This window comes from Uranotaenia lowii, chromosome 3 (assembly GCF_029784155.1).
Source record: "Uranotaenia lowii strain MFRU-FL chromosome 3, ASM2978415v1, whole genome shotgun sequence".
NCBI lineage: Eukaryota > Metazoa > Arthropoda > Insecta > Diptera > Culicidae > Uranotaenia > Uranotaenia lowii.
This window is the reverse complement of record NC_073693.1, coordinates 25,154,593-25,442,950: the sequence shown is the minus strand read 5'-3', so window position 1 is coordinate 25,442,950 and position 288,358 is coordinate 25,154,593. Positions and strand designations below refer to the sequence as shown.

The following is a 288,358-nucleotide window of genomic DNA, read 5'->3' as shown; positions in this document are numbered from 1 at the left end:
AGTCTAGATTTGAGAGTCGACAGTCGAGAGTCGAGAGTCGAGAGTCGAGAGTCGAGAGTCAGAAGTTGAGAGTCGAGAGTTGAGAGTCGAGATTCAAGAGTCGAGAGTAGTGAGTCGAGGATCTAAATTCTAGCTATAGAAGTCGAAATTGGAGAGTCGAGAGTCGAGGGTCAAGATTCGTGAATCAAGAGTTGATAGTCGAATGTCAAGAGTCGAGAGTCGAGAGTTGAGAGTCGAAAGTCGATCGTCGAGAATCGAGTGTTCAGAGTCAAGAGTCTAGAAGGTCGAAATTTGTGATTCGAGATTTGATAGTCGAGGGTCGGGAGTCGAGATGCGAGAACCGAGAGTCGAAAATCGAAAGCCAAGAGTTGAGAGTCGAGACTTAAGAGTCAAGTTGGTTGTTAAAAAAACGTGATTCAAGAATCGAGAGGAAATTTCAGGAGTCTATTATCGACTTCCGAGAGAATTGGGTCTTGAGTTGATATTTGAAATATCAAGAGTTGAGATAAAAAAGATTAAATCGATTATATTTTTGAAAAAAAAAAAAAATCCCATTTGCATGAAGAATCGCCTTAAACTTCTTTTGGCACTACTTTGCCACTCTCCGTTTTATTAAATTACTGATTTTGAAGTTGGACCACTTTCATTTTTAAGATAATGTTACATTTTCCGACCAAAAATTTCAAAAGAAGTTGAAACTTAAAACTATCCTTATAAACATTTCTCGATGAAAGAAGGAAAAATAGCGACTGACACGTCTGAGCTTTAATCCAGAAAACGCTTTGAGTTTACTAAATACTGAAAAAAAAATCACCAGCATTCTTGTTTCCGAAAGATGGATTTAAGAATCCTGCCAAAAACCTTAAAACAATGCTTGAAAGCTTCGAGACTATAAAGAATCACATCTGAGGAAACGTTTTTGTTCCTTTCAAATAAACTGACTGAGGGAATTTTGTTGAAAAGCATTATTAAACAGCAACAGATGTGTGAAAAAGTGTTAGATCTCTGATCGTGGTTTCGGTAGTTACTTTATCAAAGTTATTAAATGTTTTGGATTTCGAAGAATCTTTATTTCGTGGCAGAAAAAATGAAAAAAAAATGTTAAAACTGTATGAAATTATTCAAACAACCGTGTTTGTCTAATGAGGTTCCATAATTTTTCCTCAAAGGGGAATTGAATCACGATAATAACATAATTCCGTTAATGAAATGTCTGCATTAGCTGGCACAAAAGCAGCATCAAAACATCATTCAAATCACAAATTAACAACAGAAACCGATTAAACAAATGAACGAATCAGCACTTGGTGGCACCCCCCGAAAATCGACCACCAAAATGAAAAACAGCAACAACATATGGTCCACACACCATCATCAGCGCCCGGTCACTATCGTGATTCCCCCGGGAGATCCGCTGGTTGCCGAGGATTTCCGAGGCCCGGACCAAAAACCATAAACATAATCGTAACAGTTGCAATAGAACTTGACACATTCACCTATTAATTAACGGGACCCTGCCGACGGACCACAAAACACGCACACGCGCCGGCCATTCGACCGCAGAGATATGACATAGCGGGCTACAAATCCGCTGAGGTAAGGGGGGATGGTTGCCAACCGATTTTCCATCCCCACCCCCGCCATCAAACTAGCTCAATAACAAACTCAGCAGCAAGGAACGGCGGTAAACCTGCCAAACCAAACGACCAACCATTAAAAATGATTCATTTCCAGGTTTTGGGACGGCCGGCCAAACGAGAGAGACAGAATACGGGGACCCATTCATCCCCCCTTTCCCAAGCGCTAGGAAACGGTCAAGGAAAAAAGTCAATAATGATGGCTTAGAAACACCAACCATCGTTCGTTCCGTGGAACCTTTTGAGGGTGTTTTTCGGAAAATCGAGGTAATAGTCCCTGCTGTGTGTGTTTTCGTGGCGCGGCTAGCAGGAAGTGACCGCTGAGTTGTGTTTGTCCGGAAGATACTCACGAAAACGAGGACGACGACTAGAACGCGTTGCTCCAGGGAGAATTCGATACCTGCAATAAAAATCTGCCCCCCTCAAAGCTAAAGCAGTTCCGGGCAAGTGGTTCCATAAATTTTCTTTGGCTCCAATAATGCCCGCTCCAACCCAAAGTGGGAAAACACCGCCCGATATGTATCGGTATAAATTATCAACGAATTAATATCGTAAATAATGATGTCGGCAAAAAGGTAATTGAAATCAAGCTGCGTGATTATTTATCGTGTGCCGTATCGATGGCCGGCTGTCCAGGCCATCGACCAGGCCGGTTGAGTTATGACGTCTCCACGAGCGAAAGAAATCTGGGGAAACGTTTAACTAATAATTTCGGTCTTACATCGGGATTGACGCCCTTCAGATGAGAAACATGGAATAAGGCTACTTTTGCGTTGTTTAAGGAAAATTAATGCTCAACCTTCCAATTGCCCAGGGAACAACTGGTGTAAAAATCAGTTCTGAGAATGAAAGAAATGATTATTTCTGCCTTAGCTGCACACAATTTCTGATTTTTTTTTAGTTTCACACTGTTTGATTGCATGCTAAAATTTAAAAAAAAAATTGTGTTAAATCTTGAGCTCCTGCTCGGTTCAAGTTCACAGTCTATTGAAAATCCAATGTACAAACTTTGTTGCTCGCCACTTTTTATCGTTCTGAATCAAATCGGAATATACTTCCTCACAAACCATTTCAAGGCCTAATTTCGATGTTAAGCTTTCTTTGTTTCTTAAGCCCTCATTAGAATGCATGAACAAGACATCAGTTTATCCCTGGAATCACCGTTTGTCAAGTTGTGTACACTTTTAGCCTGGACCATATCTCTGACCAGAGAGCCCCAAATGTCTTTCTCTGCTGAACCCAGATCAACCCCAAACGGACACAATCAGCTGCCGATCTTCTCACAAAACCAAACACACCGGGACCTATCGGACTAATCCTGAATCTAGTTTGTGTACATATTGCTTTCTCTGGATTCCTTCTAAACAAAGCAGAATCATCCCCCCATTCCAGGGTCCTTCCCCTCATGGTGAAAGACCAATTTTTAATCACATCTTGCAGCCTCCGATATTCGTTTGTTCAAATTCCTTCGTTTCAAACAAGAGTCAGCAGGATTCGGGCTTACCCGGGCATTACTGATTGCTGTTTTGGGGGGTAGGTCGCCGTACTTCTTTGTGTGGGAGATTTTGTGTACAAGACAATTTTCTCACCCCTTTTCCGGACCCACTCCCACCCCCATTCAAGTTAAGTCAACTTGAGTTAGGAAGAATGGAAACCTTCGGACCCAAACAAAACGACCTCAAAGTCGTCTCCAATATGCTTTCAAACACACACAGGCACACTCACTGCAAACTTCCAAGTAGTGCGCCAGTCAGCCAGAGCCCACAATCCACAACAACATGGCCCCAGGGGTCCAATAAACAAAACCTGAAATCGGCTTCAAATGCACTTAGCTTTCTTACGCCCTTCCCCTTTTCTGAATGTCTGATACGGGGAGATTCATCCCCCCTTTCCGGGAGACTCCAAACCTGCTCTTCGGTAAACATTTGGGACGCAACTTGGACGCTGCCGGTTCAAAGTCGGTTGCTAGTTGCCTGTTTGGTGCTGTTGTGAAGATGAAAAACCCGAAACTCAGTGAGCCAGGAAAATGTTCTTTTAAATGGTTTTTCTTCGTCCCCCGGTTTTCCTCCAACTGAATCGAAAGTCTCATTCAGCTTTAGGAGCAAAAGAAGGACCAACCAGGCAAACCAATTGAATTGTCCCCTATGGAGCAACTGCAACTATAGCTCCCCAATGTCCTCGTATTCGAATCGAAAAGATGCTAAACAGGAGGACGACGGACTGGTTGAAAATGGGAAACCGGAGTCTTCCTCATTAGGCGACTGCCGACTTACTTCGAAACCAACCTTGCGGAAGAAGCAAAACGACAAGTTCAGGAAATTGATTTTTTTTGGCTGTTGCCCAGTTCAGCTCAATCGAAAAAATTAAAAGTTTTAATACAAGTTTTTTATAAATATGCCAATTTGAATGGTTTAAAAAGAATGTAAAAGTGGCACTCCACTCAACACACAAACTGGGGCTCGTCCTGCCGGATGACGCTGCCTGAACATGTTTGTTCAACTAATTAAACGAACAAAGTGGGTGGAATTTTTGTGGCCACTCGGTTTGCAACACGATGCAGCTACTGTCAGTGTTCGGATACTTGTGGTGATGGGTTTGTTAACAGCTGAATACTGGCTCCCTCAAAAATGTAGCCCCATGTGAACATGCTCGTTGAAGGGATTTTTTTAAATTAAAATCGAAAACCTTGTTCGTGATTTTTTCTACACTGCTCTAATTCTTTGACCAACTTTTGGGCCAGTTGCATGAAATAATTTAAACTATGGTTGCCCCATTGTCTAGTGTTATCCGGGTTCGATTTCATAGAAAAATGTCCTAATTTTACTCGGATTTAATCCCTTTATTTGGCAAATTAAAAAAGCAAATGGCGTTGAAATAATTTTTTTTTATAAATGCCTCGAAAAAAAAATTTTTGAGCAATTAACAAATATAATCATGAAAGGTTTTTTGGAAGCCTTTCGATCTGTCGATGAGTTTTGATAAAAAAAAGTTTTTTAAATATTTTATTTTTTCTTAATTTTTGATGAATAATTCTGGGTTATGACAAAATTTGTCCGGATCTAGCCCTGATTTTGGCGGTCAATTTACAAATATTCCTGGATCTGTTTGGCCCGGAAACGTGTTGAAAAAATTCTGGCATCCTTAAATTAAACTCAATCTATGAAAAATTTCGAGAACTGAAAAATGGATCTCATATCTCAAGCATCTCTGTTTATCGTTATTTAACCGGGCTTGCCCGTATTATAAACGAAAACATTGGGAATCTCTGGGGCTGGTCCGGTTGCTTGGATTTTGAGGAAAATGCCTGAATTTTGTCCTTTTTTTTTCACAATCTCAGAAGAATCCAAACCAATAACTCAAATTTTGTTCACGAAATTTAGGATTTTGCATCAAAACAAATTGATTAATATGTTGTTTCAGTAAAATAGATTCGCAAACATTTTTCGGAAATGTTAGATAAAATATGAACACCAAAGGTGTAACATGGTAAAAATCGATATTCTTGTATTCAGTTTTCACCTTTTGTTTTTTCTTTTTATGAAAAATACTTCGGTTTTTAACGGTTGTAAATCGAAAATAGCCCGTTTTTAATTTTGTAATCCTTTGTCATGATTTTGTCAGCTTTTTTAATAAACACTGGAAATTTTCTCCGGAAAGCGTATAAAAACTATGTTTATTATTTTTTTTGATTCCAGATTTTTTCACCACCTCAAGCTTTGTATGATAATTTCAAATTAATGCATTTAATTTACTTCCCGTAACTTGTTTTGGTTGTTTTTATCGCAACAAATAGCAGTAATAATTTAAGAAGCGAATCACTCAGTCCTGAATAAGTGTAATGAGTTTCAGTCTAAATTGTTGATATTGTAAAATGGTAATAAGAGTTTTAATATTTGTTTTATTAATTCCTGAAAGAATTGAAGTAATTTGAATTTTAATTGAATATTGTCAGAAAATTTCATGTAAATTGTAAAATATTTGGTTCAAATTTTTCAAAAACTGTCGGAAATATTCCTGATAATTTTTAAAAGTTTTTTTTTAACAAAATTTGAATTGTTAAGTTTTTCTGAGTATGTTAAGCTTTTGTTTGAAGCTCTGAAATATTTTTTACATTGGCTTAAATATTGAATTGAAAATTTCTTCAAACCATTTGAAAGGTTTCACAAAATTTGACGTGTGATTGCTGAGACAATATGCAACTTTTTAGATAATGTTATCAAGGTTTACTAAAGTTGAGCTGAAAAAATACTCTCAAATTTCTAAAAATTGTTTTTTTATTTGTTTTTAATTTGTCTAAAAATAATCAGAAAATTATCAGAATATTGTCAAAAACAATTCTGAAAGAAAATGGTAGGCAACTGTTCAGTTAAAAAAAGTCAGAAATGTCTTAAATTGTTGTAAAGTTTTGAAAATTTCTTCCATTTGTCTGAAAAACTTGAGTATACAATAAAAAATTCTTACCAAATTGTTTGAAATTTGTCTTCATTTGTATGAACTTTCTAAAAATTGTTTTCAAACTGTCTTTATTTGTTTGGAAAATCTTTCAATTAGATGTCCTAATTTTTAAACAATTATCTCAAATGCTTCTTAAACTTTAACTTCAATTATCTGAAAATCGTTGGAAATTTTCTGACAATGAAAAAAATTTCTCAAATTTTCCTCAGAATTTAAGAATAATACCAGATTGCCTATTGTGAAAAAAAACATTTTTTTGAAAATTAAAAAATAATATTTTTTTTGAACCTCTGAAAAAAGTTTTAAAAAGGGCTTAACAATTGGATTGAAATTTTTCTGAAACAACCAGAACGATGTCACAAAATTTTTGAAGTATTTGCAACTGTTCTGAATAAGTTACCAAGATTTACTGATTTCAAATTGAAAATAATCTTAAAATTTTTCCAAAAACTCTTTGTGTTTTTTTTTGTCTGAAAATATTCTGTTGAAACACTACAGTATCAGAATGTTATCAGAATATTGTCAAGAGCAGTTCTGATAGAGAAATTAAAAAAAAGTGAGGCAACTGACCAAATTAAAAAAAAAAGTCAGAAATGTTAAAAATTGTTTTGAAATTTAAAAAAATCCATTCCTTCAAAAAACATTTGAAAAAAAAAACCTTCAAATTGTTTGAAAATTGTTTTCAATTGCATGAACTTTCTGGAAATTGTTTCCAAACTGTCTCAAAATATTTAGAAAGAAATGCAACTTAAACCTTGACGTGAATTATATTAAAATCTTTGAAAAATGTTTGAAAACAACAAACTTTTCTCAAATTGGCCTCAGAATTTAAAAAAATTCCAGAAAGCCAATACTGAAAAAAGTTTTAAATTATTTAAAAAATTTGAAAAATGAAATAACTTTTTTAACCTCCGAAAAAAGTTTAAACATTGGTCAAACAATTCAAATGATTTTGTTTTAAACTAGCTGAAAGAAGTTAAAAAAATATCAAGAAGTTTTTGAAGTTGTTTGAAAATTGTCATCACTAACATAATTTTTATAGAAACTGTCTTTTAACTGTCTTAAACTTTTGGAAAATCTTTCTTTACTGGAAGTTTACTGAAATAAAGCTGAAAATCGTTTGAAAATTTTCGACAAACCTGTCTGTCAGAAAAAAATCTCAAATTTGTACTATATTGTCAGAAAATTATCAGAATATTGTCAAAAACAATTTTGTATGTTATATAATTGAAGTCAAATTAAAAAAAAAATGATCAGAAATGTCTAAAATTGATCTGAAATTTGAAAAAAAATCAAAATTTGATTTAAATTCATTGAAAAATGTCTTACAACTCCAAATGGTTTTTTTTTAATTTTGCTAAAATTTTGGGTGTAGTGTAGAATACCTCGCTTACTTTTTTGGACCCTCATGGGGGGTTTAACCCCCAACCCCCCCCCCCCCCCCCCCCCCGTTCCTTTGGCCATGTATAGGGTTATCAGAAAATTGTCATAAAAAATTCTAGAAGTGAAATCAAATAAGTAAGGCAACTAATAATGTTCCATAAAAAACTTAAGAAAACAATTCAAACCGATCTGATATTCTTTTTAAAAATAATCTCATAATGCTTCTTAAGCCATGATAATGTTTCCATAAATGTTCTAAAATTTTTGGAAAATTATTTAAAAATTGTCTATTGACACTAAGTTATTTAAATGATTACTTTAAAAATTTAAATAAAATCATTATTCAAAAAACTGTGCGATTTTGTTCTTTTACCGCGAGTATTGACTATAAAGGACCAAAAATATTGTCAATGTTAATACAAAGTATGGAAATTGTGGCTTCAACCATTCTTGGCCCTGATCGAAAACGAGTTTTCTTCCTCATTGTGGATAAAATTCTAGAAGCAAAAAAAACCCACTTCCAAAAGAGTTGGAAGCTCCCGGAACGACAACGAGCAAGATTCCCATCAAAACCACTAGCAGCAGCAACCTCTCCACCTTCCAATTTTCCCTTCCAGGACGTCCCACCTTTTCGTTCAAGGAAGTTGGGAGCCAAAGAAGTTGAATAATGCTGCCTCAACAACTTGTTTCGCAAATCATGTGTTCCACGTTCGTGTGCCTTCTCCTAAGGATGTAAACTCTTTGGCTAATACTCCTGGTTTGAGCTTTTTATCTTCCCGGTACCATCGGACGGACATCGTTTGCTCTCTGGTCTTTGAAATGCAACATCCGCTAAGCAGCCTTTAAGGTTTTTTTTTTCTCGAAAGGTGGGTGGAGGAAGAGCAATTTTCTCGATTTTCCCTCCCACTGATTTTTTGCCTCTTTTGAGTTCTGCTTTCTGTTGCGATAACAAGTTCATTCCCCCTTACTCCCTGGGTGGAATTTTCTGAAATAGGGAAAGCCCCATGCATATCGCAAATTTCCATGTTGACCTACAACGGCCAGAACCGGCTGCCCTGATGAGGTTTCAATTTTTCAACTTCTCGCTTCGCTTTCCGCCGTCGTATTTTTCCCGGCAATATCCCAGCCGGGGCAGTAAACAATGCGAAAGCGAAACCTGCGAAATTGGCATTCCGGTCGGCAGCGGCGGGAAAATTTACGTTCGCTTTTGCTGAACTAAAAACGGGACTGAAGGAAGGAAATTGCCGGGGAAAAAAAACAACGACGTTAGTAACCGAACAACTCTCTCTGGAGGGCTTCAGCCGGCGCACTCTTGTAGCCCGCCGGATTATTTGGCCTTCTAAGTGGTTTTACAGCTGGATCGATGCCGTCCCGGGATGTTGGTGGTAATCGTTGTCTTGAGCCGGGCGATTCAATTGTACGGATTCAAGCTCTAGCTTAAGGTTGAAGTTTGCGGCAGAGCTTTAAAGTTCTGAGCAGATAAAAATCAATTGATGTTTTTGATGTTACTCTGAGATTGGATAAGAGTTTCTTTTTTTTTTTCGAGGACAGTTCATTTAATTCTAAAGTTGGAGTTATATCAAAGTCCTGATTGAAAATCTAAAACCTAATCCGGGAAGGATGAAAATTTATTGCACATGTTCTGTTTTTTATGCACCAGAAGAAACAAATAAAACATCGTTTCAATTTTTCTTGGATTGTCAGTTTAGGTCAATACTTACACTAGCTCACAATTAAAATCAGATTGAGTAACGTTAAATTTTGCTTCATATGGCGACCGTCATAAATAATTCAAGATTAAAAATACGTTACTGTAAAATTGAACTAAATTTTAATGTAGAATTAGTCAATAGAACTTACATGAACCTATTTTAACAAATTGTATGTCATCAAATGTTGATTTTTGGATGATGCTGAATTTAATATCGGTAAGAAAAACATTCTAGATAACTTTTGTTAAAAGTCAAATCATATCATTCCTTCTTTAAGCATCGCTTTTACTCAAAAATTTGAGCCGAAACGGCATGAACGATGCACTGTTTCAACTTTTTCACGAAAAAAAATCTCAGCGAATCGATGCACCCAGTAAGTTGCAACTCCTGGACGTCATATTTTATCATCATCAATTTTACTTCTCCAAACGTCGAACCAAACATCAAACACTGACTGGTGCTCCCCACTTTTTACGCTGTCTTCAGCACATTTGTTACTTCTCTCGAGCGTTCTCTCGGCATCTCTCGAGCGTTCAGAATTTTGGAGCAATGACGTTGGTGAATCAGTGTTCCGAAAAAAAAATCCCGATTCTGTCGAATAAGATAAATGTTTTTTAAAGTGCTGTTAGCTGCCGCTACAGTTGGGAGAAAGGCCAAAAATTCTGCATTTCCTTCAAAAATTTCCAGTTTTAGCGAAGCAGCATATGGGAACCGATTGTAAAGGCAATGAACCAGCAGATTGTGCCCCCAGACAGGACCATATTCGAAATCGATGACTTCGTTCTAGAATTTCAACCGCCAGAATGAATGAAAGGATTCGAAATTAAGCGGAACATAGGCAGAGACAGAGAGCTGCTCGCTGTCCGGAAAGCCAACACTTCAATCAATTTTGATTTGATTTTGAAAAATGATCCAACATTGCCGGGTGCCAAGTGACGAATAATGTTTCATCCCCCCTTTCTTCTTGTGCTCTTCCAGAAAGAAGGGGTTGATTTACGGGTGGCTAGAACCCGGAGCAGTGGGAAAGGGGGGATGAAGGGCGTTTCAGTGATTGACGGGTTGTGATTTGGCACTTTGAGTGAAAAATTGAGGCAGTTTCTCTTGAATTTGGCACTGCCTCAAGGAAGATATGTGTAGATGTAGCTGCTGTTCGTAGGCAAATTTCTAGAGCATCACAGGTGAGAATTTTGAAAACAATTTCCAATAATAAATGAATGGCATCAATTTTGGGGGCATCTGTTTGATGTAATGGAAACTGTGATAGAGTGAAATTCCTCACAACATTTTTCAATATTTTTCTGCATTTTAAAAACTGTTAAAAAATAAACAAAAACGTCAAAACATTCGATTGAAAATGTTTTTTTTAATGAATGCTTTCCTAACAGAAAAAAACCCTCACACCCCATCAACTCAAAACGGAAACTGTTTCGGAAAATGGGATTCCACCAGCAGCAGCAGCAGCGGAAAAACAAAACACGCCATATGTGTTGTAAACATTTTCGCGGGTCACCCCAAAGTACTGGCGGCGGCGACGACGCAGTAAAAAAGTGGTGACTGGCAGAAAAAAGTTGGACCCTTCACGGTTTTTTTGGTTCACTTCTACCCCTCTGGAAGGCTCGGGGTTGGTTTGTCGTCAATCGTGGCCCCAGTAACAAACCCTCGGGCGTGAGGCCACGTAACGTTACTGGGGACATTTTGATGTTTGTACAAAAATTCATTTTGCAACTGTCCGAGCAGCAAAGTGGTTCACATCACGTTAAGTGCCAGACAACAGGGCAAAAAAGTGGATTGGGTACTACATGGATGTGTAACTGCCACAGCAAGAGAGAGATGATAAACATTTTCATTCATGTTTTAATTACTCGAAATGTTTGCGTCGTGAAAACGAAACCGAGACAGGGTTTTTACTCAAGTTAAATCAAAAAGAGACTTGCTTTAAAATACAGCTATTTTTTCATAAAATAAGGATATTAAATAATCAACCAGTTTTGCTAAAACAGCTTTAGAAAATCCTTAAATTTGAAACAGTCTGAAACAAAAAAAAACTGTAACTTTCACTAACAAACTGTGAAAGTTGAAAAATCAGTGGAAAAATCATGACCGAAATTAGGGAAAAAACATCCAAGATAAAATTTTCACTTTCATAAATTGCTGAAAATTATCCTGAAAACGCAAAAAATGGCAGTAAATTGAATCTCGAGTGAACAAGACTTAACTTATACTGAAGCTGAAAACAACTTTTTACTCAGCTGATTTAAAAAAATTTCGAATAAAAAATTTAAGTTTTCTTAATTTTGAATCAACAAATTATGGTTAAAAAAATATCCTGCATGATCCCGTTCCATGAAATTTTATGAAACAAGTATATTTTTTATAAACTCAAAAGTATTTAAAGTTTTATTTAAAAATAAAGATACCCAACTATGTATTTCAAATAATGTAACGTTTGTCCAGATTATTCTCTGAAGTGAAGAAATCGAGTATATTGAAAATTTAATTGGGCGAAATTACAATCCCTGGAATAAAATATGATTTGGTTACGTAAGGTATAAAATCGGTCGAATTAACAATTTATTTTAGAAATTGTGATAATTATGACAATTTTTAAAATTGTGTCGATAAATTCAATTTCGACGTGTTGGAATTTTGCTTTAAGATAAGATTTAAACTTTTTAATTTAGTTATCATTAACAAAAATGGATAATTGAAAAATTTTAAAATAAAAAAAAATAAAAAAAAAAGTAAAACTGAAGAAAATTAAAAAAAAAACATCATTGAAAATAAAAAAAAAATCCAGGATAAATCAAAATGATAAAATTGACAAAACTGAGATCAAAGACAAAACACGAAATCGACAAAAATGACGGCATCAACAGTATTGACCAAAATTTATAAAATTGATAACATCGATAAAATTGATAGAATTGATAAAATTAATAAAATTGATAAAATTGATAAAATTGATCAAATTGATAAAATTGATAAAATTGATAAAATTGATAAAATTGAAAAAATTGATAAAATTGATAAAATTTACAACATTGACAAAATTGATAAAATTGACAAAGTTGATAAAATTGATAGAATTGATTAAATTGATTAATTTGATAAAATTTATAAAATAGATCAAATTGATAAAATTGATAAAGTTGATTAAATTGATAAAATTTATGAAATTTTTAAGATTGATAAAATTGTTACAATTGATAAAATTGATAAAATTGACAAAATTGATAAAATTGATAAAATTGATAAAATTGATAAAATTGATAAAATTGATAAAATTGATAAAATTGATAAAATTGATAAAATTGATAAAATTGATAAAATTGATAAAATTGATAAAATTGATAAAATTGATAAAATTGATAAAATTGATAAAATTGATGAAATTGATAAAATTGATAAAATTGATAAAATAAATAAAATTGATAAAATTGATAAATTGATAAAATTGATAAAATTGATAAAATTGATAAAATTGATAAAATTGATAAAATTGATAAAATTGATAAAATTGATAAAATTGATAAAATTGATAAAATTGATAAAATTGATAAAATTGATAAAATTGATAAAATTGATAAAATTGATAAAATTGATAAAATTGATAAAATTGATAAAATTGATAAAATTGATAAAATTGATAAAATTGATAAAATTTATAAAATTGATAAAATTGATAAAATTGATAAAATTGATAAAATTGATAATATTGATAAAATTGATAAAATTGATAAAATTGATAAAATTGATAAAATTGATGGAATTGATTAAATTGATAAAATTGATAAAATTGATAAAATTGATTAAATTGATACAATTGAAAAAATTGAAAAAAATTATAAAATTGATAAAATTGATAAAATTGACAAAATTGATAAAATTGATAAAATTGATAAAATTGATGAAATTGATGAAATTGTAGAATTGATAAAATTGATAAAATTGATAAAATTGATAAAATTGATAAAATTGATAAAATTGATAAAATTGATAAAATTGATAAAATTGATAAAATTGATAAAATTGATAAAATTGATAAAATTGATAAAATTGATAAAATTGATAAAAATGAAAAAATTGATAAAATTGATAAAATTGATAAAATTGATAAAATTGATAAAATTGATAAAATTGATAAAATTGATAAAATTGATAAAATTGATAAAATTGATAAAATTGATAAAATTGATAAAATTGATAAAATTGATTAAATTGATGAAATGGTAGAATTTACAAAAATAAAAGCAAAATAAATTGACAAAAAGAAAAAAAAATGGTGAAAATGTCATTTTTATATAAAATGTTAGTTTTTTCATTTTTGTCATTTTTGTCGTTTTTGTCATTTTTGTAATTTTTGTAATTTTTGTCATTTTTGTCATTTTTGTCATTATTGTCATTTTTGTCATTTTTGTCATTTTTGTCATTTTTGTCATTTTTGTCATTTTTGTCATTTTTGTCATTTTTGTCATTTTTGTCATTTTTGTCATTTTTGTCATTTTTGTCATTTTTGTCATTTTTGTCATTTTTGTCATTTTTGTCATTTTTGTCATTTTTGTCATTTGTGTCATTTTTGTCATTTTTGTCATTTTTGTCATTTTTGTAATTTTTGTAATTTTTGTCATTTTTGTCATTTTTGTCATTTTTGTCATTTTTGTCATTTTTGTCATTTTTGTCATTTTTGTCATTTTTGTCATTTTTGTCATTTTTGTCAGTTTTGTCATTTTTGTCATTTTTGTCATTTTTGTCATTTTTGTCATTTTTGTCATTTTTGTCATTTTTGTCTTTTTGCCTTTTTTGTCATTTTTGTCATTTTTGTCATTTTTGTCATTTTTGTCATTTTTGTCATTTTTGTCATTTTTGTCATTTTTGTCATTTTTGTCATTTTTGTCATTTTTGTCATTTTTGTCATTTTTGTCATTTTTGTCATTTTTGTCATTTTTGTCATTTTTGTCATTTTTGTCATTTTTGTCATTTTTGTCATTTTTGTCATTTTTTGTCATTTTTGTCATTTTTGTCATTTTTGTCATTTTTGTCATTTTTGTCATTTTTGTCATTTTTGTCATTTTTGTCATTTTTGTCATTTTTGTAATTTTTGTCATTTTTGTCATTTTTGTCATTTTTGTCATTTTTGTCATTTTGGTCATTTTTGTCATTTTTGTCATTTTTGTCATTTTTGTCATTTTTGTCATTTTTGTCATTTTTGTCATTTTTGTCATTTTTGTCATTTTTGTCATTTTTGTCATTTTTGTCATTTTTGTCATTTTTGTCATTTTTGTCATTTTTGTCATTTTTGTCATTTTTGTCATTTTTGTCATTTTTGTCATTTTTGTCATTTTTGTCATTTTTGTCATTTTTGTCATTTTTGTCATTTTTGTCATTTTTGTCATTTTTGTCATTTTTGTCATTTTTGTCATTTTTGTCATTTTTGTCATTTTTGTCATTTTTGTCATTTTTGTCATTTTTGTCATTTTTGTCATTTTTGTCATTTTTGTCATTTTTGTCATTTTTGTCATTTTTGTCATTTTTGTCATTTTTGTCATTTTTGTCATTTTTGTCATTTTTGTCATTTTTGTCATTTTTGTCATTTTTGTCATTTTTGTCATTTTTGTCATTTTTGTCATTTTTGTCATTTTTGTCATTTTTGTCATTTTTGTCATTTTTGTCATTTTTGTCATTTTTGTCATTTTTGTCATTTTTGTCATTTTTGTCATTTTTGTCATTTTTGTCATTTTTGTCATTTTTGTCATTTTTGTCATTTTTGTCATTTTTGTCATTTTTGTCATTTTTGTCATTTTTGTCATTTTTGTCATTTTTGTCATTTTTGTCATTTTTGTCATTTTTGTCATTTTTGTCATTTTTGTCATTTTTGTCATTTTTGTCATTTTTGTCATTTTTGTCATTTTTGTCATTTTTGTCATTTTTGTCATTTTTGTCATTTTTGTCATTTTTGTCATTTTTGTCATTTTTGTCATTTTTGTCATTTTTGTCATTTTTGTCATTTTTGTCATTTTTGTCATTTTTGTCATTTTTGTCATTTTTGTCATTTTTGTCATTTTTGTCATTTTTGTCATTTTTGTCATTTTTGTCATTTTTGTCATTTTTGTCATTTTTGTCATTTTTGTCATTTTTGTCATTTTTGTCATTTTTGTCATTTTTGTCATTTTTGTCATTTTTGTCATTTTTGTCATTTTTGTCATTTTTGTCATTTTTGTCATTTCTGTCATTTTTGTCATTTTTGTCATTTTTGTCATTTTTGTCATTTTTGTCATTTTTGTCATTTTTGTCATTTTTGTCATTTTTGTCATTTTTGTCATTTTTGTCATTTTTGTCATTTTTGTCATTTTTGTCATTTTTGTCATTTTTGTCATTTTTGTCATTTTTGTCATTTTTGTCATTTTTGTCATTTTTGTCATTTTTGTCATTTTTGTCATTTTTGTCATTTTTGTCATTTTTGTCATTTTTGTCATTTTTGTCATTTTTGTCATTTTTGTCATTTTTGTCATTTTTGTCATTTTTGTCGTTTTTGTCATTTTTGTCATTTTTGTCATTTTTGTCATTTTTGTCATTTTTGTCATTTTTGTCATTTTTGTCATTTTTGTCATTTTTGTCATTTTTGTCATTTTTGTCATTTTTGTCATTTTTGTCATTTTTGTCATTTTTGTCATTTTTGTCATTTTTGTCATTTTTGTCATTTTTGTCATTTTTGTCATTTTTGTCATTTTTGTCATTTTTGTCATTTTTGTCATTTTTGTCATTTTTGTCATTTTTGTCATTTTTGTCATTTTTGTCATTTTTGTCATTTTTGTCATTTTTGTCATTTTTGTCATTTTTGTCATTTTTGTCATTTTTGTCATTTTTGTCATTTTTGTCATTTTTGTAATTTTTGTCATTTTTGTCATTTTTGTCATTTTTGTCGTTTTTGTCGTTTTTGTCATTTTTGTCATTTTTGTCATTTTTGTCATTTTTGTCATTTTTGTCATTTTTGTCATTTTAAAAAGTCGAATAACTCCTCAATTTTTAAGCCGATTTCGACAAATAATGGAAACGTCATGCTATGATATTTTAGATATGAGTCCATACAGATTGTTTATCTTATGATGGTAGTCATTGAATCGACTTTGTATACTTTTGCTGGTTGGAAATAATTGGCATGGAATATCTCGAAGGATCTTGTTTATTTTTGAAGATCGGCTTAAATTTCTTGAAGTAATTCGACGGTGAAATTGGATTAAAAGTTCATGTTCAAGTTCAAATATTTTAATAATTTGGAGTCTTTTTTAAACTTCTTTTTCTTTTCTCTTCCAGGTAAGCAATGTTGCAATCCAAAAGAAACGGTAAATATTTTCCATATTTAATTCCAAAAAAAAAATAAGAAAAGTTTTCGTGACATCAAAAAAGAACCTGAAGTTCATTGAGTTTATCTAAAATATTGTGCAACAGTATCCAGTAAGAAATAAACACTAGGAATAATGGAAGTTGTTCCATCGAAAAGAGACACACATAAAAACAGAATCTCCAAACCAACAATACAAATTTAATCGCAACCGGTGTTACGTTGTCCTGTTTATGTAGTTTGCGAATGTTTTGTTTCTTTCCATTTTCTAACAAAGCAAAAGGTAAACTAGACCACAACTCCGAAAAGGCTGTGGCTTGGAGGGGATTTGTTTTTCCGCTTTTTCCAGTTTGTTCTCAGTTTGGTTCATGCTTTTTCCACTCATTCATACACACACAGAACCCGCGCAGGAATCCGCAGCACATTCAAAATGAATAATGAAGCGACTCCGGGACGACTAACTACACGGGACTCTTTTCAGCAGACTCTGTCGCAATCATAAATAATAACCGCGTGATGCAATTGTGTTTATCTTTTTCCCGAGCAAAAGCAATGGTCGCTTGTTCTGTTCGGTTGTTGTTTTGTGAGCCATTCATACCTGAAGATAAGCTCCGGAATGGCGGTATTTTACTTTTGTTTTTTTTTTAACTTTTCCAAGTAGTTTACCTTGAAATTGACGGAATGCAATCAAATAAGCTCCGAAACGAAAAATTTCCCCGCTTCGAAGTAGATGTATGTTTCTTCTTGGGAAAACATTCAAACCTGTGCAATCAGACTAATGCACCACCACACCGGATTCGGTCAGAACTCACCGGGGAACCTTCAATCACTGAATCCCTGAACAAGAGACAGAGAGAGAGAGATATTCTATTCTGAGGTTTCCTACAACTCCTGGCAACCGGACGTCCGGAATTTCAGTTAATCAGCTCTCGGGTTTTCCACTTTCTGATGTCGGGGGGTTTTTTTTTGTCCTATTCTGGGAGCCAAGCTGCACTCCCACCTGGCCGAATGCGTGGTTTGCAGAATCCAAGACGATTTATACCTCTCGCTGAGCGCTTCCTGACCACAACAAAACAAAGCTGCTGCCCACAGCTCGGAAAACCACAATCTGGATCCGTAGACCGCCAATCCGTAAGCCATCCACGGGGACACCACTTTTGCTTTCCCATTCACCACAACCATTCCATTCACTGCTTCCTCCCACCCATAGTTCAAGGCTCTGAGGACACAGGATTTATTACATTTCATTGCAGGCATTACATATCTAGTATGTTGTGGTGGCCGACGTGAGTTCATTTCATCTATAATGCTTCAGGTTCACGGAAACAAAAGTCCCGGACTTGGGACAGAAAGAAGCACAAAAAAATAACACATTTGGTATATGAACTTCCTCCTTCCACCAGCAACAGCCACAGAGAGCTCCGGAACAAACAATCCCGAAGCTGAATTTATTCACGTAAACGTGAAATGCTTGCACCCTCAACAATCCCCAAATTCATTCCCCCATTCCTCGTCGAGTCCGGTCCAACAGTCCAGTTCAGTTATGACGTTGAGACCTCTTATTTTTGCGCTCAGCTGAAGTGTTCCGGACTGTGCCGAAACAATTCCGGGCACAGAAACCGCACACGATTTGGTGGAAATCCTTGCTTTCGTTCTCTTTTATGAGGTGCATGGTTGACTATTTTGAGGCTTTTTTTCTCCACTCCCTACTGATTCTGAGCCTGTTGCCGAAATGACGATTATAATTTTCGGATCCATCGTTCCCTACCACTTTGTCAATCACCTTGGTGTTTGTGTTCGTCAGATGTTGAAAAAGAGGATTTCTGTCGCGGAAAGTTAATTTTTATCAATGAATATTGTATCGAATACAATCTAGAATATTTAAAGAATTTTACGCTAAAATTCTTATCTCACATCATAAAGTCCTCAAGCATGATTTCATTGGAAAACCCGAAAAAAAGTAAAAAGTCGAAAAATAGGATATTTTCATCGACGATGTTCCATTTTCAGACCTGACATCAATTTTTTCAATACTATCCAATCAATAAAGGTGCAAATTTTCATAAAGGCATAATAATGGACCTATACTGAGCATTTCCCTCATTTTTTTGTCAGCTTTAGGTAAATAAGCTACAAGTAAACTCAAGAAACCTTCTAACTCTTATGCTGCTGAGAAATGTGCTTACAAGGGAAAAGTTTGAGATACTAAAAAAAAAAAGGTTTAAAAAACCCTTATACTAGTTCATGGTATTTTCAATTTCTAATTAAATATTAATGTAGTAATTTTGGCAAATTTTGGTCTAGGGTTTCTATCAAACAACTAAGCTTTTAAAATGTCCGATGTTTTGGCAATTTTTTGAGGTCTTTCTCAAGGGAATTATCTGTCCTTGTTATTGTTTGAGAAAGACCACCAAAAATGGTCAAAACGTCGGGCATTTCAAAACCTTAGTTTTTTGTTAGAATCCCTAGATCGGAAATAGCCAAAATAACTAAAAAAAAACATCAATCACGGTCAAAAACATGAAAATATAATATTTCATTAGGTTTTTGAAGTTTTTGTTTTCGAGAAATCTGATTTTTACTGCCATTTTAGATCTAGTTCCAATAAAGGGTAAAACATCCAGTACCAAATCAAGAACAGTATGTTCAGGAAATTTTGATCATTTGACATGATCATAGACTTTGAAAGTCCATCAACAACGGAAAAACCAAGAATAACATTTCTCATTGATACTTGTAGAAAAGACCAATAACAATGATCGGGTTCTTTTTAAAAACCACAAAACACCCATCTACGTATGAGAAAATCATAGGTTGATATAAACCACCGCATAAAGGGTCCAAAGTATTGCAATTAGAACACATTTGAAAAAATTGTAAAATGTTCTTGAGTTAACGTTGCTAGATTCTGCGTGTTTTTGGGGCTTGAAAATTGATCAGCATGAATAAAAAAATCAAAATCAGCTCACGGGAACTCAACGGATTTTGACGGATTGCTTCGTCAAAAAATTGATGATTATCAAAATGTTTTTGATATTAATTTATAAGAGTGGGTTACTCAAAATACGTTCCGTTCTCTAGCCGAATTTTGAAGCCGAAATGATATTTACATTTAATGTTTTGGCTTTAAAAGTTGGACATTTTTTAAATGGGGCGACGAACGATTTTAGTTGATTCATTTTTTTCTAAAAAGGTTATTTTATCAATCTGAACTATCAACGTTTTGCGATTCAAAACAGTATTCTGTAAATGCTCTTTAAAGTTCTTTTTGAGATAGCAAAAAATATGGTAAATTTTCATTGAGATTCCCGCACTGTTCATGAATTTTAATTTTGATGATTTTTCTGTAAGATAAATCTGATTTGAAACATAATAAATCTATGGTTTTAGCTTTAAATCATGATTTTGCGTAAATGATTGCAGATACAATAGTGCTCACATAGTACCAGAATTTCGAAAGTATTGACATATTGAATTTGAGAATGAGGTCGTTTTAAAAATATATCAGTATATTGATCATACCAAGCACTAGAAATCTAGGAAAGGTTATAGAAACTAGAAAATTGGAATACATACATACATACATCTTTCGATTCAGTTGAATGTAATGAGCTTCAAAAATTTTTATTGATTGGAAAAGGATATGGCTAATTTCATCAAAAATTGATTAAACTTAGTTGAATCTTGTAAACTGTGTAGACATTCTTGAAGACAATTTTCAGACAGTTGTTTTGTAAAATTTTCAAAATTTTTTTGAGTAGTTTTATGTCGATTTCCAGACAATTTTCGAAAAAAATTCTAAAAGTTTTCAAGACATTGTAATAAAAATTTCATTCACGTTGATTAAACTATATGAAAGCTTTTAAAGAGATTTGAGAAAATTTCACACAAATTTTAGGGTCATTTCCTGAAAATAAATTGAAAATTTCTAGATAATTTCTAAAAATTTGGATTCAAAATATTTTTTACTGTTTACAGACAATTTATTTTCGAAATACCTATGAAAATATTGCAGAAATAAACTTCATTTTACACAAATTTGACTATTTAACATAAAAACAGTTTTTGAATACAGCTTCTCATAAAATATCCAGTCAATTTTATAAACAGTTTGCAGACAGCTAGGTAACGGAAACGGGAACTGAAAAAAGCAGAATATTTTCGAAAGATTTCAGATTGTTGAAAAACCATTTGAGACTAAATGTTGAATATATCCAGACAAATTTAAGACATTGTTCAAATTATTTCAAAATATTTTCAAACGATTTGAAAAATTTGGTTTGAAAATAGGGAACCATTTTTCAAACAATCTTGATACATATTACAAGTAAAAATTTAACTTTTTCCTTAAGTATCAAGATGAATGGCGTATGAAAATTCAAAGCTACATTTTAAGTTCCATAAAAAGGAAAAGTTTAATCACAGAGATGATAACTCTAACTGATTTTTTCAAAACTTTCTAAAATAGCTAAACAAAATCCAAAATCACAATAAGTACAACACAAATGCAACAAAAATGTTTGAGTGTCATAATTAAAAAAACAATATATACACGCAGTAAGGCTAAATAATATCTAAATTTAATGATTCTTTCCAAATGATTGTAACATTTATTTATAGCAAAATGTGGAACAGGTTTTCTGAATATGCTGAGTTTTTTTAAATTCCTGTACCAACTAAATTATCGGAATCTTTTCTAAATTCAAAGTCATCCTAAAGTTGAATCTGAAAAATTAATTTTCAAAAAAAATATTAAGAAAATTTCATCCATGTTAACAAAACTGAAAGAAAGTTTTCAGTAAAAGCTATTTTGGCAATTTCCTGAAAAAATAATTAAAAATTTTAAATGATTTCACAAAAAAATTCAGAAACAATTTTTTACTGTTGACAGACAATTTATTTTTAGAAACTTAATAAAATATTGAAAAAAAAATTAATTTCACATAAATTTATACAATTTTATATTAACAAAGTTTTTCATCTTTAACTAAGATGAAAACTTGGACTGATTTTTCCAAAACTTGCTAGAATCGCTTAACAAAACATTTATATCAACTTATAAACACGCAGAAAGGCTCAATACTTTAATAATTTGAAGAATCTACTATGATGATTGTAAAATTTATTTAGAGCTAAATGAGGGTACTCTGAATTTTCTGATTTTTTTTAACATCTTAATATCAAAATTGTATGAACTGTCAGACCTTCTTGAAAAGAATTTTCAGACCATTTTTTGTAAAAATTTCATAATGCTTTTGAGTAATTTTTTTGTCAATTTTCAAATGTTGATAAGAAATTTTTTAATAATTTTCAAAAAATTGTCGGAAAATTTCATTCACTCATTTATTTCATTTTTCACAGTTGACTGACAACTTATTTTTAGAAACTTGAACAAATATTGAAAAATAAACTTAATATTACACAAATCATACAATTTAATATTAAGAAAGTTTTTGAATAAAAATTCTAAAAGAATATCCAGACATTTTTAAACATAGGAAATTTCCTTCAATCCGCGAATTGTTCTTATTCTTATTAGTTTCAATCTCTCAGGAATCTATTTATTATTATTTTTCATCTTTATGTTCAAAATAATTTAAAATTAAACTAAATCCTAGTTTTAGTCCACTAATTTTCCCATTCATTCTGAAGCTTTCTAAATAATCTTCTGGATGTTTTTTAAAGCCTAATGTATGTTGAATTCTTAGTCAAGTTGTTTTAAGAATTCGATATCCTTAATTTTAGTTTTCTTGGGGATGTTTTTCCAGCAAAAACAAAAGCTGAGCTAATTGAGACCATTTTTTTTTCCAAAACTTGGTAAAATCTATGCATATGATTTTGATTTTTTTTAACAAATTCCAGAAAAATCGAGGCCAAATTCAGTGATGGTTAAAAAAAACAAGACTTCAAGAAATCAAGAGTGCAGTGAGTGATAATACTACAAATTTCATTATTTTTCTCGAAACTCGTCAGCAACAATAAAACCATTTCTAAACTTCCAAATAAAAACCAATTTAGGTAAAGCTAGTTCGAAAAATTCCGCTCAACTTCAGTTTTTAGTTATTTTTTCCTGTGTATAAATCCAGAAAAATACGGACTTGTCATTACTATATTATGGCAACTAGCCAACCCGCAGTTTGCTCAACTTGTTAACTTTTCTTTGAAAACCCGTGCTTGCCGAAATTATTCTGGGAAGTTTTAAATGTCCACCCAAAAAAAATAATGCATCACGTTCTCTTAATTATTGAATAAAGAAAATATTTTAGAAGTTTTCAGCGAATGAAACATTATGTTTTGATTATGATAAATTTTATCAATAGTTGGAACAATGTTAAGGTCTTAACAATAGCAAATAATTTTTTATTAACTTTTTCGAGGCTTGTTCAAATATCAACCTTATAATCAGTTTTCAAATGAAAACTTACAGCACACAATTATGAGGTATTTTGCTTTATATTTAAACTTTACCGTTATTTTTGAGGAATTAAAAAATCACTTTTACCTAAATTGATTTAAAAACTATACAAAAATTATTCCTGAATTTCATCCCGACCATAACAGAGCAAATGCCTTACATTTCTGAAACTTAAGAAACAAATATGATGTACTTGAAGAAAAAAATTGTAAATTAATGAGAATTAAAAAAATTTAAATAGGACAATCCTGAATGCTCACTTTAAAATCATACGTATTGGAATAAATAATGCTAAATTATTGTTAGCTTTTTGATTATTATTGAAAATCTATACATTTTTCACATAAATTGGTCTAATCGGCCATACTGAAATTTTTTGTTAAATTTTCATTCCAATTTCTACCTTAGATTAGGAATTCAAATTGAAACTTCTAATTTCAACTAGCTTCGACCAACGCTGATCTTTACGGCATATCTTATTGATACAGAATTTTAAATCGAATAACAAATTTTTTTAACGTTTTGGCCAACTATTTCTGCTATCCTCGAAAAACTTCATTAGGATACGGGAACTTAAATTAATACAATTTTAAAAAAAAAATCTTCCATCACAATATCACTGCACATTTACACTTGATTTGAGTCGAATTTAAAACGCTTCTAACATTTTTTGGTAATTTTCAAATTGTTTTCTATATAAATTCAATGTATTGACATTTTCAAGTTTTGTGTTGTTCTTTAAGTTTGATGGTTTTCTAAATTTTAGGAACTCGAGATCTTTATTCAAACTTCTTAACTCATCTGATTCTTTCAATGATTACTGATTATGTATTTTGAATATCTAATCTTTACTCTCATTTTATATTTTCAAATTTTTTTTTGTCAGATTTTCAATAACAATTTGACAAATTATTCTTTGTCCAATATTTGAAGCGAAATTTCAAATCTGCTTCACAATTTTTTTGGTTTCAGCACATTACATTAAAACGTTTTTTTTTTGTTTTTGAATATGAAATTGAAATTTAATTAATATTATGATAGAAAAGTTTAGTAATTTCTGTATTATATTCAAATTAACTTCTATATTTTTTTTTATTTTTGATTCTTAGCATGGAATCTAAGCTGAACTTCTAAAATGTTATGAACCAATTATTTATCTTGCATAAGATGAAACTCATACCAAGCTATCAACGATAAATTAAATATTTTAAAATATTTCTTTGATATTTTCTAAACTTTAAAATTTCAGTAGCTGATCAAGTTTTCAAACCAAATACGAATAGCATTTTGAAATGATCAGCTCACATCATAAGGTTGGCAGATATCCCGCTTTTAGCCAGGTTTGTCGAGATAATCAATAAAAATTTGGGAATAGTCCGGTCCTGCCTTGGTGTCCGGATTTTTTTTTAAGTAAGATTTTTCGCAACTTCATTCACTTTGTTTGCCAAAATATAAAAAAAAATACAAATTGTGCTTTTAGCTTTTTTTTATTTTTGCACCCAAATAATTTTATTTTGATTTATAAAAATAATCATAAATAGGTTTTTGGAAGCCTAAATACAATCTCAAATCTGCTGTTTTTTGTTTAATAGGGTTAGTTGCCCTACTTTGGACCCTTTAAGCGATGGTTTTTAAATAATCATGTATTTTTCGCAAACAAACGGCAGAATAATATCTTTTAAGAGATTTATTGATAGTTGATGATCTTATCTACAAGTTTTAATGAGAATTTTCAACATAGGTTTAGCCATTATTGAAAGATTTACAAAGATATTGATGATCAAAATTTCCATCTATGAACCTACTGTTCCTATTTTGGTACTGTACTGGTACCTTTAATTGGACCTATACCTAAAATTCTTATATAAAGCATTTTTTTTTTTCGAAAATAAATAAACAAATTCATTAGAAGTGTAATCTTTAATCAAATATTATCATAAAAAGTATTACAGCTTTTTAACGATTGAAAAAACTTACATTTCTGTTATGAATATTTTGAACACATTTACTCCCCGTCAGCTCTATCAGTAGGACAATAGCTGAAACTTTTTTATGTTAACTTACTTGTAGTTTATTTGCGTAAAGCTAACAAAAAATGTTAGAAATGTTCAATATTGGTTTGGAATTATGCCCCAATTAAAAATTCGCACCTTTGTTGGTTTGTATGGTATTCATACAAAGTTTTTGTGATGTTAGGTTTAAAAATGGAACATCAAAGTCAAAGACTCCTATATTTGGACCGTTTACAAATTTTCCGGGTTTTCCATTGATTTTCATTTATTTTAGGAAAAATAGGTAGTCTGGTTCATATTCTCCACAGTGAAAGTAATAACCCTTTGAACTTTGGCTTGGACACTTAAAAAACATGATTTTTCCTTATTCTTTCTCATTTCTCAAAACGCGCCCCACTAATTGAGCTCTCTAATTTTCATCGAATAGGAGGCACATTTTTAAAAACGTTGAAAATTTTATCAGAAACACTTTTTATGGCAAAAAGCAGTATGGAAAGATTCAGGAAGAAAAATAGTTCATTGTGCACATAGCAGCAAGTTTATTCTATGCAAGAAAAATGAATTATTCACAATTTTCGGTATTTTAGGACTAAATTAGGCTCTAGGTCCAAAGTAGGAGCACTCACCCTAAATAGTTTTTTTTCGTGTTTTTTTCCTTGTATTTTGTTGAGCAATTCTTAAGTTTTGGAAAAAAAAAAATTCCCGGATATGGCCTGAATTTTCGATCAACAGTTTTGAAATCGAATGTCCGGATTAAGTCAGGTTTTTGGATGAAAGTGCCAAGACTTGTTCGGCTTGAATATTCCCTGGAAAAAATCTGGCAATATTATCATTCAAGAGTTTTAATTGTCGATTATTTTTTCCTAATTTTTGCATGGAATAAACCTAAACATAATATAAATAATCTGAATTGATAAACAAATCAAAACAATTAAAATTTCTTAAAAATATTATTAAATGTTTTATTCAATGTAACAACAATGGAACCTCATTTTGATTTAAAAATTATGTTTCAAACCATTTCTGCTCCTAAGTGGCCAGCTTGTAGTCCAGTTTCGTTAGAGAATCTTTATTGCTAAGTTTATAACTGTATAAAATAGATAAATGATGATTTTAAAAATATCATAATTTTAACCGTTTTATAAAGCCTAAAATTGGTCATATAAAATTGTCTCAAATGTTTGATTACGTTGACGCTGCAATTTCATTTGAATTTAACTCCCCGTCATTGCTCATTCACCACATTAATCCAGTTCGATATTCAAATATTGTTCATTCTAGCTGCCAAACGACAAGATTGATGCATTTCACATCTCACATGAAGCACCATTTTGTCGGGAAGATGGGCGGTTTCTATTGGCAAAAAAAAAATGTATTCCACACACACGCACGACTTCCCAAACAAACAAACCAAATGCATTCGAAGAAAGGAAAAAAAAAACTCCTCCTCAATATGCGAACGATGTCTTGGAATCTGCAAACGGTTTTCGATCAATCGTTTTGCACTTCTGCTACTTCCCGACTCGGTTGTGGTTTCGAAATCTAAGAAGAGCAGTTGCAGAGCAGAAGGTAAGCAACAGCAACATTATCAGTCCCGTTTTCTGGAACCAAACCGAGAGAGGAAGAGTGATTTGAATGCACAAAATCCTCGGTGCCATCGACTACGACTGCATTTTGTGCAATTTTCCAATCCCAGGACTGCTGACAAGTGAACTGGAAACGAGAAACGCAAATATATATCCGTTTGCAGGAATTTGTTAGAGTAAATTTAGGGAAGCTCGGAGAATGGATGTCGGTTGTCGATGCCGAAATGTGGGTGTGTTTGTGTCTGTGAATGGATTTTATTTTTCCTTAAAATAAGTTTGAAAAAATTCGAATTACAATTATTTGAAGCAATATCCTCGATGGTAATCGCGACGCTTAAACCTCATCACAAGCACACAACCCAACACGGTTTGAGTTCATTAAATTTGATCGAAATCTTTACGATACCGGCCAAAGTGCCGAACTTTTCCCATCTTAAGGCCCCATTTAGCTTTGAAGGAAAAGAGTCGAGAGAAAAACTACAACCCAAACGCCTCGTTCCAGGTAATGTCTGGTGTTTTTCGGGGAGTGAGGCCAAAAATAAGTTTCCGTTTCGCAATCACCTCTTTTCCATCAGCAACAACCGGAGGAAAAAAAAAACGGGAAAAAGTCGACCGGAACGACCAATCAATGCAAACTTTTGCTGTACAGTTTTTGCACTTATTTTGACTGACTTGAGACTCGACTTCAATCTGAATGAACACGAAAAACAAATTCCGTGGGTTTGGCATTTTCATGGGAACCGTAAAATGCCTTCCTTCCCTGGATGGAGGTCTTAATTGAGTGATGTAAAGGAATGTGATTCGCACACCCGTCGTCATCGTCATCCCCCCTTACCCTTTGATGTTTTCGTTACGATTATAGGAAAAACGAACACAACAGGCTTTAAGTAAGTGTGTTGTTTGAATAAAACTTACCCGTTCTTGAAGTTTGGATCGGGGGAAATTCGAAATGATCGACAGTTGACAGCTTCGAGAGCGGGGCTGCGAAAAGTTGCTGCGTTGTTTTCGGGAAATTTAAGCCTTTGCTCGAGCACGTCTGGGCGAATATTTTGTTTCCGCCCAGAAACGGAAAATCGAGGCACACTGTCACGATCCAAAAAATTGGATGAAGAAGTTTTAGAATATTTTCTTTTTTTAAATTTTGCTTGCTGCATTGATGTTTTGTTTATGCAAAAGCTTAAAAAGTGTTTGGAAACAAATGTAGAAAACATGAATTTTGAACAACAATTTTTTTTCCTGGAAATTGACTCATAAGACAATGAGGTTGCTTCATCGCCCTTGTTTATAATTTAGTTCGTAGCATAACTGATCGCTATGTCGCAACAAAATTCATTAAAACGCCATTAGCAGGAAAGCTACAGTTTTCTTATCAATTCTCATCGATTCACAAATAACTTATGAAGAGCAAAAGCTGTTACAACGTCCATTTGTCCCGGCTCGGCTTCCATTTTCCCGAGATGACACGTTAAAAGCATTAGCTATTCGACGAAACTCCGTTGCACCAAAGGAATAATTTATTCCACTCCACTCCAACAGCTGCCGCTTTCAATCGAAACAAATCGAAACTTGACTGCTAATTGATACGGACCATTTTCTGGAGTTTTTTTCTCTTCTCTGGACTTCTTGTTCCTGTTCCAGAGTAAACTTTTGACTCGCAAGTCCCACGGCTTATTTCCGAGTCCTCTCAGCTGATTCCCGGAAACGGCACTGGCACTCTTAAAAATCCATTATCACTTGCCATTATCACTTCTTGTTAGGAATACCAGAAAAATGGGAAAAAAAATCATTCGCCTGCATTTAGGCAACTGAATAATTTTTAAGAATGAGAATTCAACTAAAATAGTGATTTGGCGATTGTTTTTGTTTACTCTGAAACCTCTGGAAAAGAAGAAGTTTAAATAGAGCTTGTGATATAGCTCAGTTGGCAAGTATGCTGTCTCCTGAGCCGATGTCCGCGAGTTCGAGCCAAAGAGTAAACATCGAACACAGTTGTACCGGATAAATTTTTCAATAACGTTCCGCCAACTGCAACGTTGATAAAGTCGCGAATGCCATAAAGATGGTAAAACGATTATAATCGAAACAAAAAAAAAGAAGGTTAAATTCCAAAGAACATGTTAAGGAAACGGGAATCAATAATCCCAAAAAATGTCATTTCCACAAATTAGGAAAAACGATTCCTATCGATTAGTGATTTTGGGGCTATCAGTCTCCCAAAATGTACCTTTACGATACCTCCCTCCCGATGAAAGTTTAACGGTCCAAATCGGGTCGTCGTCCCCAGTAAATCTTCCAAGAAGTCACCGTTGCTTTTCTCTTGCTCAACGTCAAGCGTCTTTGACAGTAACGAACATCAGCAATAATTAAAACACAAATTATTCAACGGGAAATTTCCTCACTTTGCCCTCCTCCTTGTTGAAAACGACATCCTTCAGCTACAGCTGATGGAGTGAAATGGTATCTCATGTCTGGAGAAAAAGTTGCACGGTGCCAATTTCATTTAACGCCGATGTTTCAGAAACGGTTGACGACGTTTTGGGTCGATTTTTTAAGGGTTGGATCTACGACATTTTTACTTAATCGAAATTTGTCACTGATTTTCAGAAAAAACATTTATTTTTTCAACAATCTTTTTTTTTTATTCAGAAATCCGTTTATACCGACTGGCAGCCTGGTTAAAATGGCTTAAACACAACACAAAATAATCTAAAGGGTGAAGATGATGAACGTCCACAATGATGACGAAAACGACGGCGATGATGAAGATCACGATTAAATGATGGCTCTTGAGAACACGTTTTGAGACACCCACTCACACACGTTCAAAATTTCCAGCAGACGGACGTCATCACTGATCAGAATTTTGAGAAGACTTCGTCTCATTTCTCTGTTCAAAATATAGAAGCGCGTGCAATCCCCACCAATAAATCAACCCCCTACACCCTTTCTTACAAAGTGAAGGTGTCTCGATGAATTTTCACCGGTTTTTGCGAAAAACAGTTTCTCAGGAAAAGCGCGGTTGGAAACTGTCTCTTTTGCTTTGGTTTGGTATGAGAGTTGAGAAAAAGGCTGGAAGTTGTCGTTCCGGGGGATAACTTACGGATAAAATTGAGGTTCGAAGTTGACGAAATTGACTGTTGCAGCCCCGGAACCGGCAAACCGGGAAACTGTTTTAGTTGTTCCGAGAATTTACACGGCACCAAGCTCCTATTGAGAGTGTAAAGGAAATATTTTGCACTTAAAGATTTTTCAAAGCTTGACAATAAAAAAAAAAAGAATTAAAAAAAAATTTGACCATTATTAACTTTCAAAATTCTGAAATGATTTCAGAATTTTTTGGGATTTAAAGAACAACAAAACTTTAATGATCAAAATTTTTAATGATTTTTTTTTATTGATAATTTCAAAAGTCTTGAAATAAAAAAAATTAAATTTTTAAAATTTTGAAAAAATTATAATAACCATTGATTTCAGAGTTATGAGGAAACATTTATAACTTTCAGAGATTTTGGTATTAAAATAACAAATCAAACCTTTTTGAGATTTTGTTTTTTTTATTTAACAATGAAAACAAAGTGAATTTCAAAAAAGTTATGGAAATGAAAGTTTAAAATATTTGAAGCACATCAATTTAGCAAGAAATTGTTTAAACTTCATTCATTCAGTATTGCAAGAACTTCTCTACTTATTTTCTATAAATTTTTCTTCTTTACTCTTCTCTACTCTGCTTTTCCCTTCTCTCCTCTTCTCTTCTCTTATGCACTCTATTCAACTCTACTCTACTCTTCTCTTCTCTTCTCTTCTCTTCTCTTCTCATCTCATCTCATCTCTTCTCTTCTCTATTCAACTGTACTCTACACTACTCTACTCTACTCTTCGCTACTTAACTCAACTCTACTCTACTCTATTCAACTCTTCTCTTCTTTTCTCTACTCTCCTCAACTCAACACTACTCTATTCGACTCTACTCAACTCTACTCCACTCAACTCAATATCTACTCTTCTCTACTTAACTGTACTTTACTCTCTCAATTCTACTCTACTCTACTCTTTTCTACTCTACCCTACACTACTCTTCTCTACTCTTTTCTACTCTACTCTACTCTACTCTACTCAAATCTACACTACTCTACTCTACACTACTCTACTCTTCTTTTCTCTTCTTTTCTCATCTCTACTCTTCTCTACTCTACACTACTCTACTCTACTCTTCGCTACTTTACTCAACTCTACTCTTTCAACTCAACTCTTCTTTTCTCTACTCTCCTCAATTCTACACTAATGTATTATACTCTTCTCAACTCTACTCTACTCTACTCAATATCTACTCTTCTCTACTTTAATCTCTCAACTCTACTCTACTCTTCTTTGTTCTACTCTACCCTACACTACTCTACTCTACTCTTCTCTACTCTACTCTACTATACTCTACTCTACTCTTCTCTACTCTTCTCTACTCTACTCTACTCTATTCTACTCTTCTTTTCTCTTCTCTTCTCTTCTCTGCTCTACTCTACTCTACACTACTCTACTCTTCGCTTCTTCACTCAGCTCTTCTCTCTAAACTCTACTCAAATCTGCTTTACTCTACTCAACTCTACTCTTCTTATCTCTACTCTCTTCAGCTTTACACTACTCTACTCTACTCTACTCTATTCTACTTTACTCTACTCTACTCTACTTTACTTAACTCTACTCTACTCTCTCAACTTCACTCTACTCTACTCTACTCTTTTCTACTCTACTCTACTCTATTCTACTCTACTATTCTCTACTCTACTCTACTTTACTCTATTCTACTCTACTCTTCGACACTTTACTCAACCCTACTCTCTAAACTCTACTCAACACTACTCTACTCTACTCAACTCTACTCAACTCTCCTCAACTCTATACTTCTCTATTCCACTCTACTAAACTCTTCTCTACTTTTATCTTCTCTACTCTTCTCTACTTTACTCTACTCTTCTCTCTCAATTCTACTCTACTCTACTCTTCTCTTTTCTACTCTAGCCTACACTTCTCTACTCTACTCTTCTCTACTCTACTCTACTCTACTCCACTCCACTCTTCGCTTCTCTTCTTTACACTACACTACTCTGCTCTCTCAACTCCACTTTTCTCTTCTCTACTCTCTTCAACACTACATTTCTCTATTCAATTCTACTCAACTCTACTCTACTCTATTCTACTCTACTCTCCTTTTCTCTACTCTACTCTCTCAACTCTACTCTACTCTACTCTTTTCTACTCTACTGTACTCTACTCTACTCTTCTTTTCATTTCTCTACTCTACTCAACTCTACTCTAGTACACTAAACTCTATTCTTCTCTCTCTGCTCTGCTCTCACAAATCTACTCTAATCTACTTTCCTCTTTTTAACTTGACTCTACTCTACTCTACTTCACTCTACTCTTCTTAACTCTACTCTACTCTACTCTACTCTACACTACTCCACTCTGCTCTTTTCTTCGCTCCTCATCTCTATTCTACTCTTCTCTACTCTACTCTACTCTTCTCTAAAATAATCGTATTTTTTTTACTTTACTCTTATCTTCTCTACTCAACTCTTCTCTCCTTTTTTCTTAACTCCACTCTTCTCCACTCTACTCTTTTCTTCTCTACTCTACTCTACTCTAATTTTCTCTACTTTACCCTACTTCACTCTCTCAACTCTACGCTACTGTGCTCTACTCAACTCTAATCTACTCAAATCTACTCTACTCTACTCTACTGTACTCTATTCTTCTTCACTCTTCTTTTCTCTACTCTCCTTAACTCTACACTTCTCTACTCTTCTCTACTCTACGCTACTCTACTCTACTCTTCTCTACTCTTATCTTCTCAACACTCCTCTTTCCAACTCTTCTCTTCTTCTTTACTCTTCTCTTCTCTTCCCTACTCTTATCCACTCTCATCTTTTCTACTCTCTTCTACACTCCTCTACACAACTGTACTCTACTCTTCTCTACTCTACTCTTCTCTACTCTACTCTTCTCTACTCTACTCTTCTCTACTCTACTCTACTCTACTCTAATTTCCTCAACTATCCTCTTCTTTTCTCTCCACTTTTCTACTCTACTCGACTCTACACTACTCTGCTCTACTCTACTCTTCTCTCTGCGTCTCTTCTATACTCTACTCTACTCTGCTCTACTCTACTCTACTCTACTCTACTCTTCTCTACTCTTCTCTACTTTTCTCTTCTCTTCTTTTATCTTCTATATTTTATTATGCTCAAGGTAGAAATTTTATTCTTTTCATTTAATAAAAACGGTACGGCTTATGCGGGAGATTTCATACTTTTGAAACTTATTTAAATTTTTTAAAAGTATCCTTTGCAAATGAAATACCCTGAATTCAGCATACCATTCTCTAAATGACCGCTCTCATATTATTATTTAAAAAAACGCTTTACAGCTCAGTTGCAAATATCATCGAGCGATTTTTGTGAATATTTCTATATTTTTGAGCTCATCTTATCCAAAACGTATGATCCTGGGTCTTGAGAATTAAATTTCTATTCTGAGTTGTTGTTTTCGAAGGTAGCTTTTGTCAAATTTAGAAAATCTTTTGACAATAGCTTCTTGATTTTTTTTAAAAAACATTTATTTAAAAAATAAATGATTTTTTATTTTTAGTTTGAATCCGCATTACATTTAAATAATTTCAACACACAACATGAACACGATTTAATGTGTTTAAAAGATTTGAAAGTGAAATATACATTTGGATTTGAATTATATTTTTTTTGTAATTCCTTCTTTCATCTGATTAAAACTTTGATAAAGAATTTAGTATTTGAATTTCATTTGCAATTATTTAGTAGTATTTTTGATACTTTGAATTGAGAGTCTGAATAAAATCTGATTTTGAATATCACTGTTGAACTGGAATTTAAATTTAACTCTGTTGTATTTTTTTTAAATTTTTATTTCAGATTCCTTGTCTGAAGTCCTAAAGTTATTTCCCATCAGTAATGAGGCAAATATTTATTCTGCTTTCGATGAAGCTCATACCAAATGATGGATAGTGAAAACAAAAAGTTTTAATATCTATCTGTAAATTTTTTTCTTATCTAGTGGTGATAGCATAAGGTTGCAAAAAACTTTTTTAACCCATACCCGGGCCGGAAAAATTCGGACTATTTTATCCAAAAACTAGGCAAAATCCAGGAATTAAATTTTGAAATTTTGGACCAAACTCCGGCCAAATTTGGACCAAACCCAGAAATAACTCAGCCCAAATGAAGAAAAAAAGACATGAATTTTTTTTATTCTCACTCATCAATTTAAAAAAGAGAATCGCGATTTAGGTTTTTGAAAAATTTTCGTGATTACTGTTATAATAGGTACTTGCTCAAGAAATTTTGAATTGAACGCATGCAATTTTTTTCACCTTTTTTGAGTGTTTGTTTTGACAAATAAAGTGAATGAATTCGGGGAGAATCCAGGCAACCACGCTGGACCAGACTTTTGCCAAATTTTGTTTTGCATATCCGGATAAATCCGTGAAATCTGGCAACCTTATGATAGAGTTTTTAAATAAATTGTGAAAGAAATTTTCATTTAACAGCTCTAATCAGTGTTTTCCTTTTTCGATTAGTTGGTTAATTTTTTCGCCATGATTGCATGTGATAGATTAGTACTAATTGTTTGATGATTTCAGACTAATGATTTTTTGAAAGCAATATAATAAACTCTTTACAGTTTCTTTGAAAATTTTAAATATTATGTTCTCTAGGACAGCATATGAAAAAAAATATTCAAAGCCTGTAAAAAATTGCTCCGGGCGCCCCAATGACTTAACCCAGCCCTGAAAATTGTTTAATGTTGTAAAAACTTCTCAAAGGTTTCCGAAATCTCTCATAGGAAGAAAAGGTTATGAAAATTGAATTAAAAACCTTTTCTAGAGAATGTCTCAAAACCGTCTGGAGTTGACAGTGAAACTATCACTGAATGAAGAAATTCTCGGGTGATTGATAAATTGTTAAAAGATTCGTCAAAAATTGTCTTTTTTCTGTAAATTTTCACAGTTCTTTGCAAGGCATTCAAAAATCACCTGGATGCTGTACCTGACAACTGTTTAAAGAAGACACAGATTCTCACCATGTATTAAAGTTTCAACCAATAATTTTTCTTTCATCTTTTTTAGTGGAGTGAGTCGATAAATCGATTTAAGAAACGTTACTTTCTCACGCGATTGTCCTAACGATTCACTACCCGCATAAATGAAAGAACTCACTGCAAGCTGCATTAGCTCTCCCACATTCAGTTTCGAAACTCTCAACAATTTTTACCATTAAAAAAAAAGTAAACCCCTTAAATCGACTCAGTTCAAAACTACCAAGACCATTTTTCTCGATTTTTTCCCGCTAGCATGCAAGCTTGAAACAAAACGCAAAAAAAGAGTTCGCCCGGGAATCCTGTAAATTTAAACTAATTACCCCGGACGTCAATATTGATTGGTTTTCGGCCGGCCCCGGAAATTTTCTGCCGCCCCGGAATTTAATGGGCCCCATGGGTAAAATTGAGCTCGAAAGCAACCGGCAGCCTCCCATGATAGCTTTCGTTTCAAGCTGAAAATCGCAACATGGAAGGTGTCATCGTTTCCGGTGGTGGTGGTGGTAGATTTGTTAGGGGTAAGGGGGGATGAATGAAAGATTCGACCGATAATCGCTTTTTTGTTTTTCCTGTTCTGATCTCTGGCGTTGCTGCTGGTACTTTCCGTACTTTGACTAAGAAGAACGGAAGATGGTGGGTGAAAGATGGATTGATTCGGGGCGAGGTAGGGATAACATGAAAGATTTCCTGCCATTACTTTTTAAGGGGGAAGCTGGGCTAGGGAATAAATTTCTTTCAATTGCGATACTTCATAATTCTATAACATTCACTCATGCGATGCATGAAATGGTTTTGCCTGGCTTAGAAATGGGAGCCCATGGTTGAAAACAGACCGAGGGAGGTTGGAAAACTGTCCGGGAGTCATCTCGTCCTTTAGGAGATTAATAGTGGTACATCGCTTTCGGAGAGACCCATTCGGTGATCCGTATCAATTTGGTGCATGTTTTCTTAGCAAACATCGAAGTTTTCTCAAGCTTGCTTCAACCCATCTGGCCTGGGTCCCTTGGCAAACATTACGGGTACAGGGCATGCGTGTGGGAATTCCGGAAAACGAGTGCGGTTTCTCCGTAAAAGGATTAAGTTTAAAGATATATGTGCGAAAATTTTTCAAACCATCGGACCTCGACTTGGTAACTACTACTAAAGTGTGGGTTGGGAAAGTTTGCCGAATTGAGTCCGAAATCCATCACCCCTCCTGCTCGAGAAAAAAACGGCTGCTCATGACTGGGACCTGGAACTGGGGAGAGTATCGGTTAGTAGTTGAAATTTCCTAAACAAACCTCAAACAGAAGGTAGCTGAGACTGGAAAGATGCAGCATGGAAGATGATGTTCAAGAATTAAGAAGCAGTAGTAAAAAAAAAGATCACAAGCAGACGTTCAAGTTTCCGTTCCCGTTCCGAAAAGTTGTAAGTTTTTGACATTTCATCTTCTGTGTTCACTGGAAAATTCATAACAAAACTTTTGGGGAGCCGTACGTGAGGTTTCGGAGATGATACGTTTATGGCCGAAATTTGGGTAAGGGGGGATGGCGGAAGTTTTTCCTTGAAATCGTTGTGTAGCATCTTGAGCTGAGCTGAGAGTGATAAGAAACTATGTTGATGTATGGTTCTGATGCTTCGAATGCAGTAACTTTTTTCCTAGTAGTTTTATTTATGTCTGAAATACTGTCTAGTTTGGAATATTGGCTTGCTGAAAAGTTACGAAAAATCAATAACGAATCATTCGTTTTCCCCCAAGATTCTATCGAACAAATCACAGGTTTGATTTCAATCATTAAAGAAATAGCGCTTTCTGTTTCCTGGAATCGAATTCTCGAAAGGTTAAGTGGAATCGATCCATATCTCAAATTTATTCCACCCAAAAACTCAACACCAGCCGACGTTTTTTTTCGTTTCCTTCCTCATTGAAGATGCCAATCATCTAATGAATATATTTAATTACCATTCGAGAGCCATCGTCATCATCCGGGGTAAAAGGAATAATTTTTCCGAAACCCAAATATCAAAGTTGTTGCTCATAAAACGAACGCCAAAGAAGGTTGGTACAAAACGATAGACTAACTGACGGGGTCGAGTCCAATGCAAATCAGAAATGGATTAATAGAATTTACTTCCATCTGCAACTTCCTGGAAGAAATTAAGCAACACAAAACGACCAATAAACTTGACGAAGAAAAAAAAGTGAAAATAAAACAACCAGATGATCGATGCTTTCAGGAAACTAACTGCGCGCCATCGACTTTTTGTTTTTCTTTCCCTAAGAAAGGAAAAAGTTTTATTCATCAATTTTTTTGTGTTAAGGTACCCTCCCCAGAGGGGTTTCCTTTTCTTATGCAAATCGATTTGTATTTTACTTTCCTTTCTTGATTCCTTTCCTTTCCGAAAACTGCACAGGGGACTGATTAGAAATGTGAGAATGCTATCGATAGCGACCTTTCGATGATTAATGGAATTTGAGGGGGTATGAATTCGTTTCCATTGAATCCAAATTAGGTAAATTTGTTTTCGGCCCCAAATGATTGGTGTTTGATTTATTCATCTTTCGTTGTTTTTTGTTTCCTTTCAACTACAGGAAGTTTTTGTCTAGATCCAGGGGTGATAATTAGAAAGCTTTAATTAACAGCAATTGAGGTTATGGAAATGCACATAACTGTTAATCATTGGATAAAAATCTTTCCCAGATTTCGGGTCACTTTGGAATGAAAATCTCTTCCTTCAAATTGGTTTCATCCATATGCAAACCCCCAACCTTTGATCTTTCTCAATTTGCTTCAGAACAAAGTACATTTTTCCAGTTTGGCAAACTTAAACACTCGAGCAGCAAAATTGTTTAACTGAGGTGTACTTTTGGTTCGGAAAATTTGTTTCCCCTTAGCAATGTACATCTGGGAATTGGTGCTCATTAGGCAGTCAAAACCACAGATTTCAGCACACTCAAATTCACCCATTTTAAGATCCAGTTTCTTCACTTTGTAGCAAAAGGAACTGTTCCCTAGGGAAAAAGCTTTTCGGAACAGAAACTGCTGACAAGTCAAACAGTCGTAGACACGGAGAGAAAGTTCAGCTTCCAGACAAGCTTTCCAATCAAAAAGGTAAGAAGAATCCAGGGTGGGTTGCAACAAAATCCTATCGGTTGTCTCTGACGCAGCCAGGCAAAGTGCAACTTTATCTGGACGTCCTCCCTTTCCAGCCCAAAATCTTGTTACCAACTGAATCAAATCTTGGAAAAAAAAACGAACAAAAACCGGAACGTTTGCAATTTTTGGCAGGGAGCAAATTTTTCGTGCGAAGCCAGCTGCTGGCGAAAAGAATAAATTGGATCGTTAAAGTTAAATGATCCTGAAATTTGCTTTCAACTTTTTTGGGGGCGGAAGGAGAGGGGGCTGACGACGAAATGACATGCCCCGGAGAAGGGTCAAAAATGGGGAAGAGGGTCGTTGAAAACTGGATCCAGCAGGCGAGCTCCGGAGGCTAATCGGAGGCTGACTATTCAGTTGAACTTTTGAACAGCCTTTTCCAGCAACGGCAGTTTCGAAAGTGTTCGATTTGTAGTCGGTGATTTTCGTTTTTATAATCCTGAACTTTAAACCTTTGTGTTCACAAGATTAAAACAATGAAATAAAAGCCTTATATTTTATATTCTTAACGTTGGCAAAGTCTCATTAAAATATCCATAAATCTTCCGTTAGAAGAAAAACAAGTTTTATTAACGTGACACTAAAAGCTTAAAAATATTTTTACGTTCGCCATGTGTTTTGACAATTTTGACAATGTTGAAAACGTTGACAACTTAGACAATGTTATCAGTTTTCAATTTTTTTTTAATTTTTTGCACTTTTAACAATTAGTTAAATGTCGATATTGTTTCGGTTTTTTTTTTAAGAAAAGGACAAAATTAAGACAATTCCATTATTTCATGAAAAAATCATTAAAATCATTTGAAAATTTGATGGATTTTAAAGCAATAAAAAAAATTTAAAAAAAATTAACAATATATTACCGTTTAAAACAATTTTCCTCCTCCATGGAGATATTTTCCTCTTTAAATTTCGATTCATAAAATGAAACTACCATAGTAAAAGGAAAAAACAAAATCCAGAAAGGTGTTTAAAAAACATGTAAGCAAACTTGTCAAAAAATTTACTTTTAATTTTATCTCATATCTTGACAATTTGAAAATAATTTGACACTCCTGACCAAAACCGTCACAGTGGATAAATTTAGAAAAGTTTACTTAATTTAACATATTTTGATTGGAAGAATCACAAAATTTGTCAAATTGCAATTTTTGCAGTATAAATTCAAATAGGCACCGTAATACGGGGTAGGATTGATCACTTTTTTCAATATTTTTTCATTATATTTTCTAGGAAGGGGAATGTGGCTTTTTTTAAATTTTTAAAACCAGTACTAGACTCCTATTTTCGTAAAACATGGTTGCAGAAATTTGTTAGATTGTTTTATATTTAATTTAAAAAATTATCATCTTTGTTTAGAATTTGATGCCTTGGGGAAAAATTGATCAATCATAATTTTGACAGTTTCAACAAGTTTTCTTGATCTTAAAGATACAAAACACCTTCATAACATCTACAAATGCTAGTTTATCAATTGCTAAGGCATTTCAGAACAAAGTAAAATGTTATAAAATTAATCACGAAACTCTTCAAAATTGAACACAATATTTTTGGTGGCTCAAAGTTACTAGATTTATAACTTTTAATCCTGTTAATTCTGAGATATACATTGCTGAATTTCTGTGTTTTTTGCTTGAGATTTTCTCGCAGTCCAAAAAAACAATATTTCGGTCCTTAATGTGATAAGGTCAAATAATAATTAAAATCGAAAGATTGACAATGGTGCTGTTTAAACTAAGGGATTGAATTTTTTACATCACTTGGAAAAAGTTGAACACAAAATAAATGTAATTTTTCTTTCATTAAATTCTCTAGGCCCTCGCCCAATTTTGCTTTTATTTTTTCCTTCAAACTTTTACCATTTGATGGAGTTTCTAGCGTTTTGTCCTAGACTGTCTTTCTCTTGGAAAATGTCCCTATTTTTTGAATATAAAAAAATGTACCTCAAAAAACAAACAAAAATTACACCAAAATTATGCATTTACTTAGGAAAAAAATTAATCTCTCACATAAATCAACCTGCTTTTCTAAGCGCTTTGATTTCATCAGAAAGGGTGTTTGTTTACGAGCCTGCGGATAAAATAATATTTAAAAATTTTGATATTGCATTTCTACTGTCATTTGAAATTTTTAAAAAGAAACCAAATTCGATACTCTACTTAAAAGTTTTAAACGTAGGAAAAAGTTTTGAGATATTTTAACTATAGACTTAGCTATTGATGATAATGTGGAAAAATTTAAGTATAGTAACGGCAGACTTATAAAAGTAACATTGCGAGGTTCCTAAACCTACAAGTTTTGTATAAATCGTTTGAGAAACCAGAGGGATTGAGCGATTTCAAGCTAACGAGGAATGTTAAGTTCACACTCTAAATCCCAAAAGAGATTTTTTTCAGTGTTTTAGGGAGCGTCCAAAAAAAGTAATGATGCAAATTTAAAGATATCAAGAATTCATCTAGGGTCCCAGAAGTTTTTTTTTTAATTCAGATGTTTACCCAAACTTCTAATAGAGTTTTTTTTGACACCCCCAAGAAGATGAGGGTTTGATATCAAGAATTTTATTTTAAAAAATTACCCAAATATTAAATTTTGATCTGTAATTAATTTTTTTTTTTTGTATTCTGAAAACACAATGACTATTTTTTTCAATATTTCTTGAAGGATGTTTAAAAACAAAAATGTTATTTTGTATTTAGAAGAAGATTGCCAGAATTTATTTAGCACGTATCCGGGCCGGACAAATCCAAGCAATTGCATAAAAAAAACCTGGCAAAATCGAAATATTTGATTTCAAAACTGACGACCAAAATTTTGAGCACTATCCGGAGAAATTTTGTCAAACGTCAGAAAGTAATCAACCAAGATTAAAAAAAACTGAAATTTTTTTTCATCAAAACTCATTGACAATCTTCAAATCGTATTCCAAAAAAATCTTAATAATAATTTTTGTAAAACTTGTTAAAAAATATTTCATTTTACAGACATAAATAAAATTTTTATTGTTTGATTTGCCAAATAATGTGATTAAATCCGAGCAAAATCCTAGCTTTTTTATATTAAAATCTAGACAACCGGACCGGGCCGGATTGTTTCCAAATTTTGTAGAAAATGTCCTTGCGAATCTGGATAAAAACGGGCAATCTGGAAACCTTATTTTAGAACTATAAATCTATATTTTGGATGGTCAAAATTATGAGCTTAAAAACATTCGCTTAAGATTGCCAGATGTTCAACCAAACGTATCCTGTCTATTTTATTCAAAATCTGCAAAATTCGGGTATAATATTTCCAAGTTTTCATATACAAATCCAATCCAAAAATACAGAACTATCCTGCGAAAATTTAATAAAAAATTTGCTTTCATGCATGCATCCATTTTTTATCGAAAAACATAACCAAATTTTCAAGTTCCAAAAAAAATCGTTTATGTTTATTTAAATAAACCTAGCTGAAAAATTTAAAATTATAATGACTCAAATTGCATTTTTCGTTTGATTTTCCAAAAAGTTATAAATGAATCCTGACAAAATCAGGATATTTATCAACGAATTTTAGGCTACTGAGCCAGGCCGAACCATTCCTGATTTTTTATGCCTAATATACAGGCAAGTTCGGGTAAAACCAGCTTAATATTTCTTATTTGATTAAATTGTGTTTATCGTTTTATTTTCCAAAAAATTATAATTGAATTCGGACAAAATCATGATATTTTTCAACAAATTTCGGGCAACTGAGCCGAGCCGAACCTTCCCCAATTTGTTTATTACTTGATATCCAGGCAAGTCCGGGTTAAACCGGGTAACATGACCAGCTTAATATTTTTTATTTGATTATACTTTACTGTATATTTTTTGTGACAACCTTCAATTTCGAAACAAAGAATTCAAAAATAGATTCAATTTTCAAAATGAAAGTAAAAGTATACCATTTTTCGGCTTAAATTGGATCAAATGAAAGTAAAACATTTTAGTTTAAAATTTGGTTCTTTAAAAAACTGCAATTATTAAAATGTTAAACAATATCACGGTGTGCCAAAATACGTTATTAAAAATAAAAAATGACCACCAAAAGGGCACTCGACATTCGAAAGATACAGTATTCAGGCATCTATCCTGAAAATTTGGAAATGTTCCATCGGGCTTTATTGAAATTAGAGCGATTTTAAATTTTAAGTCAATTTGCATTAGTTTTCCAATGGGGTTTTTCGACCTTATGTTCTATGACCATGGATTTTTCTGACTACACATATTTTATGACAATCATCCAGCTCAATGACTTTATAGAAAATTTTATGCCCGACAACTTTGTGGAAGACCGGAAAAAGATTTGAGTTGAGACCCAAAAACGATTCAAACTACGCCTGGAAAGATATTCGCTTTTTAGTGAAGCGGAATTGAAAAAAACTTAAGAAACATGGAAAAATTTCAATCAGTCTAATAAAGTTTTGGAAAACTGCCAATAACTTTTCAGGATCAACTCAAATATTTTTCCAGTCTTCCACAAAATTGTCGGGCATGAAATTTTCTATAAAGTCATTGAACTTGGTGATTGTCATAAAATATGTGTAGTCAGAAATACCCATGGTAATAGATCATAAGGTTGAAAAACCCCATTGGAAATCTAATGCAAATTGACTTAAAATTTAAAATCGCTCTAATTTCAAAAAAGCCCGATGAAACATTTCCAAATTTTCAGGATAGATTCCTGAATACTATATCTTTCGAATGTCGAGTGCCCTTTTGGTGGTCATTTTTTATTTTTAAAAACGTATTTTGGCACACCGTGAATACGCCAAAACATATAGAATTCCCTGCATTTTTTAAGAGAAGGAACATGTTTCTTTATCATCAATTACTTTTCATTAAAATAAATTCCTGTTGATGGATTTTAAAAAAAAATCTTAAGACAAAACTAACAGAATAAACTAAAATTCTGCTAAATTCTTCTCGTTTTCAGGGGAATTGTACTAACGAACTGACATTATTTAAATTTTAACAATCGAACCAACAATCAAAACCATAAGCCTGCGATCTCTTGCAATTTCAATTTCTTACCGCAATAGTCATCTTGATAATTTTAATTCGATTGTGGAACTCCTTTACGAGTTGAATCTCAATCTGAATTTTGTACCTGAAACTTGAAATTTCAATATGTTTCGGAGTTTCAAAAAGTTTTCTGAAATATACATTAAAACAGTTTCTGAATTTAGAAATTAGAGCCAAGAATTGAAATCAGTTTCAGAGCCCTCAATCATGAAACCATAGTTATAATTCTGACGTATAGGGTTTCAATGATTGTTTTTTATTTTTATAATTTTTTTTTCTCAGACTTGCATATTAAAATAAAAATAAAATATTCGAATTTTGAATCAATACAGCTAATTTGAAGCTTTGTTATGTTTGAATTTAAAATAAAAATAAATTTCATGAACTTCGAATTTGAATTTTGATTTGAAATTTTTTTATTTGGCTCCAAATCTCAATATGTAACAAAAACTCGGAATGATTTCCAAGTTATTTTTATTCATATTGGGAATAAATGTTATCTAAATTTAAAACAAAAAAAAACGTTTGCGTTTCAAAAATCATTAATTAAATTTTGAAAGAAATGTAAAACCAAATTTAAACGACGGTTTCAAATACAGCTTTTCATTTCAATTTTAAATAATGACTCAAACCGAAAATTAACAATTTTAATCTTAATACATAATTCTAAATATAATAACACAAAAGAAAATGAGAATCTCAGAAACGAGTTAATTCTTATTTTTTAGTATTCAGAAATCAATTCCTAACAATAAGTGAAACTTTTTTGAAGAACTGTTGCTGAATTCTGAACCTGAGAATACTTTTTGAGGTTTTGACATCAATTCTGAGTCAAGATTGTTACTATCGAATAATCTTATCCCATAATCAAAATTTGATTAAAAATTGAAAACTTTAGGTGGACCCTCGCATGCTTTTGATTTTAACTGAATACTTTCTGCTTATTTCCTTTTATAATTAAACTGAATTCGATAACAAGCTATAAGCTTGTTTTTTTTTTTTCATTTGTATGTCTTACCAACAATTTTTACTTGAATTCATGATTTAATTTTTGTCCAAATTTGAGATACTACCAGTTAAATATTTTAGAATCAACCTATAGTTAAAAAAAAGAAATTAAATTATTAATATAAAATATATATATTTTTTTTTTATTGGTTTGATGTTAATTAACGATTTTCAAGGACTTTTCAAAATATTGATTGTACATCTGATTTTTTGACTTATTCCAAAACCAAACCTAAGGTAATATTTTTTTTAAAATTAAATATTTATTTTCAATATGTTAAACTCGGAAGTAGTTTTTTTAATGTATTCTTATTTTGTGCACTGATTTTTATGTTTTTTTAATTTTAATTCTGGTTTGAGCTAAATATAAATGTAGAACATATTTTGTATTCATTTCTTTGTAACTCAGAAGTATTGAGATATATGCGGCAAGAATTAATTCCAAAGCAATTATCTATTTTAGAAAAAGGAATATTATTTAAAACAAAGTTTTAATGGATTTCCGAATGAAAAATCATAGATAATAAATGAAAATTTCAGGAGTTCAACAAACGATAATTACGGTGTTTAATCTTCATTATAAAAAAATTTTTGTATTTTTTTCTGTAAGGGTCCTGTTAAAAAGGAAAAGAAAAATGCTTGAATGGTTTGAATATATGTACATATGTGATTTGGATATACAAAAAACAGTCTCTGAAAAATGGAAAGTACTTTTTCATTGCTTATGTGAATTTTAACAAAAATAAATCAGAAATTGTTCGGTTTTTTTGAAACTCTATCTGAAAACTACAGGGAATCTTGAGTTAAGAGAAATCTTAAATAACTCGTAAATGAAGAACGTAACCCAGTAAATTCGACTTAAAAATTTGAAAAAAAGGACTGTTCTCCCTTCGAAATATATTGTATCTGTTTATAAATGTTTAAGGTTTACAATCAAGCGATATTTTCCAATTCAACAAAGAAATTTCTGTGTTGTGATGAACACTGCCCATAAAATTAATCAAATGTGAAACATGCATGAAGAAAAACGGTCATGGCGCGCTTCGCCCTGTCTAGACATGTTTATACAAAATCGTTCCAAATTACTGAAAAAATAATTGACTTAGGAATTTTGCGATGTGTGATGAATGTCAATATCAATATTCTTCATTGGAACAGATGACAGGTGATTTTTTTAAGCTTAGATAGATGTCGTAGTTCCCAAAATGAAAAGATGCAAGAAAAACGTTTACTTTTCGGTTTTCGTCAAATTTACATAATATGGATAACTAAGATGGTCAACAAATGTTTAAGAACGCTTAAAAGTGTAAATAGAAAAAACTGAAATTTTCAGTAATTTTGAGAAAACGTTATTTAGTGAAATACTGATGGTGGCGCATTTGGAACTCAGTTACCTTTGAAAATTCAATTAAAAATGAGTGGATTCTGAATCAAGTAATTGGAAAATCATTTTTTTTTTCAAACTAGAAATAGTTTGGCAGAGTTCGTCTAGTTAAAAAAAACACATCTTCCGAATAATTTAATTCACGACACGCAGTTTTGTTTTGTTGGCAATTTGAACCAAAACCAGCGAACCCATCAAAAGTTAGCCGAAAAGGAATTGGCATATGCACATTTGTACAGACTTTGTCTTGACATTTGAACGTTCTGGCAAACTTCTGTTACGAGGACACGCTCAAAAACTACCATAATCGTAAAACAACTTCCAGCATATGAGTTTCTCAAAAAAAAAAAAAAAAAATTGGACGAGAGAGTGAGGAGCTGGCTGCTGCAATCATTTGTACGTACTTGTCTCGTTTGCAATCGTCGTCGTCGTGGTCGTTCGTAAGAGGAATTCCACTGCGAGAGATGTTGATGTCGGTGGTTTTTTTTGGAACATTTTATTTTATACCCTTGAAAAGTGCAAGGCTACAACCCGAAGTGCAAGCTTCAATACACTTCTTGGAGCTATTAGGACGAAATTAAGTTACCCATTTGGTGGTTTTTTTCTGCACATTGCTCCACTTCATATTGAACCAACCGAAAGCAAGTGGTGTGGATTCTGGGTTTGGTAATAACACGACCCACACTAAAAGCTTCCCGTCTCGACTGCTGTCGAAGTCTTCTGGTGCAGTGAAGAAACTCCCCCATAACAGCGTATAATATAAATAAACACAAACTAGTTAATGCTCTATTCATGAGTTCATTTCGTTGAGGTTCCGGGCGGAGGGCGACGCCGTTTTTGAATACTGTGCTGTTTAAAAATTTCCGCAGCTAACCTTCCGGGTTGGGATCGAGAAGGAATCTTTGCCAAAACGAGAAAAAAAAAAACGCACCAAACAAGCTACCATCCGTTTAAACTCAACGAGAGTGCCTCGAATTCTGAAGAGGGAAACCCGTGGAACCGGCTGAGAAAAATTGAGTGCAATTTCTGTCGTCCGTTCCAAGCTTTTCGGTGGTTGTTGGTTGGCTTTTTGGACGAACGATTTCCGGAAAAGTGCATGCGAAAGACAAAAAGCAACTTTTTCATCCCCCCACGACGACGGGAGGTATTCGCTAAAAAAAAGGGAATGGGTACCGTAGTTCTATAACTTTAGGAGCAGCATCAGCCAGTTATTTCTTCGATTTTTTTTGACCCACTCGACGAAGCAAATTCCCGAACCCGAAACGAAACGGTTGCTGCAGCAGCAATGTCAAACGGGTAAGGGGGGATGATGATGCAAGCAAGCTTGCAAGCAAGCAATGCAAGTGGAGCTGATGTTGCATTTTCATGAAGCTGGCACGTCGCAGCTAGTCGACTCATAAAATGGCATCATTATGTTCTTCTCTTTGGGGTTGCGGGATGTGAACCTACTACACACAAACACGAAAATAGTATCAACTGGAAGAAGTTTGGAAGAGAACTCGGCGGAAAAAAACCTTGACGAGCACACAGAACGATGGCAGCACATTACTGACGGTAACTGGGTTTGTTAGTGCAGGACATCCCAGAGTCAGGAACGAGAGTTGGGAAGCTAAGAAAAAAAACTATACAAAAATAACGGGAAATGGAGTCTACTAGCAAGTAGGATACGACGTTTATGGGAATCTTCTGTGACGGAGCGAGCGTACACATTTTGTGGTACTACGGTTTCAAATGGTAATTTCATGTGGATCGTTCCGGGTTTTTTTTTCTCCCGTTTTTGTGAGTTCTCCTTCGTCTTCGCCACTTGGGACAAGATTGATGGATCTGAGATTGATGGTATTAAATCTTGGCCAGATTTTTTTCATTCCGCTCTGTTTTTATGCAGCTCCCGGGGCCAAATGTGATTTGCTTGGTAATCATTGAACAACCTAGATTAAACGAATAGTGGAACTGATTTTTGTCTCAGGCTTCGAAAATTGTGGACCATCAACTGAATTCTGTGCTACTTTTACAGGTTTTCTACAGATAAAAATCCAATCAACCAAGCAAAAACTTAACAAGAAGATCAAAAGTTCAAAACAATAAAAATTCTAATTTCGGCGATTATTTACCATAACTTAAAAACGTTTTCAAGCCTCTTTGTGAATTATACGGTACGATTAAAAAAATGAAAGAATAAATGTTCAAATTGCCAAAATTTGTATCGAGGATTGTCAAAATTGTACAAACTATTAATCATTGACCAAGCTAGATTAAACAAACAGTGGAACTGATTTCTGCCATTGGCTTTAGAACTTGTGTTTCATTTAGGCCGAAACAAATTTCAAATTTTTCTTTTGTAACTCGAAGTTGGAACATCGCAAGGGGAAGGCATTAAAAAATAATTAAATTTTTAAAATTCTTCAAGAAGGCTTCTAAAAGTCTTCTTAAAGTCTTAAGAATTTTATTAAGTGTTTCAGATGTTTTCTCGGAAATGTTGTATAAGTCTTTTAGATTTTTTCTGGAAATATTTTGAAAGCCTTCTAAAAATTATTCAGAAATGTTCTAAAAATCTTCATGTGGATTTTCGGACGGGAGTTTAAGTCTTCTTCACGTTTTGTCAAATAATCTCCTTATATTTTTGCAACATGCAACTCTGACTGCTCAATGAAGTCTTCGCCGCATCTCGCAAAATTCTTACCATTCAATATTACCCCAAAGAGAAGCGACGGATCGACACAATTCCGTTCAGACCCATGTCTTTTCGAGCAACGACGCCAACAAACGAACAAATTCTAGGACGATGATTGGGATGCGACCAAACGGCAACTGCACAGACACAGAAAAAGCACATTTTTTCCGAATGAAGAAATTTCCATAAAAGCTTTTGTTAAATTATTTTACTATTACCCGTTATCTTGATGAAAATGTTTTCTTGTTATTTTTGTGCTGTTGCCGGCTGCCTGGCTGCCTCTTTTGAACAGTTGTCGTTGTTTCCTTTTTCTCGGAATGGACGAGCAAACGTGTCGTCTTCGGCTTTGTCCCCGGAAGATGCAATGGAGTGCGCCTGGATATAGGCAGCAAAAAAAGTGGCACTCACATCATCATCATCATCAACAGACGACGACAGGAAGAAAAAAGAACAACAAACAATAACAACAACAGTTGGAGCAGTTACCTATCCTTTAGAAGCAGTAGGTAGGATTTTCTGCCACTGCGAAGTTGTTGAAGCGAAAAAAAACTTTTCGTACGTTCAATCTTTGTAGTATTTGTTGTTGTTCAGTTGTCGTGTATGAAAATTGCTTTTATCCAAAACGAGATGGCTCCCTGGCTCTATGCCGCTACCTTCCAAACGATGAATGGTTGAGTGAATGGTAGGTTCCTTACAGTGGAATCTGAACGCGCGTGAGATTGCACAACATATAACAACAGTTTTCCAGCGCGTACCATGTCCGTGTGTGATTGTGTGAATTTTTATTTGTTGAAAGGGTTTCCATATTCTTTTATCCTGGCTTTTTTTATTAGGGGAACGGGGCTTTTTACCGGAATTTTATATTTTTTTCCAACCGACCGACGACGATTAGACTTCTCGGAAACAAACGGAATGCGCTGGTGCATGTAGCAGAATTGATTTTTTTTGCGTGTATGTACGTCTATGTTAGGGTGGCAAATGGATGTATTGAGCAATTTTATGATCAAATATCTCAAACCAACCATTTTTTGTAGATTGATCCAAAAAACTGACCTGAGCCAAATTTCAGCTCAATCGCATTTTAACTAGGGGTGCCTCAATGTGCTAAAAGTTTGTGTTTTTTCCTCAAAAACCACCAAAAGGGAGACCGATGAAAATCGGAGAATTAAATTTTTTTGATGATAAATGAATAAGAAATGCATGAATCGTCGAGATCTTGAGTTATCTCGAAAAAAAATGGGCTAAAAATCGATTTTCTGGGACGTTTTTTTGGAATATGGCAGTTTTCGGAAAACCGAAACAGTCTCAAAAAGTTGATTTTTCATCAAAACTTTTTTTTTTCGTGATAACACCAGATCTCAACATTACATGGATTTGCAAGTAATGTGAACTCAAAATTAAAATTATGATCTTCCGGTTTGTCTGGTTCCCCCTTACTTTTTTTTAAAATCCTTTAGTTGATAAAGAGGTTAAAGAAAATCATTAAACTTTAAAATGTCGGAAAATTGTACAGGATTTGAACTCGCAATCTTAAATTATAGTTTCGATTTTTCGATTTCTCTTTGTCCCCCGTAAGCTGATTCTTGAAGTCCAAAAAACCAATAACTCTAGCATTTTAAGGTACCTCTAATTATATTCCGATTGAGCTGAAATTTTGCAGAAGCTATTTTGGTCAGTTGGACAGTTTTTTGGTTTGCAAAACTTGACTAGACCTGATTTGCTGCAATCCTTGTCTAGGTATATGATTTATTTTCTTTTCAAAATACGAGAAAATATTTAAACAAGATCTTGGATTCCAGACTAAGATTATCAATACAGGTGCTAGACCATAACTTCTCATTCAATCGCGAATATCTGGTTTGAGTATTCCGAACTCTCAAAAGAAAAACAATTATAAAACGCAATCTGTTTTAAATAAGGTTGAAAGCGCATTTGTTTTCGAAAGGTTGAACTCATCAGTGAATTTAAATCGTGTTTTGGGCTTCCCAACCACAAGTGACCTAAGCAACCGAAAGTTCCATAAACTAGGTACAAAAAGGCTTGCTCAGCCCCAGCATTGATATAAAGTACGTTCTTTACAGTTCAATATTGAAGTTCTTATTGAAACTCTCAAGTTCCGAAACTAGTCTGAATGACCTTTTATTCAGCTACCAGCGGCCTTTTTATTCAGTTTCCAAAAAATTTTAAAATGAGCAAAAATTCTTTCAATTGCACCCATGGCATCAGTTCATATTATCTTCTCTTGATTATTTACCATGTTCAGTAGTACATTGTGCCACCATGATGCCACGTGCCTGGTTCAAAACTCGACAAATTGCGGTTTGTCGAGATTTGCTCAATTAGCTGTTTGATGTATTCCTACATTTCCTACAAAAAACGCATCAGAATCACTTGCCCGGTTTGGAGATCAAACCCCGACTAACTGAAACTAAAACTCGAAGTGATGATATGACTTTAAAGCATACCTGCTGGCGCACCCGCCCATCCAGACAGCCAGGAAGAAAGTACTTCGATGCACTTTTTGTGAATTAGTAAATCCCGTTTTGAGTACTTTTGTGCCTTTTATGTGACTTAAGTCTCTTTTAACACATAAATCACCATTGTAACTTTTATGATTACTTATAGTTCACTTATGGGAATTGGGCAAAATAAGTCACATACAACGTACATATTAATCTAAGCTTGCTAGATTGCTAGATTGAATTTAGAGAAAGTCCGGTCCGGCCCGGTTGCAAGGATATCGTGAAAAAAGTACGGATATTGCCCGATTTTTTCATAATTTTTACAAAGAAACCAAAAAAAAAATCAAAGTTTTTGAGTAAGTTTCAGCAACACCGACTACGGTATGGAAATTTTCAACGTTCGTTTCAAATAATTTCGCTGATTTACTTTTATAAACCTTTCAATATTTAAGTGTTTCAAAAAGTTATTGTAAGTCTGCAATTACATTATTAAAATAATAATTCATTTTTTTGCATTTTTTCTTAGCTTTTATTTAAAATAACACCTAAATTTTGCCCGGTTTTTGCCCGGTTTTTGAATTTGAAAAATTAAAATCCATGCCCGGATTTTGCCAGGTTTTTTTGAAAAAAATACCCGGAATTGCTAGGCCCGGATGGGTGTGGATAAAATTCTGGCAACCTTATATTAACTCCTTTTGCAGCTTTCAAGTTCATTTATGAGTACATAAACTTCTCTCATGGGAATTGGGCAGTTGATTCTCTTTGTAAGCTTATATGTAACATTCAAATCCTTCATTCAAGTAAATGTTTGACTTATGGTGGCTCGGGTATGATAATTTGGATAACATTTGTCCTCAAAAATTTCTTTACGACGTAAAAATAAAAATTATATCAACTAAATTTTATATGATTTTAAAAATGGAGTCAATAAATTTGAGCAAAGTCCGGGCTTTCCCCAGAATACGAGCAACCGGACCAGACCGGAATGTTCTCAAATTTTGTGTCAAATATAAATCCGGGAAATCTGAAAACCAGAGTATAAACGCAAACTTAAAAATCAAGAATTGTGACTTCACGATTGAGTTTCACACTAAAACTACTAGCCAAAATTAAATCCTTCTTGATCCATACATCAGACTTAGAGCTAAAGCAAAATCTACACTTTCAAACTTGATGCTTTACTGCTACATGGATTAAGTTCTCGATCCAACACATTATATTCCAGCTCTGGTTAATTTCGGAAATTACCTGGTGAACTTCAGAGTCATGAGATCGAATGGATTTAAGTTATTTATATTTTAACTCACTTAGTTTCGTTTCAAAGAGAAATATTGATCAAACAAATTTTAGAACTTTTGTTCAGGATTTTCTACAAATTATTGAAAATAAAAGTCTTTATATAGAAGCAGAAAAAACTAGAGGTCCTAGAGTTTTTCCATAAGCTATGTGTTTATAAAATTTTAATTCAATAATTGAAAGTGCTTTTAACATGAGTATGTGTAAAAAAACAAATCGAAACTTCAATAAAGTTTTCATTATAATATTGAACTTACTATTAAGATTTCGAAGAAAATTCTTAAAACTGTTCGTATTTTTAGGCTTGGTTTTATCATAAAGACCTGATTTTTTTATTTGTAAATTTTCTAAAAAATCACTTTCATTATTATTGTAATGCTTTCGAGGTCAAATTAGTAAAAAAAAATGAAAAAAAAACTTATTTATCTTCTTCTTACCTATGATTTAAATATTAAATGTTTTGAACAAATGATTTGCGTATTAAAAGAAGCTTGGTAATGCCAATATTGGAAAAACATGAAAAATGCTATATGTCTGGCTTTAGTCTTTCACCGATAATACTCCGAAATCATCATTTTCATTTTTTTTTTTTTTTTTGGTGTTCCGTCTCACAACGTAACGTGATGTACAATATTCCTCCAGCTCACTCGAAATCATCAAACAATCAAACAAAAGGTCTAAAAAATTTTCAATCCTTTATTCCTTATGAAATTTAAATTGTCTAAACAAAAAGACAAACCAGCCTGTGCTTGAAAACATCTCAAATAAAGATTTTTTTGTCTTTTGACTTTTTGTCAAAAAAAATTTAAAAGGTTTTTAAAAGAAATCTCAACTAATTCATGGTTTAGTTACTTAATTAGTTTATCATTTTCAAAAACTAAATTTTCTTTGCAAAATTTCTAACTAAAGTTTTAATAAAGTTATATGAGATTGCTGCCGAAATCACAACGTTCCAATTGAATAAATTTTCAAGCAAGTTACAGAATCTGTGTGAAGGCCTCGATTTGAGCAATTAACTTAAGTTTAAATGTAAGACAAAGTTCATAGACATAGCATTCCTTTCATAACTTGTTAAAATTTCTTATTTACGGCAAACAAAATTATGAAATATTTAACAATAGATTGCCATAAATTGAAAAATATTCTTATTCCGAGATATCTATCAAACTTGCATTGAAGTTTTTTGGTTAAAGGATTGGCTTTTATAGGATAGTTTAAGAAGCTATAATTGATCTTTTTTTGGCATAATCTGATCAGTATTACAAAAATGTTCTAATATCGCCTTATAAGTCGCAATGTGGATTTAAAAATTTTAGAGCCAACACTCAATACTTACACAAGTACAGCACCATCAATAAAATTGAACGGTATCTTTTAAATATTTCTTCTCAAACAGTCAAAATATGAATTCTTAAGAAAAAAAGAATTCTGAACATACATTATATGAAGATAAAAACCTGATAGCATAAACAAAGGCGAATTATATAGCCATTTTTCAAAAAAAAAAGTTAATTAATTGAAAATGAAATCCATACTCAGTTGGTCTTAAAAAAAACGAATATTTTCTACTTTATGTTAGTTTTAAATCAGCATAATAAATGCATAGAAGCAATAAAAAAAGTAGTGTGAACCGAACAGTACTTGAAGTACGGGTTTTTTCACCCACCTCATCAGCATCAAGAGTGGTCGAAATGGTAAACGCGCAAGGAAAAATAAAAGCTGCTGCGGGATCCTCGGTTTGAGACTCATCAAATGTCATTCATAATTCATCTACAATCACTTCTCATTTCATAGAACCCTTCATTAGGCAGGCATAATCCTCCATTCAGCAGGTTGCTTGATGTTGTAGATGATGATTTTGTTTTTTGAATTTCCGTTTCACATCAATCACGATTAATCAATTAAAAAATTAAAAGGTGTTCTAAATATGCATTGTTAATGCTTTTATACGGCTGGCGAAAAATGACATTTTGATGATGCTCTAATTCAGCATTTTTAATGCTTATTAAAGGCTATGTTGTAATAGCATTTATTCAGCCCGCTATTTCGCCTTTTTAGTGTTAAATTTGCACTATATGGGGATGAATAACGCGAGAACGTTAAAATCCTAGACAAAACAAAAAACAAACAGTATATACGCATATAGTGCAAAACAAGCATTAATTTAGAGTTATATATGGGAATATAGTGTTGCTTAAGGGCTATGTTTTAGTGCTTATGGTTACTTGGGTCATTTTGTTTCCATAGATTTAAGACACTTTTAGGCAAATAATACACTCTTATTGTTCCTTTATCCTAACATCCTGCTTTTTGCCAAAAAAATGTTATTCTTATAAAATTTTCAACGTTCTAAAAAAAGTATTTTCTTTTCGGTGGTAAAAAACAGCTCAATTAGTGGGAAACATTTTGAGAAATCAGAGAGATTAACAATAATTCACATTCTTTATCATGCAAAGCCTAAGTTTAAAGAGAACTCCCATCGCTATGATTAATATTTACTATACTACCTATTTTTCCTGAAATAATAGATAATATTTGAAAACTCGGAAAATAGGTAAAGAGTCCAATTACAGGACACTTCATGATCATGAGGATCATTATGTTCCATTTTCATAATTGACATCAATTTTCGAATAATAGAGAATTAATTAAGTTGCAAATTTTCAAAGGGGCATAATTAAGAATTTATATATTGTAATGATCGTCATGTTGGCCATAATAATGTAAGAGAAATAACCGTGTAAGAGTGAGTGTGTGTTTGAATGAGTTATTTATAGAAACTGTATGAGTGGATTGAGTGTCTGAGTACTTTGTAGAGAATGCTAGAGAAAAAACGGTCAGATCCTAATTAACAGTAGAACGAATAGCACGCAAATATAAATTGTTCCGAAAACTAAGTCCAGTGTTCCGTTTTTATAAAGCTATTCCGAAATTAACTCTGTCTACAATATTGAGCATTTCCAACATTTTTGTCAGCTTAAGGTGAATAAGCTACGAGTATTCTACAAAACATTTTAAATATTATGCTGCTGAGAAATATGGTGATGAGGAAAAAGTTTAAGATATTTATAACAGAAGTTAAGGTGTTTATTTGAACCATTAAAAATCAAAAATATTTGTTCATGTTATTTTTTAATTTAAAATTAAATAATAACTCAGTTTTTTGATATATTTTTTTTTTAAATCTAACTTATTAGTGGGATTTGAAATCTAGAACCAATGAAGGGCACACATTTTGTTTCAAAATAGTTAAAGAGGGCTTAGAATAGGAAACTTTGATCATCCATATCTTTGTAAATCTATCTCAAAACGGCAAAACCAAAGATAACCATTTCCATTGAAACTTGCAAATAAGACAACCATTTAAGAATGGGTTTTCAAAAAACACCCGTTTATGTTAAGAAAAACATGTGTTTATATAAACCATCGTTTAAGGGGTTTAAAATAGGATTACTAACCCTTGATTTGGAAGATTGGGAAAAAAGAGAATTTAAATGTCCCTATTTACGAATATAAGTTGTTTAAAATAGTATGAAGAAAAATTTGATAACATGTTGAACCATGAAATTGGGCACATTTTAATATTTAAAACCTTTTTTTGTTTAGATTTTCTTAGATTTGCATATTTTGCTGAGTTATAAATATGTGCTTGAAATAAGATTTTCTGATAACAAATTTTGTTTCCTTTTACAAGAAGGTCCCTAAAATATCTATTATATAAAATTCTCTTGTAACGGTGTTTGTAGTACTACTCCTCCGAAATGACCCAACCGATTCAAATGAAATTATTTTTAGAATATTCTGTGGGCATGCGAATCGGTTTATATCGAATAAAAACAACAAAAACTCGCATTAATTGTCCGTAATCGTTAAATTTGTAATAAATTGAATCAAATTAAAGTCATGGCCTTCAATTTTTTCGAGATTTTCTTTACTTTGGGCGCCGGGCGGGCGGTTTGTTTTTCGTCTCCAAGGTCGAGGCGTCGCAAGCAAACGTCGTAGGAGGTTAGTAACTATGGCATAGCATACTGTTTAGTGTGAATTTTTGGGCGCGCATATCTCAACCAAGCATAATTTCGATGCATGTGGTGACCACATGAAGCCTAGATGTGTTTTTTCTTCTTGATTCCTAGATCATTTGTACAGCACATATGTAGTAATGAATGACGCCCATATGTGACCCAGATTAATATTTTGCCGATCAAATCAAAACCATTCAAACGATTTGAAAAAATTAAAACTTCAATTCGTGTTATTTCAAGAAGGAATTGTTGTCTAAATAATATGAATTTAGTACTGATACGTATGAAATAATGGTATGACACATGCACTGAACAAGAGCCTGTCCTATAAAATGGATTATATAAGATTGATGTTCATTTGAAGGCCGAATGCAAAGAAGTGCAAACGTTCAACATTTACAAAAAATGTATACATGATTTCTAAATTTTTAAATGGTTGGGCCCAAATAAACAATCTGACTAAATAAACTTAACTTTTTTTAAATAGTTCACCAAAAAACTGTTTACAGGTTCCCTGTTTGTTTACACAGAATTCAAGTACGTACTAAACATAAATGTGTGTTTTTGTTTAACATATTTTGGTTACGTAGGTAAGACTTTAGATCCGATTTTTTGTTGACATTTTTTGTGTGATTGATATTCCAGAAGCATAATCTTTTTGATAGCAGAAGCTGAATTTGTTTTTTTTTTTTTTGATAAGTTTTTGTTATGACCTTAAAGTGTTGAAATTAAAATTAACTCCTGTCATTTCACACGGTGAAACAAGTGGCAATGCTCCTTTAAGTCATGAAACATGTTCCGGCGCAGTCACAACGAACAGCGGTCCAAAAGAATAAATTACAAACAAAATACGAAGAAATGCGAAAATTATGAAATAATTAAAAAATGTTAAGTGAATTAGTTTTAAGGGAAAAAATATTCTGTAAATATTTCACACAAAACAATGAATTACCCCACCACTATTTTACACAACACATAAAATGAACTACCAACACTGTACACTCACAACATAGAACTAAGAGTGAGACAAACATGACATGAAAGTGATAAGTGAACTGAAAGTTTAGTTGTATAAGTGACATGTATATTTATTTATGCTTCAATAAAATCACTTTTCAAAACCTATTCGCGCGAACGGACGTTCTTTTTGCTCCCGAAATATCAATTCGTTTATCGGCCTTTGTTCTGCTCCGCCATCGCTGGTCAAGTTGATGACCATTGTTGCTTCCTGCTTACCCGTTTTCGTCAGCCGTTTGGGACCCAATTCGTGGGACATCAATAACGGAACCTGCGTCCGTACAAAACATATTACAATTTTTCTCTAAAATAGTCAGATAGGGTATCCCGAGTGTTAAATCTGAACGGATATTTAAAATTTTAAATGTCGAGGTAAATTTACATGAAAATTTCCAGAAAAAGAATGAACTCATGAAATCATCGTAGCCTAGAAAGATTAGTTCTTTTTTATGTATTTAATTTTTATAAACCTGCGTTCCAATTAAATCTTATTGAATCTTGAAAATATCACATAATCTTAAACAGAATCGCAAATCACCTTCAACACACAACCGAAAATTTTAAATCAGACAACAATGGTTTAAATTGGCAGGTTTGTATTTAAGGATAAAAAAGAAGATAAAAATGCTTTAATTCGGTTGTATAACAAAAAATTTAATCATATCTTTTCTCCTTTCAAAACCAAATAAAATTTCTTTGAATCTTAGCCCAATAAATCAAGACTTCTTGATTAAATTAGCATTTTTTGCTAAAAAAAAAGGCGAACCGTTTTTTTGGACATGATTTTGATGAAAATATGGATATAAATAACCACTGCTTCCAAATGTGAGGAAAGTGAAGCTGCTTGAAAATGGTTTGAAAAAAATCATCTCTAATGTTTTTATTTCTTCAGTTCTAAAAAAATACCATCAAAAGCTACTCGGGAGCTAAAAGTGCTGCGCTAGGCAGAATATTGAGCAAACACTCCAAAAATTGTCCCGATATTCAAAATTCTTCTTCCATAAAGTTTCATATGCAATAAATTCCAATAAATGAGAAATTTTTGATTTCGATTTAAACCTTAAAGTGAACTCGAGCAAAGCGGAGCAACTAAATTGTATACAATAAATGAAACATAGATATAATCAACATATGTTATTTATGGAACAAGTTATAAAGAGTGGATTTTTTTTAGTATGAGGTTTGCCAAGTTTGATGGTAACGTTGAGTGCTGAAAAAATCGAATTTGCAACGGGAAGCTGATACCTGATATCATTCGGCAATATTCAAAGCATCCAAATCAAAGAAATGTAAATGAAAAGGATTCATGTAAGATGTATGTAAAATTTATTGGAGATATTTTTTGAATAATCAGTTAAAAGACCCGTAGAATTGAGTTTCAAATTCCTAGATTTGATTCCGATATAATTGAGCAGGCCAATTCGAGCAAACGGAAAAGATGGATATGTTAAAAAAAACTAGGACATGTTCAAGAAGGCGAGACGATTAACAACTCAAGATTTGATGCTTTTTTTTAAGTCAAATAGCGAAAAAAAAAATTGAAATAGACGCCAAGTTTAAAATGGTAAGACGAAGTTTACCGGGTCTGCTAGTTTTTTTATAAATTCTCTTACTATCCTACGTAGTCATTCTCGATAGAGTCGAACCTCTATAAGGCAAATTGTCTTTTTTCTCCAAGAACACATGGCATGCACTTTCGTTCATGTTTCCAATCTAGAAGTCTAGCAGAACCTATGGATTGGATTCAAATCGAACGGTTTGCCTCCGAACGATATTGGTCGCTCGTTATGTGGGTTTGTGTGTCGTCATCCTCATCTGGCATTCAAACTCAAACACACTTAGATACACACATTCATGCATAGACAAACTCAACTGAAAATCCACCACTGGCAATGGTCCGAAGGCTTCAGCCCAGCTTCCTTCGCCCACTCTCTCTCTCTTTCTCTCGAGTGGTTTTATCGAGAAGCACTTTCCGAGCAGCAAAATTGCCACACCAGATAACCAATTCCTCCTGCTGCTTCTGCGTCTGCTTCCAATGCTCGAAAATCTTTTGTGTTGCTGCTCCTCGTGAGTACCTACTAGGATTCACAACGCAACAACAAGTGAAGAATACCAGAAACCAGTCATTCTATTTGAGGACAATTATGAACGGAAGAGTGATTTCTTCGCCTGAGCTGAGTAGGACGCCGCCGTTGTCGTCTCCATTCCGAGGGAAAACTCCGGGTGTGTTTATATAAGCTTTCTCTCTCTATGTGTACAGGCAAATAAATTCCGAATTGTGCAGTTGGAAGCCATTTTTCGCCCGTTTGAAGAGAAAACGAGGCTGGACCCACACCCCCGCACTTGGCGAAGCTGGTGCGTGTTGCAATGGCATCTCCAAGAATGGAAAGAAACATCGGACCAGGACATGTGCCATCCGTTTTGCCGGAGAATTTAGTTCTGGAAGTCAGGCACTTTGAAAACTGGTCTTACCCGGCCGCTGAAGTTCAATCGATGTGAAATGATTCGATCAAAGTTCCGGGGGGCCTCTCTCTATGACGGTGCTCAGGCATGCAACAACATAACAATCTTCTAACGACTAAAGAGGGCAAAAAAAAGACCGATACAAAGAGTTTGCAAAAGTTAACTTCAAAGTTGTCTGTTCACATAAGAATGTCCTGGACCCGGCGAAACTTTAACTTTCCTTCCCACTACCATCATATCGAATCCCAATCATCCCCCCTTACCAAGTGACGTTAAACAGTTAAAAGGAGCAACTTTAGTAAACATTTTTTGTGCTGCTCACTTGCCCCCTTTTATAAAAGCAATAGCAGCAGCTATGTAACTCTCTTGGAAAACATTTTCTTTCGAAGCAAACTCCAGGAAACTCCGACAAAGAATCGAAATGAGGAAGCAGCATCGAACTAGTGTCCCTACTTAGGAGCGAGCAGAGGAACATAAAATTACTTTTTAAGTACTTCGATAAATATCGAAATTGGCGCCGCCGCCCGACGCTCGATGAGATTTTGTTTTTGTTATTTCCGATTTTTACAGGTTTTTGAGCTTTCTTTACTAAGTTTTTCCCATTTGGAAAGCGATTAAATCTAAAGGTGGCAGAAAGATACTAAATGTTTACTGTTGTTGATCAATTGAAAACATTCAGAATGCTAATCTATGCAAATGAAAATACATTGAAAAACTTAAGGGGGGGGGGTAGGGTCTAACACTTTCAAAAAATCGATTTTTTTATTTTTTTATTTTCTTATTGTAAAACATTTCAAGAACGTTGTGTCAAATTTTCAAGTCAATTGAAGCAAAACTGTAAAAGTTATAGGCCTTTATCTCCTCCTATCTAATACTGCAAGAAAGCAAGAGCAGAAACTTCAAACGCGTTTTTCTCGAAAGCACATTTTTAAAGTCCGTGGACATCGTCATTTGAAAACTACTTATCCGATTCTTTTCAAATTTGGAACATATTTTCTACATATAAAATACCAGACCCCAACGTTTTTCTTTTTTGATTTTTTCACTTTGGGGAGATTTTGGAGGTGAAAAATGGCGGATTTTTAAGTGAAAAATCGTAGTTTTTACTTCAAACAGCCACAAAAATTTCATAAAAATATTTATTAGTTAAATAAAAACGTTGGGGTCCAGAAAAACATCTATTAAAAATATTTTGCTCTGATTTTTTGACTTCAGATGATTCTGTGCTGAGATACAGTGTCCACCGCAAATCCAGTTTTCTAAAAGGCATCCTCGAAAGTGCTCCGTCATCGGCTCATTTTTCAATATTTTTCTACGAAAAATTACTAAATGTTCTTTTAACAATGCTTTGTATAATGCAAAAAATTTGAATACATTTGTTTGAACGATAGCTCTAGAAAAAAATCGTGAAAATGGTGTTTTTTTATACCCGTTAGACCCTACCCCCCCCCCCCCCCCCCCCTAAGGCGATTTGTAATGACATGAAAATACTAATAACATTCTGAAAATTCATCACAAAAACTTACTAAATGTTGTTCTATTTTTTTTTTCTATTTTCAGGCTTTGGATTCGTAACGTTTCAGAGCGAAGATGTAGTGGATAAAGTCTGCGAAATTCACTTTCACGAAATCAATAACAAAATGGTGAGTAATTGTGTTTATTTCTGAAACTCTTTTAGAACTGTTCAAAATGCCAAATAAAAAGAAATGAATAAAATTCAAAATAGAAATAAATCAGAAAAATTTTAAAAATGACAAAAAATACACAAAACATAAAAATGACAAAAATGACAAAAATGACAAAAATGACAAAAATGACAAAAATGACAAAAATGACAAAAATGACAAAAATGACAAAAATGACAAAAATGACAAAAATGACAAAAATGACAAAAATGACAAAAATGACAAAAATGACAAAAATGTCAAAAATGACAAAAATGACAAAAATGACAAAAATGACAAAAATGACAAAAATGACAAAAATGACAAAAATGACAAAAATGACAAAAATGACAAAAATGACAAAAATGACAAAAATGACAAAAATGACAAAAATGACAAAAATGACAAAAATGACAAAAATGACAAAAATGACAAAAATGACAAAAATGACAAAAATGACAAAAATGACAAAAATGACAAAAATGACAAAAATGTCAAAAATGTCAAAAATGTCAAAAATGACAAAAATGACAAAAATGACAAAAATGACAAAAATGACAAAAATGACAAAAATGACAAAAATGACAAAAATGACAAAAATGACAAAAATGACAAAAATGACAAAAATGACAAAAATGACAAAAATGACAAAAATGACAAAAATGACAAAAATGACAAAAATGACAAAAATGACAAAAATGACAAAAATGACAAAAATGACAAAAATGACAAAAATGACAAAAATGACAAAAATGACAAAAATGACAAAAATGACAAAAATGACAAAAATGACAAAAATGACAAAAATGACAAAAATGACAAAAATGACAAAAATGACAAAAATGACAAAAATGACAAAAATGACAAAAATGACAAAAATGACAAAAATGACAAAAATGGCAAAAATGACAAAAATGACAAAAATGACAAAAATGCCAAAAATTACAAAAATTACAAGCATTACAAAAATTATAAAAATCACAAAAAACAATTTTGAAATGAGACAACTTTATTCCAAACTGAAACAGTAATTTATCAAAAATAATACAAAACTATTGTTTTTCTCTCTTTTTCGTTGTACAGGTCGAATGCAAAAAAGCCCAGCCTAAAGAAGTGATGCTGCCCGCGAACCTGGCGAAAACGCGCACCGCTGGACGTGGGACATACGGTGAGTTGGTAGTTTATAGTGGCACTGCTGCCGGTACGTCTTCCGCCGCCGCCGCCGCTGCTGCCGCTGCCGCTGCCGCTGTGGCCAATGCCAACTCCGCCGCCGCCCCCAATTCAACCGTTGGCACTGCCGGGTCCGGAGGGCCTGCCGGAACCTGCCTGCCCGGGCACCACGGAATCGTCGGAGCTGGTGGCCCATCTGCCGCCGCAGCCCATGGAGCAGCCGCCGCCGCAGCAGCCGCAGCAGCTTCGTTGCGCTATGCTCCTTATCCATTGCCCGCGACCTTTTCGAGCCAGCAGGCGGCTGCAGCAGCCGCAGCTGCAGCCGCTGCCGCCGCAACCACCCACATTTTGCCACTGTCATCTGCTGCTGCCGGAGCTGCCGGTGGGGCAGCAGGGGGTCCTTCAATCATTCATTATGCCGCAGGGCCTTCACCAAGCCATTCCCTTCTTGCCGATCTAACCTATAAACGGCTGCTGGCGGCAAATGTCGCAGCTGCTTCCCTAAGGCCACACCCGCAAGTGATTCAAAATCAACCGCGGGCCACTGCCACCCTCACCTATCCCATTGCCGATTTGCTCGGGGCTCAGGGCTTGGACCTATCCACCCTGTACCCACTGCAGGCGGCGGCTTTGGGTCTCTGACCACCAACCACCACCATCATTCAAGTTCAGCGACCCCAGTAGACAGAGACAGAGAGACATGAGATTTATTTTTCTAGCCACCCAAATACACAGATTTGAAGAGCTATAGTTTATAGTTAAACAAAACTCGGTTGTAGTTCACTCACGGTGTGTCTGTTGAAAAAATATATTTCAAGAATATAACCATGACTGCTCCTAGTAGTAGTTGGAAATTTCCCCATTTATTTAGGCCTTAATTGAAAATAATTCCTTAAAGGGTCTTAATCATCCTTTCAAATATTTTCAAGGAAAAAAATTGACTTGTAAAACACTTGTTCAATCATACGAATTATACTTCAGGATATGTGAAATTATTTTTGAATACAACTCTGTTAATGTGATATACATAAGTTGAGAAAAAAAACTTCGCCAACAGAGGAACGGTCTGTTAAAAAAAAATTTGTTTGCTGTCTGTTTCCAGTAGACTCGGAAACGACTGAACCAATCGATTTGAAATTTGGTGAATAGGTATTTGTTTTTGGGATCTTTTATAAAAGTTTCGAACCCTCCTGTCTTAGTCAAGAGGTGCTCCTTTTCAAAAACTACATGAAATATGAAATTCAATGAAAGGTTTTAGGAAGCCTTAAATACGATTTAATATCTTTCGATGAGTTTTGAGGAAAATGTTTTATTTAATTTTTTATTGTTGATTTTTTTTGAGTAGTTTAAGGGTTTTGACAAAATTTGTCAGGAAATTGGCCGAATTTTTTGTCGTCAATTTTTAAATCAAATGCCCGGATTGAGCCAAGTTTTAAAATTGCCCAAATTTGTCCGGCTCAGATATGTGCTGCAAAATTCTGGAAACTTCAAGACAGCTCAAAGTTTAATGTTACACTTCTTACTTTAAAAAAGCGAACAGCGTAGGATGGTACAATGTGTTAATATTTCCTTCCACTTTCAGAATGTGTTTAAAAAATTCTATGTTGTGAGAAAATTTGTTTTTAAGAGCCAGGGACTGCCTTGAAATAAACTTTGGATTAACTTTAGATAAGATATAAATAAAAATAATATAAAGAACTTTAAATAATTTGAAGTTATTCTCTTATTAAAAGTATTTGGAAAATTGCAGGTTTTTGCCAAATTTGCGTGAATATTGCCCGGGTTTTGCTCATCAATTTTGAAATTAAGTGCCTGAATTTTCCTAGAATTTAAGATGAAGTTGCCCAGATTTGTCCGGCCCGGATACGAGCTGAAAAAATATCCGGAAACCTTAGGTATGAGTTTTTTTTTTCATTAGAAACAAATTTAAACTGCAATAAATGATTGGTGTCATGAAACCCAAACAAAATGTGTAGAGTACGGTGGGGTAAAAGTACGACCTTAGTGCTATCCTATTTTTTGAAAAAATTGCTGGTTGTTTTCCAAAAAATCAAGAACAGCATTTGATTCTTTAGACTTGAATCTCTCTTCTACAAAATTACGAAGATAATCAATCGACGCATTTGATAGCAGTAGTGAAAATGCCTAACTGCTATCGAAACGTACTCTTACCCCACCTCTGGGGCAAAAGTTCGAATGATGTGGGGTAAAAGTACGACCATTCAAAATTCCACAATTCTGCATGAAGTCAACAGGAAAATTACTTTTTATCAATCTCTGCTTACAGCAGCAGCTTCTTTGTTCGCTTCTGATACAAATCCTACACATGGGCAAATAACCTGCGCGAATTTGGAGTACTCCACTAACTGTTCACTTTCAGCAGGTTTTAGAAATTCAGTTCTCATCGTTTTTGAGCAATTTTTCGCGCAGCAAGTCTTGCAGAAACAAAAATATGCGCTGATGTTTCCAGAGCATTTAAAAAAGAAATTAAAATTTTCCATTCAGATTTACTCATGTAGACTTTTCGTACTTTTGCCCCATTTGCAGTTCGTACTTTTACCTCTTCAAGGTTTCTTATGATTCACAGATTATTGTGATGAATAAAGACATAGTAATTAAATTCTTTCTTCGGCATTTTAAAGTGATTAAAAACGACTTAAAAGACACATTAAAACTTTCATTGAAAACCAGACTTTTGATTGCCCAAACGTGTTTGCCGTTATTTGAAATATTACATCATTCAAGCATAAAAGTTACTTTTCCTCATTTTTCGGAGTATTTTCAATTTCTACGAAAAAAAAAAAAATATGGCTGGTTGTTGGCAGTCCAAAGTTTTGAATTTTACTGTTCTCGGTTTGTGATAATCCCAAAACGTACTTTTACCCGACTCGTACTTTAACCCCACCTTACTTTATAGGGTGAAGAGGCTGATCGGATAGAAGTTTAAATTCACTGTCCGACGCCATCTTGAAACTCAATATGATGGCTTCCACTTAACTGAAAAATGTTTAATAACTGAAAATCGAATGAATCTCCCACAATTTAAATATTCAGTGGAAGCGCTCCAAAAGAATATTAAAAATAACTATCTGATATAAATAAAAAAAAAATTAGAAAAAGCGATGAAAAACAATATACAGAAATATGACTTATTTTATAAAAAAGGAAAATTACTAACTACTTTTACTAAAGTTTGGCTACCAAATTCAAAAAAATTGAAATAACTATGACAAACTTAAACGATACGAATGACAGAACTTTGAATTAAATAAAAAAAATGTGATAAAAAATGTTTTGGGAAAAATATGTCGAAGATTACTTAATTATGAGAAAAATACTAAAAAAATTGTCAATTATTTCACAAAAATGATAAATATATGACAAATTTGATAAAACTATGACAAAAATCACTCAATTTTTTCCTTTTTTCACTTTGGCTGGTTTGAGTCATTTTGATAAAAAAAAGCAGACAAAAGTGAAATAAGGACAAATATTTGACAACATATTTTCAAACATGACATAACAATAACAAAATTGGAAAAAAATCCCAAAAATCTGACAAACATATGGTAAAACTAAGGAAGAATTATTACAAAGGTGGTGAAATATGGCAAAAATTTAACATTAAAACGACAAAAAATCTGAAAAATGTGCTAGAATATGACAAATTTCTGTCAAAACTTTGGAAAATTATGATAATAATCTGGCTTATTTTGAAAAATGGAATAAGACATTAAATATTTCTTACAAAAATATGTCAAAAGCTTACAAAATTATGACAAATACGACACTAAAATGAGAAAATTTTAAAATAGTATGAAAAAAAAAAAAAAATTATAAATATTTTACAAAAAACATAACAAATGTGACAAAAATATGACAATATAATGTCGAAATATGACATCAAAATGACAAAACTAAGACAAAACTATAAACTTGTGATATAGCTCAGTGGGAAAGTAAGTTTCCTCCTGTTCCGACGACTTAAACGACTAGCAAACAAAAAAGTCGAAAGTATGAAAAAAATTTGACAGTCAAATGAATAAAAAAGTCTGAAAGGGCAATGATAAAAATACGACAAATAAAAAAATAACAAAATTATGACAAAAATTTCCAGCAAAACTTAACAGATTTGAAACAAACCTTTGTTAATTTTTCGTCATAATTTAGTTTTTTTATTGTTTTGTAGCATTTTTGTCATATTTTTATTGTTTTTTTGCCATATTTTTGTCATATTTTTATGACATTTGTAATACTTTTGTTCAAATATCAGTCATTTTATTGCCAATTTTTTTTTGTCCTGTTTGTAATTTTTCATGGGTTTTTATAGTTGGCATATTTTTATCACATTTGTCATATTGTAATTTTTGCTTATAGGTTTGTCAGTTTTGTTCTCCATTTGTTTTTAAAATTTCTACCATCTGTCATATTCTTTTTTTTTTAAATTAATTTGTAATATTTTTCAAATTTGTGTTACATTTTTCTCAATTTTTTTCATAATTTTGTCATGTGACAAACTTGATGAAAATATAACGAAATAATGACAAAACCTGGCAAAATTAAGACAAAACTATGAGTATTTTATATTTGTAACTCAGATGGTTAATCAGTTTCCTCCTGAGCCGATGTCCATGAGATTGAATACAAGAGTAAACATTGAACATAAATGTACCCCATAAGTTTTTCAGTAATTTTTCGCAAACTGCACCGTTGAAATCAGTCGTGAATGACATAAACGACTATAATCGGAACAAAAATAAGTCGTTAAAAATTTTGACAATCGAATGAAAAAAAATTCGCCGAACAATAACAAAAATACGACAAGTGAAGAAAAAAATTTGGACAAAAGTTGACAATAAAATGACAAAAATCTGACAGAACTAAAACAAAGCTTGGTCAACTTTTTTGTCACAACTTTGTTCTTTTTTGACAATGTTTTGTCAAATTTTTGTCATAACTTTGACACATTTTTGTCGTTTTATTATCACATTTGTAATACTTCTGTTATAGTCAGATTTCTGTCATTTTTTGTCAAATTTTGTCCTGTTTGTCATTTTTATAAGATATTAAAGTAGTCATGTATTCTTACTATATTTGTAGTTTTATTTAGTTTTGTCAGTTTTTCTTAATTGTCGAGTTTGGGCATTTGTCTTATTTTTTAAATTTTCTTTTCTATCGTCATTTTTTTTAACTTGTCATATTTTGCTAAATTTTTCTTTTGTTGTTTCTGAATTTTGTCATTCTCATTCATTTCTCATGTTTATCTTCATAATATTATCATATTTTTTCCGTATTTTTACAAAGTTTTGTAATATTTTTGTCATAGTTTTATTAGATCGCAATATTTTACAATTTAGCAATTTTTGAAATTCAACAAGTACAATATTTTAAAGTTGATCGAAAGCCTTCATGGATTTTAAGGTGGTGTACCATAGCTTCAGACACAAAAATTCGACTTCTACCAATTGAGTCCTTTGTAAGTGTTTCATGCAATTTTTAGTCATTTAAAGCATGTTGAAATTAGATGGGAGAAGCCATCTTCGATTTAAAAATGGAATCAAAATCTTGTTTCCAATGTCTCAAAATGTCATAAAAAAATTCAGGCTACAAACCATCAAATTTCTGTGATTTCACGATAAGATTTTTTTGGTGCATGTTATATTTATTATTTCATTACTTAGATTTTTGTAAAGTTTCTTCATTGATGATTAATAACTATAAGTTTTTGCAGAATAATGCAGAATTTCTAAAAAATACATACATATAAGCGCATTGAATCTGCATGGTTTGATTTTTTAAAATATAAATTACTTTCATTAATAAAATAAAATCTTTAAACGATTTTCTGGAAATGGATTATACAAATAATGTACTTGAATGTTGAGAAAACAGATAACTGCTCATGTAGATATAAATTTGATAAACACATTTGTGAAATTTTTGATCAAGTATTTTTCTCTGAAGGGGATTCACTTCACGCTTCCTCTAATAAATGTTATTACAGAGGTGGAAAAAATACTGTTTTCAATTTTTATTTATTGTTTACCAAAATTCTATAACATGAATATTTAAACAAAAACATAAATGGGTAAGATTTTTTCACCGCGAGTTGAAAAAAATTGAAAAATTGTACGTTGTTTGAATAGGGAAGAGTGGAGTATCGTGGACCTTGGGTTAACTGGGGCAATCCAAGATCTTGGATGTTAGAAACGTCGCTCTGTGTTACCATTTTTCCCCATATTTTGTTAACCAGATATTTGCATCTTTTGTAAATCTCACAAATATTGTTTTCAGTTATTCAGCTGCAATTGCTTTGATCTAATCAATATATGAGTCTACTGTTTTGGGAATACTTCTAAACTTTGCATATTGATTGGCCTGTTTCGATTTGGTATCTAAGATAAAATAAATTTTTGTTTTAATCCAGAATATAACTATTTATAAAACTGCCTTTAAAACGGCTTAAACCATACCAATGGTCATTTTCGTTTTATGTAATATTTTTAAAAAATAACGAAGCAAAAGAAAAAAAAGGCCCAAAATAGCCAAATATTCTACTTTTTCGGAATACTATAACATCTGACATGATTTTTTTTTAATTTCTGCAAATATAGCGATTTGACTCAATAAAAAAGTACTAATCGATAATCAATTGTGAACAAATTTGAGCAGGTTTCTATTAAATTATAAAAAGTTTAACTTTTTTGAATTTTTCAAAGCTCCTCAATAAAAAGCTCCATCGTCATTACAATACGATCAGCATTGAAACATTGAGAAGAGTTTTTGATTTTCTTATAATGAAATGATTCCAAACGAGTAATTTTATACCAATTTTTTATTGTAAAAATACCTATGCTAGAGAAAAGGGCAAAAACCTCCAGTCAAATAAATGATGAATGTTATCACCAAGTCTCAAGTTCAATCTGACTTCAAAATTTTATTTGAAATTAATTTTTATTCAAGCAGAGATAATTGCTTTACTAAGAAAATAGCTAAAAATAACATAATTTAAACAGATTAATTCAAGTCACATTCAACCTAGAAATACTTTTTGTAGCTAGAACTTATCAGAGTTTCCTTTTAAAAATACCATGAAGTCAAATTAATTTTCATTCTTCCAAACAGGAACACCTCTGAACACATATGCATTCGAAAATGATAGCAAATTAGGACAAAGGAATGTTTAAAAAGAGAATTAAATGCGTGTTTGTTCAAAACATGGTTGAAATAATCAAAAAAAAATTTCATGGTATGAGATTTGTGTTAACAAATTGCCCAGTTTTATCCAGGTTGTCCTGTATATTCAATATGAATTTAGGAACAGTTCGGCCCAACTTGGTAGTCCAAGTTTTAGATAAAAAGGCCCGATTTTGCCCGGGTTCATTCACTATGTTTGGTAAATCAATTAAAAAATAACAAAGTGTGTAGTAGAATTCTTTTATTTTTGCTTCCAAAACGAAATGTTTTAAGCATATTTTATAAAAATATTCCTGAAAGGTTTTTTGCAAGCCTTAAATCCGGTATAAAATCTATTGATAAATATTGATGAATTTTTTTTCATTTTTTTTAATTTTTGTTGAATAATTTCTGGATTTTGACAAAATTTTCCCGGATATTTCCCTAAATTTTAGAAGTCAATTTTGAAATCAAATGTCTGGATTATGCCAGATTTGACAAGTGCTGAAACAATCAGGCAACTTTATATTTAATCCTTCCTTTATTATTTGAAATTGAGGTAAAAATGAAAAGGAAAGATTTTAGCTTTCTAACTGTGCAAAAATATAGTAAAATAATAAAAAAAAAATTTTTTTTCCTCAGACACACCTACTGTAAATTAAAGGTACATTCCCAAATGCAAAAAGGAACCAAAAAAAAAATCAAGAAACTGGAAAGACTGCTTACGCCAGTAGTGATTCGATAGAAGATTTATACACCATCGCCGTAGTAGAACAGGAACAGGACTTCATTCAAGTTTTTTCTTTTAAGTCAACCTGGCCGAGGTCTTCCTTTCCCCGATAACATAGTTAGTTAGAGCCCATTTGACCTTATCAAACGTTTTCGAACGAAAGATATTAGTTGATAACCGTTATCTCGGCTCAGCCTATTTTAATTCGATGATGGACGAAGGAAACCCTCTTCTACAAAAAAAGAAAAACCAAGACACAGCTCCAGGAAACAAAAAAAAAAAAAACAAAATGGCTTTCGACCCTACCTTCTTTCCATTTTTTTTTCCTTTCTTCAGCTTCAATCAGCTGTCGATGAATCGGTCAAGTGGAAAAGTTTTTTAATCATCTTTCTCCCGGGGAATCTTTGTAAGGTTCACTTCGATGATGATGATGCTGCCCATTGATGGAGTGGAGGAAGGGGATGATTTTGCTTTTTGTTGATGGGCCCTTTCCCTACCTTTCTTTTGCTTCCCAATGTAGAATCTTTTAGAACCTTGGGGGAAACATTAACAATGGTCGGGAACAAATCTCCTTCGAATTGGAAACTTTTCCAATCCGCTGCCCTCACACAAATCATCAAAAGGTAACGGTTTTCTGATATTGTTGGTTTGTTTTGAAGATTGTTTTAATGTTTTTTTTAATCCAAATTTTACTTAAAAACACTGATATTCGCTTTAAAACAGTGAGAATTTTGATGTTTTTTTTTAACGATCAGGATTAGAGTAGTCATAATTATTCCTCCTGCTTCCATCAGGTGGCATCGAAATGATGAGTTTTTGTATATTTCTAAAGAAAAAAGAGGAAGGGGTAGCAATTGTAAAAATCGATACCTGGAGCGAGTTTTTTTGAATATCTTCCCTAGGAAATTCTTTTGGATTAATGAATGAGAAAGCGGTAGATCAGTAATGGCAGTGGCAAAATTAGCGCTCCCTGAAATGGTGGCCTGCGTGGGTGGTTGCTGTGTAGGGTTGTTGTTTTTCTTCGGAAATACAAGACTCTTGCTTCTTTGTTTGTTTGCTGAGCGAAAAGTTAAACAAAACTGGCAAAAACCTTCGATACGCGGGAATAGGAGCCGTTTTTTTCCGTTCTTTCCAAAAATTCTCTCGGAATGCCCGTTTCCAGGAAAGATGAATAAAACGAAAAATAAAACAAACTAAAAAGACACACACACCGAAATTAACTAATTCCATTTAATTGATCAAGCGGCTAGTTTATCTTTGGCTAATCTTTTTGACCCATTTCTCTGGTTTCCTCCCCAAAATGTGGAGGGGGTGGGAAAAAAGATGGGGGGTCAACTCTAATATCACTCAGTGTCTCATTACTGGAAGTCGGACCGCTGCCTGTCACTCTTATAGGGGTTTGTAGTATGAGTGACAAACTGCGCTCCGGGCCAAGTCTTATATGAGAAAAATGTAAAAACAAGACAGCTGCGGAAGATAAATAGAAGTAGCAGCAAACGTAGGAAGAAACTTTCTTCAAGAAAAAAAAGCAGCAGCAGCACCACTCAATCGAAATTGTGAAACGTTCACCGGGAAGCTTCCATGCTTCTCACAAATGATAATAGTAAGTGTGTAAATAAATGAGTTAAGATCTTAAAGAAAAATAAAAACTCCGCCGTCTTCAAGCAGTGGTGCGGACCTAAGTTAGCTTGAGGTACCAAGTTTTAGCGTGTTGTGGGTTAAAGTAAGGCAGAATAGTGAGAGAGAAAAAACCCAATAAACGGATAAGCAAGCAACTGTTGGGATTTTTACGAGTTTCATCGGCTTTGTTTGTGCTTGCAGAAATCAACAAAAACAACGACAGAAAAAATACAAAAATAAAACACAACGAGAACGATGAAAATAAAATATAGTGCAAGCACAAACTAAACTAGAGAAGAGGAGGGAAATATGCCTTCCTAGAAGAGAACCAAAGGAGTAATGAAATGCGTCAGCAGAGTGACTGAAGGCGCTTATCTGCACTTGGAAACAAACGGAACAAATCTCGTCGACACTTCGAGTCAAGTCAGATTGTGCAAACATCTTGCTCCTAGGCAAAGGAAAAGGGAAAACGAAAGGGTATAAGGGGGAAAAACAATACAAATCGTAGATTCTAGTTTGCAAATAAAAGCACCAAAGGCGAGAAAAATCCAATCCAATAAATTGTGTAACTTCACAGAAGAAAAACAACCGGGGCAAATGTGCATATCGTGTTGAAGGCAGAAAACAACAGAAGAAAAAAAAAGACACTAGTTCACCTTACCCTTAGGAGATGTTTTCTGAACGAAATGTGTGGTTGCATGTAAATGTGCGTTCTAGGAAAACGGCTCTTTGTGTGACAAATTTGATGGGAAAAAGTTTCACCCTTCCGCAACATCGACGGCGGCATGTTGCATAGTAAGGTTGCAGTTGTTTCTTCCTTGAAAAAATCATCCCCCCTTTCCCGGAGTGGTTGTTATGCAGACAATGCATGTTAATACACTTTATGAGAAATTTTTTTTCAATGGGAGTTATGAGTGAGTAAGGAAACTTTCAAAAAGAGTTTCAAAGTGCAAATTTAAATTTGTGATAAAGAATTTTTTTAATTGATTTTTTGAGAAACTTTGGAAATTATTTTAAAGATATCTGTTCAAACTATGTTTTTTTCAATTTTATTATAAACAAAATAAAAATTCATTACAATATTTTTAATCAAAATCATGGGGCTGCATTTTTTTGCTTAATCATCCCCCCTTTCTCCTTGAGAGTAGTCTAGTTGTCTTCATAAATTAATAAAAATCACTAGAAAAAATTCAGATTATCTGAAGCATTCAAAAAAATCCAAAGGAAACCTCAATCAATTTCTTCTACCTTCTTACAGCAAACTCGCTAGAAGATTTCGCTCCATCCCGGGGTGTATAATTACTTGCATCATTACCGTTCAACAAGCTTTTTCCCTAAGAGGAAGCAGTACCAGTATCAGAGGAGCTTCCTGCTTTTTGCTTATCCCAAAACACCCCGGTAACAAATTTCTACCGGTAAAGTTTTGGCCCACCACCGCATGTATGGCGCGCCTGGGAGAAAAACCTCTCCAGAAAATCATCACTTCCCGGCAATCTTTTCTCTACTAATTTTTTCCCTCCACTTTTTCCATATTAACAGCGAAGGATTAAGTTTAATTTTTTATTCTGGTAATTTTATTTTTTTGAGGTAGGATGCCACACCAAAATCTTGCGGAAAGTGATTAAAAGAAAATCTCGTGTATGGCCATCGAACGACTTCAAAAAACGTTTTAAGCGGAAAAGTGTAAGGTTTGGGGGAAAAGGAGGGTTGACGAGTAATGGCTGGTGCAAACTTTAATCGGCTAAAGTTTTCCCTGTTGAAGAAATTTGCTTTCATCCTTCCTTTTTTGCTTGCTTTCAAACCTTGCAATGCTGTGCAACTTGAAAGTTCGACACAACAAAGTGGGATGATTCCCCGTTTGAACCATTTTTTCTTGACGCTGTTGTTGGCATGTTTTAAGTATCAAAAGTTTAGCGAATTTAAATATGTTTTCCGTCAAAAAAACTATTTTCCATTGCTTTTCAAAAAAAGGCTGGACATGAAACAATAAAAAGTATTTATGTGAAATTTAAAAAAATCATTAATATAATCAATCGATAAGAAGCGAGAAAAAATACTAAAAAAGAAGAATTAGCGACAAATATAAAACTGTCGTAAAAATTTTCAGAGTTAAAAAAATTGTCAAAATTGTTAAAATTGTTAAAATTGTCAAAATTGTCAAAATTGTTAAAATTGTCATAATTGTCAAAATTGTCAAAATTGTCAAAATTGTCAAAATTGTCAAAATTGTCAAAATTGTCAAAATTGTCAAAATTGTCAAAATTGTCAAAATTGTCAAAATTGTCAAAATTGTCAAAATTGTCAAAATTGTCAAAATTGTCAAAATTGTCAAAATTGTCAAAATTGTCAAAATTGTCAAAATTGTCAAAATTGTCAAAATTGTCAAAATTGTCAAAATTGTCAAAATTGTCAAAATTGACAAAATTGTCAAAATGTTCAAAATTGTCAAAATTGTCAAAATTGTCAAAATTGTCAAAATTGTCAAAATTGTCAAAATTGTCAAAATTGTCAAAATTGTCAAAATTGTCAAAATTGTCAAAATTGTCAAAATTGTCAAAATTGTCAAAATTGTCAAAATTGTCAAAATTATGAAAATTGTCAAAATTGTCAAAATTGTCAAAATTGTCAAAATTGTCAAAATTGTCAAAATTGTCAAAATTGTCAAAATTGTCAAAATTGTCAAAATTGTCAAAATTGTCAAAATTGTCAAAATTGTCAAAATTGTCAAAATTGTCAAAATTGTCAAAATTGTCAAAATTGTCAAAATTTTCAAAATTGTCAAAATTATCAAAATTGTCAAAATTGTCAAAATTGTCAAAATTTTCAAAATTGTCAAAATTGTCAAAATTGTCAAAATTGTCAAAATTGTCAAAATTGTCAAAATTGTCAAAATTGTCAAAATTGTCAAAATTGTCAAAATTGTCAAAATTGTCAAAATTGTCAAAATTGTCAAAATTGTCAAAATTGTCAAAATTGTCAAAATTGTCAAAATTGTCAAAATTGTCAAAATTGTCAAAATTGTCAAAATTGTCAAAATTGTCAAAATTGTCAAAATTGTCAAAATTGTCAAAATTGTCAAAATTGTCAAAATTGTCAAAATTGTCAAAATTGTCAAAATTGTCAAAATTGTCAAAATTGTCAAAATTGTCAAAATTGTCAAAATTGTCAAAATTGTCAAAATTGTCAAAATTGTCAAAATTGTCAAAATTGTCAAAATTGTCAAAATTGTCAAAATTGTCAAAATTGTCAAAATTGTCAAAATTGTCAAAATTGTCAAAATTGTCAAAATTGTCAAAATTGTCAAAATTGTCAAAATTGTCAAAATTGTCAAAATTGTCAAAATTGTCAAAATTGTCAAAATTGTCAAAATTGTCAAAATTGCGAAGTTTTTCAAAATTCTTAAACAAGCGATGAGTGACTCTCGTAAAATTTCAAAAAATTACAGTTTTGTGCAAACGGAAAAAAAGGTGAAAATAGACAAACAAAAAACCGTGTTATATTTTAAACCGAAGCTATGTTAAGAACCAAACAAGCAAAACATTCAAACAAAATTGAATCATGTTTCCGGGGAACAACTTTTTGCCAATTCAAATCATCACATCAAACTAGCCGATTCAGGCCAGTGGAAAGTGGAACCATTTCCGTTATGTAAAATGTTTGTGTTCTTTTTTTTTTTCGAGAACGGATGAACGAAAAAACGGAAGCCGGGAATTTTTGAACGCCTCCAACGCACCAAGCTTTACCCAAAAAATTGACTGTCATATCAATTTGTGTCCAATTTCATCCCCCCTTACCGTTTTACGAGGGTCCATTTTTGCACCCGCAAAAGTCAGAAGCTTCTAGGAACCTACTAGCAGTGGGTGCTTCCCGAATCGGTCAAGGGAGGGGAGGTTGAAAAAAAAACTGTCACGTTTACATGCAGTTGTGACAGTTTTCTGGTTTGTGTTATTTTTTTTCTGCAGCCATTTTCAAAAAAGAACGAGTTGGTAAAAAGCTTCATTTGTCTCCATTAGCGGGATGTTTTGGTTGGCCATGTTCCGGGGCGTTGTTTTTAAAAAATGTTCCCTCGGTTTTTTTCTACGTTTTGAGTAACAAACCATCAGTCGAGGGAAAGCTCAGTCAGAATGGGGGGATGAATATCATTTCACGGATTGTTTGTAGCAGCAGCAGCCATCCGATGACTCTAATGAAAATGGATCATCTATGGCTGTGATTTCGTCCTCTGCCAAAGCTTGAACGGGGGAAAATTACTAAAATTAACTGATTCCATAAACCGCATTCATTTTAATAATAGTTTGCACATCCGGTTGGTTGTCAAAGGCATTCTCAAACATCAAAGCGTCATTTTAACTTTTTTTTCTCCTCTACACGATCTGATTCCGGGAAATGTTTACTCGGTGTAATGTTCCGAGCGCGTGTGACATGTTTTGCCATTGAACGGGAAATTTAATTCTATTAATAGCATTGATCACATGGTGGCGTCGAGTGACTCCCGTCACAGGCGATTCTGTTAAGTTTGCTGCATCCCCCCTTTCCCTCCACAAAAAAAGTAGTGTTGGTGAACATAATGCGATTATTAGGCTGCTGCCGCTCGCTCGGTTGTTTCGAATTTTGCGCTCAAATAGGCACTTTTCCGGGAATGTTTCTACATGAAAGTTTGGTTGGGTTGAGTTTGAATGTGCGTTTGTGACTGAGCTCATGAGTGGCTTGGGCAATGGTAATTAAAAGCACAGCGCGTCAAATTAAAATGTCCGCTGCTTTAAAATTATTAAATATTTAAACTCTCTTGAAAGTACAGAATGTTCCGGTAAACTGCATGTTGCAGTTTGATTTTGTGGAAGAAAAAAACTGCAGCACCTACATACATATTTGCCAAAGTACCCCATTAGCGAAACAAGTTAACCATAATCACACACTAGATAGGTACTAGAACGAACATTCATGCAATCACACAAATGTGTAATCGCCTCTTAAAAATCGCATTGCGAATATTCTACATTTTTAACCGACCATTTTTGAACGCTTTGAAGCTTTCCAACTGTATAATCGAATGGGAAAACAAACAAATGCTTGGCACAAAAAAAATCAAATTCAAACATAATAGCATCAGCAAACATTAAACCAAAAGTAATCAATTTCACACAGATGATAACAAAATGATTTCAAACTCGCAATAGATTAGATCGTTTTTTTTTTTCAACAAAACAATTTTAAAATAGGTCCATCAAATTGATGACAAAAAAACAGTAGCAATCTTTCCTCAGATGTAAAACAAAACGTTGGGGGCGATGATGATAACGCGTTAGAGTGTCGTCAAACTGTAAAAAGTAAAACAAATTTATAGTTCCTCCTATAGCTTCTAATGGGATGTAGTTGATAGAAGCAGCCAGAAAAAACGCGGAAAAACGCAGCCAAACTTCTAGATCTAATTGCTCCTAGACCAACGATGGGAAGAGAAACTGATAACAGTTTCCTTCTTCCCCACCAACAAAAAAAATCAAAGGAGGTGATAGCAAAGTGTGTTTCCTATTTTTCTTTAAAAAAACCATATAGCCTCATAGATATGCTGTTGTGATTAGTGAAGAGTGATTTTATTAAGATTTGTTTTCCAGTTTTCCACAATTTTTTTTCTTCATTCAAATCTTTACGTCTATACAACGAGTGAATGTGTTCCTTCTCTTTGCTTTAACCTAAGGGAATAGTAACTGAAACAACAATAATAATGATAATATCAATAGTTATAGCTATAGTGAGATGAATATTTTTTTTTTCAACATATACTGTTTATAAGCTTTAAATTAAACTAGTTATAGATAGAAAAAAAAAACCATTTTAGAAAATCACATATCTAGGGATAGCAGATACTTTTTTAGCGTAGTCGAACTATCATCGAAAGAAAAAAAATAGTTTTCATCGATTTCTGTGGCGTTCTATTGTGATATTAAGAAGTGCATTAATGAAACCTTAAGTTAAGTGTGGAGTGTTTGAAGTTTGAACTCAGTTCATTTCTAGACCGAATTCATAAAATATAATTTTAGATTGAGAAGAAAATACCGAACTTAAAAAGAAGTAATTGAAAACAAAGAATGAATGGAATGAAAAGGAAAAAATCAAAAATGTTTCCAACAATTTTCATTTGACAATTTTATAGTTTAAAAAAACAAGAAAGAAACATTCTCTGGTTTAGTGCATATCTAAAAGAAAGTTGTCAAATCAAAGATAAATTCTTAATTTATCACATTTTTGTGTAAATTTTCCAACATTTTTGTTATTCGAATACTGATCTTCATAGTTTTACATCTCAGAAATTCATGGTGTTTTTGGATTAGCGCGTTGACATAATTTTTTCTTTATCTGAAGCTGAATTTGAACATATTTTGAAAAAACGTCAAGAATTTTATCGGAATAAAATTATTACCGTATAAGTGATTCAAAAAGCAGAAATAAAAAAAATCCTTTTTAATATTGAATATTCAGAAATCTCCAAAACATCTTTAAAAAGATATGAATGCATTAGAACTAATTTTACTTAAGAATAAAAAAAACAGCACAGTTAATAATTTGTTGTTTCTGAATTACAATTTTCTACAAAATTTTAAATCAAAAGATTTGGCACTAAAGTTTTGCATGGAAAATAAAAAATCTATCTACTGCTTGAGAAATAAATCCAAATTGTTTCAAAATGGTCTAAGTTGGCAAAATTGTCAAAATTAACAAAATTGATTAAATTGTTAAAATTGTCAAAATCCTCTAAATTTTCTAAGTGCTCATAATTCTGAAAATTCTTAAGATTCTCAAAAAACCTTCAATAATCAAAAAATTGTTAGAACTGTCAAAATTCTTAAAGTTCTTAAAATTCTCAAAATTCCATAGTTCATAAAATTCTATAAATTCTCAAAATTCAAAAAATTTTCTGAATTCCAAAAATTTTCGAAATTCTTGAAATCCTCAAAATTGTCAAAATTGTCAAAATTGTCAAAACTGTCAAAACTGTCAAAATTGTCAAAATTGTCAAAATTGTCAAAATTGTCAAAACTGTCAAAATTGTCAAAATTGTCAAAATTGTCAAAATTGTCAAAATTGTCAAAATTGTCAAAATTGTCAAAATTGTCAAAATTGTCAAAATTGTCAAAATTGTCAAAATTGTCAAAATTGTCAAAATTGTCAAAATTGTCAAAATTGTCAAAATTGTCAAAATTGTCAAAATTGTCAAAATTGTCAAAATTGTCAAAATTGTCAAAATTGTCAAAATTGTCAAAATTGTCAAAATTGTCAAAATTGTCAAAATTGTCAAAATTGTCAAAATTGTCAAAATTGTCAAAATTGTCAAAATTGTCAAAATTGTCAAAATTGTCAAAATTGTCAAAATTGTCAAAATTGTCAAAATTGTCAAAATTTTTAAAATTGTCAAAATTGTCAAAATTGTCAAAATTGTCAAAATTGTCAAAATTGTCAAAATTGTCAAAATTGTCAAAATTGTCAAAATTGTCAAAATTGTCAAAATTGTCAAAATTGTCAAAATTGTCAAAATTGTCAAATTGTCCAAATTGTCAAAATTGTCAAAATTGTCAAAATTGTCAAAATTGTCAAAATTGTCAAAATTGTCAAAATTGTCAAAATTGTCAAAATTGTCAAAATTGTCAAAATTGTCAAAATTGTCAAAATTGTCAAAATTGTCAAAATTGTCAAAATTGTCAAAATTGTCAAAATTGTCAAAATTGTCAAAATTGTCAAAATTGTCAAAATTGTCAAAATTGTCAAAATTGTCAAAATTGTCAAAATTGTCAAAATTGTCAAAATTGTCAAAATTGTCAAAATTGTCAAAATTGTCAAAATTGTCAAAATTGTCAAAATTGTCAAAATTGTCAAAATTGTCAAAATTGTCAAAATTGTCAAAATTTTCAAAATTGTCAAAATTGTCAAAATTGTCAAAATTGTCAAAATTGTCAAAATTGTCAAAATTGTCAAAATTGTCAAAATTGTCAAAATTGTCAAAATTGTCAAAATTGTCAAAATTGTCAAAATTGTCAAAATTGTCAAAATTGTCAAAATTGTCAAAATTGTCAAAATTGTCAAAATTGTCAAAATTGTCAAAATTGTCAAAATTGTCAAAATTGTCAAAATTGTCAAAATTGTCAAAATTGTCAAAATTGTCAAAATTGTCAAAATTGTCAAAATTGTCAAAATTGTCAAAATTGTCAAAATTGTCAAAATTGTCAAAATTGTCAAAATTGTCAAAATTGTCAAAATTGTCAAAATTGTCAAAATTGTCAAAATTGTCAAAATTGTCAAAATTGTCAAAATTGTCAAAATTGTCAAAACTTTCAAAATTGTCAAAATTGTCAAAATTGTCAAAATTGTCTAAATTGTCTAAATTGTCAAAATTTTCAAAATTGTCAAAATTATCAAAATTGTCAAAATTGTCAAAATTGTCAAAATTGTCAAAATTGTCAAAATTGTCAAAATTGTCAAAATTGTCAAAATTGTCAAAATTGTCAAAATTGTCAAAATTGTCAAAATTGTCAAAATTGTCAAAATTGTCAAAATTGTCAAAATTGTCAAAATTGTCAAAATTGTCAAAATTGTCAAAATTGTCAAAATTGTCAAAATCGTCAAAATTGTCAAAATTGTCAAAATTGTCAAATTGTCAAAATTGTCAAAATTGTCAAAATTGTCAAAATTGTCAAAATTGTCAAAATTGTCAAAATTGTCAAAATTGTCAAAATTGTCAAAATTGTCAAAATTGTCAAAATTGTCAAAATTGTCAAAATTGTCAAAATTGTCAAAATTGTCAAAATTGTCAAAATTGTCAAAATTGTCAAAATTGTCAAAATTGTCAAAATTGTCAAAATTGTCAAAATTGTCAAAATTGTCAAAATTGTCAAAATTGTCAAAATTGTCAAAATTGTCAAAATTGTCAAAGTTGTCAAAATTGTCAAAATTGTCAAAGTTGTCAAAATTGTCAAAATTGTCAAAGTTGTCAAAATTGTTCAAATTGTCAAAATTGTCAAAATTGTCAAAATTGTCAAAATTGTCAAAATTGTCAAAATTGTCAAAATTGTCAAAATTGTCAAAATTGTCAAAATTGTCAAAATTGTCAAAATTGTAAAAATTGTCCAAATTGTCAAAATTGTCAAAATTGTCAAAATTGTCAAAATTGTCAAAATTGTCAAAATTGTCAAAATTGTCAAAATTGTCAAAATTGTCAAAATTGTCAAAATTGTCAAAATTGTCAAAATTGTCAAAATTGTCAAAATTGTCAAAATTGTCAAAATTGTCAAAATTGTCAAAATTGTCAAAATTGTCAAAATTGTCAAAATTGTCAAAATTGTCAAAATTGTCAAAATTGTCAAAATTGTCAAAATTGTCAAAATTGTCAAAATTGTCAAAATTGTCAAAATTGTCAAAATTGTCAAAATTGTCAAAATTGTCAAAATTGTCAAAATTGTCAAAACTTTCAAAATTGTCAAAATTGTCAAAATTGTCAAAATTGTCTAAATTGTCTAAATTGTCAAAATTTTCAAAATTGTCAAAATTATCAAAATTGTCAAAATTGTCAAAATTGTCAAAATTGTCAAAATTTGTCAAAATTTTCAAAATTGTCAAAATTGTCAAAATTGTCAAAATTGTCAAAATTGTCAAAATTGACATAATTGATAAAATTGTCAAAATTGTCAAAATTGTCAAAATTGTCAAAATTGTCAAAATTGTCAAAATTGTCAAAATTGTCAAAATTGTCAAAATTGTCAAAATTGTCAAATTGTCAAAATTGTCGAAATTGTCAAAATTGTCAAAATTGTCAAAGTTGTCAAAATTGTCAAAATTGTCAAAATTGTCAAAATTGTCAAAATTGTCAAAATTGTCAAAATTGTCAAAAATGTCAAAATTGTCAAAATTGTCAAAATTGTCAAAATTGTCAAAATTGTCAAAATTGTCAAAATTGTCAAAATTGTCAAAATTGTCAAAATTGTCAAAATTGTCAAAATTGTCAAAATTGTCAAAATTGTCAAAATTGTCAAAATTGTCAAAATTGTCAAAATTGTCAAAATTGTCAAAATTGTCAAAATTGTCAAAATTGTCAAAATTGTCAAAATTGTCAAAATTGTCAAAATTGTCAAAATTGTCAAAATTGTCAAAATTGTCAAAATTGTCAAAATTGTCAAAATTGTCAAAATTGTCAAAATTGTCAAAATTGTCAAAATTGTCAAAATTGACATAATTGATAAAATTGTCAAAATTGTCAAAATTGTCAAAATTGTCAAAATTGTCAAAATTGTCAAAATTGTCAAAATTGTCAAAATTGTCAAAATTGTCAAAATTGTCAAAATTGTCAAAATTGTCAAAATTGTCAAAATTGTCAAAATTGTCAAAATTGTCAAAATTGTCAAAATTGTCAAAATTGTCAAAATTGTCAAAATTGTCAAATTGTCAAAATTGTCGAAATTGTCAAAATTGTCAAAATTGTCAAAGTTGTCAAAATTGTCAAAATTGTCAAAATTGTCAAAATTGTCAAAATTGTCAAAATTGTCAAAATTGTCAAAATTGTCAAAATTGTCAAAATTGTCAAAATTGTAAAAATTGTCAAAGTTGTCAAAATTGTCAAAATTGTCAAAATTGTCAAAATTGTCAAAATTGTCAAAATTGTCAAAATTGTCAAAATTGTCAAAATTGTCAAAGTTGTCAAAATTGTCAAAATTGTCAAAATTGTCAAAATTGTCAAAATTGTCAAAATTGTCAAAATTGTCAAAATTGTCAAAATTGTCAAAATTGTCAAAATTGTCAAAATTGTCAAAATTGTCAAAATTGTCAAAATTGTCAAAATTGTCAAAATTGTCAAAATTGTCAAAATTGTCAAAATTGTCAAAATTGTCAAAATTGTCAAAATTGTCAAAATTGTCAAAATTGTCAAAATTGTCAAAATTGTCAAAATTGTCCAAATTGTCAAAATTGTCAAAATTGTCAAAATTGTCAAAATTGTCAAAATTGTCAAAATTGTCAAAATTGTCAAAATTGTCAAAATTGTCAAAAATGTCAAAATTGGCAAAATTGGCAAAATTGGCCAAATTGTCAAAATTTCGAAATTGTCAAAATTGTCAAAGTTTTCGAAGTTATCAAAATTTTCAAAATTGTCAAAATTGTCAAAATTGTTAAAATTGTTAAAATTGTCAAAATTGTCAAAACTGTCAAAATTGTCAAAATTGTCAAAATTGTCAAAATTGTCAAAATTGTCAAAATTGTCAAAATTGTCAAAATTGTCAAAATTGTCAAAATTGTCAAAATTGTCAAAATTGTCAAAATTTTCAAAATTTTCAAAATTGTCAAAATTGTCAAAATTGTCAAAATTGTCAAAATTGTCAAAATTGTCAAAATTGTCAAAATTGTCAAAATTATCAAAATTTTCGAAATTGTCAAAATTGTCAAAATTGTAAAAATATCATTTCTCACTCATTTATTGTATTTTATTTTTTAGTTTAAAATTGAATATTTTGAAAATAAAAAAAAAAAATAAGAAAAAAGATGTTTCGAAATAAGCAGAATTTTTTTTATAGAAATCGCCTCAATGAGCGTAACTGAAGCCAATTGGGCTCATTTAGAATGGTTATTTGTTATTCTAATCGGAGAACTGAAATTAAACTAAATAAGTTGAAATAGAAATCTTTTCGAAAGTTCCAGAATCTATCGATTGAGAATGGAAGCGCTAGACATAATTTCAAGCGATTTGATCGTTTATCAAAAATTCCAGTTTTTCTCTAACCAAACATTCTGAAAATTTGTTCAATCAATCTACTTTTTACGTGATACTAGCTATTAGGTGTGCTTTTGAGAGTGTGTTAAATTGTTTGTTTTTTAAAAAATATATCCAAATATTTATCAATTTGCTACTATCTTAAAATATGGAAAGTGTGAGCGTGAGTTTCCTCTTCTACATAGGATAATCAAACTCTCCTAGAAAGACAATATATGAAGCATAATCAAACGAAGTCTGGTGTTACTGTCTGTCTGAAGTGTGGTGCAATATAATCGAAAATCAAAACAAACTAGATACCATGATATATTCCTCTCGATAGTTGATACATATACATCTGTAGTTTATAGATATCCGGTTTTTAGACACTGTTTAATATTAGTAGTTTATAGATGAATTTTCAATTTTTTTTTATTTTCTCACATTTCGAGTCAAAAAATAATCGAAATGGACTGTTTTTTTGCGGTGTGATCTTTCATTATTTGCGTGGAGTTTCGAAATCCGAAAAACTTAAACATGAAAAACGAGCTCTCTGGGACTCCCAAGGCATCAGGAAGGCAAAGGCGCGTTGCAGTGGAAAAGGACCATCGGCGTTTGGCGTTGTTTTAGCTTGCATTAGAAGCTGCATTTGTTGATAATAGATCTTTTTTTTTTTTATAGATTACCGTTAACGAATTACTGCATTGTTTCTAAATGTTTGCTTCATTCCTAACCATAGTTATTTATTTTTTGAATACTCAGCTACAAAACCATCGTAGATGTCCGCCATTCACAGTTATGATTTTGTTTTCGAAAATGAAAAACAGCCTAGAATTCCTCAGAATTCCAGTTTAACTTGATTACTACCTTTCCCTTTTCCCCCACAATTGGACATCTTCGGCCGAGCTCCAGAAACGTTAATCTAAAAGTAGTATTCTTTTTTTTGTTTTTTGCCTTTTTAGATTTTATGTGGTCGCTGGGGACTTTACCTGATGGTAAGAAAATTTAAATTTTTTAAAACTAACTCAATCTCTTATTTTATTATCCAACGGATTCGAAATCTAAACCAATTCAAATAAAAAAAAGACTTTTAATTTTCCTCACTTTGAATTTGGTTTGATTGTCACTGGTCTCCTTCAGTCGAATGTCACTGTACTGATTTAATGACACTATTGGTTGAAATCAAACACTTTTCTCCCCGTTAAATATGACTGATTTGAAAAAAAAAATCTTCAATTGGACTAACTGATCCAACTCTTTTACTTTGCTCACGATATCTTGTTTTGTATCTTTTTGTCCAGATTAAAAAAAACACTACATCCAACTGACGGAAAAATTTTAAATTTCTCTTACTATCAAACGCAAAACGTCAGCGAACAGTTGCTATCTCTGTTTTCCTTCTGATTTTCCCTAGTTCTGTCTCTAACTTTTCTATCACCTAATGACGATAGGAAAAAAAATCGTCGTTTAATTCACCTGCTTGTTCGAAATTAGCATTCGCAATAATAATTCAATTTATTTTAATTTAATTTAATTTATGCAAGTAGCACCTTTCTCGTTGGAAATCGATGTGCCTCACTTACTCACTCACTACTAGCCTCTTGATTCTGTATTCATGGTGTCAATTCAGTTCGTTACCTACGCCTTTTTTAGCCTGAAACTAGATGAGCAAAAATTAAAACTCTTGTTTTCCGTTCGATCCAATTACCATTAGCATTCCGATTGATCATCCCCCCTTTCCACAATACATACTCACAACCTCTTCACAAACACTTTCAATCAGCCGATTGAATTCTCACTTCAATTCACACAAACACCGCTACCCATGACCGTAGTAAGAGTATACACAATCATTCATTCATGAAACATCAAAGACCGGATCCGGATTCGGTTGTTATCAACTGGAAAACAAATGCTCACAATCGCCATCAACCAATGCAATGGCAACTGAAAGCTGATAGCGTCCCGATAACCTGATAACCCCGAATCGGATCAATTTCAAACAAAATCCTTTGGCAAACAACAACCAAACTCACATCGACCAACTTTCCCAACAACAAAAATAACAACACTAATTGCTGTAATACCAATTTGATTTCATGAATCATTTCATCCCCCCCTACTCGTACTCGTTACTAGAGATTTTGCCTCCCGTTTAGCAGAGCTCTAAATAGCCGTTCAGTGTTTGACCATTTCTAACCAAATACCAAATCAGTTATCAATTGTTGTGTAGACCGGTAGAAAAACAAAAAAAAAGAAGTCCGGATTAAAAACAGGAATGAAAAAAGGAATCATTTTGTAGATACGCAAATTAAAAATAGAAAATCTGAAACACAGTAAGTATACAACAACAAAAAAAGCCAAAATCGCACCACAAGCTCTAATGTTTGCGAAATTGATTTTTCCAACAACCTTGCAGCTGATTCCAATCGGATTTGAGGGCGGACCAGGAAGTTCCGACGACTAACAGTAAAAGCAGCAACAACTTCAAAACAATTGCAAAATCGCTACGTTCGTTGTTTGTTGCTGCTGTTCTGTTGTTGAATAGTTGTTGTTTTTCTCTCTTGGACTTTCGGGAAGAAAAACTAGAAACGTTCCTCTAATCCTTTCTTCGGTGAACCGTGATTTGATTGCTTTGAGCATAATGGTGAAAAAACTACAATATTTTCGCAGACTTTTAGTATCCGATAAGCGTGAGGTAAACACAATTCCAATTCCAAAACCAAATTGAAACCTTAACCTGAACCGTAAAACAACACATAACGATTAGCGATAGTCGAGAGGTTCTTCAATTGTTTGTTTTTGTTTCTCATTTTGATAAAATAATCAGACATAAAATAGCGTTTGTTCTAATTAGGACATTTCAAAAGATGGAAAGAGGACAGTACCTACTTTGTCCCACTTTGTACACTTTTTTCTAGCTAGATGATCTATTTCGAAAACTTGTAATTTCAACTAACCAGTACCTTTTAGTTTGGATAAATAGAGAGTTTTGTATTGACTAACCATACACATCCGATCGAACTAGGTTGTAGAAAACATTCAGTATGTCCTCCAGTAGCAAATATCTCTCTTATAGTAGGTATGAACGACGGATAATATTGCTAGAGAATTGATAGTTACTAGATAGTATTTGATTAATTGACCCTTTTTCCACAGGTCCGTTTATTGTGGTTTGTACTTGAAACAATTTGAATTTATTTCCTTTCCAATGATAATATCACACAGAAAGTATAGTAAGATGAATGGTCGATATGAGGTTTTGAGATTTTTGCCTACCTTAAGGCGTACAGACCTTTTATTCATTAGTTTTTAAATTGATCACCAAGACGGTTAATTCCTAAGGAATGGCGAATGACCACGTCTCACCAGTTCTTTATTCTGAATACAATAAATTGACTCAAGATATACCTACGCAAGCTCTCCAGGCCCTGAGACCCTGAGACTCTCGCTTAACCCACTTTTACTTCACTCTCGACAAGGCAAGGCCTGACCTGACCTGACCTCTAGCTGCACAAAGTCCGAAATGATTGAGTTTTCTTCATAATGACTCGAAATCGCGCCACACTCTTGGGACATCTGCTACGATGAGGAAAAATTTTGATGATGACGCGTCCTATAATGACTCAAATAGTTCGTCTGGCCTCAAACATTTTTCTTCTCCATGAGTGTTCCCCCAAAGTTAAGTATCCTTCTCGTAAGACCCACCGCGCAGAAAGTCTTTTTCTATCCATGCAACTTCAACTACGAAGAAGTTTGTCCTATCTTTGTACCATATTTCACTAGAAGTTTCGATCTCTATCTACTGAGATGTTCACCGACGATGCAGTCTTGCTACACTTTTTGTAGTCTGCTACATGATCTAACTACTCAAGACTAAAAAGCATCCTTGACCAATCATTTGACCATGATTATTCTCCTTTTAACTTTCGACAATCGGGATAAGATGACTAGGTAATCTTCTTCTCATTGAGTTGTCCAGATTGTAGCTGATTCATGAGGCCTTCCTATGAAATTCTCTCAAGTATAACGCTTTCTTGTGGCTCTAGCAGCTATGCAGCTCTCAATTTGTAGCAGTTCCGAAATTGGCATGGACCATCACTACACAGGCGGATTTCAAAGATACTTTCAAATATCCGTTGATAAACCACACGTTTAACAGTCTCTGCACCCTGCTAAGTCTCCACAGATTTTCAAATAGGGCTAATTTTACTGTTTCCTGTTCCTGTTTTGTTCGTCAGAACAGGGCGAAATATCACTTCCAATGAAACGGCCACTGACTTCCAGCGTCTTCATTCCCTTATTGGTTCTGTAGTGCAGCTGGAGATTTTGGAACAAGCTTTTCGACAGTCTACAGTAAAATATCCCGGCTTCCCTTCATTCGCCTGATCGAAGACGCTAAAGCTGTCTGGTTAAAGCTGTTGAAGGCGTTCCTCATGCCTCACGCAAGCTGTTCCCTCTATTTTGATCAGACCTATCAGTTGGAGAGTCCGTCTACAATCATTTCTCAAGGCCTAACGACCTTCTAAATACATGACGACCCTCTGAAGGCTTGACGATTTTCCAAGGTTCTGATAACTTTTGACAGGCCCAGAGATTTCGCAACGCTCCAAAAAAACTTCTGAAGGCCTGACGACCTTCAAAGGCCCAAAAACCTTCTTGTGACATGACGACCGTTGTATTTTATGACGATGTTTTAAAAATTTGACAATCTTCTCAAGGTCTGACCACCCTCGACAGGCCAAATAACTTCTAAAGGTGCGACAAAATTATGATGGCCTGACGACTTTTCAAAGACATGACGACCCTATTCGGGTCTGATGAGGGATCAGATCTGTCAGTTGGAGAGTCCGTCTTCAACCTTCCGTCTCTTAATCACTTTTGTTTCCCTAACAGCGTACCAAACGATTTTCGTATGGCATGGCAAATTTCTGAAGATCTGACGACCTTCAAAATACATGACGACCCTTTGAAGGTTGTGCGATTTTCGAAGACCAGACCAGAGATCTTTGCAATGCCCCAAAAATCTTCTAAAGGCCTGGTGACCTTTAAAAGGTTTGACTACTCGCTGTGAGAATCTTCGAATGACCTGGTTTCGATTTGAAGGCCCGAAAACTTTCTTGTGGCATGACGACCAATGTATGGTGTATAAAGGCTTGACAAGCTTCTGAAGGTCTGACCACCTTCGACAGTTCAAAGTACTTCTTAATGTGTGACAAAATGATGAAGGCCTGACGACATGTGCCGACCCTCTTTGGGTCTGATGAGACATTCTGAAGTCCTGACATTCCTCGGGTGGCCCATCGACCTTCTTATGAATAATTAAACCGCACCGACTTAACGATGTAACGAAGCTTTTCCACAAGTATTCATGCCAGTGTTATCGGATTTTGATGACTATCGGCTTCCACTGTGCTTCAGGAAAAGCTTGTAGGTTAGATGAGCGACAATTGACTGGCACACGATGAGCAGCAGAAACCGTGGGACTAAACCCGACGACCTTCGAACTACATGACGACCTCTAAGGACTCGGCGATTTTCTCAGGTTCTGTCGACCTTTGAAAGGCCCAGGGATCTTTGCAATTCCCCAACAAACTTTGGAAGGCCTGAGGACCTTCCAAAGGAAGGACTACTTCTAAAGACCAGGTGGAAATTTGAAGGCCCGAAACCCTTCTATTGGCAGGACGAGCGTTTTATGGATTTAAAGGCTTGACAAGCTTCTGGAGGTCTGAACACCTTCGACAGGCCAAAGAAATTCTTAAGGTCTGAGAATTCTGAAGGTCTGACTACTTTCTAAAGACTTGACGACCCTATTTGGGTCTGATGAGAGATCAGATCTGTCAGTTGGAGAGTTCGTCTTCAACCTCCTGTCTCTTAATCACTTTCCTAGTAGATACCTTACCAGCGTACCAAACGATTTTCTTACTGTGTGCCAAATTTCTGAAGGCCCGAAGACCTTTTAAATACATGACGACTCTCTGAGGGCTGGGCGTATTTCTAAGGTTCTGATGACCTTTGAAAGGAGAGATCTTTGCAATGCTTCAACAAACTTCTGAAGGTCTGACGACCTTCCAACGGTATAACTACTCTCCGAGACAATCTTCTGAAGACCTGGTGGCGATTTGAAGACGCGTAAACCTTCTGGTAGCATGACGACCGTTTTAAGGATTTTAAGGCTTGAGAAGCTTCTGGAGGTCTGACCACCTTCGACAGGCCGAAGAACTTCTCAAGCTCCGACAGAATTATGAAGGTCTGACTACTTTTCTAAGACATGACGATCTTATTCGGGTCTGATGAGGGATCAGATCTGTCAGTTGGAGAGTCTGTCTTAAACCTTCCGTCACTCAATCACTTTCTTTTCCCTACCAGCGTACCAAACGATTTTCGTATGGTGTGGCAAATTTCTGAAGGCCTGACGACCTTCTAAATACATGACAACCCTCTGAGGGCTGGGCAATTTTCTAAAACTCTGACGACCTATGAAAATTCCCAGAAATCTCTGCAATGCTAAACAATCGTCTGAAGGCCTGATGACCTTCCAAAGTAATGACTACTTTCTGAGACAATCTTCTAAAGACCTGGTGGCGACTTGAAGGCCCGAAAACCGTCTAGTTGCATGACGACCGTTTTTTTTAGTATGACCATGTTTTAAAGGCTTGACAAGCTTCAGGAGGTCTGACCACCTTCAACAGGCCATAAAACTTCTAAAGGTCTGACAGAATTATGAAGGCCTGACGACCTCTCAAAGATACGACAACCCTTTTTGGATCTGATGAGGTATTCTTAAGTCCTGACGACCTTCGGAAGGCCCATCCGGCTTCTTATGAACATTGAAAACCCGTACCGACTTAACGATATTACTGTGCTTCAGGAAAAGTTCGTAGGTCGAATAAGCGACACTCGACTGGCGTACGATTTGCAGCAGAAACCGCGGAACTGAACCCGACGACCTTCTAAATACACGAGTACCTTCTGAGGGCTGGGCGAGTTTCCAAGGTTCCGAAGACCTTTGAAAGGCACATAGATCTTTGCAATGCCACAACAAACTTCTGTTGGCCTGACGGCCTTCCAAAGTTATGACTTCTCACTGAAAAAATCTTCTAAGGACCTTGATGGCGATTCGAAAGCCCGTAAACCTTCTAGTGTCATGGTGAGCGTTTTATAGATTAAAAGGCCTGACAAGCTTCTGGAGGTCTGACCAACTTCGACAAGCTAAAGAACTTCTTAAGGTCTGGTGACTTTTCAGAGACATGACCACCCTCTTTGGGTCTGATGAGGCATTCTGAAGTCCTGTAGCAGAAACCGAGGGACTAAACCGACGGCCTTCTAAACAAATGAGTACCCTCTAAGGGCTGGGCGAACTTCTAAGGTTCTGATGACCTTTGAAAGGCCCAGAGATCTTTGCAATGCCTTAACAATCTTCTCAAGTCCTGACGACCTTCCAAAGCTATGACTACTCTCTAAGAGAATCTTCTAAAGATCTGTAGCGATTTGAAGGCCCGAGAACCTCCTAGTGGCATGACGACCGTTTTATGGATTTAAAGGCTTGACAAGCTTATGGAGGTCGGACCACCATCGACAGACCAAAGAACTTGTTAAGCTCTGACAGAATTATGAAGGCCTGAAGACTTCTCAAAGATATGACGCCCTATTTGGGTCTGATGAAGAATCAGGTCTGTCAGTTGCGGAGTCCGTCTTCAATCGCCTGTCTCTTAATCACTTTCCCTAATGGGTACCTTTCCAGCGTTTCAAACGATTTTCAAATGGTGTGCCAAATATTTTATGGCCTGACGACCCTCAAAATACATGACGACCCTCAAGGACTGGGCGATTTTCTAAGGTTCTGATGACCTTTGAAAGGAGAGATCTTTGCAATGCTTCAACAAACTTCTGAAGGTCTTTTTTTTTACAAGATGGAAATTTGAATTCAAACCATAACAGCCGCCTGTTTGCTACCGTGAGTGGGTTCGTCCCACTAAAACCACCTTGGGCTTCGTGTGCCAGATGTGCCCCTTGGTTTCACCTTATGATACTACATCAAGGGGTAGGCTGTGCTCATGCACTTATACATCTCACCCTTTTCCACTTTCTCAATTTTGGTCTTTTCCTTTTCTCTATCGCCTACATCAGACTGGTACGGAAAACCCCAAGACGTGTGCCGGTTAGGTAACGCTTTCATAATAACTCAAGCCCATCACAGCATCCACTACCCCGGAGACCTCGAAACGTGTGCCGGTTAGGTAACGCTTTCAAAGCCGAGAAGAAGTCAGTTCTCGGGTCCCCAATGACTTTATGATCAGTGATCAAATTTCGAATCTCAAGAGAAGAGGTGAGATCTTGAATCAAGTAGTTAGGGGAGGGATAAGACCTCGAGTCGTGTAGAGGAGAGACATGTGTGTGTTAACCTCGAGGTATTGCTAGGTGGGGTCAGAACTAGATTCGTCAGAGAATAGCTCAGGCCTCTAGTCACCAAGGTGTGAGGTCGTGCGGGAACCTCGAGCCATTACGAGGAGATGACGCTTTTCGTTACATGAAGTCCCTCGCGTGTTTTGTGACAGGCTTTAGTCTAGGATAAACTGACCTTGACTAATCCACGACGGGCAAAAGTTGTTAAACCTTGAATCCCGTTAGTAAGTAGGTGGACCTCTAGTTGTTAAAAGAGAAGTCAGGCCTAGAGTCTTCAAGATGAGGAGTACGCATGTTATTCTCGAGTCGTAACATGATGAGGTCAGTTCTTGGATCCCCGATGTTTTTATGATCAGAGGTCAGATTTCGAGTCACAAGTGGAGAGATGAGGTCATAAGTCAACAAGTGAAGGGGTTTGCATATTAACCTCGAGTAGCTAGGGGAGAGATTAGGTCTCGAGTCGTGTAGAGGGGAGGCATGTGTACGTTAACCTCGAATCATTGCTAGGTGCGGTCGAATCTTGAATCATCTGAGGAGAAATCAGGCCTCGAGTCACCAAGATGAGAGGTCGTGTGGGAATCTCGGGACTTTACGAAAAAATTGTGTGTTTTAGTCCTTCTTGTGTATTGTGACAGACGTGAGTCCAGGATAAACTACTGAAGACCACGATGGACAAAAGAAGTTGGGCCTCTAGTAGTTAGAAGAGAGGTTAAGCCTCGAGTCTCTAAGTAGAGGAGTACCCATGTTATCCTGGAGTCATAACAAGAAGAAGGCAGTTCTCGCGTCCCCGATGTCTTCATGATGAGAGGTCGAATTTCAAGTCACAAGTGGAGAGGTAAGGTCTTGAGTCAACCAGTAAAAAGTATGCGTACTAACCTCAAGTAGTTAGGGGAGAGATAAGGCCTCGAGTCGTGTAGAGGAGAGACATGTGGGTGTTAACCTTGAGGCATCGCTAGGTGAGGTCGGATCTAGAGTCGTCAGAGAAGAGCTCAGGCCCCTAGTCACCAAGATGTGAGGTCGCGCGGGAACCTCGAGCCGTTGCGAGGAGATGTCGTTTTTCGTTACATGAAGTCCCTCGCGTGTTTTGTGACAGGCGTTAGTCCAGGATAAACTGCCCTCGGCCAATACACGACTAGCTAAAGAAGTGGACCTCTAGTTGGAAGAAGAGAGGTCAGGCCTCGAGTCTACAAGAAGAGGAGTACGCGTGTTACCCTCGAGTCGTAACGAAAAGAGGTCAGTTCTCGGGTCCCTGAGCCTTTATGATGAGAGGTCGGATTTTGAATCACAAGAGGAGTGATTAGGTCTTGAGTCAACAAGAAAATGGGTATGCGTAATAACCTCGAAGAATTAGGGGAAAGATTAGACCTCGAGTCGTGTAGAGAAGAGGCATGCGTGCTTAATATCAGGTCATTGCTAGGTGAGGTCGAATCTAGGATAGTCAGAATTTGTCGTCATAAGAGAGATAAGGCCTCTAGTCACCAAGATGTGCGGTCATGCGGGAGCCTCGAGTTATTACGATGAGATGACCATTTTCGTTACATTGAGTTCCTCGCGTGTGTTGTGACCGGTGTGAGTCCATGATAGGGTAGAAAAAACTTGGACCTCTAGTTGTTAAAAGAGAGGTCGAGCTTCGAGTCTCAAGGAAGAGGAGTACGCGTGTTATCTTCGAGTTGTTACGAGAAGAGGTTGTTTTTCGGATACCCGAGTCTTTATGATGTGAGGTCAGATTTCAAGTCAAAAGAGGGGAGATAATATCTTGTGTCAACAAAAAAAGGTCTACGTATTCACCTCGAATAGATAGGGAAGAGATAAGGCCTCGAGTAGTGTAGAGGAGAGCCACATGAACATTAACCTTAAGTCATTGCTAGGTGGAGTCACCAGGCCTCTAGCTCAAGATGTCAGGTCATACGGGAACCTCAAGTCATTACGAAGAGTTTTCGTTGTTGTCGAGTATGAATTTCCCCAAAAAGGACAGATTAACGACAGTACGAGGTGGGAGTTGAGTAATGAGGTCCCAAGTGAAGTTTGGGGAGTATGAGGAATGACGACATCGTCGGGAATCATCATAGTCATCCAGGATAAACTGCCCAAGACCAGCCAACGACAGCCAAAACCTGTCCAACTTCAAATCCTGATGATAAAAAATTGGACTTATTCATGGTGAGAGGTCAAATCTCGAGTCACGAAAGGACAGAACAGGCTTCGAGTCAACAACAGGAGGGATTGCCTGTAAACCTCGAGTCGTTACAAGGAGAGGTCAGTTCTTGTCTGGTTAGCAGAGAAATCAAGCCTCGTGTCGTTACTAGAAGAGGTATGTGTACGTCAAAATTGAGTCATTGCGTGGAAGGGTTGAATCTGGAGTCGTAATAGATCATTCCTCAAGTCTCCAAGAGGAGAGTTCAAGCTGGAAACTAAGATCAGAATAAGTATGAGGTATTCGTGAAGCATAGAATGAGTCGTCTCATTATACTCATGAACCCTCATTTGTATATTAGAGTGAGGTGGCAGCTTGTCGTGCTTTGGAATGTAATTCGTAAACGTGGATCTACCACCTGGGTAACAAACTAACGAAAATAGGTGTCATTGTCCCGTAAAGCAACCTGCGCACTTCCTCTTCACTTGTGCCTTTGCCCTATGCATTCTACACACTCAAAAGGTATCTGGAACGTAGATGCGATTATTTTCCGTTCAATGGTAAAGTAGGGGCCAAGTAATTTTTGTTCGACATCGCCAATACTTCGACAACTTGGACTTGAACTTTTCGATCATTTCATCGGCGCGTACTTGGCAGATTCCCTGACCTTTTTGGTCCAGGTTAGTGCGGCAACCTAGATATACCTCTGGCGGAGAAAAAGAACATGAAGGACAAGCTCACAACAGCTGCGATAGCAATCGCTAGAATAACTTAGCTTCAAGTATCTAGAACTCGAAAATGTCATGTTAGAATCAATCTCGAGATGAACCCTGTAAATGAGCCGTCCGGAATTTTTTTTTTTTGACATTCCTTCCGTAAAGGATATGTACGCGATCGAGTTGGAGTGGTGCTCAACCAAAACAAAAAGTCCCAATTCGGGCAGAGGGAATTCGATCGCCCAATTGGTTAAAGAGGTTTCGACATCCTATATGGGCAGTAAGTTTTTGTTTTCATTATTTTGAAAAAAATTGATAGTTAGCCGGGTTTTAGCCCATAGCCGTCAGAAATATAATATGGCAGGAAAAAGGGAGAATGTGGCATCCTAGATATGCCTCTGGTGAAGTATAAGATTATGAGAAACCTGCTCGTAACATCAGCGATAGCATCTAGCATATTTAAAAAGTTTATAAGTAAAAAATGTGCGTGGAATTTATTTATTTCACCTAAAGTCGACAAATTTGATCAAAAGACAAAAAAATTAAAGCAAAATGAAATCAAAATAATCAGTCATCAGAAACAATATTATAGGACAAATAATTATCTCTTAAATGTAACCAGCTAAACAGAACGATAATAGTTGTGAATAATTGTGTTTCAAATATTGTATGGAAAATATCAAACAAACTCAACGCCGCGGATCTACATTTGATTCCTTTTCTCAACCTCTCTAGATTTATGTTGATTTTTTATGTCTAACTAAGCTGAAGTTCTACCAATTATTTTCACTAATGACATCATTTTTCTCTCTTTTCTCTCTCTTTCTCTCTGATCCCCACCCTCCCCCACCAACCAACTCTCATTCCAGGTTTCCCAGCAGCCGCCTACGCCGCGTACGCGGCTGGTCGTGGATTCTCCGGCTACCCGAGCTTCGGACTACCGTACCCCACAGGTAACCTCGCTAATCTAGCTAGCCTGCACGCCCACCTGGCAGCGGCGGCAAGTGCCAGTGCGGCTGCCGTTGCCTCTTCTGGTGGTGCTGGCGGTGCTCATGCAGGCACTGCCCCTGTCGGATCCCACCATCACAATAACCAACATCACCACCATCATCACCATCACAATTCCGGGTCCTCTTCCTCCGGGGGTGGTGGGGGTGGTCCCAATTCCGGGGGCCATCATCATCACCATCCGAGTGCTTCGACGGCGGCTGCCGCAGCAGCTGCCGTTGCTGCCGCTGCCCTGCATCATCACCCTTTGCTTTCGCCCTGTCACCCCCTCCATCACCTGCACCATCACAACCCCTTCGAACACTTGGGGACACTGTTCTCACACCATCATCACCATGTGCCGGGGGGTCATTCGACGATGCATTTGTGAACTTGCGGGAAGAAATCGGGCAAAAATTCCGATGCCGCGGGAGGGCTCACTTCTGCTCCAGGAGGTCAGGGTCCTCCTGAGAAAAACAAATGATATTCAGATCTGGTAGCGACATTTGCCGATTTGTCGCTGCCCGGTTACATTTCTCCGGATTGTTGCTGCTGTTCAGGCGCTTGTGATGTAGGGTGCTGTTGTCCAGAAGCGGGTTCCACCGATTTCGGTCAATAATTTCCACAAATTGCGGTGTGTTTGTTGAAGACGATTTGAAAAAGGAAAAACAGAAGCGCTGAATTTTAAAAGAATTTAAGATAAAGAAATCGTTGCAGGTTTCTGTAACTAATAAAAAAATTTGGCCAGTTGGATTTCATCATAATGTAAAAATGGTCAAAATTGTCAAAATTGTCAAAATTGTCAAAATTGTCAAAATTGTCAAAATTGTCAAAATTGTCAAAATTGTCAAAATTGTCAAAATTGTCAAAATTGTCAAAATTGTCAAAATTGTCAAAATTGTCAAAATTGTCAAAATTGTCAAAATTGTCAAAATTGTCAAAATTGTCAAAATTGTCAAAATTGTCAAAATTGTCAAAATTGTCAAAATTGTCAAAATTGTCAAAATTGTCAAAATTGTCAAAATTGTCAAAATTGTCAAAATTGTCAAAATTGTCAAAATTGTCAAAATTGTCAAAATTGTCAAAATTGTCAAAATTGTCAAAATTGTCAAAATTGTCAAAATTGTCAAAATTGTCAAAATTGTCAAAATTGTCAAAATTGTCAAAATTGTCAAAATTGTCAAAATTGTCAAAATTGTCAAAATTGTCAAAATTGTCAAAATTGTCAAAATTGTCAAAATTGTCAAAATTGTCAAAATTTTCAAAATTGTCAAAATTGTCAAAATTGTCAAAATTTTCAAAATTGTCAAAATTGTCAAAATTGTCAAAATTGTCAAAATTGTCAAAATTGTCAAAATTGTCAAAATTGTCAAAATTGTCAAAATTGTCAAAATTGTCAAAATTGTCAAAATTGTCAAAATTGTCAAAATTGTCAAAACTGTCAAAATTGTCAAAATTGTCAAAATTGTCAAAATTGTCAAAATTGTCAAAATTGTCAAAATTGTCAAAATTGTCAAAATTGTCAAAATTGTCAAAATTGTCAAAATTGTCAAAATTGTCAAAATTGTCAAAATTGTCAAAATTGTCAAAATTGTCAAAATTGTCAAAATTGTCAAAATTGTCAAAATTGTCAAAATTGACAAAATTGTCGAAATTGTCAAAATTTTCGAAATTGTCAAAATTGTCAAAATTGTCAAAATTGTCAAAATTGTCAAAATTGTCAAAATTGTCAAAATTGTCAAAATTGTCAAAATTGTCAAAATTGTCAAAATTGTCAAAATTGTCAAACTTGTCAAAATTGTCAAAATTGTCAAAATTGTCAAAATTGTCAAAATTGTCAAAATTGTCAAAATTGTCAAAATTGTCAAAATTGTCAAAATTGTCAAAATTGTCAAAATTGTCAAAATTGTCAAAATTGTCAAAATTGTCAAAATTGTCAAAATTGTCAAAATTGTCAAAATTGTCAAAATTGTCAAAATTGTCAAAATTGTCAAAATTGTCAAAATTGTCAAAATTGTCAAAATTGTCAAAATTGTCAAAATTGTCAAAATTGTCAAAATTGTCAAAATTGTCAAAATTGTCAAAATTGTCAAAATTGTCAAAATTGTCAAAATTGTCAAAATTGTCAAAATTGTCAAAATTGTCAAAATTGTCAAAATTGTCAAAATTGTCAAAATTGTCAAAATTGTCAAAATTGTCAAAATTGTCAAAATTGTCAAAATTGTCAAAATTGTCAAAATTGTCAAAATTGTCAAAATTGTCAAAATTGTCAAAATTGTCAAAATTGTCAAAATTGTCAAAATTGTCAAAATTGTCAAAATTGTCAAAATTGTCAAAATTGTCAAAATTGTCAAAATTGTCAAAATTGTCAAAATTGTCAAAATTGTCAAAATTGTCAAAATTGTCAAAATTGTCAAAATTGTCAAAATTGTCAAAATTGTCAAAATTGTCAGAATTGTCAAAATTGTCAAAATTGTCAAAATTGTCAAAATTGTCAAAATTGTCAAAATTGTCAAAATTGTCAAAATTGTCAAAATTGTCAAAATTGTCAAAATTGTCAAAATTGTCAAAATTGTCAAAATTGTCAAAATTGTCAAAATTGTCAAAACTGTCAAAACTGTCAAAATTGTCAAAATTGTCAAAATTGTCAAAATTGTCAAAATTGTCAAAATTGTCAAAATTGTCAAAATTGTCAAAATTGTCAAAATTGTCAAAATTGTCAAAATTGTCAAAATTGTCAAAATTGTCAAAATTGTCAAAATTGTCAAAATTGTCAAAATTGTCAAAATTGTCAAAATTGTCAAAATTGTCAAAATTGTCAAAATTGTCAAAATTGTCAAAATTGTCAAAATTGTCAAAATTGTCAAAATTGTCAAAATTGTCAAAATTGTCAAAATTGTCAAAATTGTCAAAATTGTCAAAATTGTCGAAATTGTCAAAATTGTCAAAATTGTCAAAATTGTCAAAATTGTCAAAATTGTCAAAATTGTCAAAATTGTCAAAATTGTCAAAATTGTCAAAATTGTCAAAATTGTCAAAATTGACAAAATTGAAAAATTCACTGAAACAAGTTGTTTGTTTACTTTTCATAAAAATAAGCGTTATTTTTTTTTTTTTTTTTTTGAAAAATTCTTCAACAAAGTCCACCGTGATCTTGTTTTATCAAAATGAAAGGAAAAATTTAACCAATTTCCAACCATTTGATCCTTCCAGTAAAAAACGAATTCCAACCACTTAGCACGTAATTGCAATTTGAAATGCTTAGCTCTCATGTAGTCTTTGTTGTGACGGGAAAGTAAGTCAAAATTACCACTTTCTCGCTCACTAGTCGAAATTTGCTTAGCAGTTAAAACAATATTTAGCGCGACACGTTTAGCGTTCCAAAACTATCTACATATAATCGGTAGGATTATCACTTACAATAATAATAATAACAATGATGATAACAACAACAACAGCAATAATAACAGTATCTTCTATGATAATAATAAGCATAATGGAGCGTGTGGTATTAGTAGAAAGGCCGTCATTATTCCCGAAAGTGGTTGGTGTTGGCAATCCTCGAATCGCGAGCGCCTTTGTTTATGCTTCAGGCGTTCTGGTGCGTAGGCGTAGGCGTAGGCGGAAGCGGAAATTCCACGCAATCACGTGATAAGTTTGTCGCCAATCGCCACGTGCATATCATAACAAGAGGCAAGATTTGGGGCTTGTAACAACACACACTCTAATATAGGATGAGGCAGAGTAGTCAGAAGCGCGTTCGAATAATGATCATTATCGGCTAGTTGCGTACTAATAACTATGTACCAAGTATTGTATCTCTCCAAGTATAGCTTGATTGGAAAACATTCTCAAACTCCCCTTTCGAAAACAGTATTGAACATATTATATTGGCACACAAACACCCCAACACTAGTAGGTATAGTTAACTTTAATATGGCAGCGGAAACGGGTGGTTAAATTGACAATTTGTCGATTGCATCATTGAGGAGCCACCCGAGTAGAATATTGAACAGCCGCCGCTCTAAGACAAATATTGGGCGCCAAACTAACTGGTCCTACTAACTAGCATTATAACAAGGCACGTTCCGGTACATAATCTTCTCATAGAAATTCAACATAAACAACAACAAATATCACGCTCACCTTAATAGAGCCTGAATGGCGGCCAGTTGGCCGTTTCCGATGGAGTTTTCGGGATTACCAAATCTAGCTGAAAATTGAATAATTATCTCTTGCGTGATGCCGCCCGTTGTTGTTCTACGGGGCTGGCTCATCATTTGGTATATAATAAATGGATTTGTGACTTGATCACTGAAGTGTGAAATTTCGGATTTGTTTAGAATGATAATCGATCGGAAATGACGATGAGTCGGATACAAATCCAGGAAACAAACAAACCAGATAAATGATAATGACTTTTTTACCTTTGAAACAGTTTAAATTTAAAAAAAATCTCAAAACATGGATTCATACTTCACATTTTGACAAGATTTCCTTGGAATCGATTTAAGTGTAGTGTGAACTGGATTTTTGCATCATTAATCTTATAAAATAGAGAAAAAAAAACCTTCTATCAGTCAACTGATAGCAGCATGAACACAAATTTTAAGAAAGTTTTCCAATTACGATAACAATGAATTTTTCAGAATTTTATAGTAAGAATCACTTTACAAATGCCAGAAAAAACTATTTAAATCAACAGTTTTCATCATCTTAAACAGCCATTGTACGCAAAAATGAAATAGCATGATATATGCAAGTCGGAAGTTTTGCTATCAAGTCTATCAAAAAAAGGTGATAATTGAATTGTAAATTTAGCTATAGATTTTTAAAGGTTTTTTTATTTTTAAAAGTTGTATTGGTCAATATGACCAGAACGCACATTCCAAATATCCTTATCAGCATTCCAGTATAGTGAAGAGCTAAGAATTTTGAGTGGCCAAGCACGTTCGATGAAAATGATAACGATATAAAACAAATATTTGAATTTAAGAAATCGGTTCATCGAATAATGAAACACAGAGCGCCACAGCCAAAGTTGGGTGTCTTTTTTAAGTAAAGTTCTATCTACCGGGGTAACGATCAAAACTTTCAGTGAACCCCAATCTATCTCTACATCGTCGGATAGATGTATTCTAGACGATTCCATTCAATGGAACACTTAAACACAGAAAATCTATCAGAAGCTATAAATATTTTAAAAGTTAAATTGATTTTTCGGACCTTTTTCTTTCTGGGTCAACTAGTTAAACATATCGATTTTATTCTGAAGTATTGAGTAACTGGAGTAAATTACCTACACAATGAATATCATCAAAATCGGTTAACATTTACGGCCAGGGGAACACCAAAAAACTACAGGTGAAATATCACAGAAACGGATATTTTGCGAAGAACTTTGGAGGGTTAAGAGAGCATCTTTTGACTTCGCTATAGCCCAGATTTGGCTTCAAAATTCTCTCACAATTTGTGCAAAAATAAATCAGAACAATTCATCATTTGGCATTCAGCGAAGGATAAATTTGATATCATAACACCATTCGCGATAGAAAACTTTGATCTCACTTTTTAACTTATTGAGATTATGAAAAGTAAAAAAATCTAGATTTTACAGTAAAATTCAGAACAACCCTTCAACTTTTTTAACGTCAGATCCTTTGGGAGCCAGGGGCAATTTTCCTCTAGGGTCAAAGGATTCGTTTATTTTAAAAATACCATCCTAAAAAATAACTATCATTTTAAATGTGGAAAGCAACTGGAAATGAGTTGCATACCAATTACCATTATGTGTGTATAGAAAGTAGTTCCTGGTATCTTCTAATAAAAATTGTTAATTTATCACGTGCAAACATTTCGGAAAATTTAAACCACTTATCATAAATGCAAACTATGATTAGGGGTATTTGAAACAAAATTTAATTTGCAATATATTTAATCCTTAAACCTATCACCAACTAAAATTCTATGAATTAGAAAAATTCAAGGATAGACATTTGATATGTGATTTATATCATCATTGATCGCCTGGCATGTGCTTATTCAAAAGCATGATTAAAATTTTGCTGATTATAGTTGGGAAGTAACATGAAGATTTCAGCCTAAGAATAAAAAAAAATTAAACAATATAATTTAATTCCAATTTCATGAAAATACAGAGATTTGGAAGATTATAACGATTTAAAACCATTAGTTGGCCATTGAGGCTAAGTTCAGAAACCCAATTCAGTTTTTGAATTGAAATCATAATTTCCAATCAAATTTGAAGAAAAATAAAATTCAAAAAAGGTCAAATGCAAAATTGAGAATCGAAGTTGCAATCAGAGCTCAAATGATTTAAGTATCTTCAAGAAATGTATGAACATCACTAGAAGATAATTGTATAACAGATGAACCTTTATCATTAGTTTAAATCTTCGTTTGAATCAGTTTAAAGGTGTGGCATTCAACAGAAGCAACAATAGTTTTTTTGAGGATATCAAAAAAAGGAAGCAAAAGCGTTTAAAATGAATAAACTATCAAAAATTCCAATAATGATGATCGAAAAGTGAAAAGTTTCATTATTGAGTGTCTGGATATTTTCCAAATAGATTCATTAGATGATCAAAAATTTTAAGGTCTTCAAAGCTAAATTAAATTAACTTGAATCTATTCTTTAATTGCAAATTTTACTTCTGATAAACAATGTTTAAGTTGAAGTTAACGTGATAAACTATGTAATCAAGCAAGACAGTTTTTATATGAAAATGAAGATGTTTTTTTTTTCAATACTATCTATTCTTTACTGATAATCTTCTTTTAAAATTTTGTAATTAACTAATTACTGTAATTTTCACAAATCTAAAAAAATTTCATTGCTGCCCCAAAAAACCCATTACATTTCATTCAAATTTCAACAAAATTTTCATTATCAAAACATAATGATTGATTCGCTGGGACCTTCTTTATTACATTCTCCATTATACAATTAACGGAAAGCCAAGTATATTAACTGTTAGCAAAGCGTAGACAGAATATTTGAAAGTCTTAAGTAATTTGTGGGATTTTTTAACAGTTTAAAAAAATTCAAATTTGGCTCCTGACATGTTTCGATACAAAAAAGATAATTTGAGGTGTTTTTCCTCATTTTATTTTCGTGTTTTTTTTTTTCAAATAATCACTAAATTCTGCTAAAGATTATCCAAATTTTGTGATGAAAACATTAAAATCAAATACCCAGATTTTATTAAAGTGGAACTATTCGAAATATTATTCCACGGGGGCCCTCTTAGTTGTTATACTTTGAGGTTCCATTCCGATTCTAGTATTGATTTTGTTTTCTTGTTTTCTATAATTTCAAGTAGTATGATTAAAGTAATTTTAAAAACATTGCCACCAATGCCCTCTCTTAAAACGGCCTTGCCCAGGATTCAAATAGCTTTTCAGAAAAGTACAGATTTTTCATGAGCATCGCTTGATAACAAATGTTTTAATAGAAAAATCAATAAATCAAAAAAAAAATCTTTAAGACTTTTTATAACGCAAAAGATTTTCAAAAAAAACCTTACAGTTATTTGTTTTTAGCCATCAGAAAAATGCTTCTGAAATCTTGTTCCAACATTCTGTCGAAAATTACACCTGCTAATTTAGAAATACATTTACAATATACATCTGACATATATCAAAGAAGTAGCAACCATTATACTACGCATCAGAAAGATATTCACATAAAACTCTTGAATTTGGAAAAAAAAGTATAGAATTGAATAAAAGCAATCGAAGGATTCCTTTAAACTCAATTACGGTATAAGAAAAGTTCAGATACTGGATTTTTAATTTTCTTCTTCAGTGAGCGTTTTCGATTGAGATAAAAATTAATAATAACACGATATTGACTTATTTCGCAGACACTGTTTTTTTTCCAGGAAATTAACAATATTTGAATGTACCGTAAACTGGGGGAAATTTGATCACCGGAGTAACTTTGATCAACATGAAATTTTTTCAGATTACTATCATCAACTCAGTCTGAAGTTAGATATCTGAAAACTATTTTCTAAGTTTAAAAGTCTATGAATTGAGTTTCAAGTACGCTAAATTTGGTTTGAAGCTGGAGATTTATATTACTTAAATTGTAGTTTTGAAGTTTTAAAATATCTGTTTATTAAGATGACTCACAAACAAACACTTCTCCTCATAAAATGATAGCACTCAGGTGCAAATGGGTTGTTTTATATGAAAGTTAAAGTTTTTTCCTTTGTATTGGTGTAGTTTCAAAGTTATTTTTACGGTCACTTTATGATCATTTTTGGATTACAAAAAACGGCCAATTTCTATGAGAAAGCCTGAATTGAACAAATGGCTAAAAACCCTATCTGGTAATTAAGTTTGAATGAAAAAAAAAAACATAGGAACAGTGAGAGGACGTTTATTATGTTTGCCCCTAAATATATGCAGCAACATTGTCCATCTTTTGAGTATATTTATTTTTGAAAGAAGTCGTTGAAAAACTCAATTGAGTTAAAAAAATTACTGTCATTGATATTTTAATCCTTCTGCTAATTTTCATCAAAACAATGATTTTGAAGATGTTGAGATACCTCTAAACCATATAGTGATCAAAGTTACCCCGAAACATGAAATCTGGTTTTGTATCAAACATTTAGTTTTAGCAACTAATGTCGTTTGAATATTCTGCTATCAATGATCATGCTTTATACTCCTTACCTCAGTATGTATTTTAAAACTTTTTAGTGTTACAAAAAAGCCATTTTTCCAAAATATTATAAAATGAATGAAAAAAAAAGTTTCGCTGACTGAATGTTTGAGTCAAGACCCATCTCTGGGTCGCAATTTAAAAAAATAGAAATAGAAATAGAAAAAAGTGATCAATGTTCCCCCAGTTAACGGTACTTATATTTTTAGTCAAAGCGATTGGGAGATTTTTCCGCCAAAAGTGATCTTCTGAGTAAATTTTGCCATCTTTGCGGAACCAAAGAAAAAGTTATTAAAAATTGAAGAAGTACCTGCATACTTCGAATATGTATTGAATTTTGAAAAACTTAGCTAAAAGTTACAATAACATTAAACAATACGAAAAAGTGCAATAATTCGCACGTGTTTTCCATTTTTTTTTTGGCATTTGGGTTCGCCAAAAACTTTGAATTATATCACAAACTATCCAATTTTTTTAAATCTTACACGTTGCAGGCTAAAATTGATCTCAAGCCTAACACAAGGTCCCATGAAAAATTTAATGCGATTTTTGAACGAAATTTTTGTCATAACTTGTTGAAAGAAAAACCATAATCAGAAGCTATTGGCAAATAGAAACCAAAGCTCCCAGCCAATGTTTTAGAAGGTATATCGCAGGAACAACAGAATTATTCAAACAAATATACTAGATGGAAAGATTGTATTAAACTTACCAAAATAGCATATAGCTACAAAAGTGGAGGCATATCTACAATGACAAGATTCCAACGATTCGATTTCCCCATCAAAAGCAAAATAAACGATTTTCATTTCAATGTCCTTATATTCGATTTGAATTATCATTTCTATTACGAATTCATGTTGGGCTATTGATAAAAACTGAATTTCCATGTTTCTTCAGAGCAAAATTGCTCCGAATTGCAAACAGATTTCATCCAAACTTCCATTTTCGTGTCTAACTATGCCCAGAGTTTGCGTGGAATCTTGTGCTCAACACGTTCGTCGCCACGCTCATTTTAGTAGTTTTACTAGCCGGGCCCAAAACAATTTTCAGAGAGAGAAAGCAAAGAGGGAGAACTCCCATATTTGAAACGTGTGACGAAGCTGAGCGATAAACTAAAGTAAAAGAGCGTCACCCTTTTTGAATGTGACGGGGCTCCCCAGGAAATACACTCGTCACCCGAATATGGGTGCCGTGGCGAAGAACGTGTAAACCTAGGCTTAACTCAAATATCTCCTAGTGTTCAAATTTACTATCATTTGTTTATCATTCCAATTATTTCTTAAGTCAATAACAGTTGAATACTTTCTAAATTTTTAAAAATTTCATTTTGATTAGATTCAAATAAGCCCAGCTTATATAAAAATGTACATTGATGTTAGACCTAAAAGAAGAAGAGAAATAATAAGCATTGTTTTCTGAAAAAATAATATTTTGACTTATCAATTCTATCATTTTTTTTACTCTCTTTTTTTGATCAAACACACATAAAATTAACTCACATATTTTAACATTTGTGACTGTTTTGAAGAACTTAAGAAATTTCACACAAGTGTGAAAAAAACAATGTTATATGCAAAGGTGGCTAGAATTTTTCAGCACGTATCCGAGTCGGACAAATCCGGGGAATTTTAAATAAAAATGTAGCAATATCAGGACATTGGTTTTAAAAATTGATACCGTAATCCGGGGTAATATTGATAACTTTTTTCAATATATTTTGATTATTTTTTCTGTTAATGATAATGTGGCATGTTTTATATTTTTAAAACCAGTACTGGACTCCAATGAACGTAAAACATTGGTGCAGAAATTTGATAGACCATTTTTAATTTGATTTAAAAATCGATTTCATCTCAGTTCAGAATTTGATGCTTTGGGGTGACATTGATCAGTCTCTATTCTGAAGGTTTTAATGAGTTTTCTTGATCATAAAGGATAAAAACACCTTCATATTATTTACAAATGCTAGTTTATCAATTTAACCTTGATTTTTATCGTTTTATTTTAAAAATATTTATCTATAATCGAAAAAAGAACTATGATGCTGCCTACATTTAGGGGCAAAAATTATTATAATTGCTTAATAGTTTAAGATTCAAAATACAAAAGAAATTTTACCTTCACACACTTCCCTAGGCCCTCCACCTATTCCCATTTTCATTTTGTCTTCAAAGTTAACGATTTTAAAAGAGTTCCTATCCATTTGTCCATACGGGCTTACTCTCGGAAAATATCCTTATTTTTTAAATATCAAAACTTTATCATTAAATGCCTATAAAAATAGCATTATAACTGTTAATTTACAAAGAAAAAAAGTCGTTCTTTCACATTCAACAACCCGCTTGCTTCTAAATGCTTTTTGGTATCAGCAGGAGAGCAGTTTGTTTGTGAGCTTTGGAAAAATAGATTGTTTTTTTTAGATTTTGAAATTAGATTTTTTAGTAACAGAAAAAAAATCAAATTCAAACCAAATTTGGCCTATTTGAAACTAAATTAATAGGCTTTCAAACGTAAAAACAGTTTTCAACAATTCAAACTAGAGACTGAGTTATTGATGATAATGTGCAAAAGTTTATTGTTGGTCAAATTTACCCCGGTGATCAAAGTTACCCCGTTTTACGGTAACCAAAATTGCGGGCAAAGTTGGTCAAACCCGGAAATATCTCAACAAAAATAAAAAAATAAACTCATGAAAAAAGTTTTCATCAATACCCATGTAGTAATTTTGTATCATATTATAGGCTTCCAAAAAATGTTTCATAATTATTTTCATAACACTTTCTCACCAAATTTCGTTTTGGAGGCATAAATTTGGAAAAACATTCTACACAATTTGTTTTTTGTTTTTGTTTGATTTGCCAAATAAAATGAATGAATCCGGACAAAATCCGAGCTTTTCGAATGAAATTTGGGATTTCTGTTCCTAAATTATGTTCAATATCCGTGCAAACCCGGATAAAACCGAGCAATCTGGCAACCTTCTGTTTAACACGTTCGTTGCCAAGCGTCACCCATTCAAATAATGTCGAACTTTAAAAGGCTAAAATATTAACAGGAAATATCGTTTCAGCTCTAAATTTCAGTTAGAGAACGGAGAAGAATACATATTTTCAAATTGGTGTTTTGACTGTTCAAATTAAGACGTATTTTACGTCGGCCACTGTAGGCGACGAACGTTTTGAAAGCAAAAGCATAAATTGGGGTTATTCATGACCTAGATAATCTCCAGCAGATTTTTGTTTATTTTGGTAGCCTTTGGATCTTGGAATTTTGAATGTTTTTCTTTTGATCACTTCAAGTTGCTGGAGTTGTTTAAATTTGTACCAATATCAAGATTTATATGCTTAATATTCATAAAAAAATTACAGCAAGTATGATTACAATATTATAAACGAGCGTCAATTTTTTAAGTTGAAAAAACAAGTCAAAATGTCTCTCTGTTTTTTTATATGCAGACCAGTGTAACTTTATTCAAAATATTCGAAGATTTGTTCAGTTTTGTTTAACTGATGAGACTCGTTTATCAGTGTTTTTTCCATTAAAGTTTTTCAAAGTACCACTAAACATTGTTTTAAACCGGAAGGCTAAAAATGTGATTTAAACTATGAGAATGGTTTTCTCAACTTTTTAAGTTTCTTTAAAAATAATCGTGCCAGTAATAGTGCAAATCTAACTTTTCGACGTTAAATTATGTACGTATACCTACATATAAAGTTTTTTGTGTCTTCAGATTTTCAAAGAAATTCTTCAAAGATCTTTAGGTGATACGAACTGAAACATAAAAGTCTCGCGTGGAAAACAGGAATCTTAAGGGCAATGCATAATAACTGTCACACAAAGATGTTTGTTCTTAATAGATTCGAACGGCCAGATATTTGCAACCGTAATTAAATTTAAAATTCAGACTGTCTTGACCCATTATAATCAGCACAAAATATTTCGAAACAATAATTTACAAATGAAATTTGTCACACCTCATGAAATTCCAGTGCTCGGCTGTTCCACAATTATTTCCCCAGACTAGGCCCAAGATTGCCGGATCAAATTTCCCCGGTGATTGTTTACAATAAATTACTGGGTTTCAAATGCGCATCCATAACTTGAAAACAACTAAGGCAATGTTGCTGCGGGATTCGCTGCCTCTCACCTTAATAACAGTGAAGTGTGGCAACATTATACGATAATTACACGTGGTTATGAAGCATCGAATAACAACAAACCCCTAGACCTGGAGACCCGGAGAGTAGAAGCAGCATCAGCAATGATCACTTCGCCACACTAGGTTTGGGAAAAGGCAAGAAAGCGGAGAAGATAACCAATTGAAGGGGAGAGGTTAGCTCATGAAGCGAAGCATTATCATCATCATCGACGCCATAATTATCCATGGCTCAACTGCTGCTCATCGCAATACCCACACTCAACTCACTCGTCGGTTGTGTGTTAAATTCCGGCACCATCAGCAACTCTCCGGCTCCCGGATTCCCGCCTCAACACCTTCTTCCGGTTTCAAAATTCTCTGCACGAGCAACCCAAATGGGAAAACCGCGACCGAAACCGGAAGCACACATTCGCATTTCCTCCTACTGATGGCGTCTACGCCCTTTCACTTAAAATCCACCACCAAAACAAGGCATAGATGTGTGTGCGGATGAATCATCCCCCCTTACCACCATTTTCACAGCCAAGCAGCGCCACAAAGTTAGTTGGGCTGAAAATGAAGATGCAAATATCGTAATTAAAATAGTTTAAATATAATCTCATTACGAAACTGAAACCGCCGCCGCCGCCGATGCTTTTGGGATGGTCCGGTAGGGTCCGGATTCTCCCGAACTCCGGGTAGCCGAGGAGGGTTGTTCTGCAAAATTGAACAAAGAACCACCATGGGCAGACGCGTGCCGGCTCGCAGTTAACCGAATGCCCCGCAGGAACTTTGTGGGATTTGCTAACCGGGTTGAAGTTGATGGTTTTGCTTGCCGGCTGCTGATTTGAGTGACCCAAACCCTAGGTTCAAGTTGGGTGTACGCATCCGTTTAAGATGATAATAAGATTTGCCCATTATTTCGGTCTTGAGAAATTTTGGTGCAGTGCTGAGCAATTTTGGGAACGAGCAAGTGGGTAACATTCCGAGGGGTCACTAGTAAATTACAATATCTGACTATCTGAGGTTTTTTTTCTCGCGAAATAAAAATTTTCAAAATAAAATCCTGAGAGTGAATATTTAGCTGTTTTTAAACCTTCTTTTCATAATTGTTCTATAAAAATTAAGAAAAAAAAATAAAACCATTTTTTATATTCCATCCCTTAACTTATGCAACATCATCATGCATTTCGTGAACAAAATCTTAAATTCTGTAGAAATGTAAAACTAGGATTGGAAAGCAATGCTGACTGCAATTGACGTTTTAAATCACACATTTGCCAACAACAATAATAATCAGGAGTGTGACACTTTGAATATTTGTGAACCAAGTCAACGCGCATCATGGTTAACTTAGGCTTACCAGAATGTTTCATTTAAAAAGCGGGACATTTCACGAAAAAAAAAGTGGGACATCACCGAAAAAGAGAGACAATTTAGAAACTCTTAGAAACCTTACTTTTATGACCAATTCTATACATATGTATAAGTTCCTTCTGCTAAAATAGTTAACAGAAAGTACTAAAATAAAAATAACATTAATTTGTTAAAAAGTTGAGTTCTCAAGATAACTTACGTCTTTGTATACTGCGAACACTCATATCTAAAATGTTGAAGTTCAGAGTAATTAAAGATCCGAAATTTGAAGTAAGTTATAAAAATTTTAACAGCCGTTTTTTACCATCTACCAAGTTTACATACTCGTCTATTCATTCATTGTAAGATTGAACACAGTGTTTTTTTTTTGCTCAGTAGTCCTGTTCTATTTTATCCTGAATTTCCATTTTTTCTTAAGCTTAACATTCAAGAGATTCAGCTAGGATTCCGGAGAAAATCTGGAGATCTGGGAAGCAATTCTAGAACGTTCTCTAAACCAGATTGTTTAGGTGATGCTTAGCTTGTCAGATTTTCCGGATTTACCTGAACTTACTTGGATATTTGAACATTTAGTAACAGTTTGGTCCGGGAAGGTTGTCTGGATTTCCTAGAAAAAGCCTGGATTTTGCACAAATTTATAAACTTTTTTTTTTTAATTGAACAATGAAACTTCATTTGAGATGATATTATAATTTATGTTCGCGTCCAAAAACAGTTTATTAGCAAGTTTTATCTAAATATACATGAACAGTTTTTCGGAAGCCTTTAATACGATTTAAAATGTGCTGTTGTGTTTTGATGAAAAAATATGTTTTCATGTGTATTCTTTTTATTATTATTGAATTATTCCGTGATTTTGGCCCAGAGAAGGAAGACTGAAATTCTCTGGATCGTTTTTGTATCGTTTTTTACTGTTCGGCTAAGAGTCAGCAATTTTCGAAAAGGTTTGTAATTGGTTAATTTAAACTTCCAGTGAGAGGTTTCGTATAGCAAGTCATGTAACTAAGTTATTTAGGCGTTGTTTTTTGAGCTTATTTTAGGAGATTCCAAAGTAAACATTTTAATCGAATAAACCAGCTTGATTAAGGTTGCCAGATTACTCGGTTTTCTCCGGATTTGCCTGGATGTTTAATAGAAAATTTGGAAACAGTTTGGCCCGGCCCGATTGCCTAGATTTCAATGGAAAAAGCTCGGATTTTGCCTGGATTTTTTCACTTCATTTGGCAAATCGAAGAAAAATAAATGTGTTATATTTTTTTTGTTTATTTTTGCCTTAAATTTTTTTTGTAGAAATTCTTCTTTTTTGTTGAGTAATTTTTGAGTTCTGACAAAATGTGCCCGGATATTGCCCAGATTTTCTATCATCAGTTTTGTAATCAAATGCCTGGATTTTGCCAGGTTTTTATGAAAAATTGCCTCGGTTTTCCAGCCAGGATTCGTGCTGAAAAAATTCTGGCAACCTTAAGCTAGATAATCCCATGCAAGTCTGCTTTCTCTTTCGAAAATATAAATGTTGTTCGGTCTATGGGCACTACCAAAAATCTTATGCTGTAATTTTAGCTAATTTAAGAACAACCACTTACTATACAATTATTATTTATCAGCTTTAAATACTTCAACAAAATTTGAGAGAATTAACATGCCTGAACCTGCAAAAATGTTCTAGAACAAAAAAAAACCAATTAAATAATTTTTAAATGCAAAACAAGTGCCTATCATCATAAAAAAAAGTTTTATTAAATATCTTTCTTTAAGAATGTAAAATGTGGACCTTGGCACTGGTCTTTAGATTAAAAAGAGAAATTTGTCGTTTGAACGATTTTTTTTTGTTTTTTTTATTCAGTCTTCCTACCCTGAGTTTTGACCAAATGTGCCCGAATTTTGGGTTAAAAACTTTGAAATCAAACACCCATATTTTGCCAAATTTTCTGTTAAAATTTCCCGGACTCACCCAGTCCGAGTACGTCTGGAAAATATCCTGGCAACCTTTAAAACTAAGAACTAAACAAAGTATTCTTGTCTTATGTAAACTTTGCAAAAATGCTGCTTATTTTGAAAAAAGAAACACAAAACCTCTGTTGAATCAATGAATTCCAATTGAGCCTGAATTTAAATGTTTAATTGTTTAAATGCTTAACTTCATCAAACTGTTAATTAATTTTTACAGTTTTATTGATAAATCTCATGATTTAAACGTTAAACCTTTTCAGTTTTGAAAATCAAAGATGGGCAAAAGAAAATTTAAAAAAAATTACAGGAGTTGAAAATGATCGAGGAGAGATTTTATTAAAAGCGTAAAAGCGACCAATTATTGTGAAGTGGTAGAATCGAAGAGGGTTGAGTTTGCAACAAAAGATTTTTCAGGAAAAAAGCGGGACATTTTAAGGAAAAAGCGGGACGGTGGGACATTTTCAAGAAAAGTAGGACGTGGATTTTTTTTATAAAAAATATGTTTAATCATTCTAAGAAAAATTCATATTCGTTAACCTGGTTGAGAACCAAGGTTGCTGAAATTAAAGAAAAATCTGTAATTTCACAGAATTTTGAGAAGTTTTTGACCATAGAATCTGTGTCAAAGAACACAAAATTTTGAAAAATTCACATATTGCACGGAATTTTTGAATAATAAATAGATTTTCAAAATTATGTTTTTGGCCTACATAAATTTTCGATTTTTGACTTTCAATCTAAAAAAAATGATAAGATTGGTAATTTTAATTAATTCTACCCCACTCAAATGTAAAAAAGGCCATTTTGAAATAAAATTAAATAAGATAGAATGACAGAAAACCTTCACAGGAAAAGGTAAAATTACAGAAAGTCAGAATTTTTTACTCAAAAACATAAAAAAAAAATCGGCAACCTTCCTCAGAACTCAAGCTCTGATTCAGTTATCAGCAATCTGTATTTGTGTTGGAATTGAGAAAAGGTTTTGTAAATAAAACTAAAATATCGAAGTTTCCAATAATGATGCAAAAGCCCTTAACTATATCAAGAGTTTGATTGAAGACATCATTAATTCTTAAATCATTCAAAAATCCAAAACCTATAAACACGCTGAAAATTCAAGGAAAAAATGAGATTTCAGATTCATCATCCAAATCTGAAACAAAATTTCAATTTCAATCTCAAAATGCAAAAAATTCTCATTTATCAGTTGCAAAATCAATGAAATGAAAAAAAACAAATAAATTCAAGTTTAAATATTCGTTTCAAGGAATATAAAAATGAAATATTTCATGAAAGGAATATTCAAACTTTAAAGTTCAAGAAATGTTTGTTTGACAAGACAAAAGATATCTCGAAATTCTTATGAAATTCAATGTATTTTTCATAATCAAATAGCAAGCCATTTAAGGTTTTCAGCGAATTTTTTTTTTCAAAGAAACAATGAACTGAAAATTCATAAAAATCGTGATTCTAAGTTTAAAAAAAAATTATCCATAACTTTTCAGTCACACTCAAATTTTAACTACACAGTGTTCACAAACTGAACAAGGTTGTTGAAGTCATAGAAAATTCTGTAATTTCACAAAATTTTAAGCAAATTTTAATTTTAGAATCTGTGTTATGGAACCCCGCATTTTGAAATATTCACGGATTTCCCAGAATGTTTTAACTTGAAAATGATTTTTAAAATTATAATTTATTTGGCCAACATAGAATTTAAATTTCTTACTTTGAATTTTAAAAGTGAGGAAAGATTGATGATGTTAATGGACCCATCTAAAATGTATAATAAATCCAATTGATCATGGATTTTGAATGAAATTATAGGAAATTGCATCACAGAAAATGATCACAGAATTTTTGGGTCAAATAAAAAAAAGTCAGAACATTGAATGACTGGAGAAAAGCAGTCAGTTCTAGCTAAACAATATTTTTAAGTGGCAAATAATGTACATTACTAAAAAAAATCAAATTCGTAGAAACAATAACAAACCTGGAATCAATTTTTTTCACCAGAAATATAATTCAAAATTATCGGTCAATGATCACAAACATTTGTGAATAATCATAACTGCTTGTAAAAATTCATAACCTGAATATTAATTATTGCAAATTCATTTTCAAATATTAGTTTATTGTTTAAGCAGAGGCTTTATTATCACAGATTGAAAACCCAGGATTGAACAATTTGTTTGTGAAACTCATCGATATGTTTAGAAAACTTGCTTCAAAAATGAAGATTTAATTTCATTATTATTTAAAAAAAAAACATTTTACTGTTTAAAGAATTTAAAAAAAAATTTTGTATAAACTAAACCTCCACAAAATTTTTTAAAATTGATAACAAAATAAGAAATTGGTTAATAGCGTTCAGATTTAATGTGTTATTTCATGACCGGATGGTTTCAAAATGGGTCATAAATATCAAAAAAAAAATTAATTCATGAGCAGTGATAAAATAGAAATGAAACTGTAATTTAAAACTTAATTGAATAAAATAACCCATGGAAATTTCAAATGTTGAGTAAAAAAACTACTTTAAATACCTAACCCCAAATCTTTCGAAAAATAGCAAATTATCTTAGTCAATATCTAAGAAGAACTCAATAATGTTGATAAATTTTATTTTAGATAATTTTTCTCACTTGGAAATAATATATGTTTGAAAATAAAAAATCTCAAAATTTGAAATTTATTTAAAAAGAAATTACAAAAAAAAGTCAATCTAAAAATCATTTGAAGAGGCAAAATATATCGATTGATGCAAGCAAAAAGAGTCTTGAATCAACTCTTGGAATTTATTGTATCAATATAAGGGTTTATCGAATTTCGTAAACCATGTAGCCAAAGTTTCCTTTTTGGACAAAAAGAACAACAGAATTTATGCAAATTTTTAAATAATATTCAGGTGCCCAGATTTTCATAAAACATTTTGTAAGGATAAACAAGAAAATTTTGTGTGGAGAATGCCACTTTTTTTGGATTTCTTGAAAATTTGGTCTAAAGCAATGCAAATGAAGATCCAAAATATAACTAATGAATTTTCTAGTCTTTTTGCGCTAGACGACAAAACGGAATAGCGAGAAAAAAAGTTTAAACGTCCCAAACAAAGCATTTTTTTATGAAAAGAAATTAAAAACACTGGCAGATTTTCTATCCAATTTTCTGAAATAATTTTCAAAATATAAAGCTATTAATTTAAGAGTACCTTAATGTTTTGATGAAATGATTTTTGCAAAAATAAAAACTTGAGTTAAAAGAAATTTTAAGTAATCAGATGAAAAGGTTTCACAAAAATTTTATTAAAATTGGGTTAAACTGTCTTTTTTAACCTGTTCAAATCACATTTTGAATAAAGTTTGAGCATTTCTCGTCGTGCAGCTTGTTGGGCTCGAACAAATTCTTACTTTTAAAAAAAAAACGAGTACACCATGTTTGAAGCCACCGACACTTTTAAAACTTTGGCTAACTCAAATGCTCCAACAATTTAAATAACAAAAAAAAATCCAAATAACAATCATGAAACGATTGACGTAGTTTTTTTTCTAATCATGTTTTGCTCTCCCGAAGGTAAGGAATGCTATTTTGCTGGATATAAAAATTAAAGTTGGAGAAAGACTGAAGAAAACTCCAATAACTCTTGATTTCTTGTAACCCCATTTTTTTGGAAATGGGAGAGAATCTTATTTGAATCTTTTCATCAGATTATTCGATTGCTCTTAAATCAATTTTTTTTATTATAATAATATTTCCGAAAACTGGACGGAAAATCTATCAGTGTTTTTAGTTTTATTTCATAAAAAAGGATCATTCTTTTTTATGAAAAAAAAAAGAGACGATAACACACACTACAGGGTTTTCGGAATTCGAGAAAAAATTCAATGCTAAACACCCTTATGAATATTATATTTTGTCTGACTAGTTGTTTTCAACTTTAACCGAATATTTTGCTCATTTAAGCTTCTATAAGATAAAAACTGATTTTTTTTTTCAATGATCACTATTCAAAACCTTTAATTTCGTCTTTTTTAAGAATCTTAAAAAAAAATTGAAATTTTATTTAATCCATGAATATATTTCTTCGAATATAATGATTTAAAATATGAAGTTCTAGCAGTTTTTGCACTATTTTTTAGAAAGAATTCATTTCGAAGGACGATTAGGATCAAATTGAGAGCTATTTCTCATTTGACGATCAATTACAGTAAGGAACAGCATTTTTTTGGTTTGTAATTGTTTGTGGAACATTTTAACATTCTAAATTCGAATCATTTGTTCAATTCTGTCTATCAGTTCTTGTTTTTGTGTAATGGTGTGTCGAAATTTTGTAACTAACCAATTTTAAGGAAAACCGATCCTTCTGATGAAACAAAAAACCTACATGAAAAACAAAAACTGATTTTGAATCTATTTATTATCGTCCATCGAATCAAAGATTCAGATTTTGTCAATATATTTTATTATTTATTATTATATTCCTTTTTTCTCAGGGATTTTAACAAGATTGAACAAATTGATTTACTGATTTTTGTGCCAATTTTAAAAAGTTATCTCTAAGAGCTGTAAAATAAACTTATTTCATAAATGGATTTAAATATTTAAAATTAATCTAAAAAAGTAAATTTTATTGCCTTGTGTTGTTAAATTTAGTCACAGAAGAATGCAAGCTAGTCCTCAAAGTAGATAAGAAAAATTCCCTCAATGCATAAAATGATTTGAAAATCAATTGCCATAATCATTGTTATCACAAGCTTTTGCCAACATTGCCCTAGCGTTTTGAAAATTTAAGCACATTTGAGAAGTCAATGTGAACAAGTTAAAGTTTAAAGCATAAGAGCATTCTTCTAATTGATTTTCTAAAACAAAAACCTATTTTTTTTTGTTTCGATTATAGTCGTTTTACGATCTTTATGGCATTCGCGACTTTATCAACGTTGCAGTTGGCGGATCGTTATTGAAAAACTTATCCGGTTCAACTGTGTTCGATGTTTACTCTTGGGCTTGAACTCGCGGACATCGGCTCAGGTGACAACAGATTTGCCAACTGAGCTATATCAAAAGCCATAACAAAAACCTATGAAAACCAAAATTTGAAAGTGTAATCCCGAAAACTTCACCGACAGCCGCCATCTTTAGCGTAATATTTAATTAGCTATAAACTTAACTCTTAAAATCTAGATTTCCTCAACACTCTTGCTAGTAAAAATCTTCCAATCAAACATGTTCTAGTTAATTGAAACTGCAGTTAAAAAATATTCTAGTCAAACACTCTCTCGTTCATTCGTATTTAGCAGCATTGAAAACAGTAAAATTAGAAGAAAAACAGTTATTGATCAAACAAATTACAGGTACAAATGTCAGCAAAGAGAAGCATTCCACATTTTGAACATTTTAAACATTTTTTAATTCTAATCCAGTAAATAAAGAAAAATATTATAAAAAAAATCCGCCCTCATAAACAAGCAATGAATGGTGCAAGCAACTGCAAATCCGACGATAAAATTTTTGTATTCGAAAAAAAGCTGATAAAACTCTGAGGGTCAAAAGAATTTTTCGACGTGTGTCTTTTAAACGGGGCTTGGGGAAAAAGGTGGTGGGTTGTTGATCCCAAAGAAATCAGGGATGCGTGAATAATTTGTAGAGCGGCCCAGCCAAGATAATTTAAGGTGGACATCCCCCCGTCCCTCGATTTTTTCCCCCGTAGAACCAAAATGGTTCATGGTTCACGAATACTTTGCTGCCGGTGTCGTTTTTCTCCACAGTTTGGCAGGTTTTTCGGTAAACTTTTTCCCGGTTTGAGGGTGGGGAGGATTATTTCCAATGACCTTGTTTTGGGTGGGTGTTTTTTTCTCCAAATTTTGTTTTCGATCAGAACTGGTTCCAACATTCCTGTAGGGGAGATTTTCGACGGGAGGAGGATGAAATTTTCGGTTTTTAAAGTCCAGTCCAGCTGCTGATGTGGTGAGAAACCTGGGCTGGGGGTGCCTGAATTTTCCGCTGAGACAACTAATTCCGGACAGGATTATTTGGTGGACAGAGGACTTTGTGCAGCTTTTTCTCGTTTTTTGTTGGCAGAAGAATTTGTGTCGGTTTGTAAAGTTTTGTGAATTTTTGTGTATGGGGGATGAGAGAGAGAGAGATTAAAAGGAACACGGACCGGTGCTTTTTGTTTAGCTGGGATAAACCGAATAAGGGAATTATTCGATGGCCGAAAATGTTCTAAGGCTTAGAATGATAACCCAGCAAACATTTAAGAGGGTATATCGCAGGAACAACAGAATTAATCAAACGAATATACCAGATGAAAAGATTGTATTAAACTTACCAAAATAGCATATAGCTATAAAAGTGGAGGCGATATATCTACAATGACAAGATTTTAACGATTCGATTTCTCCACAAAAAGCAAAATATACGATTTGAAGTAATTTGAATAAAACGAAAAAAAAAATTTTTTCCGACCGAGATTTGAACTCCAGCCTCCGAGTTGTCTGTCTGGTATCTTACCACGATGCCAACTCATGAGTTGAAATTATTCGCGCTATAGCTCTATATGTAAGATTTTCTGTTCACGAACCGGTCAAAGGAAGAAAGAAGGAAGGATCGCCCATTTATCGTAAATCAGTTCAGTCAAATCGTAAATGTCGAATTAGCGTATTCTCAACTGTTTGGAGACATATTTACGAATTGACTAAACTGCTATACGATTCAACTTTTTTTGGGCAAAGCTTGTCGTAAATGAATGATAGAAAATCACTCGATACCAACTTGTTTACGATGGTTATTGAAAATGTCTAAATATTCGATTTGGATTATCATTTCTATTACGATTTCATGTTAGCTGGGAACCGGAAAGTTGGCCTCGATAACGATGGATGCTACTGACCAAGTGACATGACATTTCACTTTGATGACCAACGATTTTACGAACGTAAGAACGGCTTTTGGGAAAGGAATCTTTCCAATTCTACTTGTTTTGAAAACTTTCCCTTATCGATTTTTCTGGGATAGTTTTGATATCAGAGATAATGATTTTCAACAAGTTCTCCTCCATTTTAACCTTAATCAACGTTCATAAAGCTGAACTCTCAACCAATTTCAACTAGTGATGATCAATTTCGAGCTGACTTCATTAGATCCGACGTCCATCGGCAAAAAATTAACCAGAAGCAACCCACGGATATTGCTTTCTAATCTTATGCAAATTTCACGGAGCAATATCTCACACGCTGGCAAAGTTTAGCACATATTGGAAAGGGATTGAGGGTGTGTGATTATTAGTTTTCAACCGACGTCGACGTCGACGTTGTCGTCGTCCGTCATCATCATGAGTCAGCAACTTGAGTCGTCCCCATCATCAGAACCCCATCATGGTCCTCCGTTTTCACCCCCAGAGGGAAAGTAATTTTTGTTTATATTTTCATTTCATCATCACACGCCACAAAACCACGAACTCATGATGATGTAGAGGAGAAGACCGGTGATCGTCATCGCCATCATCAGCGTCGCAATCATCCCCCCTTACTCAGGGATCCTGTTTCTGACCGCGATGTCCTCCCTCATGAGGTGTGGTAAAGCAAGCTAGTTGTTGTTCTTGATGGAAAACTGCTGACCAGTTGCGCTAATCTTATACGCATCGTTGTCACTTTACGGAAGGCACTTTGTGTCACCTCAATTCCGTTCAGATAGTGACCATTCACTGGGAATGACGGCAAGATCTTGAAACGAAGAAGAACACAAACAAAATTTATAACAACTTTCAGAACTGTAATATAGTTTGTATTTGGGATAATTTAACGTGACTATAAAAGCTGCATATTCAATTTGAATCGAAAAACTGTGATACTTTAACAACTTACAAAAAAAATCTGATTCGGGTCAAATTCAGATCAGATTCAGATCCATATTAGATAAAATCCGTATCAGAGTCAGATCAGATTCAGATCAGATTCAGATCAGATTCAGATCAGATTCAGATCAGATTCAGATCAGATTCAGATCAGATTCAGATCAGATTCAGATCAGATTCAGATCAGATTCAGATCAGATTCAGATCAGATTCAGATCAGATTCAGATCAGATTCAGATCAGATTCAGATCAGATTCAGATCAGATTCAAATCAGATTCAGATCAGATTCAGATCAGATTCTGATCAGATTCAGATCAGATTCAGATCAGATTCAGATCAGATTCAGATCAGATTCAGATCAGATTCAGATCAGATTCAAATCAGATTCAGATCAGATTCAGATCAGATTCAGATCAGATTCAGATCAGATTCAGATCAGATTCAGATCAGATTCAGATCAGATTCAGATCAGATTCAGATCAGATTCAGATAAGATTCAGATCAGATTCAGATCAGATTCAGATCAGATTCAGATCAGATTCAGATCAGATTCAGATCAGATTCAGATCAGATTCAGATCAGATTCAGATCAGATTCAGATCAGATTCAGATCAGATTCAGATCAGATTCAGATCAGATTCAGATCAGATTCAGATCAGATTCAGATCAGATTCAGATCAGATTCAGATCAGATTCAGATCAGATTCAGATCAGATTCAGATCAGATTCAGATCAGATTCAGATCAGATTCAGATCAGATTCAGATCAGATTCAGATCAGATTCAGATCAGATTCAGATCAGATTCAGATCAGATTCAGATCAGATTCATATCAGATTCAGATCAGATTCAGATCAGATTCAGATCAGATTCAGATCAGATTCAGATCAGGTTCAGATCAGATTCAGATCAGATTCAGATCAGATTCAGATCAGATTCAGATCAGATTCAGATCAGATTCAGATCAGATTTAGATCAGATTCAGATCAGATTCAGATCAGATTCAGATCAGATTCAGATCAGATTCAGATCAGATTCAGATCAGATTCAGATCAGATTCAGATCAGATTCAGATCAGATTCAGATCAGATTCAGATCAGATTCAGATCAGATTCAGATCAGATTCTGATCAGATTCAGATCAGATTCAGATCAGATTCAGATCAGATTCAGATCAGATTCAGATCAGATTTAGATCAGATTCAGATCAGATTCAGATCAGATTCAGATCAGATTCAGATCAGATTCAGATCAGATTCAGATCAGATTCAGATCAGATTCAGATCAGATTCAGATCAGATTCAGATCAGATTCAGATCAGATTCAGATCAGATTCAGATCAGCTTCAGATCAGATTCAGATCAGATTGAGATCAAATTCAGATCAGATTCAGATCAGATTCAGATCAGATTCAGATCAGATTCAAGTCAGATTTAGATCAGATTGAAATCAGATCCAGTTCAGATCTGTCGATAATCAGGTAAAAATCTGTTAAGAGTCAAACGTGTTTCCGTTAAGTTTAATTTTTTTTTATTTTGGAATAATTGAATAACTTCTATGAAGCATTTTAAATGCAAAAAATCAACTGATTATCGTATTTTTAATATACAACTCTCATGAAATAAAGAAAAATAGCCATTTGGTTTTAAAAAAAGCAAAAAATGGCAAAAAATATGCCTCAAACTGTTCAACGGAACATAAAAGTTTAACTTCAAGTTTCGGCAGAATCCATTTTTGATCGGAAAACAACTCAACAAAACTCAAATGGAGCTGTCTGTGCCGGGCGAAAGAAGATAAAAGTGACTTGTTTTACGCTTTCGTTTGTTCTCATCCCCCCTTTTTCTGGGTTTCGCCAAATTTTGTGTTTTTTTACTTGCCGTCTGCACTCTCTCGTAACCAAAAACCTAACAGTGCTGCTTCTGTTCGGCAATGAACAAGTGGGAAAAAATTAAAACGGAAACATATGTAGATTATGCTTTTGGTATGTAAATTCGTGCCTTCCCTTCAGCAGGATTTTGACTACGCTTTTTTCTACGTTTCCTTCGGTGCTGTTGATGTCCTCCTGGTCTTTTTTTTGGTGTTGCTTGGCGTGAGCCTTCCATCTCCTGTACGGATCTGATGGCATCTTCCCGCTCGACAGAACAGCATCAGCCATAGTGCAAACATTCAGGCTGACAGTAAGCAAACCGGGAACCGAATGTGTTCGACTCCCCGGCCCAACCGAATCGTTTGAGATGGAAATGGAGCTTTATCCTATTTTGAGTTTTAGGTTTTTTTTCTTCTTTTGGACTTTTTTTCTGGTTCTGTTCTTGTTCGGTGACTGCAAATGGTTTTATTTTCGGGTCTCGCATTACCGGGGAACGAAATATAAAGTCTGTCGTAATGCCGCAGGACCTGCACTTTCCCTGCTGAGCCAGGTACGAGAGAGATCGGATGGGTTTGATGTCGACTGAAAAGTTCAAAAGCTCAATTCATCCCCCTTTACCACGTGAGGTTGAGTTTGGAGCAGTAGGAAGATAGGAAACAAATCAACCGAAATGTGAAGGAGGATTTCCTCCGGAAAGATTTTTTCTTCTTCAGCTTCCTGGCTGCCACAATTGTGATGATGCCTCCAAAGATATGAAGTGGTTTTCCGGCTTAGATGATGTCTGATAGACGGGTGCAAGCAATCATCAAATGGGCGGATATCCGTTCACAATTTTTGGGCTGTGGTATCAACCCACCTGTTGTTTTACACAATCCTAGTCAAATATGTCACTATTTCTAAAAAAAAATTAAATATCGATTGATTAAATCTGAAACAAATTTCAATTTGGGGTCAGATTTTCTGTTGTTGTGCCAAGCTCACATGAATAAATAAAACAAGCTTCGATGGCCGGTCAAGTGCTTTCGCGAATCTTTGGACGGGGCAATTCATCCCGATGTTCACTTGCGCTTTCGCATAGACTAGACTTGAATCCACACCATCTGCCGAAGTACTAAACTTGAACACGAGCCAATGAGCCAACAATTGCTCGCCCCGCAACAATTCCCCAATCGCACTGATTCATCGCCCCTCACCAAACGATGTGAATGGCTTCTTTTTTGCCGAACCATTCATTCTCCAATAGAGGTAGGAACCTATAGATACGGCGATGTGGCCAAACAACCGCGGCCATCATGAATCTTCTGGCTCCCGGAATGTTCAGGAAACCGTGAATATTGAAGAATAATGGGCTCCGTAGTTGGACCAATCTGGCGCATTTTTTTCTGCTGACGTGGTCAGATTGTTGTATGGGATTTTTTTCTGGCTTCATTTCAGCACCAGCCCCTCTATCATCGAGTGATGGGTTTGGACCATCCAGAAAGATACTCATCGAATCACGCCTTCGACAATAAAGCTCCTATTAGGCCTCTATTATGGATGACGGGGGGCTTGATTTAAAGGGACTTCAGCATCGATATTGAAAAAACGCGGAAATACGTATATATAATCCGAAATTTTCTACCAAAAATTGGCAGATTGCTGACTTCTATAAGCAATGACAAAGAAAAAAGATTACATTCTATTCAGATCTTTCTGAATCTGATCTGAATCTGATCCGAATCTGATCTGAATCTGATCTGAATCTGATCTGAATCTGATCTGAATCTGATCCGAATCTGATCTGAATCTGATCTGAATCTGATCTGAATCTGATCTTAATCTGATCTGAATCTGATCTAAATCTTATCTGAATCTGATCTGAATCTGATCTGAATCTGATCTGAATCTGATCTGAATCTGATCTGAATCTGATCTGAATCTGATCTGAATCTGATCTGAATCTGATCTGAATCTGATCTGAATCTGATCTGAATCTGATCTGAATCTGATCTGAATCTGATCTGAATCTGATCTGAATCTGATCTGAATCTGATCTGAATCTGATCTGAATCTGATCTGAATCTGATCTGAATCTGATCTGAATCTGATCTGAATCTGATCTGAATCTGATCTGAATCTGATCTGAATCTGATCTAAATCTGATCTGAATCTGATCTGAATCTGATCTGAATCTGATCTGAATCTGATCTGAATCTGATCTGAATCTGATCTGAATCTGATCTGAATCTGATCTGAATCTGATCTGAATCTGATCTGAATCTGATCTGAATCTGATCTGAATCTGATCTGAATCTGATCTGAAGCTGATCTGAATCTGATCTGAATCTGATCTGAATCTGATCTGAATCTGATCTGAATCTGATCTGAATCTGATCTGAATCTGATCTGAATCTGATCTGAATCTGATCTGAATCTGATCTGAATCTGATCTGAATCTGATCTGAATCTGATCTGAATCTGATCTGAATCTGATCTGAATCTGATCTGAATCTGATCTGATTCTGATCTGATTCTGATCTGATTCTGATCTGATTCTGATCTGATTCTGATCTGATTCTGATCTGATTCTGATCTGATTCTGATCTGATTCTGATCTGATTCTGATCTGATTCTGATCTGAATCTGATCTGATTCTGATCTGATTCTGATCTGATTCTGATCTGATTCTGATCTGATTCTTATCTGATTCTGATCTGATTCTGATCTGATTCTGATCTGATTCTGATCTGATTCTGATCTGATTCTGATCTGATTCTGATCTGATTCTGATCTGATTCTGATCTGATTCTGATCTGATTCTGATCTGATTCTGATCAGATTCTGATCAGATTCTGATCTGATTCTGATCTGATTCTGAATCTGATCTGAATCTGATCTGAATCTGATCTGAATCTGATCTGAATCTGATCTGAATCTGATCTGAATCTGATCTGAATCTGATCTGAGTCTGATCTGAATCTGATCTGAATCTGATCTGAATCTGATCTGAATCTGGTTTGATTCCGGTCCAATTTAGATCCGATTCTGATCGGAATTTAATCTGAATTGGGTCTTAATTTTTTCGACGTTTGAACGAATTTTATAAATTGAAGAAACATTTTCATCCGCCAAATATATCGGATTCAAAACCTTCAATGCAGATTTCCATCTAAGTTATGAACCAAACATTGTTTACACATGTCAGCACCTGGTTTCCCAAACCATCTCGTCCTGAGGAAGCCTTTAATAAATCAACTTTTGAACGTCCTTTTCTATGGTCAAAATGTGCGGGTGCGCACTTTTCTCGGAACCCTTCATTCTTCCACAGGATGATGGGGGAAAAGCCAGAAGGTGGAACATGAATTGTGCAAATCCATTACACATTAACGATATGTCCCGATATTAACAATAACTGCGTAGATTTTCACTTGTCCGGTTGAAGCAGCAAATGGGACTTGTTTCCCGGGGAGCCTTTCGATGTTCCGGGGGACCAACAACATTACACAAATCGTTTGGTCAGCAGTAGCTAGAACATCGGATAAGCCTTCGGGGGGTCTGCTCGGCTAGTCATGGCCATTAGGCGCACATGTTCACGCCATCGAGCCTGGCCCCGGAACCATCCGGATGTCTGCGCGTGCAAAAGCGCTGCCGTCGTACTGGAACATCAACGACAAACGGTCATTCTCTAGTCGTTTCCCGGTCCAAATAATCAACCCACTGGCTGCTGAACGATGTCCTCGTCCAGGTCCCAGGAACTTCTAGGACCGACCTTATGCCAGCCAGAGAACACCAGAACCGCATTTTACACTCAACTCAGAATGTTGACCTACCGACTGCTCACATTTGCCCTCACTTCCCCCTCGCTTCCCTTGCCTTCTTGGAGAAATCCCAGGCACCCGATTACATGTCTGAGGGTAATAAAATTTAAACGATGCCTGTTTTGGCTTCCAACGCCTAACGTCGACAGGCAAAGTGTCTAACCAATTGACCAACACTCCCCCGCTCATTCACTTGTTTTCCTCAACCATGCCAAAAACGTCACACACGTCTAGGCCCGAGCTTACTTTTCACAAGTGCTTGGCCTAACTTACATGAACAGAATGGGCGATAGGACAAACGAAGGAGGGGGGAGGGTAAATTTTTGCAACATGAACACGTGCGGCCTATCAAATCACGGGCTGACTACAAGAGAGTGTACAATAATTGGTGGTTGTGTTCTCGCCTTTCATAACCGGGATCCGGGGCTCCTTTTTGTGCCCGCGAGCCCCGAAACAACAACGAAGGGCGGTCGCCGATATGATTTATTGCTGCTCCGGGAAGGGGCTCTAGTAAGTCCGCAGCAAGTCCGGTTGCCTTGCGGTGTGTTGAGACTGACCGGAAGCGTTTGCTTGTTTCCTCGGCATATTTTTGCTCCTCCCCGTCCTGGTTGAGAAATTTTTCCTTAATATACGAACCATTTTTTTCGATTGTTCGCCAAGCGCAAAAGAAACGCAAGGATTTGCATTTTAATTAGGCGTTGTAAGCGTGCTTGTTTTTGCCACCTCAATGAATTCATCCCCCCCTACCCTGAGTAGTTCCCAGGAGGCGAGGGAGCAATTGTTTTCCATCCAATGGAAGATTATGAATATATTTTTTCACAGGTGAGTGGATTTTTTCTTTCCATTCATGCTCCTGTTTGGAAAAATTTCGCTCCGCGAGCTTAGCTTCCTTGAGCCACCCACCACTGAATGTTTGTTTAAGTTTCGATCAGATAAACTAATTGAGTAATTAGGGCTACTTGGAAAGCCGACAGGCCACACCTAGTCACGAGTATCGTGCCAACCTGGAAGTGTGCAAAATTACTTCCTGCACATCCGGACCGATTGAATCTGACTGTCAGATGCCGGTGTGTGATCGGAGATTAACAACAAAAACAAGAGTTTGGAAAAAAAAAAAATAAAAAATACACTTATCAAGCTTTGAAGTTAAACCAAAATTGAAAAAAATAAATCGAAAATCATGAACTGCTTAAACCCAGGGTAAGTTTGAAAAAAAAACAGTTTTAAATGCAAGCATAATTCAAAAAAAGTTTTTGAGATCGGATTCAAATCAAAATCTAATCACATTAAAATTAGATTCAGCTCAGATTCAGATCAGATTTGGAACAGATTCAGATCAGATTCAGATCAGATTCAGATCAGATTCAGATCAGATTCAAATCAGATTCAGATCAGATTCAGATCACAACCAGACAGATTCAGATCAGATTCAGGTCAGATTCAGATCAGATTCAGATCAGATTCAGATCAGATTCAGATCTGATTCAGATCTGATTCAGATCAGATTCAGATCAGATTCAGATCAGATTCAGATTAGATTCAGATCAGATTCAGATCACAACCAGACAGATTCAGATCAGATTCAGGTCAGATTCAGATCAGATTCAGATCAGATTCAGATCTGATTCAGATCTGATTCAGATCAGATTCAGATCAGATTCAGATCAGATTCAGATTAGATTCAGATCAGATTCAGATCAGATTCAGATCAGATTCAGATCAGATTCAGATCAGATTCAGATCAGATTCAGATCAGATTCAGATCAGATTCAGATCAGATTCAGATCAGATTCAGATCAAATTCAGATCAGAGTCAGATCAGATTCAGATCAGATTCAGATCAGATTCAGATCAGATTCAGATCAGATTCAGATCAGATTCAGATCAGATTCAGATCAGATTCAGATCAGATTCAGATCAGATTCAGATCAGATTCAGATCAGATTCAGATCAGATTCAGATCAGATTCAGATCAGATTCAGATCAGATTCAGATCAGATTCAGATCAGATTCAGATCAGATTCAGATCAGATTCAGATCAGATTCAGATTAGATTCAGATCAGATTCAGATCAGATTCAGATCAGATTCAGATCAGATTCAGATCAGATTCAGATCAGATTTAGATCAGATTCAGATCAGATTCAGATCAGATTTGAAACAGATTCAGATCAGATTCAGATCAGATTCAGATCAGATTCAGATCAGATTCAGATCAGATTCAGATCAGATTCAGATCAGATTCAGATCAGATTCAGATCAGATTCAGATCAGATTCAGATCAGATTCAGATCAGATTCAGATCAGATTCAGATCAGATTCAGATCAGATTTGGAACAGATTCAGATCAGATTCAGATCAGCTTCAAACTCGTTCAATTGAATTTGCAGTTCAGAGTCAGTGTCATGTTTTTGTCTCAAGAATGATTTTTTTTATATCAAAATTCAAAATTTGGATCCAGGTTTCGATTTCTGGGTCTTAAATTTTCATTTTTTTTGTTTTTTTTTTCCTTTTTAGTCCAAAATTCATCTGCTGAATCCGAATTCTGTGTTCAGGATTTTTATCTCCACACCAATTCTAACAAGTACTAATTTGCTCAGCCTAATTGAAGTTTATTCCTCATCTTTTTAATCAATCCTCCGATTTTTCTCTCCAACTCTCAGTTGTCATGTTCAAGCTATCGTTCACGCAAAGTTCGTTACTTTTTTTTCGAGTTTCTTAAAAATGTAACTTTTTGTTGATTTATTCTTTTTTTTTCTCTCTTTTTCTTTCTCTTTCTTTCTCTTTTTATGATTTTGCCTTCACCTTTCTTGTGCTTTTTGCTCAACTCGCTTCGCTTCAACTTTGGAATGGCCAGGTGTCATGGGTCACGTTCTGCCCCAAACGGCGACATCAGGAGCTTCCGAGAATCGAATCCTGGTCGGTGATTACGGTCTGATGGGTCCCTCGGCTTCCTCCTCTTAGGGGGATTTTTTTTCTCTTATAATTTAAAGCACAATTTAAAGTGAGAAATTTGCTGCTATTGGTAAAAAAATTTAAACTCTTACTTGTTCGATTGAAAAATAAATGGAAATTGAAACCGAGTTTCCCGTTTGAAGTTTGTTGCGGATGACATGATTCATTTGGCTTAAGATAAAAAAGGGTTTATCACGGAATGATCTCGTTCGGAATTAATCATTTTCGGCCTTTTGTTGAGTTGTTTAAGCTGAGAATAAGCTCCGAAGATAATCCTCTGAACGGCCCGGGAACATTACTACGGTTAATGAATTCGCTGAAGCATTTTCCCGATCGCATTTTATAATCTCATTTTGCCAACGCACACACATAATCACCTTTTTACCTGGATCGTTATCAGCGAAAAGTCCATTTACTGTAAACAAGCTCCGGTGTGGTGTTTTTTTTTTTTAATTTTGGTCTTCTTTCTCTCTACACTCAACTTATCCACCGCCGAAACAACTGAACTCAATTCCCAACTTAAAATCCCTCCCACAACGCTATTATTTATCGTGCCAATTCAGCGCTCCAAATAACTAGCTTGGTGGATCAGCAGTTCTCTCTTCATCCCCCCTTACTTTCCATCCCCTGATTTATGCCACTTAACTGAACGTGCAAAACTTTAACCGTAATTCAAATCGTGCCAGATATTAGGGGAACCCAACATTCCGGAAAACCTGAACATTGCACCGCGCGGCACAAATTGATGTGTTTAAACAAGAATACACACAAACACACCAATTCGGACCCACCCCAGAGTTCAATGAGCAGATTCGCTGAGCGCAGCTAATCCACTTGGTATCATGTTTTGTGCCAGGTTCCTTTTCGAATGAACACGCACCCAAACGAACCTACATTCGTACAAAAACCGGTCGGGAAACACAGGTACCTCAAACACATTGGCAGTACACAGCTCGACGCACCCAACAAATTTTCCCCTCGGATTCATCCCCCCTTTCCGCACTCGATGCACCGCGAGATCGAAATCGATAATGCAAATTTAGTCATTACTTTGCCAGCAGCAGCCGAACAATTACCAATTGGAATTGTTTGGTCATCAGCCGGCCTCCGATGACTGTTTAGATGCTATCCGAGGCAGATTCATCCCCCCTTTCCCGGTGTGCATTTTCGTAGAGGAAAACCGATTCAGCAGTTGCATTATCGATGGACCCCCTTTCCCGAAATTCGGGCACCGGAAGAAGGCACGTGTGTAGAATGTGGCACACAAACATGTGCCCCTGTTCCCTTTTTTCCGTTTTCCCCAAGCTTCAAGTTTGTGTTCCCGAAAACGAGACATGTATTTTAAATGATGTTTTCGGTTTTGGGTAAATTAACATTTCCATTACAAATTCTAACATCGATCTGGCCCCGTCCCGGTAGGTTCAATATGGACTGGACAGTGTGTTTTGTAGGGTAGCTCTCCGGGCTTACAACAAAGGTTAATCGGGGGACAGGAGACCTTTTCCCCCTTCGACGAGGATGATGGACAGGGGTTGCGGTTCATCATTAAACGATTCGGGATGAAAACACGTCTTAAATTGGAGGAGTTTTAAAGGAGAAGTCTCGGGATTCATTTTTCGACACTCAGAGTTTTTACTGCTTAAAAAGTTATCGCTCGACGGAAAAAGTATCGATAAGAGACACCACAATCTAAAACCCTAAAAAATAAATCTGATTTAAAAACCACTTTCCGCGTTACTCATCGGTGCCGGGAGAATGATTTATTACAAAACCAAATTTAATGAATTACCCTCCGTTTTGAAACGTGGCAGCTCTCTAAGCGGATTTGTCGTTCCGCCAATAGAAAATGGTGGAAAAAGCTGAACAGCAATGCAGTTTTTCTCACATTTTTCGCCACCGTTCGACGAGCTGGCGGTGATAGAAAAATGAAACTTCAACCGGATGATTTTTATTTTATTCTATGTTGTGTTGTTCAGTTTATTTTATTTTTTCACTGGAATTCCTATCGAACAACCAAAACTGTTAGAGTGGGGAAAAAATCGTTTGCATTTTTACGCTTCACCAGAGCCATCGTTTTTTAAACGGTAGTTTCAAGTTCGCGGTTTTTTTTATGTCGATGCTTGCCGAACGCCTTTTTAATTATTAATTTTGCAACCTGACACATTTTATTTATTTAAACGTATGCCGGACGACGATTTTTTTTCCATCGATTTTAACCCGAATGCAAGTTATTAGTAAGTTCGAAAAAAAGAGTGGCACTCTGGTGGGTTGCGAGAACTTCATTCCCCCTTTCCCTTCCTTCCCTTATAATCATCATCATCGACCAACCATCATCCACCTATACATTATACATCATTGCATTACTCAGAGAAAAAAAAATTGAAATTCAAACAAAAATCTGGCAATGCAGGAATCAAGTCAAAACATCCGACCTCCCCCGTATCAATCACAACTTCATTCACCTTCCTTCTTTCCCCGACGTTAAATTTTTGTCCACAAGTTTTATGATTCCTCATTTTGGGCAGGTTTTCCTATACATGCATATGATTATTAATAAATTATTGATCAAACACAATGCCAAGAAACATTGAATAAACACTCAACGAAAATAGAAAACAAAATCAAAAATGTGTCAACAAAAATCACAATGAGCAACGATGAAAATTATTTCTAATCTGTAACAAATGTTTTTTTTTTGCTAGAGTTCATAAACGGTTTCGACAAATTAAAATTATCTTAGAAATATTCAGAAGGAAGAGTAAGAAGTGAACAAATTCTGTTGGAAGAAGTGTTTTTTTTTAATTGATTGAGTAGGTGCAAGAATGATTGAATGAGTGCTTGGTATTGGTGTGATTTGATGACATACAGAAAAAAAACAAATAGATGACGACAAAATAACAGAGAATGTTGGATCAGACTCAAAAGAATGAGAATAATACACATTTTTAGAAGATGAATTTACTTTATTCTTAAACCCTGTTTATAAGGAAAATCAATTGAATCATGGAACATGAAAATTCTTATATGAAACTTGAATTAATAATTGATCGGTTAATATCGAACAATTTCTCATAATATTCAATAAAAAATTACATTAAATGAATAATGTTCATCTGTATAACAAAAACAATTCCTGAAAAAGTCCAATTTTATAAGGCTTTTTAACATAATGTTTTATTCCCACAGATTTTTTAGATGTGGTTTCTTTCTCTAGTTTTGACGCTAATTTTGAGCTCAATTGGTCATCTCTAAAGGGTTGCTCAAAGAAGACCAAGCCTTTATGATAATTTTCCTTGACTTTAAAAGCCGATGGTTCTATAAACTCAATTGAAATATTTTTCCGTGCTTCTACAAAAATACCTTTTTTCGTTTATATGTTGGTAGCTCATAGCAACTTACGAACTTCAAAGTATCTTCAAAGTTATTTTCATGATTTCAACTCAATTTTGAAATTGCTCGATCTCTAATTATTCAGTAGAAAAAATCGTGGACAATTAGTACAAGAACTTGAACGTCGTTGAACAAGCCCTTATAATGAGGATTCCAGAATTTTTTCAGCAAGTATCCGCCAAATCCAAAAATTGATTTCAATATTGACGACCATAAATCCGGGAATATCCGAGAAAATTTTGTCAAAACCTAGAAATTTTTCAACAAAAATAAGCAAAAAAATTTTTTTTTTCATCACAGCTTATCGACAGATTTTAAATCCTTTTTTAAACTTTCATGATTTTTTTTATAAAACTTCTCAAAAAATTTCGTTTTGATGGCAATAATAAAAAAAAATACATTACATTTTTTTATATTTTGTTTGATTTGCCAAAAAAAAACAATGAGTAAATCTGGGCAAAATCAGAATTTTTTTCAATGAAATCCGGGTAACCAGGCCGGGCCGGACTGTGCACAAATTTTGAATAAACAATCCAGGCAAACCCGGATTAAACCAGGCAATCTGAAAACTTCACCTTAGAATAAGGTTCCTAGAATTTTTTCATTCGAGTTTTTTTTATTTAAAAACCTGACCAAAATTGTCGACCGAAAATCCGGGAAAAATCCGGGCAAACTTGGTCAAAACCCAGGAATAACTCAACAAAAATCAAGAAAAAAAATTCACTTCAAAATTTATAAGAAATTTTAAACCGTATTTTTGGCTGCCAAAAAACCTTTTATGAATATTTTTGTGAAACTTGCTCAAAAAAATTCGTTTTTTATGCATGAATACAAAAAAAAATCATTGAAATTTGTTTTTTTTAGCTTGAATTGAGAATGAGAATAAGAATAAACTTGGGCAAAATTCTGGCTTTTTCAATAAAATCCGGGCAACTGGGCCGTACCGAACTTTTATCAACAAACCCGGATAAAACCGGACAATCTGTCAGCCTAGATGATATTGAAATTGGTTCCGAATAGAAATTATAAGTGATGTGGTTTTATGCAATAAACAAATTATATCACTTTTTCGTTGCCACCCTGTAAATAAATGTTTTCTGATATGGAATGTTAAGCTTTAAGATTCCCGAAAAATTATCCTGAAAAAAGGGAATTTTACCTTAAAAATCGACAAAATGTCAGGTCGAAAAATCTCAATAAAGTGAAATATGCCACTTACAGAGGAAATAAAATACTTTTCAAAAACGAGAACTATTTGGGAAACTGGCCTTGAAAACCTATCGTTCTTGGATCATAATCTTTTTCAAACTTCGAACGGCATTCTACTAAAAAAATTTAAAATAAACTTTTTTGCAGTGAAGGAACGAGTCCAAATGTGTTCGTTGAAACTTTAGGGAATATATAAGATGAAAATTGATTTTTAAAATCATGTGAAAAAAAAGTTTGCCTTGCTTCCAGTAAGACTTGAACCCTGATCTTGCGCCTGTTCGAGGCTCTCTATCTTACGGTAGTTGGGCTCATATTTGGACATTTTTAGCACGGCTAGTTTTGCATTTCCTTCTCAAATACTGCAAGGTGGGTGGTTACTCAAGGTTGCTGAAGAAAATTTGTTTTTTTTTTTCAAATTAAACCTATCCAAGCATTCTGTGATGTTTTTTTGTATAAAGAAACTTTCATATATTTCTTTAAAAGTCATGTGAAATGGCGTCTTTTTTGCATTTTTATGGGGAAAATCATTTAACCCTGCTTATCTTATGACATGTTATTAATTTCTGTGATGAAAATTTGTTCAAAATTGTGTTGAACTAAAGATTTTTCTGTGATTTCGGCAACCTTGAAGTTAGCCAAATATGGCAAAAGCATCCATTCTCATCATAACCTGAGGTGCCAGGTGCCCTGATTTTTTAGGATTTATTCTAATTTCAAGAAACTGTCCTGAATTTATAAATTGTCCTGATTTTTCCTGATTTTTCAAAATTGGGCTTTAAATGCACTTAATTGTTTTGATTTCAAAAAGGTTATCCCAATTATAACAGGGATGTCAAGTTTAAATGATCGGGACATCGAACAAATTTAAAATAAAACTGTTTAGCCCTTCAACCGATGATATCATTGGATATCGATGATCTTTGGATAAAATAATATTTTAATATTGTTTTTCCATATAAACGGTAGCCCGGCCGATACTGTGCTTGCCTTAATTGCATAAATTAAGGATTCTACAGTACCTGTGTTTCGGTTTTCTATGCAATAAAAGCAGAATAAGTGGTCTCTTGAAAAATCTTGATATGTTCCTTCACGGTGTCCTGATTTTTGACAAAACCACCTGACATCCCTGATCATAACTGAGCAAGTTTATCACTGTCAACATTCACGCTGATGAATAAGCTCTCAATTTAAAATTTTAAAATCGAAGCAAATAGTTTCAATTTCTTTTAAATAATTTTCAACCATGTAAAATATAAAAAAAAAAATTGGAGTAAAAGAATGCAGAATTTCGAGGATTCAAAAATAATAAATAATATTATTGAAGGTATACATAATCTTTCCACTTAAAAATTTAAAACAGGTCATTTTTTAAGCTCAGTTTTGAAAGCAATTTTGGTTTAAAAAAACACGAATCGCAAAAAAAAACTTCAACACTCCTAAATAAGAACGGATGTAAAAAAAATTATGCATAAGGCTATGATCATTTAGTATCCGGGAACTTTATTTTGGTGATAGCTGCGTTAATAGAGCTCGGATATGCAAAAATTTAGACGCGTTGTGATGGTTATGAAAAGGACTATTTGGCCTATTTTTGACAAATTTTTAAGTTTACGTGTGTATGACATATTTACTATGCAAAAAGACATGATAAAAATAATTTTGCACAAATTTGCTCCTTTTGCGCATTTTGTGCCTCGAAAATTCTTCATTGTTGACTCGAAAGCTCATGAACTGTAGATTTTTTCTGATTTTTTTTCGTACCAAATGGTTATTTAGTATAAGGAGCCACTCTAGGATCCACACGAAGTTCAAATCAACTATCGGAGTGCAACTCTTGATCTTAAATATTTCACCATATTTATGGTTATTTGGGATAACTGAATGAAGACTCCCTACTTAATGCAAAAAATCCATTTCCAGCAGAGGCAAAAAGTTTTGCCTGACTAGTAGACACCAAGTTAATAACTAATAATGATCAGATCCAAAGATCGCAATCTGTGCATCCGGTTTTTACGCAATATGACAGATGATGGACAAGAAAATTTATGTTAAAACCGGTTTTAAGATATCAATTTCTTCGAGATACCAACTCATGAAAAGGTTCCAACCAGATTCCAATTGCTTTTTTCAGGTGAATTTGTGTAAAATATCATGATTTTGCAAAGGTTTTGGTTCTGTGGTAAAAAAAATAAATCAATACATGACTGAAAAAAGTGTGCAAAGATGAAAAAGAGATTTTATGAAAAAGTTAGAGTATTTCTTGAAATCATTGATAAATATTTTTTTTTTATATTTTTAGTTTAAATTTCATATTAACACCTTCATTTTCTCCATAGAAAGTTTTTCGATCAAATGAATAGTTTTTAAAATACACACGTTTGTTACTGCCCGGATACTAAATGATCATAGCCTTAGTTGAAATATGATGTTTTGAGTTCGTCTTGCCACATATTCGTATATAAAAATCCTAACATTTTCATTGGTGATGGAAAGTATTAGAGAAACATGAGATATCAAAGAAAGAAAGAACATAAGCGGTTAATATCATGAATTATTCGAAAAAGTTACTACGGCTCACCGACGGGACTTAAACCCGCCAAATAAATCTTCAAATTGACAACTTATTATTTAAAAATAAGTATCAGATCAGTTGGATCAGTTGGATCAGTTGGATAAAACATATTGAAATGATGAATCCATATTGAAACCAAAAATATCAAAACTAAAATTAAAGTTTTGTGATCGAGGGCTCTAAAATATTTTTCAATTCTAAGCTGGAAACAAAATTCAAAATCGTGGATTTACTGCACATTTCGAAAAACTGAATTGAGATAAAGAAACAGATCAAAATTCAAGTTTTAAATTCAGGTTCAGACTTGAGAGTTATTCAAATTTCAGATTTAGCTCGTAAATGAGTTCGACATTAAAGATAAAATTATCGAGATAACTGTTTCATTGAGGAATTCAAATTTCAAGCGATAGAAAACTAATCAGTTTATTAGTTAATTTTCCAAAAGAATTTTGATAGAAAAAAACGAAACGCAGGTGGAGTTAAAAAAAAACAATTTATACCCTCAAAAGAGAACGGATGGGTTTTTTTTATATGTACTTTTAGGTTAAAAACACTTATATTACAAACAATATTAAACGCCAAATATTCATTTGTGTTCCGAAAATAAAACACAAGCTGAATTCCGTTTTGATGTTCTAGAAATAAAAAAAAAAATTTGAAAGTGAGAGATTCATTGCAAAAAAATCTATTAAAACCAACATCTGCTATCAAAAATATTGAACAAACTAAACTGAAGCCAAACAATGTTAAAAGGAATCTTCTGAAACTACCTAGTTATTAAAACACTTAAAATTTTGATTACTAGGTTCTATGTTAATTTTCAGCTTTGAGCTATATTACAATGATAGCCGGGTATTTATTTTAAATCCTTACTTTCTATATCAAGTCCTAGAGTTAATCAAGAAATAATAAATAATGAATTTATAGGTTTCTTTTAAGAGAAAAACTTTTTCTTACTCTTAATAAGCAACTAATAACGTAATTCTTTTCAATCACAAAATATTTAGAAAAAGAAGTTAGAGAATATATTTGTGGTTCAAATTAGATTAATTTTCTACATTTTTTAACTTGATTTAAATTTTAAATTTCAGTTTGAGACTCTATTTTTGAATAACTAAGCAGTTTGAATTTTGAAAAATGTTTTAAGTCTGTGAAGCCTTCATCGGCTAACACACGGTGTATGTTTTAAATTTGCAATATAAAGACCATCAAAATATATTGACAGCTTAATTGTCACCTGAAGATCATGATCAAATTCTTTGACCAATACAAATTGATAATAAATTATTGGTGTTTAATAAAATTAGAATCCTGTGAATATTTTTTAATTTTCATATGAATTCTTATTTTATTTTATATCTATGATTTCTGCTAGCTTCTGTTTCTAAACTGACTTTGATAAAACATCAATTTAAAATTTTAAATTTAGAATTTAAACTTTAAAACTGCGATCACCTGTAATTTAAATCCTTAATGATATTTTTACATTTATGTGTTTATCTTGATTATGAAACTTAAATTCAAGCTAGAACTAAATCTAATTATTTTATTTGGATTCATCCTGCCGTTTCGATTTGAGTTAAAAATCTGAATTCTGAATTTGACAACGATTTTCAAAACTTTGTTCCAGATAATTTCTTATAGTTTGAACCAAAAAGCGAAATTTGCATCTAATCCCTCAACCAAAAACCTTTTCTAGCGATTTTTAATTTTCACCTTTTGATGGGAATTCTTTCTTCAGTTATTTATTTGAAATTCAATTCGTAAATCTGAATAAAAATTGCGAATGATGAAACTGTTTTAGATCAATTCTGGATCACCACTTTATTATGAAACTTTCTTGAGGTCAAATTCTGCAAAAGGATGGAAAGTTTAAGTGTTGTAATACTTGTAATTTAAATTTTTTTCTCATTCCGAAATGATAAATTTCGACTACGGAATATGCATCTAATCAAGATATAAAATGCGAAACAAAGATTCAAATCAGGTTTTTTCCATAATGATGTTCTAAACTGAACTCTAACCTTAACAAACTGAAAAAAATCAAAAATCTGATCAAAGACATCGATTTTGAATGTGTATAAGCAAATTTGGAAATATAAATCCGAGAATTATTCAAACCTGAGCCTATAAAATATTTTTTGTCAACATCCGGGCCAATTTTCAAAAATTTCGGGTTGTTTTTCTCAATATCCGCCAACATCAAAATTATTAAATAAAAATAATGAAAAAATGCACATAAAAATCTGATTTTTCTAATCAAACACAGCGGTCAATTTTCAATTATATTTCTATTTTCCAAAAATTTGTTCATGTTAATTTTGAAAAAAATCGCTCAAAAAATGTGGACATAAAATATTCATTATTCAATTCAAATTTTTGTTTTATTTTAAAAATAAAGTGAAAAAATCTGGCATCATCTAGCCAATCTGGCAAGCTTTGACTTATCTTATTGAAATTCAATATTTGCGACTAAATTTCTATCAAGAAATGAGATTTTTTTTAATTGTAGTAAATTTTGAAATTTTGGCTTTATATAGGTCTAAGTCGAGATTATTACTCTTTTACTCTTGATTCATTTTAGTAGTTCATCAAAATTTGATTAAGAATTTTCAATTTTGAGTTTAGAAAAGAATATTTTGCTTGGCATTTTTCGAACCTTATGGGGGGTGATCTGCTTTTAAACGACCTATAAATTTATGCTGTAAAGCTTATTTCCACTTAAGTACTAAAAATCCAGGTTTTTTATTCGTGATGTATTGTTTTTAAGCAAAACTATTTTGCATCTTTGGTGAGCTATGAATTCTGAAGTCAGTAACCCCATAATGAAAATTTCATTCAATTTTCCAACCCAAAAACAAAATGAAAGGAAAAATTTACCATTCTCTTGGAAAATAACAAAGTGCCACAATATTAAAAGGCAGTACCATTTTAGACAAGCTCCAATAGCCTTCAGTATAAAAACTGAATAAGATTTGTATTTATTGATAAATTTTTATCTTTTTCTGTTTAAGGATTAACAATATTTTTTTCAAATCCTTTTGAGAAAGAGGTTCATAGTTTTCGTCTACAACCAAAGTCAAAAAATCATCAACTGAAAAAATGTGCGATTTCAATCTGATCTGCACCGAAAAAACGGGGAATAATTTCGGCCCCATGAATCCGCAAGCTCGTCTCAAATGTGGCCAAGCTTTAACCGTGAACCGTAAATAATTGATGCCCTGGCTTTTTTGTTTTTAATGAGCACAGTTTGGCGAGGAAGCGAGATAGAGAGTGAGTTAAATTTCGTCTGTGTGATTTTTTCTTCAACCAAAGCCTCCGTTAGGGGTTTACCGAGGATTTTTGTGATTTTTCATTTATTTTTTTCCCTGAAATAAAAAATTGGGAATCGTGGGTAAGCTTTCGATTTCGAGAATCATTTGCTATCCCATTTGCGTGGGGGTACTTTTGTGGAAAATATCGTTAATATAATTTTTGATAATGACCTGCCGCCCCGGAGATATCCGTTGCTGGATGGGATGGAAAGAAAAATGGAGTGGATAAAAAACGAACGGAAAACAATTGAGGAACGGGATCCGATGATGGTCGGTCGGTCGATGGCCGTTAAACACACGCTCCGTTTAATGCTATAAATTTTTAAGTGTATTTTAACGGGATTTTTTTTTCTCGTTTTTCCGTCTGTCTCTCGCTTGATCTCGCTCTGTTTTCATGATTTTTGTCGGTACTTGAAAGCTGCCGCTGTGGCAGAAAAACGGTGCTAATTAAAAACCATCGTTGGCCGAACAATGGATGAGCAGTTAAATTTGTTGGTTGGGGGCACCATGTTTGAATATGTGAGATAGTGTGTGTGTATTCTCATCGGAGGTTCTGATCCAACAACCGACAAATAGGCAACACGCAAAGTTTAGCTGGCGTTTTTCCCCACACGTAAGTACATCAGCGGAAAAAAACATGGGACAGGAAAGGGGGGATGAACCCACCAAACAAGAATAGCGTGATGGTAAATTAATTTGTTCAAAAATTAGCGCCTAACTGTAGGCAAAGTGCTGTGACAGACTAGATGTTAGGACTTAGGAGAGGGTAGATATGACAAGGACTCAACGACAGGGACGACGAAAATCGTGTATAAGTTTGTCGCATTGCATAATTACAGGCTGTGTTGTCGTCGCGGGAAGTAGGTGAAATGGGCCTTTTTGTAAACCGTCAGGTTTTTTTCCGTTCTAGGGTGACATCGGTTACATGTAAAGGGTCGATTGTTTTTTTTCTACTCATATCCTCGAATCATATCAACACTTTTCGTTTCACTTGTTGATTCGTGTAAGGGTTTTTTCTTTTTTTTTTTTTTGGTTTTTCGTTGACGCATGGTAAAATAATTGTGATGTAGATAGCAGTATGAAAAAAAGCAACAAATTAACACTTGAACCTGCTGTTATATCATCATCGTCCCATTCGGTGCTACTGAGTTCAAAAAACGAAAGAAAAAACAAACAAAAAAGCAATACATTTTTATCACGTCCAGTGAAATTAACGGGTTCGGAAGAGCTCAGCTTAAGCACTATGGAAAAAAAACTGTAACAAAAACACACGCATTTGATAGAGTTAAATACCCATTCCATGCCAAAGAAATTTGCTTAAAAATATGCTTTTTATCGAAAAAAAAATTAATATATTAAAACACAAAAAAACGATCTATTCTAATCGAGTTTTTATCTGCACTTCGTAAGAACAAAAATTAATAAAAGTCGATTATTCCCATAACAATTTGTACTTGAATAACCAAACATATACAAACAAAAAATGAAATTTGAAGATAAATCTTAATCATACTTAAACTTGATAAAAGAAAAAATGTATCTATTTTTTCAACATATTCCACGGGCAAAATGCTAAATTGCTACATCAATTCAAAACAGAAGGAAAACCAACCAAACAGAGGCAAAAACTTAAAAGAAAAAAAACTTATTATTAAGTTGTTGAATTTTTGTAGCAAAAAAAAAGAAATGAAAATCAAAACAATTCTAGTTTTAAGGAACTTACACAAACACACACAAACACTAATGGATGTCATTGATAAAAGAAAAAAAAATCAAATCTCCCCGGGAGATGATCTGTTAATTGTTACCAAATGATCAAAAAATGAAACAAATAAATGGAAAAGTGAAAAGCAAGAAAAGCTTCCAAAAGTTGCAAGGAAAAATGCAACTCGGAATAGGATAGTATCAAGAAGAAAGAAGAACAGAAACACACTCACAACTGATGGTTTGGTTTTTAAATCTTCGAAATTATGGGCGTTTTAATTCAAGAATGAACATCGTTCGATTGGGTTGATTCAATTCCAAAATAACTTCCTTGCATCATATTCCATTAGAAAAAAAAACAATCCTCTTGATTTAATCCAAATTTTCATAACTTAAGTTTTTTTTTCTACACAAGTTTTTTGTTAAAAAACCATTTGATTTCAAATTTTTAGACAAAATTTGCGAACAAAATTTGCTACAAACTTGAACAGCATAAAAACTTTGGCAAATAAAAACAAATACATACTCGATACAAACTGTTAAACAAAGTTGAAACAAAATAAGAAAAAAATGGAGCTCCTTATACAGATTGAATTCAAACTTTTTTTAAAGAAAAAATATCAAAAACTGAAATTTTTAATTCGAGTTATTATGAGCTTTTTCTTAAACATAATAGATGGATCTGGTTTCTAACTTTGAATTCAGAATCCACGATCTTAATACAGATCTGATTGATTTTTTTTAGAGGCGATAACATTTGAAAGCTTCTTCGAGAAACTCTGTTTTTTTTTTGTTTTTAGCTAGCGTTCTTAATAATTTTACCAAACTTAGTGAGAATTCTAAATTTTTCAAGAAATTGAACAGATTTTTTTCTAAATATAAACTTAGAAAATGTGACCAATTTTGTTTAAATTTTTAATGAAAAACTCGACAAAGTCTAAAAACCTAGAGCAAAAATCAGAGGAATATAAAAAAGGTTCTACTGTTCAAACAAACAAGCATGTTTAATCGAATTTAATGGAGTTAATTTTTTTCCTAATTTTGATACCATTTCAAATTTTTACACGATCCGTTCAACACCAAGTTATTTGTATAATAAAATGATTCTTTTGACTCATTTGAGGAATAAAAGTTCCAATCAAAACTTGAAAAGTAGAACCTTAAAATTAAAATAATTAAATATGGATTATGGGTATTCCTTTTTTCTGATTTTTTTGAAACAAGCTTCATAAGTCCGTCGATTTCAAAAATTTTACAGCACAAATTTTGTTTGATTTTTCACAAAAATTTAAAAAAAATTAAACAATTTTTCTGGAAAAAGTTACTATACTTGGAGCACCAAAACAGATTTAGCTAATTTAAAATTTTGATGCAATCAGAAGAGCTTATCAAATTAACTTTCAAAATATTTTGGAGACATAAAACCAGTGCAAAATGTGATCAGTTCTAGGAAAGAGCTTGTAGAACATGTTGGAAGTTTGAAAACTTTGGAATAAAAAAGCTCTGGACAAGATCTGTTTTTTTGCATATACAAAAGCCCCGTTAAACAACTGAAACATTAAAAACTCTTCATCCTTACAGAACAAAAAAAATTATTAATTTTTTTTCCTAGTCGACAAACATCACTCAGAACGAAAGCTTGAGTTCTAAATTAATAAAGTTGCTGAACTTTTTGGCTCAAAACAATTTGTTTCCTTTTAATAGGAATTCAACATTCTTCGTCGAGGCTTAAAAGAAGATTTGGCACTCCTTCCTAAAATAATTCTAAAAGATTAAATTGTTCTTTCTGCTTTAAGATAGCTGGTGTTCTCTTCTCAAATCGAGAACTGGCGTGCTTTGCCTAAATAAATGACTGAATCTCTATTTTAAATAAAGCTGGCGTTACTTGAAGTTTAGCAAGCTTTAATTGCCTAGAATGAGAGATATCTGTCGTGAATTTTCGATTCTTTTGAATCTTTATTCAGAGATTCAGAGACATTCAGAGACACGTCAGTTGCCCACAAAAATATATCACGGACAAAGCAAAAGCTTTTCCAATCTGTGTTTTTCCTGTCGCTCTGTCTTTGTTTATTAGAGCGAGAACAATCTGGAAACATTCTTAGTAACAGCCTTCCCAAACTGAGGTTTTTTGTCACTCTGTCTGTGTTTACCAGAGCCAGAACAATCTGAAAGTATTCTTATCAACAATCTTCCCAAATAGGCAAAATCAATGCAAACAATAAGCAGCAGCCCTAAAAATCGGCGCTTCCTCAACCTAACCACAATTTTTTTTACCGGAATAGTCTTAAAATTCTGCGCTTCTTAAGCCGATTTCACCTTAATCTACCGGAAAGCAAAATCAAAACAAACAATCAGCAGAAGCTGGCTTAGAATTAGCTCTTCCTAAACCAATTCCATCTTTAACAGCAAAAGACCAAATCATAAATTAGAATCATCAGCAGCAGGGTAAAAGTCTGCACTTCCTTGGCCAATCCACATTTTTACACCAGAAGGCCAAATCAAAACAAAATATCAGAAACAGCTTAAAAAATCTGCGCTTCCTAAGCCAATCAGTCTTTTTCCACCGGAAGGCCAAAGCAAAGCCATATATCAGAAGCAGCTTCAAAAATCTGCGCTTTCTAAGCCAAACAGTCTTTTCCCACCAGACGGCCAAATCAGAAACATTTTGTTCGTAGTAGAAGATTAAAATCTGAGCTCCTTATACTAATCCGTTTTTTTACCGAAGGCCGAATTAAAACAAACAATCATCAGCAGCCTTCAAAATCTGTGCTTCCTAAGCCAATTCGTGTTGCTCCTCAAGAAGGCCAAATAAGAACAAACAATCAGCAGCAGCCTTAAAAAACTGTGCTTCCAAAGACAATTTGTCTTTTAATTCGTAGTAGCAGACTTAAAAATCTGCGCTTCCTAAGTCAATCAGTCTTTTTCCACCAGATGGCCAAATCAAAACAAACAGTCAGCATCAGCCTTAAAAAAACTGCGCTCCCTGTGCCAATCCGTTTTTTACCGGAGATCAAATCAAAAAAAATATCAACAGCAGCCTTAAAAATCTGAGCTTCCTAAGCCAATCAGTCTTTCTAACAGAGGCCAAATCAGAACCATTTTTTTCGTAGTAGCAGCCTTAAAAACTGTACTTTCTACGCCAATCCGTATTTTTCTTCCGGAAGGCCAAATCAAACCAAACAACCAGAAGCAGTTTCACAAATCTGCGCTTCCTTAGCCAATTCGCTTTTTTTCACCAGAAGGCCGAATCAAAATAAACTATTAGCAGCAGCTTCAAAATCTGCGCTTCCAAAGCCAATCCGTCTTTTTCCACAGAAGGCCAATCAAAGCAAAGAATCAGCAGCAGCCATAAAAATCTGCGCTTCCAAAACCAATCCGTATTTAACACGGGAAGGCCAAATCCAACCAACAGGCAAAAGCAGCCTTAAAATTTAGCGCTTCCAAAGCCAATTCGTCTTAATCACTGGAAGACTAAATCAAAACATACAATCAGCAGCAGCAAATTTAAAAATCTGCGCTGTCTCCGCCAATCCGTCTTTTTCCACCGGAAAGCCATAACAAAACAAAATATCAGAAGTAGTTTCGATAATCTGCGCTTCCTAAGCCAATCAGTCTTTTTCCAGAAGGCCAAATAAAAATAACTGACTGAAGCCTTAAAAATCTGCTCATCCAAATTCAATCCTTGTTTCTACCAGAGGCCAAATCAGAATTATTTTCTGATCGCCTTAAAAATTTGCGATCCCTGTGCCAATCCAATTTTTTTCGGAAGCCGAATCAAAACAAATAATCAACAGCAGCTTCAAAAATCTGCGCTTCCAAAGCCAATCCATCCTTTTCCACCGAAAGGCCAAATCAAAGCAGAGTATCAGAAGTAGCTTCTAAAATCTGGGGGTCCTAAGCCAATCAGTCTTTTTCCACCAGAAGGCCAAATCAAAACAAACTGTCTGCAGTTGACTTTAAATTCTGCGCTTTCAAAGCCAACCTGTCTTTCTACCGGAAGCCAAATCAAAATCAATTTTTTCGTAGTAGAAGACTGAAAAATCTGCGCTTCTTGTGCCAATCCGTTTTTTGAACGAAGGCCGAACCAAAACAAACAGTCAGCAGCAACTTTAAGAATTCGTGCTTCCTAAGCCAATCCGTCTTTTCCAACGGAAGGCCAAATCAAAACAAATAATCAGCAGCTGCCTAAAAAATATCTGCGTTTCCGAAGCCAATCCGTCTTTTTCCACCGGGAGGCCAAATCAAAACAAACAATGAGTAACAGCTAAAAAAATCTGTGCTTTCTAAGCCAATCAGCCTTAAAAATCTGCGTTTCCAAAGCAAATCCGTAATTTTCACCAAAAGGCCAAATCATAATCAATTTTTTTATAGTAGCTGCCTTAAAAATCTGCACTCCCTGGGTCAATTCGTTTTTTACTGGAGACCGAATTAATACAAAAAATCAACAGCAGCTCTAAAATTTGCGCTTCCCATGCCAATCCGTCTTTTCCCACCGAAAGGCCAAATCAAAACAAAATATCAGAAGCAGCTTCAAAAATCTGCGCTTCCTAAGCCAATCAGTCTTTTTCCACCAGAAGGCTATATCAAAACAAACATTCAGCAGAAGCTTTAAAAATCTGCGCTTCCAAAGCCAATCCGTCTTTCTACCAGAGGCCTAATCATAATCGGTTGTTTCGTAGAAGCAGCCTTTAAAATTCTGCGCTCCCTGTGCCAATTCGTTTTTTACCGGTGAGCGAATCAAAACAAAAAATCAGAAGCATCCTCAAGAGTCGGCTCTTCCAAAAGAAATCCGTATTTTTCACCGGAAGGCCAAATCAAAACAAACAATCAGCAGCAGCCTTAAAAATCTGCACTTCCTACGCCAATCTGTCTTTTTCTACTGGAAAGCCAAATCAAAACAAAATATCAGAAGCAACCTAAGAAATCTGGGCTTCCTACGCCAATCCGTCTTTTTTCATCAGAAGGCCAAATCAAAACAAACAATCAGTAGCTACTTTAAAAATCTGCGCTCATATTGCCAATCCGTCTTTCTAACGGAGGCAAAATAAGAAACTATTTTTCGTAGTAGCAGCCTTTAAAATCTGCCAACCCGTTTTTTTTTTGCGGAGGCCGAATCAGTAACTAATTTTTCGTAGTAGCAGCCTTAAACATCTTTGCTTCCTGTGCCAATCCGTTTTTCTACTTGAGGCTGAATCAGTAACAATTTTTTTGTAGCAGCAGCCTTGACAATCTGCGCTCTCTGTTAAACTTCGAGTTTAAGGTCAGGCGTTTTCCTACATTACTCAAGAATGACAAAATTTAAGTTTGCAGCCTCAACATAACTATAACATAATTTTGTGAAACTGGAGAACGATTGCCATGGAGCGAGTAAATTTGATGAATTATTCTCATAAGTTATGTCGTGAGACGGAGTACTATGAAAATTAAAAAAAAAATCAAAATAAAATAAATTAACTTTTAGTGATTTGGCTCTTTCCAATGGAAATTTTTGAGGAAATGTTTTACCTTCCACTTTTAGGCAAACCTGTCACCATCCTTAGCTCCTTAGTTCCTGACAGTTGCAGGGCTGTATCAATGCTGGAGCATGGATTTCCCAAAAACCGGAAGGAAGAACAGGTCCCTCTTCCAGTTTTTAACCCTAATCAGTTTCGGTGTGAGACTCGTTGCCTAACTTCGCGGAACACCGAAAAACGTGACAGATGATTTTCGCTGCCCTTCCCACGCCAAACAGCCGGAAGACTCACGCGTCACCATAAATTAACCGGCAATCCGCCCGGGAGTGACTTTTTGCTAAAGTTTAGGGCAACGGTTAAGTTGTCGTTTTGAGTTTAGAGAGTTCAAAAGTTTTTCTTAGCCTAACTTCAGGGGGTTGACTGCACCGCGTGGCTGCTAATTAATTTGCTGCAGGAATGAAGGGTGGAAAACGCTGATCAGGGCCAAAGTACTTTCGGATTGATTTGCAACCAACCTTAGGGTTAAGTTTTTCGGACGCCGGATGTTCCGGTTTGCGATTCACGGGAAACCGAATTCACACACGGTGGCAATTGGGTCGATCATTTGGATTCCCTTCCTTTTTGGGGGTGAAAAGCTCGGAAGGGCTCCGAGGACGGTCGTGGAACAGAACACATAGTAATTAGGACGATTGAGGATAAATGTCAATGTTTGAACAAGGGTTAGCGCGCCAGCTTTTCCTCGGCTAAGCAAGCAAAAAGCAGAAACGGTCCTCTGCCCGGAGTGAGACGGATAATGACATTTTTGCGACATATGTCGTAATCAGTCAGCCGCCTCGCTTTTCGACAGCACTCTTGGGGGTGGAAAACATCAGCAGAAGCAGCACTAATATCCGGAGATGGGTGGAATTCGGAGTGACAAATTGCCAGCTCAAATGAAACTGCCGCGCGCGTTTCGAGCTATGCCGTTCATCGTGGCTCCAGAGATGGAGAAAATGGTGGGATGTTCAAAATTTGAACCTGCGTTAACGAGAAGCTTTTGCCTGGTTTCACTACTGGCTGGTGTTGTTTTGCGAAAGATTCAGTGGCCATCAAGTTGCTACCACCCTCCCTAAACGGGGTGAAATGGGCAGGGGTGGCAGAAGTTGGTTGGAAAAAGGTCAACGGCGGAACGAGCGAACCCATTAGAGACACTTTATTTGTGTCATGTCAAATTTTTCAGGTTAGAGAAGACAGCTTTTTCGAGTCGGAGTTAAATAATTAAGTAAGCACACTTGTGTTTCGCAAAGCTCTCGTTTTCGTTTTGCCTTAGACTGTGAAAGGGTGGGAGGAACAGAAACTAAACTATATACTACTCCTGGACTAGTTAGTTCCACAAAGTTTTGTTCTGTGCCGAATCCAAATTGGAATGAACGGGGTCCTGTCCCAGGTGGGATGTTGCCGGAGAATGCTAGACATGATAAACTCGTTAGAATCGGAGCTCCGAGCTGAGAAAATTTAATTACAAGCATTTTGGAGGAATGTGTTTATGCCATTTAGCTTGCCGACCGGACTGTTTCGAATGTGATTACACCTGTGAGCTTAATTAGCACTTACAACGGCTCTCCAAATGTGCCATTAACCGGCTCAAGCATCACTGGGTCCCTAATTGAACGATTGTCACAAATCTTGCGGATAATCGGGTTGTTACTGCTTTCTCTCTCCCTGGAGTCACAGAGCTTTGTGAATTATTCAGCGGTCGATGCCGAACGGAACAGAACTTTATTATTCAATTAGAGAGCTTTGTTGGAAAGTGGCAAACAAAATTTAATTTCCTGGGCAATTGAATTTCGTTGTCTAGAGCATTTTGATATTTTTCTAGAATTTTCTTAAAAATCCTCCTGAGGTGATCAGAATATTTAAGCGATTAAATCACTACTCGACCGTTTTGGCCACTTCCTCTTCGGCTTAGAACTTAACTTCATTATTACGTTCGGCACAACATTGTGTTATAGATTTTCCCGGAAAGCTCCAGGAGCCCCCCTTCAAAAGAAGATTTCCGCCACTCGTCGTAAATCATAGCCCCGGTAAGCTTCTTTCGACAGTCAGCCCTTTTTCAGTCTTCTGCAAGGTGAAAACCAAACTTTGAAACACTCATTAATCCTTTGCGCGAGGATGAATCGTGATTGACTTAGGGAGCTCCTGTCCCACCACCCCCAAGTAAAATGCTTCAACTCAAAGCCCTCTCTAAACAGTGCTGTTGGAATACTAATATAACGCACTTCATTTCGAGAACTTTTCCCCCAGCAAGCAAGTAATCCGATTCCGAATTCCGGGCAACTTCAGCGTAGTTCCGGGCAAAGTTTCCAAAATGGCGCGGAAACCGATGTTCCCAGATACCTCTCCAAAACCTGCTGCCAGGGCTCTCAGGCTAAAAATATTCCATCCCCCTTCCGCCGTAATTTATTCAAAAACAGTACCCGGTCTGCTTGCAGGCGCCGAGGCTAGGAACTTTTTCCTCCGAACCGATAGTAAACATTGAGCTTCTTTCTCGAATCGATAGAAGACAGGGGAAAAGAAGCTCACCCGCATGTGGCAAAAACTGCCAAACATCAATATTTCAACGCGAAAATCCACCCTTAATTACAAGAGCTGCCACTTTTCGTCCCATCAGGCAGGGGTAAGTTTTCCACCGCACTGGTTGCGCTCTCCGTGGCGGAAAATGAAGGCTAAACAAAAACCGGGAGCAGATAATAGTGAGGATCACCGGGAAAAAGCTTCTTGGAGCTTCCGATGTTCCGAGGGTCTCGACGAGGGTGGCTTTGATAGAAAAGCGTTACTTGGAAACCCATCATGGCGGCGATTCTTTCAGTTCCTAACAGATGAGAGATATCGGAAATGTTTTAACGTTAACCTCTAAATTTTATCATGAAAAAATTTAAAAAACATTCGAAAATATTATTCAAATGCGTCCGATTAACTAACGAGTCCTATTTACAAATTATTAAGTAAAAGCTCAAATAAAACGCCTAAAAGTATGCAAATAATATTTTTTTCGATCACTAGCAAGAATAAATTTGGCAAACCCAAAGGCGGAAATTGAAAAAAAAAATTGAAAATTTGGAAACTATTAAAATTTTGACAATGTTGAAAATTTTGACAATTTTGACAATTTTGACAATTTTGACAATTTCGGCAATTTTGAAAATTTTGACAATTTTGACAATTTTGACAATTTTGACAATTTTGACAATTTTGACAATTTTGACAATTTTGACAATTTTGACAATTTTGACAATTTTGACAATTTTGACAATTTTGACAATTTTGACAATTTTGACAATTTTGACAATTTTGACAATTTTGACAATTTTGACCATTTTGACAATTTTGACAATTTTGACAATTTTGACAATTTTGACAATATTGACAATTTTGAGAAATTTGGCTTTATTGACAATTTTGAAAATTTTGAAAATTTTTAAAATTTCGACAATTTTGCCAATTTTGACAATTTTGACAATTTTGACGATTTTGACAATTTTGACAATTTTGACCATTTTTTTGACAATTTTGACAATTTTGACCATTTTTTTTTGACAATTTTGACGATTTTGACAATTTTGACGATTTTGACAATTTTGACAATTTTGACAATTTTGACAATTTTGACAATTTTGACAATTTTGACAATTTTGACAATTTTGACAATTTTGACAATTTTGACAATTTTGACAATTTTGACAATTTTGACAATTTTGACAATTTTGACAATTTTGACAATTTTGACAATTTTGACAATTTTGACAATTTTGACAATTTTGACAATTTTGACATTTTTGACATTTTTGACAATTTTGACAATTTTGACAATTTTGACAATTTTGACAATTTTGACAATTTTGACAATTTTGAAAATTTTGACAATTTTGACAATTTTGACAATTTCGACAATTTTGACAATTTTTACAATTTTGACAATTTTGACAATTTTGACAATTTTGACAATTTTGACAATTTTGACAATTTTGACAATTTTGACAATTTTGACAATTTTGACAATTTTGACAATTTTGACAATTTTGACAATTTTGACAATTTTGACAATTTTGACAATTTTGACAATTTTGACAATTTTGACAATTTTGACAATTTTGACAATTTTGACAATTTTGACAATTTTGACAATTTTGACAATTTTGACAATTTTGACAATTTCGACAATTTTGACAATTTTGACAATTTTGACAATTTTGACAATTTTGACAATTTTGACAATTTTGACAATTTTGACAATTTTGACAATTTTGACAATTTTGACAATTTTGACAATTTTGACAATTTTGACAATTTTGACAATTCTGACAATTTTGACAATTTTGACAATTTTGACAATTTTGACAATTTTGCCAATTTTGACATTTTTGACAATTTTGACAATTTTGACAATTTTGCCAATTTTGACAATTTTGACAATTTTGACAATTTTGACAATTTTGACAATTTTGACAATTTTGACAATTTTGACAATTTTGACAATTTTGACAATTTTGACAATTTTGACAATATTGCAATTTTGAAAATTGTGACAGTTTTGACAATTTTGACACTTTTGACAATTTTGACAATTTTGACAATTTTGACAATTTTGACAATTTTGACAATTTTGACAATTTTGACAATTTTGACAATTTTGACAACTTTGACAATTTTTACAATTTTGACAATTTTGACAATTTTGACAATTTTGACAATTTTGACAATTTTGACAATTTTGACAATTTTGACAATTTTGACAATTTTGACAATTTTGACAATTTTGACAATTTTGACAATTTTGACAATTTTGACAATTTTGACATTTTTGACAATTTTGACAATTTTGACAATTTTGCCAATTTTGACAATTTTGAAAATTTTGACAATTTTGACAATTTTGACAATTTTGACAATTTTGACAATTTTGACAATTTTGACAATTTTGACAATTTTGACAATTTTGACAATTTTGACAATTTTGACAATTTTGACAATTTTGACAATTTTGACAATTTTGACAATTTTGACAATTTTGACAATTTTGACAATTTTGACATTTTTGACAATTTTGACAATTTTGACAATTTTGCCAATTTTGACAATTTTGACAATTTTGACAATTTTGACCATTTTGACAATTTTGACAATTTTGACAATTTTGACAATTTTGACAATTTTAACAATTTTGACAATTTTGACAATTTTGACAATTTTGACAATTTTGACAAATTTGACAATTTTGACAATTTTGACAATTTTGACAATTTTGACAATTTTGACAATTTTGACAATTTTGACAATTTTGACAATTTTGACAATTTTGACAATTTTGACAATTTTGACAATTTTGACAATTTTGACAATTTTGACAATTTTGACAATTTTGACAATTTTGACAATTTTGACAATTTTGACAATTTTGACAATTTTGACAATTTTGACAATTTTGACAATTTTGACAATTTTGACAATTTTGACAGTTTTGACAATTTTGACAATTGAGACAATTTTGACAATTTTGACAATTTTGACAATTTTGACAATTTTGACAATTTTTACAATTTTGAAAATTTTGACAATTTTGACAATTTTGACAATTTTGACAATTTTGACAATTTTGACAATTTTTACAATTTTGACAATTTTGACAATTTTGACAATTTTGACAATTTTGACAATTTTGACAATTTTGACAATTTTGACAATTTTGACAATTTTGACAATTTTGACAATTTTGACAATTTTGACAATTTTGACAATTTTGACAATTTTGACAATTTTGACAATTTTGACAATTTTGACAATTTTGACAATTTTGACAATTTTGACAATTTTGACAATTTTGACAATTTTGACAATTTTGACAATTTTGACAATTTTGACAATTTTGACAATTTTGACAATTTCGACAATTTTGACAATTTTGACAATTTTGACAATTTTGACAATTTTGACAATTTTGACAATTTTGACAATTTGGACAATTTTGACAATTTTGACAATTTTGACAATTTTGACAATTTTGACAATTCTGACAATTTTGACAATTTTGACAATTTTGACAATTTTGACAATTTTGACAATTTTGACAATATTGACAATTTTGACAAATTTGGCTATATTGACAATTTTGAAAATTTTGAAAATTTTTAAAATTTCGACAATTTTGCCAATTTTGACAATTTTGACAATTTTGACAATTTTGACGATTTTGACAATTTTGACAATTTTGACAATTTTGACAATTTTGACCATTTTTTTGACAATTTTGACAATTTTGACAATTTTGACAATTTTGACAATTTTGACATTTTTGACAATTTTGAAAATTTTGACAGTTTTGACAATTTTGACAATTTTGACAATTTTGACAATTTTGACAATTTTGACAATTTTGACAATTTTGACAATTTTGACAATTTTGACAATTTTGACAATTTTGACAATTTTGACAATTTTGACAATTTTGACAATTTTGACAATTTTGACAATTTCGACAATTTTGACAATTTTGACAATTTTGACAATTTTGACAATTTTGACATTTTTGACAATTTTGACAATTTTGACAATTTTGACAATATTGACAATTTTGACAATTTTGACAATTTTGACAATTTTGACAATTGAGACAATTTTGACAATTTTGACAATTTTGACAATTTTGACAATTTTGACAATTTTGACAATTTTGACAATTTTGACAATTTTGACAATTTTGACAATTTTGACAATTTTGACAATTTTGACAATTTTGACAATTTTGACAATTTTGACAATTTTGACAATTTTGACAATTTTGACAATTTTGACAATTTTGACAATTTTGACAATTTTGACAATTTTGACAATTTTGACAATTTTGACAATTTTGACAATTTGACAATTTTGACAATTTTGACAATTTTGACAATTTTGACAATTTTGACAATTTTGACAATTTTGACAATTTTGACAATTTTGACAATTTTGACAATTTTGACAATTTTGACCATTTTGACAATTTCGACAATTTTGACAATTTTGACAATTTTGACAATTTTGACAATTTTGACAATTTTGACAATTTTGACAATTTTGACAATTTTGACAATTTTGACAATTTTGACAATTTTGATAATTAGTTGATCGGTTTTCTTATTCTTCTTACATAAGTGTAGGCGTTTTAGTTTGGAAATAAAAGTTTGCAAATTAGGAATCAGATGTTTTTTTTCTGTGATGTTTCGGAACATTTATTTTTTTTTTTTTATTTTAACCATTTTATGTTAATTTGCCTGAAAACCCAAACTTACTTTCCATCTTTCCTCAACCTTTTCTATAAACGATTTTTTCCTTCTCGTCATCATACATTGGCTGATTTCCTTCAAAAATGGAACTCTTGACATGACCAATCATATCCGATGCGAAGTAAATCCTTCAAAACTTTTTCCTACCCCGGGCCAAATTCAACTCATCCACTTAATCGACAAACAACTTAAGATGGCTGCTGATTTCCTTTCCTTTGGCCTGAAATGATCGGCGCCATTCCCGGGGTCTGTTCAATCGCATACAACAACACAATCGTTTGGGCAAAAAAATTGTCGGTTTCTGTCAGGAAAAACTCGTGATAACAACAACGAACGCAACAAAAAAAAAAAAACGCTTTCGGAAATCAAAACTGTCAAAAATGATATTTTCGGGCGGGAGGACAAAAAAAAACACAACAACACCGCTCAAAAAATTCGAATAGAAGGAACAAAAACCAAAATTCGGAAGTGTTAACTTCAAAACTGGCAACGGTTCAACGAAGCGTCCGGGGTTGTGTTTTTTTTTCTTCTCTCTGCTCTTACGCCTGTGCTTATGCTATATGAGTGTGACTGTGAGTTGGGACAGCAGGAAGGCCCGAAATAACACGAGCTGTGACAACTGGACAGCACCGGAAAAATAAACCCCAAATCAAAGGCTTTCCTCCCCACGAATGTCTGGGAATGGAAGAAGATAACACTCCAATCGGAGACAAAACCGAAGAAAATGGAAAAAAAATTGAAAAATACTAACAAGGAGAGTACTGTGATATTTTTTTTAAAAAATGTTTTGCTGCTGTGCGATTTCGACTTTTCATTCCAAGTATAATCTTAAGAAATCTTTGATTGATTCGTTTTTAGAAATTTTTTTAATACTCATTTTACCAGAGTTGTAGAACAGTTTGATGGCGTTTTCTAGGTTTTCATTTGAAAAAAAAAATCAACACTTAGGTTGAGCATAACAGTTGTTGTTTATAGAAAAAGAAAGGACAAAAATCAAAAACGAAGTCAAAGTTTGATTGAAAAGTAAAATATTAGTTTTGAAACAAAATGGAATCTATTGGAAACTGTTTTCGTTTTTTTTTTTTTTTGACAAAAATTCTCCAGCTCAGCGAGCAACTTAATTGACAGCAAACACCCAAGACAATGTTCAATCATGAGGAAACAAAAGAGTGGAAAATTGAACAGAAGCAGACACAAAAAAAAAAACTTAAAACAATTCACGAACCCCATCTGTCAATTGGTTACCCGTTGAAAAGTTTCAGTTTGATTTTCCGCCATTTTTTCTGTTACCCACCCTATTTAATTTCGATCCATTGTTTGTTTTTTTACTGTTGGAAAATTTTTGTTTCACCTTTTGAACCCCTCCGTTTTTCCAAACTTCCATCTGGTGTTGAGAGTGACGTTTTGTTGTTTTTCTACCGTTTGCCGCGTGATGTGTCTTTTTTTTGAAAATCTGTATAAAAAAAAACAATCAAACTTTGACAAGCCAAAAGGCAACAATGGAGATATTAGTTTTAATAATCGAACAACGCTGGCCGGAAATGAAACATTGTAAGCTGCTTGGAGTGCTTTTTAAATAATGAAAAAATGGACGAAAAACATGTCTGCCATTCCAATGTTTATGGATAGAGGAGTGGAGATAGCTGTGTGTTAGATATCGACTATCATTAGTATTTAAGAGCGAAAAAAAACTTCATCAAAACTACATCTGAAAATAAATTCTAGAATAGTATTTTACCAACTCATCGAAATAGAAACAGACTATTGATAGCTGTGTGTGCGTGCGTTTGTCAATGAAATTTTAATCTTACAGTTTGATGTCATATTGAAAAAAAACTATTTATTCTGAATTTTGTGTGATTTTCGAGTGGGAGTTTCATACATTTTTATAGAACTGAACTAGTATAGAACTGATTTTTCTTCAAATGCTGAACAGTTTTCCACCGATCCCAAAATCCAAATCCTTTCATATAATCGCCCTACCTAGACCCGAAAAAAATCTGCTACTTTCATATAGAAACCCTAAATTTACAAAAAAAATCAAATTTTTCTCCTAGTTTGTAGAAATAGCGTTTTTTTTGTGAACCATCCTTCATATCCGAGAACCATTTTGTTGTTCTACAAAATCTATCTAGCGTTCGTATGACGAAATGTTTTCTTTAGTAACATGTTTTGTGTTACAGATTTTAACTACCCAGAATACCATTAGTGAGAGTATGAAAAAAAAAATTACAAAATTGGACTATCTAAGTTACCAATTTAAAAGGTAAACGAATCCTCTTCCTTAGAAAACTATTCCTGGTAGAAATCAACTGATTATGGTACATCAATATAAGGCAGTTACAGGCATTCTGTTGATAATAAGCATAATTAGTATGACTTAAAACATTTTTGTTTTTTTTTTTTAGAACAGTCATTTTTAGGATATAACTTAATAGTACTCTCAATCCACGAAAACTAGAATGTACTGTTAGGAACTGATTCTTTAACGGTATTTTTAGGTTTATTATCCTTCTAAAGGAGAGTCTTTTTTTTATTTTAATTTTAATGTAGGTTTTTCAGGTGTTACACTAGCTTAGATCACTGGAGATTGATGACAAATGATATAACTGTGAATAATTTTTGTAAAAAAAAAACACATTCAATGAAATCAATTAAAACTCATCGCCCAAACAAAAATTCTAACCCATTCATGACTATTTCTATTTTCAAACATTCCTACTGAGTCCGCGTTGAAAAAACAAAAACGCAAAAATACCCGAACCCGCGAGATCGCGTGACGCAGCGTGTCGTGTCGTGTTTGTTATTGTGTTCACACTTGGAAACACATTTGCAGCGTCACTTGGTTTTCACTCTTTTCCACCCGCTATTTTCTAGCCTGGTGCCAAAATGAAAACGGAAAAAAAACAACACCGAGAAAAAAGAGACGGGAGACAGTTCACTAAATTTACCTGTCCCCATAATTTTTTTCCCTTTTTCCATCGTGACACGTCGCTGAGGAAGGCGAAATTCCCTCAATCATCCCCCCTTACTCATTGTTGTTTAGTTTTTTTTTCCAAAAAGTTCTAAAGTTGTCCTACCGAAAATTAGAGCCTCTAGCACAAGGAAAGGAAAATTATAATTTCTACTTTGCCACCTTGGAATACGGTTTTTTACTCTGTCAGTTCTTAAGTGCAAACGGGTGTGGGGGGATGAATTGAAGTGCCGAAATGAGTTGCTTTTTTCGGTGCCACGAAAAAGACCGACCCGAACAAAAAAAGTTAATCGAAACCGCCTCTTTTCAGTCAATCAGAATAGTATCATTTGGAGATGGTTTTATTGTCATTTATTGGTACTACCTTTGAAGATACGGAATTTTGAAAAGTGGTTATTTTATACTTCGGGAGACAACTTTTTTAAGGCCTGTCGATGGTGAAATTTCAAATGAGTCAATTCCAAAAAATGTATAGATAATTATAGTTTGAAACTAAGTGGTGTAGTCTCTCTACTTATTGCTCACCAGAGTAATCAAAACCAAAAATTGATTTCAAAATAAACATATTATGAGCGTTAAATGCTAACTGTACTTTGCAGTCCTATAAAAGGCGCTCTGAATGCGGTTTCAACACGCAATACGTTTGTTTGAAATAAAAAAAAAAAAACATGCATTTATTATTTTAATCAGATGGCATTGAGCAAAACAAGCTTCTAAGTTTTTAAAATTTGAAATATTTTTAACACCAATTATCCGGTCCAGTTCAGGGCTAAAATAAGCAATAAAATGAAGTATCTTTTCACACAAAATGTGATTTCAAAAAGCAGATTGAAAGATGAGTGTTTTTAAATTGGCTAAATCTAGGCTAATTTTATTTTGAAAAGTCGTAAATTTTTTATCCAATTTTTTCCAAAAAGAGTTGAGTCAACGTTTCAAATATAGAAAACATGACATAATTGAAATGATTGTACAAATTTTTAAAAAGAAACAATATTCTTGCTTGATAAGTATTTTTGTTGTTTTCCTTTCGGAAGCTTTCAAATTACCTTGCTGCCACACCAAGAGTGGAAAAAATGTATGTTAATTTTAATTCATCGCAAGTACTAAGATAAAGAAATTTGTAAAAACATTTCTCATAAAAAATTCAATTTTCTTCTCATCCGCTGTAAGAAAAATCAATCCGGAAGCTTCTGATCGAAACATATCAAAATTTGGAATCAATAAAATGAACATTCATCTGTAATTAAAAATCTCCATATTCAAAGAGCCTTCTTGTGAAACCCGAGCGATTTTTCTATTCTTTGTTTTTAAATTTCACAGAAGCTGTAAAATTCAGATCTTACTTGAAAAAAAATTGATTAGAGAAACTTAAATTTATGTTTGAACTAGATATCTTTATTCTTTCAAGGTGACTTTTTTTAAGAATTTAAAAAAAGGAAAAATTGGGATCTCTGCTAAGTTGCCTAATTTTAAAGGGTACTCTTTACTATCCAATGCACTTTCAGGAAAAAATTGATCGAAGAGTCAAGATCAATTTTTTTTATTAACAAACAAAATACACGAACAAGGTTTTAAAAATCTTTGTTTCCAAAATTTATTCCTCAAAATTTCAAATATTCCATTTTTATACCAAGATGTTACTAAATTCCCTCAAAAATAAAAAAAAATGACTGATGGAACACATTTTCGACTTTAAATTTTGGTAAAAATGTGTAGGTTTCTAAGATTTATTTTCATAATTATCAATAAAAAAAAATCTAGAAAAAGCTGTTAAAAAAAACTTGCAACACTGTAGAGAATGACCAAAATAACTGTTTTAAAGCTATGTTCTCTATGATCATTTTTACTTAATACAAAAAACAGTTAAAAAAATACACAAACAATGCTAGGATTTCATAAAATCCTCATTTTTCCATAAAACTTCCTTTAACCAATTCCATTTTCAAGCTAAGCTGTGAGAGAATTCCATGAAAAATAAATAACAACCCCAAACATTATAATGAAAACATTTTTAATTTCATATTTTGATAACAATGTGTAAATTTAAAAAAAATTAAATTTTCAATAAAAATTTTTGAGATTAGGCTGCAAAAATAACTGGCAACACTGTGAAAAAAAATTAAAAAAAAATCTTATCAAAGGTGTATTTTCTTAAATCATTTTAATTTAAGACAAAAAGCAGTAAAAAAATTCACGAGCAAGTTTTGAAAATATTATTTTCCTCAATTTTTCCTAAAAACTTCAAATATTCTATTTTCAAGCTTAGATGTGTAAAAATTCCTTTGAGAATAAATAATTACTTTTAACATTATAATGAAAACATTTTAAGCTTCAAATTTTGATAAAAATGTGTGAACTTCTAAAGAAAATTATAATTTATAATAAAATTTGACTAGATATAGCTGCAAAAATAACTGGCAACACTGTAAAAAGTTATCAAAAAATACTGTTATAAAGGTGTATTTATTGTGATAATTTTTTTGAAGACAAAAAGCACTTTTGAGTTGATTTCAAAAGATTTCAGAAATCCGACTAGTCACTTCAGTGTGGCAAATTATTTTTTTTAAGATTTAAACTATACAATAATTTGTGATAGAATATTTGCACTTCATTCTAGCTGGTCTGAACTTAAAATACTGACAGATTTCTAGAAATAGTCCTGGCCCTGAAAAGATAATGTGTGCTTGTTAAAACTTCGAAAATTATATAGAAAAAGGAATATGAGCTAGTAATGTGCTTTTAACATTGTAAAAAATAGAAACTTGATGATAGAAAGTAACATTTTTTGTGGAATTATTCAAAATAACATCTTTTTATCATTACCAAAAGCTTTTTTTTAGTCACACTGCACAAGCCTTAAAAAATTCTTGAATAATTAAAACATTATGTTTTTTTTTTAAATTCTTTACAACTACACCAAAATATTTCCAAGCAACAAACATATTTTGAGGGAGAAACAATGTAATGATGAGTAATAAATTTGATGATGTATGAATTGATGAATGAAAATGAACTTCAAATACTCCATTTTCAGCTAAACTAAGATATGATGAATTTCCTTCAAGAATGAATAATAGCTCCAAACATTATGATGAAAATATTTGTTATTTAAATATTGATAAAACTGTGTGTTTTTCAATGAAAATTTTTAAGTTGTCAATAATTTTTTTCTAAAATAGGCTGTTAAAATATCTGACAACACTGAAAAAAGTTTACCCAAAATTTGATATAAAGGTGTATTCCAGAATTTTATCAGCCATATCCAGGCAGTACAAATCCGAGCAGTTAAAAAAAAAACCTGGTAAAACCCGGGTATTTGATATAAAAATTGACGAAATAAAATCCCGGCAATATACGAGCAAACTTTGACAAAATCTAGAAATAACTCAACAAAAATCAAGAAAAAAATTGGAAAAAAAATTTTCAACAAAACTTATCGACGGATTTTCATTCGTATTTTAACCATTCTAAAAAATATTTAATTATTATTTTTTATGAAACTTGCTCAAAAAATTTCGTTTGGGAGGAAAAAAAATACCACATTATTTGTTCTTTCTTATTTGATTTGCCAAGTAAAGTGAATCAACTCGGAGAAAATCCAGGCCTTTTTCAATAAAAAAAATCCGGGCATTTTTCAATGAAATCCGGGTTGCTGGACCGGGCTGGACTGTTTCCAAATTTTGAATTCCATAAGCGGGCAAAACTGAATAAAACAGGGCAATCTGACAACCTTATGTGTTCCTCATGATCGTTTTAATCGAAGACACAATGCAGTACTGAGTTTAGGGAAGAAAAATACAATTTAAACTTTCCTTCCTGTACTGAAAACTGCATTGTGTCTTGGGAAAAATGATCATGAGGAAAATAGTTTTATAATCGTTTTTTTTTTGTTAATTTTCTACAATGTTGCAAGTGTTTTTTTTTTCAGTTAAATCTGGAAAGTTTTTATTGACAATTTAAATTTTTTTTCGATATTTATAGTTTTTGGCTTAACATTTAAAAAAATACTTTTCCTTCCCAATCTTTGGAGTAATAAGTTATTTTTAAACAAAATTTCAATACATCTTAACTCAAAAAAAAATTTTTTTTAGTTTTTAGGAATAATTCTAAATGAATTGTTTTATTGCTCGTGTATTTTGTTTACAAATCAACAAAAAAAAGTTGTCTTAGACCCCCGATTGTTATTTTTGCCTGAAAAGTGCGTTAGATAATGGAGAGTCTTCTCAATAGTTTTCAAATTTTAAAAAATGACTATTTCCAGGAATAATTACAAGTGTAAATTTTTGAAAGTTGCTTGTGTATTTTGCTCGAAAATTTTCAGAAAAAAGTTGTTATTGACCCTTCGAACGATTTTTTCCTTAAAAGTAAGGTTAATAGGAAAGAGTTTCTTTTAAAGCTTTTAGGAATAATTATTAATAAAAATTCAAAAACTTCCTTTTTTTTCGCAAATCTTCAAAACAAAAAAGGTGTTCATGAACCCTCGATCACTTTTCTTCCCTAAATAGTGCGTTAGATAGGTGAAAGTCTCTTCGTTAATTTGGCAGATTTCCAGAAATGAAAAATTTCATGAAATCGTTTTGTTCCAAAAAAGTCATCATGCTCCCATTAGACTAGCGAAATTAAACGCCTTTGTATAGGCAACACTCTGATTCTCTCTACTGAAAATCATAAACGAACCAATAGATATAATGGACAAGCCGCAGGACGGCAAACATAAAGTGATTTAAGATATAACATCAGGGTTTTTTTGATTGTGTATCATTTTTAGTACTAATCGTTTCATCCTTTTACAGAATTCGTGAACTAGTTAAGACGATCCTTTCATGAAATTTGAAACATACCAAGAAAGAATAATTCAAGAATACAAATTGAAATCACAAATGAAACCTGTATGAAGCATTTTGTCTTGCTGGCTCGTTAAAAAAAAAAACAAATTTGTTTCAAGTCGATTTTCGATTTCGGCAAAAGCCTTGAAACTGATTAGCCAATTTTCAACGAAAAATCGTTTAAATGCCGTGTTTTTCAAAAAGATCAAATATTCCAAGAAAGCATGAAAAACATTAGGATAACGATAAAGTGATGTGAACAAAAGAATTTTACCCGGCTTGACATACCTTGTAGAGGTAAAAAAAATAACCTTGAAAATCTGACTTTTCACCAACCCATTTTCACAAATTTTTGTAAGCCGTGAGAAAATTAACAATTTATAACAACAAAAATGTTGGTAGACTTGTGCTAAGTAAATGGCATTTGAACAACACTACGTTTACTTGACATTGTTAAACTTTCCTAAAAACTTTTATTTTTGGATATATTAGTTTGAGAGTTGGAAGGCTGAAATTTTAAAACTGTTACTAGAAAAATTTTAATAAAGGAATGGCGCATAATAAACAGCTTTCTGTAAATTCAGTTGAGTGATTTTTAGTCTCAAATGTTCAAATTGTGGCGTACTGGCGTGTTGTGTGCTGGTGAATTTCAAGTTCAAACATTGAAAGCAAACGATTCAGTTATTTTAGTTTCGGAAATTTAAAAACAGAACTGGAAATAAAAAAAAGTAATGCTGAAATCACACAGAAAAGCTAACAGATATGAAGGCCAAATTATAGGGAATTTAGATTGATCTTCAGAAATCCAGATCGAGCTAATGAATATTTTTGACCTTAGAAAAGTCAAATTGGAAAAAGATTCATTTGGGATCTAAACTAAGAACATAAAAAAAGCGAATTTTTAATATGATGGTGAAAAACTGTTAAAAAGACAAGCGAAATTTTAGCAAAAGCTTTGAAACTGAGCTTATTTTCATCGATGAATCATTATGAAGTGTTGTTAAATGTTGTGTTTTTTTTTTGAAGAATACAAAATATTCCTTGGTTTTGGAGGCATTCAAAAATTTAAGATAATAAAAAAGTTATGGCAATGATAATTGAAAAAAAGGATCTGCTTTAAAAATCAAGGGTTTTTGACTCAGCTTGACATACTTTGTAGAAAGATAAGAAACCGAAATCGACCTTCAAAATTTCAAAATTCACTTTCAAACCTTGGAAATTTACCAACCCATTTACACATATTGGAGTAAATCGTCAGCAAATCAAAATTTATAACAAATAAAAAATGTTGATAGACTTCTGCTGAGTGAATGGCAATGGAACAAGTCTACTTTTATTTGACTTTTTTTTTAACTTTTTCATAAGTCTTTATTGGTTTTTTTTTTGTTTAAAAATTCGAAGGCTGAAATTTTGAAACTGTCATTAGAAAGTTTTAACTAAGAAATGACGTATAAGAAACAGCTTTTTGTAAAATTCAGTTTAGCGGTTTGAAGTCCCAAAGTTTCACATTTCGGCTGTGTTGGCGAATTTAAAATTTTGAGAGCAAATGATTTTTTTTTTCCTTTTGGTAAATTCATTAATTTGAAAAACTGGAAATATTAAAAAAAAAATATGCTGAAAGTATACAGAAATGCGAACTAAATTAAACACCTTTTCAAAGGCATACTAAATAAAAATTCACTTAGAGATAATGAATATTTTTGATCTAACAAATGTTAAAGTGGACAAAATTACATTTGAGATCTAAACTGGGAATATTGGAAAGCAAGTTTTTAATATGATGGTAAAAAAATGTGTGTGACCAATTTCCAATTTTCAATGACCAATTTTTACAATGGATATTGAAGCTTAGATTTAAAAAGTCGTTTTAGCACAATAACAAAAATGTGTTGGTTTTATTTCCATTTTAAACAGTTAAACCCATGAATAAATTTAGAAATCATAGAGAAATATTCTTCATAGTTTTGAACAAAAAAAAAGAAGTTTTTAAAGGATTTCAAATCAATCCAAACAACTGTTACATTTCAATAAAATAATGAACGAGAAAATTATGTGGATTGGATTTCAATTACATCTACTCTCCTTTTTTGCCGAAATTTGTTCATTATACTAGGCAGCACAATTTACTTTTTCCAAAGTGCCAAGCATTTAAAAAATATTTTGTGTATGCCGAATTCAAACATGTGATAAGTTTATTTTATTCATCAGATCTTATTTCTAAGACTCAAGGAATAACTATTAAAATAAGGCTGAAAGTCTTTTGAAACATTTATGCACATTAGATCGCTTCAAGGTTAGCAAGGAAATTTCAAATTTATTAAATTTTACACCTTCCACAACTTTATTTTGGTAGTTTTTAGTACCTCAAATAGCAATAAAAATTTTGGAAGTGATTCATTCGGTCCTATTATTAGCGCAATAAACTTTAATTGTGTTTGGAAATTTGAATGAGAAAACAAAGTTTTCATCCAAAAATCACAATAGGTGTATTAGAAGTTCAAACAAATATAATTTTGAATTTGAAATATTTTTTGATTCTTGCAGCACATTTCATATGAAAAAACCGAAAACCTAACTTGTACTTCAGAAAAAAAATAATGAATGTAATAAGAAATCATATTTTCGAAACACGATTTTTTTATGCTCGCTGTTTTGACTACTTTTTTGAAAGCTGTTTAACCCTAGGATAAAAAATCCCAAAAAAAATGTTTTGCATAGCCTATGAGTTTGTTCATTCATTCAATACTATTCAATGCATTCATATTTTTTATTTTGAAATAGTTATAACTGTTATCATAAAATTATTAGCTCCTTCTCTTGTAAGCAAAAGTAGAGGCTTAAGAATTGGCAAAATCAGAAACGAAAGATAAACTTCATTTTATTTACTTTCATTTTTTTCAAATTTCACACTGATGCTTGGTGACTCAAAAGAAATCTTGAAAAGATTTGGGTGCAAAATGTCAATTTTTGTAGCAGTCTTATACACATGTTTGTCAAACCTGTGGAATAAATCATAGGTATTGAAAATACAGCTTTTAGTCCAATGATCAATTTTTGCGAAGACCTTGAGCTAACTTGCCTTTTTAGAAAAAAAAGGCATAGAATTTAACATTTTTTTAAATTTTACCCCAATTTCGATAAACAGAATTTTTGAGGAAAGCCATCGGATACGCAGAAAATGTTAATTTTTTTTTAGAAACTCTTCATTTGAAGAGTTTGAGAAATACTGTGGAAATATAACGAGAACCAATTATCATTTTCATTCAAATTATCTCAGCGATGTATGAAACTGCTCTTATAACTCTATTTCAACTTTGCTTTTTTTAGAGATATTATAAGTTTCCCATGACAGCTTGAAATGATAAAGCACAGTCATTTCGAAAAAAGATGATAATGAAAGTTCTAAACCAAAGACAGATTAATCCTAATTTTTCTCCTTAAAACACTCGTGCAATAATTTGACAAATTTTTTCAACCCTCGGCCACAAAAAAACTTCTTAAAAAAAGACCGCACTTGCACTCCAATTCTTCGGCCCAGAAAGTTATTTCGGCCTGGACCATTCGTTTGCATTAGAAACAGAACCGAAAGAACCTTCATCGGCCGAAAGTGGGGGTAGTCAAAACTCAACAAACCGGAAGCATTCTCCCGAAAAGTCCCAAAAGTTTACGTACTTTCCTCGGGTGGGGGAACCCAAATCACAGAATATGTATTCTCTACCAACAACATTCAATGTGTACGTGAATTTATACCCGAAACGTAAAAATTCGGCAAGAAAGTCTTAGGTCCTAGGCACAAAAAAAAATCCCGGAACAGCACACCCGTAGAAAACGTCAACGCGAGTCAAACGTACACCCGCCTTTTTCCAGAAAAAAAAAAGGAAGAAGAAAAAAAACTTTCCAAAACAGAATCGGTTCCGGAGACAGCAATCGCAAATAAAAACAGATTCCTGGCGCCGGTAAAGTTTTTTCCACCAACCAGCCTCCACCCACAACGAGTCACCAAACTCAGCCTGGCATCGTAAAAGATTGCACCTCTACAGTGACTTTTCTTTCTGAAACGAACAACAACCAGCAACTTGAGTCTTGGGTGAGGAGGAAAAAAGTTTTTCCCTTCGAACGGGGTTGAGTCGGAAGAATGGTCATCTCTCTTACATGGCGACCGTGAAAAATTTCTCTGAACAACACATCGAAGATGCAAACACAAAAGCAAATTATTTTAATACACTTAATGTAATGCGATATGGAGGTTGACACGCAAAGGAGCAACTTTTTCATCTCCTCTAACCCCCACTGGCTCTTAGTAGAAGTTGTAGTTTGGCAGCCACTTTTTACTCAACTATTGCTTTTAAATGAGCGGGTAAAAATCCAGAAAAACTTTAAACGGCGTGTCAAACAACAAAATTCTTGGCCGGATTTGCGCAAAGCGCAAAAAGCGAAAGTCAAGAACTGGCTGTGGCTTTCCTTCCCCGGACAAAATCCAGATGCAGATTAGCTGGTGCTGCGGTCAAAGTTGGTGCAAATTTCCTCCCAAAATGGGGAAATTGATGATTCCACTGAAGGCCACTAATGAGTCGTGGAGAAACCCTGGGTGGGATTTGACGGTGTCAGGGAAGCTCGCTAAGGGACTGTTTTGTTGCAACCAGATAACTTTAGCGAAGCTGCATTCGCGGAAAACTTTCCTTCTTGGAGCTGCACTTTGCCCCGGTTCTTATCTTTTGGACAAGTTGCTGGATTGTAGCCCGGGAAAGTTTCGTTCGAAATCGCGACAAATTGTGCGGATAACAATCTGTTTGCGGAATGTTGAATCTTTCCTAAGAATTTTCAGTTGACAGGCTTGAAGGCGTTTTGTGTATTGGGATTCGGAAACGATTCATCTTAAGAGATTAAATCAATGCACAATTTTTCATTAAAGTATTTATTTTCTTAAAAAAATTTAAAAAAATACGTATTTTATACTTATTCAGTATAAGAAGTAAAATTGTCAAAATTGTCAAAATTTTCAAAATTGTCAAAATTGTCAAAATTGTCAAAATTGTCAAAATTGTCAAAATTGTCAAAATTGTCAAAATTGTCAAAATTGTCAAAATTTTCAAAATTGTCAAAATTGTCAAAATTGTCAAAATTGTCAAAATTGTCAAAATTGTCAAAATTGTCAAAATTGTCAAAATTTTCAAAATTGTCAAAATTGTCAAAATTGCCAAAATTGTTAAAATTTTTCAAAATTTTAAAATACCTATGACTTTCCCTTTTGTAAGACTAATTTTCACTTCAAAACAGCAATTGAAATTCCTTCTGCTCTCATTGGGCAAATTTTTATACTCCTCAATCTATCCCGATTTAATCGAATATAAATAATTTATTTGAGATGAATATATCCAGAAGAATTAGATCTAGGCTAACTTAGACTGTACATAACTTTAAACATTTAGAACCTTGTTTATATCTTAAAGATGTTTAAATTAGGTAGATTTATCTGTTTTGTTTTTCTTTTTCAGTTTATTCAAGTTGAAATATTTAGTTACAGTGTTTGTGATACGAGAAGTCGAATCAAGAACAATTACATATTAAGTTCTAAGTGTAAACTGAGAGAAAGCAAATAAGTCAAAATCAAGGCAAGAGGAATGGTATTCAAAAAGGCAAAAAATGCAAAACTATGGACTGAAGAAAATATGTGATTTTAATCACAAAATAATATGATAAAAAAGAACAAGTTGATATGATGGATATTCACACAAAAACCTTATCCCCATTTTTATTCAATTTTCCTAGAAGTTTCTTTGAATAAATGTTAGTAGTTTTGTAGCTGTCAAAATCCGTTTACTAATCCAAACTTTTGTTTCTCTCTTTCTCTTTTGATCTGCTCTTCTCTGCTCTCTTTCTCACAGTGGACATCACAAATGGACAGCTGACACCAAACAATAACACCCCGCTGCTAACACAAGCCCTCTCAGGTGAGTTTCCGCACGAAAAAAAAATCACAAGATCAATCGCCTAATTTTCACCCTCCCCTTTCTTTGCAGTGATGAACAACTACCAGGCGGCGGCAGCAGCGGCGGCCCAGGGCTTCGGAACGCCAGCCTCCCCGCACACCACCACAGCGGCCCGGACGGCGGCCGGCTTCACCAACACCAACTCACCCGGGCCCACGATCGACATGTACAGCTCGAGCGGGGCGGACAGCGTCGGCTACGTCCAGGCCACCAGCCCGCAACCGTCCGGCTTTCCGGCGATTGCCGTGAGCCGCGCGCCGCTCAACTACAGCCCGGTAGGTGGATTTTCGGTAAAGTGAAGCGGCGGCTCGAAGCCCCCATTTTTCTAATCTCTCTCCACTACCCCTTGTCACATCAATATTGCATGATGTTTTGATAACAGATGTTTTCTGTCCTCTCGACCTACTGATGGAAAGTGTGGTGAATGTTTTCAAAACATGAAGATTATTTATGAAAAAAATAATGGAAATTTCGTTAAAAAAAAGTCAACAAAAGCTGTAAACCACAGATTCTCAACAAGCTGACAATTTGTAAATTTATAGGAACTGGTTTTCATGACAAATGGCTCTTAGTAAATTTCATAATGTTTTGAAGCAAAACCCATTCGTTTTCAAGGGAATTTTATAGGACGACTTATCTATTAAAAGTTAGAAAATTTTATTATCCTAAATCTCAAAAAGTTCGAAGTCAGGTGGAAAAAATTTCAAACAAAACCTTTTGTTGCACGCCCACCAATTTACGGTTTTCATTTGCTAAGGGATTTGTGTCCAAATTTATCCATTGTGATCGGTATAAATATAATTACAACCAATTTTTTTTGGGTAACCATCCTGTAAAAACATTCTGGGGTAGCTTTTAAGCCAAATGGCATGCGTGTAATAACGCATGCATGCATTGCGTTCCGCGCTACATGGGGAGCAAAAAACTATGAACTGATGAAACTATAGCTTAAACTTTAAGCAACCCTGAAGTACGCAACTATGACCTACCAACCACAGCTGGTGAATCCCGGTATACGGATTGTATTCCAAGTCACAGCGAGCCACCACGTCTCCCTGTTTGCAACTCTGGGTCCATGGGTACAATGTGAAGACTTGTGATATACTCCGTGGATACCTTCTACTCCCTAAACTCCACCTTGGGCCGCAGACCTAGTTCCCACCTCGAACTGTTTAACACACTATGCTGCAATAGTGGGAGGTCTATTCGCGCTAGTGTGCTCCATGGAAATATACCCTTACGGCTCGAGATGCGACACTTCCTCGAATCGACTCGAGATTGACGTACACATACCTCTCCTCTGCACGACTCAAGGCCCGATCTCTCCTCTCGCGACTCTAGATCCGATCTCTCCTCGTACTTACTTGAGGTAAACACTTATATTTACCCCTCTTGTTGTTGATTAATGGCCTGATCTCTACTCTTACGACTCGAAATACGACCTCTTGTCGTAAAGATTTGGAGTTAACTACACAAACCTCTCTTTTTGTAGACCGAGGCCTGACCTCTCCTCTAACGACTCAAAGCCTGACCTTTTATTCCTATGATTTGAGGTTTGCCAAAATTATGCCCGTCGTATGCCGATCGAGAGCAGCTTATGTAACACTCGCACTTGTCACAGCACACGCACGGTACTTAACGGAACTACTTGGATGATTTCCGACGAAAACGTCATCCTACATCGACTCGGATTTTCCGGCGTTGAGAGCCACTCTACCCGTGGGTATTCTCCGATTGTGGAATAAGATTTCCTCAACGGTTTCCACTGAGGAGAAGGTAAAGTCTTATCCTCGCAACTTCGATCGTTGAGAACCGCCCTACTCAGTTACTTCTCGAAGGTTGAGCATCCAATGCACGAACGCAATGTACCCACGGTATCCTCTATCCAAAAATTGTTGCCTTATACTTGTAACTAACCGTGGGGTCGGACGCATACTGATCGACAGCCCCCCGTCGATGGGATCAGTCTACTCCGACCGTTGTCCGGTCTTCTTGTATCCCTTTGGCTGGCAACTCTAGGATTTTTGGTCCGTCGTGTGCCAGATCGAGAGCAGCTTGTCCTGGCCTCGAGCCTTTCATCAGTGCTTTCATGGCACACATTCGGGACTTTGAACGCTACGACTCGGAGGTTTGCTGACAGTGACGACATCCTACACTGACTCGGGAGGCTTATTCAGTCTGAAAGCCGCGAGATAAGCCTATGCGTTCATCTTTCATATTTCGATGAGTCCCATTGATCCTGCTACTTAAGCATAAACGCTGTACGTTCAGCTTTACGCACCACTTTAAGAGTTTTTGCTTGGCAACATTCTTTATCCTCCGCCAGGGTTATGACGGCAGTGATGTCGATAACAAAAGCTGCATCTGCTGAGATGGTAATGTATGTACAGGAAGTTCAAATGGCTATCAGCCGATGTGTGCGCTGTAATTTGGATCTGTCGCACTCTACCTCCAAGGTGGAGCTCCAGGTCGCTCCACCGTATCGTAGTTTCGACAGTGCTACGCTTGCAAGGAGACGTCTCTTTCTACTCTTTGAACCACGACCGTTCGGAATAATCCAAGCCAATCAGTCTATGACTTTCAATACACTTTTCCAACAGTATTTAACATGAGCACCAAAACTTAAGCGGTCATCGACCATTACTCCAAAGTATTTTAGCTGCTGTTTTGAAGATGTCGTGTGTCTTCTAACTTCTTAAGATAACTTCGGTTTTATGATGAGCCATCAGAAGCTTAACTCGCTCCATCCAGATGCCAACTCTATCTACACCGGATACCGTTACAAGGTTTTCTACCTCCTCGATTGTTTCGCCAGTAATCATGAACTTGATATCGTCAGCAAATTCGACTATCTGCACGCATGCTGGTAGTTTCAGCGTTAACACCTCATTAAACATGGCATTCCAAGCACAGGTCCGAGAATGGAACCCTGTGGAACATCCGCTGTTAGGGCAGTAGATCGTAACCCAGACTCGATTTTCAAAGAAGCTTCCTATGACCCTGCAGAGGGTATTGGGAACACGTATCCTGTGAGGCAATAGCTTCCCAGCTGGCATTTTTGAAGGCATCCTAAACGTCGATCGTCACAATGACCTTCTTTTTATAAGCGCGCTTCGCATACTCTGTCACCAATTGGAAGGCGTCCGCCGTAGATCTCCCTTTCCGAAAACCGAACTCTCTGTCTGACAGTCCACTTTCGCCTTCTGTGAAGATAGAAAGTCTGTTGAAAATGTTCCTCTTCAGTTGCTTACCAAAGATGTCCAGTAGACAAATGGGCCTGTACGATGATGGATGCCCAGGGAGTTTTCCAGGTTTTGGTAGTAGCACCAACTTCGCCTTTTTTCACGGATTGGGAAAAAAATCCATCGTTGAAACACTTTTGTAGCACCACTCTGAAAGTATCCTGAATGGACTGCGAGAAAAGACGTGCAACGATCTATTTCATATTTTTTCCGGTCACTTTTCGGTCGGTGACCTTAAGCCAGCGAATCTCGCCAGTACAACTCTATAGGCTTTGCCCTATGGGTTATCAGCTACGCTCAGACATAACGCTCTGTAACAGTTCTCTTGGCTTGTTTTAAAAGCTCGCTTATTTGCCACCCTGGCTGCTCGATAAACGGCACCTCTCCTTTCTCTATTGTCTTTGTTTCTCGCCCGTTGAGCTTCTCGTTTGGCTTTTAGGCAGCTTTTACGAAGTTCAGCAATTTCTGAGGTCCATCAGTAACTGGTCGTCGCCACCACTTCGGTGACTTCCTTCTGGGCATTAACTTGCTATTCCCTTACTTACTCCCTTACTCCGATCGGCGCTGGCCCTGTGATTCGACCTGGGTGAACGGTTCGAACGCCACCGGGTGCTATGAAGAGATATTGCGTGTCTTGCGATGGAAGAGGAAGACAATAAGGATGAATGTTGACATACGAGTGGATAGTCGTTAGCAGTATTGAGTAACAGTGTAAATACTCAACGTATCCGCACATTTCGAAAGGCATAGCAATATAGCTTTCGCAGGCATGGTCATGTCATACACCGCTGCCATATTTTTTTTCAGCTGCTCAGCATCATGGACCTGAGATGCTTCCTGCATGTTTATAGCTTCAGTGCACGTTTCCTTATCGAAAACTATGGTCTTCCATCTCCTGAACTGGCAGTCACCTTACAGCAGCCAAATTACGCTATCGCGAATCACCTGGTGATATCAATCACTGACGTTCTGTCTGGTCTTTCATGCTTGTGATTGGTTCTGATAGATCCAGTGTTGCTCAACTCAATCTCCATTCTCGCGAAGAACTCTAGTAGGCTGTGGCCTCTAGGGTTGTTGTACCTACTACCCCAGTTAACCGACCAAGCGTTGAAGTTTCTTCCTATTACTACAGGGGCCCTTCCTGTCAGTTCTTGAGTGAGCTCATCCAACAATGTGGTTGAGCGTAGCAGCTGCAGAAAAAGATGCCGTTAGTTTTAGCAATCACGAATCCGTCCCGTGAGTCTTCCAGTATCTATAGGAAAACGTCCCGTGGTGTAGATAGCAGACAGAATTCTGTACGGTGCTGATAAAAGCACCACATCACACTGCTTTTCGCCTACCATTTGCTCCATTATAAGCTGTGTAACCTCGCAATGGTTGAGGTTTAGCTGGATTATATCCAGTTTTTCCTGGCTTGCCTTCACCTTTATATTTACCAGGCAGCCCAAGCCACCAGTTTCGTGGACATTACCGTCCTGCTGCTTGCATTCTAAAGCAACGTGTCCCTCTTCACCGCATCTTCGACAGCTTCGTGACTGGTCAGGTCCGTTACAGCTTCAGGATAGATGACCAAAATCTCAGCAATTGAAGCAGCGTTGTATCTGTTTCGGTATCCTGGGCGCCTAAATGCCCTGTTGACAACCCAACTCTTACAATCCCTACCGTCAGTAGCGTATTGGCAGCTGTTGGTAAGAGGCGAATCGTTGCAATCTTCATTCCACCCTACGTGTTGCCGTTGCTCATGCCAGGTTTGCTGGAGAGTGCTTTCTCGAGCTCCTCTGCAGTGGTAAACTAAACCATGTCTTTGGATTAAATAGATGCAATCTGAGATAGTGCTCGGACAGCAGCTTCATCGCCTAGGGTGCTTTCAACAACCTCCTTGAAGTCGGCGCTCTTTACCGCCGGGTCTTTTTTAGCTCTAAGAGCATTTCACCTTTTTGGGAGCGTCTTGTTTAGTAGACGCTCTCGCCAAGAGCAGGTAACTTTGTTCGCAATAACTTTGTGCCTCCTTTCGCTTCCAAGATAAGGACGCTTCCCTTGGACATCACCCGTTGAGGTTTGAGTTTTGTGAGGGCCAACTTCAAGCACCCTATTCTAGTGTTGCACGGTCCGAATACATATGTCATGCCACTCATGGACGGACCCTCATCATGAGTGTTCATGCCTCACGGCCTCTTTCATTCTCCAGCCTTCCGGCAGGAAGGTTGTGTCTGGAACTGAGTGGTTCTCGGCACCATGTGGAAAGCACAGGTTTTGAGGGTGGTTCATAAAGACCTCTCTTTTCGCGTTTTCTTTTCTATTACGAACCATTCGCCAGCCTCCTGCACTGCTTTTTCCGCCCGCATCCTCGTTGTCCGTACCCCTTCATTTTTGGAGTAATCATTTACGGCGGTGGAGTAGCTATCTGTTTTCGTGGTTCTTCTCGGCTTGGACTCCTTTGAAAGTCTTTGAGAAGCAAACAATTTTGCTTCCTCCAGGTCCTTCTTTGCAGTCTCGACTTTCCGCATCAGCTTCGTTCGTTCCTTGACGGCACTCTGCAGAAGCACTATCACCACCCAGGTCTTGATGGGCGTATGTACGTTGTTGGTACTTCGCACAAACTCCTGCATCTTGTTGACCATGTTGGCTGCCCCTAAAAGGTCACATTTTTATGCACCTTGATGCACCATTTCCTGCGACTGGGACCTGTTCCTCTTGCTGGGTACTACTGAGGTTTTCATTGGACCCATCAGCGGTCGGGCTTGTTCCCGCAACCTCCCTGTCAATCTTCTTTCCTAGCTTCTTTACTACTTTGCTCAGTGGAGGAGACCTAAGAGGTGCTTCCTTAGCAAAGACCTCTGTCTGCGTTCTTCTACCATCTACTCCTTCGTCCGAGCAAACGTCAGTTGTCTCGACGTTCCTTCTGTTTTCGGTGTTGATGTTGTTTATGTTCATATTTAGTCCCCCAAGTAGCTTGGAAAATATAGGGTCCACTGCGCAGGACCCTGTCCACTTTAGCGCAGCAAGGACTGTCAATACTGTGGAGTGCATCCTAATGCCCCACAGACTACCGTTTGTGACTGACACTTTTTCGACCCGCCAGCTTTCCACCTCATTAGCATGGTCTTTCGCATAAAGGCGCCAACGCGTTCCCATAAGCGGCACACTTTTGGCAACCTTGGGTCTTTGTATCTATTAGGTTCCGTTAGAAAAGTCCGAGTTCGTTGTGAATTTCTCCATCCATAGGAGGGCTCCGCCAGTTCCGTTGGCGTAGTCTATTTCCACTACATGTGTTGTAAGAGGGATTTCTATAAGTCTCGTCTGCATGTGTTATCATTAGAAAGGGGATAGTTCTGATCTATTCCGAGTACATAGTTCGAGTTCGTTTGCGTAGGTCATTAATGGGGGAAGTTTTGCTGAATTTAGTTGCCTCTTACGACATGGGTCTGCGACCCCGGGGTAGTATTCAAATGCCGCTACCTCACAGCCCTAATAGAATCCTGTAGAACATCCGCGGCAGTAGATCGTACCCAGCAAACATTTTTGTAGGTATATTTCTCAACAACTTTGTTATACGTTTCATATACATTATAGAAAGATCATATGAAACTCGAAAAAACAGCATTTACCTACCAAAGTGGAGGCAATATACATACATTTTTTCAACTTCTGGCTAAAGCGATAAAATTATACGATTTGGAGGATATAGAACACCATATTCATACATACTGAAAAAAATGCAAAAGAGCACCAGTTTTTCTCTCTCAAAGCATGCGAACCGTTGCCAGCGACAATATTTGCTGCCTCTGTCATTGGGCAATTCTTGCAAATACACCATCTGAATTTTAGCAATCTGGTTGCACTGCTGGTCGCAGAGAGAAAAACAAAGCTGTTCTCTCACTTGACCCACGCGGGAGAAAGCAAAGGAACGAAATCGTCTTCAAAATCTGCAAACATGGCGGACTTTTTATCATATCCGATTTAAACCATTTAGTACGACTTCGAGTAACAATTTTTACGACCTTTTACTTGCGTTAGTTGGAATTACGATTCGCAGTAACGTTTTTTATGACTTGAGTTATCATTTTTCATGCGATTTCATGTTTGCTGGGTAACCCGGTTTCGGTTTCGAAGGGTATTTTTTATCCTGCAGAGGATATTGAGAACACGCGTTCTGTGAAACGCATCGCAATTTAGTGAATCCGTTGGAAATTATCCTTTCTAGTGGTTTACCCAGAATATCGGAATGGTCAGTACCACTACCATCTTCACTAAATTTAGGATTCCTTCTGGATCTGGGGCCTTATTCACCCTAACTTTCTTAGAGATTGCTACAAGTACTTCATACGTTACTGGTTCGATGTAAAGGAATCCAATGTCGTCGTACGGGGCCAGGACACTACGATTTCTTTCGATTTTTTCCAGACACTCTTCGGTCGATAAACTTGGACCAACGAATCTCACTAGCGCTAGTACAACTCCTTTGGTTTGTCCCCAAGGGGATTCATCTTTGCTCCGGTTCAATGCCCCGTTCTAAGTGATTGTCTTAACAGCAGCTTTCGTTTCTCTATCAGCGTCGTTTTTCGTCTTTCGAACTCGCCTTCTGTCTTTTAGGCAACTAGTAATAAGACAATTCCTGAACCAAACCAGTCGTCGCCACTACTTTCAGTGATGGACTCTCAACAGCATCATCAAGACTGGTATTCCAAGCTTGGGATAGATGTTGTTGGTATTACACAGCGTAATCTTAAGTCTTGCCAAAGCCTCTAGTAAGTTATGGCCTCTAGGGTTATTGCACCAGCTATCCAAGCTTACCGCCCAAGCGTTAAAATCTACTTCTATCCAGTGATGGTAAATTTCGCCCGTCACGCTTGACCCGACTAGTTTTGTTTCATCAAACGACTGGCACTGTTCTCAATTGACGGAGCCTCACTTCTCGCATGATGGATAAAGCACGACAACAATCAACATTTCTCCATCATCGACTGGCGGAGCTCCTACACATGGTCAAAATTTCTCCTGAGAGTGACTGGCAAATCTCTTCACACTTCGATCGGCTGCTGACGGCAGGTACAACTAATTGAACGACTTGCTGGCAGACAGCAACAATAGCAATAAAAAACTGAAAACGAGCTTGCTGGCAGGAGCAACAATAATAATAAATGCGTTTCTTTTTCGGCATCGGTCGTTTGAATGCGATTGCTTGACTAGGTTATTATTTTAGCTTCAAATGAATGGGGAATGAATGACTGGCAAACGAAGTGACTGGTCGTTAAGAAACAGTCAATTGAGTTTGACGGACCAAGAGGCTTCACAGTCACAGCTTCACGCCTCATGACGATGACTTTTGCCAAGCCTGCTTCTATCACAACAGGAGCCTTTCTAGTCAATTCGTCATTCGATCTAAGTAGTCTGGCTGGTGCGGACGTGTTTTTTCGCTTTTACCTCAAAGTGTTTTTTCTCCGCTTTGCAAAAGTTAAAAAAAATTGCAGTTTTTCCACTAGGAGTGGTTTTTACTGGTTCGGTCGTCAATTGCCGAGCAGCACCAATTGGCACATATTAAGTTTTGCCACCATCATCAGCATCAAGACCATCGTCTTTAAGAACGTGCGCTTTGTTCGCTCCACACATCCGGGCTGCGTACCGCCGGGGCACCCGATCCATCCGGATCTGAACACCGTCGTCATTTGGTAACGGAGGCACTGGTCACCACGACACTACTGGCGCAACACTACCAAAGTGTCAAGAGGAAGTCGTCATCGTTTGGAGGTCCACTTCAGCGGAGCCACAGAAGGAACCCCACGAAGGAAACGAGGAATTCAAGTTTGTTCGTTCATTATTTATTGTCTCCCTTTCATTTCTCTTTTACTATTATTCTATCATTTTATCTATTCGAAATTATTATAGATTCGTTGATATTTTATTACGACAGACTATTTAGTCTCCGTAGTAAAATATGAGCGAAGGCGGGAGGTCAAACCCCGCAGTTTTGATGGATGTTTCGGAGAACTCTGTCAAAACTGCTGGGAAGTCCTCCCGAATCAGGGTCTACCCAGAGGACCCAACTTTTTCTGGTCCGTGGGTGGTCTATTTCCGGCCCAAATTGAAACCCTTAAATGTCATTCAGATAATGAAAGATCTGGCAAGATGGCCCTCCGTAACCGAAGTGTCTCGGGTCAGGCCAAACAAATTGCGTGTTGTTGTGGCAAATCGTAAGGCCACAAATGAAATTGTTGCTAGTGATTTTTTCCGATTAGAGTACCACGTTTTTGTTCCCTCTCGAAACGTAGAGATAGAGGGCGTGATCTCAGAAATGAGCCTGACGGCTGAATACATAATGTCTAAAGGGGTAGGCAAATTCAGAGGCCTTGATTCGACTTCGGTCAAAATCCTGGATTGCCGCCAACTCTCATTTGCCACCACTGAAAACGGAGATAAAAAGTATTCCGCGTCAGGCTCATTTCGGGTGACCTTCGAGGGTACCGCCCTCCCTCACTATGTTTTGTTAGAGGGAATGTTAAGGCTTCCCGTGCGTCTCTTTGTGCCTCGCCCAATGAGCTGCAAAAAGTGCATCAAAATGGGACACACGGAGTCCCATTGCTGCAACAAGGCACGCTGCGCTCGTTGCGGGGAAACTCATGAGGAAGGAGCGTGCTCAGCAATAGAACAGAAATGTATCTATTGCGGGGGCTCACCTCATGATATCTCTGTGTGCGAGGCATTTAAGAGTCGCTGGGATAAGGAGAGGCGCTCTTTAAAAGAACGATCCAATCGTTCATTCGCTGCCATTTTAAATAACGCTTCTCCCCCGGTCCAACCTCAATCCAGTAATGTTTTTGCTGCTCTGCCAGTTGACGAAGTTGATACGGATTCATCTGATGAAGGAACTCCATTCGTCGTTCTAGAGAATTCCAGGAAGCGTACCAAAGGGCCTTCTGCCAAAATTAGAAGGAAAGTCTCCCCAGTTAGTTCTGCATTCAACTTTGGTTATAAATCAGCTGCTACAGATAAAGAAGTTCCTCCAGGATTCCGTATGAAAATAACATCTCTCAAAGACACATCAGCTGCAGGAACATCTCTTTCTTCTAACATTTCAAATTCAAAATCAACAAACTCTTCAGGGTTTTTCAAGTTTTCTGACATTATTTACAGTATTTTAACATTCTTTAAAGTTTCTGACTCTGTTAGAAGCATTTTTACATCGATGCTTCCCATTCTAAAGACACTATTTCAGCAATTGATGCAAACTTGGCCCCTTCTTTCAGCGTTTATCTCTCTTGATGACTAATTTAACACGAGAGGTCAGAGATATCACTGTTTTACAGTGGAATTGTCGTAGTCTCATTCCAAAACTTGATGTGTTCAATTATTTGCTTCACAAAACTAGTTGTGATTTTTTTGCGTTGTCCGAAACTTGGCTTTCTTCTCAATCTAACATCTCATTCCACGATTTCAATATTATCCGTCTGGATCGTGACGATTCTTATGGAGGGGTGCTTTTGGGGATCAATAAGCGCCACTCCTTTTATAGAATTCACCTTCCATTATCAGGCGGAATTGAAGCTGTTGCTTGTCATATAACTATAAGAGGTAAGGACTTATGTGTTGTCAGTTTGTACTGGCCTCAGAGAGTTGCAGTGGATCGGAGTCACCTAGAGGACCTGTGCTCAGTACTACCTGAGCCAAGGTTGATCCTAGGTGATTTCAATTCTCATGGAACTGTCTGGGGAGAACAAGTTGACGATAGTCGTTCTACTCTTATCTATGACATTTGTGACAGTTTCAATTTAACAATTTTGAACACGGGTGAAAAAACACGAGTACCTAAACCTCCTGCAAGACAAAGTGCAATTGACCTCTCACTCTGCTCAAATTCCCTATCATTTGATTGCCAGTGGGAGGTAATCCTTGATCCCAATGGTAGTGATCACTTGCCTATCAAAATAACAATCACCAATGGGATCAACACTTCAAATTTAACAAATATGGCATATGACCTTACAAGACACATCGACTGGAAAAAGTACTCGGACACAATAGTTTCAGCTATCAATTCTATGGATGTGTTACCTCCGTTGGAGGAATACACTTTTATTTCTCATTTGATTTTTGATTGTGCGGTTGGTGCTCAAACCAATCCCATCCGAAATCCATCTGTTCGTCGAAGACCTCCCAATCCATGGTGGGACAGTCAGTGTTCCAAACTTTACAAAGACAAATCGAACGCCTTTAAAGTTTTTCGGAAACACGGAACCCTGGATAACTTCAACACGTATTTTTCTCTTGAGCAGCAATTTAAAAACCTGATCAAGGGGAAAAAACGTGCGCATTGGCGTAATTTTGTGGGAGGTTTATCGCGGGAAACATCCTTAAGCACTTTGTGGAATGTGGCACGGAGCATGCGTAATCGTTCTTCCACGAACGAAAATGAAGAACATTCGCATAAATGGATTTTCAATTTTGCTCGTAAAATCTGTCCAGATTCCACCCCTGTGCAAAAAATCATTCGAAGTGTGTCTCCGAACAGATGCGATCTGGATTCCAGCTTTTCAATGATGGAATTCTCAATTGCTCTCCTTTCTTGTAACAATTCAGCTCCGGGAGTTGATAAAATAAAATTCAACTTGTTGAAAAACCTTCCGGATGCCGCCAAATTCCGCTTGTTGAATTTATTTAATCAATTCTTGGAACATAACATTGTTCCCGAAGATTGGCGACAAGTGAGAGTTATTGCCATCCAAAAGCCTGGGAAACCTGCGTCAGATTTCAATTCGTACCGTCCAATAGCGATGTTGTCTTGCATTCGTAAATTGATGGAGAAAATGATTTTGTTCCGATTGGATAAATGGGTGGAAACAAATGGTCTCCTTTCAGATACTCAATTTGGGTTTCGCAGGGGCAAAGGGACAAACGATTGTCTTGCTTTGCTGTCTTCAGAGATACAAATGGCGTACGCAAAACGTGAGCAAATGGTTTCAGTGTTTCTAGACATAAAGGGAGCTTTTGATTCAGTTTCAATAGAGGTGTTGTCAGACAAATTGCACTCTCGGGGTCTGCCTCCTCTGTTGAACAACATCTTATACAGCTTGCTTTGTGAGAAACATCTGAACTTTGCTCACGGAGATATTGCAGTTAGAAGGATCTCTTACATGGGCCTTCCGCAGGGTTCATGTTTGAGTCCACTTTTGTACAACTTTTACGTAAGTGATATCGACAGTTGTCTCTCTGAAGGCTGCACTTTAAGACAATTTGCAGATGACGGCGTAGTATCTATAACAGGTGATACTGAGTCCCATCTGTACAGGCCTTTACAAGATACTTTAAACAGATTGTCTTCCTGGGCTTTGGGGCTTGGGATTGAGTTCTCTCCACAGAAAACGGAAATGGTTGTTTTCTCTAAGAAACGCAGACCTGCTCAACCTAAGCTTCAACTCCTAGGCAGAGCAATCACTCAATCGAGGTGTTTTAAGTATCTTGGGGTTTGGTTTGATTCCAAGTGCACCTGGAGAACCCACATTGAGTATCTGAAAGGAAAATGCCAGAAAAGGATAAATTTTCTCCGATCAATTACCGGCACCTGGTGGGGAGCCCACCCTGAAGATCTTATCAAATTGTACCGAACAACTATTCTCTCAGTGATGGAGTATGGCAGTTTCTGTTTCCAATCAGCTGCCAAAACACACCTCATTAAACTCGAGCGTATCCAATATCGTTGTCTTCGAATAGCGCTGGGTTGTATGCCCTCAACACACACCATGAGTCTCGAGGTTTTGGCAGGCGTACTCCCACTGAGAGATAGGTTTTATTCATTATCTCTCCGGTTCCTCATAAGGTGTGAGGTCATGAACCCATTGGTGATTGCAAATTTTGAAAAGCTACTGGAGCAAAATTTTCAAACTAGATATATGACTATATATCATGAATTCATGTCTATGCAAATTAATCCTTCATCGTTCTCCCCCATTCGTGATTTTCACCCTGATTACGACACTTCTTCTGTCCAGTTTGATTTGTCCATGCAGCTTGAAATTCGTGGGATTCCGGAACTTCATCGTTCTGTTATTGTTCCCAGGATTTTTGAAGCAAAGTATGGACACGTCAATGCTGAAAAAATGTACTTTACTGATGGTTCTTTATTCGACGAGTGCTCTGGGTTTGGAGTTTTCAACCAAAGTTCTAGCGCTTCCTACAAACTTCAGTATCCTTGTTCAGTGTATATCGCTGAATTAGCAGCTATACATTGGGCACTGGACAGTATAGCAGCAAGACCTACTGGACACTTCATCATTGTTACGGATAGCCTCAGCTCTGTTCAGGCTATTCGCTCATTAAGGCCCGGAAAACACTCACCGTACTTCCTTGAGAAGATACGGGTATCATTGAATACATTATCTAGACGCTGCTATTCCATCACCTTTGTTTGGGTGCCGTCTCATTGCTCAATAGTGGGCAATGAGAAGGCCGACTCGTTAGCAAAGGTGGGTGCAGTTGAAGGTGAAATTTATCAGCGTCAAATCGCTTTCAGCGAATTTTACTTTTTGGTCCGTAGAAACGCTCTCGTCAACTGGCAGCGCAAATGGAACGAGGACGAGTTGGGTCGGTGGCTTCACTCGATTATCCCAAAGGTGAGCCTTAAACCATGGTTCAATAGATTGAACCTGAGTAGTGACTTTATTAAAACATTTTCCCGTCTCATGTCCAATCATTATTCCTTAGACGCGATACTCTATCGTGTGAATCTCGCTAGCAGCAATTTGTGTCGTTGTGGTCAGGGTTACCATGACATCGAGCATATTGTTTGGTCGTGTGAGGACCATCTTACCGCCAGAGCAAATTTGATTGACTCCCTTCGGGCCCGAGGTAAACCACCTTACGTTCCAGTGAGGGATGTGTTGGCTATGGTAGACCTAGACTATATGTTCGAAATATACTTTTATCTTAAATCTATCGATCTACGCGTTTAACTATCCCTTTCCTCTTTCTCCTTTTCTTTTTTGTCTATCTTAGTTTTGAATAATGAACGACGAACTCAATATCTTGAATCCATAAAACGAATATATGGACAACAATACGAAAATCCCTGTTAATTAAACTTAAGCAAATGTTGTTCAAAAATAATGGTCTCTCGGCTCCGTAAAACTAAGTGGTTTGAGCCGTTTCAAATAAACGATTTGTAAAAAAAAAAAATAGTCAATTCGTGGGTGAGTTGATCCAACATTATGTTGAACTCTTCGATCGTCCATCTTGGTGAAGCTTAGCAGCTGCAAAAGAAGAAGAACCATCTATCTATCGAGACACTTGAGAGATCAGTTAAGCTAGCGATTGCTATCGCTGATGTTAAAAGCTTGTCTCTCGTACTTGGCGCTCATGGTGAGAGAGCAAAATGGGCATATACTGGGATGTCATTAAATCACACCTCTTTACCGATATTTCCTCAATGATAAACTCGCTGCAATACTTATCTTGATGGTTTTTGCATCATTGCGTTCCTAAAACTTTGTTGTTTAAAAAATGTATTATACATTACAGAGGGACTATTCCTTTGTGTTTTAATAATGTTCTAAGAAATACATTCAAAAATTGACCGTTTTCAACCGGGTTCGAATGAGATAATCACACTATCAAAAACACAGATATGTATGTACAATAGTGTGCTTTTAATTATTGTTTCAAATGGCAAATAAATTCCGATGCTAATGTAACCACCGACTTGTTACGTTTTGGCCCTCGCTCAAAATCACATGTGGCGAGTTAGTTGATTTAAACAACACATAACCACTGTCAACAGCCGAAGGCTGCTGGTGTTTGACATTACGCAAAACATTCATCACACACGTCCGTGTCGAGGTCGAGAGGATGGAAAAAGCTAAATCCAGACACAAACTATTGGTAGAAGGTTTGCACATGTGACTCATGTATACTTTTTTTCTTGATTTCTTCTCCACCAACAGGGCCAGCTTATTCCAGCAGCGTTCACCAACGGCTACCATTGAAATAAATTAAGCAATATTATATGACCACCAGCAGCAGCAGCAGCAGGAGCAACAACATCTTCGCTACTACTATGGAACAACAGCGGGATCTGAAGGCAGGAAGAATTGTTTTTATTTCCGAGTTTGGGTCCGCGTTCGAGGAAGCAACAAGTTTAGCAACAGCACACCAGAAAACCGATACTAAATCCTACAACAACAATCTACCAACAACAGCAGAAATTGGGAGAGACATCAGCATACACAAATCATAGAAGAAATTCTGGAATGAAGAGAGAAGCGGAAACGAGAACGATGGAAGCGGAACGACTGAGAGTGTCAGCCTAGCCTAGCCGAACGTAGTTTTTCGAAGGACAGAAGCCTGGGAAATGGTTGAGATGAGCTGCTGGAAGTAAAACAGGGTCGAGCTTCGACTTCGAGAGTGTGCGTTTTGAGATAAGTGTGCAAGTGTCTAGAGCTCTTGCATTTTGGATTAAGAAGGAAGACTAGGCGTTTGACAAAGTTGGGGCACGAAGGCTAGAGCAAGCGTTTGAAAGGGTAGAGATTTTGGAGGAAGGACGTTTTTTCCTGAGAAAATTAATGGCAAATGGTGGAGATGGTGTTCGGTTTTTGTGTTTTGAAACACTGGTCAATTTTGGGCCTTTTTGTGAGCGATTGAAGCTTTGATGAGCGAGCGAAAAAAAATAAGTGTGAGTGAGGGAATCGAAAGCAGAAGGATTAGAAAACGACGAAATCATACAAATTGTATTCCCACCATGTTAGTGAGGAGCGTTCTGAAGTGGGTAGCTCGGTTCAGTTTGCTGGACTGTTGAGCTGGATTAGATAGGGCGTGAGATAATTTTGAAAATGTGTGCGTGAGAGCAGGTGCTTAGTAGTTGTTTTTGTTGTTGAATTTGGATAAGCGATGAGCTTAGGCTGACTGGTCAGAGAGATAGAAATCATTAAGCGGAACCAAGTTCATCTATGAGTAATAGGAAGAAAAAAAACGTCAAAACAGGAAAAGACAATTGATGATTCATAAATGAGAAAAATCCCAAACTTTCAAATGGAAACGGTTAACTAATACAACAAAAAAATAGAACAAAGAAGCTCTACCCGAAAACAACCACATAAACACACAAGGATAATAATGCTAAATAAGGAAAATAATTATATTGAAAACAATTATACTACCATACACATCCGTATTTTAAAGCAACCAAACCCTACAAACCAGAATATGAGAAGATAAAAAAAAACATCAAAAAAGTGCATCATTGTTTACGCTATTGTAAAAAAACAACAACAAACAAGGTGATTTGTTTCGATAAAACATATTTGTTATTACCTTTATATTTACTTAATTTTAAACTTTAAAAACAATTATTAACTACAGTGTAAGCTGTAACGGATCAAATGCCGAAAAAATTCTTTAATAGTAAGCAAAACAACAACAAACAAAAAAATACCGAAAAAATGTTAAGCAACAAAAAAAAAATTGGGTTTACTCGCCCGAAAAAGAAATACACACAAAAACACACAATAATTAAGCAAATCTTATTACGTTTCCGTTTTTTGCTGCAAGCAAATATCTTTTGATGATAATATGAGGATAATTTTTTACTATTGAAAATAAATGAAAAAAAAACTGTAAAGAAGGATCAGATGAAAGAGAGATAAACTAGTGGTCTTAGGTATATATATTTATTGATATGGGCAGAACAGGAAAAGGACAAAAAATGGAAACCCTTTAAAACAAATATAAAGCCAACTTTTTTGCGCCATAAGCGTTCGTTTTTAGCACCTATTTCCTGGTTTTTTAATTGTATCGTCACACTTACACTGAGACACACTCACATTTACACAGTTTACGGTGTTTAATTCGATTCAGACTGTTGCAGCTCTTACTCTAGGTAACGAAAACAAAAAAAGGAAAAGATAAATTAATTATTAAACAAAGCAAAACGACAAAAAAAAGTTGTACTAAATACAAGCAAACTGTGTAACTCGTTTTAAAACGCAAGGCTTATCTTTCAATTACCTTACTCGATTACTCGATTCGATTTTCTAACCACTTACAGCACACAAATAAACAAATGAAGAAAAAAAAACAACAACAAACAAACAAAATAGTAAATGAGAAACTAAAAAACAGTTTTCCCCTCAATGAAACAGAATACAAGGAAGCAAAGAGCAAGCTACAACAAATAGCAAAAACAAACGAAATAGAAACACAACTCGAAACATTAGAATCCCAAATCCCGGAAAAAGAAATCCAAATAAGAGAGCAAAAGTTTAAAACATTAGAACATCAACAAACAAAAAAAAAACAAAAACTGTGCGAAAAACAATTGAGAAAGTTAGAGATGAAAGGGAGGAAAAAATGCAATAATAATTGTTACTAAGGAAAACAAAAAAAAACGTAGGGCATTAAGCGATGAAACAAAACAAAAACATACACTAAGAAAAAAAAACACACTCACATGAGGGATGATAGAGCGGAAAAATAAACAACCTAGTGACGAGCTAGAGAGTTTGTTAAAAAAAAAACATTTATCATCACACACTCAAAGAGAAAACATAAACACTCACACATCCAAACAAAAAAAAAAAACACTCTCTCACAAACATGCGCAACAGGATAGAAAACAAACAGAACAAAACAAACAAAAAAACAAAAACAAGATGAGATGATCGAATAGCGACAGAAGTTATAAACTTTGGATATTTTTTACACTTCTAGTGTGGTGGAAAACTATCCGAGCAAAACAAAAAAAAAATGCGAAAAGGGAAAAACAACCAATTTCAAATGAGAATGTAAATTATTATAAATACATGAATTATATGAATAAAAGAAGCGTAATTCAAAGAAAAGAAAAACAAAAAAACTTAGTTAAATATAAATTATATTGAAATTTAAATTAAATAAATAAAATAATACAAATATTTAAAACAAATACTATGATAATAAAATTATTATAAATTAATTTTTATCATTCAAGAAAACAACAAACCAATTCATGAACAAAATGTGGAAAAAAAACTGAAACACACACGAAAATTACGAGATAACGCAAAGAAAAAAAATCCAAATCCAATTTAAATGTGCAGTGAAGGGCAGTTCAGGTCGAAGATGACGTCGAAGAAGGAGAAAATACCAGGTTATTTCAATTAGTGCGAGGAGTGTGAACCAAAAACATTCGCAAAACAAACAAACGTACACTTACACACTGAATGACAACACTCCAAAAGTCGGTAATAAGAAATATTAATAATAAAAAGTAAGGCAAATTGCAGAAATGGTAAACACATAATTTGAATCTTAACTTTTGGGAAGTCAACCAGCAACAAACAGAAAAAAAAACCAACTCAACCCAACTGGCACTTGGCCACTTGGATGGTTAATCACTCTTTTTCAAATTTTGTCAAAATTTTGACAAAATGAACAAAACAAACCAAAACAATACGCAATTATACTGTCAGTTAGGTCTAAATGGAATAAAGAAATGAAAAAAAAAACAAATTCTATCACACTCCCAGAACCTTTAACAGATAAGCAAATCAAACAAACAGAATAAGAAAAAAAACAGCTAAGCAAATCATTCATACAACAACCAATAAGAAAACAAAACAGAAAAAAATCAGTATAAGTAAACCAACAAAAAACCAACGTTTGAACAGATAAGGGTAAACCAAGATAGCAAGAAAAAAAACCAACCAAAAACAAACTCATACCAACCAGATTATTATTGTGAATTATTATTACCGATTGGAGCGAGCAGGAATGTAAGAAGCAAACCAAACCATACGAATCTTATCTGGGTTGCAGAAAATGAAGAAAAAAAAAACAGTAAACAAAACCATTGATAACGTTTGAATTTGCCCTGCGCATTAAACTGAATAGCAAAAAAAACACATAACATCAAAACAGCAACAGAAACAACAACAACAAGAGAAACGATTAGAAAAAAAAACAAATAAAAAAAAACATTTCAAAATATGGAAACACCTTCAAAAAAAACGCGCTGCAGTGCAGTCGGAAGGTGTTGCTCTCGGAGATGCGAAAAACCGTGTAAGTGAAACACAATTTGAATTAATAAGAAAAAAAAACAAAGCAAACAAGGTGAAGCGAAAAAAATCAGCAGTGGCTGAAGGAAGAATGAAGAGGTGAAAGAGAAAAAAAGAGGAGAATAATAATTAATTAACACACATCAAGAGAAGAAAGCGCTGTTTTTACTAGCTTGTGGGCCTACCCGGTCCATGGGTTTGGAACTGAAAAGAAAATTCCCTTGGAAAGGTAGTTAAGCAACTTTTGATATACTAAAGCTTTTCCAGATTTTTTTGTAAGATGCTAACCAGGTTTGATAAAACTGTAAACATTTTTGATAAATCTAACTTAGGTTAGATTTGGTGAAGTTCACATAAACCTTCCAAACCTTCCAAGCTTTCGAGGATATTTGACTTGTAGTTTGTTAGCGTTCCCCTGGTCGCAAATATTGACCGAATAGATGATACAGGGTTCAAAACAGTAACTCTATTTTATTCAGATTAGGTAAATAGAGCTTTGAAAAGTTATTTGAAGTTATATTCAAAATATTTCTTTGGTGACCATCTATACAATTTTTTCTAAATCTATTGTTCAAATTTCCTATTTTTTTTAATTTCTTTACTAACTCTAACTACTAACTCTTTTTAAAAGATTTTTTTCTAAAATTTTCAATTTCAATCACTTTTGTTATCTGCATAACTGATTTGCGTTTTGGCATAAACATCAAACAAAATTCAAAGAAAACGCTTGAAGATTGACATAATTAGTTCAATTATCTTCTGAAAGAATGAAGTATGTAGTTTTCATTGGGCCACTTAACTTTAAAACTGATGATTTTGTATTTGGTTGGTAATTAAGACGCATTTTCACTAAAAAATTGCTTCAAATACTAAACAGAATTTGCAAGCGACCTATTGGGTTGTCTACCAAACGGAAATTTAAAATAAGAAATTGACTGACCATCGAAAAGAATACCCATGTACGAATTTTTGTCTTTTTCGGATGCATAACAACGAAATTATGATCTAATTTTCGTCTGATTAAAATTTTTTATTCATAAATCAATTATCCGTTTTGTAAAACACCCGTTGATGAATTTTTGTCTGGATCTCATTCATAATAATACATAAATTATTGCAAAAACATTAAACAGTAAATGTGGACGACCCCTTTATCTGTCATCCAATAGAAAGTTTGTTATCAGTCCTGCATCGTCCTGCAAAACTCTCGTGTTTAAATTTTTGCCTCGATATGATGCCTAACAACGTAATTATTGCAAAAAAATCGAAAATATTAAGACGAACCCTTTTACTGATTCCATGTCAAAATTTGACACGTGAAATCAATTACATGTACTGTAAAATTCCCATGTGCAAATTTTCATTATAATCCGATGAATGTATGATCAAAACAATGGGGGTTATTCTGCGAGTCGAGTAACGTGATTCACAAAATTGCAGACTCTAGGAAATGTTTCAGAGAAGAAACGTTAGTATGAATGAGCTCCAAATCACAGGTCATTTGAGCTGAAACTTCTAGCCTAGAGTGGTTTCTGGAGTCTCTCAGAATAAGCCCCAGCAAAAACAGTGAACATATAATATGGACGACCATTTTTGCCGACCCCTGACTCGAGATTTGAAATCTGAAACAATTTAACGTCCCTCAAAACTTATATGTGGAAATTTAAGTCTCAATCCAATGAATAATAACGTTAATACCGCAAAAACATTGAACAGTTTATATGGACGACCCCTTTCGAAGGCCTCTGAATAAAAATTCGACTCCTGTAATCATTTACTCGTTCCTTGAAACTCCCATGTATCAAGTTTCCATCTTAATCCAATGTATTTTTGCATTAATATCGCAAAACAGTGTTAATATGGACGACCCCTTTGGCCGATCTTTGACCCTGAGTTTGAAACCTGGAATCGATTGATCGTTCCTCAAAATAATCTTATGCAAATTTTCATCAAAAACAAATCTTTAATAACGCCAATATCGCAAAAACATTGAACAGTTGATATGGACGACCCCTTTTGCCAACCCCTTCTACAAAATTTGATAACTGAAATCGATTGTCCGTTCCTTAAAATCCCCGTCTGCAAGTATTCAACTCAATACAATGCATAATAACGCCAATATTGTAAAAAACATTAAAAAGTTGATATGGATGACCCCTTTGGCCGACCCCTGACCCTGAATTTAATACCTGTAATCGATTGCTCGTCCCTCAAAACACTCATGTGCAAATTTTCATATCAATCCAATGCATAATAACGTCAATATAGTAAAAACACTGAACAGTTCATATGGACGACCCCTTTTGCCGACCCTTGACACGAAATTCAATACCTGGAATGAATTTCTCATCTCTCGAAACCCTCATATGCAAATTTTTGTCACAATCCGACGAAAAATAACGTCAATATAGCGAAAACAATATTTGTCTTGTATGGACGACCCCCTTTAGAACGGGTCATCCAAAAATATGAAAATATTTTTCATCATTCCTGGTCCTAATGAGTATCCATGCCAAATTTCAGCTCTCTAGCTCTTAAGATGACTGAGCCTATAGTGGACAAACAAACAAACAAACAAACAAACAAACAAACAAACAAACAAACAAACAAACAAACAAACAAACAAACAAACAAACAAACAAACAAACAAACAAACAAACAAACAAACAAACAAACAAACAAACAACAAACAAACAAACAAACAAACAAACAAACAAACAAACAACCAACACACAACAAACACACAAACAAACAAACAAACAAACAAACAAACAAACAAACAAACAAACAAACAAAAAACAACAAACAAACAAACAAACAACAAACAAACAAACAAACAAACAAACAAACAAACACACAAACAAACAAACAAACAAACAAACAACAAACAACAACAAACAACCAACAACAAACAAACAAACAAACAAACAAACAAACACAACAAACCACACCCCACCCAACACCCCCCACACCCCCAAACAACACACAAACAAACAAACAAACAAACACCAACAAACAAACAAACAAACAAACCAAACAACACACACCAACACACAAACCCAACAACCCCCACACCACCAACACACCACACCAAACACACACAACACACACCCCACCCCCCCCCCCCCCACACCCACCACCCCACCCCCCCCCCCCCCCCCCCCCCCACCACCCACCACACCCACCAAAACAAACAACAAACAAACAAACAAACAAACAAACAAACAAACAAACAAACAAACAAACAAACAAACAAACAAACAAACAAACAAACAAACAAACAAACAACACACAAACAAACAAACAAACAAACAAACAAACAAACAAACAAACAAACAAACAACACACAAACAACACAAACAAACAACACAAACAAACAAACAAACAAACAAACAAACAAACAAACAAACAAACAACAACACACAAACAAACAAACAAACAAACATACAAACAACACAAACACAACAAACACAACAAACAAACAAACAACAAACAAACAAACAAACAAACAAACAAACAACAAACAAACAAACAAACAAACAAACAAACAAACAAACAAACAAACAAACAAACAAACAACAACAAACAAACAAACAAACAAACAAACAAACAAACAAACAAACAAACAAACAAACAAACAAACAAACAAACAAACAAACAAACAAACAAACAAACAAACAAACAAACAAACAAACAAACAAACAAACAAACAAACAAACAAACAAACAAACAAACAAACAAACAAACAAACAAACAAACAAACAACAACAAACAAACAAACAAACAAACAAACAAACAAACAAACAAACAAACAAACAAACAAACAAACAAACAAACAAACAAACAAACAAACAAACAAACAAACAAACAAACAAACAAACAAACAAACAAACAAACAACAAACAAACAAACAAACAAACAAACAAACAAACAAACAAACAAACAAACAAACAAACAACAAACAAACAAACAAACAAACAAACAAACAAACAAACAACAACAAACAAACAAACAAACAAACAAACAAACAAACAAACAAACAAACAAACAAACAAACAAACAAACAAACAAACAAACAAACAAACAAACAAACAAACAAACAAACAAACAAACAAACAAACAAACAAACAAACAAACAAACAAACAAACAAACAAACAAACAAACAAACAAACAAACAAACAAACAAACAAACAAACAAACAAACAAACAAACAAACAAACAAACAAACAAACAAACAAACAAACAAACAAACAAACAAACAAACAAACAAACAAACAAACAAACAAACAAACAAACAAACAAACAAACAAACAAACAAACAACAAACAAACAAACAAACAAACAAACAAACAAACAAACAAACAAACAAACAAACAAACAAACAAACAAACAAACAAACAAACAAACAAACAAACAAACAAACAAACAAACAAACAAACAAACAAACAAACAAACAAACAAACAAACAAACAAACAAACAAACAAACAAACAAACAAACAAACAAACAAACAAACAAACAAACAAACAAACAAACAAACAAACAAACAAACAAACAAACAAACAAACAAACAAACAAACAAACAAACAAACAAACAAACAAACAAACAAACAAACAAACAAACAAACAAACAAACAAACAAACAAACAAACAAACAAACAAACAAACAAACAAACAAACAAACAAACAAACAAACAAACAAACAAACAAACAAACAAACAAACAAACAAACAAACAAACAAACAAACAAACAAACAAACAAACAAACAAACAAACAAACAAACAAACAAACAAACAAACAAACAAACAAACAAACAAACAAACAAACAAACAAACAAACAAACAAACAAACAAACAAACAAACAAACAAACAAACAAACAAACAAACAAACAAACAAACAAACAAACAAACAAACAAACAAACAAACAAACAAACAAACAAACAAACAAACAAACAAACAAACAAACAAACAAACAAACAAACAAACAAACAAACAAACAAACAAACAAACAAACAAACAAACAAACAAACAAACAAACAAACAAACAAACAAACAAACAAACAAACAAACAAACAAACAAACAAACAAACAAACAAACAAACAAACAAACAAACAAACAAACAAACAAACAAACAAACAAACAAACAAACAAACAAACAAACAAACAAACAAACAAACAAACAAACAAACAAACAAACAAACAAACAAACAAACAAACAAACAAACAAACGAACAAACAAACAAACAAACCCACAGAAATTGCTTTTTATATATATAGATTAAAAGAAAAGAAATATATTATTTCATTATAAATAGTCACAATAGAATGAAGCAGTTGTTCCTCGTATTTTAATGACAATTTTGGAACTTTTAGTTGAACCCAAGTAAAATCAAATCCGAAATGTATAAGTAGTTTCATGTGCTTTTACAAAATTCTATAACGTGAAATTCAAATAATGCTATTTCTACTAGCTTGACAGTTCATCTTCTATCAAAACCAATGAAAACCTTTCAATTTTTTCTTTGAAATTCTTTTTTAAAACGTCTTTGAAACAGCACTCCAATATGTCTTAAAACAACGCATAACCTAAAAATTAGAAGAAAAAAAATAGATTTTTGAAAAAACCTACCGATTTCATACCGATTTTTTTTAAATTCGCTCAAAAAGAATTTTTTCCAAAGTACAACTAGAATAATCGTATTTTTTAGTTTTTCAAATTTCAAATTCTATTGCCCTATGAGCCAAGGTTCTTAGATACACTAGGTTCTCCGACTTTCACAGTAAGTAGGCGAGGAGTGAGCGGGGCTCTCAATGAGTTTGTTTATTTTTTGCTCAGCTTTTCTGTGGTTTGTTGGTAAACAAACTTCATGAGTTCCGCATAGTTGCATAGCCAAAATGGCTGAATCGGGAATTCCTTATTCGGGAACACCTCCTGAATATATACCCACCTTGCTATGAGCAAGCAAGTCTAAAAGTAGTTGATATCATCTTTGTTTTCTATGCCTACTGTCTTGAGATCAAGGTTGCCGAAATCACAGAAAAATCTATAATTTCACAGAATTTTGAGCCAATTTCATTTCATTTCTTATGTCAAACTAAATTTTGGATAATTGTCTTTGAATTGGAAAAATATAATAAAATTGGTAATGTTAATTAATTTTTCCTTAGTCAAATGTAGAAAACACGCAATTTGACATGAATTGTGAATGAAATCACAAAAAAGCATCACAGGAAACCGTTACAAAATTTTTGGTTAAAATCACAGAAAATCAGATTTTTTTTTTTCGTCAAAACAAAGAATTTTTTTCGGCAACCTTGCTTGAGATCGAATCTTGACCATCAGAGAACATGATTGATAAGAGATTTCATGAGTTTAAGGCTTTCAATGATCACATCTTAATGTTGAGATTATAAAACTTAGGAATCAATACAAAAAAAAACGAACACAAACACATACAGGAACTCAATGAAACTTGATGTTTCTCCGAAGAGTTTCCTTTTTCTTAACTCTAAGCGTACATCTTTCGAGGATATGATGGCTAGTATCTTACAAAAGCTAACACCACCAACCCACAGAAATTATACTATGTATGCCGTGATCGGGATTCGATCTCATACCCGCTGGCTTAGAAGACTTGAAGGCTATCCTCTACGCCAGGGGCTGTGGCAAATATAAATGCACGCTCGTGATAAAAAGCACAAGTCAAAAAAATTCTTAAAAAGTCCGAAGTGCTAAGAATTTAGTAAGTGCTAATCTTAAAATATTTTGGGACGCTGATTACAAATTTTCTTTTATTTTTTCATTCGTTTGCTTTTGAAAATTAGTAATAATTCATTTAATTCATTAAAGTTCACTTAAAAGTTTTGTTCGATTTTTTTTAATCTGCTCAAAACGTTAAATGTTACAAAAGAAAAATTCTTAAGAAAATTGAATTTTATATATTTTTTTAAACCGTACATCAAATCGTTTCGCAGTCAATAGAAAAATTGGTTAATAAGTTAAGAACTTAAATATTACAATCACTTTCTTGAACTATGTCATAAATAGTTGTAATCTTAACTACTAAAATTTCAAAAAATTGTAGAATTTTATTTTTTCACACAGTTGTATCTCTGAAACAATAAAATCCAAGCAAGATCTGAATCCATGATTGAATGAAAGATAACAAATTTAATCAAATAGTTATAATTTTAATGGCATATTCGGGGGAATGAAAAACTAGAGAGATTTTTATTTTATAGAAATTTGAAAGAAAAGTGGATAGACAGGCATTAGTGCGCCAATAGGAGAAAACTTGATAGGTGTTGAAATTTTAGGCTAGAGGGCATGTTGATGAAAAGCTCCCATGAATTGTCCCACCTTGGCTCTACACTAGCTAACTATTCACAGGCGGCGGCAACGTTACACGTTTTGTCTATGTATCGTGTGACCAACATCTTTTAAATAGGTGGTCGTGAATCTCGTTTTTAAGCTTTTTTCCTCAGATTTAAGCTTTTTTTTGCCTTGAGAGCATAGGAGCTTAAATCTAAGGAAAAAAACTTAAATCTGTCAAAAAAGGGGAAATCTGAGAGATGTGCTCCATACGGTTTGAATAGCGTTGCCGCCGCCTGGCTCTACATGGGAATTCTCTATCTGAGTTTCTCATGTATAGTTAGCTAGTGTAGAGCGAAGGCGCGACAATTCATGGGAGCTTTTCATCAACATGCCCTCTAGCCTAATATTTCAACACCTATCAAGCTTTCTCCTATTGGCACACTAATGCCTGTCTATCCACCTTTCTTTCAAATTTCTAGAAAATAAAATTCTCTCTAGTTTTTCATTCCGTCGAACATGCCATTAAAATTATAATTATCAAAATTACGGCGATTTAAATCATATAACAATAAATTGAATCAAAATCAGCTCTTTTAGTTTTCATGTTTAATAAGTTAAGGTTTTAGTTTAGGTTTATTAGTATATTTGTTAAACTGATCAATTTTGAAATTTTCACATTATAGGTGATAGACATTTGACAAATGTTTAGAAATAAGGATGCCAAAATCTACCGAAATCAGTTATTGAAACACAGACACCAAAATGTTATTCCCATGTGTAGTATTCAGTTAACAAAATTAAGCAGCATATAAATACTAAAAAATAATAGTGTTTAGATTGAATACCACAATATGGTTGCATGAAATGTGTCTTTAAAAGAAAAAAAATATGTTTTTTTTTTATGGATGGATTTTTAAGGACACCACTGGATTGGTGGAAATTAAATGCAACTCTTCTTAAATTGCATAAATGAAGGCAAAATAACGGCGCTGTAGACGCCTTAATTTGTGCAACAGAAAAGATCAACTTCTGGCTTACAGTTTATATTGAAAAACATCGTTTGAATATTATCTGAAGCAAAGATTAACATCGATTGAGGAGGTTTAACTTTTTTTTATTACAAATTCGTGTGATGTTCTCATCATTCAATTTCAAATACAATTATATTTCAGATTTTTTTTCAAAAATCAGAACGGCCGCTTGAAAATCAGGACAGCTCTGGCACCTCTGGTTTGGAAAGCAGGAGCGATATATAAGACCAGTGTTGCGAGAGTGAGGCATTTTTTGAATATTGATTTAATATTAAAAAAAAGACATGTTGAGAGGACAGCGTTATCTTTATGTGTTGGGACCGAATAGATATACAGCACGTTGAGTGCGCGTTTTAAGGAAAAATGGCGAGTTGTGAGGACAGCCAAATAAATGCGTATTGGAAGGACCACACAGAGAAACAGCGAGTTGTGAGGACAGCTGTGAAAGAAAAATGGCGAGTTGTGTGGACAGCCAAATGAATGCGTGTTAGGAGGATTGTTGAAAATATTGTTTATTGAGAGGACCGCATAGAGATACAACGAGTTGAGAGAACAGCTAGCATAGCATAGCATAGCATAGCATAGGGTGACTACACACATCTTGCATTGGCTGATACACGAGGTACAACAAATAATCAAGAGCAACGCAAGATGCCAAAATGAGTATCTGGATTCAATATTCATTCCAAATGCTACTCTTGAAGATCAGTGTGGTACCATGATGCACACCGTGACAAGTCAATGTAATCATAGAAGGGATTATCTGAATCAGCAAAAATAACTCTTTGGGTGCAGAGAACTCATACGACCCATAAAGCTGTTTCAGAAAGGAATGGAAGAGATGTTTTAGTGGGAAATCCTACATGGCAAATAGGATTGACAAAATATGTTTAAATATAATCAAAATAAAATGAAACAATCTCACCAAAGTCCATTAATAGGCGATGAGGGAAGGAGGCAGCGTGAGTTGATTTCTATTTGATGGTCCTGTTGCACTAATGATGATAATCCCTGCACCTTCCAGTCACTGTTGTTTGATAATCCAGCAAGTGCTTATGGATGATTTTTCGGGATTTGAGTGCTTCTTTTCTTCTGCTGATTTTTTTAACACAATCGTCACTGCTATCCTTACACAGATTTCGAAAAAGAAGCTTCTAAACAGATAACAATCACAATATATTCACGAAAACAAACGAGAAAATTTCGAGGTCAGAAAAAACACATCCGTCCTCTCTACAACGAGTTGAGAGAACAGCTGTGAAAAAAATGGCAAATTTCGAGGGGCCAAATAAATACGTTTTGGGAGAGCGACACAGAGAAACAGCGAGTTGAGAGGACAGCTGTGGAAATAAAATATTGTGAGTTGTGAAGACAGCCAAATAGATGCGAATTGGGAGGATCACATAGAGAAATATAAATTGAGCGGACAGCTGTGAAAGTAAGAGAGTGGTAAAAAATGTGTATTGAGAGAACCACATAGAGAAACAGCGAGTTGAAAAGACAGCTGTGAATGTAAAAAATGGCGAGTTGTGAGGACAAGAAATGTGTGTTGGGAGGAATGGTAAAAATATTGTGTATAGGAAGGACTGCAAAAAGAAACAGCTTGTTGAATGGACAGCTATGAAAGAAATATGGCGTGTTGTAACGACAGCCAAATAAATGAGAATTGGGAGGACCGCACAGAGATACAGCTCGTTGTGAAGACAGGGCAAAATGGCAAGTTGTGACAACTACCAAAAAATGCGAATTGGGAGGACCGCAAAGACAAATAGCGAGTTTGGAGGAAGCTGTGAAACAAAAATGGCTAGTTGTGAGGACAGCCAAATAAATGCGTTTAAAAAAATTGTGTATTGGGAAGGCCGCATAGAGAAACGGTGAGTTGGGAAGAAGCTGTGAAAGAAAAATGGCGTGTTGTGAGGACATCCAAATAAAAGCGTGTTGCGCGACCACATGGGAAAAACAGCTAGTTGTGAGGACAGATGTGAAAGAAAAATGGTGAGTTATGAGGACAAATAAATAAATGCGAATTGGCAGGACATCACAAAGAAACAGCGAGTTCAGAGGACAGCTGTGAATCAAAAAATGGCGAGATGTGAGGACAACCAAAAAATGCGTATTGGGAGGACCGCAAAGAGAAACAGCGAGTTGGGAGGAAGCTGTGAAAGAAAAATGGCGAGTTATGAGGACAGCCATATAAATGCGCCTTAGAAGGACTGGTAAAAATGGGTATTGGGACTATCACATAGAGAAACAGAGAGTTGAGAAGCGATTTAACACGTTGGTCGCCACGGCACCCATATTCGAGTGACGGGTGTATTTCCTGGGGGGCCCCGTCACATCAAAAAGCGTGTGACGCTCTCTTACTTGAGTTTACCGCTCAGCTTCGCCACACGTTTCAAATATGGGAGTTCTCCCTCTTTGCGTTCTCTCTCTGAAAATTTCTTTGGGCCCGGCTCGTAAAACTACCTAAATGAGCGTGGCGACGAACGTGTTAAGGAAAAATTATTATTGCGTGTTAGAAGAACCGTCTTGAAGAGCAGCGACTTAAGTGAGAGATGATAAAGAAAAACAGATTAAGTGCAGCTTGAGGGTTTGAAATAGTTGAAAGTGAATAAGAGAATAGGTGAACTGAAATAGAGAATGAGAATATAGCATGGAAAGTAATGTATAGCGTGAGTGAGGAATAGATGGAAATAAAGTGTAGTGTATTAAAGCGAAAAGTAGTGAAGGAGAGGAAAATCAAACGCAAGTATCTCCTTCTCACATTTGCTTTTTTGTAAGCGAGTAAAACAAACGAAAATTTGATTCATCAATCCGAGTTTTAAGTTAGCTAATTATAATTGAATAATTATTTAAACAAAATATATAGAAAAGTATCACTTGTGCTAAAAAAAAATTCGGCTCGAGCAATCTAAATTTGCCAGAAAAAGAAATATGATAAAATGTATTTTAATAGAAGCATAAAAAAGAAACTGTAAAGCGTTGAGCAACAGAGAATATCTGTAAAATTTAAGCACTAATAATAAAATCATCAAGTGTGGAAAAAAAGAAAAGAATTATGACAATATGAAACAGAATATGACAAAATTATGAAAGAAGAGTGAGATCTGATAAAGGTATAAATTGCAGCACTAGAAAACGTGAAATGAAACGTATGTACCGAATAATGAATGAAAAATGTGGAGCTTGATAGAAGGATAGCAAGGGAAGTTCAGAAGAGAGCTAAAGTGAAACATAACAAATAAAAAAGAGAGATAGAGATCAAAAGAGAAATTTTAGAACAAAGAAGTGAAAATTAACCAATGTTGAAGAAGGAAAAACGAACAACGTTCAAAGACAAGCAGCTTTATTCAATAAAAAAATCATGCTCTTGGCACAAAAGAATGGAAAGTTTATAATTAATACTTCATGAGGATTAATGTTTTAACTATTTGAAAAAATAGTATTTGAATTTAGTATTTAAAATAAAAATTTTATTCTTTCCAATAACTTCCAAGAACTGAAACTTAAGACAGTTGAAATTTTGATGAGAAATTATGAAAAAATATAAAGTTTGCCTTAGAATTGAAGGGAAATTTAAAGAAAGAATAAAGCTTAAAAAAAGAGAGAGGAGAAAAAAAGTGAAACGACATAAAGGAAATAAACGAAAGTTTAAAGAAGATAAGGAGTGAAGTACTTTGAAATAGTGGATAAACAAATATTTTTGTGACAAGATATTTCGCTTTCAAAAAGAAAATGAAGGGAAAAGAATGATTTTGAGAAATGGTTTTAATATGCGGAGAATCAACCTTTATTTGCTAGCATAAAAGTCATAAAGCGATGTAATTGAATAACATACACTTACAGTGAATAGACGAATGATATCTTTGAGTATTTGCTATCTTTATTTAATATAAATTCGTAACTATTTGATGACACAAAAAAAAATGAAAGGGAGCAAAGTTAGTCTATTCCTACTTATTTTTTTTTTCTTATAGGTACTGTTGTTTCAAGGAATGGACAAATGTTCTATGATATTGATTTTTACCTTAAGGAAAGAAAATTATGTACCGTAAACTGGGGCAACTTTGACAACAGGGGTAACTTTGATGAACATAAATTTTTTTGCAGATTATTAGATAATTAGTTAATGATGAATTAACTAAGCCTGAAATACCTGAAAACTAATTTCAACGTTTGAAAGACTGTAAATTGAGTTTTATATAGAATAAATTCGGTTTGTAGTTAAAGATTTTTTATATATAACTTAAAATGTAATTTTAAAGTTTGAGAATATCTGTTTTTTTTTTTCGAATACTCACAAACAAACACCTTTCCTGATAAAATATTAGCTTTTAGAAGCAAATGGGTTGTTTATATGACAATTTAACTTTTTTTGTACAGGTATAGTTTTAGAGTTATTTTTATGGTCAATCTATGATATATTTTTTTATATTTAAAAGACGGACATTTTCTTTGAGAAATCCTGTATAAAACAAATGTTTAAAAACCTTATCAAATAGTGTATGTTTGATTTTGAACGAAAACATGAAAAAAATCAATTGATTCCAAATAAAAAATTACTGTTTTTGACGTTAGACGGCTTAAACCTTCTGTGTTAGTTAGCTTCAATACAATGATTTTGAAGATGTTGAGATACGTTAAAATCATAGTGATCAAAGTAACCCCGGAACATGAAATCTGGTTTTATAACAAACATTTAGTTGTAGCCACTAATGTCGTTTGGATATTCTGCTATCAATGATCATGCTTTATACTCTTTACCTGAGTAAGTGTTTTAAAACTTTGTAGTGTTACAAAAAAGTTCTTCAAAAATATTCGAAAATGAATTAAAAAAGTGATCAATGCTCCCCCAGTTTACGGTATGTTTTAAACTAAATGCTTAGATTAAAGAGATAATTTCAGTTTGAGCTCTGAAAAGCTATAAATAGATGAAACACTTTCACTTTTATTACAGATCTGTTTCACATGTAAACTTTATCAAACTTTGCAATTTCTTTGACACAGAAAGAGTCATCTGTAGAAGCTTTCGTCAAAAAAAATCTTCTATAGCTACCGGGGGTTTTTTTAGTACCTTCTGGTTTATTTTTTTTTTTTATTAATTTTGTTCAATCCATCATTAACTTAAGAAATGTTTCACCTAGACGTGTTGTCGTATAGTTATTTTTTTTAATTCAAACTTGATTTAAAAAAACATAGAAAAAAAAGTTTTGCTGTTTTATAAATAAAATTTGTCTATTCAACAATTTTTCAATCCATAGCTTATGTTGAAAAAACTTGAATTTTTTTTATCCTTCTTTTAATTCAATCGCAAAATTCAATTCACTTTTGATTTTTTTCCGTTTATCATTCAATTTAGACAAATTAAAAAAAAAGGCAGAACTGGATATATAAAACTTTTTATTCATAATCTACTTACTATCAGCCATAAATATGAGCTTCTCTGAGTTTGATCAACTGTTTTTCCACTACTGAGCGGAATTGCGCTTTAAGTGGTTCGAGGATGCTGAGATCTACACTTTTTATAACGCAATGACAAACTTTTAGATTCTTTTTTTGGCTACCAAATCCAAATCCGAAATTTGATTTAAAAAAATCTTTTTGGAACCCAGCTATAAAAAGTGACAAATTATCTTAAAAAAAGCTTATCACCATCAATTTCCTCAAAAAGACAACCCTTAAAAATCAATCATTTGCCACAAGATTTTAAAGTTGGTTTTTGATCCCTGATAGCTTCCATTTTCATATCACATGAGATAACATCAATCGCATCGTTTCTAAACGGTCCAAAAAAGGGGCAAAATCCAAGGGGGATTATTCCACATTATTGTGCTATAACAATTTACCGAACGATTAAGGGTTTCCATTCAACGTTGACAAAATATAAACCACGCTAAGAAGATGAAGGCTAGAGCACGAAAAAACAGAGCTGAAAAAAGAACACTAAATTTGATGTCCAAATTGATGTTTCTTCGTTCGTTTTTTTTTCCTTTTTTAATCGGCAACAACTGCCGTTTGGCAATCATTTTAGGATTTCTTGTATTTATCCGTGCTCATTGGATCCGATCGAGACTGAAGGCCAACGTACAATAAAACATATCAAAACAAGGCTTTAAAAATATCCGTTCAAAAAGGATAGAAGCGATGAAGCGACCTGGTGAGGTTTTCGAAAAAAAAAAAACCCGATTTAATACACTTAACAGTGGATTGGAGCCTTTCTAACAGAGTTTAAATTATATTTGGAAATATATAAAATAATATAGAATATACATGATAGATTCCTTCCCTCTGAATCATATAAGTATGATTTCAGATATTCAAACACGAAAAATTCCAATCTCAATATAAAAAAATGATGCCTGATACGTTTTTTTGGGGAAAAGCGAACTGGTATGTAAGGAGCTCATTTTATGTATGGAAAGAATGGTATTTAAACAGTAGAATTTCCAAGATTTATAACACGCTGAAATGGTGCCGTGGTAGCAACCAGAACTTTCACGTTGCTGGTCACGGTTCGAATCTTACTGTTTTTTTATGCTTTTTTTTTACTGAATAAGTAAAACCAACTACAATATTGATGGATAGCCGTGACGCGTGCCCTAGCATGATACCTTTTTTAGAGCTCAACCATGCATAGAGGAAAAATTCCCACAAAAGGAGGGGAAAGTAATATGACTATTAAATGATTAATCTCATTCTGTAAACTAAATCTGAAATCTTATTCTGATTCTAAAGTTTGAATTTTGAGTTACAACACTTAGTCTAATATTTGAATATAAGTTCCAATTTCAAATTCCAGGTTGATCTTTAATCCAAATTCTTAATCAGAATTCTAAATCTGAATTCTCAATCTGAATTCTGAATCTGAACTCTGAATTTGAATTCTAAATCTGAATTCTGAATCTGAATTCTGAATCTGAATTCTGAATCTGAATTCTGAATCTGAATTCTGAATCTGAATTCTGAATCTGAGTTCTGAATCTGAATTCTGAATCTGAATTCTGAATCTGAATTCTGAATTCTGAATCTGAATTCTGAATCTTAATTCTGAATCTGAATTCTGAATCTGAATTCTGAATCTGAATTCTGAATCTGAATTCTGAATCTGAATTCTGAATCTGAATTCTGAATCTAAATTCTGAATCTGAATTCTGAATCTGAATTCTGAATCTGAATTCTGAATCTGAATTCTGAATCTGAATTCTGAATCTGAATTCTGAATCTGAATTCTGAATCTGAATTCTGAATCTGAATTCTGAATCTGAATTCTGAATCTGAATTCTGAATCGGAATTCTGAATCTGAATTCTGAATCTGAATTCTGAATATGAATTCTGAATCTGAATTCTGGATCTGAATTCTGAATCTGAATTCTGAATCTGAATTCTGAATCTGAATTCTGAATCTGAATTCTGAATCTGAATTCTGAATCTGAATTCTGAATCTGAATTCTGAATCTGAATTCTGAATCTGAATTCTGAATCTGAATTCTGAATCTGAATTCTGAATCTGAATTCTGAATCTGAATTCTGAATCTGAATTCTGAATCTGAATTCTGAATCTGAATTCTTAATCTTGTAAATCTCATTTTGATTGTTTTGCATCACACGGTTTTCAACATTGAAATTTCTTTCATCCAAATTTTTTTTTATGATTTCGGATTTTACAACTTTTAATAGTATGGTTTTACCCCTAAAAGTATGCAGCAAACTTAATTTCAGAAAAATTGTGAAAAAAAGTTTTCACAAAACAAAATCGTGTTTTCATGCGTAATGATCTTTAAGTCATCGCAAATTTATCAAAAACTGTGCAAATTGGTATTCTTGGAGAAACAATTCCAGAATTGAAAATTGATAAAGTGAGGAGAAATTTTACGGATGATGAAAAGAGCGAAAGAACATTTTTGCAAGGAAAATTTATTAACGTACACCATACTTTACCTCGCAACATCCAGCTTCATCAATTTTTAATTCTGATATTCTTTCTCCATGAATCTAAATTTTTCACCGATATGCCGAAAATAAATTTACAAAAATTCTGAATCTGAATTCTGAATCTGAATTCTGAATCTGAATTCTGAATCTGAATTCTGAATCTGAATTCTGAATCTGAATTCTGAATCTGAATTCTGAATCTGAATTCTGAATCTGAATTCTGAATCTGAATTCTGAATCTGAATTCTGAATCTGAATTCTGAATCTGAATTCTGAATCTGAATTCTGAATCTGAATTCTGAATCTGAATTCTGAATCTGAATTCTGAATCTGAATTCTGAATCTGAATTCTGAATCTGAATTCTGAATCTGAATCTGAATTCTGAATCTGAATTCTGAATCTGAATTCTGAATCTGAATTCTGAATCTGAATTCTGAATCTGAATTCTGAATCTGAATTCTGAATCTGAATTCTGAATCTGAATTCTGAATCTGAATTCTGAATCTGAATTCTGAATCTGAATTCTGAATCTGAATTCTGAATCTGAATTCTGAATCTGAATTCTGAATCTGAATTCTGAATCTGAATTCTGAATCTGAATTCTGAATCTGAATTCTGAATCTGAATTCTGAATCTGAATTCTGAATCTGAATTCTGAATCTGAATTCTGAATCTGAATTCTGAATCTGAATTCTGAATCTGAATTCTGAATCTGAATTCTGAATCTGAATTCTGAATCTGAATTCTGAATCTGAATTCTGAATCTGAATTCTGAATCTGAATTCTGAATCTGAATTCTTAATCTGAATTCTGAATCTGAATTCTGAATCTAAATTCTGAATCTGAATATGAGTTCTGAATCTGAATTTTGAATTCTGAATTTTGAATCCTGAATTCTGATTCCTAAACCTGTATCCTGAATTTGAAAACTGAATCTGAATTCTGCATCTGAAATTGAATCTAAATTATGTATGAGTATGTAGAAATGAAAAAAAAAACATAAATTCATTCTTCAACACGAGTAAAAAAAACGAGGGTCATAAGATCTTCATATAAATTCCCCCCCAACGCAGTTTCCTGTACGGCTCTGCATTTTGTTGACACCCGGCATGGCTTTAGACACTATAATTTCATAAATGAAATTATAATGTCTATAGGCATGGCGGACTCTGAAGGAAACGCCCATTTGCTGCATTGAAAAGCAAGAAGTGTAAGATATAAACACTGTTGCCGTATTTGTCCCAGCAGACTGAGAAACTGCCCAGACCACGGTGCGTCTTAGTAATGCCTTTTACCTATTTGAGTTTGAGCCGCTTTCAATCAAGCGTGCCGATGGTTTATTGGATAGCGCTTGCAACTTGGGATCTGAAGGGTTTTGGTTCAATTCTCGAGTTAATAAAAATATTATTTTTTTATTTTGATTATCTTCAATTTATAAATGATTGCTGGTGCTGCTGCTTCGAGGCGCCACTAGCAACTTTTTTTTATGCCATAATAAGTATGATATGTATTTGGTAAAGAAAACGGTTTCAACTATTTTGTTTTTTTCCCGTTTTTGAAAGGGTTGTGTAGAAAAAAAAATGCATTCTTTTGAGACTAAAATCATTTTAATTGTGCAGCCCAGTTTCGCAAAAACGTTCTAGACATTTTTAAAATGGCACATACAAATCCACGGACATCAACAGAACTCGTCGAGCTGAGTCGATAGGTACCTATAAAGGTATGTCTAAGACCCATAATTAATGATCTCTCAAATCGACCGATAACCAAACCTTTCTGTTAGAAAGGCAAAAATGATGCCTGATACGTTTTTTTGGGGAAAAGCGAACTGGTATGTAAGGAGCTCATTTTATGTATGGAAAGAATGGTATTTAAACAGTAGAATTTCCAAGATTTATAACACGCTGAAATGGTGCCGTGGTAGCAACCAGAACTTTCACGTTGCTGGTCACGGTTCGAATCTTACTGTTTTTTTATGCTTTTTTTTTACTGAATAAGTAAAACCAACTACAATATTGATGGATAGCCGTGACGCGTGCCCTAGCATGATACCTTTTTTAGAGCTCAACCATGCATAGAGGAAAAATTCCCACAAAAGGAGGGGAAAGTAATATGACTATTAAATGATTAATCTCATTCTGTAAACTAAATCTGAAATCTTATTCTGATTCTAAAGTTTGAATTTTGAGTTACAACACTTAGTCTAATATTTGAATATAAGTTCCAATTTCAAATTCCAGGTTGATCTTTAATCCAAATTCTTAATCAGAATTCTAAATCTGAATTCTCAATCTGAATTCTGAATCTGAACTCTGAATTTGAATTCTAAATCTGTATTCTGAATCTGAATTCTGAATCTGAATTCTGAATCTGAATTCTGAATCTGAATTCTGAATCTGAATTCTGAATCTGAGTTCTGAATCTGAATTCTGAATCTGAATTCTGAATCTGAATTCTGAATTCTGAATCTGAATTCTGAATCTTAATTCTGAATCTGAATTCTGAATCTGAATTCTGAATCTGAATTCTGAATCTGAATTCTGAATCTGAATTCTGAATCTGAATTCTGAATCTAAATTCTGAATCTGAATTCTGAATCTGAATTCTGAATCTGAATTCTGAATCTGAATTCTGAATCTGAATTCTGAATCTGAATTCTGAATCTGAATTCTGAATCTGAATTCTGAATCTGAATTCTGAATCTGAATTCTGAATCTGAATTCTGAATCGGAATTCTGAATCTGAATTCTGAATCTGAATTCTGAATATGAATTCTGAATCTGAATTCTGGATCTGAATTCTGAATCTGAATTCTGAATCTGAATTCTGAATCTGAATTCTGAATCTGAATTCTGAATCTGAATTCTGAATCTGAATTCTGAATCTGAATTCTGAATCTGAATTCTGAATCTGAATTCTGAATCTGAATTCTGAATCTGAATTCTGAATCTGAATTCTGAATCTGAATTCTGAATCTGAATTCTGAATCTGAATTCTGAATCTGAATTCTGAATCTGAATTCTTAATCTTGTAAATCTCATTTTGATTGTTTTGCATCACACGGTTTTCAACATTGAAATTTCTTTCATCCAAATTTTTTTTTATGATTTCGGATTTTACAACTTTTAATAGTATGGTTTTACCCCTAAAAGTATGCAGCAAACTTAATTTCAGAAAAATTGTGAAAAAAAGTTTTCACAAAACAAAATCGTGTTTTCATGCGTAATGATCTTTAAGTCATCGCAAATTTATCAAAAACTGTGCAAATTGGTATTCTTGGAGAAACAATTCCAGAATTGAAAATTGATAAAGTGAGGAGAAATTTTACGGATGATGAAAAGAGCGAAAGAACATTTTTGCAAGGAAAATTTATTAACGTACACCATACTTTACCTCGCAACATCCAGCTTCATCAATTTTTAATTCTGATATTCTTTCTCCATGAATCTAAATTTTTCACCGATATGCCGAAAATAAATTTACAAAAATTCTGAATCTGAATTCTGAATCTGAATTCTGATTCTGAATTCTGAATCTGAATTCTGAATCTGAATTCTGAATCTGAATTCTGAATCTGAATTCTGATTCTGAATTCTGAATCTGAATTCTGAATCTGAATTCTGAATCTGAATTCTGAATCTGAATTCTGAATCTGAATTCTGAATCTGAATTCTGAATCTGAATTCTGAATCTGAATTCTGAATCTGAATTCTGAATCTGAATTCTGAATCTGAATTCTGAATCTGAATTCTGAATCTGAATTCTGAATCTGAATTCTGAATCTGAATCAGAATTCTGAATCTGAATTCTGAATCTGAATTCTGAATCTGAATTCTGAATCTGAATTCTGAATCTGAATTCTGAATCTGAATTCTGAATCTGAATTCTGAATCTGAATTCTGAATCTGAATTCTGAATCTGAATTCTGAATCTGAATTCTGAATCTGAATTCTGAATCTGAATTCTGAATCTGAATTCTGAATCTGAATTCTGAATCTGAATTCTGAATCTGAATTCTGAATCTGAATTCTGAATCTGAATTCTGAATCTGAATTCTGAATCTGAATTCTGAATCTGAATTCTGAATCTGAATTCTGAATCTGAATTCTGAATCTGAATTCTGAATCTGAATTCTGAATCTGAATTCTTAATCTGAATTCTGAATCTGAATTCTGAATCTAAATTCTGAATCTGAATATGAGTTCTGAATCTGAATTTTGAATTCTGAATTTTGAATCCTGAATTCTGATTCCTAAACCTGTATCCTGAATTTGAAAACTGAATCTGAATTCTGCATCTGAAATTGAATCTAAATTATGTATGAGTATGTAGAAATGAAAAAAAAAACATAAATTCATTCTTCAACACGAGTAAAAAAAACGAGGGTCATAAGATCTTCATATAAATTCCCCCCCAACGCAGTTTCCTGTACGGCTCTGCATTTTGTTGACACCCGGCATGGCTTTAGACACTATAATTTCATAAATGAAATTATAATGTCTATAGGCATGGCGGACTCTGAAGGAAACGCCCATCCGCCATTTGCTGCATTGAAAAGCAAGAAGTGTAAGATATAAACACTGTTGCCGTATTTGCCCCAGCAGACTGAGAAACTGCCCAGACCACGGTGCGTCTTAGTAATGCCTTTTACCTATTTGAGTTTGAGCCGCTTTCAATCAAGCGTGCCGATGGTTTATTGGATAGCGCTTGCAACTTGGGATCTGAAGGGTTTTGGTTCAATTCTCGAGTTAATAAAAATATAATTTTTTTATTTTGATTATCTTCAATTTATAAATGATTGCTGGTGCTGCTGCTTCGAGGCGCCACTAGCAACTTTTTTTTATGCCATAATAAGTATGATATGTATTTGGTAAAGAAAACGGTTTCAACTATTTTGTTTTTTTCCCGTTTTTGAAAGGGTTGTGTAGAAAAAAAAATGCATTCTTTTGAGACTAAAATCATTTTAATTGTGCAGCCCAGTTTCGCAAAAACGTTCTAGACATTTTTAAAATGGCACATACAAATCCACGGACATCAACAGAACTCGTCGAGCTGAGTCGATAGGTACCTATAAAGGTATGTCTAAGACCCATAATTAATGATCTCTCAAATCGACCGATAACCAAACCTTTCTGTTAGAAAGGCAAAAACGTAACATTCTACGGAAGATGACATAACAATCTTTGCCAGACACGTGTAGAGACAGAAAATGCCATTGAATCAAGTGATATTTTTTTCTTCTTCTTTTTTCAAATATTAAATAAAAGTAATAGTAATTTAAAATTTCAACTTTTCAAACATGCATTTTTTTTTCTAATTCTCAAAATTTTAAAGGAATACCAATAAATCACAAAAATGACAAAAATGACAAAAATGACAAAAAAGACAAAAAAGACAAAAAAGACAAAAATGACAAAAATGACAAAAATGACAAAAATGACAAAAATGACAAAAATGACAAAAATGACAAAAATGACAAAAATGACAAAAATGACAAAAATGACAAAAATGACAAAAATGACAAAAATGACAAAAATGACAAAAATGACAAAAATGACAAAAATGACAAAAATGACAAAAATGACAAAAATGACAAAAATGACAAAAATGACAAAAATGACAAAAATGACAAAAATGACAAAAATGACAAAAATGACAAAAATGACAAAAATGACAAAAATGACAAAAATGACAAAAATGACAAAAATGACAAAAATGACAAAAATGACAAAAATGACAAAAATGACAAAAATGACAAAAATGACAAAAATGACAAAAATGACAAAAATGACAAAAATGACAAAAATGACAAAAATGACAAAAATGACAAAAACGACAAAAATGACAAAAATGACAAAAAAGACAAAAATGACAAAAATGACAAAAATAACAAAAATGACAAAAATGAACAAAAATGACAAAAATGACAAAAATGACAAAAATGACAAAAAAGACAAAAATGACAAAAATGACAAAAATGACAAAAATGACAAAAATGACAAAAATGACAAAAATGACAAAAATGACAAAAATGACAAAAATGACAAAAATGACAAAAATGACAAAAATGACAAAAATGACAAAAATGACAAAAATGACAAAAATGACAAAAATGACAAAAATGACAAAAATGACAAAAATGACAAAAATGACAAAAATGACAAAAATGACAAAAATGACAAAAATGACAAAAATGACAAAAATGACAAAAATGACAAAAATGACAAAAATGACAAAAACGACAAAAATGACAAAAATGACAAAAATGACAAAAATGACAAAAATGACAAAAATGACAAAAATGACAAAAATGACAAAAATGACAAAAATGACAAAAATGACAAAAATGACAAAAATGACAAAAATGACAAAAATGACAAAAATGACAAAAATGACAAAAATGACAAAAATGACAAAAATGACAAAAATGACAAAAATGACAAAAATGACAAAAATGACAAAAATGACAAAAATGACAAAAATGACAAAAATGACAAAAATGACAAAAATGACAAAAATGACAAAAATGACAAAAATGACAAAAATGACAAAAATGACAAAAATGACAAAAATGACAAAAATGACAAAAATGACAAAAATTACAAAAATTACAAAACTGACAAAAATGACAAAAAATGACAAAAATGACAAAAATGACAATTTTTACAGAAATGATAAAAATGGCTTTCTAATGGCACGAAAATAAAAAGGAAAAACACAAAATGACCACCAATCTTACACAAAAAAAAAATCATGAAAAATGATTCGGTAATGGTTCAAATGTTTTTCTCAAATTGCTTGTGAATTTCTCTAAAAGGAAACAAATGTAAATAATTTGTATGCTTTTCATATCGGTCGGCTAGTTGAAAATTTCATTCAATTTCGAAAACATTCCGGCATGATATTTGTTTAATGATAAACGCTTGCAAAGAACAAAGGATCTCTAAAAGTGCACTTCGTCAATTTGCTACAGTATCTAGTTACTGAGCGATTCAGCTTGGAAGCAAACCGCTGAAAGCTCTCTTGTTTTACATTTTTCAATTAATCCATCAGCATTCAAATTCAGTCCAATTAGGATTTCAATTTTCCCCAGCTTGTCAAAAGTGACTGACTGATAGTTAGGGAAGGCAGAAAGGGACAGAAAAGATCGAGCAAGAGAAAGGAACTTTTAATAGTAATGATACGGTCCGTGAGGCAATTCACTGCACTCTGCCCAGGCCAGGAAGGGAAGCGGAATCACATTCGTTGTTGCCAAGCTAGAATATCATCAAGTGCATGTCGGCGTGGGCGGCCATTAGGCCACGTGTCCCATCACAAGCTCTGACGGGTTCTTCAACCAGCAGCAGCGACGTTGCATCACATTGAGAGGCAAGGGCTCGCGGTGACGAATTAATTTCCCTTCTGCTGACCAGTGAATGAGTGAGAGAGATTTTCGTTCATGGTTTTGGAGGTGGGTTGGTGGGACTTTTTCCATCTTTCCAAATGATGGTATTTTTGTTTAAACCGATTTTTTTTTTACCGCCAGCACCTTTTTAAACAATCAGCGAGAGGATATTGTCAGTGAGGTTGAAACTTTTTCCAATGACGTAGGACACAAGAGGGAGATTATGAGCAAATTTAAGCTTTTTGGTTTGAATGAAACAATTTAAAATTTTGTCTTGAAAAATATACATGATTTTTCATTCTATTGTGGAACTTTACCTTTTTTACTATTTAAGTATTTTCAACTAGACGCAGCTAAACATATTTCTTGTGAAGACCGTAGGATACGAGGGAGAAGGAAGGTGGTCTTTCCTTTGATCACTAACCATTTACCAGATATACATTCCATTTATCTTTTCCAGCCTCCCACACAAGTACACCTGGAGATCCCAAAAGCAAACACAGATGGACCACGTTATAATAGACAGCCGGCACTTTTTGGACATCATCAACGTCAGATCCTATCGAGGGGCTAACATCAAGTCAGACCATTATCTGGTGATGGTGAAGATGCGTCCAAAACTCTCCGTAGTGAACAACATACGAAACCGACGCCCGCCTCGGTTAAATATCGCACGACTAAAGCAGCCTGAGGTCGCTGCAGAGGACGCGCAATTGCTCGAAGTATCGCTGTAGGCAGAGGGCAAGCTTGACGAAGCTCCTCTCGGAGACTGTTGGGATACCATCAAGACAGCCATCTACAGCGTTGCGGAGAACGTTATCGGACATTTGGAACGAATTCGATGGAAGAAGAGAATGCCACGCGAGCTTCAGTAGTGCAAAGAAGCACCCGTCGAAATGTGGAAAATTCTCCGACAGCAGAAGAGGAAGCAAATCTTAATATATAGGAAAAAAGGCCGCCTGGAGGAGGAGGAGGGTGAGGAGCTAGAGCAGCTGCATCGATTTCAGGAAACACGGAAGTTCTATCAGAAGTTCAGAGCATTCCACAAAGGCATCGTGCCGGAAGCCAAAATATGCCGGGATAAATACGGAGGCATCCTGACAGACAATCGTGAGGTAGAAACAGCACTTCGATGAACGTTTAAACAGAGCACATGCACGAGACCAAGACGGTGGGGGAAGCTACATCACCGGATAAGCCAAAGACGTATAGGAGCCACTCCCAACGATGATTGAAGTTAAGGAATCCATTCGCCAGCTGAATAGAAACAAGTCAACTGGGAAGGATGGCTTCGCAGCTGAACTCATCAAATTGGGCCCGGACAAGTTGGCTGATTGCCTACACAGGTTGCTGGTCCGGATCTGGAACACAGAACAGCTACCGGAGGAGTGGAAGGAGGGGGTAATACGCCCCATCGACAAGAAGGGTGACAAATTGGACTGTGAGAACTACCGGGCGATCACTGTCTAGCCTACAAAATGCTGTCTCGAATCGTACTAACGCCACAAACAAAGAGATGAATTGAGGGACCGTCTACGATTGACCAAATCTTCACACTACGGCAAATTCTCCAATGTCCCTACGCACCATCAATTTATCGTTTTCAAAGCCGCGTTCGACACGATCGACCGTGACGAGCCACGGAAAATCATAAACGAGAACGGCTTCTCTGGGAAGCTGACCAGACTGATCAAGGCGACGGTGGATGGAACGCAGTGCTGTGTGCGGATTACAGGTTTATGGTGTATCCTGCATGATGACCGACGTGGTGCTAGAAGGTGGATTGGGTTAATAATGTCCAGTAATAAAAAGGTCACAATCAACGCAACAAGATTGGAGATAGTTGAAGATATTGTCTATCTCGGCTCACTGGTGACCGCAGACAATGACACCTGCCGTGCGATCCAGTGACGAATGATCAACTTAAGTCGTGCCTACTGTGAATTCCACTAGCAACTGCGGTCGAGGAGACTTAACCCTCGCACGAAGTGTAACCTGTATATGACGCTCATTAGACCGGTTGTTCTCTACGGGCACAAGACGTGTATATTGCTAGAGGAGGACCTGCGTAGACTCGGAGTATTCGAGCGACGAGTGTTAAGAACCATCTTTGGCGGCGTACAGGAGAACGGAGTGTGGAGGCGAAGGATGAATCACGAGCTCGCGCTGATCTACGGCCAAACCAGTATAAAAAAAAGGTGATTGCAAGAATGCCGGACGACTGCAAAACAGGTGTACGCTGCCAATCCGGTAGGAACGAGATTAGCAGAAACGCAACGAGGGAGGTGGTTTGACGCAGTGGAGTATGATCTGGGATGTCCGAGAAATTGGAGAACGATTGTCATGGAACGAGTGAATTGGAGGAATACTGTTCATCAGGTTATGTCGTGACACGGAATCCCCTGTAAATAAATAAAAGTAAATAATACATTCATTCCGTATCAGTTCATACGAAGCCATTGTATGAAGAGGAGCGGATTTCGTTGTAGGAACTACGAGACATTGTTAAATCCCTCCAGCTGAACAAAGCTCCGGGTCCGGATGGCATCCATAACGTTGCAGTGAAGGTCGCGCTCATGGAACATTCCGAATTGTTCCGGTCATCACTGCAACAATACGTGGTAAAAGTCCCAGATGTGTGTAAGCGGCAACAATTGGTGCTCCTGCCAAAACCGGGTAAGGCACCGGGTGACTCCACTCATCACCCGATATGTCTCCTGGATACTGCTGGAAAGGTGCTAGAGAAAGTGGTCCAGAGCAGGATACAGCTCTAAATACACCGAAGGTGAGAACGGTCTATCCGATAAACAGTTTGGTTTTCGGAAAGGTCGCAGTACATAGGATGCCATTAGAAGTGTCATCGAATGGGCAGACAAAGTACGACTTAAGAAGAGGAAAGGAGACAGGTTTTGCGCAGTGGTCACCCTTGGGCAGCGATGCGTCGCCACTCATTCATATAAGGATTTCGGCATATATCTGTAGGATGGTAGTGTCTAATTTCCGTAATCGCCAACTACAGTATATGACCAGCGAGGTACTGGAAACAGTGTCTCGGCAGGGGTTTCACAAGGATTGATACTTGGCCCGGTATTGTGGAACATTGTCTACGACGAACTGCTGAGATTGCGTCTCCACACGGGAGTGAGACTTGTGGGATTCGCTGACGACGTGGTTCCCCTGGCATCAGGCCCATCATCCGTAGAGGTCCAGCTACTCGCCACTGTAGCGATTAGGAAGGTGGAAAGTTGGATGCGCGCCAAGAGCTTGCGTCTGACTCACCACAAGACCGAGATGGTACTGCTCACAAACCTGATTTCAGCACAATCAGCGAAGATTGCAGCTGGACCGTGCGCAATCGAATCCAAGCGTGCGATCAAGTACCTGGGGGTGAGCTCGTCCATTTTGCGGTTCTGAGCGACAGCCTGGAAGGCAGCCTTGAACAGGCAGTGTAACCTGCAAAAGCTCTGCAGTGTGCAGCGGCTGATGAACCTGCGAGTTATCAGCGCATACCAAACGGTGTCTTCGCAGCTACCTGTTGTGGTGACGAGGGTCTTGCTCATCTCGGCCTTGCTAGAGCACAAGCACATCAGGGAGTTCCTCGATATGTTCCGGACATTGTTGCAACGATACGTGACGGAGCGAGTGTTCCCTGACACGTGGAAACGGCAGAAACTCGTGCTTCTGCCAAAACCGGGTAAGCGTCCAGGAGACCCGTCGGCATATCGGCCGATCTGTCTACTGGATACAGCCGGTAAGGTCCTGGAGAAGGTGATTCAGAACCGACTTCAGATATACACGAAAAGCGAGGGCGGACTCTCGGGAAAACAGATTGGTTTCCGTCGAGGTCGCAGCACTGTAGATGCCATCCGCTCGGTCATCGAGGTAGCGGACAGAGCCAGGCTGACCAAGAGGAGAGGGCTCCGCATTTGCGCGGTGGTCACTCTGGATGTGAAGAACGCCTTCAACAGTGTCAGTTGGACAGCGATTGCGTCGTCGTTCATCCAAATGAGGATCCCGGCATATCTGTATAGGCTTGTGGAAAGTTACTTCCACAATCGCCAACTGCAGTATATGACCGGCGAGGGTTTGCGAACACAAGAGGTTTCGGCGGATGTTCCACAGGGGTCAATACTCGGCCCGGTTCTGTGGAACATCACTTACGACGAACTCCTACGAACGAGCCTCCCATCGAGAGCTGAACTCGTAGGATTTGCGGATGATGTAGTCCTCTTAGCGAGAGGCTCCTCAACAGCGGAGGTTGAGCTACTGGCCACGGTAGCTACCTAGGCAGTAGAAAGCTGGATGCACTCCAGTGCCTGCGTCTAGCCCATCACAAAACCGAGATGGTGCTTATCACCAACCTGATCTCACCCCAAACAGGTACCATTGCCGTTGGACCGTGCAATATCGTGTCCAAACGCGCAATTAAGTACCTAGGGGTGATGATAGACGACAAGCTCAGCTTTACGAGCCATGTTGATTACGTGTGCAAGAGAGCGGCAATGGCCACGGCTACACTCACACGGATGATGCCGAACTCCTCGGTCATCCAAAGCAGCAAAAGGCGGATCCTTGCAAGTGTGACCACATCGATCTTGCGGTACGGAGCAGCGGCCTGGAGGCAGGCCTTGGGAGGAAGCTGTAACCTGCAGCGACTTAGCAGCGTTCAGCGACTGATGAACCTGCGGGTTATCAGCGGATACCGGACCATGTCGTCCGAAGCCGCCTGTGTAGTAGCGGGTGTTATGCCCATCTCGGTTTTGCTTGAGGAGGATGTCTATTGCTACGAAAACAAAGAGACGCCCAACGTTCGAGATCTCGCCAATGAGGACTCGATGTCCAACTGGCAGCAGCTGTGGGACAGTTCAACGAGAGGAAGGTGGACCCATCGTCTGATCCCGCACATCGGGAGCTGGATCGGAAGAACGTACGGTGAAGTGGACTTCTATATGACGCAATTCCTGACTGGTCATGGATGCTTCGGTTTGGACATGTGGCTTCGCCATATTGCCCAGATTGTGGTGATGAAGAGGAGACACCCGAACATGTGGTGTTTGTCTGTCCGAGGTTTGCGGCGGTACGTACTTCCATATTTGCCGCCTGTGGGCCTGATACGACAGCAGATAACGTTGTACAGAGGATGTGTGCGGATTCCAACACTTGGCATGCGGTCAGCGATGGGTTCACCCGGATCATGACTGCCCTGCAGAAGAGCTGGAACCAACGGCAGTCCGGGAACGGTGTAGGATGACTCCATCGACGGGGAGCATCTGAGTAGTGTGCGTCCGATCCCTTGATCGAAGCTACAAAGATAAGGCATCATCTTCTGCGAAGCGGAGGTCAGGGGTGCGCTACGAACGTGTGTAGGATACCCCAACGTCGGGAGGTATTCACGGGGGATACCCACGGGTAGATAGGCTCTCGATGCCGGGCGAGCCTCTCGAGTCGGTTTAGGATGTCGTCACCGTCGGGAATCATCCGAGTCGTAGCGTTCCAAGTCCCGAACGTGTGCCGTGACAGGCGCGAGTCCAGGATGAGCTGCTCTCGATCTGGCACACAATGGGCAGGAAAATCCGCGGGCCAAAAATCCTAGGGTTGCTAGCCAAGGGAGATAAAGAAGACCGGACAACGACGGGGGGCTGTCGAGTAGAGTGCGTCCGACCCCACGGTTTGAAGTTACAAAGATAAGACAATACCTTCTGCGTAGCGGATGCCGTGGGTGCGCCGCGTTCGTGCGTAGGATGCTGCGGGGATAAGACATGACCTTCTTTGCAGTGGAAATCGTTGGGAAAGGCTTATTCCACGTTCGGAGAATACCCACGGGTAGAGTGGCTCTCGGCGTCGGGTGAGCCATTCGAGTCGGAGTAAGATGACGTCTTCGTCGGGAATCATCCGAGTCGTTGCGTTAAGTCCTGCGCGTGTGCCGTGACAGGCGCGAGTCTAGGATAAGCTGCTCACGATCAGGCACACGACGGGCAATGTGGCAAACTTCGAACCCTGAAGATAAGAGGTCGGGCCTCGAGTCGTTAGAGGAGAGGTCAGGTCTCAAACCATCAGGTGGGGAGGTTTGTGTGGTCAACTCCGAGTCTTTATGATAAGGGGTCGGGTCTCGAGTCGTAAGAGGAGGGATCAGGCCCCTTACCAACAAGAGGAGGGGTACTAGTGGTCACCTCGAGTCATTACGAGGAGAGGTCAGATTTCAAGTCGTTAGAGGAGAAATCGGGCCTTGAATCGTGCAGAGGAGAGGTAAACCTCGAGTCGAAGCGAGGAGGGTCGGATCTCAAGTCGTTAGAGGAGGTTGCTTTATCGATTTTTATTTTTTCACCATTTTTTTTTGTTTCAAGCTGGAATTTTATTCACTTTTCTCAGATTTCAACCATCGATAACAGTTAAAGCTTGATAAATTAAAGATATAAAAAGGTCACTTTGTTCATAAACTTAGCAAGCCGAATCAGCCGCCGCTGTGTAAAAATACTTCGGCATAATTTTTTTTCGCCGCTCCACGCCAAGCCAACGCGCTCTATCGGATTGTGTTGGTTTTTGTTCTGATGAAATGGTGCATTTTATGCAAATCTTCATACATTTATCCGCCGTTCGTCCACATCAGCTCACAAACACACAATCACATAACAGGATTCACTTACCAACACACATACACAAACAGAGTTAGCGAATGGATGGAAGCCTCCGAAATAGAATAGAATAGAAAGAAGGGGAAAACTGGCGCTTAAAAATGACGGACTGACAGAAAAAGTGTGGAAATTAATTTTCCGTGTATTTTTCTAGCGCGCTATTAGCATTGCACTAATTTCAAATAAAAAGCTTTTCCTCGGCATTCTTTTTTCTACTTTTGTTTTTCGTCTTCGTGCTGTCCCGTCGTTACCAGAGCCAGGCATTTGTTGGAATTTTGTCCCCGGCACATTTTTTTCCTTCACATTACTACCGACTCTCTCCCGGTCATGAATCAGCTATCCATAGATATATACTATAGTAAACGGTATGGATGTAGCATGCACGTGGAGACAAGTGCGATTTGGTGGCGCGCGCTTAAAGCGATTGAGTTGTTGTAGCGTTAAATAGAATTAATTATCCTGAGTGAATGATTTTCCATTTGTTCGGGAGTCGATTTTTTCCCATGTGATGATGACCTCAATTTCCGGTGCTCCGGCCGGAGTCAGTCTGGGTGGGGTCGGCAATCGGATAAAAATCATTGAAATTCATTGAGCGAAAGTTGAACAGTTGTTTGCAATCGAGCGATTGTCTTTTGAATTTAAATATAGAATTTGTGGAAAAAATCATTCAAAATGAGTTCTCATAGATATAATTATAAAATAGTCTAAATATTTTAATTTATTGTTTAATTTTCAACAATTTATCAATAGAAACAATCACAAACCGGCACACACGTGATTAATATTTAATGCTGTCGTTGCCAGAAAACAACGTCAGGCGCATGACAGCCTATCATTGATAGGTGCTTTGAGAAGTTAAGTTTCGTTGAAGTGAAATCGAAAATAAAGACGACGCGTCTTGAAACAAAAACAAAAGCGTAAAAAATATGATTGATGGTGGTATGCTTGTGGAGGGAGTGAATGGAAAGCGGTCTACTTTTGTGCGAGTTTTGTTTTGATGTTCTGATTTTTCGTTGTTGAAAAAGTACCTTGTCAGGAAACTCCCGCCGAGAAAAACTGCTCGTATGGTTTTTTGTACGAACATTCTGAAAGTGCGTACGCATCAAAAACATGCAAATTGAAAGATGAAACAAAACAAGCTTTAGATTTCGTTTTTATTCATTCCTTATCAATATTTACATCACTGCAATACTTTTTCCAGGTTCTAAGACCAAAATACACTTTAAGCCATGAAGGGCCAAACCGTGGCCCACAGGCCTCAGATATCAAACATATATCATTCACTAATACAGTGACATTATCAGTACATGCTCAACTCGAAGAACCCATAAGATTATGATATCTTAATTCACAACACTCTTATAAATTCGAACCGTGTACAAAATTTGTCCCACTTAAAGTTTGAAAATAAACATATGTAAATGAAATATAATGTAGTTTATTTTTACATTTTTCATAAAGCATCAGGTTGTTTTAATAATTCCAACATTACTTCGCCACATTCGCCAATTTCTCTACTCTTTTATAACATTGGAGATCAAAAATTCAAAATTCAGAGAACTCTATATACAGAACAGATCACAACCCAACTTATTGAAGTCCTTGTACTAGGTAATAAATATTTTATTTCCAAATTCATTCCTATAGATACATGAATTTTCATTTTTTTAAAAACTTAATCTGAACCCATAACTTCAACATAAACTCATTATTCAAATCAACAATTTTTTCCAATATGATACATGATCTCTTACAAAATTTCTTTTTTTGGTCCACTACTATTGATTTTCTACAATGAACTTTTGATCCTTGACTAATCCTTCTAGACTGTTGACCCTTTAGATAGAACTCTAAACTCATTTCATTAACTTCAACTCTGTATTGTTGACCCTTTCCTTTTGATTTTCTACTCTTAACTCTAGATTCTTATCTAATCCTTCTAGGCTCATTGAACTTGATTTAAATTGCTTATTGTTGACCTTTTCCTTTCAATTTCCTACTCTCAACTCAAGATTTTTGACAAATACTTCTAGACTGAAGACCTTTTATATTGAACTTTGAACTTATTTCATTTGGCTAAAACTCTTCATTGTTGACCCTTTCCTTTCGGTTTTCTACTCTTAACTGTAGATTCTTGACTATTCCTTCTAGACGTTTGACCTTTCACATTGGAAACCGAATTCATTTAATTTTACTTCAATTCTTAATTTTTTTAGCTCCTTTCCTTATGAATATCTCCTCTCAATTCTAAGTTCTTGACTAATCTTTTTGGACTTTCAAACTTTAACATCGAACTCAACCTCATTTCAATTGACTTAAGTTTTTTTTACTGTCGACTTTCCTTAAAATTCTACTCTTTAATCTTGGTTGTTGACTAATCCGTCTGTACTGTTGACCTTTTACGTTGGACTCTAAACTCATTTCATTTGACTTAAACTCTTTATTGTTGACCATTTCCTTCTGATTTTCTACTCCTAACTCTTGATTCTTGACTAATACTTCTAGACTGTTGACCTTCTACATTGGGCTCTGAACTCATTTGACTTCAACTCTTAATTGTTGCCTTTTTGTTTTTTTAATTTTCTACTCTTTACTTTTGATTCTTGACTCAAACTTCTGGACTTTTGACCTTTTCCATTGGACTCTGAATTCATTCCATTAAACTTCAACTCTCAACTGTTGACTCTTTCCTTTTAATTTTATACTCTAAACTTAAGATTCTTAACTTATCCTCAACGACTGACTACCGTTAATATTGGACTAACCATTTTGTACTGTTGACTTTTTACATTGTACTCTTAGCTCATTTTAATTGACTTTATCTCTTTACTGTTGACCCTTTCCATTTAATTTTTTTATTTTTTCGATAATTCCTGCTATACTTCACCACAGCCAATGTACGGTTTTATTCTAGTTTTCCTGGATAGTTAATATAAAATTTGAAAAAGGACCGGTTGTCCGGATTTTATTAGAAATGTCTGGATTTTGTCCGGATCATCTGATTTATCAAATAGATCGAAAAAAAGAACAAACTGTGTTCAATTTTTATTAATTAAGGCTTTCAAAGCAATTTTTTCAGTTAGTTTTATGAAAATAACCATGAAAGGTTTTATGGAAGTTTAAATACGATTTAAAAAAAATGCTGATAAGTTTTGATGAATTTTTTTTTTATATAGTTTTTGAGTAATTCCTGAATTATGAACAAATTTTCTCGGATATTACCCTGGATTAAGTCCGATAATTTTGCCAGATTTTAAGATAAAATAGCCCGGATTGCTGACGAGTTGAAAAAAAATCTGGGAACTTTATTTTATGTCAAATGAAGCGCAGGAAAGTGCAGGGCTGGATGAAGCCTTCCGGGGACCCGAGGCATTTTTTTAGGGGGCCCCTAAAATTTTACCTCATTTTTATTAGTGATATCTATGCAGCAAATTGTTAAAATATATATAATTTATTATATTGTATTTCTGCTTAACACTGTTGTCCGATAGATGCTAAAAAATGCAATTTTATTTGAAAAAAATATGTCAAGCAAAAATTTAAAAAATTGTCGGAAGAATGCAAAGAGAACGTAAAAAAACTCTAACGAAAAATTAGAGAATCAAAATAAACCTGCCGATCGCTATTGAGAACAATGCCGATTAAATGGTCAGTTTCACATTAAAATTTCAGTTGAGAAAGTCAAAGTAAAAACTGACAATCAAAATTTGTAATAAAAAAAATATACTTTTGAATCACTTTTCAGAAATCGTATTTCGAGTTATTGTGTTGATTTAAATAATTATAAAGCAAGTGGCTTCAGCATTTTAAACTCTAAATTTGTTAAAGAAAATCGCTCTTAAAATTCCAAAAACGAATAAAAAATAAGCTCTGATAAAGATTTAAACTTTATAAAAAATCATAAAATAGTATCAATATCCCTTGACATACATAATTCAGAACCTGAAAGCAGAATCATAATAAGGATATGAATTTTTTTTTCCTCGAAATCAACATTGGAATAAAGATCATGAATTCATACTAAGAATTCAAAATCAGAATTCAGTTATAGGTTAAAATGAAGATAAAATTGAAACAGAGTTCAAAAATACTAAAATACTGAACTTTAAATTTTAATCCAGAGCACATAAATTGGTTTAGTCTTTCAGATAAAAATTCTTAATCAGTCTATAATTTAAAAAACAGCACTAACTCAGATTTGAAAATCAATGGATAATCTGAAACTTTTTGTTTTATTTCTTCATTGAAATATTTCAAACCATAAGGAAATGAGAGAGCGATGTTATTGTGCCTCTAAAACAAAATGTATTTTTTATTTGTAATCAGATTAAAAACTCTCTGAAGTAAGCTTCGTACTTGAATTTAGAAAAAAAAAAATCAAGAAAATTGATCAAATGATGGAAATGTTAGATTACTATTTGATTTTTAAAGTATTGAGACAAAACAATTTCAAAATTGTAAAATTAGGGATTTATCTCACAGAAATGAAAAATATTCTCTTTGTCATCAGCACTTCGTTTTATTTTTCAAAATAGACAAAAAAAGAATGCAGTTCATTTCATGAAAGTAAATAGAAAACTAAGAGATTTATCTTATGAAAATTATGATTTTTCAAAGTAGCCTAGCTTACAATTCCCGTGAAGATGAACGTGAAAAAACTTGTTTTATTATTAACTTTATAAAACGCTCACAACAAGTGTTTGTAACATGATGGAATCGATGGGAAATGGTTGAAAGATGGAAATTCAACTAGCTATGTTGTTCAAAACCTTCTTGAACTGTTTTCATTCCGATTCCCTCGGTTTTCACTGCGAAATTTTCATTATAATTTTCATTAAATTTGGTGAATGTTCGAAAAATGTTTTAACTCCAACAGTGTTGGTGGAGGATAATAACAGCAATATATACAGATGACATTATAAAGCCAATACGCTATATTGGGTAACGTATTTTACTGCATTGAAAAATATAAAAAATCAGAAAGAATCAAAAACTTTATTAAGCTATCTCACGATGTAAGAAACTATGTCATCATAATTTTGTTATCATTAAATGATAACTTTATTACATTATAACCAAATAAAAATTTAATGAGTGTTGTGGTGTACAAATGTTGCATCTAGCCCTTACTTGCATGATACCCCGTTTGGCGGTAGTAAAAAATAAAAATTAATCATAAAACAGAACTATTAATAAACGTTACAAAAGTTCAAAAGCAAATTCAACATTTAAATAATTCTAGAAGCACATTTTGCAAACATTGATCAATAGAACATAAATTTGACAAATTATGAACTTATTAGCGAATTCTTCCGTAATTGATATTTATGACAGCCGGATCACATATGCGCGCCACCGATTGCAAATTCAATCCCCCTGATGTGTTCACTCAACATTTTCCATCCCACTTAGAACTAATTTCATTATCCTAAAAAACTACTTCCGCCGAAAACTACTTAACAGTTTTTAATTAAAAGTTACTGATCGAAAATAGCACACGTACGCTTTTTAATTAAATCTCGACACAAAAGGGCAGAGGAAAAACTGTTGCAAGTTTCGGCGCAAACATTCAGAAAATAAAATCCCCTCCTGGCTGGCCCGTAGAGGTCAATGTTCTGATTTTCCAATCCAAAAATTTTCTTCCTCTTGGAATGATGATGAGAAGTGAGGAGAACGAAAAAAATCCAACCAGCACAAGAATTGAATCCAAAAAAAGCAGAAAGAAAAAGACTGTTGCTGATTCTCGGTCGAGGCTTCTGGCAATTGATTGCCACCATTCAACCGACGAATTCTTCCCAGGCGAAAAGATTCATTTCGAGAGGATTAAAATGGTGGACCACCTACCCGTTGCATTTCCTTTTGGCTCCCCGATTTCTTCCCTCTCATGGGGACTCGGTTCCTAGTCAATTTTTCAATTTTTCCACACATATTCCTAGTCGTTTTTTTTTTGGCAATCTTGAGCCGGAGAAAACCTCGGAAGCAAACAGCAGCCAGTACTATTTTTTAATTAAATTTGCTTATTTCAACTTCGTTTTGCCGATTGTAGGAATTTGTCGTCGCGTCGCCATCATCGTCTCTAGGGCGAGACTCTTTGGCCAGTTGCACGGACGAACACCCAATTTGGTCGATTGTCCATTTCGTAGAATCAACGGCTAAGGCCCATTTCGATACTGGAGAACGAACGGAAATTTCATACAATAGGCTCCGGAAAGTTTCCAAGAAGGTGGTGAACGACTTTTTCTAGCCATTTTTCCTATACAAGTTTAATCTTGTAGAATATTACTTTTTGAAAATATCTTTACCAAATATCTATACCAATCACCAATATTTAGCTTCAATAGACCTCTATTATCATTTTTTTTCCTTTTTTTGTGAGAATAATAAAGGGAGCTATTGAGAAAACAATTCATAAACTTCGTTTTTGGACCCATTGTCACCCCGCACGTTTTCAACTTCAATGGGTTCTAAAAAAAACTCATGTTCACAGATAATCATACCCTTTATGCATCAAAAGTGTTAAGGTTGGTGGGACATCAAACTGACGTAGTAAGAAAAATTATTGGTATCTTCAGTTATTTCCAATTTTTTTTAAAACATGCGATTTCCACTGTAAATAGAAAAAGGGGTAACTTGCAAAAAACTTTGATTTTTATGAAAAATCTAATGAAAACGTAGTATGTAATTGTATAGTTTTGGATGCCATAATAGCCATTACGCATAAAAACACCAATTTCAGTAATTTGAGGTTCTGTTGAAACAAATTTTTACATTTTTTCTGAACATAAAAATATTGCATAAATTCAGGGGTTAAAAACCTACAATAAATTCTACTAGCTGAAACTTCAAGATAAATGTTTGAATGAATGAAATTTCAATGTTGACAAATGCGTGCAGCAAAAGAATCATATTCGTGCATGTGGAAACGTGATTTACAAGGTGTCTCTATGATTTGCAATTTGTTGCATCTAACTCCAGGCAGGTAACTGAATTCTAAAAAAAAATATTTAAAAAAATTGGCAATTGTTCGTAGAATATTTTTACACCAACAGTGCTGGAAAAGGATGATTAAACCAATAAAAAGTTTGTAAGTGATATCATTTAGCCAACCCGTCATACTGGGTATAGTTTGATTTTTTGATGGATTTTTTTTAAATTTTGAAAGAAAAAGAAAAACTTTAATATACTAGCTTAAAATGTAGAAAGTAATGTTATCATCATTTTGTATTCGTTAAAAAATAACTCGATTACGTTATATAAAACAAAACATTATATCAATGCTGTGCTGGACAAATGTTGCATCTAACCTAAGGATGCCAGATGGCCCGTTTTTATCCGGGTTTGCCCGGATATTTAATACTTAATTTGGAAACAGTCCGGCCCGGCCCGGTTGCCCGGATTTCATTGAAAAATGCTCAGATTTTGCCCGGATTTATTCACTTTATTTTCCAAATTAAACAAAAATAACAACAAACACCTCCAAAACGAAATTTTTTGAGCAAGTTTTATAAAAATAATCATGAAAGGTTTTTTGGAAGCCTTAAATACGGTTCAAAATCTATCGATGAGTTTTGAAGAAAAAAAAATGTTATTTATATTTGTTTTTTCTTAATTTTTGTTGAGGAATTGCTGAGTTTTGCGAAAATTTGCCCGGATTTTGCCAGGATTTATGGTCAGCAATTTGAAGTCGAATATCCGGATTTTGCCAGGTTTTTATATAAAAATTTCCTGGTTAGTTCGGCCCGGATACGTGCTGAAAAAATTCTTGAAACCTTAATCTATCCCCGCTGTTGCATGATTGACGGTACTTAGTTTGATTTAAAGGTTTCAAATAAAATATGTTTATATCTGATAGAGTGAGGGACCGAACATATCGTGGTTTGTGCAATTCAACGAGACTTACCACCAGGTATCTATTTTAGACCATCCTCGGTACCTATTTTAGACCACCCTTAAACTAAATAAGATATTTTTTTCAAAAATTGCTTAAGCAATTGGTTTATGCGTAAAATTCTGTTAATTCTTTTTTATTTTTACTCTCGTAGTTTAGTTTTGTTCACGTTAATTCTTTCGTTAACCATTTTTTTTAATCCTTTTTTCAGCCTCTGCCTAGACTTGTTTGTTAGTTATTCAGTACTACGTACAACAACCATCTGTTATTTGTTGCTGTAAAGAAGGTTGCCTAAAAGCTATATTTTCACTGAGTTTGAGTCCATTTTCATCACAGAATCTTTGTCACAGAATTTTGGCTTTTTGGATGTTTTTTCAAAAATCAATTTTTTTTGTATCTATATATGTATTTTTGAAAACTAGTTATGAATTGGATATTTATGATAAAATTGGAAATGTTAATTGATTTTTCAGAAGTAAAAAATTAAAAAAGATGCATACATGACTCTTTGAATTAAATCAATAGAAAAAGCATTACAGAAAAACGCCGAGAAATTTTTGTAAAATCACAGAACGTTAGAGTTTTTTTCGTCAAATCACAGAACTTTTTTTCAGCAATCTTGACTGTAAAACGAAAATTTATTATGAGAAGGAGGTATATATCGACTGAAAATTCATCCATTGACATATATAGTTTGTTTTAAGGGGGGGGGTAGGGTCTAACACTTTCAAAAAATCGATTTTTTTATTTTTTTATTTTCTTATTGTAAAACATTTCAAGAATGTTGTGTCAAATTTTCAAGTCAATTGAAGCAAAACTGTATAAGTTATGGGCCTTTATCTCCTCCTATCTAATACTGCAAGAAAGCAAGAGCAGAAACTTCAAACGCGTTTTTCTCGAAAGCACATTTTTAAAGTCCGTGGACATCGTCATTTGAAAACTACTTATCCGATTCTTTTCAAATTTGGAACATATTTTCTACATATAAAATACCAGACCCCAACGTTTTTCTTTTTTGATTTTTTTACTTTGGGGAGATTTTAGAGGTGAAAAATGGCGGATTTTTAAGTAAAAAATCGTAGTTTTTACTTCAAACAGCCACAAAAAATTTCATAAAAATATTTTTAAGTTAAATAAAAACGTTGGGGTCCAGAAAAACATCTATTAAAAATATTTTGCTCTGATTTTTTGACTTCAGATGATTCTGTGCTGAGATAGAGTGTCCACCGCAAATCCTGTTTTTTAAAAGGCATCCTCGAAAATGCTTCGTCACCGGCTCATTTTTCAATATTTTTCTACGAAAAAATTACTAAATGTTCTTTTAACAATGCTTTGTATAATGCAAACAATTTGAATACATTTGTTTGAACGATAGCTCTAGAAAAAAATCGTGAAAATAGTGTTTTTTTATACCCGTTAGACCCTACCCCCCCCTTAAATGTTTTGGAAATTCTGAAAGCACAATGCAATCTCAACAAAACTTGTTGTGCAAGTTAAAATATTGGTCAGTTTTCAATGACCAGTTGGCTTCAGTGCAGGATAAAATTTTAAACGCTACATAACTCACATTCAGGCGACTGAATGATATATTAAGAAAATCTTTCTCCATAAGCTCCGTGACAATAATTAATTTATCATGTCTTCCAAAACCTAAGTGGATTTGGTTTGGTTTTGATACCGTAGCTCACCTTCGTAGATTCATGCAACTAAAACCCTTTTAATTCTCTTAAATCCAAAAAAAATTCGCTGAAAAGTTCATAGAAGTTTACAGATTACAAAAAAAAAAAAAACATTTGTTTTGCCAAAATCCTTAATGTAGTGATAAATTTTAATCATAAATTGCATTACTTCAAGGGCTGAAGAATAACATTCTAAGTTCTTTTCCGGTTGATGTTTCAAATATTTCAACAATTTCATAATTTTGCAAAAAAAATTTCCTCAAATTACTGAGATATTTCATCTTAAAATAAAAATAAACTAAGTACCTACTTAAGTTATCGTCCAAAAGCTTGAGATCACCCCGCAATTTGGTGTAACGGCCAAAAGTTTTGGATCAGTGTTATAAAACATGCACTTTTATTTCACGCGTATCTCTCTTATCAAACAACGTATTATTTATCTGGTAAGCTGATTTAGAAGCTAATGAGTTAAACTTTCTGTTGAAAACGCAGGTTTTAGTGGTGGAATAGAGTTATCTTTATTCATGTTTTGTTTGTGAGGTCATTAGAATACAACTATATTAATAAGCGATAGCTAAATGTCCCTTTCCACTTCTTATATTTCCTAACCGGGAAAGTACTCATTTCTCAATGAGTACTTTTATACTCTTACCCAGAATATCTGGCAACACTGTTGTGTTACCATGAACCCAATTTTAGTAGTCTCGCTTAACCGTGCGATGATGTAAACATTTGTACCGCGTTTATCATCATCACCTGTCAACAGCAATCATTGATCTATTGTTCTCTATTGCGAATTTGATATAGCAAGATGAACCAAAACAAACAATGTTTTGGTTCAGCAGAAGTTTGCTGCTTGCTGCTGTGTTGCTGCTGTTCTGGAGGAAACTGTAAGTAATCAACACTTGCTTTGTGGATATTTAGATGAAATATTTTTAAAGGCTATCTTCTTTAGAACTTTAGCCAAAGTTTCATCATTTTCTGATGATTATCACCAAATGATCTGACCGTTAAAAACAATATGCAAATTTGTTTTGACCATGACTTATTTAGGTGTCTTACAAGTTATTGCAGATAATATTGGCTTTCATTGGCATTCATGCCAACAAATATTAAATGGAAATGAGAGCTTAATCATAGCATTTGTTTGAATTAAAATTCAAAAATATGTATGGTGAAAAGAAGACAAAATATCTTGGTGTTCTTTTTAACAAATTTAATAATTTCTAGATCTCTGATCGTTTTTTCATCAAATGATTTTCTTTTTAAGTTACAGTCAAAGTTTTTTTTTTAACTTGGAATTAGTCGTTACATTTTTATTCCACGATGCAGTTGGCTCAAAAGCATAAAAGCATTGAAAACCTCCAACTTAATTCGATTTTTAGGCAAGTGCAAGCCTGGATTCGTGGGTGGGCAATAGAGGGCAACTGCCCCGGACTCCTCGTGAAAAAAAGGTTAACACGGTTTTCATCATACTGCATTAATAACTATATATCTAGAAAAGTAAATCAAAATTAATACGTTTTATATTGCAGCTGTCGGGGCCCCTGTGAATTGATATTTTGCATAGTATCACTATAACTTAAGTTATGGAGTACACCCCCAACCCCCCTCCCCCCCCCCTCCTTCCCTAAAGTTAGCATTGCAGAAGTTTTCTACGTTTATGAGGACTTAGCAAACCAGGGTAACTTTTATTCAAAACTTGGCAAAATTAGGGCATGTGATTTCAAAATTTCTACACGAAATCTGGACAAGTCTAAGGAAAATCCAATGAGAAGGAAATTCAGAGAAAGTGAGGAAAACAAATCATTTTTTTTACCAAACAGCTCAGCAGCGTTCATATCGTTTTTCAAACTCCCAAACAAAGAACAGTTTAGAAATCGAGCCCGCTTTGAGTTTTCTTTTTTTTTTTTAAACAAGGTTGAAACAAAAATCAAATTCTTCTTATGGCACCCTCCTCTTGTAGACTTTTGCAAAAAAAAACGAGTGGACTGAAGGTGGGTGGGTTCCTTCCTTTAACCGTTGGGTACCTTGGAGTAGATGATTCCGTGGGGAGTAGCCTGGGTGATCCATTATTGTGATAGCAATTTCTTCTGCCGCGTTAAGTAACAACTAGTTTTTACATAATGCACAACAGTTTTTTTACATGAAATTACAACTTTATCTGGTTCAAAACAACTTCTACATCAAACAACTTTTATTACTCGAATACTACGATTAACATATATCCTCTAAATTAGTGAGTGGGTCAATACGACTAGTTCTACCGGCAATTCTGAACATGAATGTTTTATAAAATGATGATTTTTGGATGCCTTTTTTCTCAGTTCTCGGTTCTTCTATCTAACTGCTTTAAATATCAGCTGATTCACTCTTCTGTAAAATGTTTAGGCGATCCTTTGCTTCGTGGGTCTTTCAACATTATAACATCGCGCTTAGTGTGGTACACCAACACCCCGGCCCATCCTGAAATCGCTCGAATATCTGAACCTAAAAATAAAGAAAAGAATCTCGCGAATACAAGGGTGGGTGCAACTGATCTTTCTGAATCTCCGGGAAACTAAGCTTGATTGTACAACTAAGTTTTTCTACCGGTCGCGTCGAAGGTCCTGATGCTGTTTTCAAAGACCACCCTCACGACTCCATCAGCTCCGGGATGAACTTGTTCTATTCTGCCCATCTTCCAACGACTTGGCTACAAGTTATCCTCTTTAATGATTACCAACTGTCCAGCCTTGACATCGATCGGCTTCTTCCATCTTCTAAACAGTCCCTGAAGTTGTGTCAAGTACTCAACTCTCCAACGATCCCAAAAATGCTGAAGCCTCTTCTGCAACGTCTGGCTCTGATTTAATATGTTCATAGGTAATTAATTTCAGGCAGTTGTTGAAATGGTTCTTCGATTAGGAAATGTCCTGGTGTATTTAAGGGGTTCGAGGTTGTCAGGATTATCTGTTAAAGCTGTGATTGGTCTCGAGTTGAGACAATTTTCCACCTGTACCAAGAGCGTAGTCATGTCCTCGAACGAGATAGGATTTTCCCCTAGAACCTTCAGGAGATGTTTTTGGCTGATCGGACTGCTTCTTCCCAAAATCCTCCGAAATGGGGTGGTATAAAGTGCCATTGGATATGGTTGTTGGCACACTTCTTCGAAACTGCTTCTTTATGCTGATTACTGCGTTGCAACTTTAATAGTTCTCAAAGGTAGCTCCGTGCTCCGACGAAATTCGTTCCATTGTCCGAATAGATATCGGATCAGTAGCCTCTTCTTCCAATGAACCGCTGTAAGGCTTGTAGGAAACGATCTGTTGATAAGTCGGATACAAGTTCTAGATGAACAGCTTTCGTACAAAGGCAGATGAAAACCGACACATAAGCTTTTTCCGCTGGTCTTCTGGGAGCTTGACGAACATATATCGGTCCGAAATAGTCGACGCCTGTCCTTGAAATGGCTCGAGCTACTGTCACGCATGCTTGGGGTAATTCACCCAAAAATTGCTCAATTGGATTTGGTTTCGAGCGGAAGCATTTCATACAATTATGTACAACTTGTCGCGGAATATTTCTGCCTCCAAGAGGACAATACTTCAGCCTAACTGTACTTAGTGGTAGTTGAGAACCGGCGTGTAGAAGCTTGATATGGTAGTATTCCTATATCATCGTAATGAACGGGTGTTTTGTTGGAAGCACAATCGGGTGCTTCGTATCTTACGATTCCAGTGATCTGCCTTATCTTCCTCCAAAACGAATTAGGCCGTCCGATGATATGTGCGGGGTGAACCATCACAGCGGTGAACTTCGATGAACAGCTTCTTTCTACGTTAAAGCCTTCCCCTTAGTAGGGAAAGACTCTTGTTGGATACGACGAATAATTGCAAACTCTGCATGTCTCACCTCTTCTACGGTCAGTAAACTGCTGCGGTTGTCTTCGGATTTTCTCAGTATACGCACAAGTCGCATCCAGTATACGGTGTTGCGTAAAAGTTTGGTGAAGGACGAGAATTTTTGAACATACTCATCTCCAAAATGTGCTACACAACTGACGGCTGGGTGTGCTGAACGACGGACTTCCTCTTCACTTACTTGTGATTCCATGGTTCTTAGCTGCTCCGGGAAATGACTTTGCCCTAACTATTCAGAACCCTTCCACCAAAGGTCGCATCCCTCTATCTGTTCTGGGTCCATACCACGTGAGATGAGGTCTGCTGGATTCTGCAAGCCAGGAACATGTCTCCAAGGATAGTTTTCGGTAATGGTTTGTATTTTTACAACACGGTTAGCCACGAATGTTGACCATGTCGTCGGGATTGCCTTCAACCATTAAAGAACACACGATGAATCCGTCCAAAAATGCATGTCGACCTGCATTTTCACCACCGCCCGTACCTTGCTGGATAGTTCTGCCGACAAAAGTGCTCCGCAAAGCTCCAGTCTCGGAATGGATTGACTTTTTAGCGGTGCTACCTTGGATTTTGATGCTAGTAGACATACGTTGGATTTTCCATCTACGTCGACGCTCTTTATATGCGCACGCCCCATACGCGCGCTGCGATGCATAAGAAAAGAAATGCAATTCTACTTTGATTGCACTGGGAATGATTGTACAATGTTGGATCTTTAGAGCGTTCAGGGTAGGTAATTGATCGTAGAAATTTCGCCTCTCTTGTTCTACGTTAACCGGTACAGGATAATCCCAGTTTAATCTATTACCATCTTCTTGTAGTCACCTCAAACGCTGCATGAAGATTTTCGCCCTAGCTGTTACCGCTCCTACAAGTCCAAAGGGATCGCACAGCATAGCAATAACTGACAGGATTTTTCGTTTGGATAATCGCTCGTTCATGGAAACTCTTCAAATGTTGAAATTGAACCGAAAGTAATCGGTGCGTGGAAGCCAAACCAATCCGAAGGTCTTTACTGCTGGATCAGGATCTAGATTTATTTCTTCAATTTGTTGTAGGGCCAGATCTTCCGAATCCACCTCTCTCAGGGCCGCAGCTGAATTGGATGTGAACTTCCTAAGACGAAATCCTCCGCTACTCGTCAACTTGATGAGATCTACACACAACTTGACAGCATCTTCTTCTAGATCCGTACCGGTTATTACGTCCATGTAAACGTCCTCCTTCAATACCTTGGATGCCGCTGGGAATCGATGATGCTCGTCGATGGCTAGTTGTTTCAACGTTCTGGTCGCTAAGAATGGTGCCGGTTTCGTACCATACTTTACGGTGACCAATTCAAAGGTTTCAACTTTCTTCTTAGGGTCAGCTCTCCACAGAATGCTTTGCCAGGGCATATCCGTTTCATGAATTCTGTTCCGGATCGTCCCAACTGAATTAAACTTTCTTCTTAGTGGACTGTAAACACTAAGTTGGGCCGACCGGGGAACACTTCAATTTAACAGCACTAAGTCAAAATGTCCACCGTCACTGTGGGTGCAATTAAGGCTACCCAATTGAACCTCTTTCTATGCACAAGAGGTGATATTCTTCACGAGCAGATATTTCTTCCGTTAGTACAAAAACCGACCAATTAGGGAATCTTTTAACTTTATTCCCGATACTTAATTAATGCACCGAGCCGACGGGGGTAAAAATACAAGACCGATGTTGTCTGTTTGGAGGTTGCTACGAACTGATTTTTATTGCCTAGATAAACAATCGATCCCTCAACACGATCACAGGCGATCGGTCGTTGGAGAGTGAGTTCTCAAGAGAGAACTCACTTTTGGTTATATCGCTAGGGTGGCTTCAATTTTATGGCAAGTATTTTAACACGTTCCAAAACATGCCGGCCCCCTTGAAACCATACGGGTTTCAACACAAACATTACAAAGTTCAATCTTAATGTCTATACAGTTACTGAATTCATAATCTTTAGCGTTATATAATACAAATGTCTATAAAAAAAAATTGAAAACCGAGAAAAAAAAATTGTCAAACAGCATTTCCGTGTACGCGCTGCATACGGCAACAGTTCTGTTGATCGCACATGTGGTTTAACGCTCTTCTCTTTGCGATTGATGTGGAATAGTCGATCGACGAAAAACAATGCACACACTCGCTTGTGCTTCTTGCTGGCTGGACTTGATGCTTGGTGGTTTTTGCCGTGAGATGAAAAACAAAGGCAAAAAATGATCCCGTAGTATGCCTGTTGGTAGGTACGTTTTGTGATGATTTCGTCTGTCTCTTGCTATTGCTGCTGGTGTGGATGGGTGCGATCAGCTGGGTTGAAAATCTCTCGCTTTTGTTTCATACGTTTCGGGTACGATCGGTGGGTGGTGAAACAAATCCTGCTGCTGTTGGACTAGGTATCTGCTGCTGGGTTTCGAGAAGTTTGCTGAGCAAAAATTAAAATCGCAATGTTTGGCCGAAAATTTATCCGAATTCCGCAGGTAAGTCGCACATCATTAGGGAAGAAAGCAGCTGATGATTTTTTTTTCAATTTGCTTACTCAGGTGCTGCTGTGCTGCTTTGCTAGGGTCGATGAGTGCTCTCCACTGGGTGGTGGAATTATTTTTCCTCGCTGCCGTAGAACGCTTTGCTGGCTCGCGAACAGCAACGAACAACCATAGACCGTGTCGATTTCTTGTGGAATGTAATTTTTCGAATGTTGAAAAAGTTCCGAAATTCTCAATTTTCTTTCTTCTTGTTGTAGGTGATGGTGAAACCGGTCGATTGTGGATGCGATGTAGCGATGGAACCGGAAAAGATGATTTCGATGACCATTCAAGCGTCGGTTGGAGCGTACGATTGGGTGCTATTGGTGCCTTTTTACGACGAATTGGCTGACGAGGCTGATTCAAACGATGACCTGGGCTGTGAACCTGTCGACATTCGACCGGAGGTTCGCACAGAACTTGTGCTGCGCCGCGTACCAACCTGTCGAAATTCGACCAGAGGTTGAGACGTGTGCTTGACGTAGAAATAGTGGATCAAAACATGCTCGCTCCAATGACCAACGCTTAGCCGATGTATGACCCGTCGACCTTCGACCAGGGGTTCTTGCTCGACTGTGTTTCAACGTATCAACCTGTCGACTTTCGACCAGAGGTTGATACCTGATGGATTTATCAATAAAAAGATGATCAATTGATGAACTTGTCGTTGTTGAATATTTTCCGGAACCGATGATAAGATGATGACTTCTTCTCTATGATCGATGACCTCCTGATGCCCTTTGAACTGATGTTAGTACTTGGCCGGGGAACCGATGAACCTTTTTTCGTAACTAGGTGAACTTGTGTACCAATTTCCAGCCTTATGAAGCAGTGATGTGTACGAAATGCGTTGCTGTTTCGGGGTGCGAGGATTCCGAAGTGTCTGCTTGCCTGGACCGGACTTGTGGTGCTAGGCCGGACCAGAAGTTCTCGGTATTGGGTTGTTGGAGACATTGATTGTACAAGCGGTTGGGGTCATGAAAGAAAATAATATTTCGAAAGGCTTTAGCGGGATTTTTGAAAATTGCAACATGCATCCTTGTACCAATTTTTAAAATTCAACAAACATATTCTGACATAAACTGACATACATTTTCTGACACATTCCGATAAATGCGGATTCTGACGATAGTTCTTTCTGACATATTCTTTGACAAATCGTTTTCTGACAGACATTCTGACAAAGCTGACACATTTCGCCAAATGCGAATTATGACGATAAACTTTCTGACAAATTACTGACTTATGAAACTCTGACATGTTTCAATTTTCAACTTATTTCATCTGACACGATCATTCTTGATCAACTGACATATGTTGTCGACATAATTGCTATCGCGGATGGGAAGTGGGAAGGTTATTTAGATGTCTCGGTCTAATATTCTGTTTTTCGTGTTAACTATTACCGATATATTGCTCACTGACTTTGCATAAAGTAAACCATTCAACCAAAAACTTTGAGCTCAGGATTAGCTCCAACAACCGTTACATTGTCACCTATGGCAATGTCTGCTGTCGCCTCTTTCCAATGCTTTCCTTTTCGTCGATTTTAGACCGCGAGTTGTACCGTTTTTCGCAGAGTGTGTTGAGTGCTGATGGTTCTCCTCGACGTCTGCACTGATAGGATATCGATGCAGACGGAGGCATAGCATGTGGGACATTTTAGTCATTCTGACCAACTGGGTCCACCGTCAATTCTTCGTTCGACAAACGACGATTGAGGTGCGACACGATGAAGCAAAATTTCAAGTAGTTTTGCAGTTGTGCTGTCCTAGTTCAGCTCGTATACGAAGCGATCTTAAATTTGGACCAATGTGGGTTGGCCTTTGACGAATTTGTTCTACTCGCAAATCTTCAAGATGATCTGAAGAATTCTGACTGATTTTCTGACGTAAAACTGACATAGATTCTGACTGTTGTATTGAATGGGTTTCTGACCGATTTTCCGATAAAGTTCTGAAAGTTTTTTCCGAATGTTTTTCTGAATGGATTTCTGAATGAGTTTCTGAATGTGGTTCTGACAAGTTTCCGCTTTGGGATCTGAATGTTTTTCTGATTCAACCAAATGATTTACTGACAGTTTTGCTGACCGACTTTCCGACATTTGTTCAGATACAATCTCACGAACGCAAGATAGGCAAGTTGCTTAACGACCGAGACATAACCTGTTCCGTGTGATCTCAACATTTCTGGAGATTTAGTTGATTGCAATACTACTAGAAACGTAGAAACGTTTTCCCCAATCTTGTCCAACATCTGCAGGTTTTTGTCGAAGTCACCGATGAGGCGATTCAAGGACTCGCTGTTCTCTCGACGAATTGGCTCAATTGCAAAAAGCGCATCCAGATGGGCTTTTACAATGAGTTTCTTATTCTCGTACCGCTTTTCCAACAAACTCCATGCCACTTGATAGTTTGCCGCCGTGAGCTCTATTGAGCCGATTTCGTGGAGCGCTTCGTCCGTCACCGATGACCTCAAGTAGCTAAATTTGTCGATTGGGGAAAGCTGACCGTTGTTGTGTATGAGACTCTGGAACATGTCGCGGAAGGTGACCCAATCTCGAATTTTTCCGCTGAAATTCGGCAGCTGAATTTCAGGAAGCTTCACGCGCGACATCACCGAACTTGTGGATAACACTGACTCATCGAATGACCTTTTTCGCTTGAAGGCTACCAGGGAAGATTTCGCGGTGCAGTAAACCTCCTCAATCTGGGACGCTGCCTCATCAAACTCTGCTTCACGCTTGGCGATATTGGCTCTCACTCGTTTCTCCCGCTGGCCTTCGGATTCTTTTGATTCTGGCTTGAATTCGAGGTCTTCTTCGTCATGAATCAACTTAATCTTCCGCTGGATTGTGTGAAATCTCCGCATCGCATCTTCTAACAATTCTAACCGAACGTCGATCTGGTTTTCGTGTCGTTCCATCGAAAAGCCTTCAACGAACCTCGCTACACCATGAATGGTCCGTTTGAGTTGTCGCTCTTGCTCTTTCAAATCGTTGAAGTCGATGTCTTCCATGATGAAAGTTTCACTGACTCAAAATCTGACAAAAAAAACCAACAAATATTCTGACGCAATCCGACAAAGTTCAGTTAAGAACTTAAAAAATCCGTTCCAAAAATCTGAACCAAAAAATTCATTTGCACATCGACACGTCCGCTTGTTAATGTTGCACTAAATTGCCAAATCACACACAATTTTAAAATAATTTGAAATAGTTTTTTAAGAAATGATAAAATTTTTTCCCCGAAACGTCCTAGTGATCTCCGCAGATCATTAATCAATTATGCTGACTTAAGCCAAAAACCGACTCATTCAAAGACCAATGATTCGCTCACACAAAGCACTTTACTTGCTTTCACCGTTATTCAATTATGCTCCAATGACTCAACTCAACTCGACGTTCTTATTCGACCGAAATAAATGACCAAAAGCACCCGGTTGACTGGGAAATCAATGAAAAAATAATTGCCAATTATGAACCAGTAAGCAGCAGAGAAGAATGTTTGAAATTATCAGGGATTGCACACAGTTCCGAAATAATAAATTCGTGAAAATCAGTTTTAAATTTTATTTCGAAAAATTCAATTTTGTACCCACAAAACAGACACCACAGAGCATGCACACTTTGTACTTTCCTGTTTTTGAAGACCAATTCCGTGGACCAAGGAATGTTCCGATGTTGTTCGCCCTCCGTGGTGTCTTTGTGTTGTAGCAAATGGCGCAGCTGTGGTACCGTGATTCTTTGATTAGCGCTGATCAGCGCGATGGCGTAGCAGCGATGGCAGCGGTGGCTTGATGCTACCGAAAGTGCGATGGCCGTGCACTGAAGCCGCTTGATTATTGTTTCCGAATCCGACACTGTCCGTAGGCCTTAACTGGCCACAGATCCGGCTCGAAGGACCAAAAAATGTTCCGGATCGTCCCAACTGAATTAAACTTTCTTCTTAGTGGACTGTAAACACTAAGTTGGGCCGACCGGGGAACACTTCAATTTAACAGCACTAAGTCAAAATGTCCACCGTCACTGTGGGTGCAATTAAGGCTACCCAATCGAACCTCTTTCTATGCACAAGAGGTGATATTCTTCACGAGTAGATATTTCTTCCGTTAGTACAAAAACCGACCAATTAGGGAATCTTTTAACTTTATTCCCGATACTTAATTAATGCACCGAGCCGACGGGGGTAAAAATACAAGACCGATGTTGTCTGTTTGGAGGTTGCTACGAACTGATTTTTATTGCCTAGATAAACAATCGATCCCTCCCAGCGATCGGTCGTTGGAGAGTGAGTTTTCAACAGAGAACTCACTTTTGGTTATATCGCTAGGGTGGCTTCAATTTTATGGCAAGTATTTTAACACGTTCCAAAACAAATTCCGATCTGTCTGAAAATCTTCTCGATATCCGCTACAACCATAATTTGTTTCATTCGACTAAGCATAATAAGAGCTCGAAGCTGGTCCTGGATTACAGGTCCATCCAATTACGCCTCGTTGAGGGATATGCCACTGCTTCTTTTAGCCGATTCGTCGAACACAACTCGTACATTTGTGGTTGTGCTAGCCTGCTTGATGACTGGATGATGGGGAAAGTAAAACCGCTTTTCTGGACCCACATCCGCCCTGCGCATGTATCCAAGCTCCAAGTATTCCTCCATAAAACCGTGGTAGTGTTGACGTAGTTCTGGCTTCTTTTCCAGTCTACGTTCCAAGGATTGAAGTCGAAGGAAAGCCATCTCCCGTGACTCACCAATGTTTGCAAATACTTTTTCGTCCTTTGGTAACGCAACGGTGTATTGCCCATCGGAACTTCTGCACTTGGTTAGAACAAACTGCGCTTCGCAGCGTTGTTCTTCCGGGGAATAATTGTTCAGAGACCCTATCTCTTCACAGGACCAAAAACGAGTGAGAAGTTCATCCAAATCTACCTTTCCAGCCGTATTGCAAGCTATGCGGGAAGTAGAATTTGGTTCTCCACGGATCCTGTTATTCACCAACCAACCGAATACTGATTCTACCAACATTGGTAAACCTTCTCTCAACAGAATTTTAGTATGCCTTAGAAAAAATGAGAAATAGTGCTGTATCCCTAGCATCATATCCAAGGATTTTGATTTAAAAAATGCCGGGTCGGCTAGCTCCACACCTTGTGGAAACTGCCAAGAGGAAACCGCCACACTGGTTGTAGGTAGATCCGCTGTGACCTTTGGTAGTAGAAGGAAATCCATTGACCATCGGTCTTACAGCAATTTTTTACATTTTTTATATTCAATATCTTAAAAAAAAATCCAAAAAATATATCTTTATGTTCAACGTATAGCTTCAAACTTCAGCTTTCTTAGACACTAGCTGAAATTGTTTTGAGCAATTCGTAGCTGATCTACAGTCTTTCTTCCGAAGCATGTTTTTTCGGATTTTTTCTAAGACTTTGAATAACGAAAAACTGAAGTGTTTGAGGTGAATTATTTCTGAGTAACATATTTGAGTTACATTCCAAAACCATAATTTTTGGAAAAATCGGTAGAGAAGCAAGAGAGATATATTGGTTTTAGTCAGGAGTCAGGCCTGGCGAACTTACTTCAGAGAGTTTTTCATCCAATCTCCAAGAGACTTTCCGCCAAAAAAATTGATAACGTTCCTCCAAAAGGTCTGACTAGCTTTCTTAGAAAGGTCTCACGAGTATTCTTTAGAATTCCTTATGATATCAGCAAAAAAAATGGTTTTCTTCATAAGTCATGATGACTTTTCTTCAGAATGTCATATTTTTCCAAGTGACAATCTTTATCATCATTCGTTTATCTTGAAAAAGCCTGTGGATTCCTAGAGACCTCTTAAGCTTGGTTCCGTTGTTCAAAAAATCTTATAATTTTAATTCAAAACAACTGTCTGTTCTTTTGGAACGTATTGGGAACTGAAATTAAGTAAACACCAACAAATCCGATGGTTTTGCAACGTACGGGGTAAAATAACCCCCTTGTGGCCATTTCAGCTTTCGACACTATTACTGGTATTAGGTGCAAGTGATTGAAAACGTAGTGATAAACCCTAAAACAAACCCAAAAAAAAGATGTGCTTTGAAAAAAGATTAAACACACAGTTTTGATAAAGCTGAAATTTCCCATCATGCCTTTTTTTTCCTAAATGATGCAAAAATTCAAAATGTGTCTAAAAATGTCTATTGTTTCTCAGATAAACTTTAAAGTAAATCCATGTTATCCATTTCTGGCAGTTCTTAACAAAAAAAAATCGATTTTAAATAGGTTTTTTTTTCTCTGACATTCATTCCTGTCTTCCAACGATGGCTTCTCAACAGGCCGGTCATTGCCATGCACTCGAAACCTCTCGAGATCCGGGCCCAAAATAGGCAGATGTGAAGCCCACCATGAAATTGAATCATCCGATTCAATTATATCGTTTTTTGTGGTTGATACCGAACTGAGCTCTCTGCGGAATTCAAGTCCAGACCAATTGCAATCCTGCCTACGAATCGAAGCCAAAAAAAATACCATCACTCACGTGGCGCAAATTCCCAAACACGTGCTGCTGCACCACTTCTAGAGAATCCTGGAAGCATCCTGACGGCTAATGAAAATCAAAAGTAGGTAATTGAAATTAAAATTTACCCGAAATTAACCTTGCATGTTTTTGTCTGGCCCGAGCTCGTTGTTGATTCTTTCGAAATTGGTTTTTCTGCTACCGAGGCACAATACTAATGGCAGTTGAGAAAAAAATGACGAGGTTGCTAAAATAACACCACGAATGGTGGCAGAAATGAGCAGGACAATCGTCACCCGGTCACACAATCGAATCAGTTCTGATACCGGAAGTACTTAAAAAAAGGCTTAGGGTAGGTGATCCGAATGTCAACTTCGTTTATGATTTGTCACTTTAAATAATCGGATTCTCGGGCACGATCAATTTTCACGCTTTCAAAACTGAGTTAAATTAGAACTTTGATCCACGAGAGGAGAATTTCAATGTGTTATATCTTTAAATAATTTACTCATGATTTTAAAATAATTTTTTTAATTTTTTTTTTTTGAAATGTTCCAAATACTTTCAACGGTTTTACTTTCACGAAAAACTTAAACAAAAAAAAAAAGAAAAATAAAGCATCGTCTGACTGATGGCAGCATCCCCGAAATGAGAATTTTCTGCCGGGAGGATTAAAATAATCACTGTCAATCAATCAGCCTCCGGGGTTCGCTGGTTGGTTTGGCTCTTCCATTCGTGATTTTGTTTTTTTTTTTCAATGCTCTCTCTCTTTCATTGTGCACGTTCATTCATTCGACTCACTGTACTAGGCAATGACACCATCAACGGATCAAGTGCAGAGCTTGGACCTAGGAGTTTCGGTTTTCAGTTTTGGGATGTGTGTGAGCCCTGCCTTCCCTTGAAGTATTTTGAGGAAATTTATTTCGGTCCCGTCGTCGATTGTCACCATCGAGCATTTTTTCATTTGTCGCCTTTTTAATTTTGTCTTTATTTGCGGGAGCAGATTATCGAGGATCATCTGATATTGAAAACTGAAAAATAGACCAGATTAACGAGATTTTGTTCGACGCGATAGTACTAGAGGGCTGGGTGCGTTTAATGGATTTCGATGATTTGTTTTTCGATATTGAATTGGAAGAGAGCAATTTCCACAAAGGTTAACTACAAACAATTTCAAATTTTGAGAAGTTCGCTCATATAATAATTTCTAATATTTTTGTGATTCCATGTGCCACTTTTGGTGTCCTTTCTGTGTCATCCCTGTAATATTTCTGTTTTATTTTTGCATCATGAATGCATCGTATATTTATCATTATTGTTTTATTTTCGAGTCATCTCTTTGCCATTTTTTAAATAATATTTGGGTCATTTTCGTGCTATTTTGTGACATTTTTCTTATAGTTTGTGGAAATTTTTGTTCCATTTTTGAGACATTTTTGTTTCATTTTTTGTGATATTTTTATGCCAATTTAGTGTAATTTTTGTGTCATTTTTGTGTTATTTCCATGTTATTTTTGTATCATTTTTGTGTCATTTTTTTGTAATTTATGTGATATTTTTATATATGTTTTGTGTTATTTTAATGTTATTTTTAAAACTTTTTTGTGTAATATTGGTGAAATGTTTATTCCATTTTTTAAAATATTTTTTTTTAAATTTTTGCAATTTAATGTGCCATTTATCTAAATGTCATTTAAAAGTCATTTTTGAGCCATTTTTAAGTAAATTTCATGTAGTTTTTTAGTTTTTTTTGTATCATTTTAAAGTTAAAGTTATTGTGTCAACTATGTGACATAATTTTGTAATTGTTATGTCATTTTTGTGTTATTTTTGTGTCATTTTTGTGCCATTTATGTGTCATTTTTGTGTAATTTTTGTGTCATTTTTGTGTCATTTTTGGGTCATTTTTGGGTCATTTTTGTGTCATTTTTGTGTCATTTTTGTGTCATTTTTGTGTCATTTTTGTGTCATTTTTGTGTCATTTTTGTGTCATTTTTGTGTCATTTAGGTGTCATCTTTGTATCATTTTTTTGTCACTTTTTTGTCATTTTTTTTGTCATTTTTTTTGTCATTTTTGACATTTTTGACATTTTTGTCATTTTTGTAATTTTTGTCATTTTTGTCATTTTTGTCATTTTTGTCATTTTTGTCATTTTTGTCATTTTTGTCATTTTTGTCATTTTTGTCATTTTTGTCATTTTTGTCATTTTTGTCATTTTTGTCATTTTTGTCATTTTTGTCATTTTTGTCATTTTTGTCATTTTTGTCATTTTTGTCATTTTTGTCATTTTTGTCATTTTTGTCATTTTTGTAATTTTTGTAATTTTTGTCATTTTTGTCATTTTTGTCATTTGTCATTTTTGTCATTTTTGTCATTTTTGTCATTTTTGTCATTTTTGTCATTTTTGTCATTTTTGTCATTTTTGTCATTTTTGTCATTTTTGTCATTTTTGTCATTTTTGTCATTTTTGTCATTTTTGTCATTTTTGTCATTTTTGTCATTTTTGTCATTTTTGTCATTTTTGTCATTTTTGTCATTTTCGTCATTTTTGTCATTTTTGTCATTTTTGTCATTTTTGTCATTTTTGTCATTTTTGTCATTTTTGTCATTTTTGTCATTTTTGTCATTTTTGTCATTTTTGTCATTTTTGTCATTTTTGTCATTTTTGTCATTTTTGTCATTTTTGTCATTTTTGTCATTTTTGTCATTTTTGTCATTTTTGTCATTTTTGTCATTTTTGTCATTTTTGTCTTTTTTGTCATTTTTGTCATTTTTGTCATTTTTGTCATTTTTGTCATTTTTGTCATTTTTGTCATTTTTGTCATTTTTGTCATTTTTGTCATTTTTGTCATTTTTGTCATTTTTGTCATTTTTGTCATTTTTGTCATTTTTGTCATTTTTGTCATTTTTGTCATTTTTGTCATTTTTGTCATTTTTGTCATTTTTGTCATTTTTGTCATTTTTGTCATTTTTGTCATTTTTGTCATTTTTGTCATTTTTGTCATTTTTGTCATTTTTGTTATTTTTGTCATTTTTGTCATTTTTGTTATTTTTGTCATTTTTGTTATTTTTGTCATTTTTGTCATTTTTGTCATTTTTGTCATTTTTGTCATTTTTGTCATTTTTGTCATTTTTGTCATTTTTGTCATTTTTGTCATTTTTGTCATTTTTGTCATTTTTGTCATTTTTGTCATTTTTGTCGTTCTTGTCATTTTTGTCATTTTTGTCATTTTTGTCATTTTTGTCATTTTTGTCATTTTGTCATTTTTGTCATTTTTGTCATTTTTGTCATTTTTGTCATTTTTGTCATTTTTGTCATTTTTGTCATTTTTGTCATTTTTGTCATTTTTGTAATTTTTGTAATTTTTGTAATTTTTGTAATTTTTGTAATTTTTGTAATTTTTGTAATTTTTGTAATTTTTGTAATTTTTGTAATTTTTGTAATTTTTGTAATTTTTGTAATTTTTGTAATTTTTGTAATTTTTGTAATTTTTGTAATTTTTGTAATTTTTGTAATATTTGTAATTTTTGTAATTTTTGTAATTTTTGTAATTTTTGTAATTTTTGTAATTTTTGTAATTTTTGTAATTTTTGTAATTTTTGTAATTTTTGTAATTTTTGTAATTTTTGTAATTTTTGTAATTTTTGTAATTTTTGTAATTTTTGTAATTTTTGTAATTTTTGTAATTTTTGTAATTTTTGTAATTTTTGTAATTTTTGTAATTTTTGTAATTTTTGTAATTTTTGTAATTTTTGTAATTTTTGTCATTTTTGTCATTTTGGTCATTTTTGTCATTTTTGTCATTTTTGTCATTTTTGTCATTTTTGTCATTTTTGTCATTTTTGTCATTTTTGTCATTTTTGTCATTTTTGTCATTTTTGTCATTTTTGTCATTTTTGTCATTTTTGTCATTTTTGTCATTTTTGTCATTTTTGTCATTTTTGTCATTTTTGTCATTTTTGTCATTTTTGTCATTTTTGCCTTTTTTGTAATTTTTGTAATTTTTGTAATTTTTGTAATTTTTGTAATTTTTGTCATTTTTGTCATTTTTGTCATTTTTGTCATTTTTGTCATTTTTGTCATTTTTGTCATTTTTGTCATTTTTGTCATTTTTGTCATTTTTGTCATTTTTGTCATTTTTGTCATTTTTGTCATTTTTGTCATTTTTGTCATTTTTGTCATTTTTGTCGTTTTTGTCATTTTTGTCATTTATGTCATTTTTGTCATTTTTGTCATTTTTGTCATTTTTGTCATTTTTGTCATTTTTGTCATTTTTGTCATTTTTGTCATTCTTGTCATTTTTGTCATTTTTGTCATTTTTGTCATTTTTGTCATTTTTGTAATTTTTGTAATTTTTGTCATTTTTGTCATTTTTGTCATTTTTGTCATTTTTGTCATTTTTGTCATTTTTGTTATTTTTGTCATTTTTGTCATTTTTGTCATTTTTGTCATTTTTGTCATTTTTGTCATTTTTGTCATTTTTGTCATTTTTGTCATTTTTGTCATTTTTGTCATTTTTGTAATTTTTGTCATTTTTGCGAATTTTTATCAATTTTTGTCATTTTTTTTTTTTTGAATTTTTGTCAATTTTTGTAAATTTTTGTCAATTTTTGTCAATTTTGTAATTTTTGTCAATTTTTGCAAATTTTTTAAAATTTCTTTTAATTTTTGTCAATTTTTATCAATTTTTGTCAATTTTTGTCATTTTTGTCAGTTTTTGTCAATTTTTGTCAATTTTTGTCAATTTTTGTCAATTTTTGTCAATTTTTGTCAATTTTTGTCAATTTTTGTCAATTTTTGTCAATTTTTGTCAATTTTTGTCAATTTTTGTCAATTTTTGTCAATTTTTGTCAATTTTTGTCAATTTTTGTCAATTTTTGTCAATTTTTGTCAATTTTTGTCAATTTTTGTCAATTTTTGTCAATTTTTGTCAATTTTTGTCAATTTTTGTCAATTTTTGTCAATTTTTGTCAATTTTTGTCAATTTTTGTCAATTTTTGTCAATTTTTGTCAATTTTTGTCAATTTTTGTCAATTTTTGTCAATTTTTGTCAATTTTTGTCAATTTTTGTCAATTTTTGTCAATTTTTGTCAATTTTTGTCAATTTTTGTCAATTTTTGTCAATTTTTGTCAATTTTTGTCAATTTTTGTCAATTTTTATCAATTTTTGTCAGTTTTTTGTCAATTTTTGTCAATTTTTGTCAATTTTTGTCAATTTTTGTCAATTTTTGTCAATTTTTGTCAATTTTTGTCAATTTTTGTCAATTTTTGTCAATTTTTGTCAATTTTTGTCAATTTTTGTCAATTTTTGTCAATTTTTGTCAATTTTTGTAAATTTTTGTCAATTTTTGTTCCACTTTTTTGTGGTTTTTAAGAAATGTTCTGATTTTTCTTCATGTTTTGCAGTTTCGACTTTGTAATAAGTTTTTGTTATTGGTTGAAACTTTCTTATTTTTTTCTGGTTATCTTGACTTTTTTCTGGAAAAAAAAATCTACAGATGTTCTTTCTACCTATCAAATTCATCCATTCACCCATGTTGAGCTGAAGTCCAATTTTCCTTTTTTTTTAACAACGGAAACGCAAATCTTGAAACCACATCATCCCATTGAATGTATCCAAACATACTCTAACACAAACTGAAAAACTCTTTTCTTTCTCATCAAAATAGAATGGCTTTTGTTCTTCCTCGAACTCTTGCCTGGCTGCGATGATGCTCATATGGCAGCAGATCCAGAAAGAATCTCACCGATGATGCAAAACTATTCGCATGAAAATATGTTTTTAATTAAAACTTTTGATGACGGCTGGCTGCTTTGAATCTTTTGCCTTTTTTCGAGTCTCTCTCTCTACGGGCTCGCTGCCCAAAAAGATAGAGGAAAAAAAAACTCTCCAAATAGCATCTGTTTTTATTCGACATTCGAACAAGATCATTGTAGAAAATCAGTTTTTTTTTCTATCTCTCGGCTCCCAATGTAGTTTGCATTCAGGTATCAGCCAGCAGCAGTGGGTAGCCAATTTTGCCAACGAAATTGATTCACCTGAGAGCGCCCAAATGTAGGCAACCGAAATCAGCCAAGCCACTACTATAGTTAGTTAGCATAGTGAGAAGGAACCATTTCCAGCCACAGAGAACAATGGTTCAAACGTCGAGAAAAGAAGGGAAAAACTTTTCCCATTTTCACCTACCCCGATTCACAGGGATGGATGCTCATTCCCTCTTTGGGTTTTTTGGACTTTTGGCTTCTGGATCTGGTTCTGGTTTCGGTTTGGGGTCCCGTCCATCGTTTGTCCGTCAGTTAGTTTTAGTCAGTCAAGCGAATCCCTTTTGTGGCAACGAGGAACCCATTTGTGTGCCGCTTTTGTTGCGCGTTTGTACGAAAGGACGACGGTTGATGACCAGGCCATGAATGAGTGTGAGTGTGTGGGTGGGTGAAAGTTGAGGGTGTGTGTGCACACTATTCAGACCGTTTAATCAGGTAGAAACACTGATTACATTGTGTTCGTCATATCGACAAACCGACCCTGGGAAAGAGCTTGGCACAACCGTAGAAAACTGGGAACTACCTATCGGGAGCTGATGATGATGGCGGTGCTTCCTCATACGGTTAACAAGAGGAATGAGGAAATACTGAGGCAAATGACGACTGGAAAAGTGGTCATATGTCCGATTTATAAAACTTCATCGTTCGTCATTGTATCAAACCACTGAACGTGTGGGATTTCAATAAGGTAAAAAAGGGCACCCATTGTATTCTAAACGCTTATTCAATTAAATCCGAACAATGAAAATATATAACTTTTTCTATAAATGAAGACACTTTGAATGCTAGGATCAATCGGAATGTGCCACATTAGGCGTTCATCCCTGGAAGTCGAATGAAATTGAATTCGTATTCATCAACGATAAAAATCATCGCTTAGCAACTTAATAACTGCAATAACCAAAAATTCTTCAGCAACTTTTTAGAAGTAGCAAACTCTTCAACAAGTCGATTATGCTAGAATTGGTTTAAAAAACTGAATTGATTCCAATAAAATATATGTACGTAGTAAGATCCCTGGTGTGTCTTGATCCCTCAGCTATATTTTGTGACTCGAATCTGTAACAAAAATTTAATGTTCTAGAAAAAATAAGCCAAATGAAGCAAAAAAAAAGTTGTTATCTTAAAAAATGTATATATATTTTTTTTTAGTTTTGAACTTTTAGTGAAAATTTAACAAAATGTGACTTGAAGATCATTTTTGATCATTCACAATTTTTTCAAACAGGATGAACAAATATGCATCAATAATATTTATTCCAATATCTCAATCGTTTAGGAATAACGTAAACTTTGTAATGTCGTTATTTAACATCACAGGGTAAGGTAATTTATAGGATTTTTGGAATTTTTTGTTTAAGTTTGTCGATGGGTTCAACTTATTGTTTGAGTTCAAAAAGACACATTTTCAACTAAAGCACGATATAACTTTCATTAATCCAAAAACTATTGTTTATCCAATGATTGTCTGGTTAAAAAGACTTCAAAGGTAGATTTTGTCTTAAAACATTTGACTTTTCGCCTTAAAGTATGCTATAAAATTTGGGTGGTAGTTGTAGACAGACTTTAAAACTGTGAAATAATAGTAATATGGCCAAAAAATATTCAATCTACTTTCGAGCGCCAGGTTTTTGCCAGGATTTTGATTTTTGGAAAACGCCCGGAGTTGTCCTGTCCGGATAGTTAAAGGGAAAAACTGGAAAGCTAAAAAAAACTATACTTTAGGATTTTGTTGATATTTTGTTGATAAACTATGTTTATTAGTTTTTGTTTTCAGATATTTTTTTTTATCGCTTCAAGATTTGTAAGAAGATTCCAATTTTGAAACACTTCTTATAACATGTTATTATTGCCACAAAAAGGAATAATTATTTTGGATGCAATCATTCAGTCCTGAATAAGCGCAACGAATTTTTAGTTTTGTATGGAAATTCGTATGGGAAAACAATTTTTTTCATTTAAAAATATCCAGAGGTGTACTTAAAATTCTAAAAAATAAAGCTTTGGATTTCAAATATTCCTTGATTCTTACATAAAAAAAGAACTTAAACCTAACTTTAACCACAGAAACGATATTCGATGTTATGCAAAATTTTTTTTATCAAAGTATATTTTTTAGCGTTTGTGACTGCTCATTTTAAAGCTGTTAACCAAAGGATCAAAATAAAAAAAAAATCGTTGAAAATTGCTTGTAGAGCAAATCTTGTTGATTTGTTCAACCATGACAAAAACATTTATTAAAATTTTTGATAGCTGTGATCAGCACAATCTGTCTTTTTTAAATCATTTTTCATTGAATTCAGATTTTTATTTGTATTTATAATCTTTTTTCCGTGGAAGACTTAGCTTCTTCTTTTGTTACCAAAAATGAAGCTTATGAATAGGAAAACCAAAAATTAAAGACAAACTTCACTTCAAGCTTATTTGAAATTTATGGATGATTCAATATACAAAAAAACTACTTCCATACAAATTTCCAACCTAAATTTAATCACTCAAATCTTCTCAAATTGTACACTTATGATTGGTGATTCAAAAGACGCCGGAGAAACATATAGGAACAAAAAGTAATTTGTTGCAGCGGCCAAAAAAACTCACCAATGGCTACTGCAAATTATCTCATTTTGAAAATAAATTAAACCGTCCAAATTATTTCAATTGTCGAATTGTAAAAATAGTTGTCTTATAAATTGTATTATTTCCTCAAAGTACCTCAAAGTTTTGAAGTTATTTGAATTTTGGTTGAATATTGTCAAAAAGTTTCATGTAAACTGTCAAAGATTCAGTTTAAAACTTTCATAATTTTTAAAAACTGTGTGAGATATTTCTGAAAATTTAAGAAAGATTTTTTTGAACGTAGTTTCATTCGTCAAGTTTTTCTGAGGATTTTCAGATTTTTTGTAGCTTTGAAAAAGTTCTAACATTGGTTAAGAATTAAATTTTTTCTTAAAATGGTTGGTTTTAATGTATTTTTATTTGTGTTTAAAAATAAATAATTGGTAATAAACATGTCAAAAAATTGACTCGCATCTCCAGCGGTATTAGGTCCATTATCACTCTAGACCTTAAACATTTCATTATACGAAACCACATGACGTTCATAAATTTAAACTAACTTCCAATTGTCAAATTCGATCGGTAATTTTATCAGCCTATTCTACTAAAACTCAAATCCCAGTACACAAAAACCCCACCTCGTCCTAAAAATCCGTATTAATTAAGAAGAGTATCTTTACAAGTTCATCCATTACTATATTACCAAACATTCGTTAGTATTATTTCAAAGTTTATGCTGATATGAAATATTCAAGAGAAAAAATACAACATTCAAAACAGTTTTAAAAATTACACAAGGCCACAAAATTCACATTTTTTTAGGTACAATAAAATGAAGCGTAAAAAATGATTATTTTGGTGCCAAAAAACCTTTGATAAAAGGTAAAAATTATTTAAGAAAATTCTGCACTTTTATGACAAAACTTCACAAAATAACAAAAAAAGAGAAAAAATGTTTAAACTTTTTTCAAGGCCGCAATAAATGTTTACTTCTGCAAAAAACAACTATAGATGTCTAGAACTAGAAAAATCTAATCGTTTTGCAGACTTGCAAAAAAGCGTTCTGTTTAACTTTCTTCAGAAATTTCAACAAAATACTTGCCTTTTCAAACATTAAAAAAAATGAATTTACCTTTTTTAGAAACTATATCGTCATCATCATTATCTCCAAAACTTTGCTTCTGAAATGAATAAGGTGTAATAAATAAACTCATAATCAGTTTTTAATTTCATGAAGATTTGTTAGTTCGTCAGTTTTATAAACGTTTCACTTGTTGTTTTTATATTAAATCATTTTTTTAGAATCGATCATGATTTTTCCATCATTATATGAAAAGTTTGAAAAATGATTCTAAAGAACAACTTTAAGAATTAATTTTAATGGGAAATTTTAATTAAAAGAGTATTTGCTTTGTGTTTTCGAATTTACCACACAACTTGGAATTCTTTTATTCATCAGTTTCGTATTTCTTAATTCAAGAAATCACCCAAACATGTTATTTGTATGCAATGATTAATTGAATATTTTGTATATTAAATAAACAAAGTTATAATTGTGTACTTCAATCAAACATTAACTTTTTAGGCCATTTATTGCGATAACTGTAAGAGTTTGAATATGAAATTGGATTTCATTTCTGACTCTGATCACTGGCAATTTTGGCATCGATTTAAATACATACTTTCAATTTCATCAGATAAAATTTAATCATTATCTATGTGTTTTGAATAATCTTTTTAGAGTTTTAATACATTTTATTCCTTGTCAAAAATTCACACTTCAAATCTTGATAAAATATTTTTTGTATGGTTCATTTCTGACCTGATCTGTAATTTATTCTTGAATTCGGATTAAATTTGTTCTTAAGTCTGGTGTTTAGTTTTTTATAAATATGGTATTTCTGTGCGATTATTTTGATATCCAAAGCTTTAAATTCAGGCTTTATTCCAAATTTTAATTGGCATTCGTTTTCTAGTGTTTCGAAAATATTTACTTAAAAACATCTTGTTCAGAATAAGGATTATCATTGAGAATATTTTTTAAATAACATTGATAAAAGTTTCAATTTGTTGAATTTCTGAGTTTCAACTGAATGAAAATAAAACCATTTGAATTTTTTCCTAGAGATTCTGTTCACATGTCTTTTAAAATTCAATATATAACATCAAAATGATGTTGAATTTTTATATTTTTTAGAAATATTTCCTCATTAAATTTTTTATCATATCAAGAGAACAAATCGTATTTCCCTCAAACTAGACTGTTTCGTTATGTTGATTTTAAACCCATTTGGTCATTTGGCTGAATGTGCACAAATTTTCTCGTATTCAAACATTATAAGGTTTTTGAAATTTAAAAAACGGTTGTTTTGGCCGCACAAAGTCTTCTACAAAACTTCTATTAGTTTTCTCAAAAACAATGAGTTTAAAAAATGATTTTTCATTTGGTTTTTGTTCAATTGGAAAATTGGTGTTTAAAATGACTAAAAATCGTTTTGTAGATTTTCTACTGATTATAACTAAAGCTTTGCTTTGCTATTCATACATGAACAATCCACACATTATTTATCTTGAAGTATTGCAAGTTGATTAAAGTGTATACATATTATAGAAAAACTTGGATTTTTAATAAGTATTTCAAATTATTTTTAAAAGTTGAATTTGCAAATTTAAACATTTTCAAATCAAGGAATATTGAATCATAATGGCTAAGTTATATGTGAACTCGTAATGTCACAAAAATTTCTCACAAAACCCTTTACTATTTACTTTAATTTCACGAGCTTAAATAAAATTTGTCACACGCTCTCTTTATGGTTATAAATTAAAAAACATTAAGGTTGGTTGACAAAAAAGATGGATATTTAACTCAATAAAGTAAAGAAATATGCTGAATTTTCAAATTATGTTAAATTTAGCGTAAAAATCAGCTTCAAGCAATATAAACGATAAATGTTAAAAAAGAAGTATTTATATCGATATGGAAGGAGAAAACATATCGGTAGGCAGACTAGACGTACAAAAAAGAACGTCCATCACGTCTCCTCACTGAAAGAACGGTGATGGCATAAATCAATAAAAAAATATTTATCGGAGGCATTTATGCTTTCAAGTAAAATATGGTTGCTTTTGCTTTATGAATTTTCATGTTATTACATAAATCTCGTATGGGTGCCACTGGTGCCACCTTCGTGTCCAGCTGCTGGAAGAAGAGAGGGATCTCCACGGCAAATTCGCTTTCACTTATTTAGTGTCCACTTCCCGGTCATCAGGAAATCTGACGATTCTTTTCCCGAGAATTCTCGAGATCCCAGGAAAAATGGAAAATGATGATTTTAACCCTCTACTGCATACGAAACCTTATCTATTTGATAATTTTAAATTTTGTGTTAGTAGTATTGCAAAACATTCCAAGCTTATAGCAATTATAAAACCTTAGACCCAAAAATAAGAATTTCAACCGACAAACTTTACTGATTAAGGCTGCAAAAATTTTAAATAACGGAGAAAGATTTTTCTCCATAGATACAAGTTAGACTTCAGTTTATTCATCGAATTTCGTGAATTTTCAGATAACTTTTCTATTGTTTCAAAATATTCAATTTTTTTGGCGATGACTTTGCTACAGTCAACAATTTACGAAACGGAGTTCTTAATGATGAGTGTTGCAATTTAGAACACTAAGATTCTTTTCGTAGAGTTTCTTTATTGGAATTGTTCATTTTTATAGATTTTTAGTCGTTTTTCACTTTTTTTTCTTTTTTATAGGAACTTAACCCATTAAGGTCATTCTTCCTCGATCGTCATTGTTTTTGACTAAGTTTTCGAACGAAAAACATTTTTATCAAATTTAATATATTAACCAGTTTAAGAACAAAAAATGTTTAAGTCAATGATTTTCCATGCTCAATTTTCGTGTAAATTATTAATCATTTAGCATTTTTCATTGGCTTCGGGAATTTTCCGAGATTTTTTAGCGTTTCTCGGGAACCGGGAACTCAATTTTTTTTTATTCCCGATCGAGAAATCCCAGGAACAACACTCTACACTTTTTCGATTAGTTTTTGAACAAAACTACAAAATTTGAACAAAATTTGTATGATAAGTTCGTAAACCTGACAACATAAATTCCTCCCCACAATTGTTAGGCTGGTGGGCCCCAAAGAAAACAACATTTGATTTCATATGTCTTATGAGTTCTAGAAACATGACAAATGTATGGGAGCCCATTTCTTTTTGTTCCATTTTCGCACTACCTACCTTCCTACCTACCTACGATTGACCGACGCATAGGGCTGAGATAAAAGATTTCTACTGCTGGCGATCCAGAGCCAGCGTCTCTTTTGCTGCCAGCAAAGGTTCTCGTCAACTGTGCGGATTTCAGCGGCTAGACTTTCCCACTGGAAAAGAGAAAAAGGGTCTTGAATAATCATAAAAACACCAAAACCCAAAAACATTCCTGTGTCAAATTTGTGTGTTCCATTTGCTTGATTAGTTTTCGAGATATGCAAAAATTGTATGGGAGCCGCTATCTCCACTTTGTATGTCCTGACTAGAAGCAGGAGGCAGAGGGGCTTCGAAACAATCATGAAAACACTTTTCCTACTTAAATACCCTAATTTGGTTTCATTTAATTAGTGAGTACAAGTCACGCAAATAATCTTATCCTCCTATGGGAAAACAGGAAGGGTCTAAAACCAAAACATTTTTCGTATTCAAATACTTCCACATACCGGTTCCATTCTATTGATTAGTATTCGAGTTTTGCAAAAAACTTAATGCAGTTTAATCTACTTGATAAGTATTCGAGTAACGCAAAAAAGAATATGAAAATGCATTTCCACTCAATCCTATCCCCCTTCTCCATTTCTTTTTCTCCACTGAAAGTAGGAAGGGGTACCAAACCATCATAGAAGAGGAAACCAAACTTCAATAGAAACATTCCTCGTACCCAAAAAAATTGCCATATCAAATTTGGTTCCATATGCATCATCAGTTCTCAAATTATGCATACATGTTACTATTGTTTGGGAGACCTTCTTCCCCCTTCCAGTAAGATGGAGGAGTTTCAAACCACAATAAATAGAAGCCTTCCCCTGCCTTCAATGTCCTCACTTGCAAAGTTTTACGCAAATTGGGTCAGTAGTTTCCAAATCTAAATTATAAAAAAATGAAAAAAAAACTAACAAAATTTTAAAAAAATCTATTGGGAACAGACAGACAGTCATCTTTAAAAAAACATATAAGACCAAGGCTTTGAAGAGATGATGAAACTTTCACCAAATCTAAGTCGTTGGCTTTCTTATTCGCAGTTTTCAACGTTGTTTATAAAGGATGTTCCTTATTTACCACGATGCGTTAGATCAAAAAAAATATTGGAACATCTAACAATTTATTTAAAACCTGCTTTTAAAGTCAGATATTTATTTTAAACCTTCATTAGTATTATCTCAATTGGTTTAAATTTTTATCCATTTTGTACTCGTTCTTTTATGATGAGTTTTAATAATCATTTACAGTATACGGAATCTTAAACCATTCAATAAAATGTTTTTATGAGAATGAAAATGATGCAAATTAGTATATGAAATATTAGCGTATCTCGGTTATCGACTAGATCAAAATGTTATTTAAATTTTGATGTGAATCTTTTTTATGCGGAATTTAATAAGAAATTACAAAACTTTATTCATCGAGTAAAAAGTAACAAATGTTAATGAATCTCTCATGCACGATCTTTGAGCAAGTATCCTCTGCATAAACGCGATAATTAAAAAAGAATAAATAGCCAATCAAAAAAATTTTCCGGGCCAGGCAAAGCCATGCAAAACACGGGCATAAGGTTTCAAAAATATACTACCCAAAATTCGAGAAATATCCGGGCAAATTTTGTCAAAACTCAGCTAATATTTATCAAAAATCCAGAAAAAAACACTTCTAACATTTTTTTTCATCCAAACGCAAACCGAGTAATAATCATAATAAAGACCGTTCTTATTTATAATGATAGTATTTGTTGAAAAAAAAACAAACGTTTTTGGACGGAAACATCAATTCTTTTCATAGCTCAATATTAATTTCTGGTATGATTTTGCAAAAATAGTGAATAAATCCGTGCGTTTTTCAACGAAATCTGAGCAACCAGGTCAGACATAATCTTTCCCAAATTTTGTTTCAAATATCCAGATAAGTAAGAGATAAACCAACTGAAAGTTGAAAATCTTTTCAAAAGAGATATTTATAAAAAAAATTAAACAAGTGCAAGGAGAACCGGCAATCTGGTAAGCTTATTCATGCAGCGTATTTTTTGCAATAAAGTTTTATTGCCTTTTTCGATATGGTAATTTGATTATTCATTTTTTTTTTATTATGAATTCGAAATTTCATTAAAATTTTAAAAGAAATCGTATAGGTTTGTGTCAATCAATTTGAGGATTTTGTTCTATTATTTGTTGAACGCAGATAAGTTACTCGAAACAACAACATTCACATTTCTAACAGGTAAAAAAAAATTAAGAACTCATTTTTAATAATTTGGGGACGCAGATTTTAAAAATGCATTTTTTTTCCAGATTCTTTTTCATCAGTTCTTGTTTTCGATTGCTTTCAAATAGGCTAAGTTAATAAAATAAATGTGTGAACCTTAATGACAGGTTGTAGAAACATAGGCACCAAAAATACAGTTTCCTTGATTGGATTATTCATAGCGTCAAACGGTAGTGAATTGTAATTTAGCAAAAAACCCTCTATTTCAATGGTGAATGTCTCTAAATTCGTAACAACTGTTTCCAACAATAGGATCTAAATAATATAATCATTCAACGTCTACAAACGTGTCATTGGTAAGAGTTTTCCGAAGGCTGCTGCTCACAATAATGGTTCTCTAGTGCGCCGGAAAATGCATCAATTAGTGCTGCTGAGAGAGAATGCAATTGTGTGCATGTCGCGAGCCCAAGAACCGCACTGGATTCCTCGCCCAAATATCTAACACACTGACTAGAACCTCCGAGAACATCCGGTCAGCTGCTCGAAATGGGAAACCATATTCGGGGAAATTGGTTTCGAAACGATTTATTTGAGCTCAGCCAGCCAGTCAGCCGACGGTGCGGAATCGCTCGTTCGGTCGATTGTCGTCGAATGATGACGGTCGCCATGTGTGGTGTGGCGGTGATGAACAATTTGAAACATTTAAATGCACTTTCGAAACACTTGCTGCTGAACGATGTGCATCCGTTTCGTGGAGGAGGGTTTCGATGTTTTGCTACCGTGTGTTTTGAAAATTTTATTTCCAAATGTTCCAATCAAAGTTGAGCCTTTTCTCCTATCGGATGACTTAGCTCTTTTGGCTATTCCGGTTAGAGAAATAGTTGTTGAGGACGGTGTTTCGGATTGATTGATCAATTTAGGTGCCTGGAGCTAGATGTTTATTGCTGAGTTATTAAAATTAATCTGGAAATGTTCATCTAGATACCAGATGAAAAAATTTTAGGAAGATTTGAAATTTTTGAGGACAGTTTTAGATTGCAAATATTTTTTCGCTTTAACCATTTCAAACAAAGTAAGACAGCAGCATAATTTAATCCTTTTGTCTTCCACGAACGAATAAAATATTCAAGTTAACCTCAACCTAACCTCACCGGAATAAGAAGGATGTCGATAGCTTCGTGTGCTTGAATATTTATTTTCTGTGACACTCTACACTGAACAAATGAGAAAGTTTACTTTAGCACGGCACCTGCCTCGAGCTTCCCCATTCACCTTTGCTGACCCCTCTAAGAGTAAGGAAGGAAGGATTCCGATAGATGGAAAATGGGAAAGCTTGATGAACTACTCTCACCCGCACTTCGATCGGAAGGAAGACAAATAATCTTCTTACCGATCTCTGTAGCTCTGGAAATCAGTTCTGCTGACCTAGGCGATGTCAGTCTTGTGACCGCAAGAATGTATAACCCTGTCGTCTTTTAGTTGGTTATTTAGGAATGCTCTCCTTGGACCAAAACTGTTTTGTCTTTAAGATTGTCATCGAATGTGTTTTCAAGTTTGTTAATGGAGTTACCCAAATTTTGTGATAAGGAAAAAATCGGAATCTTTTAGTAAAAAAAACAGATTCAAACTAATAAATCAAAATTCATTTCGAGGAATTCCTTTTCTTTTGTAATAAAATCAACAATGAATAGGATAGGAATAAAACATTTTGAGTTCGAATTTTCCAAATTTGTACATACACACCAAAAATTTTATAAAATTACACGGGCCAGAAACGCTTAACGACCTAAAAGTATTTTGACCGAACCCGTAAAAGATCTAATTTTACATCGAATTGAATTTAAATGTCACGCACACTATTACAAACTCGATTTCTCGTGGCAACACGCATGAAGTCGATCAAAACAAAGTACACCTAGGTCTTTTTTTACACTGATATACGTACCGCGTAAAAAAAAACGGTGTAAAAAAAAACCGTGTTAATTCCCGAAAACCGTGTAAAAAAAACCGTGCTAATTGCGGAAAACCGTGTAAAAAAAGAACTTTAAATTTATGCAGCTTTGAAACTTGAAACAATAAGACATGTAACTAGACACTTTAGACCTTAGACATGACACCTGAGACATGAGATTTGAGACCTGAAACTTGAGACTTTATACTTTAGACATGAGACCTGAGATCTGAGACTTGCGAACTGGTACCTTAGACTTGAGACCTGACAATTGAGACATGAGACCTGAGACATAAGACATGAGACATGAGACATTAGACATTAGACATTAGACATTAGACATTAGACATTAGACATGAGACATTAGACATTAGACATTAGACATTATACATGAGACATGAGACATGAGACATGAGACATTAGACTCGAGATTTGAGACCTGAGACCTGAGACCTGAGACATGAGACAAGAGACATTAGACATTAGACATTAGACATGAGACATGAGACATTGTAATGAGACTTGAGACTTGAGACCAGAGACATGAGACATTAGACATTAAACATGAGACATGAGACATGAGACATGAGACTCGAGACTTGAGACCTGAGACCTGAGACATGAGACAAGAGACATGAGACATGAGACATGAGACATTAGACATTAGACATTAGACCTAAGACATGAGACATTAGACCTGAGACATGAGACATTAGACCTGAGGCCTGAGACATGAGACCTGAGACATTAGACATGAGACCTGAGACCTGAGACCTGAGACATGAGACCTGAGACATTAGACATGAGACATAAGACCTGAGACTTGAGACCTGAGACATGAGACCTGAGACATTAGACATGAGACATGAGACATGAGACATGAGACATGAGACATGAGGCATGTCTTAGGTCTCAAGTCTCCGGTCTAATGTCTCATGTCTCAAGTCTAATGTCTCAGGTCTCATGTCTCAGGTCTCAAGTCTCAGGTCTTATGTCTCATGTCTAATGTCTCAGGTCTCATGTCTCAGGTCTCAGGTCTCAGGTCTCATGTCTATTGTCTCAGGTCTCATGTCTCAGGTCTCAGGTCTAATGGCTCATGTCTCAGGTCTAATGTCTCATGTCTTAGGTCTAATGTCTAATGTCTAATGTCTCATGTCTCATGTCTCATGTCTCATGTCTCATGTCTCAGGTCTCATGTCTCAAGTCTAATGTCTCAGGTCTCATGTCTCAGGTCTCAAGTCTCAGGTCTTATGTCTAATGTTCCAGGTCTCATGTCTCAGGTCTCAGGTCTCAGGTCTAATGTCTCATGTCTCAGGTCTAATGTCTCATGTCTCAGGTCTAATGTCTAATGTCTAATGTCTCATGTCTCATGTCTCATGTCTCATGTCTCAGGTCTCATGTCTCATGTCTAATGTCTCATGTCTCATGTCTCATGTCTCAGGTCTCATGTCTCATGTCTCATGTCTCAGGTCTTAAGTCTCAGGTCTAATGTCTCGTGTCTGAGATCTCAAGTCTCATATTTCAGGTCTCAAGTCTCAGGTCTAATGTCTCAGGTCTCAGGTCTCAGGTCTCAGGTCACAAGTCTCATGTCTCAGGTCTCAGGGGTCTCATGTTTCACGTTCTTAGTCTCAGAACTAAGATTTTCCCAACTTCAAAAAGATTCTAAGTGTTTCCTTTGAAAAGGACTTAGAATATTTTCTCTCAAAAACCGTGTTAATTCGCGAAAACCGTGTAAAAAAAAACCGTGTTAATTCCCGAAAACCGTGTAAAAAAAGCCGTGTAAAAAAAAACCGTGTAAAAAAAAACCGCGTAAAAAAAAACATAGGTGTATAAATAAATTTTCGTTCCATCAGCTGTAGTTTGTCGATGAAGTGTCAATCTTCGCAAGCCTCGTACGCTCATACCCACTGTTTTAGGGAACAACCCGCATGGCTTCGACCGGAACGAGCCTGACGAGAAAGACGTCGCTTCCAAAAGTTAATCGGCTGATCGCGAAATTGTGCAAAATTACCTGGGAAAAAATCCGGAGGCCAAAACCTTATCGGGAGTGTTGAAGGTAATTGTAAGCTGTTTCTGCAGCAGCTTTTGGGATTTCTAAATGTGTTTTTTTTCTCCAATAATCCAATTATTCTTTTTTTTATAATTATGTAATTTTGCAGCAAGTAATCAACAACATTGACTCGTAGACCAAACACCCGCGGCATCATCTCCTCCGTAGCTCCAATCACCAGCTCCATCGCCGTCTCCTGTCTTTAGGAAGATTTGTTTTGCCGGAACTAATCGTTGGCACTGCTGTCGACCATAAAAGCGAAGGTAACATTTTTATAATTACTGAATGTCTTTTTGCATAATTGATTTTTATTCTTCAACAGGTCCGATAACTAAATACCCTCCCCTTCGGTGAAAAATTTACGAAAACTGGGTTACCTGATGAACAAACCCAATTCAACCCCACCCGTAGAATTTCTCGAATGGGTCCCAAGTTGAGGGTGATCACAAATAAAAGCTTCAGCGTCCAAGAGTCTTTTTGTACAGCACCTACAAGGCTGGAAGTCTTGCTGGAAAAAGCACTGCGCTGACTTTCGAGTACCAGAAACATAGGTGGCACTTTCAGATGGTAAATCCAATCCGGACGAACTGTGACGAAGCTTAATGAGATGCAAAAGGATTTGTCAAAAGCAGCTAAGCCCAGCACGCGATGGGAGATGATGACCGAATTTTCCATCATTAGGAACATTAGTAACAATGCTGGTGTGAAGGACATCACGAATGAGATGTTTGCAGGTAACTAACCGGTCATTTGTCAATTGGTGCAGGTGATTCAGGTAAGCAAATGGGAATTAGGAAAGTTTAGCAGTTAGATATAAACAAAAACATTCAGTAATTTTCCAAAAGATACTCCATAAATCAATTTACGAAGCACCATAAAAATTAAAACAGAAGCTTTCTTGGTCAGAACAAGGAAACACACCACACACTCATTTGTGGGAACACGTGAACAATTGTAAAATTGACCCATTATTGCGAACCTCCAGGATCTGTCAAATAACGGGTCATTTTGTCGGTTCAATTTTACACTTTTTTGGAAAAGCCCGAGTACGCTTCAAGACGGGTAGTTTTCAATCTTGTAAAAATATCGCCGTCACCGGAAAAGCAAAGATGATTGGCGAAACAAAAAAAAGCAACAGCGGATTGCAGTAAGTATTAATTTTCTTATGCTTTGAATTCTCTAAAATTTAGATTTAATATAAGTTTCTATTTACAGGACCGGACATGACGATATGGCACAAAATTTAGGACGTTCATTGCCAGCAATGTTACGAACATGCATGGGCCGAAAGGAAAGTTGGCAAATAATTGATGCAGCACAAATCCATGCCGCATTCCAATGATTAAGGTTAGTTTATTCGTCCAAATTATCAATGAAAATAAAATTTACAATTTAATATCTCCTGAAAAACTATGAGTCAACTAATTGGTTTTAATTACTTGCAGATTTCAGCATGCTGTTGGCTGAGCCGTTTTGCTGCTATTAAGTGTGTACTAAAGTGTATTAAAAGTTTTAAAACATTTGTGATCATCGAATAAAGTATTTATTATTTCTAACTTGCTCTCAATTTTATAATTTTTTCATGCAACATTTCATAACACAAAAAAAAACTGCTTCAAAGGGCTGACATCGCCATGCAGAGCGGGCTTCCAAAATAATGTGTAGATTTTACATGCTTACATTACTAATTTTCACCTATGTTTGACGTACATGCTGTGTACACTATAAAGTGTACAAGGGCTTTACATGAAAAAAGAGTTAACCCAGTCTTTTCCGATAACGGGTCAATACTACACTATAAGGGGTTGCGCCAGATGAGTGTGCAGAAAAATAGTAGTGGCACTTTGAGGATGGTTTCAAAATGATGATTGGTTAGATACCAACTTCCTCGCGCAATATCAAAATTTTACATACATTTATCCCGAGAGCAAAATTTGTTATTTCGTAAATATCTATTATAAATCGCCTTTGTGTAGGCAATAGCTTCCTATGTAACTAACCGACCATTTCGTCGTTTACTACGTATTTTTATTACGGGTAACATAAGCGCCTTTGTATATGCATGTAAGCTTTATAATGAGAAAACCAAATTTGTTCTTCCATCCAAAATAAGTCATATTCTATACTAGGACGTTTAAAATTATAAACTATAACTGTTTGATAGAAGGTGAAATGTATACAGTAATATCGATTTGATAATAGCAGTAACAAAACCGTTGATGAAGAATCTAGCCAGATGCTAATATTTTTTAAATAGACTTCTGCTAATACAGTAATCACTTGTTAAACAGACACTCTTGCCAATCGATCGTTTTGGAAGCCCAAGCTAAGGCTAGATGCTACTAAAACATTGCAGACCAAATACGAGATATCTCGTTTTTTTACTTGTCGCTATAGTGCTACTCTTAGAAGAATAACACAAATGTCACGAATTTGTTAGTGAGACTTCATTCTGCAAAATTGAGGACAACAATTTAGAATTTTTTTTTATAATCATATGTTTGTTTATTATGGCATTTTAATTATAATAATTTAGACTTCTCGTGTCGTTACACACAATCTTGTTAAACATGGTGTCATAATATGGCCTAAATTAGAAGAGGAGCTGGATATCTTTATTTAGTTTAAATTCAGCAGTAGGTTCAAAGATGTCTATTTTTTTTCATGATCCATGTTGATAAGATGAATGGGAGTTTAAACACTTGCCCTCCCTTCCGCAGAACAATCGCAACATTTGGTAGTGAAAGTATCACAATTTACCATAATAAAAGTTGATACTTTCAATAGGGCATAATTCGTTTGGTTAGGTAGTTAGTTAGTTTAGTCTTACAGAATTAGAAATAGAGAAAACGTGCGCTTGTGGCTGTTAGGTAAAGGTTATGGTATTCGCCTCCCCAATGCTCTAGTAAGTGTGTATTTGCGGTTCATGAATTTCGTTGGCTTATTCTTAAATCAAGCATTTTACAAGAATTAGAGGCTCATTGGATGGAAATGCTGTTGTTGAAGAATGTTATATTTCATTTGGATAGACGTTTTTTGCTTTTTTATTTAATTATTCACTTTTAGCAGATCTTTACGTTTTTCGATTAGGTTTGAAATTCATCTATGGAAGTATATAATAGAATGTACGGTTTTGAAGAATAACAATGAGTAGGTAGTCCAAATCACTGATTTCGGGCATTTTACAATAGGCACACGGTATATTTTAATAGAACCCCTATGTAAACTTAGCATAGTTTGTCAGAGAGGCTGACCAGAATAAGTGATTAGGTTTTAGAAGAACAGCATTGTGCATTTCCAGTTCTTTTGACTAGTAGACGATATCGATCAAGATATTAAAGCTAAATTATTACTGGTTTGAGCTAGGCTTCATATTATATATTGATAGATAAAATGAACTAATATCCTATTTTTCTTTTTTCTTTTTTTCTCTTTTTTCTTTTTTGTATTTCTTTGCATGTGACCTTCTAATGATGACGAACGAGCCTTCAAGCCATATCCTCTTAACATTGGACCCCTAAGATGGTTTCGAATCCCAAGGATTTAATGAACACCTATAACAAAGTTCTATAACATGGTGAGAGCGTTCCATTCTATTTTATTGTTTTAAATTATATATAAATAATGTAGTTAGTTTCGTTGGGATTAATTAAGCGATCTGTCTCAAACCGCCAACGTATTTCCTCCAACTGGTATCATGAGGGGTTAGTTCACTATCTTGTTCTGCTTTAAGTTCATATTCATCCGAAGTGGACTTAAGGAAGTGCAAGATGGTACACGGAAAAAAATTGCGTTGCTTTTCCAAAGACGTTGTCATGATAATTTTACCATTTCTGCGTTATAGTATTTTCAACCACGCAAATTATTACATCAATTTTGTAAAAGAACACATGAAACATTATGGAAATTACTATGTACCTGGTAGTATTCGATAACTGTCAATGTTTGTTGTCGAAAATACTATGGTCATGATGATTTCATCATAATTTCTATTACAACTAGCGTCCGCATATTAATTTCGACATTGTGGCACCAATTCATATCAACAAAACACTACGCACATGGTACTTTTGAGAACAATACATATTTGACTCAAAAACATCAGTGCGTATGCTAATTTTACTATGGAAAACATTCTTGTTGTTTATACTTATTCAGGATCATTAATCATCAAACCCGCGAGTAAACAAACAAATTTTGAGCTGCTTTCAAGTTTCATAACTTTGCAAAAAAATTTCCAGGGCATCGGAAGAACCCACTAACATTGGCTGACGTGTGTCGGAAGTGTGAATTTCAATGTTTTACATGAAGTCATAATGTATGCATGCAAATAAACAAACAAGCATGCATAGTAATTTTACTATTCAAATCAAGTTCCTCGTGTATACTAATCTTTACCATAACACATACTAGTTTCATCATGAAACATATCAATTTTACTAGGCACGAAGTAAAAACATGCATCATTTCATTGACAATTTTACTAAAACGCAGTCGAATTTACTATGCTAAGCCAAATTGAGCACATGGTAAAATAGCTATGCGTAAGGTATTATAAACAACAAAACATATTTGACTCAAAAATATGGTTGCCTGTTGTTCATTTAAACCACGGATTTAGTAGTTTTACTATGCTTTTTTTTTTGATGTATAGCCAACGTCTCAAGATCGCCTACTATTCTAAGCTGCCTACTCTAAACTTTTATTTCCCTGACCCTCTACCCACATTTCCTTTTCAGCGTCAGCTTCTCACAGCTATTTAAACGCAACAAAAAGTTGAAGACGTTGTATATTACACGACCGTGTTCGTAGAATTACGAATGAATTTACTAGTTCAGTTATTTAATTTTAAGCTGAGCACGCATTAACTTCATTCTCGTAATGACCGATCTTTGGACAATTTTTCAATTTTTCCATTTTCTTACTCAAGGAATGTTCATTACTGTTGTACTTAAGAGGACGTTCACTAGCATTGTCAGGGCCGTAGGAAGAACCTGCTCATGGGGGGGGTTTTGATGACAAATTTTTCTCAATAACATTTTTGCTTAGACACAAGCCTGCACAAGTGAAAAATTGTATATTTACTTAGTGCAAATTATTCAAATTAAAGCTTATTTTGCATTAAAAGTTGTTTATTTTTGAAATTAAGTCCTAGGGAAAGCCAATTTTGTTCATGAAGCTTTCAGAAATATAGGTACATTTGATATAGCTCAGTTGGTAAATCAGTTGCCTCCTGAGCTGATATCCGTGAGTTCGAGCCCAAGAGTAAACATCGATCACAGTTGTTCCAGATAGGTTTTTTAATACCTGGTGCGCCAACTGCATCGAAAATCGAGACAAAAAAAATGGATTTTGAACCTTCATTCAGATTTTTTTTTTTGTAAACTGACTTACTTTAGCTAGCTTTTTTTACTACTCTTGTTTTTTTTACTACTCTTGTAAACTCGATTAAAATTTAAGACTAAGTTAGAACCTTTGATTTTGAAGAATCTGAAAAAAATGTAAATTTTGTAAATAAAATTTCCAGCTGATTTTTTACATAAGAATAAAAAACAAGTTCAAAAATTATCATTTAATATTTATTATTTCATAATTTAAATCCTGTTATCAAAGTTTTCAAAATCTTATTTTTTATATGTGATTTTCACCAGGTTTGTGTTTCTAATCAAACTTTGACAAATTTAAAATTTTAATTTAGAATCAAGAATCAAAGTTATCTTGGAGTTTGGAGATTTCTCCTTTAATTTGAATCCCTGATGAAATTTTAACATCGATTTTTAATATTGATCATAAAACTTAAATTTGAGCTTTATCTGAATACAAACCTTGAATTTTAGTTTCAAGTCTGAATTCTGCATTTTGAACCCAAATTCTAAGCCTGAATCTAAATTCCGGATAAGAAATCCAATGAATTTGAAAACAAGAAGCAAAATTTGTATCAGAACACTTGACCAGAAATCTTTTATTTGAATTTGAAGTTATGGTTTTCAATATGTTTTTTTAATTATTTATTCGTAATTGAACTTAAAACATTTTAATAAAATTGTGAATAACGAAATTTTTACATATTTTTAATTTCTGGACTCATGAAACTTTTTTTATGACTCAACTCTGCACATAAATTGAGAATAAAAATTTCAGATCCAAATTTTTAAAGTGGTTTGAATTTCAAATATTTTTTTTTTCATATTCCGAAATTCAGAGTTTTGAATATGGAAAGTTCATCACATTTAAGATTGAAATGCAACACTTATGTTGGATCAAGTATCCGGGCTTGGCAAATCCAGGCAATTTTATCCTGAAACCTTGCGAAATAAGGGCATATTGTTTTAAGTTTTTCTAATAACCCGTCCAATACGCAGGCAAATTTCAGAATTATTCCTCTAAAATAAAGAAGAAAAACACACGGATTATTGTTTTTAATTTTTTCGAAACACATCAGACGATTCAGAATCATTAGAAAAATCAATCTTCCAAAAAATCGTTTATGTTTTTTGTTATGAATTTTATTAAAAAAAATATTTGGAGACAAGATACATGATTCTAAGGACACAATTGAAATTTTCTGGTCCAAATCCGTATAATCTGGTAAGCTTAGTCTAACTTTATTGGGATTCAATATTTGGGACACAATTACTATCAACAAGTGAGAAATTTTTTGAAAAACTGTTGTAGAATTGTGGTCCTGGAATGAGATTTCGAGATTTTGGAGTCAAGATTGTTACACTATTGTTACTCTTGAATCATTTACGTAGTTCATCAAAATTTGATTAGAAAATTCAAACTTATGTTTAGTACAACATTTCACTTGGCATCTTCGGACCTTCATGGGGGGGGGTTTAACCCCCAAAACCCCCCCCGTTCCTACGGCCATGAGCATTGTTATGTCATATTTGACATTTTGTTCGGCCGTTATTTTGTCATTCATTCCATGTAATTTTTTGGCACTTGTTTTGTTTTAGTTTAACACCGTTCGAACAATCTCGAATCTTCCAAGGATGGAAGAAATGAAGGAAACATATAAAATTCTGCAAAACAGTTTGTAAGCACCCCGTGTTTATTTTCAACAATCTAAAAAAATATTACTTTTTCACAAGACTCTTTCCATGGAACAAATAGTGGCCCTGAAAATGGCCATTTGGTATGAGTAAGCTAAAATATTTATAGTAAATTTGATTGTATATGAGCGTTTAATTTTATGCACGACCCTTTCTTTCAATTTTTTTTTTATTTTTACACAACAAGACTCCTTCATGGAACGAGTAGTGGCCCTGAAAAGAACCATTTGATTTCTAAAAACCGAAATATTAAAATGCTGGATGCTAATGGGCATCAATTCTATCCGTAGAGGTAACAACCCTTAGACCCTGCTCCTTGCTGCTGATTTTCTGCACACTACGAAAAACACCGTCGCTTACTGCGACCACACGTGATGACGCTTGAAAACCTAATGCAGCTCGCGCGGTGCAGCTGCTGGCTTTTTATAACTTTCCAGCATGTCGAACACGATGGGTTTTTCAATCGTGTTCGAAGAGCTGGAAAGTTATAAGAAGCCAGCAGCTGCACCGCGCGAGCTTCTTTAGGTTTTCAAGCGTCATCTCGTGTGGTCGCAGTAGGCGACGGTATTTTACATGGTATGAAGAAAACTTCCTGCAACAAGAAGCAGAGTCTACGGGTTGTTGATGTTCTCTACGGATGGCATTGATTCTCATAAATCATAAACATTTAAATATTTCTGTTTTCAGAAATCAAATGGCCCTTTTCAGGGCCACTATTCGTTCCATGAAAGAGTCTTGTTGACATTAGTCAACATTAAATTCTGAAATACCAACTTGCTAATGAAATCCTAATCCAGAAATATTCGTTTCAAAATTTTATTGCCAACGGAACGTATCATGTCAACATGTCATTTAAACTTGGCATGTCATGTGAAGATCTCATGCTAAAATGTCATGCCAACATTTCATATCAAAATGTTATGTCATGTCAAAATGTGTCATGTCAAAATGTATCATGTCAAAATGTGTCATGTCAAAATGTGTCATGTCAAAATGTCATGCCAACATGTCATGTCAAAATGTCATGCCAGCATGTAGTTAACCTGCAATCATAAATCTGGTGGTTATCAAAGATAACTGATGGCGCTGGCGACCCGATGTTTTTATACTTTTCGTAGACATGGAAAATTAAAACTCATCAAGAGGCGGGGCATCCGTGTTTTCTTTCTTTTTCTCTTTTTTTTTGTTTTGGCTTGGTGATGACGTCATAATCCTTTAGATAGGATGTCTTTGAAAGAGGCGTTTTTCGTGACGCGAGATCCGTTCGCTAATTTCAATTTGCCCCCTATAGTGTTGCCGTAAGACGTAATTCTACGTCAAAAAAAAATTATAATAATTTAGACTTCTCAAAAGTACTAAATTGGAAGAATTATAGTATGTTTTCTTTAAATATATTCTGTTAATTCGACGCTTTCGTACGTCAGTTGATTCATTATTCACTTGGAGAACAGTTTCACAATGCTCAGTTCAAAAAATGGCATATATGAACAAAATCGAGTGACATACGAGTGCCTACTGTAAATAACATTAAAAGCTAATAAAAATTGACTTTGAAATATGAATCAATAAATATATTGTATCTTAGGCACTTTATGATAAATCTGTTGTATACAATTTGTAAGGATTTGAAAATAAACTGACATTTTTGTCCATGAAAATGTATCGCTTCGTAATCTTTTTCTCGTCCGAAATTTACACTACGCAATGTTATTTCTTAGGAACATATAATTTTAGGTGAAAAACGATGCTTTGCTTTTGTGCGACCAATATGACATAACTTTACATCATCGATGCTGTAATTTTATGTCGAATATGCCAGTTATTTATGTATGAAATTTTATGGCTCCTAGCGTTTCTGTCTTCCTATAGTTTAATTTTATGTCAAAAGTGATGCTTCTATTTTGTGCATCCAATTTGACATAAAATTACACGAAAAAATTAATAGTGTGTAGATTATCAAGTTTTAATGAAAAAAAAAAAGATTCACATTATTAAGACTTGTTTCCAAAGATTTTGCGAACCATAAGCTTTTTCTTACCAAAAATCCACTTTTTTGTCATTTTTTAACTCAAAAAAGATCTCTTTGGGATGCTCACTAAGACCCTGATTCAAAATATCACAGTATTTTTAATGGGTCTTAGTTCCGGTGCATTAGCAAAATGTATGTTCTTTAATACAAAAGTGACTTCTTTAGCTTCATATCACTGTAGGGCATCTTTCGAATAGTAAAATGTATGAAAAACGCGAATCAATGCCGAAGACCGTTTGGACTATTAATTAACTAAAGAATGCAAATCCGGCTGCAAAAAGCTTAAGAGGCGATTTTCACGATAAATCGGGTTTTTGTTACAAAATAACATCGTTATCGAACCATTTTGTATTTTACTTTAATATTCCGTTCCGGGTAGAAGTTCCTAAAAAAAGTTTTAGTAACTTCAGACCAATTGCTGCAGGAAGCCCTCTATGCTAGGGCTACCATATTCTTCAACGCCAAAAATAGTACAGCAAATTTAAGGCCATTCAAATAGTTACAGTTATTTGCTTGTTATGTGACTTACTTGGCAATATAACTTTAAAAAAAACCTTTACAAATTGAAAGTTATCGTTTAAGTTTTTGCTTATTTTCTTGCAGATTTTTAGTGAATAGTAAAAGGGTCGTTGGATTATTCGGAGAGAGAGAGATCAGAACAACGCGAACATGAGAAAATGTTGCATTTCAAAAAGAGTTCAAATTGCTGTTGTGCTCTCTTCGCCAACTATTTGGGCGCTTATTGCATATTCGAAGGAAATGATTGCCTGCACAGTTAATTTCGACGCCTCGAAGAAGCTTTTCTCCAAAGCGGATTTATAACTTTCGAATTTGTTGAATTTTGCTTATAGAAAAGTATTGCTGATTAAATAGAAAACATGTTTTTTTTTGTGCCTTTAAGTATCGGCGACTTACCTTATTCCTCCTGTTGATGGATGCCGTCGTCTGGAGATGGGAAGAAAGACCTAGAAATTCGAACCCCACATCGGTCGTGCCCGAAGAGTGATGCTTTTCATTTTAATTCATCATTTGGAAAACTCAACAAAGTAGAGAAACCTGAAGTACCGTGCCATGAATGCATAAAGTGTTGCATTTCTTTCGGACTTCTTGTACATACAGGAACACAAGAACTGGAAGAGAGGTCTCAGTAAGCCGTGCCCGGGATCGGCCGCGTTTTTTTTCCTTTGTTTCCTTGCTTCCGAAAATTTATAAAAAACAGGAAATTTTAGCAAAAATCCAGTTATAACGTTTACAAAGTTTAATAGTGGTCCAATGTTTTGTAGTGTTTAATGAAGAGAAAGTGGATTTTCGGCGTTCGAATCGGAGGAATAAGTGTTAAGTTTTTGAGACGCTGCGGTAAAGGGGACTGGTGCTACGCCTCCCGGACCAACTTAGACTGAAATCCAGCTTCTCCGATAATCTAAGGACGATGTAAAGATAAGTACTTTGCAAATTTATGCATTATTAGTTATTATTCATCATTCTCAAATGATGTTTTATAATAATTTGAAAAAAAAAACATATTTTAGAGGTTTTGACACCGTAGATATTTGTAGGCAGGAAATATTTCGTTCCGAATTTTGGAAACATTTCAAAACTTGGATTGCATAGAAACTTTTATGCTAGCCGATATGAGTCGAGTGTTTTCAACAAGTATATTGATGATTTCGTCCATCAATCGATAAGATTTTTTTCATAAGACTGAACCAGAGCTGCAAATTATCAGTGTCAGACAGCCAATGTCAGCCGACTTTGATACTGTTTTGCATGTCTACTAAAACAACATCAAGATATACCAGAAAATTTAGTCTCAAGAATCATTAAACATCATTTGAGAAAGTATATAATTCTTGAAATCTATAGTCTGCGTTTTTATTAAATTATTATTTTACGGTCTAAGGTGTTTATTATAATAGCTATGTTTTTTGCTATGGCAATTAGACACACATCTATGAAATAATAACTCATTCTCATATTGATTGTTTAACAAGTTCAAAACCTATTTAAAAAATAATTTCAAAGTAATGTAACAAAATAAATGAAATTTAATTAATTAATAATTTTAGAATGTCAATTGTCATAGACTTAAAAATGAAGGTAAAATTAAATAAAAATGAAAGTAAATGGTGTTTACTAAACGCGCTTTCGCAATGAAATAACAATTGAAAAATTCGTCCTGCGTCTTTCCTACATTAAGGTAGGGATTGCTAAGCCAAAATAAATTATAAAATAAAAAAAATGACCAATTCCTTCCATTATCCGTTGTTTCTTTAAGCATTTAAGCAAAATCAGGAAAAAATTAGTATCTTTTATGTGATAGCGTTATCGCCCAAAAAGTAACCATATATGCAAAAAAATTTACAAATAAACGCTTTTTATTTGTTTAAATTAATTGTATTCAGTATTCAGTATTTAATAGTCGACTTTTCAGTATTTAATAGTCGACCAATTCAGAAATAACCAAATCAATCAATTAAATAAGAGTAAAGTTTAGTAACATTTGTGATTGGTTTGCAATAGATTTCAAAATTCGGTAAAGATGTTTTCAACTAGTTTATCTAATCCATAAATTTACTGATTTTAGGTGCGAAATAAATCTCATTGAAAATACTTCAAAATAAAGGCAGATTTTGTTTAGGTTTCAGTAGTGTAGTGACAATAGTTTTGATCACACTAGTCAAAAGTGTCTCCCAATCAAATCCTTGAACCCAAACCTCCAAACGATAATTGTTTTGCTAGGATGCAGAGGTGACCTCGGTCCTAAGGCATAAAATTGATCTTTCATCCTTTCCTACCTTTTCCAATCTATCCATTGACTACTAGGACGTGGCCGGCGCCGTTATTGATGTTCAAAGAGAGAGCATCAGTTTTGTGCATTGTGAATGTGTAGCCAATCCCAGGTTCCGTTCATTTGACCTCTGAACAAAATTGATGGCCTCGGTCAATCACGGAGTAGCAACCATTGGCGATGTGGAACTCGTTCTACTGAGCCACGCCTGCGATCTTGGAATCCGAAATGTGTTGACTCATATTTAAACCAAATTTAGAAATCAACCACAGAGTATAATAGAATACTTTTAAATTCTTTATCAAGACACATTAAGGTGCATTTCGGGTTCAATGATTCAAGGTGGATATGAGTAGTCAATCAAGCTAAGCTAAGCTAAGCTATACAGGAACACAAGAACTGGAAGAAATAAGTTCGTTTCTCTGATAAAATGTCTTTCAACTAAAAATAATTGTTGAATTTTATTGGCGTTTATCGCCGAAAAACGTCGATAAAATTCAACAACAATACATCGAGGCGATTAACCAACATTCATCAACTAAAAATAAGAGTACACACCGCACGAAAAGAAGAGTTAGCTCATTTCTCGAAAGAAAAAGAGTACATTTACTCTTAAAAGAGTACGTACACAGCAAAAAAATGTAACTATGGACGGTGTAATTTCTGGAAATGATGTGGTATTAGAGATTTCTGTTACAATAATACATCAAAACGATGTACACAATGCGAACACGTCGTGTGGTGTAATATCACAACCTTTCATGTGATATCTCATCAAGTAGTCAATGTTTTGCTCAATTGACGTCTAAAATTTTATTAATTTCCAAAAGTTTGAAACGGATTACGGAGCTCAGCAGTATTTGTTTGGCTTGTAAGTACTACCAAAATCAGATAAATGATTAAGCAAAACTATTGCTTTAAGTTTCATTTCATTATTTCTCATTTTCAGGGAATTTGGCCCATTTGCATCAGCGGTAGAAGATTTTATGATTTGAAACACCTGGATGATAAGGGAAGTATTTTATTTTATTCATATTTCCTAAAAATTTTTCATTTATAGCTTTGAGAAATGATGTGTTCGGCTTGTAAAAAACGGAGTGGCTTAAACCAATCGACTTGGGAACGAAACTTGAGAAGATGAGTGTCCAGTGATTGATCCAACATGAATTCTAATTTCACCGAAAATTCATGATGATTCAGCGTATTGCCCTATTTTCGGACAGCTCCAGCATTAAATTCCTGCTTCAAGATAAGAGGAATACTGAACAGGAAATGTTTTTTTTTATGAAATTTTAATATAGTTAGACCTGGAGCTTTTTATAAGATAAATAATTTGAAAAACAAAATTCAAACACATCAATTTGTAGACATTTATAAATGCTTTAACGTATTTGGCTCAGTTTGTTTTTGATTGAATTTCGACATCCCTTTTCGACTTGATAAAAATCCCTAATCTGAATTCTGAGTCAATTAATGTATCACAAAGTCTAAGGATAATCTTAAATGATTGCGTCTAGAACATTATTTTCATACTCTAATTTGTCTACTACGTTACATTTATGGAGTAGCTGATACGTCAAAAGAATGTAATATTAGGTATCATTTGCGACTCAAGTTATGTGCACGTTTTTGATGTAATATCGCAACACTTTTTTTGCTGTGTATGGTAACCCTACTCTACGCTCAAGACATTTCATTCTACGACACTATATAACGTTAACGAATAGAGACAAATTCTAAATTGTCAGTTTCGAATTGCATCTTCATAAACCTTTTGTATTGAAACTCGAATCGGGACATACAAAAACCCTACTTCGTCTATCACAATGGTCAATTAAAAATCTTTTAATATAATTACAAATTTTATGGTGGTCAATTCCATTTTGTGTTTTTTGTTTTAATACATTCTCAATTCAACATTCAAAAAGAAAGCGATAAATTACACAATAACACAATGTTTTATTTTTTCTCTGAGGTGCAACGAATTTAAGAGCTGTTTTGATTAATATTGATGCCTTCAATTTTTAGGAAAAGATAAAAATTATTCGAAAACATCCTGCCCTTTTTTGATCAGAGCAATTTTTTTTGAAATACAGGTTTCCTCGAGACAACATGATATTTTGACTTTTGCAAAAAAAAAGTAATAGAATTTTTCCCTTTTCAATTTTCCCCCTTTGTTTGTTTTTTTTTCTGTAAAATGAAAATTTTTTAATAAATTTAAAAACAACTATTAACAAAATTTGAATTTCAGATTTATTTAAAGCAAGCATATAATCGTTTTGCAGACTTCAACAGGCTTTTTAACCCTTTAATGCGTGATTTTTTTAAAAATGGGATTATCAGTTATTAATTCAGTGAAATAATAACATTTTAATTCGAATAACACAACTCAAGAGATTTGAAATCGTTCTTTTGAGTATTGTAGAAGTTATGGCCCTTCAAACTTGCAAAGTATTTTTTGAAATTCTTAATTCATTTCAATACGATTTTGCAAATTTCTTCAAAACTTTCTCAATTGGGTGCAGGAAGGTGCTTGTGATTGATTGAGGTTAAAAAATTTGATAGAATTTGCGAATCTGAAAAAAAATCAGCAATTTTCCAAAAACTACTATTTTCGAAAAAATAAATAAATTTGAATTTTGCATTTTGTTCGCCTACTTTGTTCGATATCTCACAAAAATAATGAAATACCGTAATAAAAAAATACCATGGGCTAATTCCTTTTAATCTCAAGAACATTTTTCGTCCATACATCTTTAAAAAAATTCGCGTGTTTCCGAGATATTAGGATTTAGATTTGTGTTGTTTAAAACAACACTATGCATTAAAGGGTAAAACGAAATAAAATCTTTTTCTTATATTTCTTCAGTAATATCAGAAATACTAGTCCTTCCTTATTTTGAAAATCGTAGAATTATTTTTTTTTATTTTCACTTAACTCAATGAAGCATAATGAACAAATTCAGAAACAGTTTTTTTTCCTTCATGTTATCAATGATTATCAATGATTGATTTAACTAAACTTATTCATTTTAAAATTTATTTAAACTTATGGAGTTTATAACCGAAACTAGAGGTGATAGACAAAATCTGACAAAAGATTCGAGTTTAAGACGCCAAAGTCTAACACATAATCAATAAAACAGAGGCACCAAAATGCTGTCTCTAGCATAATTTATTTAATTCTGTGAATAAGTTTTTAAACGGTAGGATCCTTTTATTAAAAAAAAATTATTCATTAATGATTAAAATTTATCTTTTTCATACTCATAATAAAATATAATTTAGGATTAGTTTGGTCACTGTTAGTTGTTAATTAGATGTGGCCTTATCTGTGAAATAAAGTTCTTTTATTAAGAACATTTTAAAATAATGAATATTATTGGTGGATAGAAAGTAAGAAAAATAAATGTAAAATGAAAATGAGCGAATCTAATTTGATACAAAAAAAAATTGCATTTCATGTCATCAATTGGTTCCTTATGGAACCAATTTTCATTTTGATAATTTTGAAATGTTTTTAATTAGAAAAATATACTTTGATCGCTAAGTTGTCAGCATTTTATTTTAATTTTTAAAAAAAATTTAGTTATTCTCAATTTTCAATCAAATTTACTTAAGCCTATAATCAAACTATTTTTTTTAATGTTTGCAACAAGTTTGTCTTTGTTTTTCTATCTGTATTTTCGTGTTCTGGAAAACATAACATTTTTTTTTGAAAGTGAAACTTTGTTTCTTGCTTTTGTATTACCCAAGTCCTAATTTTTTGCATGATTTCTCATGATTCTTTAATTAGGCTATGAAAAGATCGTTAAATGATTCGTCGATTTATTGAGTAATATAAACTAACTTTGGTTTTACTTTGTGCTTTCAATATTTACAACAAATCTTAGGATGCCTTATTTTATTTTTATCAGGTTCGTATTTGTTCATTCTAGAAATCGCCCATTGCCCAACCTGAACTTTGTCAGTAATGATGAGTTGAAAATGTTTTATTTTAAATATATGAACTTATTATAGTGAACTTCATATACGAAAAAAAAAGTTTAAAATCAATGATATGCAGTCCGAGATTTTTGAATCTAACAACTACTTATTTTTGATTTTACAAAATTTCATGTTTGGAGCTTAACTCAAAAACTGTTTTACTGAGATTTTTTCTGAATTTCAGTTTCGGATTCAGCGCCCAACTTTACATTTGAAATTTGGTTCTGTCGATGAAGTTCACGATTTTTTTAAATTTTGTAAACTAGTGTAATTAACAATAATCATCATGTTTCTAAGCAGTTTTTATTCATGGATCATTTCTGACCAGATCTTCAATTCATTTAAGAATTCGGATTTTATTTCTTTTTAAATCTGGTGTTAAATTTTATCTATTCTTTTTCTGTGCGTTGATTCTTATGTGCGAATTTTGAAATTCTGGTTGTATTCCAAATTTTAGTTCGCATTCGTTTTCTGGTGTTTCGACAATTTTGAGCTTAAATTTCTAGTTCAGAATAAGGATCATAATTTTGAGTGGTTTATTTATAACTTACCGAAAATCCCCCTTATTCTGCGCCGCGCGTGAGGTGACGATAGTCGAGTCGGGTCGGAGTTCTTCCTTATTCCCGAAACCGATGTGACAGAGCATACGATTTTTCACTCACGGTGACTACTAGATTAGGATAATAACTCAAAAAGTTAATTCTAAAAGACGTTTCTCACCTAAAGCGACTACTGGAATCGGGTGACTCGACTATCGTCACCTCACGCGCGGCGCAGAATAAGGGGGATTGATTTGAAACATTGATCCTGATTTACTTTTAATCGTATCAATGATGTTTATTAGTTTTCGAAATTGTTTGATGGTAATGAGTACAGAAATGGTTTAAGAAATCAATTTCAAAATGAAAGTAAAATTGTGGTTATCGTTCGACGGGAAATCTCCGATTTACTGTATGACTAGGACCAAACATTGACTTTATCACTTGATGCTAACCACGAAAGTCTGAACTAGAAAATCCAAATCGAGCCCCGTATTCACATAAAATCCCACAAAAGAGACTGAACTGCAACATTAAATAGATTCAAATATGTTGGTACTATCATAAAATCCCATGCAAAACTAGGGCTTCATTATAATTTCGGCCTTTATCAATCGATTTTCTTTTAATTGCAGGGTTTTGAATCTTTGATTATGAGAATATTTTATCTGCAGAACGCATTTCGATAAGAGTTATCATTAAACAGTTATTAAGCTGCAAAAACGGGTATATAAGCAACGATGAACGATCATTCATGTATTTCTCGTAAATGACTCTTCAGGAATTAATTTTTGAAACTCATTTATTTTTTAAATCATAACCCTCATCGAAATGGTACCTTGAGATGAACTATTTGTCATAATTATAGCTTCGTGAATAACTACAATGAAAACAAATCAGCCGATAGGGATTAAAGAAATTAGTGCCATACTAGGTTTTCATGTTCCTTCCAAAAAATTTCCCATAACTCCATACAAATTTAAGGCTCATGACGGCATCTATTTCCGTGGTCCGAACCCCGTAAATTTAGCCTTGGACTTTGTGCTAGGCCAAGGATTTATTTTAGCTTGTAACTAATGAAATTTTTATAAGTCGGCTGATTTAGGCATTCTAGTGTCCATAAACGAACTTTCAATAAATCGAAGGCAATTGAAATTCATTTGTTTTTCCTTCCCTTTCCTATTAAATTTTAAAAAAATTCAAAAACATATTTCAACACCTAAACGAATAAGTTTTTCAAAGCATAAGTTTTTTTTAAATAATATTCACATGATCACACTACTAAATTTCGAATAAAATTGATGTGCACAGTGTTGCAAACCTTATCTGCTTTTATTGGCCTTTTTTTTATTAAATGCACTTTATTTTTTGGGAATAAATGGACCTTTATCACCACTAAATCATATTATTTGATGAGTTTCTAAGTATTTTAAAGTAAACTCTGAGTGAAAGATTTCTTCCCAATCTACTCACCTTGGCTTACGTTCTGTGAATTTGCTGAAGTACTACATAAATTGCACCTAATCCGTTACAAATATCGATATAAAATTTTTTGCACGCCGAGAAATTTTGCAAACGGTATGGCTGCCACTGATATTTGTTGTGCATGCAAACTCGATCTGGCGAAAGAAGAAGAAATTGTGTGCCAAGGATTCTGCCGCTTTACTTTCCATCTCAAGTGCGCCAATTTGAACCCAGCCACCCGTGATCTGGTTGCAAGCAGCCACCAACTATTTTGGATGTGCGCGTCCTGCACTAAAATGATGGCCAATGCAACTTTCCGGCAAGGAATCGTATCCACTAATGCTGTGATTGAAACGGTGCGTGATGAACAAAACAAAACTTTGCTCGTTTTGCAGAAGGCGATCGATCAAAACACTGCTAGAATTAATGACATTCTGGCTCGCCACTCGTATAAGCAAATTGATATTGATCAAACCCCATTAAGCACCATTTCACGCAGTATGATTACACCGAAAAAGAGGAAAGTACCACCGACCGAAAAACGTTTCGCCAAATTGCCAAAATTACACTTAACCGGCAGCAAAAATGTGGATGCTGATTTTCCGGTGACGCTAGCAAATCAAACTCGAATGACTACGACAGAAAACAAATTCTGGCTGTATCTCTCTGGATTCGACCCAAGTTCAACCGTGCAGCAAGTTACTGAGTTGGTGAAAAAAAAATCTCCAGACAGACACCGCGGACGTAACGAAGTTAGTTCCCAAAGGTAAAAATCTTGCCGAACTTTCCTTCGTCTCGTTCAAGGTTGGTCTCGACATGCAGTTGAGGAACGCCGCTCTCGTTAGTTCATCTTGGCAGAAAGGCATCTCATTCCGTGAGTTTGGCTTCGATCCCAAAAAGCAAGCTCCGTTTTCTTTTCAGTTTCAGCCTAAGTAATGACCCGCTAGAAACTTATTCCCAACAGATCCGAACAGATAGCCCAAATGATCATGACACCCCGCTTACCGCCACATCCCCTCAATTTGATCTATCTCATCCTGTTACCATCTACTACCAGAACGTTCGGGGATTGAGAACCAAAACGAACAGACTGTTCCTCTCGCTAGCCTCATGTGAGTATGAAATCATTATTTTTACTGAAACCTGGCTAAATGAAAAAATTATGAACTCTGAGCTCTCGGACTGCTTTACTTTTTATCGATGCGATCGAAATTCTCAAACAAGCCTATCAGGTATCAGGTATCAGAATGGGGGTAGGCTTAATAGCGGCACGTTATCCAAACATACGGGAAAATTGTGCCTAGCCTTTTTTTTATCCAAGATTTCATCATTTACCTGAGAAACCTGAAAAACCTATAAAAGGAAGAAATAAATTCAATCTATTTAAGATGGCATAAAGCCTTTCCACTAGGGATTATTAGCATTAAAGCTCTTTTCTACATTCGGTAAGGAATGATAGAATGTTTTTTAAGTTTAATTTCTTAAACTCAGATTCGCTTAAAGCGTAAGATCCCAGAGTACGAAAACGTAGTCTGGCAAATGAGGGACAGTTACATATAAGATGGAAGGGATCTTCCACATCTGATTCACAACTACCACATACTGGAGATTCAGCACGCTGAATGTTGTGCATGTGATAGTTGAGTTGACAATGACCGGAGAGTGCTCTGATTAAGATGCTGCAATGAGATTTATTTAAAGTTAATAAGTAACTCGATATGATTGGAGATGGTTTTTCTAAAAATAATTTAGTTTGACGACAAGTGTCCAACTCTTCCCAGTATCGTTCATGCTGGTTAGAGGACCAAGTTTGAATTTGGTTTCTGAACCAACATGGCGATATTGGGACAGCCGGCTCTGGTCCGTAAAATTCCTTTTCCGATCCAGCTCTAGCGAGTTCGTCGGCGCATTCGTTTCCAAAAATTCCCTTATGTCCGGGTACCCATAGAAGGTTTAATCCATTGCCTTCAGCAAGTTCTTCGATTGCTTTCCGGCATGCGATTACCAGTTTTGATCTAGAACTGGAAGCACTGAGTGATTTGATAGCTGCTTGGCTATCTGAACAGAAATAAATTGTTCTGAACATAATCTTCTTTTGAAGTGCAATTTGCACTCCATACATAATAGCATATAGCTCAGCCTGAAAGACTGTACAATATTTTCCTAGAGGTTGAGCATATTCTATGTTCAACTCGTGACAGTAAATTCCTGCACCTGCACGGCCGTTTGATAATGAACCGTCAGTATAGAATACAATATGAGAGGACATTTGGTCCTCTACGAAACCTGATAACCATTCTTGAGGAGATGGAAATTTGACTTTAAACCCCATGTAGGGAAAACTACTCGAGAGTGTTAAATCGTTTGGCGCTAGATTAAACTTGTTTAATCTAACTAATTCAGGCCACACATTTGTATGACTCGATGATCTTTCGATATTTCCTGACAGCCAGAGACCAACTGCCTGTAGACGAAAAGCACATGAGAAGGCTTCCTGTTTTAGGAACAAGTGTAGAGGTTTGATAGAAAACAGAGCCTCTAGTGCTGCAGTAGGAGTTGTAGTGAACGATCCGGACATCCCCAAAAGACACATTCTTTGAAGGTGATTTAGTTTAGTCCGAACTGTGGCAACTTCTCCTTTCTGCCACCACACTAGACACCCGTAGGCCAGAATTGGTCTTACTATTGTGGAGTAAATCCAGTGAATATGTTTGGGTTTGAGTCCCCAGTTTTTTCCGATTGCACGTCGGCATTGTCCGAAGGCCATGCATGCTTTTTTGATTCTGAATTCGATGTGATCAGACCAGTTTAATTTGGAGTCAAGAATGACACCCAAATATTTAACTTGATCAGACACGGTGATTTCGGAACCATAAAACAGCAGAGGGCGCACCCCGCGGGTGATACGTTTTTTAGTAAATAATACAATATTAGTTTTTAGAGGATTAACTGACAGTTCTACATGAGAACACCATCGTTCAACAGAGCGCAGAGCTTGTTGCATTATATCAAATAATGTGCTTATGCACAAACCTCTTACCAGCAGAAGATAATCATCTGCGAATCCATAGGTTGGTATTCCACGGTGATTGAGTTTTCTCAACAAGCCGTCTGCAACTAGGTTCCACAAAAGAGGTGATAGTACACCTCCCTGGGGGCAACCACGTGTACTAACTTTTGTTATTGAAGCCTGTCTTAAAGACGAATGAAGATTCCTGTTACTTAGCATTGCGCTAATCCAGTTAGTTATAACACTAGGCACTCCATGAAGTAGTGCCGCATCCATTATTGATGTAAACGAAACATTATCAAATGCTCCTTCTATGTCTAGAAATGCTCCTAGACATGATTCTTTCTGTGAAAAACTATTTTCAATTTTATGTACTACGTTGTGCAGAAGAGTTAATGTTGATTTTCCTGTTTGGTATGCATGTTGTGTCGCATTAAGCGGATGTTGGACAAGACATTCTTGCCTGATATGATGATCAATTAAACGTTCAAGTGCTTTTAATAGAAATGAACTTAGACTAATAGGACGAAAGCTTTTGGCTTCGTCGTATGATGATCGTCCCCCTTTAGGGATGAATTTCACGGCTATCTGCCGCCAAAGTTTAGGAATATATCCATGAGCAAAACTGCTTATCATTATTTTTCTTAATATGTGTTTGAAATGATCGAAACCTTTTTGAAGCAAAACTGGAAATAAACCGTCACTTCCAGGAGATTTGTATTGAGCAAAACCATCGATTGCCCATTTGATCGATTCTGTAGTAACTATTTTCCGAGCAAAATGCAAGGAATCTAGACTTCCAGAAAAGAACTCAGGCTCTATCGATGAATCTTGATCAACACATCCTGGAAAGTGAGTATTGAATAGACAACTTAATGTTTCTTCGTCGTTTGATGTATAATCACCACTAGGGGTTTTAAGGTATGAAACCTGATAATCTTTTGATTTGGCTAAGACTTTATTTAACCTACTTGCTTCGTGCAAGCTTGAAATGTTTGTGCAGTAGCTCTGCCAACTTGAGCGTTCGGCAGCTCTTGTTGCTTTCCGGTAAGCTCTGCGAGCCAACTTGAAAGCATCAAAACCTTCCGTGCGCCTTCGGTTCCAAGAGCGTCTGCAGTTTTTTCGTAATTAACTGAGATTTGAGTTCCACCATGGTGTACTGTTTTTGTTGAATTTCAACGTTCGTAGGGGACACGCTTCTTCATAAGAATTCAAAATAATTTCGGTGGTTTTTGCAACCACTTCATCTAACTCAAGAGGAGTAGTAATTTCAGGTGTATATCCATAAAATTTAGTAGCAAGATGCTCCAAATATAGGTCCCAATTAGTTGTTCTTGGGTTTCTGAATGTAATTGTTTCTAAAAACTCACCTGAGTGTTCAAAATAGATAAACCTGTGGTCAGAAATCGATTCTTCGTTAGGCACATGCCAATTTGAAATTTCCTGAGAAATTGTTCTAGAACAAAGTGTGATGTCAATCACCTCTTCTCTGTCACACCTAACAAAAGTTGGTTTATTTCCTACATTTAGAATTTCTAAATCAGTGCTGCTTAAATATTCCATTAAATTTAAGCCTCTCAGATTGATATCTGAGCTACCCCATACAAAATGATGAGCATTGGCATCACAGCCTATTAAAAGAGGTATATTTTGTGATTCACAGAATGAAATGACATTTTTTAAATCATCCGTAGGGGATGATTGTTCATATGGTGAGTATGCTGAACAGTAGACGTATTTTCTATCAGGCAGCGAAACCTGAACGACGCAAGTATCTCTTGTTGTTAGATTGGGTATAAGTGTTGCATTTAAAGAATTGTTTATCAATATACATGCACGAGGCATTATTCGGGCATTAGTCATTCCAATTACACTGAACACAGTAAAGTTTGGTTTGAGCAAATTCCCTAAGTAAAAAGTTCCATTTCGGAAATAGGGTTCTTGGACCAAGGCGATTGATGCAGTTCCATTAAGGATTAAACGACATAAGTTAAGTGTAGCGGTTCTTTTGTGCTGCAGATTTATCTGTGCAACCTTAATAGAAAGCATTTCTATCAAAGAATTCCACACATATTTCCATCACACACAAGAACCTCTGCACCTTCATATCGACGCATGAAGCGGGGTATCCCATACAGGATGAAAATTTTAAAATCGTGTGTATAATCTGAATCCCACGAGTTGCCAGGAAAAATACGGCCCTTTGCACCAGTGCCTGGCTATAGTGCAGACCTTAACAACGTTCTGCTTAAGATAGGATTATTATACACCCTCCTACCCCCACTTTGGGGCCCGCAGGCACAGAACCACCTTGAAGCGGGTGTTTACAAAATTTAGGAGAATACAACTCGTGCATGCGCATTAATAGCAATAAGCACAATTGGTGAATCCTCCCTGAAGAAACTTGGCTTGGAACCAAGCCAAGGTTCCCCCCTCCCAATGTGATAGTCGTATTTGAAGAATGACTAACGCATATGGGAAGTACTGGGGGGGGGGGGAAGCCTAAGCGAGCGAGGAGGAGGTGTGTTGATCGCTGTCAGGCAGCATTTGAATAGCTCGTTAGTGAAATTGAATGGTGATGATAACATTGAGCAAATTGTAGTGCGCATAATTCTCAATAGTAATGCTTCGATCTTTGTGTGCGCTATTTATTTACCACCAAATTCAGCGCAATGGGCATACGAACGGCACGCTACTTGCCTACAAGAACTAAGTTCTCTTGCCAGCGAACGTGATAGACTTGTTGTTGCCGGGGACTACAATTTACCAAATTTGAACTGGCAATTCGATGATGATTTGTGCACTTATCTACCCATGAATGCTTCCTGTGAGCAAGAGCTCATATTAGTCGAATCAGTTCTTTCATTAGGGCTACAACAAATTAATGAGATAGCTAACAGTAATATGAGAATGCTCGATTTAGTCTTTTCGAGTGATGCTAACAACATTGACATTTTCGAGCCCCCGATTCCTTTAATAAGCATTGACACGCATCATCCCCCTCTTGTGATGCTGCTAATGTGTGAAGAGGACACGAAATCACGTTCGCCTGATAAATTTGACTTTGACTTCAAAAGATGCGATTTTGAATTGCTTAACGAATCCTTGGCTGCAATCAATTGGCAAAACATATTATTTGGCTCAACCGATCACGTGGTGGGAATTTTTCACGATACCCTCAACGCAATTTTTCGAGATATTGCACCCGTAAAAAAACGGAGTACACGCACTGTGAAACGTCAACCTTGGTCGAATCCTGAACTTCGCAATCTGCGCAACCGCCTTCGAAAAGCTAGGAAAAGGTTTTACAACGACGATGGCATGGATCGCATGAACGAACTACGTGACTTAGAGAGCGCATACAACTCTTTGCATGTATCTAGTTTTTGTGATTACATGAATCGTATTCAGAACAACACCCGGACTGATCCAGCATCTTTTTGGTCGTACGTAAGAAAACGGAAAGGTGCTCAAGGAGTACCTCAAGTCATCAGATTCAACAACGCAACTGCCGAGACGCCGTATGATGCTGCAAATCTATTCTCGTCATTCTTTCAAAGCGTGCTAAGTAATAACTCAACACCTTTGTCTGAATCATACCTGAGTAGCTTGCAGAGTCGAGATTTCAATCTGAGCCTGCTGAGTTTTTCGCCGAATGACGTTCTTCGTAAGATAGCTGCTTTGGATGAAACGAAAGGACCTGGCCCTGATGGCATTCCGCCTTTCCTGGTCAAAAAATGCGCGGATTTCTTATCGATTCCTCTCTCGATTATCTTAAACCAGTCGTTAATGGAGGGCATTTTTCCCCATGCATGGAAAACTGCATCTATAATTCCAATCCACAAATCTGGAAGCATACACCAGGTGGAAAACTATCGCGGGATATCGATTCTGAGTTGTTTTCCGAAATTGTTCGAGAGCCTTGTCTATGATTCACTGTACCAATCTGTACGTCACACTATCTCAGAAAATCAACATGGATTTATGCAACGCACTGCCGTAATCTGGCAATCTGACGTATGCGCCAGCGAGTAAAATTTTCAGTACGGAGCTTTTTGCAAAAACGTTTTTTTATTGAGCCTCCGAGCATATTTCAATAATTGAATCTGTAAACTATGAGTTTAAACGTTGAGAAAACATGGCCAAATACATGATTTGTGGAAAAAGGTTCATTAACGGAAGTTATGTTACCAACGTCATTTTGTTGTGGAAATAGCTATTATTTTTCACTGATTCTAAGACCAAATGACGTACATCCATAGTAGCATGCGACGAACCAGATACTTTCTTTCACAATTAGTCAAATATTCTCAAATAATCTGGTAATAGAACAGGTGCCTGGACTAGCGAAGCGTGAAACGAAGCATTCGGAATCTGTGGCAAACAGGAAACGGAAGCATAATGTGATCCTCACAACATATATGTAAATGTGAATTCAATTGCTCGAATCACATTTCCACAGTGAGGAGAACGAACTAACTAGCTACCACTAGTAATTTAATAGTAATTTTAATTAGTAGAATTGAAGAATTAGACAAAGACAGTCTTTTATTATGGTCCTCACACTCACTGTTACTTTGAGACGTGATCAAAGCGTTGCAAACATATTTTTTTTATTAAACTTACGTCACGTTGAGTAGAAATGGCGCATACGTCATTTTGTTTTCAAAATGTTATGATGGTATGTTTTAACATTTCTGAACATATTTTTATGTTATTAGGTCGAGTTTGGTTTCTTCTATCGTTCAACTGCAAAAAAGACAAATTGGTAATTTTGGCGCATACGTCAGATTGTCAGATTACGGCAGCGCAGGTCTACGACCACCAACCTCATGACGTACGTTTCTAAGTTAATGAGGAGACTGGACAAACGTCAGCAAGTCGACGCCGTGTATGTTGACTTGAGCAAGGCCTTCGATAAGGTGCCACACGTATTGGCTGTAGAAAAAATGCGTCGTCTAGGTCTTCCTAGTTGGATTTGTAAATGGATTCATTCATATTTGAAAGGCCGAACTGCTTTCGTACGACTCGGTGCAGTGAACTCGACACCATTCGAGATCACATCTGGTGTTCCTCAAGGGAGCCACTTAGGACCATTGATCTTCCTTATTTTCATCAACGACTTAAGCGCCATTCTAGAGTCGGAAAATTTACTTTACGCCGATGATCTTAAAATTTTCCGTACAATTTCATCTCTAGTAGATTGCTGCGCACTTCAAAAGGACATCGATTTTCTTCAGGCTTGGTGTCATCACAACGGTATGGCTCCGAATATTGCCAAATGCACTACCATCTCGTTCACTCGTCAACGAAATCCCATCAACTTTGAATATAAAATGCCAACGATCGTTTTGAGCCGCACATTAGTCGTCAAGGACCTTGGAATCACCCTGGATAGCAAGCTCAATTTTTCACAGCATATCTCCTCAACGATAGCGAAAGGTTTTGCGGTCCTTGGCTTCATTCGTCGAAACACGGAATTCTTTAATGACTTTTATAGTTTGAAAGCCCTGTATTGTGCTCTTGTGCGCAGCATTATCGAGTACGGGGTACAAATTTGGGCTCCATATCAAGCGGTACAGTCGAATAGGATAGAGAGGATACAACGATGCTTTATTAGATATGCTCTACGACAACTACCATGGAACGACTCATCTGACCTCCCGCCTTATGAACAACGCTGCTTGCTACTAAATTTGCCGACGCTGGCATCAAGGCGCGTCTTCCTGCAACGCCTTTTTATTTTCGACATCCTTCATAATAACGTTGATTGCTCAGAACTGTTATCGCTGTTACCGTTCAATGCTCCTGTGAGAACAACTCGATCCCTGGATTTCTTAAGGCTTGCCGTTCGACGAACCCAGTATGGTCAAAACAATCCTTTAGATACATGTTGTGCTCGTTTTAATGAAGTAGTCAGTGATTTCGATTTTAATATTTCCAAGAATGTGTTTAAATCTAGAATAGGATAGCTTTTTAATTGTTTAAATACTGTGAACCATCTGCGAAGATCAAATAAATAAATAAACTAAGAATAAGTTTAAAGATTATACTTTGATTTGATTAATGCAGCTGACCATACAATTTTGTGACGTCTCAACGCTTTGCAAAATGGTGTTTTAAAAAAATGGCACGTTGTGACGTCACGAAATTGAATTGCTATAAAATAAATTAAAATCCCAATTTGAAAAAAAAAATCAAAAATAGCGATTTGTTGGATGTAATAGCTTGATACTTTGCAATACTCATTTGCTAATGAGTCCACAATATAAGCTGCACACTGCTCTTCCTCCTGCTCCCATTGAATTTTACTGAACAAAATCCGATGTACTTAAAAAATATAAAATGATTCCCGTATTTTACAAAACAAGGAAACATACTTGCTTTAATTCTAAAATTTACTCGCCCAGAAGTCAAAAATTACTCACAGTCTTCAGGAAAATTGATCATTAAGATTAATTTTTTTTTTCTAAATATTTTTGATATTTTACACTTGTGCTAAAAAGTTCAAAAATTTTTTCAAAGAATTTTTACCTTGTATTTTCAAAGGTTATAACGAGATCTGATCGAAAAAATACAAATTTGCATTAAGTGTCCCTAAATAAGTCAAATTCAGTTTTCAAATTCTTTGCACTTTTTAAAATGTGAATTTTGTTTCCTTACGTTATTATTGTGGATGCAGGTTTTGAGTTCTGGAGATGAATTTAAATCTCTATCGCAAAAAACCAATTCTTTCATATTGAAATAGCTTTTATAAATACTTTTATTCGCTTTTGCTTATTAAAACTTATATGAAACGGAAAAGATACAAACACACTATCTCTTCTTTTGGTTTATTGTTGCTGGAATCTTTTGTGTATTAACGCATTAACTTTAATTTAGAAATCTTGAAAAGGTTTTCAAAATTAAACCTCTTGCTATTAAAATTTAAACTTTTATAATTTCATATTCGATTTCTGTTTGACAGTACTTGCAATTTTTCCACCGTTATCTATAATATGAATGTTTGATGTGATACATTTCAAACAGAATTAAATTAAATTTTTTCTTCAATTTAAATTTTTAGTTTTAAATTTTAGTATACCAAAAAGTTAATTTGAAGTTTCATAATTTCTTTTTGAAGATGAAAATTGAGAGAATCTTTACTACGATTCAAACACTCAATTCTTATTTTGCCATCTAATTATGATTTCCTTGTTAAGTTAAGTGAAAAAAGTACAGCATTAGATTTTGAAATGATTAAAGCTATATTTGATATGACATTGTTATTTTATGAAATTCTCCATCAACCAACAATAAACAAAAAAAAATCGAATTTGAAATCCTAATTTATATTTGAAATTCAGGTTCGTAGTAGTATATTATCTTTAAAATAAAGTTTATTAGAATATTTTGTCCTGATTTAGAATTAATTTATTTCGATTAATTCGATTTTGAAATTATTTTGAAATATAATCCTATAATCCTGAACCTTCCGTTGCCCGAATCTCCATTAAAAATGCATTTCTTGCGGCAACAACACGATGTTGAATATTGCGATTGAATTTGTTTTTTGGAATATTGGTAACTAGAAAGATTAAAAAAAGAGACTGTAAACCGAAGTCATACAGCATACTTTTCTCAAGCACCAACTGAAAACTGATTACTACAATGCAGAATTTGACTACAATTTCAATTTCTTACTATAAACGCAATTTAACACTTGAAGGCCTACGATCATGTTTCACTTCTAAGAACAACCAATATCTATTAATCTATTGGACATAGTAAAAATATCTGAAAATAAAAGATGTTAACCTTTAGGTTTTTTTTTGTTTTCTTCTTTCTGGGCAAATTAAATAGAAACTGCTTGGAGAAGGCATTATTTAAATGTATGACGTCATCAGATAAAATATATCAAGTATTTCAGTGTTATAACCATATGCACCAACCTATTTGACTGTTTCAAATTTGTTATTCCATTAAAATTCAAAACAAAATGAAGCTCAGAATTTGAAGTAAATTCAAAATATAGCTCATGTAAATTTAGCCATTTGAGGAAAATTAGTGAAAATTTTAGAAATGCCACTGCCTACCTCAAATGTGTGATAAATGGTTAGCTAAATAAAAGTTAACACTCTAAGTAACTCAAAAAAAGTTGTTTGGTGTAATTTTTAACAATTGCAATTACAAGTTACCGCTGCTTGAGTTTGGTGGATTGTTTTTTGTCAATATCGAATCTTTAAGTGATAAATAAACTATTTTGTTGAACAAACATTCCCACGGAGTGGAATTTTTTTGAAAATTTAAAGGCACATCTACAAGGAAATATTCGAAGTTTTTATGAAAATTTGAGCATTTAACGGTGTTTTGTAACGATTTTTTTTCGCTTGTGGGAGGGGAGGGGGTGATCACCCGATCCGCCCCCCCATAGGACTGCGCATGCATAAAATTTCCAAAAAACTTTTTGGCAAACGTTGTAACGTCACGCTGGAATGGGTCATACATATATAATGATGGATTATATTCAAAGTTTTGGTAATATTTAAGTGAAACAACTTACTAACTTACATGTAAATTAAGCTTAACCAACATCTTTGAAATAACTCCACTGATAATTCGTTGGTTGAAGATTTTTATTTTTGTCGCAATTTTACTTTGTAATACTGGTGACCATCTCATTGATATTTTTTAAATATAAAATTCATGGTTGCCATAGGAGATGAACCAATTGAGCGTAGCTTTAAACTTTTTGTGATGTTTTCTTAAAAAAATGAAGTAACATTTCAAAACATCGTTCAATGATGCTCTTCTTGTAATTTTAAATTCAATGGATTTTTGTGAAATTCACAAATCTCATACTAAACTTTGTATTTGAATTCGCTTGATATTTGCTACAGTTCACTTTTAGATTTTCCAAAAAATAATGGTTGAAAGCGTCATCAGTCAACTATTTCTTTCAAATGGGAGTGGTGGTTTGATGGAGTTGCGAGGAATTCTTTCTTTGAAATTCAAACTATGGAAGATTATTTGATGGTATATTTATTTAAAGCAACAATGTTCTACCCAAAATGTACGCCCACGCCTTCTTGTTCTGTTATAAACTCTGGCATTAAGAAGTTGTGTTTGATTCTTCTGGATAAAGCGGTCTATGAAACATTAAACAGCCCTTACCCCTTTACTTTGTTACAACGAACGATGATGGGCCATATGGTTGAGATGTTCGTTAAATTTGCAAATAGTCAAAGTATCTCATTCGTTGTTCTGTATCGGCCCAGTTTTATTGAATTTTTTGGTCCAACCAAAGCACCTACCTTCTGCCAAAAGTTGGTTCGAGAACGTCTTTCGATCTCCTTCTCTTGTTTTCTGACGAAGGAACTTGCAACTGCACACAATCCCTGGCTCGTTCGCTCACATGAACACAAAACTTTCATCGGATTTGCCTGACCTTGTCTGCTGGAAAGGGGGGATGACGATGGTCGGACGGGTTGAAAA

The 288,358-nt window shown here is 34.3% G+C and overlaps 2 protein-coding genes and 1 long non-coding RNA gene across 4 annotated transcripts; 2 read left to right on the top strand and 1 right to left on the bottom strand.

Annotated features, from left to right (window-relative positions):
• Window positions 1-60,683: 60,683 nt before the first annotated feature.
• LOC129757525 (RNA-binding protein Musashi homolog Rbp6-like) lies at window positions 60,684-186,046 on the top strand. Of its 2 annotated transcripts, XM_055754793.1 has the most exons (7): window positions 60,684-60,811; window positions 61,916-62,000; window positions 84,216-84,248; window positions 95,379-95,462; window positions 166,754-166,819; window positions 166,889-167,148; window positions 182,031-186,046. In XM_055754793.1, the coding sequence occupies exons 1-7, from the start codon at window positions 60,698-60,700 to the stop codon at window positions 182,070-182,072; spliced, it is 684 nt and encodes a 227-aa protein (XP_055610768.1). In that variant the 5' UTR covers window positions 60,684-60,697; the 3' UTR covers window positions 182,073-186,046. The 2 variants fall into 2 exon arrangements, with proteins under 2 accessions (XP_055610768.1, XP_055610769.1); XM_055754794.1 differs by lacking the exon at window positions 84,216-84,248.
• Window positions 186,047-236,911: 50,865 nt separating this feature from the next.
• LOC129752041 (uncharacterized) lies at window positions 236,912-237,451 on the bottom strand. The gene has a single exon (XM_055747832.1). The coding sequence runs from the start codon at window positions 237,449-237,451 to the stop codon at window positions 236,912-236,914; it is 540 nt and encodes a 179-aa protein (XP_055603807.1).
• Window positions 237,452-257,837: 20,386 nt separating this feature from the next.
• Window positions 257,838-258,920, top strand: LOC129757097 (uncharacterized). Its single transcript, XR_008739617.1, has 3 exons — window positions 257,838-258,015; window positions 258,119-258,272; window positions 258,332-258,920. It is a non-coding gene; the product is annotated as an uncharacterized LOC129757097 (long non-coding RNA).
• Window positions 258,921-288,358: the final 29,438 nt, after the last annotated feature.

What these genes read in the sequence shown, in the direction of transcription:
- LOC129757525 (XM_055754793.1), top strand. Translation starts at nt 60,698, where the DNA reads ATGTTGTTCTATTTTTTTTTTCTATTTTCAGGCTTTGGATTCGTAACG. An exon ending in GCTGGGGACTTTACCTGATG is followed by an intron (nt 84,249 to 95,378) that starts GTAAGAAAATTT and finishes CTCTCATTCCAG; the next exon opens with GTTTCCCAGCAGCCGCCTAC. An exon ending in CGGACTACCGTACCCCACAG is followed by an intron (nt 95,463 to 166,753) that starts GTAACCTCGCTA and finishes TCTTTCTCACAG; the next exon opens with TGGACATCACAAATGGACAG.
- LOC129752041 (XM_055747832.1), bottom strand. Translation starts at nt 237,451, where the DNA reads ATGTTGGTAGAATCAGTATTCGGTTGGTTGGTGAATAACAGGATCCGT.